This window comes from Epinephelus lanceolatus, chromosome 9, assembly GCF_041903045.1.
Source record: "Epinephelus lanceolatus isolate andai-2023 chromosome 9, ASM4190304v1, whole genome shotgun sequence".
Taxonomy (NCBI): domain Eukaryota; kingdom Metazoa; phylum Chordata; class Actinopteri; order Perciformes; family Serranidae; genus Epinephelus; species Epinephelus lanceolatus.
The window spans coordinates 24,929,607-25,194,699 of record NC_135742.1 but is presented as its reverse complement, the minus strand read 5'-3'; the positions used below and the strand labels follow the sequence as shown (position 1 = coordinate 25,194,699).

Genomic DNA, 265,093 nt, shown 5'->3' with positions numbered 1-265,093 from the left:
GTTTGGGTGGTACACAACCTGACAGACATCACTGAGGGCACATAGACATTGATAAGCAGGTGAGTTTGATCTAAGCACCTTCGTGACACGGTACAAAAATACTTTTTTTTAATTGCTCAATCCATGCAATTATCTTTGTATAAAGATACAATTTGACAAGAAAACAGAACAGGACAAAACAAAACAAAACAAAACAAAACAAAAAGCTACATACATAAGAGTTTCATTTAGATAACATTAAAGAAATAAATTTAAAGGAAAAGAAAAGACAGATTTTGATGTCTTGTTCAAAATAAAGTTGGTATAGGTGCTATATAAATACTGTGAAAATATCAAAATGCTCAATCTACAGATAAATGCACACAGTCCATATTCAATAATTGTTCCTTAAAACAAGCTGTCAGGACTTTGGTGAAGTTGTGATGTCACAACTATACTATATAGACCGTTTGAAACATAAACATTTTGAATAGGTTCTTTTGTATTACTTGTTATGTTGTGTTCACACCAAACGTGATGCGAAAATCTATTGTGATACCTGCATGAGTTTGAACGCTACAATATTTTGTGTTGACTTGCTCAAATGCACAAATAACTTGCGCCATACATGCGTGAAATTGCTGAATCGATAAATGAACTTCCTCTGGTAGGTCCTCAGTGTCATACGTCTCCAGAGGGTCCCAATGCTGATTGGCTATTGTGTCCCAAAGTGGTCGCTGGAGTTCAGATTTTTCAACTCTCATGAATACGTGTATGATGCAAGAATGCACTACTCACTTCACTCGCACTGCTTCTTTGCATATTTGCGTATTTCGCATCATTCGCATTGTATCGTTTGCCTCCATGGCTCTGCCTGGTGGGAATTTACGTCTAATTGCATCTTTACATTGACTTTACATGTAATTCCCTCGCGCAAATTGTTTCATTCACGCCCATTGTGAACACAACATAAGAATGTTTTGCAGTGTAAGTGAATGACATCAGCTGACAGGAATTAAAACATGGGCCCTAGCTCTTGCCATGCGGCAAGTTAACATTCCCAACTTTACAGCAGAAATATACGTGTGCAGCCTGGTACATAAACAATTTTTATCTCTGTTGCTAATTTTCCCCTTCATGACAGCTGCTGTATATGTGGCATCATTTTAGTCCATTTGCATTTGTGATAAAAAAAAATTTCCGTTGGCCTATAAAATAAAGAGGTTCAAAATATATAATATATTTTTATTTTGGTGGGACTTTTTTTAGGTGGCTAAGTTAAACTATGTTTTGTTGCTGGCCCCCCATCTACAACGGTACGCTTAGCTTTCTTGTCGAAATTCCAGCCTGCTTCTCCAAACTGAGGGTGTACTGACTGACAACTGTTGAAGGTGATGCACTGACTATGGATAAGTACCCCGTCCAACCCCACTTCAAAAAAATCCGAACTATTCCTTTAATAGAGCAACCCGCCACAGGTTATGTGCTATTACCTATGGCTATTACCTGTGTACGCTGGCGGTAAAGTCTCAGATTTTCAACCTCTCAATCCCTCCCCCTCGCTGTAACGTAAAGGCGACGATCTCATTTCGACCCTATAGGCGTGATATCAATTTACTGTCTGAACGCAACATTTACAATAATTGCCGTGGTATTTTTGCTGGACAATAATGCGTTAATTTCAGTTATTTAACGTATCTAATGCATAAAAGTGTGACACGGAATGACGTAAATACTTTTGGTTGAATGTTTGGCCACCCCCATGCGGACATGTTGAATGGTTCCGCCCAAATGGAAGTGACTATTATTTTTAAAAGGCGATGCGTTTCTTTAAAAATCATGTTTATGTCGTGTATTTACCAACGGAATGATTGTTTTTACACTTAAATTGAGTTCCGTTTGTAAAAGGTAAGGAAAGTTGTTTTAATTTGACTGTATTAAGTAGACAGTGAGTCCATTTCTATGTAGGACACCCCTGTCATTATTGAGCACTGCTCCTGGCACTTCCTTGTTCAAAAGTTTTTATTTAGAGGAAGGCTTGGTGAAAAGTTGGACACCGGTTTCGATATTTCGACGTTGTTTTTGTCACATATTAAGGGCATGGCTCATATACATCGTGAATTTTGTCATAACTAGCGTGTGGCCTTCGCAGTTTTCCCCATGGCTGTAATTATTAGAAGCAGGCTAACGTTGCACTGAGCGGCTCCATAAAGAGGAAGATGTCCACGGCTAACGTTAGCGAAGACCTCCGAGGGAAGTTTCCCCTGCATGCCGCAGTGTGGGAGAATGACTACAGGACGCTGGAGGAACAAATAACGTTACCACAGGTTGGTGAAACACGGGAAATCGTTTTAGACCTTCACACCAATGCTTGCTAGCAAGATGAAGCCAGGACTGAGCTGTTAAATCATCCGTAGCCACCCAGTAAAAGTAGGCCAGTCGTGTTGACAGATGCTCCGCTGTGCTGCACACAGATAACGTTTGAAATGTGTATGAGGACATAGCTTCACCGATCAACAGGTTTAAAAGTTTACTTTAATAAATGCATTCAACTACAAATTAAAAGCCTGTTTCTAGCTGTTAATTTAAGCTACTAACCCAATTCACTGGGTTACTCAAAAACACTATCACACTACATATGATAACATAGGATCTGCTTTGCCAAATACATGCATTCATTTGTGGTGTATTACCTGACAGTTCACAGACTGTCATGCATTGTGCTATTTTTATTATTATAACGAGTTTAGAGTGGTGATTATGTCTTATCATCTCCACAGCATCATTCCTGTCAAACATGCCGATGACTAATCTAACAAGTTATCTCTAAATATCACTAATTTATCAAAAGTATGTCTAATCTTGCTGTGTGTTTCCTCGCAGTAAATCATCTCAGTTAGAAATATAATTGCTATGATCCAGTCTCTATAATTGTCACCAGTACCCAGCAGTGCCGATCAATAACACATTTTCCTCATGACTCATACAGTATGGGACCAGACATGATGCTCAGTCTCGTCAGTGCGCTGATTACTGCAGGTCTATATCATTACAAGTGATGACCTCAATTTAAAGCTGTAAAATGCCTCTATGAGGTATAATATGAAGGCCCTTGGTTATAAGTGAAGAAATATTACAAGGCCAGCATGCTTCTTTGTTAATGTCACAGGTTGTCATGTCAATACTGCTGTATTCAGTCTCACTAATGTGTTGGTCTCTCCTTGATTTTCTCAGAATGACATTGAGGCTGTGGATCCCAGAGGTCGGACACCTCTGCACCTGGCTGTGTCGCTTGGGCACCTGGAATCCGTAAGAGTCCTTCTGAGACACGGTGCTTCAGTGACTAAAGAAAACAGCATGAATTGGACAGGTTAGTTATAAAACTGTCTACATAACAGAGAAATAACGCTGTTATATCAGGACTGTTTCCATCACTTGTCTTGTATATATGCTTTTTGATGATCTGTGGGTTGTCTGATCACTTAGAGCCCTTCTCACATTAACCTACACACTGTCTGCTGTTAATGGGGTTTCTGGTAAAAGTCAATATATCCACTCCTCTGGAACATTCTCACTTTCCTTGGTTATTACTGTCATTGTTGAGGTTTTTTAATGGATAGTTGCTACTCCTGGGGAACAGATGCTGTTACCTTAAAAGGTTTAGTGGTTTGTTTATACAGTACTTGTCTGTCTCTGTGTAGTGCTACAGGAGGCAGTCAGCACCGGAGATCCAGAGATGGTTCAGTTAGTGCTTCAACGCAGAGACTACCTCAAAGCCTCCACTGCTCTGGGAGGAGTGCCTGAGCTGCTGTCAAAGATCCGAGAGGTTTTACTTTATACATTTTCCCGTTGTCATTTCATCCGTCTGTACGTGTGCCTGGAAACATTTACCAGCAAAGGATATAACTGCTCTGTCTATGATTTCATCTGCAGTCACCAGACTTCTATATGGAAATGAAGTGGGAATTCACCAGTTGGAGTAAGTTCTTTTGTGTGTGTGTGAGTGTGTGTGTGTGTGTAAGTAAAGTAGACTGTGTTTGCATAGCAACCTTTTCATGTAGCACAGTGTGGTTATCAGCACTGTGTACGCAAAAGAATAAAGTATCTACAAGTGTTTTTGAATGCTGCACTCTGCAATTAAATATCCACACAAAACACTTACCGTAATCTTGGCCATCTTAGAGGTTTCATCAGGTCATACAGGAAAAACTACATACCAGCCTCTTGGTGGGGGAAGCATTTGTTTTGGTTTAGTAATGAGTGACGCTGTTTTCCATGTGTGGGACATTCATATGCTGTTGCTTCACAGTCCCTCTTCTGTCCCGGGTCTGTCCAAGTGATGTTTGCCGCATTTGGAAAAGTGGCGCCAGCCTGCGAGTGGATGCCACTCTCCTAGGCTTTGAAAACATGACTTGGATCAGGGGGCGCAGAAGCTACATCTTCAGAGGAGATGGTGTGTGCTTTCACTCTCCCACACACACAAACAGTTCTCTCTTTGACTTCTACTAAATGATTGAAGTCTAACCCTGGTTTCTTTTTACAGATTCATGTGCAGAGTTGATGGAGGTGAACCACGACGATGAAGTAGTGGACACTGAACGCTTCAACATATCTCAAGAAATGGAGGACGTCACGCTCGAGTCAATGCAGCCAGCCGAACAGGAAGTTGCCAAAAGGTTAACCACTCCTATTGTCAACACCTACTTGGACACCAAGGATATTGCTTTTGAGAGGTAGGAGTCACATCTTTTTCTGTTTTCTCACAACATAAATACATCTAAGGGTTATCAAAAGTATCAATCCTTCTGTAATACCACGTTTAAAAGATACAGTCTCTGTTAATTATACACTTGATAGTATTAAAGTATCTCTTATTTTGAGTGCCAAGGGTGTTTTTTCTTTTTACCGTGATATCAAAAGAGGTTTCAAGTTTCGTTTTTTATATTAGTATTGTATCAAAGTTTAAAGGTGTACCATGCAAGATTGTTGGTTTCTGTTTGTAAACACACTCGCTAGTGAAAGTGAAAGTAAACGCCAACCCCAGAGTCACTCTTGTTTGTCCTTTCACTTAACTATATTTGTGTTTTTTCTGCACTCTGCCTCTTGGATGCCTGCTGCTTACCATCCGACACCTTGTCACTACCTTTTATAAAGCCCTGACCTCACCTGAGTGCTGTGGGGGTGCATGCATATAAATGTCCAAAACACAGAAAATAAGAAAAAAATACAGGCAGAGGGCAGTCTCTGCAGAAACCACACACTTATAGTGGGTCATAAGTGATGATTGAGAGGGTTTACCTCTGTATGAGTCTATACATTGTCATTTTTTTTTCTGAAAATCCTGCATAGTATAACTTTAAAATTCAGGTGTCATGACAGCATTATGTACATAGATATAACTTCCTCTGACAAGCCAAGAACAGACTCCACATTGACAGTTTTTTATCAGAGTTTACATCTCATGGCAGTGAGGTTGTTGTGTAAACAGTGATACCATTAGGCTTATTACGATATTTCCAGTATCATTCTGCCATCTCATTGCCTAACATGCAATATTTACACTGACTTATTCAATCAACGGTTGTCTGAACGTCCACGCTTACTTTTAAGTGAGCGTGTTGTGTAGCCCTACAAACTAACAACTTACAATAGGTAATTATAATGTGAGCAAATTTAAATAGGCGTGTTAGTTATACATCGTGCAATTAGCTTGAGGCAACATATTGTCTTTTTATTGTCTCGCTACTCTTCACCTACATAACGTCCTCAAACACAGGCGACAGTCGACACACAACCGTGATTATAGTAGTCAGGAATAATAGGCCCTTCTTACAGTGGCTGCTTTGACAAACACAGGTGTAACTAGTGACATTTGTGATGGCTGGATTGCGTATAGGTGTTCAGCACTGCAGCCTCCGCCGTGTTCCTCTGTATTGTGGCTCAGCTGCTTGTTAGAGCAGCTGAATGGAACCGAAGCATCTGTAATGTTATTAAGCTTCTCCTGCTCAACATGTTGATGAGAGAACATCTTAGAATAGTTAACTGAGGCCATGAGGAACATATCTTATTTATGAACAAAATTCAACTGCAACATGCTAAAGCCTCAAAAATGAGAGAACAATCACGGATAAGTGCAAATGATTTAAATCCACTGACAGGCTACTTAAAATATCTCGTATCTATAGTTTGTGTTGTATTGTATTCGTTGTGTTGTAAAAGGTATACCACACTAAAGGATGATGGTGGATTATACCTGTAGTGATGACGGAGTTTCCAGAAGTTACGGCTGTCTTTTTTTTTCTTTCTCTCAGGAACAAGTCCGGGATTTGGGGCTGGAGAGCTGACAAAACTGAAGTCGTCAATGGATTTGAAGCAAAGGTTCAGTTTTATACCTTTTCTTTTAATTACAACTAAAGAGTAGTGCCACTTAAAACTGTGGAGTCCATTCATAATAGATCCTGACGTTAGATTCTGGTATTTTCCTCAGGTTTTCAGTGTGAACAATGTAAATGTGGTAATCAGGACAAGGACAGAACATCTTACAGATGAAGAGAAAGCCCGGATAAAAAGTAGGTGGAAAATATTCCTCATATATTCTCTTCTTCGCTGTGTATATTTTCAGCATGTGCATATATAATGTAAATGATAGTTTTTGTCCAAAAGAATATCAAAGCTACATTTTCCGGAAACTGAACAAGAGTACTGAAGTTCAACTTTGTTCAAAGGTGAAAGGAACATCTTGGAGTCTCTGCTTGGGACTGTGGAGCAGCACATAAGTGCACAAGGGGTAAGACATGCTTTCATTTATTGCATTAAAGTTGTGTGTTCTGTTGGTAGCTGATTTGATATGAGTGCTCGACTTTATAGGACCTGACTCTTGAGTATGCAACTGCCACCAATCCCACTGCCATAACTCCTGAGGAATACTTTGATCCTGACTTTGACCTGGGGAACAGAGACATCGGCCGACCCATTGAACTAAGCATTCGAACACAGAAGTAAGAAACTTTATGGCCACAGAGACATCATACTTTTTTCCCACTGCCTTGTGTTAGCTACATCAATAAATTAAGTAGTGTGCATATTTGAACAGCATTTTGCATTAATCTTGTCTCACGTAGGTTCAAAGGTACACTGTGGATGAGTGAGGAACATCCTCTGTCCCTGGTGGAGCAGGTGACCCCCATTATTGACCTCATGGCTCGGACCAGTTCCCATTTTGCACGGCTACGGGACTTTGTAACTCTGAAGTTTCCCCCTGGGTTCCCTGTTAAAATAGGTAAATGACTTTCCTACCAAGTTGAATAGAAACTACACTTTAAGGAAGGACACGTGTCCCAATTTGCATTCTTCTGTACAGACACTTGCGTTTTTGAATGCGTAATGTGTTCAGATCAACAAGTTTTGCAAATGCGGTGCTGTGTAAGTACCGGGGTGGTGTACTCATAATGGTCAAAAAGTTGAGTGTGGAACGCTGGACACATCTCACCCTCAATGGTTGCCATCTTGGCTACGTAGCAGCTGCGGGAGGGACCACCAAACTTTTAAAAATGGTGGCTGAGGAAGCTGCAGCAGTTGCGGTTTCTCCGGTGAACAAAGTGTACACAGTGTGCTAACAGCAGGATCCAAATTGAGGCACAGCACTAGTCTCTAGTCCCATTCCCGCCCTGAAGTCTGTTTTTGTATCTAATCTGTTGAGTCTTCCTTTGTTGCAGAGATTCCCCTGTTTCATGTGCTGAATGCCAGGATTACATTTGGTAATGTCAATAAATGTAGTACAGAAGAGGAGGCGAAATCAACGCCAGCAGCAACGCCAGCAGCAACGCCAGCAGCCACACCAACATCCTCAGGAGAAGATGAAGAAGCTGCAGGTAAGAATGCAGCCACTTTAAGTCCTGAATGTGACAGTATTTAAAGATATTTACATATTTGTGATTCCTAAACCGCTTTTCTTCTGGTTTTTGTCCGTCCAGCACTGCCTGTGTTTCAAGTGTGTCCTTCAGTGTTTGAAGTGCCCGCCAGTTACCACCGCAGAGGAGGCAGCAGACACACACCCATGTCCAACAACGACGAGGAGCTTTTGCAGTACGCCATCCATCAGAGTCTGCTGGAGTCTCGCAGAGTGCCGGGCCAGGTCAGAACAACCATCATTCAGCTCTCTTGCAAAATCTCAACACACACAGATCTGTTCTTGCATCTTCCCTTGCTGTCCTTGCAACTTGGTGCATCCTTTAAATGTTCGGATGCTTGTGTTGTTGCAGGAGGGGATTTGGGAAGACGCTGATGGGGAATTTACTGATGTAATGCCCAGTAGCCAGAGTGACAGGTAGGAACACAGGTGGAATTACATAATGGCATGTGGTAAAAGGAACTGCGTTGCTATGTGCATGTCCTACAGGGAATTAGATGATATATCTGTTCACCTCTTGTCTGTGTCAAGTCACAGAACAGAGCTGGATCTCACTTTCTCTCCATAATGTCATTCTAGGAGTATCCCAGAGGGGGTGCTAGTGGAATACGGAGACACCCCCAGCTCTGTCAGCTCCCCCTCTGCCTCAAGCCCCGACTCAGAGCTCCGCCTGGCCATGGAGCTCTCTGCACGGGCCCAGGAGGAAGAGGACAGGTTGAGGAAGCAGGAGGAGGAGGAGCTGGAGAGGATCTTGCAGCTATCTCTCACTGAGAAGTAAAAGGAATAAGAGGGAAATAATAATACAACTTTTTCCAGATCCAGAAGCAACCACCACACCTCAAGTTTTCCTTCCTAACCACTCTAGTCATCTATGCAACCGCAGATTTCTTTCTATAGCAGATCATTCTTGCACAGGCAATATCAGACTCTCGCCATCCGATATTTTCCAAAAGGTATTTTTGGTAAAAGCATACTTGTTTATATATATTTCTATCTCAGCATAGTGTGTCTCCATCCTCAAGCTTAGTTCATTGACTCTTTCAGATAATTTTGGGTCGGTTCTACCTTTTTATTTATTTTCTATCCAAATCAATCACAGCAGCAGCAACCCACGTGTGTTGATCACATTGTTGTTCAGAGTGGGGTCAAATCAGTGTAATTAAGGTCCTATGAACAGAATGACTACTCAAGGTGACTTCATACAGTGCGACAACTCAAATGTGGAAGGGAAACTTTGATATTTTTAAACCTGAGCCCTGTTTGCTTATGGTTTGTATCTCAGTGACTAATGGAGCAACAGTTTTTGAAACTGGTCCAGTATTGAGCAAGATGTTTTTCCCACTGGTCACATAGACACAAACGGGAGAATGGGGACCAGGTTGACAAATAGCAAAATTACCTTTAAGGTCCAGAGCACTGTTGTTTTTGTTTTATTTTCTTTCTTTTGTTGTTGTAGTCTTGGTACATTTTGCCTCAGTTATACTTTTTTTTAGATGGGTAGAATGAGCCTAGCACCATAGAAAGCCACCAGTGCTGTGGACCTAAAGGGACATATTTGAGTGATTTCACTGCAAAGTCTTCCTACAGTCATTTTGTTAAGGACCATGGGCTCACTGAATAACGGACGTCTCAGGGTTCCAGTTTTACACATTTTCCCTTCACTTTGGAATTTGTGAATCTATCAGAAATTGTAGCCTGGTAAATGTTTTCTGGTGCAAAATAATATCACTCATGCATATCTGCCATATCAATATTAATTCAGAACACTGAGTTAATTGAGTCATAGGTTCATAAGTCCACTTTCTTGTACTTTGTGAATGTACACTCTACAGATGGGTAGACCTTAAATCAGCTGCATGGTAACGTAGTATATTTGCTGCAACATGGGGGGGTTAACTTTCCTGGATGGATTTTTTTTTTATGGAACATTTTCTCATATTTCATGGTGAGACAGGACGTATTTTTATTAACTGTCAATAAGCAACTTCGAGCATCGTCACCTCAGTTCAGAAACGCAGTAGCAGAGTCCAGTCTGTCTGTGGATTTACAGCCGTCATGCCATTTAAATGCAGTCACACAAACCGATGCTGCGGAGATTATTCAGATTCCTAAAGGCAGTCTGTCAGCCTTTTGTAGCCACGAACAACTCTTGACCTCTGAGCAGAAGAAAAGACAGCACAGACTCTTACGATCAAGCATGTCCGCCATATGTAGGATTAGTTTCATCAGCATGTGCCAAGGGATTGCTTTGCTCTGTCAACGCTGGGTGGGGACAAGAGGTGGAGAAGATTTTATGTGGTGCCACTTAGACTAAAACTTTTGAACAGATTTTTTTTTTTTTTTTTTTTTTTTTTTTTAATTTTGTAACTTAAAAACACAGTGAAGAGGTTTCAGTTGTGCCAGGGTGATGCTGAGTAACATGCATTAACCACTATACTTGACTTCACTGACTACCAACCACTTATCAAAGGTCTCTGCGTAGCTGCGTCTCACTTTCAGAGGCTGAAGAACTACTTATTGTGTAACGATCAAGTTTTCCAAACTGCTGAACAGTCAACTTTAAAAAGGCTAGCTTTGTTAATTTAATGCAGGTCTTTGTAATGCACCGTTCCAGCTGCAAGGTTGGTTTTTTTTTTTAATATGTTAAAATTTTAAGAAAATGTGTCAATTTCAAAATGTTGTTTCTAAAATAAAAGCACTTTATTTCCATGAGGACTGAACCTGACTTTGTTCATGTGCTTTATTCACAAAACACAGCTGATCACCTCATTTATTGAGAACACCCCATATTGAGATTTTTATACTATTTTGATTAATTGTGCAGACCTAGCAGATGTTACTGTCTAAATTTTAATGAAGAGTAAATTGATATACTGATGACTGCCTCTATCTGATTTTATTGTGCATTAGTTTTAGTACAATCAGCCTAGTTCTCTGTTGGCAGTTCATAATTACAGCATCTTCGTCATAAATCAGTTACAGAGCAGGATCTCCTTCATCTTCATCATCTGACTAATCAGTCACAGAACAAAATGATGATCCAGACTCAGTTTTATTTCAGGAGGTTGAGCAGATTGTGACATTTAAGGGAGACAATCTGAGTTATTTCTTGTATCGCTTGGTTTAATCTGCACAGAAGCCTTCTCACTTTGTAATCACACAGTTGACAGTTTTATGGTTGCATAACTCCATTTCCTATTAGCACATTTCCTATATATTAGTCCATTGTGGATTGAGATGTGTTCAGGATCATTGTCCTCTCTTCATCTTCAGCTTTTTTTACAGATGCTGTGATGTTTGCCTCCACAATTTGCTGGAATTTAACTGAATCCATTTTTCCCTCTACCTGTGAAATGTTCCCCCTGCTGCTGGCTGCAACACAAGCCCAAAGCATGATCGATCCGTTGCTCAGTGCATCCAAAAATTTATATTTTAATATTATCACTTCACAGGACTTGCTTCCAAAATGCATACGACTTGTTCAGATGTTCCTTTGCAATCTTCTGATGCTGACTTATGTGTCTTGTTTTTTCTTCTTATGAGTCTTCCATTAAAGTCATATTTGTGCAGGTAGCGCTGCACAGTAGAACAGTGCACCACCACTCCAGAGTCTGCTAAATCTTTCTGCAAGTCTTTTGCGGTCAAACAAGGATTCTGATGTGCCTTTCTAGCAATCCTACGAGTAGCTCTTTTGGAAAGTTTACTTGGTCGTCCAGACCTAAACTTGACCTCTATACTTCCTGTTAACTGCCATTTCTTAATTATATTGCGGACTGAGGACACAGGTACCTCGAAACGCTTTGCGATGGTCTTATAACCTTCTCCTGCTTTGTGGGCATCAATTATTTTAGTTTTCAGAGTGTTGGGCAGCTGTTTAGAGGAGCCCATGGCTGCTGAGTGACAGGAAAAGGTTTCAGGAGTCTGAATATTTCTAAAGCTTTGAAATTTGAACCACCTTGCCTTTCCTAATGGTTACTGTGAAGAAGCCAGAGTGCTGACAAGCCAATTAGCTGTCTGAGAGCTCAATGTGGAGTGCCCAGACTTTTGCATGGTGCTCCTTTCCCCCTTTTCACTCTAAAATTGTACAAAACAAAAATAATAATCTAGCATGTTCCAGCTTTAGGTTTGTGCCTTTTGGAGATCAGTATATCTTCTAATCACTTAACTATTCACATTAAAAGAAACTGTGACCAGGAGTGCCCAACTTTTGCATGCCACTGTAAGCAATGACAACTCAGATTCATTTAATGGCTGCAAAAGTCCAGGCGTATAGACCAAATTTCCCTTCAATAAGTGCCATAAAAGTAAATAAACTGCATCTAATTACTGCATTTACTTAATAAAATGTGTAGTCCACATTAATAAATAAAAATAAATAAACTATGGCACATGTAGTATATCTAAAAGCACAGAGTATTGGGAGTAGTCATTTAAAAATTAAAAAAAAAGAGAATACAGCATATTAAAACAGGTGTAATAGTCTGATGCATCCAAACATACAGTGACTCTTCAACAACTTGATTTCATGAGAAGTGAAACCAAAGGTAGTATCTCATTGTGCAGTGTGGGTGTTGGCAGCTAGCTGTGGTGCCACAGCTCGGAACGGTGGTGGTGGTTGTTGTGGCACCAGCGCACAGCTGCTCGGTGCTCGTTGCACTGGGCCGACAGCAGGTCTGTCTCTTGGTCTTTATCTCCTCACAGTTTGGGGCCACGTTCACCGCCGAGACAGCGGTTTGTAGACACAGACAGCCATGATGATCATGAGCACCAGCAGCACTGCGAGGACACTCCCCAGCGTGACTGCGAGGACAACAACAAGCCGATCACTGACAATAACAACAGATAAACAGGCTGTCTAAGATGCTGGATTAACTGGCATTACTGGTTTTAAACCACTCATGTCATTAGGAAGTTGTTGCCACTGTAGAATAAAGACAGAAAGATAAATTTGGGGTGTACAAAGACCTCAGAGGAGCCTTTCTTTCAGCATCACTGCCTCTGACAGGCCTTCATCATCAGTGTCCACAGTCTGACATCAAGTCTTACCTAAATTCTGTTTCTGTAAAACAACATAAGGTCTGTCGGTCAGTTTGGAGTCCTCGGATTGTCCGTTCACTATCACACTTAAACACATTATTACAGCTGGAGGGATGAGATGCAGCATCATAGCGGTGGAGGCTGGAGGAGGATGATGATGATGGTGGTAACAGTGAGGCGTTCCTCCTTCCGCTGTAGGATCTGGGTCCTAAAGCCGCTGTGTTTTGTGCTCACTGTCAGAGCTGAAACGAGGTGATTCATCCATACGTCACTTGGTAGAAAGTTAATTGGTCAATTTTTTGATAAGAGATTAAATTATTTTTGGAGATGCGTCATTTTACCAGTCAGTGATACCCTGGAAATCATAATCAACAAATTAATTAAAAAAAAAAACAAGATAAATGAAAGGTAAATACAAAAAACAAATGAAAACAAATATATATGTATTTATTATTGGAATTTTTATTCTTTATGAACTATTAAATTTATGAATGCTGAAATGTGTTTTTGCTTGTTCATATATTTCTTTTTTTCTTTTTTTCTTTTTTTTTTTTACATCTTCAGCTGGCATACTGACTCCCTGGTTTAAAGTAGCAGTTACCCCATAATCAGTACCAAATTACCTTAAAATTTTGGGCTATTATTTGCTTACATCACTGGAATCAACAGGCCTATATTTGGGACAGGCCTTTAATTTCTTTCACACAAAACTCTCTCTCAGCAAAGATCAGGAAATACAATCAAATTGTTTATTTAAACAAGTATGAATATTACTCGTACAAAAATAAGGCTTCAGATAATAATGATAATAATGTCAGTTATAATCATTCATTTGATTTCTACAGCAGACAGCATTAGAGTGAAAGTGAGTTACGACACCCGGCATACCGACACAACTCCACTTTATCTTGCTAAAACAATACTCACATCTTGGATTAATTTCTATGAAAAACCCTTTTGATTCTTTTGATCTGAGGATGCTTACGGACTAAAGGAATATGAATAACTTACAGGGTAATCAAGGAATGGACACATCATTTTAGGTAGCCTCCAGCATCCGGGTTTATGCATCCGAAGAGCTTCTATTAAATAAAAGAACTGCTTGGCAACCAGTCCAGGTGTCTAATTGAGACAGGCGTTCATTTGTCAAAATGAGTAGCCACACGGGCCTAGTAAAAGGGACTACAAGTTTAATTGTAGTTTTATGGTATATAGTTATTTCCAGGACACTCCCGTGGAAATTATTCTGAAATTAGAGACCTGTTAAATAAATTATACAATTTTTTTGAGTGTAGAAATTCACCGATTCTGACTTCATGAATGTGACTATTTGCTGGGTTTTTATGCCCACTATGATACTTATATTTACAATAGTAAATTTGGGGGTTTGGGACTGTTGGTCGATCAAAAACAATAGTTTGAAGGCATCAGCTTTGGCTGTGGAAATGGTTCTTATGACATTTATGACATTTTGTAAATCAAATAATTGATCAATTACTTAAGGAAATAATGCAGAAATAATCATTAATGAAAATAACTGTTGATTGTAACCCTGTTGACAAATTAAATAGGGTTGCTCATGTTTGATTGCTGGTTGTAAGGCTGCAACTACTGTCTATATTAGTCAATTAATTGTTGAGTATATAAAATGTCACAAAATGAACATCACAGTTTCTTTCCCTAAAACTGCTTGTTTTGTCCAACCAGCAACTGAAACCCCAGAGATATTAAGTTCACGATTAGAGAGGACTGAAAACAGGAATATACTCATTTGAAAACAACTGATTAATCATTTCACCTGTTGTAGATTAATAACCACACTGCGGCTGCTGAAGTAAATTGCCCAGGCCAGTCCACAGCCTTGTCTGCTGCACTGCAGGCTCCTCAAAGCTCCAGGTGTTTTCTTATAGTTTGACTCTGGAAACACAAAGTGTATAAAATCTCTTCTCTTACTGGAAACCATCAAACAAGTGTGAAACCTCCATCACATTCCCCCATTTCTGAAATGTCAAAGAGCAATGAAGAATAAACATAAAGGTCAAGCTGCTGGCGGCTATATATCCTTATATAATTACTCTGCATGACTGATGTATATGGCCTTTACCTTTATCCTCTATAGAACTTAAGAGTGCACACCACCACAAACACTTATGGCTCTTAATTATATGCCAGAGAAGCTTAATGAGGGGTAGGAAATGTCACTCACAGTGGCCTGAAATCCAAAGTGGAGGCTTCCTAGATAAATTAGTCAAACAAGAAAACATTTCATTACAGCATGAACTCAAAGATCCTTTTTTAACAGATGATCCAAAGGCATTTAAACTGATTTCTTTATGCTGTGACCTGAGTGAGCAAGAATGGACACTAGATAAGCTCAATAACGAAATGCTCTCTTTAGTTATAAGTGTATTGTTAAGTCTGACTGTCGTCTTCTGTTTGTACATCCCTGTTGATTCATCATTGGATTTAAACATGTATGAGAGCATTGCATAAGCACAGTGTAAGTGCTTGATATGTTAATGTCATTACATCATGCCACTTAAATGATTGTACAACAGCACACTGAACTCATTTATTAACACATCAGTAACCTAGATATATTCAGTCAAATGAGGCCACTCATGTCCACAACCATGTCTGTAGACCCTTAGTCTTGTTCCTAATTGATTGGTTGAGGCTAATATAACCTCCATCTTTCTGTGTGTGCAGTAAGCTGGGGTGAGTTTGCTCCCCCCCACTGTTCACAGCCTATCAAGTTGCATGTGGGAACTGATGAGCATCTTCACTGTGTTTTGCAGTGGGGTGTGCTATTGATCAAATCTTCTGTTACAGTTTATGTCATTTTATGTCATGATATCGAAATGAAAAAGGGTTACCCAGCAAAAACTACCACTACGACTATTTCTACTACTATTACTGCTTCGTTATACAGCACGATGTCTGTGATCCTTTAGGCAGGGAGTTCCAGAGCTGAGGGGCCCATTGATGCAAGGATTATACGAAGATCCAATATTGCCATAAAAATACACCCTGAGATATTAAAGGATAACTTCGATATTTTTCAACCTGGGCCCTATTTCCCCATGTGTATGTGTGCGTATGATTCATGGGTACCACTTGTTCTAAAATTGGTTCAGTATTGAGGCGCGAAACGAGCTAAAACGGTAACGGGGGCAAATGCGTCCCGTATAAAAGTGCTTTTTTTCGCCACTGACCGGTTCAGATCACCAGTGCTATCTCTGTAGATAGCATATTGTAGCGGCCCTGGGGCAGTGGTGAGTGTGAATGAGTGGAGTCAGCTGTCAGTCAGTTTTGGAGCAGAGAGGGGGAGGGCTGCCCCGCTGGGTACTGTAAGTGAGTATGTATGTATGAAGTGTGTGTGTTACGCTAGAAGAGTCAGAGTTTGGGACGGAGTCTTTTACGTGCTACCCCCTGGAGTGTTACCGTTTTTGGAGCGCTCAAATAAACGGGCCTTTTCCCGAACACAAGAACAAGATGTCGCACAACACCCCGTACAGCTTTCATAGGCTGCCTTTGTCGGATGGCGAGATGCTGAAGTTGTGGCTAGTTGTACTACAAATGGATGCTAACACTCCTGTCCAGACACTGCGCCTCGCAGACCATCGAGTCTGCAGTGCTCACTTCTCCCAAGATGACTACTGCCAGCCGAAGAAGAGAAGACATCCAATCCCGAAACACCTCTTCCTCAAGAAAACGGCTGTCCCACGAGTAGAGAGAGCTACAGACACAGTGGAGCAAAGCTCGTGACATCACACAGCCCAGAGGTAAGGGAAAGGCTAGTATGCTATTTACAGAGATAGCACTGGCGATCTGAACCAGTCAGTGGCGAAAAAACACACACTTCATACACACATACTCACTTACAGTACCCAGCGGGGCAGCCCTCCCCCTCTCTGCTCCAACACTGACTGACAGCTGACTCCACTCATAGCACTCATAGCACCGGCGATCAGAACCGGTCAGTGGCGGAAAAAAACACTTTTAATGCGCAAACTTACGGGACGCATTTGTCCCCGTTACCGTTTTAGCTCGTTTCACGGCTCCGGTTGCATCCGCCTCCCTCAATACTGAACCAATTTTAGAACGAGTTGTACCCATGAATCATACGCACACATACACATGGGGAAATAGGGCCCAGGTTGAAAAATACCGAAGTTGTCCTTTAAGGGGAGTGACATGGCGATATACTGTCAACCATTCTGTGACACCTGACTGGTCTGTACTCTCTACTGGCCCCTCATTAATACTGTAACAGACTATCAATCAAAATCCACAACTCAGGACCTGTATGCAGATATATTCCTGAATGCAACTGAAAGGGTTAAAGCAAAAAAAATTATTGTAAAGGCATCTGTCCAGACATTCAGATTTTGCTCTGCGGTGTCAGTGGAAATCATATCACCAGGATGCAAAATAACTTTCTCATCTGTAGATCCAGGAATATCTGCAGCTGCACATGTAGCAGAGGCCTGTTTCACTGGTGGCGCCCAAAATAAACTGGAGTCTGCACAGTTAGAAACAATCACTTCTGCTGTAGCTGTGGCTCAGAAGCAGTCATCTGCAGTCAGTACATTGGTGGGTAGATCCCTGGCCTTTGCAGTCTGCTAGTCGAAGTGTCCTTGAGCAAGATGCTGAACCCCACCTTACTCCCAGTGGCTGTGCCATTGTTGTAATCAGGCTTGTGAAAGCTAATGAGCAGGTGGCACCTTGTGTGGTAGCCTTGGCCACCAGTTACAGAATATACATCAGCGTATAACTTACGATATATTATCAAAAGCTACCCAGCAGTACATAAAGTATTTAAAATTAGCCCCACCTTACCAACTGCAACATCAAAGTGTCAGTAATATCTAATAGGATACTGAAAGGGCCCATTCTGCATAATAAGTACTTTTACTTGTGGTACTTTAAGTAGGATTTTGATGCCAATATTTTTGTAATTTTATTAGTAACATTTTGTAGGAACTTTTACTTGTAACAGATTATTGTTACGATGTAGTATTGCTACTTCTGCTCTGGTAAAATATCTGAATACTTCCACCACTGCACCTGATAGTTATTAATGCTTTAGTATACAGACCAAACTGTATAAAAAAGTGAAAAAGCTGCATGATATGCAAAATAAATAAATTAAAATAAGATAAAATAAAACAAAATCATGTAAAGTAAAATGAAATAAAATGAAATTATATGGCGATATGAGTTGTGATTTTAGTGGATATGGTCATTTTTGTATTTCCTTTTTACTAAAAAAAAAATAAATAATAAAATACTGATGATGTGATTTTTGCTGGGCTTTGTACCAAACAAGAATGTTTCCTCACATGGAATCTCTGTAGCACCACAGTGCTTCATTTATAATGAAATGCTGGGACACAATGTACCTTCATTCAAAAAATTGTAGCTCCTGCAGTTTGGAAATTGTTGGCTGTGATTGTGATTTTGATGTTATTTTGATTAACTGCGCAGCCCTATTAAAAAAAGACTTACTCTTTTTTTTATCTCCTCTGTTCTCTGTTTTGTCAGGATCCTTGGACGCACTGCTACGTGTATAGTATCAGTCATTTCTTCCTTAAAATACTGTTAGTTGAGCTGTGTTGTTCATGTCAGGTAGAGAAGAAACCATCTATTAGGCAGTGTCTCTTTTATGTGTCTGCTGTGCTTGCCTGTTTTCTACTTCAATGGCAGTCAGTGACACAAAAGGGCTTTGATCTGTACGTCCATCAACCAGCAGCTCAATGAGGAATCATACGTTCCAAACCACTCTCTAGTCTCGTATACGTTCATACCTGTCGTCCTGGAAGTGTTTATCCAGGAATAAAACCCTGCCAAATAAATGAAGATCTAAAGTGGGAATCATGTTACTGTGTGTGTGTGTGTGTGTGTGTGTGTGTTTGAAGGTAGAGGCTGCTCTCTTCCCTTGTATGTTGATGGATTCTGGATATTGCAAATTAGCTTGTTAATTAGAATATCTAATAGAGGTGAGCAGCATCAGCCAACAGCCATTACAAAGACATGAAGACCACCATATGGAGATTCACAAGAACAAATCTCTCGTGTGTTCTGCTACTACCTGTTGTAATATAGGCTGGATTTAACTAAATACTGTCTGACATTTGGTTTGTTTGTTCATGTTTAACCCCCAGGAATGAAAAGAAGCAAAAATATGTACTATAATTAATTTATACACATCTGACAGGTACATAAACCAGGCTGAAAAGGATATCACATGACAATCATCACCCTGCTCAAGTAAAGCGCTTTTATATAAGTTTAACACTTGGCAAAGACACAAGCAATATTATGCTCTGCAAAAAAATATTTGAACAGTCTTAAATTAGAGAGTGAAAACATTGGAGAGGCACAATATCAATACAACCTTTACAATTTTTGTACATACAGTGTAATATTTAGGCAGATTAAGGCAAAACAGGCTATCTGGAGTTAAATGAAAGCATCAGATGAAGATCAACAAGTTCATTTTGAATATGAAGAAGCAATAAAGCTGCATATAGTCCAACTTGTACAGTATCTCCAGCCTCTACTTCCTATAATGCCAATAATTAAACAACAGATTTTTTCTGAAAATGAGCTTATGTGGTCTTTGTCTGAGTGCCTCACTTATCTCCATTACAAAAGGGAAAAACAGAACATTTTCAGCAGATATATCCAGCAGCTGGTGTGAAGTCCTATACAAGCACTATATTACAGATCTACTGTATAAATATGAAATACAGCATCGGCACAAATAAAGGAGGGACTGTAAGTTACTGTCAAACTGATTTGGGTTTGGTCCCATTTAATCTCTCTTTTTTGTCTCCTCAGCAAAAACGTGTTTAGACTTATAGATCTGACACAAATCATACACAATATCTGTTCAAACTGCCACAAAAATACATCAGAGCTAGGAGCACTTGGTGTGAAGAATATAAGCTGTATGGCATGTTGTCCACTGAGTGGAGGAACAGCCCACTGAATAAGGTTTGGCATGTTGGCTATGTTCACAATTATTTTTTTAATTGCTGTTTTTTAGCGTCAACAGGTTAATTTATGTTGATTCTCGAGAAAACAAAAGGCAGATTTCAGATATTATGAGATCCGAGAACTGACTTTTGTTCAGTTGATCACACCAAGTTTCAGCCTTCAAGATAACTGTCAAGACTATTGGGAGAGGATTCATAACTGACTGATGAGGACTGATCTGAATGTTACTTCCAATAAAAAGACACAATGCAATTTCTGCCTGTGTTACACTGTGTTGGAAGTACAGTTTGATGCACTGATGAATAATGCGGCTAGTGGCTAGTTGTCAGGACCCCATCTACTCATGTTGATCTCTGATAAACATTGAAAGTAATAAGAGGAAATGATCTTTTGTTTTCTCGTGACAATCGTGATTAGCTCATTATCTTTAAATAACAAAGCTAATTTTCTTGAGATGACAAAGTAACATGTGATCTTGAGATAATGGCATTAGAAAAATAATTGCAAGCACGGTCGTGTTTGGCTTCCAAACAAAACACTGTTGCCATGATTATTCTGTGTTAACCTTGCTGTTGTTTCAAGTGCAACACTAGTGTTGTCATTGTTTCATCTCATCTTTCACAAACTACAGAAAATATAGAACTGAACAAGAGAAAACAGCCTCATGCAACAGAAAGAATGTGCTAATGTTACATATAGAGATACATGTTTGTTTTTCCCTTGGCATATTGTTCTTCTGAGATAAAGACAGCTGAATAAGGGAAAAGCAGACCATTGTGTTTTTATAATCACTACTGACTCCTACAACACAGCACAAATGCAACACTTGAAAATGGCAACGTGTGAAGCTACATATTAAAGATCTGAATACAGACCATACAGATGAGTATTGCTATCTCAGTTCTTCTTGGAGTTACAAATTTAGCAGCATTTACCATTTTTCACAGCGTGCACATGTGCGGTGAAAGTTGACACGTTGGACATCATCAGCAGGTAACAGTCGTGATGTCAGATAATGTTCAGGTTCGGACACAAATCATAAATTTAAACTGTGGTTTGAGTAGAAACTACAAGCAGGGATGTTTTTCATGTGTTAAGGTGTTTTTCTTTCTATGGCACAGTGGCCATGTTGAGGCTGTCGGCGTGGATGTCTGGTATGGTCCTCTCTGGTCTGAGACACACCGCCAACCTCTGTGGAAAACCAGACGGTTAGAAGTTAATTCAAAGGAAAAAGTGAGTGTTCAAAAGTTCATTTTTCTTTTTCTTCCAACCGACCTGTTTGAGAGATCCAGGGGTCCACACGAGCTTGTAGACCATGTAGATGGGGATCCATATGAAGGATGAGAAGTCAATGATGTACCCCACTGTGATGCTCCAGTCAGGATACTGATAGTCGAACAGCGTGAGGGGAGGCGCTTTCAGCAGGGAGCTCACTATAATATACTGAGAAGAATTGGGATACAAAATATTTCCATATGTAAATGTACGTTTGTATTCTTACACTGGAAAAAATATTGGCGAACGGTAATATATCTGTCACACCTCCATACATTGTAAAAGAAATAATAACAGGGGAAGTCATGATAGTGTGATAATTAGGGGCGGAGAAAAAATGGTACAGCACAGTATCATGATATCATGGTATAATTTTTTTTATCATGTAAGTTATTAATATTATAAATAGGTAGCCAACTAGACCAGGGGTCAGCAACATTTACTACCAGAAGAGTCATTTTTGGTCCAAAAAAATTAATTACATCTGTCTGAAGCCGCAAAATATATTTGTGCCTTACAATAAAGGTAACACACACACACACCCTTTATTCATTCATTCATTCATTCATTCATTCATTTCCATAACCGACAACCATTCACACTCACATTCACACCTACGGGCAAGAGTCACCAGTTAACCTGCATGTCTTTGGACTGTGGGAAGAAGCTGGAGTGCCTGGAGAAAACCCATGCTGACACGGGGAGAACATGCAAACTCTGCACAGAAGGGCGACAGTGCTAACCACTACACCACCATGCTACCCTAAAATGAATGAGCTCACCAGCATTACTAATAGGTCTGATCATTAATAAGTTTTACCATTAGGTGGCTACTCTGCTGTAAGGTATTTATGAATATTTGGTACCTTGCAATGAAAGTAAACAAATCTGCCTACATACTATTATTACTAGTGTTCTTCCTCCAAGACTTTTCCTTTCTGGATTTGGAATCCACAGCTGGCTTTGCTAAGGAGACTCAAATTAAAATGCATTTCTTGATGTTGGGGAAAATTAAGAGAAGCGGTGCCAGGCTGTAGAACTAGCTATGACTCACATTTTAGTTGATGAAATGTTAAAACATTCTTAATTAGGTTACACATTTTTACAATTGGATAGTGTAAGAATTACTTTAGGACTACAACAATGATAAATTAAAAATAAAATGTCCAAAAATAACTGTGATTCATTTCCATGTGGCCTGATTTTTGGTCAAAGCCACAGGGAACCATTTGAGAGGGGCTCAGGAGCCACATGCTGTTCCAGAGCCACAGGTAGCCTTCCCCTGTACTAGACTAATATAATCAATTGCCTCTTTTAAGTCCATTAGATATATTTTGTTGCTACTGCAAAAAATCGCTGAAGTGAGATGAACAGACTGAAAACTTACTTACTACCTTATTAGTTAAACAGATGTTGACAAGTTTTCCTTTGGGGACATAATTTACAGCTGAGTAAAGGTAATAAATACCAATATATCATAATGTATTTTATCACAATACTCAGCATATCACTACATATTTGAAATTACAATAATATTGTATCATGGCATAAGTATGGTGATAATATTGTGTTGTGGATTCCCACCCCTTAGTAATAATGTAAAAGGCCAACCAGAGAGATGGATGCAAATAAGAGACAAAGATATTAAAGTATATACATATAGGAGGGAAGTTGACATTTACCTCAGTGTTTTGCAATATGTATCTTGTAGAAAAAGTTTTCAAGGAAGATATTTCATATAGAGGAGGTTTCATCTACATGGTTGGGGGAGGGGTCAACTGTTAGGGCTTCAAAGGCCGTTGGTCCAGTCGTCTTTTGATCTTGTTTTGTCCTCGTCCACTTCTGCTCATTGATCTCTGGATGACTTAAATGGATGACGCTTACTGGCTCTTGTTGATGGATTTGTTTTACATGTTTAATGTTTCTTTTCTTATTATTTTTCTAACCTAAGTAAATGTTGGCATTGTTATGGACATGTAGCTCCAGTTGTTGTAAAGATCAGAGTTTTTCATGTCTCACCGCTAGAAATGCTGGACTGATGACAACCCAGCACACCTTCCAGAACAATCCTGGAGATTTGCCCAGCATGGCCTGAACATCACTGCTGAATCTTTTGATACCTGAAAGCAACAACATAAACATGAGACACAGCCATTGTTCGTCATCATCAATTATCAGTTGTCATCCATTTATGTTGCAGATAAAAGAAAGTTAATAATCTCTTGTTTACCGTAGAACCAGGAAACTGCAATGGCCTCAAGGAAACCCACGGCTATGATGGAGCGTCCTACTCCGAACTCCTCCAGCAGCTTCACCACATAGGCACCACCCTGTCGATAACATTTTACACCGACTAGTGTGACTGAGGGTAATTATTTCAACTAACGAGGGGCTGCATTTTGTTCTCTTTAGTTAAACTAATTTAAGATGTGAAAAGCTTACATTTGTAAGGGTGCTTAGAGAACCCAAAAAGCAGACAACTACCAAGCCCAGGACAAAGAGTTCACGTCTGTGAGAGAAATGATCTGGGTATTCATCCAGCACAGCAGTAATGATCGCCTCCAACCCACCAAACTGTAACACACAGAGAACACTGTTAGTTTAAAGCAATATTTCACCCACGACTCAACCCCCGTTTCCTTGAATTCCTTGTCAGGAAAACTCTGTTTTTCTCAGTGGTGAATGAAGAAGCACGCAAGCATTCTTGATGAATTAAAATAAATGGAAATGAAATAAATAAATGCACCTCTGCAAAAACAGTGTCATGCACGGATGAGTAGCACACCTGGGCAAGTGTGTGTGTGTTTGAACTGCTCGGTTGAATGCACAAGCAGAGTTCAAACACACGTGCTTGACCACGCGTAAGTGTTTTAGATAGTGACATTTTAGTAAAACTGTATGTTTACAGGAAGAACTAAGCATACGACTGGATACATGAGACTTGGATTATACTGCACAATTTGTGTGAGAGCTTGTAAACAGACTTTTTTGCTGTTGTTATATACAAACCCCCTTGTACTTCAGTTTATCAAGAATTCTCTCCGTTTTTGGATTTTACGTTCAATGTGGAGAGATGCGAGAAAAACAAAATTTTCATTGTGAATTCAAGGTAACACAGGGTGAGTAACTGATACATAAATGGTCAATCTGTGGGTGAAGTCTTCCTTTAAAATACACAGTATTATATTGTAGCTTGTAGCTATTTCAATGCATTAAATCAATTTGAATGCTTTATGTCAGGTAAAAAATTACATTCCAGTAAAATTAACATCAGTTCACAGTTCATACCGTGCTGTCCAGTCCCAACGTGATCATCATCACAAAGAAGATGATTGCAAAGAAAGTCGAACCCATCATGTTTGCAATGGCTTCTGGGTACGTGATGAAGAGTAAACTTGGTCCTGGAAGCGTGAATATATTGAATATGAAGAGATCAGGATCAGCATGTGATTCATAATTGGGTTTTATCTTTTATCTTTTCATGATTTCAAGTACAAAACTAATTCGCTGACCTTTATCCCTGGCTACATCCTCCACCTCCACCTTCCTCATCTCTGCCATGTAGCCCAGCACCGTGAAGATCACAAATCCTGACACAAAGCTCGTCAGACAGTTCACCAAACTGGTCACAATGGCATCACTGTTGAGGAGGAAATGAAACCCTGCTCAATGACATGCGGCATAACAATCACCATTCATAAAATTCTTCTTTAAACATTATTTTTCATTTCTAACAGAGACGCTGTTCCAAAGAGTTGCTGTCTGATGTGTGACCTGCTCAGTATTTTGCTGACCCTTCTGACCTTTGTTCAATGGGATCCTTTATGTTTTCTCTTCAGCTCTGTGTCTGAAACATGAGGATACTCCTGGCTAGAAACCATTGACACCTTACAACAATACTAATGAGGAATATTCTACTGAAAGATGCATGTTGTGTGTTCATGATGTAAAGAGAGATGTAAACAGTCTGTGGAGTAATCAACAAGTGACAATCAGCAGCATGCTTTTTGCAAAGGGAAATCCTCTATCTCCAGGCAGCATCTGCAGAATTATATAGAAAGGGTTTTAGATAAATAAATAAACATCTGTGTTAAAACTTAGGGACCCGAAGGACTTCCTGTAAGTAATTTTTGTTTTTACATTAAGAAAAAACAATGTTTTGAGCCAGAGGGAATTGAAATATACTTTTCTGATGTTATAAAGAAGACAATGTAAAGGTAAGAATGAGTTCCCATATGCCTGTTCAATGAAAAACAAAATTTAAAGATTTTATTTTGTTTTTATTTTATTTTATTTTATTTATTTATTTTACAAAACTGATAACTTGCAATGTAAAAACCTCCAATAAAATAATGACAAACAATTCCAAAACAAACTCCATGACCATTATTTTATCTTATCTTATCTTATCTTATCTTATCTTATCTTATTTTATTTGTTTATTTATTTTTTTTGATTTATATAATCTATAATCTCTATACAGTCAGGAAACCCCAGATCCCACTTGGGATTGACGCTGACATCTTTGTACTGTGTTTGGAAAATGTTGGATTGGTAAAGAATCGACAGTCTCCAGTTTCATTCATGATTTGTGTGTTTACTACTGTTCTCTCACATGCCACTCTGCTCTATTAATCACATCAGCCACACACACTATCAGTCATACTGGGAGTGTACAGTTTAATTTCTGCTCCTGTGTACAGCTTGGCATTTATACCCACCATGTAGTATTCACCACTCCTGCCTCTGATAACATTGTCTCAACCACACACCATCTTATTTAAAGCATGAGCAATAAATCCCACAGCTGCTCTTTTGGTATTGACCGCGTACTGCGCACTACAGTCGTTAAACTCCATCCTTAAATTCAACAGGAGATGTGATTTCTGTGCATAGAGTGTACAAAGCTTTCAGCCTTTTATCTGGACTCTCTGCCTCTACTTATCAAACTGTGGTCAAGCCACAAATGTGGGTTCACATCATGACTCAGTGTGTCGTGGGTCCACATTAAAGCTCGGCTCTTACCGATAGCAGTTATTTGTGAAAGGGTTGTAGCTGGACAGAGCCAGGAGCACCCCGAACCCGGGCCCCAGAGAGAAGAATATCTGAGCAGCAGCATCCACCCACACCTAGAGAACACACAGAGAGGGACAGAAAGAGACATTACACCATCTGAGACTACACGTTCTGGGATGCTACAGGTTTCTATGGGCATTTAAAAGCATAAAAATAGCCTACAGTATTTCTGTTTTTTTGCCAGGTGTTTCCTTTCAGGGATTTGATGTCACCCTCCAAATAAAATGAATAACTTCACATTTTCATTTTTTATTTTTGTGCTCTGATCCCGCCGTATAATTTACCAAGCAGGAGAGGTGTTGTGTCACTCATACAGAAATCTAGTTGCTGCACAGCTGTACGCAGGGAGATCTGAAGAGCAGCGTGCATTCGGCATTAAAAAGAAGAGGGCAGCGTTGGATATCGGTGAGTGAGACAGAAAGGGAGGCCTTTGTTAATGGGCAGAAAATCTAAACCAATTATGCATCTTATTATCCTGCTCTGTGGTTTATTTATGCATCTCATTTAGTCTCATCCATATTCCCTTCAAACCAAAGCACTCACACATGTTTGGCAAACAACCGCAGTGAGACGGAGAGCAAGAGGACGTTTTAATAGATCTAAATATATATATATATATGGATAGGCAGATCCTCCATGGAGTAGTGAGTAGAAATGTATGATGGTCTATATTAAAGCAGTGGTTTCCAACCATTTATCTTAAGAGACCCCTTTTATTTCATTGAGTAGAATGACAGCCTCTGACTAAGTGACATATTTTATGGATATTTCATATTATATTCAATGTGTAACAATGAAAACACAGAACAACTGACCTAAATAATGAATGCAATGTCTTCAGGAAGTTTGTGTAAAACATTTACATGAATTTTGAGCGGATTATTTCCTGTGAATATTACACATGATGAGATGAGTTTCCTGATATTTTTAGGACCTTTTGATATGTTTCTCAGTCTGTATTGTTATATATGTTTTATCTTTAACAATCATACATACTTGTTTTCCTCTGCCTGACACTCGTCCATTGTTCCTTACCTCTTTGGTTGTTTTAACTGCATACTGCATTGTATTTTTTCTAATGCAGGATGAGGCTGTTTAGCAGTAAGTGAAGGTTCTGTGACTATAGCTTGAGTTCAGGTCTTCATCGTGCCTTTATCCTTTGAGGTTTTGGGAGGCCAGTTTATATCCTGAATAATAATCTAAAAGTTTTCTTAACAGAAATAAATGATATGCTCACATATAGATTAACTGTATTTATTTAATAAAGTTTTCTTACACCTCTTAAAATCAGGAAGGCCTCGTGACCCCCTGCAAAGCTTTGATGACCCTCAGGGGGCTCAGGACCCCCAGGTTGGGAGCCAGCGTGTTAAACTACTACCTCTCATGCATGAAGATCCAGATGTGTTATTTTATTACATCAGTCCAGCGAGTTCAATCAGGAACTCCTTAACATCTTAGTCATATCATTTGGCCTTGCCCTGAATTAAAGTCCTTTTGGGAAGTTATATGCTGTAAAATGGAGCTTATCATTACATTTTTGTTTTGCAGAAATTTGTACTTCAGGTGAAAATTCTCTGAGTAAAATGGTGGGTCAAATATATGAATATCTGTTAAGAATATTCAAAGTAACTGCTTTGGAAATACATGTCCACGTCTGTTGAAATAGATAAAAATAATGGGTCGAATTTATATATGAAAAAAAAAATCTAAGTAACATTTATTTATTATTAAACTTAGATGCAGTGATGAATAATTTCCCACTCCCTGAAGCAAACTAAGATTGCTCCGATTATTTATACTGATATGTATTTAAGCTTATGACTCTTCTGTTTTTTCACTGCCTGAGAAATTATTCTGTAATTGCTTTGATATGGATCTTTTAAATCACGAGTATAAAATAAGATTCTCAAGGAACCAAACCTATGAGGCATGACCATGTTTTTTGTGTTAGAGATGTGGGAATTGCCTCCTTCTCTGACAAACCAGCTAGCTGACCAGCTTTGTACAACTCACACTGGTCTCCAGCAGCTTCCCCCACTGGGGTTTCAGGTAAAACACCACACCTCTCCAAGCTCCTGGCAGAGTGGCGCCTCGAATTAGCAAGATGAAAAGCACAATGTAGGGCAAGGTGGCCGTCACCCACACTACCTGGTGTGGAAGAAAGAGATGAATCAGGAGGAGAAATACCAGGATCATAGATATGTGACTAAAATAAAGTGGATACACAATAATCTCCTGTGTTGTTATGATATAAGTATCATTACCTTTCCTGAGGTCTTCACGCCCTTCCACAGGCTGAAGTATACAATGGTGAAAATGAGAAAAAGGCAGAGCATCAACTGCCAGCGAACACCCCCGATGTTTTTCAGCCCTGATGACTTGTGGATCTCAAGAACATTCCTCCTGTAATGATCAAACACATAAAGCATTGCAGTCTCAGCATGCAACACAACATGCTCCTCACAAAATCACCAACCGACCATATCTGTGTAGAGCGTTACTGTAAAGCTATTTATATATGTGGTTTCTGTTACTCACACTTACATGCACTTACGTGTAAAATTCCTCTGCTGGAGACCTGGATTTATTCGTCCAGGTGACGTTGTCCATGCCAAAATAGTTGGTGCAGTCGGGAGTGTTCCACACATTGTCGCAGTTTGTCCAAGGCAAGATGGTGGAGAAAGAGGAGTAGAAGTAGAAGAGGGCCCAGGCGATGATGGTGTTGTAGTAGAAGGACACATAGAGGGCAATGATACAAATGGCATATCCTATACCTGAAACAGAAGAAGGGCATTCAGAGGAGAAAGTCACCTGTGAACTATGGCTCTCTTTGAAGATAGATTTACAGAATTAAAACTGAACAACATGAAGATAGAAGATCAAAATGAGTATAATCCCATCACTGTGTTGCACAGTACCCATCTGAATATCTGCTGCTGAGCAACACAGCGTGAGGCCTCACCTTTGAAAATGGGACAGATGTGTTTCCATATGGATATGGCTCCGGTTCTGTGGAACTGTCCCAGTGCCAGCTCCATGTAAAAGAGCGGCACACCACCAAAGATGGCCATCAAAATGTAGGGGATGAGGAAAGCACCTGCACAGAGATGCATGAGAGTGCAGATTATGTGGGGCTTTAACATGAAGGTCATGATGACTTTTAGTGCTGTCTCATGCATGAAAAACATTCATAAACTCAAGGATGAGGACTCTCAAGGGCTTGAATATAGATTTAAAAGTTTAATATGAATGAAAATATACAAGTCAGATTTCCCATTGGCCTCATTTTTACATCTGCTAATTATGCTTGTATGTAAATTGTGGTTTACATCATAATTCAGCTCAAAGGGGATTTACAAGATTCAGAATCTTTGATCAAAGCATGGACAGGAATATTATGTCAGAAAAACATTTTTGACACAATAAATGTATTTTCACACTCAAAATTATAAAAGGAAAGGTCTACGAAATCTGTTTATTTGGTTTTAAACCATCTTTATCTTCTAATTATGATTCTTCAGTCCTGTTTGTATGTTTTACTTGTACATTAAATCTTGTCTTAATGCCTTTTTATGTCTCAAGTGCCTTGTCTTTCCTTACAACCAGATTGGCTGTTGTAATATAGCTGATGTTAAAAAAATTTTTGAGTAAAAGCACAACCTTTTCCAAACAAAATACATGACTGAACCAATCTGAGCAACACTTTTATGTAGAATTATTCACTTTAAATTGTCATTTTTTGTCATAAAAAGCTTGAATGTGTGAAGCTCCTGTTGTTTTAAAAAAAAAACTAAAAAAATTGAGCACAGAAAAACAGATACAAGCTACGTCATGGGAAAATTGTAAAAACTTTTCAGTGGACTTTTTTTTTCTTAATAACGTGAAGGCTACAGATGCGCACTTCAGCACCGTGGACAGTTTCTGCCCACAGATGCGCAGCTTCAGTCTGTTTTCTGGATCATTTTAAAGCCACTTTGAGCTCAAATTCCGAGGTTAAATCGATTTTAAGAAAACGTAAAAGTGTTTGCCAAGTTGATCCTTACATTAGATTTCAAGTTACACAAATGTAAACTTGTGAAATAAGGCTGAATGACCTGGTTTAAAATGTCTAAACCACTTACCGCCACCGTTTTGATAACATACGTACGGAAATCTCCAAACATTACCCAGGTCCACCGCAAAGCCAATGACAGACAAGAGAAAATCCATTTTTTTGCTCCATTTGTCCCGGGAGTCCGTCTGAGTGATGACCGGCACCGGGACCGCGTTGTTGGAGCTGTAGCCGGGGTTCGGGGAGCCTTGGTGGGCCATGACTGCTGAGTCCTGTCGGGGCATCGGACTGTGAAAAGTCAGTCAGAGGAGCAGCTCCACAGAGAGGAGGATGTTTCTCCTGTGATGATGACAGGGAGGAGTGGGAGGAGTTGGTGGGGCTGCAGCGGACACTTGGGGATACCTGTTAGTACAGAAAGAGAGGCGAAGCACAGAGGTGTTTTTTTTTTACTGACATCACTTTGAGTACAGTTTGAACCAAAAAGCTCAAGCAGATCTGGAAGTCCCATGTGTTACTGCTGATCAGTAAAATGGTTGTGGGTAAGTTAGGTTAGTTTACACTGACAAGACTGTAGCTTTGCTCAGTTTTCATCATTTTTTTTTACTGAATTCATGAAGTGCTTTTGGCAAAATCCCATTTGATTCAAATTTAAGAGCAGCAGCATGTCTAGTAAATAAAAAGCTGCTTGTTATCAGGATAATCAACGTTCAGTGACAATGATGTGACAAGCAGAGTTCACTATGGGCACCTTCCTTTTGCTGAAAATATTATCTCAAATCACAGTCACACAGTCACACATGCACCAAATTACTGAATTTGACTTTCCAGTATTTAACAAGAAGCTTTGAATATATAATTCCCATGAGGTTTTAGGTCCCTTTCAATGGGAAATAAGACATTTTAAGGCTATTAGAGTTCTGATACTCCAGTATTGTATGAAAAACAAGGATCATTGTGGCCAAGCCTCTACATGTTCTGTTGGTTTTCACAGTGAGTATATGATAAAATATAATTTTATTCTGATAAAGCAACAGGAGGCCCAGCAAATTAAATAGACTACTGAGGTTATGGTTATCAAGATTTATGTCTGCTGTTCATCATCCTTCAGTCACAATGATAAGAGCTCTTTAGTCACACAACCACAATACACATAGGGGAGACTGGGGTTGGTTGGCACGAAGCTATTTTCTGGTCCTATGAAGGTCAGAGGAAAAAATGAAACCTTAACCATGTGCTATCTTTACCTGTACTTATCTACACTGACAACATCTGGGCATGCTTCTGATGAATCACTGGATGGTGTCCTATGTGATCTCCTCCCAGAACTGGATCAGGGCATCAGTGAGCTCCTGGACAGTCTGAGGGTCAATGGCATCAATGCCTTCATCATCCAGGAACTGCCTACACACTCTGGCCACATGAAGCCGGTCATTGTCCTGCACCAGGAGGAACCCAGGGCCCACTGCACCATGTGTGAGGTCTGACAATCGCTCTGAGGATTTCATCCCGGTACCTAACAGCAGTCAGGGTACTGCTGGCTATGACATGGAGGTCTTTGTGACCCTCCAAGGATACGCCTCCACAGACCATCACTGACCCACCACCAAACCGGTCGTGCTGGATGATGTTACAGGCAGCATAATGTTCACCACAGCATCTCCAGACTCTTTCACTTCTGTCACATGTGCCCAGTGTGAACCTGCTCCCATCTGTGAAGACAACGAGGCGCCAGTGGTGGACCTGCCAATTCTGATATTCTCTTACGAATGCCAATGGAGCTGCATGCTGCTGGGCTGTGAGCACAGGTCCCACTAGAGGACATCGGGTCCTCATGCCACCAACATGGAGTCTGTTTCTCAGTTTGGTCAGAAACATGCACACCAGTAGCTACTGGAGGTCATGTTGTAGGGCTCTGGCAGTGCTCCTCTTGTTGCTCCTTGCACAAAGGAGCAGATACTGGTCCTGTTGTTGGGTTGCTGCCCGTCAACGGCCCTGTCCAGCTCTCCTCATGTAACAGCTGGTCTCATGGTTTCTCCTCCAAGCTCTTGAGACTGTGCTGGGAGACACAGCAAACCATCTTGTGACTGCACGTATGGATGTGCCATCCTGGATGAGCTGGACTACCTGTGTAACCTTGTCTTGCTTTTGCCTCTCCATTGCACCTGTTGTCACTTTCATTTGTACCAAAGCAGGTGAAACTGTTTCACAATCACTTGTGCTTCCTAAATGGACAGATTGAGTTTGCGTGACTTTTTGTTATGCTGTGACCATTAAGTGTGCCCTTATTTTTTTGGGCAGTGTACTATGTCAAAATAGCTGAAAGTCACTAACGTTTCTGGTGAGGGTAACATTTAATTTTTATAGTATTGAAAGTAAAGAAGTAAATACGTGGTTTGTGGACTCAAAGTGTTGTTAACCTGCATTAGATAGAGATATTGGATATGTGTTAATTCTAGTTAGTAGAGAAATAAATCAGCTACATTTTGATATAATATTTAAAAGTCTGTGATGAACTTGAAGAGTTGAGAAAACAGTTTTAACACAGGGTCCATTTATTAGCTACTCTGAAGCTGTCTAACACGATTTTGCTGCTTCTACATGCTACCAAGCAGATGTGTGGACTGGAGTCACATGACTTGGACTCGAGTAAGACTCAAGTCACAAATTTCACTACTTTAAACTTGACTTGACAAAAGCAAAAAGGATGTGCACTTGACTTGTACTTCAACACCAATGACTTGTGACTTCACTCAGATTAGCCTTTTGACTTGAAAACACTTGAGACCTTCCCCCAAGCCCAAAGATTAAAAAGTTATTTACAAAGTGAGCCATGAATCAAATAATTTCCCTTCATTGCCTGACTCAACTAACATTAACGCGATTCATCCCAAGCAAGTCAACACCTAATTCCCTCGATCCATTTTGTTTGAACCGATCCGAGAGCATCCAGTCAAGCTGCAGGAAAAGTGGCATAGGTAGTTATGACGGGCCTCAGTGCACGCTACTATGAGGGGCCCAATAGTGTAGGCTATCGTGCACATTGACACTTGCCATCGGATTACATTAACATACATATTAGCCAGCAGTCATTATTGCATATCTGTATATCACAAAAAATACAAATGAAAAGGAGAAATGATTAATTTCATTTAACAATTGAAAAGTTTATTTGTAATAAGCATTTTATTTTGTTACAGATGCTATTGACTATTTTACAAAAAAAGAAAAAAAATATGACAGAGATGTGTTTGCCCTTTTTAAGATCATATATAGCAAATGGTACTGTTTGTAATTTAATGAGTTCTTCTTTGAAAACAGGCATATTTCCAAGGTGGCAGTCACTCATAAGGGCCCATTCTTGACCTGGAACTTGAGTGCAAAGACTTGAGACTTACTTGTGATTTCCAAAACAACACTTGGTTCCACCTCTGCTGTCAAGCCTCTAAATGTTAAGTTAGAAACTTTTACCATGTCCATCTTTATATACATCTTTCCATGTATGCTTCATAGAGTAAAATTTATATAGCACTTGTTATATCAGACATCAGAAAGTGCTTCACAATAAAAGACAAAATCAAGACAAAAAATACACATGCAATATAAAACTAGTACATAAAAAGAGAGGTAAAATAAATTAAACAATATAAAGCTAATAAGCAGATGGGTCAAAGCTGGAGAAAAAAGTTAAATAGGTATAAAGATCAAGGTGCTGTTCTAACCAATGAGCAGTCAGTCCATTTAAACTTCCAGAAGTTTGATGTAGAAAGCTATAAAAAGCATCATCTTGGCATCCTGATCCTATGTTAATACAGTTTGGTGAAGACAGCAGAATAGCATCACAGCAGCTTAACTGCCCTCATTAGGAAAAACCTAATAAAAAGACTTTGTAATCAAATCCACCGCTTTTAGCACTGGGCACTTTGAAAAGGCTGCTAACTGGATATTCAGAGTGCAGCGGTCACGCAGGAGAGAGTGCATCAAATGAGGTTACTTTGGGAAATGGATATGACACAGAGATAGGACAGGAGGCATCCAGAGCCATCATAAAATTGTCACGTAAGAGCTAAGTGGCAGCCAAACTGTCTCGCCTCATGTTACTTGACCTGTTGTCCGGCTGCATCACCTGAAGTTGGGGAACGGTGACATGCAGACTGTTTGTTGATAGATGGATAGATAGATAGATAGATAGATAGATAGATAGATAGAGTTCTGATTCCTCCAGCTTCAACATGTCTTCTCACTGCCAGAGCAAGAACAGAGAAGGGTAAACAATCAGCCGAGGGAAAAAGGCAGCGGTTGCTCAGCCGAGGTGTGGTGGCCCCTGAGGGTCAAAAACATAACAGCATAACAACAAACCATATAGCACTGGCCTTCTCTTACATACAATCCTGTCAATCTGCATTGGCACACATGGGCAGAAGAACATCAGACTGACAGGAGCCTCCATCGCATGCCCTGGTGCCTGTTAGAGCATGTCGACTCTAATCACACATGGACATGTGCATGTTGGCCCTCTGTGCTGACAGACAAACAGACATGGACATGACACAGCATGGTTCTTTCTCAAATTTAGGATTTTTCTTTGAACTGTTTTCTTTTGGCAGCTCTATAAATTATTCTCATCTCTATTGTCTCCTGAGCTCTTCTGGAGTTTGGATCCTGTGCGAAAATATGACAGCATCACTTCACACAGTCGCATCTATGTTCCTGCAGATCACCCATTTCACTGTTTACTGCAGATAAATGCTGTTGTTTATTCAGAGCTCTGAACCAACAAACCCATACAAATAAATACTGTTGTTTTCTCATTGACAAGTAAGCAAAGGCGAGCCGGAGAGGAGCTGTGGTGTGTTGTTTACTCAGGCAGAAGTCCTGGTGTGGCATTTAATAAGACATGCTATTACCTCACATTATCTAAAGCCACTGTAAGGTGTGAGTCATCCTATGGAGGGAATCCTGGGTTGAAGAGGAGGGCTGGTTAGAAAAATAGAGAAAAAAGGGGCCAAAGCCTCGTTGTCACAATGAGGCAGGAAGATGGCTCCTTCTATTCAGCTAAGGAAACAAAAACTGCTTCTTTTATATTTTGAATTAGTATTTTACACCCTCTAATAACACCTGGATGTCTGAATAGTGTTATTGTTGTTTGGTCATGCAAAATTGTAAGATTACAGGTCTCAGCAAGTGATTACAGAGCTTAAGCTTTAGGACTACAGGACAATGAATCACATCTTGTTCATCCACAGAGTGAACACATGGATTTTGTTGGCTCTGAAACTATGAGGGGAGCATTGGGGGGGGGGGGGGGGGGGGGGGGCGGTCCGGCCCCGCTCCTCATAGTCTGTCAGCCTGTGTTATCCCTCCATCCTTTCACCACCTGATCTACCTGACAGCTCAGTCCTGCAGGCAGAGGTGGACTCATGGCCCAGAGAAACTCCACACTCCGGTGCACTGAAGCCAACCAACCCCTGCTGCACATAATCTGTCTCAGACGGAGGTTTTCCTGAACATGTTCTCACTCATATATAACACACACTTACATGTAGTGATTGTTGTTAGATGGGCAGACTGATTCTTCTTTAGAGTCAATCTGAAAAATTAGAGTCTATGTGGAATTTTTTGTTCTTTTTGGGTCTTGGGCATCAAAAATGACACAGTCGCCATCTTCTGGACAATATGTGACATCGCTTTTGTGCAACCATTACAGGGGAATAAGGAGAGCTGAACATGCTGCAGAATTTCTTGCCAAATTTACAATATTTTCTTAAACAAAAGTGTTGAAGTAAAGTTACTAAATGTCCATCAGCATTTATATCTGTTATATTTTAATAAAGTGAAGCATAATGATTGTATAATAAACATATTTAAAGTGTTTTGTTTATCATCAGTAATAACATTAAACCAGAAATTTGACCTGATACATCCCAAGTTTGGGAACTCTTGGCACTTTTCCTGAGTGTGGAACAGGTGGAGCAGGTGGAGCATATTTGCTTTGAAATGCAGTGTATACAATTTCTGGTACATCATAGATGCTGAATCACATTTTTTAGGGATGGTACACGCTGAGATCAATAACTGCTGAATGATTTAACTAGATAAATCACATTTTTTTCCTGATCAATGTGATGTGTGTGATTTGCAGATACAGTTTCTGGTTCATTTTAAAATTTGGTGTCCAAGTCTTTCTATAGTAAGACCACAAGATGGCGTAAAGACATAATGTTTTCAGTTTAATTTGCAACAAGCACATGCCTCCCTCTTCCATGTATTATATGTACCCGTTCGTTTTCAGTTCATTTTTTATTTAATTGCACTGAATGTCTTTATAAAATATCGGTGCAGAGACAACATCACAACAGGGAGTTAACCCCATGATGTCTCCTTGAATCAGTGAAGTTTAATTTAAAAAATGTGGAGCACTATTCCTAAAGTAAGCAACTATATCTGATAGAAATTATTATTTTAATGCTGGAAATCCATCTTTGCTTTCTTTAATTTTTAGCCTGCTCTCTAGGCTACTTGGACCACCAATGGCAGCCCTGCATGTGTCTTTAAGAGGCGTGTGTAAGAGGAGGTGGAGTTGGGATCGCAGTGTACGAGCAGCACTCAGCTGATGGGAGGAGTGCTGCTTGCAGACAGGAGACAGGATCCATGGCAACAATCATGGCAGGTGGGAGCAACAACAACAAAAAAAAATTGGATAAATATTTTTGAATTCTGTTTTCATTGTTTTGAGAATATACACTAAGTTGAGTTGTGGCAGATAGTGAACATGTCCTGTGTGGGACTGTGTGTGCTGTGTTTTAGAGGCAGAGACTCGTCAGAGGCTGCTGCGCACCGTCAAGAAGGAGGTGGGTGTTTTCAGCTCAGCAGTTATCGAGTCGGAAAAACAAACACGTTGGGTTTGTATGAAACTGTTCACCCTGTGCACAGATGGGTGATACCTCAGGAACAGTGGGTGACACTTGTTATGCATGATCTGTCTTTTCCTGATGATGACACCTGAGATAAATAGCTTGGACAGTCATCACTCAAAGATTACAAAACAAGCCCTATTAAAAATGAAAATGTTTAGCTAATTGTAGTCTTTAAAGTATTTTTTCCCTTTAATATAGGCCTATATGTATATGATTCAGTGTTTCCTATTTGAGAGCTCGTGCTGCAGCTCAGTAATTATTCGGGTGGAGAAGCAGCATGAAAGAAACAGATTGTCTGTAGTCAGTGTTTGTGTTTATGGCAGAGCAAACCATCAGCCTTCTGCCGAGCCATTTGGTCGTTACAGTCATACACAAACTCTGTGTGTGTGTGTGTGTGTGTGTGTGTGTGTGTGCGCGCGCGCGCGCGCGCGTGCGTGCATTGAGTTATATGGTGTTGAGTGGAAACAAATATGGAAGCAGCTCTGGTGGTTTGTTCAGCTGGTTTTCAGCACTTCATCTCTCATCATCATTTGAGGTTACTGCAGTAACACAGGAGACCAGAGTTCAGCAGAGATCAAATGAGACGTTGCTACCATTTAGTCTGTCTGACATTTAAACCTTGAATGAGGTTTCTTCTCAGAGACCTTCATCCTTGTGAATGGTCTTTCTCAGAAAGCCTACAGGAGTCTTCTTCTGTAGATGTGAGGTCCCAGCCCTTGGGGGAAAGGACATGAATGTTTGCATAAAGATCTCTTAAATGTTAAGAAATGACACACTTATGATTTCACATGGAAGCAAATGTTGCTGATGCTGAGAAGCAAAGCTCAAGTTGCATAAACATCCATTTAGAGGATCAAGAATGATTTTCACTGCTTCTAATGTCTGTTTTCATTGTTACTTCCTCAGATTCACAGCTAAATTATAATTTTTGGACTGGCTTGTTGGGGCTTAATATTAGCAGATTTTTAAGGCCTGCTCTTTTCGCACTGTTACTACTAAATTCGCGCTTCATTAGCTCTTATAACCAGCTAGTATCAAAGTAGCAACTTACTAAATTAGACTGCACCATTAAAAACTTAGAAATGGAAATCAGTTGCTATGAAACGTCTTTAGTGCCATCCAATCAAAAGCATTTCATTAGGCAAACAGGAAGTCACTGCAGCATCACTGACCATTACTAGCTCTAAGATAACCTAGGTATGAATCTATTTTACTTATATGTACTATATTTAGTGTAGCGTAGAGTGAGAAGAAATGTCCCATTAACCTAACATTAGCTCAAAACATGTTATTTTTAAGGCTAATGTTAGTGGCACACCATAGTGATTTGAAATTTCAGGGGTTTTGTTATGTTTTTTTTTTTGTCCAGGTATTTTTGCGAAATTCAATTTCATCAAAGTTTACATCAGTAGTAAAGTGTCAGGTCACATGTGTAGACCATACTTATGTTACTCTCCTATCTAAACTGGCTAACTTATATAAGTTACTGTATATTAGCAGCTATCATTGGTTCAGATAATGTTACCTATCCAACAGTTACACCTGACAATGACTGCAGGTAAATATTTAGAAGTAATTTCTTTGTAAGAACCAGTGGTAGAACAAGTACTGAGATCTTTTGCTTAAGTAAAAGTAGCAACACCACAGCACAGAAATACTCTGTTACAAGTAAAAGTCCTACATTCCGATCTTTACTGAAGTAAAAGTATAGAAGTATAGCATCAAAATATACTCAAAGTACCAAAAGTAAAAGTAGTCATCATGCAGAATGGCCCATTTCAGAATACTGTATTTTTATATATTTTATTATATGGTGTTGATGCATTCATGTGTTCATCACTTTAATGCTGCAGCTGGTAAAGGTGCAGCTCATTTTAATTAGTGTATACATTGCTGGGTGGTTTAATCTATATTAACATACCATAATTTATTAGTTAATTATAATTTCTATTAGGCCGCATGATGGTGCAGTGGTTAGCATCATCGCCTCACAGCAAGAGGGTTCCTGAGTTTGCATGTTCTCCCCATGTCACCGTGGGTTTTCTCTGGGTACTCCAGCTTCCTCCCACAGTCCAAAGACATGCAGGTTAATTGGTGACTCTAAATTGTCCGTAGGTGTGAATGTGAGTGTGAATGGTTGTCTGTCTCTATGTGTCAGCCCTGCGATAGTCTGGTGACCTGTCCAGGGTGTACCCCGCCTCTCGCCCAATGTCAGCTGGGATAGGCTCCAGACCCCCGCGACCCCCAACAGAAAAAGCAGTTACGGAAAATGAATGAATTAATATTGTATTAGCAATCAAAATCTATAAAGTAACTAGTAACTAAAGGTATTTAATAAATGTAGTGGAGCAAAAGTACTATATTTGCCTCTAAGATGAAGTAGAGTAGAAGTACATAAAGTAGCAGAACATGTAAAAACTCAAGTGAAGTACAAGTACCTAAAAATGTACTTAAGTAAATGTACTTAGTTACTTCCCACTAGTTTGAATGGTGAAACCTGATTTACTCAGGATTTGTGTTATTTGATTTGTGTTATTTCTCCACTTTGTAAACACCTGTCATAATTAGTTTGAGCTTAGTAAATGGTGCGCACAAATGGTGCAGCTGGCAGGAAACTAAAACTCCCCTGAAGTATAATAATAGAAGATTATTCAAGTATTCACTGCAATGTGATTAAATATTTATGTTGAACCAATTCAGCTTCCAACAAACCCATGCACACATTGCAGATAGATGATTATTTTACATATCAGCAAACTGATGTATGTTTCACTCCATTGTGGCTCTATTGTCCTGCAGTGGTGTTTACTCTGTGTCACTACTGCGGAGGTTTTCGTTAAGCTCTGTTTGTACAGGAAATGTTTTCTCAAAATCACAAACACCTTGCTTAACATTTACAGTCAACCCTTTCCTATATAACCTAAACGGCGCTATTGTTTGTTTTGGTGGCTAAAAACCTGATGCAGAGGAACAACATTAGTTTTAATAGAGCCAGGAGTGTTACTCATTTCCATTTCCTGTCCAGATTTTCCCCAGTAGAGAATGCTTTGTTTAACATTCCTCTGTTAACAGCTGATGGATTTATTTCATTAGTTTCATCTCAGATTGCCTCATAAACTACAATACTTTATTTCAGCTAAACAAACAGAGATAAAAATCACATCCTGGATCTTGTGAAAAGAGGAATTAAGAGTCTTTGCTTTGATTTGTTTTCCTCCGAGTCCTGTTTTCAGTCTTATCAGTGGAGACCAGACCCTTCCCATGATTAAACCTGCCTCCTTTGTGCTGGTACGGCCTCGCTGGGATTCACTTGCAGTGGCTCTTTCACTGTTTACCACAAATGCAGCCTGATGGAGTCTGTGGATGAACCAGCAACACAGTATGATAGCTGACTTCATAAAAACCAGCACTAATCTAGATGAGTTAACAAGAATTTTAATGTATTGGTAGATGTGTTTCAGATACACCTATTTCCTGTAAAGGAAACATGGATGTTGGTGTTTGTATTATTTTTCCCATTAGTTTATAATCATTATTACTCTGTGTGGGTTTTACCATATGGTGTATTTATGCTGTATGTTCTCACGCTCTCCCTGTCCAGCTGGTTGTGTGCCACCAGTCTGCTCTGATATACCTACATGTGGGCCATTATCCAGAGAGCGCAGGGCGTCTGTGGCAGCAGAATTACCTTCTGGCACAAATTGGTTTGAATGAGATCTCTTATTTGCCTTAGCTTTGATACAGAGCTCCCTCAGTCTGTCTCCTTCTCTTTCTCTTACTGCGATCGTGCCTCTGAATCACGCTCCTCCCTCTGTCTTTTTGTATATCACACGTCCACAAAAACACACACCTGTGTTTGCTAAAGGAGAGAGGGGGGTGGGGTGGGGGTGGGGGCTGTTAGAGGAACAGGGCACAGAGATCTGCACATTTACTTTGCCGTGTGCTTACTCAGGGTAAGGTTTCAGGCAGTGGAGTGTAAGATAATCCACCAGTCTTTTTCTGTGTTTTCTGCTTGATAGAGATTGTTAGAGACATTAATACAGGGTTGATTCAGGAACACGCTGCAGAGAAATCATCAAATATTATTGTTGTCATAGATACTGATAGAGATTATTACACTCTATTATGCAGTTTCTCACCTTTCCAGGTTAATGTATTCATAATCAGGTCTTGGTATGGATGAGATAGGATCACCTGACGAGTTTTCACACCACTTATAATCAAACTGAGCAGCAAGGTGCTGTTGGTGTGACAATTAAGCTAATGCTATGCAGCAGTTTTATGGTTGTCCTCAGCCTTGATTTATAGTGCATGTGTTAAAATGATATTGGAAGTTGACAAAACAATCTCAATACAGATTGAGCCAACGTGGGCAAGATGTCTTCAAAATGTTTAGGAAAAACAGAGCATCTACAGCTCCATGTGAGCTCCTTCAGCTGTTCCAGGCAGTGTTGTGTTGCATTGATTTTTGGTGGATTCATGTTCACTGATTTTTAATAGTTGATCTGTCTGCTTATTCATTATTACATTTTTAGTCAAATAATAGAGTCTTAATTCAGATGCATAACTTTAAATCTGAAGCGTGACTCTACCAGTCATGATTTTTCTTCTTTTTCCCCCCGTCATTCCTCAGCGGCCACAGAGATGATGAATAATGAAGGGTGGACGTTAATGGATGGGGCTTTCTCTCTGGCTCTTATTTCTTGGCGCTGATGTTGTAGAAGTTAATTGGAATACTCTGAAGATCTTTTATCACTCTGGCTGATGCCTTCAGGCTACAGTGGAGCAGATTCATCAGACTTTGCTGCTATAAAAGAGCCGTTTAATGACTGTTAAGCCACGCACATTGTTTTATCTGTGTATTCTGGTGAAAATGTGTTTTGTGGTGGCATTTTATTATACATAACCACTTCAAATCTTGTGTATATTCATGCTTTATTGAACAGACAGGGACTCTAGGTGGTTGGATGATGTGTAAAACAACAGCACAGCACATCCAGATATTATTAGTTACTGTAGTTGGGGAGCTGCAGTAATTGTTGTTTATTCCATTGATAAATTAACGTCGTTGACGCATTTTCTTAGGTGGAAGTCATCCACTGTGCGACATGTGCCGTCTCCATAGAAACCTGCAGGTTGTCTGAGCCGTAGACACTTCACCATATGAATTCCTCCGAGTCCTGAGCTGTAGCCCAGATGAGAGAGATGAGAAAACACGAGGAGTCTGCGTCCTCAAAGTGGCAAATCAATCAGCTTCCTGTATGTCAGGTGCACTCAGAAAGAAAATTGGTGCATATAGTTCCCCTGTGTTTTGTGCGTGTGTGTGTGTGTGTGTATGTGTTTATGCAGGCTTTATGTAAGTGTGATTGTGAGCGGAGCGGGTGTGCATCACATCACACTGGCATTGTCTGTGTTGTGTTGACAGCGTGAATCATGTCTGTTGATGCTGAAGATAACAATGCTACTGATGCGAACAGGCCAAATTTGCGTGATAACTGCTGTTCAATTAGTGAATGTTTTGTTTCTTATTAAAATGTTTTCATGGGGTAGGACTCTGGGCACATCTCGTTTCCTAGTGTTTTGTAAACCTTTCTGGTTTTATCACAAGTGAGACATTAGTCAGTTGTAGGATTTATCTTGCATCAGCAGTGAGGGTGCAGTCAGTGCTCAGTGGGCACTATCACGATAAAACAAGTTGTTTTGTGCTTCACAGATGAATCTGAAATCTTTGGCTTTATGTTTTGCTGTGTTGTTCTCCCTTTTATTCAGGTGTTGCTTTTTTAGAAGAGAAATTAACTTCATGTGGACTGATGCATGTGTATGTGTTTAGTGTGAGTCTCACAATTTTAGACTTATATGTAGGTTTGGGCAACATATACTAAGTAAAGGATAACAGTACATCTTCTGCAGGTATTACAATCCATCTTTGTACAACACATAAAGTAGATATTAAAATCGCTGGTCCATAAAATGGAGCCGTAGTGGAAAATCTAACCTGAAGACAGAACTTTATCTGCTGGAAAGTTTTATGATCAAGCTGTAAATATCAAACCATGAAAACTGATTATATGACATCTGGCTGCTTCTTGACCACTGAACTGCCTCAGAGAAAACTATGAAGGATGAAATCAGTGTGTAGATTGGAAAAAAACAAGTTGAAATAGAGCATCAACCACTGGAGCAAATATGTGTATGTATGTGTCTCAGAGAGTGTGTGTCTGTGTTTGTGTAGAGGGTGAACTTGGCAGTGAAATATGGTCGTTGTGGACAGACTCATTTCAACAGGAAATTACAGCTATCTGTGTGGCTGTGTCCGGACGTTGATATTCCCCATGCAGATTGCAGAGCGGTGCCCACACAGGGGGACGTCGCCATAGCCACCAGAGGGATTGATTTATCAGTTGTCTTAACTATTGGTCTGTAGCTGTTGTCAGGTCAGCAAGGAGAGGGGGGGCATTGCTGTGACGACAAAACCTAACTAATAAGCGTACTTCATGAGCATAATGTGACCCTCTGCATCTTTTTAAAAAGAGTTGGGTTTGCATGAGCAGGATGTTATCATCGGCCTTTGACGCAACAGAATCAATTGCTCCCACTGAGGATTACAAACTGTTCAGAGAAAGGGGGTCTGTGATAGATGAACGCCCCTCCCCTCTCTCTATTCACCCCCCACCCCCAAATGTACCACCTACGTCTCCCAGTAGAGGTCCTTGGGATAAGAGCTGGTGACTCATCCTCCAACTTAACATACACTCTTCCCACTCAGTGTTGTTCTACCTCTTAACTTTTCAACCCCATTTTACCTCCGAGTCCTGCTGCACTCTCTCCCTGTCATTAAACCTCCTTTTTATACACGTGTTATAAATGTCATAATTATTCTGTGAGATGTTCTTGTAAGGCTCTCGCCAACAAGCCCCTCACAGGCTGTGTGTGTGCCAGTTATGGCATGTTAATGAATGAGTCATCCAGCATCTGCCATGTCATTGACAGGTGAAGCAGATTATGGAGGAAGCCGTCACCAGGAAATTTGTTCACGAAGACAGCAGCCATATTGTGTCCTTTTGTGGTGAGTAACCAAACACACGAATGAATCACACAGCTTTGCTCATTTATAACCTCTTCAGCTTGAACAGTTCTGCAACACTGAAAATACCCTGAGTGGGTTTTTTGGTTCAGATCATTCCTGCCATTGTCTGGTTTAATTACATGTGACACATTTTATATTGTAGTCTTGATTCTACTACCTTACATTGTCCCTATTTTTTTTATTTTTATAGTTGTCTTCAACTTAACAATAATGACTTAAAGGAAAGGTTCACCCAAAAATCAAAAATACCTATTTTTCCTCCCACCTGTAGCGCTATATATCAACCCAGATTATTTTGGTGTGAGTTGAATCTAATGCTAGCTCACCTGGTGCCACTAAACTAGCTAATGTTGCCACTCAGTCGTGGAGGGTGCCATTAATGTTAACATTTTGTGCTGTCATGTACATAAAGATCTTGTCCATGAATAGATGCATGTTTCCTACTGTGTGGTGATAGGGTTGGCGGGTGTAGTTTGGTGGAAAGAAAGTAGTTCCTAGCATTGTTAGCATTGTTGCCTCACAGCAAGAGGGTTCCTGGTTCGAATCCAGGGAGACCATCTTTGCAGAGCCTACATGTACCCCCAGTGTGAGTGTGGGTTTTCTCCGGGTACTCCGGCTTCCTCCCACAGTCCAAACACATGCAGGATAGATTAATTGGTAGCTAAACTGACTAAATTAGCTGTAGGTGTGAGAACGAGCGTGAATTTGTCTCTATGTGTCAGCCCTGTGATATTCTGGCAACCTGTCCAGGGTGTACCCTGCCTCTCAGCCAGTGTCAGCTGGGATAGGCTCCAGCCCCCTACAGAAAATGAATGAATGAATTTTTTCAATGTTTTTTGGCACTTTGAGCACCACAAGCTGAGTGCCATCTAGTTCCATTATATTCAAGAGAAGGCAGACATCTCTACAGCTGATATCTCCAACACTCTGCAACTCACACCAAAACCATCTAGATTGATAAATGGCACTAAAGGCAAGTGGAAAAAAAACATATTTTTGATTTTGGGACACTTGAAATTAATGTGATCACAAATGACCTCACATAAAAAACACCTACCTAGATCTAATTGAGCAAAGGATGTAATTAAGCACATGATGAAACAAAGTAATACATAGGAAGGCAATTAAGCAGAACAAAACTGAAATGGCATATTTTACATTCTGTTCAAGCCACTTGGTAAGCACACTGTAATTTTGAAATGTTTCCCTTTCTGATTATTCCACTCTGCAGCCATTTTAAGAACAGAAGGTCACTCACAAATTCATCATGAGCCAAATGTACAGTCAGAGGTTTTACTTAACATTCCGGCTCCTCCAGTAGACAGCAATGATTGTTCCTTGTTCCGTGTGAGAAAGCAAAAAGCTTCCTGTAACTGAACCAAATGATTGTACACAAAATTGTCCAGAATAGAACAAGAATTATTCACATTTGCCAAAATCATTTGCATTCAGAAATATTCCTAACAGTAATATACATGCAGTAGTACAGGTTTCCTGGCAACACCGATCCTAGTTCATTAGAAAGAGCAGAATAAAGTTGGGGGTCTTTATAATGGGATTAGTTTTCCTTTGTCCAACAACAAGCATATTTGCTTCACATCACCTCTTTTTTCGGGAAGGGAGTTGAGATTTTAGGTGTTAAATTAAAAACAGGCAGTTTGCCCAGTAAAGTGAAGATCTACACCATCCCAATAACTTTTTACAAGCATAAAATCAGTCTGATTTAGAAAAAAAAAAAGACATTTAAAGTTCAGTGTTTCACCAAATGTTATTGTTCTTGCCCCCAAATGGCGCTAGCAGAGTGCAGCATGATGACTGTGAAAAACACACTGCCCACATGCAGACGCTCACACTTGTCAGATGTCTGGCTCAGTTCAAAGCTGTAATCAGTAACAGGATATATTTGGGGATTTCAGTGTTAATAAAATGGCTCTCAGCTTGCAGAAAATGCGATATTTTTACTAGCTGGAAGCCATGAATGCAGACAAAGACCGCTCTTAACTCATATGAGAAGAGACTCTCAGAAAGCCATTGAAAAGTAGGAAAATGTATTTATGGTATAAAAAAGTGCACAGTGATGAAACCTTTCCTTGACACATACTCTTATTACCATTTGAAGGTTGTCTTTAACGTACTGTTGGGTAAATGTGTTTGAGGAGATGCACCAACTAATACATGGAGAAACTGCTGGGTGTCTGTCGGCCTGTCTCTCTATATTGTTGTGAAAACTTAATTGCACACTTACAGTATGTTGCTAAGTGTGGGAATGGGCGATACCATTATATGTAGTAACATATAGTGAGAAAGAAAAGTTTAAATCTGCATTAGTGTGGGAAACAGATTCACCAACACACACACACACACATAAATTTACACTACTGTCTTAGTGAGCCAGTGTTATAGTTGGTCTTGACCACTCTTTGAAGGTCCAATATTGGACTCAACCACATTTTTATTCTCGGTCTCTAATAAACTTACTGTTTTTTGTTTTTGTTTTTATTTTTTACGCTCACTCCATTTTATCACTCTCTGCTCCCTCTCTGAATTCAGAGGTTTTTGTGGATCCATGAATACAGCGCAGGCAGAGCTCTTCATGAGTTCATTTTTCCTCTGCAGCAGTTTGTAAGAGCTTGAGTTGCAGGGACGGTAATTGATCAGTTAGTCCAATCAGAGCTGATCAGATTGATGGATGGATTGATGGATTGATGGATGGATGGATGGATGGATGGGATGGATGGGTGATAGGAGCAGGAGCTGTAGACAACAAGCCACAACCTCCAAGACTGATAAATGAAGCCAGTGTCTAAGTGCCAAAACTGCAGTTCCTCTAATGGCCACTTGAGGCTGGCACCAGTAAATCCCCATAGACTCCCATGTTAAAATGCCCAACCTTACAGCAGAAATAAACATGTTTACAACCTGGTACAAAAACAGTTTTGGTCTCTATAGATAACTTCAACATTCATGACAGCTGTGTAGGGGTGAATTTTATTATAACTCACCTAACTTACCCCAAGTTATGCATATTTAAGGGCGGGGACATTAGAGTGATAGGCTGTTTGTTGATAGCGTCCACGGCTTCAGTCAGATCCAGCCCACGCTCCTCACAGCGCCAGCCTCTCGCCCAATTATGGTCATTTCTGGCTACCAAAAACAAAAATAGATGGACATGGCCAAAATGCGGAACTCCAAACGGCTTCAAAACGGCAGTTCACAAAGCAATGGGTGATGTTACGGTGGCTACGTCCATTATTTTTACAGTCTATGAGGGGCGAGTGAATGTAGACTTTTAGACTCAGCACATAAGACAGTTAAGCTTCACCTTCACTGTGCTTGGCATTCTGCTGCTCCGTCTGTGCCCAGAGTACGCTCTGTGCTCTGAGAGTGTGATGCAGTTATTAACTTGATGATATATATATGTTTCAGTAGTGCTCCTAATGAACAGCCCAGCTCCACAAATAAAGAATCAATACATAGAGGCAGATGTTATCGTGGCAGGCTGCCACAAATAAATTAATGTGTGGGAAACCCTATGCTACATTTAAACGTCCACACATATAGTCAGCATGGCAACGAAAGATGTGAATGAAGAGGAATCTTTGTTGTCTGTGGATGTTTTATGGGAATGTGGACCTTTCAGAGGAGTGCCTACAGTATGGCTTGCGTGTGGCTCTCGTCATGCATGTGGGACTTGCACTGGTCTTGTCTCAGCCTCCATGCACTCTGGTCTTAAACGTGACTTGTTCTCGGTTTAGGTTGTCTTGACTACAACACTGCAGTAAGCCATAACTTAATATCATTTTTTCACACATGTATGAGCTTAATAAAGTAAAAATGGAAGAGTGAAATGAAATAGTCTGAAGTGGCAGCAGCAGGTCAAAGTGAGCTCTAAATCTCTTGCTGCAATCAAGATGATCAGTATTGTGTCCTTCTTGTGTCATGATATCCAAGTAAAGCTCATTTCATAGTGGAATTATAGCACAGCTTGAAACTGTATTAACCCAGCATGAACAAATTATTTTGGACATTCCTCCCACCAGTTATCATACCCAAATCTCTTTTTATGGTTTTATTTTTCTCTGGGAGGGTTATTAGAATAATTTGTTACAGAACACAGATTCTTATGACAGTGTAATGGAAAATCTTTTTACATGTATCAGCATTGTGGCCATTGTTTTTGCTTTATGTGTTTTCATTACTCCTTCCATGTCCGTGTGTCATCAATATTCTTTGCCTGCAGTGCAGATCATCTTACAGCTTGTTATAATAGCTGCTGGTCAGCCTGGGGTGAATCCTTCCTCTACCACTATAATATGTGTCCCTGTGGACGAGCAGAAGCTTGGGATGACCCTTTCATCACTCTGTTCCATTGTCAGCCACCTTCCTCCTCCTCCTGACTCCTCCTGTGATCCTCATAGTGGCTCTCGTTACTACACGTCCTCTTTCAGCTGTGGTCTCTTTAGAGATGAGAGTGAGTGGAGGATGGGAGGGGAGCGCGGCCAGCTCACCAGGGAGCAATTAGCCTCCACCATCATGGCTGCTTTGATGAGCAGCCCAGGCAGAGTCTGAAATGCAGACGCTGTGGAGGGAATGTGTGTCAGAAAGCCACGACTGGCTTGAGTCATGAAGCAATTTAAGGTAGCACAGCAAAGCTAAAAGCAGCCATAGATTTGTTGATACATTATAAAATCTGTTTAGGTCCTTGATTTGATTGTTAATCTTCAGTTTACCCAGTTACTGTTTACCCTCTGGTCCTGTGTGTTAGAGACCTTTCTTGTTACGGTACAGCAGATATGACAGATCAAAATAATTCTTTTAAATGGCACTCTGACTAATTTGATTGCAGTGAACAGATCTGACTACCTTTAGAAGTGCACACTGAAGCCACAGCAACCTAGTTTACCTGGATTTGCAAACAGGTGTGTTGAAAACTTTGTGTATTTACTTTGCCATTTTCATCATGGTCAGCAAAGTAAAGCTTGCATCTTTTTCCATGGCTATAGCTACCAAAATAGTTTGCACATTGCAGCTCTGTGGCTTGAAGGATCGATTACCATTATGCTAAAATAATTAAAACATGCTTTGATGATGTGATTTAAGTTAGATAGGCAGACGAATAAGATTAAATCTATCTCACTATAGTTGTAATTGAGATTAATGGTTGTGATGTGATAAAGGAGCATTCGACAAGCACTGTAGTTCTATCACTTGTTCATAATACCAAATAAAACCAGTTTAATACAAGTTCAATACTTTTCTGTATATCCCTGGGTATGATCACTGAAAGGCGTCAGTGCACCCACACGGTCTACACGTCCAACATGCAGTAGCTTTTAGATTTTCACTCCCACATTGTCTACGGTGTGTGCTGCTGTTTTTGACATTTCCAGACTAACCAAGGACTTTTTATTTTGCTTGATACAAAACATATTTTGAGGTACATTTTCAACCTATTTCACAAAGTGCAGCACTGTTCCTTTAACCAAACAAAGATTGCATTTGGAAATAGTGCGTTTTTGCTTTTTGAATATAATAAAATCAACCTACAAGGTAAAGCATCATATTTTGGCCTGCAGCTGATGGCTGTTTTCATTGCTGATTAATCTACTGATAATTTCAGCAATCAACTGATTGATCATTCTAGTCTATGAAATGTCAAAGCCATGGAATTAAACTAAGCTGCAAATGCTCACATATCAGAAGCTGTAATCAGCAAATGTGTGTTTTTCTCATAGTAGAGAAATGACACAAATGATCGATTGATCAGACGTCATCAGATAATATTGTGTGGATCCATTTATTGACTTACTGACTAATCATTTCTGCAGTGTTCATGTTAAGACTGTCGGTGCCTTTGGCTGCTGTGAGTGAAGTGTTGGTCAGCTGTGTGTCGCTGTCCAGGAGTCTCTTAATGCACTCAGTTGCCACAGATACAGGATGATTAAAGGCAATTTACTGTTATTTGTTTTTACCAGGAGGGACCACACAAAGGACTGATCCTCCTGACATGATGCTCATTTTCTTGTCTCTGCTGTTTGTGATTATTGTTGCAGTAAAATGGTTCATGTAATACATTTGATTCTTGCTCCATCTCCCTGCCTTGTGTCTCATACTGAACGTGTATGTTTTTATTTATATGTACCCTACAGCGAGCAGTTTTCCCAAGTGTGGGATAAACAAAGAATTACTTGTTACACTGCCACTGACACCGTTGTTCATTTCAGAGTTTGAAACTGCAGAGACTATGACTCACAGGGAATTTTCTCTGTAGCTTGGCAGATTGACAGTAGCTCTCAAAAAGTCTAAAGGTTTGGGAGATTATTTCTGCACTTTTGCCATTTGAGACTAGTTAGCCAAAAGGATGGGAATAAGGAGGATGAACTATATTTGGAGACCTTTTAATGTTATGCTTTGTTCTGACATTTAGCTTCTTGCTCTTATAATGATGGGTGGAAAAAGAGGAAGCAGCCCGAAAAGATAAGGAGCAGAATGTGGGAAGAGAGGGCGATGAAAAGATCAGCAGAGATGGACATATTTGAATAAAAAAAGAAAGGTGAAAGTTGACATCTGTGATGACACTTTTATTGCCTGGGCAGAAGTTAAGCCTTGTTAGCAGTGATGGTAGTAACAGCAGTGACAGATGTACTGAGAGATAGGACGGAAGCAGGAGAGAAGCTGTGTTTGAAGGAGTGAGGATGATAGAAAGAGAGAAAGAGAGAGAGAGATCGTGATGCTGATGAGCTGCTGCCACCCATCCCTCCGCTCGTCTCTCCTAGAGCACGATAGCTCCATCAACAGGGGTTGCCGTGGCAACGCCAGCCTTCCCCCTGACCCCATGTGAACAGAGCCACAGGATTAGTCCTGAAAGGGAACTCAAATGTCAACACAGCTCCAGGCGTTGCCACGTAGGCCTGAGAGAGAAAAGGGGTGTCTGTTTTTCTGCACAGTCGAATAATTCTGCAAGTGTGTCATCATGTCATCGACTCCTGTGTCCACTACGGCTTATTGAGTAAACTCATCTTACCCAAAGATGATCAGAGGGAGACCTAAACTAGTTAAAAAAGGCCTTTCTGCATCAAGAAAATCTAGTTAGGAAATATGCCTGCCTTAACCTAGCAAACAGTGAAAGCAGAACACTAAAAATATAGCAGAATAACTACATAGTTTAATGGTAACATGGCATCAGTTGCCACATTCACAGTGTGTAACAGCATGTATGTACACATATACACGTCATAAAACATGTAAATATAGTAGACGGGCACTGTGTTCAATTGTGGATAGTGACGAAACTCACTTGACATCTGACATTATGTGCATAAATGCATTGTTGCTACTGTTATTTTGCCAAGGACTCCCCGGAAAGCAGTGCTGACATGAGTGGATTATCATGGTGAACTACTGTTAATTGAATTCAAGTGGATGTATGACATGCTATTATGTAAGACAAACATTTTATGCCTCGAAATATTAGACGTCGATGTCACAGAATTGCATTTTTTGGCACAAAATGTTGTTCTTAGGTGTTACAAATGAAAGCTGTACTAGTCAATATTTTATGTCGACAGTACATCCAGTTACTCTGTGTAATGCGACAGCTCTGTGGAATATTTTGCTGCTTTCAGCTGATGAGTGTGGTTCTACAGTTGTGTTTGCCATATTAAGAGCCAGACATTTTCCCAAGCAGTTGGTGGAGGCCAAAGACTTTAAGGTCTTGTATCCTTTATTGAAATGTTGTTCTGGCATACAGTATCAGTAAAAGCACTTTGCTTTAGTCCAACCTTTGTGTTTGTGTCCACACAGCTGCAGTGGAGGCATGTGTTCTGCACGGGCTGAAGCGGCGAGCAGCAGGTTTTCTGCGCAGCAACAAGATAGCAGCACTCTTCATGAAGGTGGGGAAGATCTTCGGCCCAGCTGAGGAGCTGTGTAGGAAGGCACAGGAGCTCGAGCAGATCATCGAGACAAAGTGAGAGACGCGCACGTCACAGTTCGTTCTCACACATCACAGAAGACTTCAAAGCTCACATCAAAGCCTTGTGCGAGCGAAAGCACAGAAAACAAATGGCTGTCTGCTTACTTGAAGGGCTGTTTTTTTTTTACTATGAAAAGCTTTTAAATAATTCATGTTTATGAGCTTTTATGAGTCATGAATCACTGACGCCATTAGCGTCTTGCAGATGCAGTTTTACTTAATAGAATTTTTAAACAACATTAAATTTGTTTTAATATTAAAACTTGTGACTCTCTCTTCCTGCAGACGAAGTCAAAGCTTGCAAAGTCAAGACAGCCTTCGCAAGATGCCCCGACTGCCCAGCCTCAACCCACAGGGTGTCAAGAACCTGTGGATCCGGACGGCTCTATTTGAGAAGGTGCTGGACAAGATTGTCCTTTACTTGGTGGAGAACAGCAGGTACATCAGGAAGGGCCGATGACATTGTGCTCAACTGTTTGTGTTACAAGATCTCTTTATCCCTTTAAAACCACCCTTTCACATTTGTTTTTTAGTAAATACTACGAGAAAGAGGCTGTTCTTATGGACCCTGTGGACGGACCTATCCTTGCCTCTTTGTTAGGTAATTATACAAGACACTGCAATCATTTTGTGTTTATATATGTAATCATATACTCCACTCCAGTTTGGGCTCATGCTTACATGAAAATATGAGGTCCTGGTGGTCTTTACAACAACTAGAGCAGGATTTTACTTTTTTCAGAATAACAGCTTGTTGCTGGACCAGTACGTTAACAAGGACATTGTGGTACAATTTTCTATGTTTTGCTTCCTATCTGTACAAATAGCCAGTTCCTCCTTTACTGGAGTCTGTGTTTCATCTAACTTTCATCTAACTTAGAAGTCTGCTGCACCAGGGACATGATCCCCCACTGGCCTCCCACCATTGAACACTGATCTTTATTTTCAGTGGGGCCAAGCCAGAGGCAATGCTGCTGTTATCTCAGCAGGCACTTTGATCAATGTGTCAGTACCTGTTCCTTTGGAGGAGGCAGTCTTGGTATAATTTTGTGTGGTAAAGCAGTGGATCCTAACTAAGAGGGTCACAAGTTGAATCTGAGGGGTTGTGGGTTGTGATTTCTGCCACACAATATTCTCCTTTTTTAATCTTGCATCTTCATGTCCCTAAAAAGTATTTTAAAAACATTGTGGGAAGGAAAAATCTTTATTGGCAGATAGCCCCCACGCTCTCTTCAGCCAGTTTGAGCTCTTGAGCTCCAGGAGGCACTAGAAAGTCCCTCTGGCGACCAAAAATGTATTTAAGAAGTCCTTCATCTCAAGTGCCATCAGTATCCTTTAACTCAATAACGTGACTGATGAGTTTTAAACCACACACAGACACTGAGCCGATGTAATGTGTTGTGTTTAAAGTGTTTTGTAATGACTCTGTGTGTTTGTTTTATTGACTTTATGTCTGCTTTTTACTGTGTTGTCTTTGTGCTTTAGTGAGCTGAAGACAAATTTCCACCCATGGTGGACAATAAAGATCTATTCTATTCTATTTCTAATTGGCTACTAAATGTTGACTTACACAACTTGTAATGATGGGTCACAAGAAGGCAAAACATATTTTAAGAATCAGTTGTTGATGAGGCCAGCTGCAGATGAGATTAAACTGTTTTTGTGGTGTGAAGCGTTGGTCCTGATGGATTGCAGCTTCCTGCCTGAGTGTTTCAGTTTCAGAGTTTGTTTCTGGGGTGGGAGGAGTCTGTCATCTTAAGTGTTACAAGCCAAAAAGCTTTGGAACTAATTCCTCCAAACGATGATGAAATTCTTTGTACCTTTATGGTGGATGAAAGTGGAGCTCATCTAAGGCCTGTTATGGTACATCTCTGAAAAATTAAGTACAAAGCTGTCCTCCCTCTGTTCCTCTGTTTCTGAGTGCCCTCATTGATGTTTAAGATAATCCAATAGTAATAATTAGTTAATGAAATCTTATAGGCAGTGTCTGCGCTGTGTAACTGTTCATCTTCATTGTGACAGTTGGACCCTGTGCATTGGAGTACACAAAGATGAAGACAGCCGACCACTTCTGGACAGACCCGTCTGCTGACGAGTTGGTGCAAAGACATCGTATCCATGGTGGCCACTGCAGACAGGATTCTCCCACTAAGAGGCCTGCACTGTGTGTGAGTATAAAACTGGTAACACAGTATATGAACATGCAGAATTAGTGCGAGGCTCCCTTTACTTTATCCCACGTGTCTCTAGCAGACAGAGGTTTAGTGGTGCGTCTGATCGGTTTTATTCCCCTCAGAGATGCTGCCTGTCTGATTAACGAGGACCTGCTAAGATTACTGCGTAAAATGAAGCACAGCGTGTCCCAGGAGAAAGAACAGAGCATATCTGAGACCTTCACACTTGTTCAGTCTTCATCAGTGAACCAGGTCAACTCAGCCAATCTTACAGCATCACAACGCTCATTACAGTTGAGTGGTGCTGTGTATTTGTATGTGTGTACTCCAAGGAAAAGTAGACTGGTCTTTACCAACAGGAACAAGACAGGATGCATCGGTGCACATGAATGAATGTTCTCTTATCTTGAGTCATTTAAAAAGGAGATCTTTCAATGGAAAATGGCTTTACTGTGACCGGCCAGCCGTAATTTATTCTGCAAAGATAGTCATCAGTTTAGCCCTGGTGTTTGTTATCTTATGTGTGTATTTTGTGTCTGTGGTGCAGATCCAGAAGCGGCACTCCAGCAGCAGCATGGATGAACGCCCTTCCCCCTCGCCATCGGCTCGTGAATATGTGGAGTCGCTGCATCAAAACAGCAGGGTGACCCTACTGTTTGGCAAAAACAATGTGCTCGTACAACCGGTAACTGTCTGATGCCTCTTAGTCACTCATAGAAATACATGTATAGGTATGACAACCTCCAGATATAATATCTCAGTTTTATTTTTATTTTTTTAATGCATTTGAACATTTCCAATACACAGAGTTTATAGCATACACCACAAAAGCTTGAAGTTTACATAAGATGAAAATATTTGTTTCACACTATCTGAAATCTGCAGCAAGAACATTTTATAAACAGACTGACAACATTTGTGTCCGACATATTATAGAAAGTCACAGCTGAATCATATCATTTGAATCAGGAGAGACTAATTTTTTTATAGTAAAAAGAATATCTATTAAAATGTGTTCATAAGAATTAAAATTTTTGAAAGTCTTTGAAGATTAGACCCCATAGAGATGGTATGATTTAAGGAGGGGGATGAATACATAGTTGAGGTGGCGAACATGAGATGAGAAGAAGATGGAGAAGTGCTGATGATCTGGATGAACAGAGGAATGGGCTTTTGGTGAGCCTGCCCTAGACTCTGGATATGATGGCTGGATGTGAATGGGGTGGAGTAGCATCCTGATTGGCTGTTTGAGATCATGGCAAAATCTGATTGGGTAACTAGTAGACTGAATGCCCACAGTCAGCTGATTAGAGGACGCAGTAGGAGTGGGATAGAGAGAACTGTGAATGGATGAGCACAAAGAAAGTCTTCCTGATTGAACTTAAGCTGAGCTTCATTAAAACCAGAGGAATATTTCTTTCCAAGTTAAAGCCTTGAACAAAACAATGGTCTACATATTGTCATCCCATACATCTCAGAACACTGTATAAGAGCCTAATATGCTCTCTGGTTAATAAGAAAAAAAAAATCCTGTCAGCAACAACAGATTCGGACAGAATATTTTCTGAGTAGAACTGAATTTATTCCTGTGTTCAAAGAGGAATAATACAAAAAAAGAATGTGCCTGATTTAAAAATGGTGCCATTTGCTATTTGTCCTCAAAAAGGCAAACCCATTTACATTTACATGCTTTTTTTTTATTAAATAGTCAGTAGCTCGTTGAAATATAATGATACGCTTTTTCTACATAAGCTTTTGTAACAAAATTTATAAAATCTATAAATAAGATTACCAAATAATTGACATTTGTATATTTATTAGATGAATATAATGTAATAAAATGGACAGCTTCGCTATTTACTTGATTTTATTGACTTTTTCAAAATACAGTTCAGATTTTTGATTACGAGGGCATTAAATGACTGGGCAATTTACATGATGAGGGCGGCTTCAACCACAGGTGCTTTCGCCGTGCACCTTCATATTCTGTCACTAGCAGCCATAAGCCTCAAGGAGATTACGTTTTCATTGAGAGAGAACAACTTTCTTGTTCCTGTGATGATTTCAATGTGCACACAGCACCAGCCTCAGGCAGCCAGCCAGAAGCGGACAGGTTACTGCGAGACCAAGTGAGAATAGAGTAAAAAAAAAAAAAGAAAAGAAAAAACTACCATAGATTCATATTGATTTTCTACATGTTGTCTTGTATGAAGAGACTGTAAGCGGACTCCTTGATTACTATGGATGAGTTATTTAAACAGTATTTCTATCACAATGATTCTGTCCAAAGCTTTTTGATTCATGTAAGCAGTTGATTACTGTAACCGTGTTCACTACAGGTGGTTTCCAACATATGTTTTATTATTGCATCAAATACAAACATCTGTCCTCCTGGTTGTTTCAGAGGGACGACATGGAGGCAATCCCAGGTTACCTCTCTCTGCACCAGAATGCTGACCTCATGACACTGAAGTGGACGCCCAATCAGCTCATGAATGGCTCTGTTGGAGACTTAGACTACGAACGCAGGTGCAAAATTATCCAGCTGCAAATGAATTATGATTACGGTGATTGTGTCTGACTGCTAAGCCTGCCTTTGATTATATTCCCTCCAGAATATCTGACATGCTTCTTCAAAGACATGTTAACTCTACCATACATGTGTGCATCTCTCGGCTGCTGTTTGTGTAACACTCGTGTGTTACTGAATAATGCAGTGCGTTTGTGTGTGGCTCAGTATGAGGAGTCAGTGCTGCTGATGTGATGAGGCTTATTTTCAGCAGAGCAGCAGCCAGCAGATGGTTTATTGACTGAGACACTGTCAGACATCTCTCAAACCCTGCAAACTGTGTTATGTTCCTGTGCCTGCACATGGTTCCTCTCACCAAAAAAAACTGATCATTGCATTAGCCATCTCTGCTCCCGCTCATCTGTGTGCACACTCCTGACTACTCTCTTTATTAGCCATAAAATTAATGTTCCTTGAGATTTCAACTCACGCTGATAAACCTTTCCTATGGATTTGCTTTTCACTGTCAGCTGGTGACTCACCTGGAGTGCTATGACAAGACTGGGTCGTTATTTTATTGATTTATCATTATTATTTAATTTGTGTGCTTGGTGTTTTTCAGTGTATACTGGGACTATGCCATGACAATCCCTCTAGGGGAGATTGTTTACTTGCACTGTCATCAACAAGGTGCGTCCTCACAAACCTTTGTCTTTATGCCACAATTTTAGCGTCAGGTGTTTTTACTGCTTTTTCTATTTGTTGTCACTGTCTGCAATTTAAAGCAGCTGTCAAGTAAAAATATATTATGAATAATTAAACAAAGGAAACCATCTCTGTATCTTCTACAGTTGACAGTGGGGGCACGGTGGTGCTGGTCAGTCAGGATGGGATTCAGAGACCTCCATTTCGCTTCCCAAAAGGAGGCCACTTGCTCCAGTTCCTCTCCTGCCTGGAGAATGGCCTGCTGCCCCATGGCCAGCTGGACCCTCCGCTCTGGTCCCAGAGGGGAAAGGTCAGCACCCAGCAGGAGTTCTTTCTTCGGGTTTCTGCTTGGCTTAACATCCAAAAAACCAATTACATATATTAGGCATTGTTCTGCAAAGAAGAGGACCAAAATGCACAATTAACCTTATCTGATCAATAAATCAATGCAAAAGACATTTAGAGAGAGGTGCACTGCGTGGTTGTAATATTAGTTAGAGTGATACTGATGAATGCGTGGCTTAATGTTTGCTCTGCACTGCCACACAAAAAAAAATCTTAATGAATGGATTTCTTTGTTGGGCTGAGTCTCTGCAGCTAAACAGAATAATGAAAACCACCCACGCATGTTCAGCCACTATTAATAAGCTTAAGCACGCAGACACTCATCATCTTTAATTCACATGGTTGGCTTAGCAGGGCTCTAATGGTTGAGAGTTTTTTGTTGTTGGCATTAGTTTAATAGCAGTTATATTCTCATCACAGGGGAAGGTGTTTCCCAAGCTGCGGAAGAGGGTTCCACAGGGATCTGGATCCACAGACTCTGTCTCAGATAAGGAGGAGGACGAGGCCACGGACTATGTCTTCCGCATCCTCTTTCCAAACAGCCAGTCGGAGTTTGGTGAGATTCCCTCTAGAGAAGCAAATAAACCTGAGCAGCGCCCATGTGCCTCTCTAGATTGTCGCATTTTTATGAAAGTGTTACTCGTTGTTTGTTACAGTGACTGTAACCCATCCACCCCGTCTGACTTCCTCCCTCTCCCTTCAACTGAGTGGACAGTCCTCTTCCAAAACAGGGACCCTGGTTGTACCCAAGAGGTCCTGCAGCTGTCCTGAAGAATCTCCCTCATTCACAGGAAGCAGCTGTAACACTGTCACACCTCGGCTCGTTTGTCCGTCTGTCAGCTTGCTTTAACTCTCTGCATCTAATATCCTCCCGGCCTGTCCTGCGCCTACGGCAATGTTTATTGATGTTTTCCCGTTATTAAAGCCCCACCCACTCCCTGTCGCCTTGTGTCACACCTTTTTTACTGCATTACAGGGCAGTAACCTTTTAACGGCCGGTGGGTGGACAGCTGATTGATCGAATATGGCTCATGGTCAATTGATCCTTCTCTCTGTAATAACGTAATTGAATTTGATGGCCTCATGCTTTCATATTGCGCATCAATTCCAGATTGCATCAATGATTTTGTTTATATGCTTCATCTTTGCTCTAACAGGAATCAGGCGCAAACACTCTGAAGTGCTTTCAGCAGATCACAATCGACAAGCATAATTCTGCTTATGCAAAGTGTTTCCAGCTGTGTTTAAATCATCAACGTACAAATGTAATTGTTGTTGAGAGCCTGAGCAGCATAGTGCCTTTTAAGTGACAATGATGATGTGTGTTTATGTGTGTGTATGTGTGTGCGTGTTGCAGTGACTCCTCCAGACTTGATGGATCAGGGAGCTACAATGTGGCATCCCACTCTCAGGAAGTCTTCGTGTTCCTCTTGTTCTCAGGGGAGCTTCTCTGATGGGGCGACGCCCAAAGGGTGCAACCATGAGAGGTGAGAGACGAGCGTGCTTCAAGCAAGACTGAGTTGTGTCAGATCGTGACAGGGAAACTGCTGAAGACAAAAATCTGACATCCCTCAGTGACAACCAGAAATCTGCAACAATACAGACAAAACTGTGGGAGCAGCAAAGACACAAGAAAGTAGCAATTACCCAGAAGACAATCATGTGACATTTAGCTCAGCGACATGAGAATGTGTTTGGAAAATGAGGTGATAAGCAAGACAGATAAAACGGTTGAAGGCTATTAAAAAAGGCAAGCCTCTGGGCTATATGGCAGCACAATGTGAAATCATTTGACTGATGAAAGGTTAGACTCAACACTGTAATAAGCTCCACACTAGATACTGTATCTCGTGACAATGTGAGTAATTTCTTGTGCGTTAGGTGATTAGTTTAATGATAGTCTTTTAAGGAAAGAGAAGAGAAATGTGTTTCCTCCACACAAGTGAAATGCTCTGTGCTGTGTCTTCCTGCAGGGCTCCTCTGAAGATGCTGTGCGACAACATGAAGAATCAGATCATCTCTCGTGCATTTTATGGCTGTAAGTGATTGCATATTGTTTGTACTGAAAAGCCTTAAAGGGGACCTTTTATGCTTTTTCATATTTAGCGTCTTATATATAGTGTTGCAATGCAGAATGTTTATATTAAATGTGGCATAAGTTTCATATAATGAGGTAAACTTGTGTAAAATGAATCTCCGAAAGCAGCAACCACAGCTCTCCTATCGTTCTGAATGCTCTGTTTTCAACATTTTTTTTTCTACTTAAGCTACAGCATGACATCATAGTGTGCCAGATTTCTTTATATGGTTATCTGTTTCTGGCACTGTGTAGCCTACGCTGCTACATGTAGCTACATGCTAACATCAGGAAAACATGTAGACTTGTTTTCCAGTGTTAAGTGTATTGTCACCTTACAGCATGTTCACATGTTTTAGTAGAAACCTTAACTACAAGTTTGCACCTGAAGGTGAGCATAATAGGTCCTCTCTAAATATATCTTCACATCCACTGTGAAAATGTGTTGGAAGTAGCAGAGCCATTAAGTAATGAACTGTGTTGTCAACCAGGGTTGGCATACTGCCGTCACCTGTCCACTGTGCGTACACACCTCTCTGCTCTCGTCAATCACACCATTGTGGCGCCCGACGTGCCGTGCGATGCCTACAAAGGGCTCACCACAGACGTGTGGCAGACGTTCCTCCAGGACTGCACAGTAAGCATCGCTGGTGTCACAGCACTGCAACACAGACTCCACAATGCTGCTGACAGTATGGTGTCCACACACAAACACACACATGCATGCTTGTCCACTCCCAGGCTATCTCTTTCACTCTGTCACTCGTCTCTCTTGTACATATTTATCCTCTGCTAATCATGTGGCTCACGTCCTTAGTCTCACAACAGAGTGCATGAAGAAAGACTAATGGGTCTGTCAGGCTCAAAGTCCACATCTACGGTTTATTTGGACATTAGTTACATTTACCTGCAGCCAAGGAGAGTTGACCTGAACATATGTGTTTTATTAGCACATTTTTTCAAACTCTTCTTTTTAAACAACAGTGAAAAAAGTGGCTCAATTAACTGACTGTATAAACAATAGTTTGACAAAGAGCTTTCAGCCTCATCTCACAATTAGAGGATAGAGTTTGCTTTGTTATGGAGATGCCTCAGTTGTCATCACATGACCCAGGGCCTAAAATATAAGTTGTTAAATTTAGAATAATTACTTTTTTTTAATATTTATTTAAAGTAATTACTCTATTTATATGTTTTCCTCTGAGTTATCTTATAAAACCCAGACCAGTCTGTATCAAAATGTAACCTATGTGAAGAGACCAAGCAGCAACCACCAAAATGAAGTGTTTAGTGCCAAAAACTGCAGTTCTTTAAATGGCCACTTGAGGCCAGCTCCAAAATGCCCAGTAAATAAAATTAAAGAAAAATGTTAACAGCTTGGTACAAAAACAGTTTTGGTCTCTGCAGCTAATTTCCCTTCTCATGACAACTGTACAAGGGGGTGAATTTTTATATAACTCACCCGTTTAAATGATAAGGCTTAATGTTAAGCATATTGAAGGGCAGGAGTGTCAGGCTGTCTGCGAGTTGTCACCATACTCTTTAAGACAGCTCCCCCCTCTCATCCAGATAGGGTCACCTCTGGCTCCAAAAAATCAAGATGGTGACCACCAAAATGCCAAACCCGAGGTTTAAAACAGGAGTCCACAAACCAATGAGTAGCTACGTCATTTATTTTATACAGTCATTGCGACAGACACAACATAACCCTATAAATGCTTAATTAAACCATAGATAACAGGTTATGTAACAGATGAAGACAGTTGTTTTTAATCAGGACTTACATTTGAAGATGCATCAGCACATCATACAGTAAACATACTACAAGTAGGATATGTAGAATAGTTTAAAACCATAAGCACATACTAGGGCTGGGCGGTATTCGCGGTGACGATAACTTACCGCAGTAAACATGAGCCGCGGTACTGCTTTTGAAGGTTACCTTCATACCACAGTACTCCAGCTACGGCGGCAGAACGGGGCCCAGCGGCCGGCACCTCCCTCGCTACATGATGAAGGTGGCCTGGCCGACCACACCAAACCCAGGCCCGCGGGAGAAGGGGGCCTGGGAGCCGCCGGCCCTCCCCCTTCCCTCTAACGTTTATACATACTATATAACGTTTTATACACAATAATAGATGGATTAGCAACCCGTTTACTTCTGATGATAAATAGTTTCCATCTTAGACTTGTATGGCTTTTTAAATTGTTTTATTTAAGGTGTAAAAAAAAGAGAGAAGACGATACTGCGATATCATACCGTCACCGCATCCCCCCAAAATAATACCATGGTATTGATTTTAGGCCATACCGCCCAGCCCTAGCACATACATACTGTATAATCACAGTTAGGAGATGTACCAGAGCCTGTTGTCTTCCCCATCTACCACCCTGTTGGATGAATTAATCATTATCTGTATTTACAGTAAAAGCTACTAAGAGGCCTTCGTCGACAGGCTGCCATGTTGTTAATGCTGTTGTTCTGAAGCACTCTTGGATGTTTTAAACATGCAGGGAGAGATAATTGTCTTTTTAATGAAGGGGAAAATCCAGATTGATTAAAAAAAAAACAACTACTTGTGTCCTCAGGCATACGAGGAGAAGGAGCTGCTTCGTCTGGTCTACTTCGGTGGTGTAGACGCCTCGCTGCGTAAAGAGGTGTGGCCGTTCCTGCTGGGTCATTACCAGTTTGGAATGTCAGAGGCTGAGAGGAAAGAGGTTTGTAGTTTCCACAATTATGGCTTCGTGGCCCAATGCATTTTCCACATGAACCGCTGACCCTTGATCGCTCACCCTTCACCCCAGGTGGATGATCAGGTCAGAGTGTGCTACCAACAGACCATGCACGAGTGGCTCAGCTGTGAGGAGATTGTTCGTCAGCGGGAGAAGGAGCAGCATGCTGTGGCATTAGCGAAGTGCTCCTCCGGGGCGAGCATAGACAGTCAGAAGATGATCCACCACAGCTCCACTGTTAGCAATGAGGTGAGGCATTAAGGCACACTTATATTCAGAGTTAGAAAATAAATGTAGCATGGATTACCTAAGTTAGTCTTAGGTAAAGTAATTTAACCATTTTTATTGACAAAAATCTGCATTATAAAAGACAAGGCCATGGGAAATGTAGAACCCAGCATTTTTAGAGCCTGACCCATGCTTAGAACTTTTTACCTTTCTTTTTCCTGCAACTTTACAAATGTGCAGTACTAAATCAGTATTCCTGCATATCAATGAAAAAAAATTGTATATAATAATATCTTGTCCTGAATATCTTTATTTCCCAGTCCTCCCAGAGCTCAGACAGACAGAGTCTGGCTCGCCTGCAGAGTGACTCAAGCAGCAGCACACAGGTATCAAACACTCACCATAATACACAGCCTGCATAGATGGTCGTTCACACAAACTAAATGGCACTTCTGTCAGAGTGTTTAGACTTCCGATATCCTGATCCTCAAGTAATGCATGTGATCTCAACTTTCCGAACCAATACTCCCTGTATTCTCTCCCTTGCTAGTTCTTCACATCCTCCCATCCCTTCCCCTGGAGTAGCCTGCTTCCCTTTGGCTTGTTCTTTCAGGTGTTTGAGTCGGTAGAGGAGGTTGACCAGATCGAGACGGAGCCCAAGAGCGAGGAGGCCAAACAGGTGCCAAAGATACCCAATGGTGCTCTGCAGAACGGGACAAGCTCTCCTGACTCCGGACATCCCTCCTCACGCAACTTCTCAGTCACCTCCGGCCTGTCGGACGGCTCGCTCAGCACGGAGGACAGCGCTGCACCAGATACAATCCCAAAAGTTGCAGCAGTCAAACCAACAGGGGTAGAGAGTGGAGGTCTGACAGAGGAGATGGACAGCCAGGTGAAAGGACAAGTGAAGAATAAAGAGGAGGAGGAAGCACCTGATGTGATCAAAATGGCAGAAACTACTGAAGAGCTGATGAAAGCCGAGGAAGAGACAAGTCTGCCACCAAAAACACAAGAAACTGTTGAAGAGTCTGGAGCAATTAAAACAGAGTGGCCCAAGTGTGAAGATAAAGATGCACTGGCAGACATTAAAGGAATTAAATCTTTAGAGGAAACAGAAAAAGAAGTGCTTGATGAGGGTACTGTGACGGTATCAGCAGCTGCAACTGAATCAAAAGAAGAACTTGTTCAGCAAAGTCTTAAAAAAGAAGTAGAAGTTAGTATTGATGAAATGTCAAAGCTTAAGAAAACTGCAGAAACAAATGTGGAAAAGACGAAGCAAATGGACGAATCAAAGACACGTAAACCACAAGAGGTTTTATTGGCAGAAAAGAGAGAAAATATATCCGTTGATCCTGTGGCTTCCGTTGAAAAGAACCTGGTTCTCTCAGCAGACATCGGGGGGGCGAGAGCACGAGAGCCCTTCTTTATCTCTCAGACAGATGAGGCTCAGGTCATGACTGAATCTGACGAATCTCCTTCAGCCATAGAGATGGAGGAGATCCCCAAAGCCAAAGTTTCCATGGTGCCTTGGAACAGGAAGGGACGTTGTGATACATCATCTTTCTCGGAGGACTCGGTGCCCCACATGGAGCTCAGGCAGGAGGAGGAGCGGGGGAAGCCCAGTCCAGAGAGCACAAAGTCCATCCTGTGTGAGGAGCCAGAGATGGAGAGCCTTTACCCTAACTTTGACTCTCTGGCTGGGTCTGAAGACACTAAGACTGAAGCCACTTCTCAAGAATCTGCTGGGAGTACCTTCTCTGTATGCACACATTATCTTTTTTTTTTTTTTCAAGAATTCATTTATGCTATGTCAACACTAATATGAGTTCTTTTATCTATTCATTCATTTATCATTTTGTATGTTTCAGCAAGAGCTTTTGGACTTGTACACATTAAATCTGCACCGCATTGAAAAGGATGTCCAGCGCTGTGACCGAAACTATTGGTACTTCACTCCTGCCAACCTGGAGAAATTGCGCAACATCATGTGCAGGTAAAACACTGACAGCATCAGGGCTGCAAACATGCTCATTCTACCATCTTCATATGTACAGAAAATGGCCTGCCCACCTTTCAAAGCTGCCAGTATGAATGTAAATGTTTGGACTATAATAACATTCCCTCCCCCATATTCATACCACTGCATCATAACATTTCACTTCTTATCTTATTCATATCAAATAAATGCTCTATATTAAAGGATAGGACCGGCTATATTATCTGTTGCACTTACTGTTGACAAATCCTCATGATAAAGCCAAGTATTTTCTGTGTAGCCAAAGCTTGATGCAGCTTATTCCTCTCTACCACGGATATCCATTGTTGTAATTAAAGGGACAGTCCAACCCTAAATCAAACATACATATTCCTCTTACCTGTAGTGCTACCTATCAGGGAGTCTAGATTATTTTAGTGTGAGTTGCTTCGTGTTGGAGATATAGATCGTAGAGATGTCTGCCTTCTCTCCAGTATAATGGAACTAGATGGCACTCGGGTTGTGGTGCTTAAAGAACCAAAAAAATACTTTTGAATGGCTCAACTGCAATGCCTCTCTTCAGAAATCACGACCTGGTTACTCAAGGTAATCCACAGACCTTGTTGTGAGCAGTTTCACGTAGGAACTATTTTCTTTCTACACAACTACACCCACCAACTGTATTACTGCAAAGAAGAAAGAATGCATACACTGTTAGCTCACCTAGCACAACTGAGCTAGCTAATGTTACAGCTCAGCCAAGGTCGACGCCATAAATTTTTACATCTGTTCTTAGAAGCAAATAGTCAACATAGGAGTTAGCAATGTAGCTCAGTCCCAGCCCATTTAGGGCTTTGTATACACGGAGGAGGACCTTAAAATCAATTGTAGATGTAACAGGAAGCCAGTGCAGAGCAGAGTTTTAAATGAGCTGAAGTCTCTCAGTGGTGTTTGTTTTGGTGGCCAGTAAAAAGTGCATTACAATAGTCAGGTCAGCTTGAAATAAAGGCATGTGTTGTTCATTTTAAGTTCATCCCACATACACCTTTCTGCTGTAAATACTCAGTGGAGCACTAAACGTGTATCAATCCACAGCTGAAACAAATGCATGATTTACACCTTTTTGAATAACATTCACTTAAGTCTAGAGCGTCAATAGCTGTGTCAGGAAATTATGCAGCCTTTTTTATATTTGATACTATATGTGTGTGGCCTGTCATAAGATTAAGAGTCTCAGTAGGAAAAAATGGGCTCAGAGCTGAGTGCCACAGACAGGCAAGGCAAGACAAAGTAATGAGAGAAAGGAAAACACATTATTGGTTTTAGTATTTTCATAGGATTTGCTGAACATAAGAAAAATATAAGTATGATGTCAGGCTCATCTGAAGTGTAGTTGGTAACTTTTATGAAACAACCTTTTATCATATTTTCTGAAACTGTCACTATAATCATGCAGCAGTGCATGAGACAGACAGTCAGTGAAAATAATCATAATCCTCTGCTACTCATTTTGCTTCTAATGGCATTACTGCATGTGAGAGAAAACAACCAATTGTGCGTCTATCAGGTCAATTACAGCTCGTTAACTTCGGTCAAACTAGGGAGTGCTGATCAAATATGAATCAGGATTCTGTTACTGCATGGCCTATGTCTCTCCTTGAATGTTTTCATAAACATGTTTTAGTGTACTGAAAGTGAGAGCAGCAGTAGTTTGACAGCAGCTCACGAGTAGTGGTTGACTTGATTGACAGCTGTGTTAGAGACTCCTCGGCCCTGATTGGTTGTTTTCCGTGAGCTGTGGTCGATTCTAGAAAATGCCATTAGATGCAAAAACGAGTGGGAGGAGGGGCATGATATTTTTCATGGATTATCTGTCTTACATTCTTCTGTGAGGATGTAGTGAAAGCAAATATGACATAAGTTATTTTTTATCAAAATTACCAACTGTAGCTTTAACAGTAATAGATTCATATTTTTCCCTAGTGCACCTCCACATAAACACAACCAAAGGGCCAACTGTAACAGGATAAATGAGTGCCTCAGGACAAAATGTTTTTTTAAAAAACATATTTTCAGCATTGAAGAAAATGTGGAAAAACCTCTGAATCCTGAGCAGTGTCTGACTCAGCGTATGAGTGACAGATAAAAACAGCCGAGTTCACGTCTCTTGGTTGTATATTTACAGCTATATCTGGAGGCACCTTGACATCGGTTACGTGCAGGGCATGTGTGATCTGCTGGCTCCACTCCTAGTCATTCTGGATGATGGTGAGTCAACACTGAATCGCTTCTCTTTTCTGACATGTGGTGTATTTTTTACAGTTATTGATGGAACAACAGAGGACAGTTAGCCCACTCACTTTTCTCACTCCAGCTTCCTCTGTGTGTTTCCTCCTTTCAGAGGCCATGGCCTTCAGCTGTTTCACTGAGCTCATGAAGAGAATGAATCAAAACTTTCCACATGGAGGAGCTATGGATACTCACTTTGCCAACATGCGCTCTCTAATCCAGGTGACAGAGCACCAGTAAAGTCTTAACACACACACTGTAGTGGTCCAGTATCACTAAATCCATTCATTACCAGAAAACGCCCCCACTCTTCCACACTTTTCCTCCACTGCCACTCTTATTATTTATCTCCTGAATCTCCTCTGATTCCTTCTCTGCGTAGATCCTGGATTCTGAGCTGTTTGAGCTAATGCACCAGAATGGAGACTACACCCACTTCTACTTCTGCTACCGCTGGTTTCTCTTAGACTTCAAGCGAGGTAAAGTGACAGCATGGTGCGAAAGAGTTTGTGCCAATTAGAGGAGCAGGAGATTGAATTGGATAAGATGCCAAACCACTTGGCAGCTTGCTAACAACACATTTAGTTACTCAGGCTCGGAAAGGATTTGGAAGTCAGCTATATCTTTGGAAAACCGTTCCTGGGAGTTGTGAAGTAATTGCCATGAACTGCAGCTGCAGAGATAGGTTTTATAATTAATATGGCTTTATACTGAAGATTCAACAATGGACTTGTTTTCTCACCGGGGTTTCTCATTATATCCTTTCTCCCACCCGAACACCTGCTTCCGCTCTTATCTCTCTCCGCTGATAACTCCACTTCCTGCAAGCTCGCCTCCCATCCGAGCCCACAAATGTGGTTCGACTCCTGTTCTTTTTGTGTGATTTGTCTTCCAGAGCTGGTGTACGATGACGTGTTTGCTGTGTGGGAAACCATCTGGGCAGCCAAGTATGTCTCTTCTAGTCACTTTGTCCTCTTCATCGCCCTGGCGTTGGTGGAGATCTACAGGGACATCATCCTGGAGAACAACATGGACTTCACTGACATTATTAAATTCTTTAACGGTAAAACATGCCGCTTTACAGCTGACGTTACTCACATACGTAACTCCTTATCCCTGTTAAAGCTGCAGTCCAATGATATTAGTAGTAGTAGTAGCAGTAGTAGTAGTAGTATTGTTTTAACCAGGTAGTCCCATTAACATTACGAAATCCCTTTTTCAAGGGAGCCCTGGCCAAGAAAGCAGCCTAACATAACAGTACAGTATCAATAAACAGCTTCATATATCTAAAAGGTCACACAGGAGGAAACTGATCTAGCTGTAATTACAAATTACAAATGAATTTGCCTCCAAACCTATCACTACATTTTAAGATGCCCCGGTTGGGATCAGCTGATCTCACTGCAAATCTGTCTGCCACTGGTTCCAGGCTGAAGGGGCAGAGAACAGGCCTGTTTGCCAACTTCAGTTCAAACCTTAGCTATGGACAGATTTGAGCACAACAATAGTTAGTAGTTTTAAGTACTGGTAACATATATCCACATTACAAATCACTTCACTCGTCATGGGGAGAACTGCTTGGCCTGCCAAAACAGTTGTATAATGTGTGTGGCTTTGAAGGAGCTTTGTCAAGTCTGAGTAAATAACCCACGTGATGTCATCAGGGTCATGTTGGCTTTGGCATGGAGATTACAAATGTGTAACATAAACCATCCAAAGGAAACTTGTGGCAGGAAGTTGGAAAGATTTGGAAATCGAAAGGTGATAACAGATTTCCCAATCCTGATCTTAATGCCTCCCAGTGTATCTGCTCAGGAAAACATGGGTAGCAAATGGGAAGTTTATGAGATTCACAGGCATCTCCAGAGGACCTACATCAAGTACCAAGGCACAGTTTGCGAGGAGAAGCAATGTATAAAATGAGTCAACTGTCTTGCTTATCTTTGCTCATTACAATAACATGCAACAGCTCAAGATTATGTGAATGGCTATGGTGTGTAATCATGTGAACCACCACAGCCAACAGCATAGCATGAAGAAGGAGATACGAGTGCTTGTAGAGACTTCTATCAATCACACATGAACTGAATGGAAGTGGAAATTAAAATGGCAGCTACGACGTTACAGCATGTTTCACAACACAAACATGACTAAAACACTGTATAAAGGAAAACTGATGAAAAGATAATTCTGCTTATGGTTCAGTGTGTGTGCCACCATGTTGCTGTGACGACAAGTGTGTTTATGTTGACACACAAAAACGACCTTTTCACTGCAGTTTTCCGTGTCAGTGGTCTTTTTTTTTCCTGAATTTCGAGCACAATGGATTATTCCAAAGAAGACAATATTCCCCCTAAACTGTTAATATGGCTAATAAAATAAATATTCCACTAATATTCCCATTCACATGCAGCTGTGTAAACTCCACTTAATGTGCCCCAGCATGTTGTTATCACGTAAAAAAAAAAAAAAGTAGAACAGCTGGAGCCACTTGGCATTTTGCTTCAGAATTTTTGAACAGCCTTTCTTTTTCTTTGTTTATATCCAAGTCTTTCATAAAGTTTAAAAGTAGGTGTGTTTCTTCTTCAGAACAGAAATGTGGGCTTTTCTTCTGGGCGTGCATCTCTACCCCACAGCCTTACAAACTATTGGCAACTTGGTTTGTGTGCAACGTATCCATGACAACACACAGAGCTGACAGTAAACTGTGTGTCGCAAACTTTGGTAAAAACCCACATTGAGACGCATATTCCGAATGCGCTGTATACATGTACAAATAATGCAATAAAACCCGAGAAGTACCGACATGTTCCACATCTTAATCTGAGTACACTGTTCACATGACAAGTCAAATTCAGAATAGTGGAATATTAGTGTGCATGTAAACTTACCCACCATTAAGAAATGTCAAATCACAACCTATGATGATTAGTTGTGACACGTCTGCTCAGATGTTCTCCAGACATTTGGGGAAATAAATTCAGCTATTTGTGTAGTTTGAATTAGCCAAAGTTGTTCAGGAGAAAAATTAAACTTGTATGTTTCTTTGTCTTTCAGAAATGGCTGAGCACCACAAGATAACACAGATTTTGACCCTGGCCAGAGATCTGGTGTGCAAGGTGCAGATGCTGATAGAGAACAAGTGATGGTGCTGTTTGTCTTCTTTTTCCTTCCAAGTAAAGTGTGACCGGCTGTAGCAGCGCAAGACTAAAATACATCTGAGCAAACCCACACACACACATATACACACACATAACACAAAGCCTTTACAATCACAGTTTGCTGCTATGAGCCTTACTGACCGTATCCACAGTGTCGTTTGTGTTGTCAACAGGTGTATGAGAATATTATGCTTCGTATTTGTCAGTATGTTCAAGTGAAAACAAATATGTATCTGAAAAAGCATTTCTCTAATTTCTAAATATTTTGTCAGAAATCCCTCAAGTGTCGATCTTAACCCGAGTGCACTTAATATTTTGAGACAAGGATGGTCTTAGTTGCACACTTCAAACCAAAAGGCAGAGCTGAAATCCACCAGAGACTATATTTATGAGAAAAATACATTGTGATAATAGTTTATAATAATTATTTTAATAGTCAGAGTGTACGAGATTAACCTTAAATATATATAAGTATAAGTTATCCCCCTCGTCCTACCCCTTAATGACGGAAAGAACATCAGCAGACTTTGAATTTTCTTTAAATACAACAACTTAAAATTAAGCTACTTTTCACTGATGACTGATCCAGAACACTGACTTATAGTCTAAAATGTAACTTAACCTCCACTTCTGTTTAACACACATTAAGAATAATTTAGCTTTTAGCACCATGTCAGTGATTTAGCATCCAACAGTGTTTTTAATGTTTTGATTGAGCTGCCTTGTCTGCCAAATATCGTCTTTATTTGTTATGTGTGAATCGTACTGTACTGAGAGAAACGTGTGTTTATTAAAGGATTATATTATGTAATTCATAACCGAATATTTAAGTGACTTACGGATGTCTGGGCGCAGATTTATATAAAGCAACAAGCCTGATTTGATAGTCTCCAGTTATTTTTCATTATCCAGTGAACCACTGTATATTTTGTAAATTGTGCAGTTTACTCACCTTGACTTTTGTCGCGTATCGTCCGACGCCTGTTTGTTGAATTAAAAGTTAATTTCAGCTTGAATATGATTGTGAATCAGGAAGATGAGACGAGGCAGTGAAAATATTTTAGTCACAGTGACCAAATGAAAAGTTTTGTGGTGCCACATTATAAAGATTCTTTATTGTGAGAGTGACTCGGACAGAGACATGGAAATGAAAGGTACAGATGATGTTATGAGAGAAACAGTTTGATGTTTTGGCAGATGTGGGGCTTGTGAGGACATACATGATACAGTATATGATTTAAACACATAAATTATTACTAATTTACCAACATCCATGCGTGTCATTCATCACCTAAATCGTCACTCAGTTGGTCAAGTGTTGTTCCATGAATGTGGTAGGATGATTTGCTTTTAATATTGGTGTTTCTTTGTGAATGCTAACTGTCTGAAAACCTATTTTTTAATTTATTGTAACATTTATTTGGTATTTATTTATTTATTCATTCATTTTCTCGTTCAGATGCTGCTTCGTTTGTAAAGCTGATATTTTTATTTTGTGGCCAGTTCTAAATGTTGTAAAACAATCAAATTCTATACCAAGAGTTCATATATAAATATATATATATATATTAAATGGTATATGTTCTTATAATAAAACAATAAAAATGGAAGCATCATTATTTTTCCAAAACATGTTGTAATGTGTGTTTTATTCTGAAGTGAGAGAGACAGAGACAGGAATACATCATGAAGGCAGTGGGTCGATAAATCCCCCAGGAGATGAATTCTGACTCTGGTGATCCTCACACTGCATCACTGCAACTAATGGATGGACTCTCATGAAATCTGGTGTTGATATTCACGTCCCACACAAGATGAATAAGAATTATTTTGGTAATCTGCAAAGTTTTTCATATTATCCATGGAGGATGAAAAATTATTTAATTTTCAATATATAAATAAATGTACAAATAGATAACAGATACTGCAATAAATACACAAGTAAAGACATACATTATTAACACAGAAATACAAAAATAAACATGTTTTTTTTAATTTCTATATTTATTTCAGCATTACTCCGTCCTTTTGTTTATGTATTCCTTTATTTATTTACACTCGTGGCAATTTTAATTTTCCACATGGTGCAAAATATGTCACACATGGATTCACAGGGCTACAGTTCATGGGCTAAACAGGGAGGTGAGCATGGTAATCATTATACCTGCTAACCACCTGCATTGTTAGCGTCACCAATGTGATCATTACCATGCTGTGGTCAACATGTGACTCTGAGTGCCTTCTCTCTCGGAGCCTCTGGCGTGGCAGTACTTTTAAAAATTCAGCCGCCCGAACAGGGACTTGAACCCTGGACCCTCAGATTAAAAGTCTGATGCTCTACCGACTGAGCTATCCGGGCTCTGTCAGTGTAGGTTGTGGATCGAGGAATCGGAGGTTCGATCCCCGATTGGAAAATGTCTGTGTCAGTTTTTATCAGCTGTTGAGAACTTGTCAAATATCACTTAATATGAGATTATAAAAGGAGAATGGTTTACATATTTTACATGTCGTCGAGAATACAATCGAATCACCAATGAATGGATGAAGTCTCTGTCTTGTCTGACTGACTATGTCTAGGTGTCAAAGCCTAATGAATTAATATCAAAGGTAAGTTTGACTGTGTCATGTGTCTCAGGATGTGAGGGTCTGTCTTTGTGGTGCAGGCACATTTAATGGGTGATTGTTTTCTGTTAGTACGCTAATTATATTTTCATGTTTTCCAAAGGACATCATGAGAAAAGGTGATCTATAGAATCTGATTCATACGCTGTAATGAACTTCATGCATGGTGAAAATATTCCGTATATGATTTTAACCCATAAATTATTATTGATTTTGGCCTCAGTTACCAACATCCCCGCGTCATTCATTGAACACATCGTCACTCAACTAGCCTGTTCAGTTTGACTCCCATCTGTGTAGTCACACACGTCCACTATTTACACAGAATTTTATTCACTATAAACTTGTTTTGCTGAAATTGTATTTGTTGTTACGTTACGTTGTTACGTTACTTTTATTATTTATTTAATTTATTTTATGTCATTTTATTCTGTACCTCACTGACTTTTTTTAAGAGCTTTCATTTTCTCTATCTTTGCTCGTAAGGTGACATTGAGTATTGTGAAAGGTGGCTATATTTAAAATGTATTATTATATTTATTTCAGCATTAATCTGTTCTTTTGTCCATTTACTCCTTTAAATATGTATGCTTATGTCAGTTTTATTGTCCATAATGAAACTGGTGCAGTGGCTGTGACACATAGATTGATAAGGATACAGTTTACAGGCTAAACAGAGAAGTGCAGTTGGTAATCATTATACTTTTTAACCACCTGTATGTTGCACCATCATTGTGATCATTACAATGCTGGGAGGATCTGCATTTGACTCACAATACCTTCACTCTTAGAGCCGGTGGCAGGGTCGGGACTTTAAAACTTATACCGCCCGAACAGGGACTTGAACCCTGGACCCTCAGATTAAAAGTCTGATGCTCTACCGACTGAGCTATCCGGGCTCTGAAAGGGATATATGTGGATCCAGGAATCGACAGGTCGATCCCCGATGTCGCAACTTTTACCAGTTGTTGAAAACTTGTCAAATATCACCTAATATGTGATTAAAACAAAAGGAGAAGAATAAGTCTTTTTAAGGTTTATAAACTTTAATTGTCATCGAGAATACAATCTAATTACCAATGAATGGAGGAATTATTGAAAGCACTGCAACAACATAGCCTAATTGTGTTGTCTGAGTAGCTCTGTATGCCTGCATGCAATGTTGAACTGTTTGTTACTGCACGTTTAAGAAAAAACATTCTGGTCAGTCATTGTTCTCAGAAAGGTACAGTTTGCTTGTCCCCTGTTTTTACAGTTATTTGGGTATAAATACATAAGTTCTGTTGTAGAAATACAGAGCAAATCTATTACAACACACACTGACTGGCCACTTCATTAGGTACACCTGTTCAACTGCTTGTTAATGCAAATAAGTAAACAGCCAACCATGTGGCAGTCTGAAAAAGAGAAAATATCCAGTGAGCAGCAGTTCTCTGGGTGAAAATGCCTTGCTGATGCCAGAGGTCAGAGGAGAATGGCCAGACTGGTTCAAGATGATAGAAAGGCAACAGTAACTCAAATAACCACTCATTACAACCAAGGTCTGCAGAAGACCATCTCTGAACCAACAACACATCGCACCTTGAAGCAGCTACAGCAGCAGAAGACCACACCAGGTGCCACTCCTGTCAGCTAACAAACTGAGGCTACAATTCACATAGGCTCACCAAAACTGGACAATAGAAGATTGGAAAAACGTTGCCTGGTCTGATGAGTCTGGATTTCTGCTGCTACATTCAGATGGTAGGGTCAGAATTTGGTGTAAACAACATGAAAGCATGGATCCATCCTGCTTTGTATCAATGGATCAGGCTGCTGGTGATGGTGTAATGGTGTGGGGGATATTTTCTTGGTACACTTTGGGCCCCTTAGTACCAACTGAGCATGGTTGAAACACCACAGCCTACCTGAGTATTGTTGCTTACGTGTTGATCCCTTTATGACCACAGTGTGCCCATCTTCTGATGGCTACTTCCAGCAGGATAACGCACCATGTCACAAAGCTCAAATCATCTCAAACTGGTTTCTTGAACATGACAATGAGTTCACTGTAATCCAATGGCCTCCACAGTCACCAGATCTCAATCCAATAGAGCACCTTTGGGATGTGGTGGAACAGGAGATTCACATCATGGATGTGCAGCTGACAAATCTGCAGCAACTGTGTGATGCTATCATGTCAATATGGACCAAAATCTCTGAGGAATGTTTCCAGCACCTTGTTGAATCTATGCCACAGAGAATTAAGGCTGTTCTGAAGGCAAAAGGGGATTCAACCTGGTACTAGTAAGGTGTACCTAATAAAGTGGCTGGTGAGCTTATACAGAATATGTAATACACTTTCTCACCCAACTTACCTCAATTCTCTCACACACATACATTTGTGACCATAAAAACAACACTGCTCCTACTGGTAAAACATGTAATCAAAGCTTCTGTCCTGTAATGATAGTAAAACAAAATCAGCATAATCCAAATACCAAATTTAATGCAACATTTGTCAGCATTGAGTTATTTGTTTTGCTTATTTTTCTTAAGTACATGAAATATAGCAATCAATTTTTGGTCTTTAAAAGTGATTTAAAATTACACTACCATTATCTACTGTGCAGATGGGGGTTATTATCAGAACATGAATTTGAACCCTCGACCCTCAGATTAAAAGTTTAATGCTCAATAATCTGTTACAATGTTAGATATTGTTAATAATATTGATATAAACAAGTAAGAAAATATGCAAAACTTAAACTCAGCAATAGATGTCCTGTAGTGAGCTAGCTAACAGAGAACGGCATAACAAAAATACAGACAACCCCTTGTTATTTATCATTTCTTCTCTGTAATTATTAAGTTTTAGCTGGCCAGCTTCCTCGCTGATCAAATAAATCTATAATAAATGCCTTTATTTCACCTTGTTATGTCATTGGGTTAACAAGGTGAAAACAACTAGAGAAGCTCAATGGTGATTGGTTGCGAACAGATGGTGCATTTTGGAGAAGTGCCATGGTGATTGGCTGTCAGTTTTGCGGAAAGATGGTAATGGCTAAATGTGATTGGGTGGCACTGGTCATTCAGTAAATCCTGTCGTAAGAAAACTCTACGCCCGAACAGGGACTTGAACCCTGGACCCTCAGATTAAAAGTCTGATGCTCTACCGACTGAGCTATCCGGGCGCTCTGAAATCAACAGCTGCCTTTATCGGTCATAAATCCAGTGTTTATGAATTTTTATTTAATATTTTCTTGGCTGCATTTTGCTAGCTACTTACGCTAAGTTGTATGACAACTGCTATCACGTATTAAGACACTACGCAGACGCTAACAGCAGCATTTGAAACAGGAAACGCTTGTTTCACAATGACATGAGTGTATTTCTGGTGTATTTCCGGTATGTTATATTGTTACTTGAGGAGAGTTTGGCTGAGGAGGGTTGAACGTCGACAGGACAATATTCCTCCACATTGAAGACGCCACTACAACATTTTTAATAAGACTAAGCAGTCTGTCTGTAGGAGACAGAAGCGAAGACGGAAAGAAGTGGATATTAGTCATCTCACTGCCACTCGTGCTACTTCCTTTGGACTAGCTACGGCAAGCCGTGAGCGACATACATGCTAGTTTACTGTGTGGCTTACCCTCACCGCCGACCTTCCTGTTGATTTACTAAATACTAAGAAAATGTGACACTATTTTTTATACAACTCGGTTATAGCTGGCTACATAATTGTCCTGAAAATGTCGGCGTTGCGTCTCGCTGCTAAACGAACATGTGGCGTGAGAGTCAGTCGTCCTTCCTGTAACCTGCCAACAAACGATGGATACATGGTAACAAATGTGGAGAGTCTCCCCCGAAGGAGACACAGCAGCCTACAGAGCCACATGACAAATGTAACGCGTCTGTTGAGCTCTCAACCTCATAACTCCAAGGTAAATTAAAGGTCAATTGCTGATACTTGAATTGCAGTTTGTTCAGCACAACATTGACTCGGGTGTCTCCTCTAACAGGTACCACAGGCTGCAACATGGGAGCCAGTACCAGAGGAGCAGCTTCCCCCGGTAATATCCTCATGAGCCATGACTGAATGTTAACACAGTGTAAGACTTGGTGACCAAATGACTTGAAATTCATGTTAGAATTTTGGATACTTAATTTAAAGCCTCTCCAACGATAATCAGGTGCCGACGCACATTTAAACAGGTTTTGCTCCCTGTTTTAATTCCCCCTGTTCATACAGGCCATTAAAAGATCCCTTCCTAATGCTTTGTCAGTGTAATTGTTGAGGGACAAAATCCACAGATATATATATACTACACAAACATCTGAAGAGGGTTATCTGTAATAGTGTTGACATGATACTTTTATACAGTACCTTACAAAAATGTCAAACCATTTTTGATACCACAGTGAGAGAGTTACATAGAGGCCATACAATTTAAAATCTTTATTTAAAAAATAACAGATAAAACACAAAGCTAGACACGACAATGTCCTCTTTTCTTTTTCTGGTTAGTAGCAGAGAATGGCAACATAACTAGTAAACACTGACAATAAGAGAGAGCAAGAAAGCGCAGCTGGCACCGGTAGGTCGATACTGCAGAAAACCAGTATTGAAACCGTTTCAAATATTTCGAATTTACATGTAGTAATAAATCAATGTTTTTGACATCACTAATCTGTAATGTGAGGCGTCTACAGTCTTAGTAAGGAGCTCCTATTTATAGTTAAGGGAAATTTGGAACCAAAGACACTGTAACTTTGGCAGATATCCACTTGGTTTATCTAACTCAAAGACTGTAACTTCACTTTTTGTAAGTCTTTGTTTGTTTGTTTTGTTTTGAGGGACATCAACATTAAATCACACAGTAATATCAACAAAACAAAACAGCATAGATTACCAAAGACCAAAGGGCATGAATCATGACCACGTTTGCTGATAAGATGTTTTAAATGGTTGTAATGACTTTACTCCATGGTTACTTACAGTCAAAGCTCCAGTGTGAAGGATTTAGGGTCATCTATTGGCATTGATGGTGAAATGGTATATAATATTCATAAATATGTTTTCATTAGTTCATAATCACCTGAAAATAAGAATCACTGTGTTTTGTTACCTTAGTAGGAGCTCTTTAGTGGGTCCTCTCCAAGCCTTCAGGAGCAGCACCAGGCTTTGAAGCCATTTTACACAGGGCCTAAACATGGAGTTACATCTTCTGGGTTCATCACATGATGCCATGGGGCTCATAAAGACTTGTTCCTATGGACTTACAGTACAGGCCAAAAGTTTGGACACACCTTCTCATTCAATGCGTTTTCTTTATTTTCATGACTATTTACATTGTAGATTCTCACTGAAGGCATCAAAACTATGAATGAAGACATGTGGAGTTATGTACTTAACAAAAAAAGGTGAAATAACTGAAAACATGTTTTATATTCTAGTTTCTTCAAAATAGCCACCCTTTGCTCTGATTACTGCTTTGCACACTCTTGGCATTCTCTTGATGAGCTTCAAGAGGTAGTCACCTGAAATGGTTTTCCAACAGTCTTGAAGGAGTTCCCAGAGGTGTTTAGCACTTGTTGGCCCCTTTGCCTTCACTCTGCGGTCCAGCTCACCCCAAACCATCTCGATTGGGTTCAGGTCCGGTGACCGTGGAGGCCAGGTCATCTGCTGCAGCACTCCATCACTCTCCTTCTTGGTCAAATAGCCCTTACACAGCCTGGAGGTGTGTTTGGGGTCATTGTCCTGTTGAAAAATAAATGATCGTCCAACTAAACGCAAACCGGATGGGATGGCATGTCGCTGCAGGATGCTGTGGTAGCCATGCTGGTTCAGTGTGCCTTCAGTTTTGAATAAATCCCCAACAGTGTCACCAGCAAAACACCCCCACACCATCACACCTCCTCCTCCATGCTTCACAGTGGGAACCAGGCATGTGGAATCCATCCGTTCACCTTTTCTACGTCTCACAAAGGCACGGCGGTTGGAACCAAAGATCTCAAATTTGGACTCATCAGACCAAAGCACAGATTTCCACTGGTCTAATGTCCATTCCTTGTGTTTCTTGGTCCAAACAAATCTCTTCTGCTTGTTGCCTCTCCTTAGCAGTGGTTTCCTAGCAGCTATTTGACCATGAAGGCCTGATTGGCGCAGTCTCCTCTTAACAGTTGTTCTAGAGATGGGTCTGCTGCTAGAACTCTGTGTGGCATTCATCTGGTCTCTGATCTGAGCTGCTGTTAACTTGCGATTTCTGAGGCTGGTGACTCGGATGAACTTATCCTCAGAAGCAGAGGTGACTCTTGGTCTTCCTTTCCTGGGTCGGTCCTCATGTGTGCCAGTTTGGTTGTAGCGCTTGATGGTTTTTGCGACTCCACTTGGGGACACATTTAAAGTTTTTGCAATTTTCCGGACTGACTGACCTTCATTTCTTAAAGTAATGATGGGCACTCGTTTTTCTTTAGTTAGCTGATTGGTTCTTGCCATAATATGAATTTTAACAGTTGTCCAATAGGGCTGTCGGCTGTGTATTAACCTGACTTCTGCACAACACAGCTGATGGTCCCAACCCCATTGATAAAGCAGGAAATTCCACTAATTAACCCTGATAAGGCACACCTGTGAAGTGGAAACCATTTCAGGTGACTACCTCTTGAAGCTCATGGAGAGAATGCCAAGAGTGTGCAAAGCAGTAATCAGTGCAAAGGGTGGCTATTTTGAAGAAACTAGAATATAAAACATGTTTTCAGTTATTTCACCTTTTTTTGTTAAGTACATAACTCCACATGTGTTCATTCATAGTTTTGATGCCTTCAGTGAGAATCTACAATGTAAATGGTCATGAAAATAAAGAAAACGCATTGAATGAGAAGGTGTGTCCAAACTTTTGGCCTGTACTGTACATTGTGACAAATAAGTGTTTAAATCACTGGATGCATTTTATTTAATGTCAAAACCCTCACGAAATGATTTGTTTCACTACTGAGATTTGATCCATTTGGTCCAATAACATTTAGAAAGTCTAGATGAGCCGCATGATTAACTCATTTATATCCCCATTCAAGTTAACAAGGGCTGAACCAGATGTTGGCCGCTCGGCCAGCGGAAATTAGCCCTTCAGCTGTGCTCAGCAGCCACAAGTCTCTGCTGCACTTGATCTATGGGCCCAGCAATGCAGAATGTCATACTGCAGAAATTGAGCTTTTTTGGCTTCATGCACCACTGAGCAACTTTCAAAGAAATGAACAGGGGCCCACGTCCAATGCTGTATCCAGTTCTCTTTATACATCCATGGTCCAAGAAGTCCTCCATGGTGTTCTGCAGAAGCCCAGAACAGACAAACCAAACACTGGACTTTAGATAGAGCCGTTTGCGTTCTCCTACACACTTGGCACACAGGAGAAGTTTCAGTTCTGCAACCTCACCACTAGCTGTCACTAAATCCTACACATTGAAGCTTTAAAGGCCTTCTCAAGAGATGGTGGAAGGAAACTTTCATACATACATACATGTCTAAGCATATGCCATTAATTTTACAGCCTACCCAAATCCCTGCTGACCTGGTGGACAAACTGGAGCGACTGGCCCTGGTTGATTTCCGCACCAAACAGGGACTGGCCTGTTTGGAGAAAGCAATACGATTTGCAGATCAGCTACATGTCGTCGACACGTCAGGGGTTGAGCCTATGGATTCGGTTCTGGAGGACAGGTAAGGTGTACACATTTATAAAAAACATCTTATTTGCCGGTGGGCCTTTTCATCATGGTTAGAGCCAAACCGTAGAAATGAACCGTAGCTCAGTTTAAACTGTGTTTATGTTTTATCCATGTACACTCAGGGCATTAAACCTGAGGGAGGATGCAGTGATGGAAGGCGACTGTGCTGAAGAACTGCTTCAGCTCTCCAAAAACACAGTTGAAGAATATTTTGTGGCAGCACCAGGTAAGACGAAACCTAAAAGCATTCATTTTGAAACATTAGTGTTGATTTTATTATTTAGACGATAAATGAATAAAGCGGGTTTTATAAATATTTTATGAATAAACTTAGACTGTGGCTGTCTCTGCCTCACTGGCTGCTGGCGCACTACTGACACATGACAAACACTTACCTGTAGGGCTCCATAAACACTCCTTCCTCACATATTATACAGCTACCTCACTGTATTTTTGTTACCTGCAGTGTATTCATATTTATAATACTGTCTGTACTTGGACTTATACCTGCAGTTTATATTGTGGCAACTCCTGCTCATGTTCCTTCTGCTCACACTGTATATATGTTAGTGTAGCTACAGAGCTGGGACCAAGTCAGTGTTTTGCAAGTCACAAGTACATCTCAGGTATTTGCACACAAGTCTCAAGTCCTAAACTTTGAGTATTGAATCGTAAACAAGACATAATGTGCTCTTCACCATTTTCACAACGAACACATTCTCACTCCGACCTTGTCACCTATCTACATTTGGTCATGAACTTTCCATGTCCACATACGATGTGCAAGGTACCCTGGGTGCTTTGGTTGTTGACGTTCTTGGACGCCGTGTCAAGGTCTGCCTGTTACATGCATTGTCTTCTTTCAAAATACACTTCTGTTTTCACGGGAAATTTAATGTTTACGTACAGTCTCTTTCAAAATAAACGTACTACGTCGATACAACACCGCAAATTGGTGTTTTTTTCCCTTCAACAACAAACACACATGGTTGGGTTTAGGCCACGAACAAAGCCCCTTCGGGTGAAAATCGTTTGTTGGACCCACTTGCCCCAGTTGGACTTTCACCACCTTAACTTTCGTCCTTGTCCCGCCACGTTTCCCCCTGATGCCACAGGGTGCCATTAAACTATAAAGGCAACCGGCCGCGTATTGTGCCAACATTAACAGATGCCTTTTTTGTTGGTTTCTGACGCTGCAAGTCACTGCTTAAGCGCTGGATAACAACAGAGAAATAATACACCAAATTTACAAAAAAATTATGAATGCTTTTTAAAATTTGTATTTGTTTGTTAAAACAGGTTTGTTGGAAGTAATAAGTGTCGACTCGCTGGGAATGAATAGATGATTCAGCAAATGAAGGGAAATAAATTGATTAGTGGCACTTTCTACATAACTTCCTAATCTTTGGTTTTGGGGGAAGGGATCGAGTGTTTTCAAGTCAAAAGGCTCAAGTCCAAGTGTTTAAGTCTAGTTGCAAGTCTTTTTTTGGTTTTGTCAAGTCTAGTCATCAAATTTGATTACTCAAGTCCACACCTCACACACTACATATGTCTTTTTCATACTACTATTTGTTTTCTAGAAAAGTCTTTATCGTCATTGCATACAGCGAAATTAGCAGTGACACTCAGGTGACGCATTCCACCTAACAACATAAAAACACAAGACACAGGACATTCAGTGAGTGATAAAAATGCAATAAATTAATAAATATAGAAGTATTTAAAATGCAACAAGTGCTCAGTGGATGGCAGAATGGCAGTAGTATTCAGTATTTGATATTTAGCATATACTGTATCCTCTATGCAATGACAAAGTTGAATCTAACCTGAAATTAAAGATGATAATCCTTAACTCATTCATTTTCTCACCACAGGAAATGTTCCTCTACCAAAGCGGGAGGAGAGGACCACCATGCTGAAACACTCAGAGTTATGATATTTATTACTACTTTTTCATTTGGGAAGTTGTTTTGTACTAAAAAACTGCTTGTCAAGCATTTAGTTTTTTCAGTTTCATTTGACACCTGCTGTGTGGTTACATCTGTCTTTGGTTTCAGTATCATGTCATGAAAACAGTGAGTGAGCAGTGTGTTGGCAGCCTGTGTTATGCAATGGCAGTACATTGTTTTAATGTGTGACGTATGTTATGATCTGTATCTATCCTCTTTTCATTCTAGTGTTTGACTCTAATAAAAAAAAAACAATATTTAATCTTCTCCCTCTCTGTTTTGTTTCTGTAGAAAACTTTTTTAAGTGGTTAAAAATAGAGTATGACGTGTTGTCAGGCACATTTATCTGATGAAATAATTTTGCTTTCCTAGTCACGATTAGACAGTCCTGTTTGACCTTACATAAGCTTTTCAGTCCATCTACAGTGGGAGTCCCCTTTTTTAATTTCAGTTTCCTGTAGGTCATTCATACTAACAGCTGTTTCCAAACTGGATTATCAGGTGGTAAATCCATTAAGGTGCCCTAGGGCAGTGTTAGGTGTGATCAAAACATTGCAGTGCCCATTATCAGTGGAGTCATGTTTGGAGAACAGAAACCGAAAGTTATGAGGGCAGAGAAGGGAAAACGAATCTTCAGTGAAGGGGAGGGAGTTCAGCAGCTGAGGCTGAGACTATATAAACAGAGGTGAGTTCAAACCTCAGTCAGCTGCTGCTGCTGAACATCTTCTGATATCCTGTCACCACCTGAAGACGAAGACATTTGCAGAGGAATTTATAAAAGTGAACACAAGGTGAGAAGCTCTCTTTGTCTCGATTGGACAGAGTTTTTCTACAGTGGAGTAGTTTTTAATAACGTGTTGAATCATCTTTCAGACCTCTCTCATCATGGATATAACCATCGTTATGCTGAACGGGACTTCCCACACACTGAGCGTGCACCCAGGGGACACAGTGGGCTCTCTGAAACAACGCATCCAGGACAAGTTTGGAGTCCCCTGTGAGAAGCAGAAGCTGATGTTTGTGAATGGTCAGAAGACTCACCTGAGCGATGACGTAATGTCCATCAGCTCCTACGGTTTGCACCCGAGTGCCAGGGTGTCCCTGCTGGTGATCGAGCCGCCGACCATCCAGGTGTTCGTCAGAAATCTCGAGGGGAAGTCGAACACCTATGATATCAAAGCTGACGAGACTGTGGCCTTATTCAAGAGCAAGGTCCAGAGCAGAGAGGGGGTCCTGGTGAACCAGCAGAGGCTCATTCACCAGGGCAGAGAGATGAGGGAGGGCAGACTGGCGGACTACGACGTCACTGCCAACAGCACCATCGACATGAGTACGCGCCTGAGAGGAGGCTGAGGACTATTAAATCTGAACATTTATTATCTAGTATAAAAAAAATATTTTCTGTAGCTACATTCCTTTATTTTTTATTAATTTCTAATGGATATGAAGGTCATATTCCATATCTTATTTATTTGTATTTTCATTTTGAACAAAAAAAAATCAATGCATTACTACTGTGTGTAATCATGCATGTCTTAAAAACTTGTTAAGACTTAATTTGTTGTTTTAATTTGGCAATACAAATCTGTCTTCCATTTTTAATGGAAATGGACTTACCTGCACTTTATATTGTGGCAACTCCTGCTCATGTTCCTTCTTGCTCACACTATAGGCTATATATGGTGGTGTAGCTATTCACACTTCATACTGTTAAAACTGTTCAAAGTGGGACCAAGTCATTGTTTTTGTCAAGTTCTGCCTGTTGCATTGATTTGTCTTCTTTCAAAATACACCTCTGTTTTCACAGGAAATTTAATGTTACATAAAGTCTCTTTCAAAATAAACGCACTACGTAAGGACAACACTGCAAATTGATGTTTTTTTTCCTTCAACAATAAACACACATGGTTGGGTTTAGACAACAAAAGCACGTGGTTGGGTTTAGAATCTTACGGGACACAAACACTGCTCTCTTGGGTAAAAGTCAGTGTGTGTCGGTACAATGACGTTTTTTTTCCTTCAACAACAAACACATGGTTGGGTTCAGGCAACAAAAGCACGTGGTTAGGTTTAGGAAAAAAGAACAGGGTTTGGCTTTAGAATCTTACGGGACACAAATACCGCTCTCTCGGGTAAAAGTGCTGATGCAGCCAGGTGCCATTAAAGTAATAGCAACCAGCTGCATATCGTGCAGATGCTAAAGGACACCATTTTTCGTTAGTTTCTGACGCCGCAAGTCACTGTTTAAGTGCCAGATTTCGACGACTTTGGAGTGAGACCAGGCTCTAACAACAGAGTAATAATACATCAAATTTACAAAAAAATCATGAATGCTTTTTAAATTTGTATTTGTTTGTTAAAACAGGTTTGTTGGAAGTTGTGGCATCCCTGCCTGTAACTTTCAAGTAATAAATGTCGACTTGCTGGGAATGAATAGATGATTCAGCAAATGAAGGGAAATAAATTGATTTGTGGCACACTTTCTACATGACTTCTATTGTACTTCTAGTATTTTCAAGTCAAAAGGCTCAAGTCCAAGTGTTTAAGCAAATGAAATAAAAATTTTTTACTGCTTTCACTCACTGCAGTTTTTTACAAAAATAATTTACAAACTTAAAATTGTAACAGAATTTTGTTGAAAACATTACTTGACACTATATACTATAAAAATTTAAATTCCTAACCTTTTATTCGAGGCTGACAGACGAAGGCATTTTTAACAAAATATAGATAAAATGAAAACAAAACAAAATTCTGTTTGTCCACATGTATAGGCTATGCTTTGTATATGTATCAAGTAATTTATAGTACAATTCTCTGGCATAGAAGACAGGTTTACGCTTTGCTTAGCCAAGCCTCACTTATTGACAGTTGGTTTTAATGTTGAAAAACTATAAAACTAAAAGAGAGCAGGCCACTACACTTAAAATGATTTTCACTTCTTGACAGCTATAATATTAAAATCTTTGGAACAGAAGATGTGCAAGCTTTCAGTCTGAACTGTTTTTCTCCATACTTTCATATTTTTCAACTTCATCAATTCAAACTTTTTGCTTAATGGTACAAAGCAATCATTGCAAAGTTGTTATTTATTTTTCTCTTGACAGCCCACTGACCGAAGGCAAGTTGCAGCAGGAACCCAACATGTTAGGCATCATCACATTGCTTAAATATTGTACTGGGAAACCAAAATGCTTCAGCAGTCATTATTGTAATGCAACTAAACTGTGATTGGCTTCTCCGCATAATGTAATTGACACCTGACCAACATGAGCAACATTTCAGTGAAAACATACACTATGTGCTCTATTGTGCTTTTTTGTATAATGAAAAAAAAAGAACTGTGAATTTCAACATCTAAGAAAACATGCACGTCTACTGAGCAATTTGAGGTTCAAACTATATCCATCACCCAAACTGAGCTGTTTAGAATTGCACTGAAATCACTGCGGAGATCGGGATAGTTCTGATAATTAATTGGTAACATGAGATAGCATCCACATGTGTTTGCTTGAGGACAGCACCGATATTCGCTGGTTTCAATGACGACAGTGGTGATGGGCAAAGCAGTTCTTTAGATATTACTGAATCACTGGAATCAGTTCATTTTAAAGATTTGTTCAAAAGATTCGTTCACCAAATTGTTCAGTGCTTGGTGGGAGGAGCTCTGACTGTGTACTGTGTAGTCCCACTCACTGAACTGATACACGGCTGAGCTGCTGCTGCGTCTGCCCTGCACTGGTGAGTCTCATTACTGGCCAGACTAACGTTTTAAGTTTGTTTATCTGGAAACTAAGTCTGTTAATACAAGTGTTGCAGAGTCTTGATCTTACTCTTACTGACAGTTTCTTTCATTTGTAACATTTTTTTCTGAAGTGCTGTTAGTTCTTTGCATGTCTGCATGAGTTCTTATCCATCCGTTTAAACCCATCTTACATTATCCTCAACAGTTTTTGAGATGATGGCCTCCTCAATCTTCCTTTTACGAAGAAAATCCAAAAGATTAGAAGACTCCATTTCCCTAACAATGAAAGAGTACGTATGAGTCAGTGACACTCATCATCAAACATAAACACGTATGCCAAAAAAGTAGAGCTAATGCACGCCAAAGTGTCAAGAGAGCACAAGAGAAGGACAAAATGCAATGTTTTCAGACTAAAGTAGGTTTTTGCTACAGATAAGTTCTGCAAAGAACCAAAGGTTTTCACTGAAGAAAACTGAAGACGACCATCACATATAGGCTATTACACAGAAAGCTTGTATAATTTACCAGTACAAAATCTACTTGGTATTCTCTCAGCAGATTATATGCCTGTATTATAACAGATACTATCCTCATATATTGTAAGAATATTTTGCCATTGAATGTTCAAAACGTTATCATAATGTCCGACAGGCTCTTTCTAGGCGGACATGAACACTTGGGTAAAACGAGCGAGTCAGAGAAAGCTAACTTCAACCAGCTCACCCACCAAAAACATATAAATTTACTATTCAAATAGAGCAATGAACGCCGCCATGTTTCAAACATACCTGAGAAATCAACAAACTATAAACGCAACTTACCCCCGTGGTCTTTAAAGCATAGGCCTATCATGCCTTTACTGTACAGATAGACTATTAACCTGTTCCCTCAAGATAATTATCTTCTACGCACCAGATAATAACTTGTTCCCTAAAGTTAATATCTTGTGTGCACAAGATTAAAAAAACACCTTTTGGGACTTTAGGGGCTCCACATTAAGTGTATGTTGTAAAATCATTTTAGGTTTGTACAGACAGACACATCCATAAAGCTTCAAGTTAATTGTTCAAAGTGAAGCGTTGAACCATATTAAAGCATTTTCAAACTGACCATCTAGACTCTGTTCTTGATACAGTTACAGCTACACAAATGATTGTTAGTGTATTGTTCATGTAATACAATAATTTTAACAATAGTAATAGTTTTTTTTTATAATTCACAGCAGATAATGTCAATGCAAGCAGTGGCTGTTTAAAGCACTTTAAATTTCCTGCATTTCAAAATGGGCCTAATGTTACTTATTTAATGCTTTTTCATATAAAACAGATCACTGTGTAAATTAGTTCTTTTCTACTGGTGACACATAGAAAGGTATAGCTCGTAGGCTAAAACTACAAAAAAATATCTAGTCATCACTTAGTTGTATGTTGATGGCATTCCTTAGTGTTAAATATAGATCAATAGCTTCCAGAGGGCCTTTACTGGGGAACTGTAAGCCCAGTTCCTCCACAAGTATCATGCAAAGATCGATATATATCTTCATCACAAGGAATATACTGCAAAACACACATTGTCCTTTGGACACATCCAGCTCCTCTTGATCAAGTGGCATGGCACAGTCCTCAGTGTGCCATAACTCTGGGGCGGAGTACATTAAGACATCCTTAATGTTATTCAGCTCTTCCTAAAAACAAACATAAAATGTCTACTATAATGAGCAAAATGAAACAACATACTGGATAATCACATTCATCACTGAATAATAGTCATGTGTCATTTTAATTGCCTGACATATGTTTTGCATAGTGTGACCACATTAACACCCAGTCATCATACCTGAATTTTTCCCGACACACAGCTGAAGTATGGCCTTGTCCAGTAAACCTCCATCAAACCCTCCTTCATCCTGGAGCTCCCCAAGAGGCTGGATCCAATATTCCATGCTCTCTTTCCAGAGGATGCCCCACCAACTCTCAATGCATTGGTTTGCTGTACTCACTCCAGTGAGGTAGCTTTGCTCTACCGACAAATCATCCTCATGGTTTATGCGTAAACGTCTCTGCAGCTCTCGTACAAGACAGTTTTCTGTGCCACGGTCAGTGCGCACAAGTTTGGGACGGATACTAAAGATTCTACAAAATAGCCTCCAATAACTCTCGGCTCACTGCTGGTTTTGTAGGCATTCAGCCAAATTATTTTCCGAGAGAAGCCGTCGATACACTGATTCATACACAAACCAAAAGGTTTTAACTTGTCATATGAATCGATGTGCCACAGGTCATTGGGTCCCTTTGAGAGGTACTGTCTCCTATGAAGCCTCCGTTGCTGTCTGTATGTTGACCCTTCGCGATCAAACTCGGGAAATATAACTCTAACTTCTGCTTTTTTTGCTTTAAGACCATTTTACGGCACTTCGTAAACACCCATCTATACCCATGCATCTTTCCCGGACCCTGTACTTGTTCCTGGACACAGTCAATGGCACGGCCTAAATCTGCAGTCCTTCGTCAGCTGAGCCTGTTGTCTTTCAGTTTCCTGCTGATAACAGTCCCATGTCTACGTGCAAGAGCAGCAAGAATTTCACTTTATGACATTCCAAGATGAAGATAAAACTTGATTAGCTCAGTTCTCTCCATTATATGGTGGCTGTGTGCATCGGAAGTTGTTAGAGACGAATATGAGTTCATAGTAAATTATCTTGTGCGCACAAGATAAAAAAATACCACCTTTTGGGGCAACTTAAGGGGCTCCATAGTACAAGCCTAGTTGCAAGTCTTTTTTTTATTTTGTCAAGTCTAAAGTCATCAAATTTGTGACTCAAGTCTGACTTAAGTCCAAGTCAAGTGACTCGAGTCCACACCTCTGATACTGTACGCATTTCTTTTTCATATTACTAGGCCTATTTATTTTCTAGAAAAGCTAGACAGTTTTAATTGTCATTGCACAGGAATACAGCGAAATTAGCTGTGATTCAGTGAGTGATAAAAATCCAATAAATAAATAAATATTAAAGTATTTAAAGTGCTGCAAGTGCTCAGTGGATGGCAGAATTACAGTAGTAATCATGGCAGTTTGATATTTATATACAGTAGGCTATATACCATATTCTCTATTCTCATAATTATGATATTTATTACTACTTTTTAATTTGGGAAGTTGTTTTGTACAAAAAAAAAACTGCTTGTCATGCATTTAGTTTTTTCAGTTTCATTTGACACCTGCTGTGTGGATACATCTGTCTTTGGTTTCAGTATCATGTCATGAAAACAGTGAGGGAGCAGTGTGTTGGCAGCCTGTGTTATGCAATGGCAGTACATTGTTTTATGATCTGTATGTATCCTCTTTTCATTCTAGTGTTTGACTCTAATAAAAAAACAATATTTAATCTTCTCCCTCTCTGTTTTGTTTCTGTAGAAAACTTTTTTAAGTGGCTAAAAATAGAGTATGACGTGTTGTCAGGCACATTTCATCTGATGAAATAATTTTGCTTTCCTAGTTAGTTAGTTACATAAGTTTTTCAGCCCATCTACAGTGGAAGTCCCCGGTTAAATTTTCCTGTAGGTCATTCATACTAACAACTGTTTCCAAACTGGATTATCAGGTGGTAAATCCATAAAGGTGCCCTAAGGCAGTGTTAGTTGTGATCAAAACATTGCAGCGCCCATTATCAGTGGAGTCATGTTTGGAGAATAGAAACCCAAAGTTATGAGGGCAGAGAAGGGAAAACGAATCTTAGTGAAGGGGAGGGAGTTCAGCAGCTGAGGCTGAGACTATATAAACAGAGGTGAGTTCAAACCTCAGTCAGCTGCTGCTGAACATCTTCTGATATCCTGTCACCACCTGAAGACGAAGACATTTGCAGAGGAATTTATAAAAGTGAACACAAGGTGAGAAGTTCTCTTTGTCTCGATTGGACAGAGTTTTTCTACAGTGGAGTAGTTTTTAATAACGTGTTGAATCATCTTTCAGACCTCTCTCATCATGGATATAACCATCGTTATGCTGAACGGGACTTCCCACACACTGAGCGTGCACCCAGGGGACACAGTGGGCTCTCTGAAACAACGCATCCAGGACAAGTTTGGAGTCCCCTGTGAGAAGCAGAAGCTGATGTTTGTGAATGGTCAGAAGACTCACCTGAGCAATGACGTAATGTCCATCAGCTCCTACGGTTTGCACCCCGGTGCCAGGGTGTCCCTGCTGGTGATCGAGCCGCCGGTGATCGAGCCGCCGACCATCCAGGTGTTCGTCAGAAATCTCGAGGGGAAGTCGAACACCTATGATATCAAAGCTGACGAGACTGTGGACAACTTAAAGAGGAGGGTCCAGAGCAGAGAGGGGGTCCCGGTGAGCCAGCAGAGGCTCATTCACCAGGGCAGAGAGATGAGGGAGGGCAGACTGGCGGACTACAACGTCACTGCCACCAGTACTATCGACCTGAATCTGCGTCTGAGAGGAGGCTGAGGACTATTAAATCTGAACATTTAGTATAAAAAAATGATTTTCTGTAGCCTACATTCCTTTATTTTTTATTAATTTCTAATGGATATGAAGGTCATATTCCATGTCTTATTTATTTGTATTTTCATTTTGAAAAAAAACAACAACAATGCATTCCTCCTGTGTGTAATCATGCATGTCTTTAAAACGTTATTTGTTTTAATTTGGCAATACAAATCTGTCTTCCATTTTTAATGGAAATGGACTTACCTGCACTTTATATTGTGGCAACTCCTGCTCATGTTCCTTCTTGCTCACACTATAGGCTATATATGGTGGTGTAGCTATTCACACTTCATACTGTTAAAACTGTTCAAAGTGGGACCAAGTCATTGTTTTTGTCAAGTTCTGCCTGTTACATTGATTTGTCTTCTTTCAAAATACACCTCTGTTTTCACAGGAAATTTAATGTTACATGAAGCCTCTTTCAAAATAAATGCACTACGTAAGGACAACACTGCAAATTGATGTTTTTTTTTCCTTCAACAACAAACACATGGTTGGGTTCAGGCAACAAAAGCACGTGGTTGGGTTTAGGAAAAAAGAGCAGGGTTTGGCTTTAGAATCTTGTGGGACACGAATACCGCTCTCTCGGGTAAAAGTCGGTGTTTGTTGGACCCACCTGCCCCAGATGGACTTTCACCACCTTAACTTTTGTCCTTGTCCCGCCGCGTTTCCCCCAGATGCAGCCAGGTGCCATTTAATTAGTTTCTGACACCGCAAATCACTGCTTAAGCGCTGGATTTCGACGATTTTTGAGTGAGACCAGGCTCTAACAACAGAGTAATAATACATCAAATTTACAAAAAAAATCATAAATGCTTTTTAATTTTGTATTTGTTTGTTAAAACAGGTTTGTTGGAAGTTGTGGCATCCCTGTCTGTAATTTTCAAGTAATAAATGAATGGACAAAAAGAGGCACACTTTCTACATAACATACTTCTTAATCTTCAGAGTTCGGGGAAGGGATCGAGTATTTTCAAGTCAAAAAGCTCAAGTCCAAGTGTTTAATGTGGAGCCCCTAAAGTCCCAGAAGGTGTTTTTTTAATCTTGTGCACACAAGATATTAACTTTAGGGAACAAGTTATTATCTGGTGCATACAAGATAATTATCTTGAGGGAACAGGTTAATAGTCTATCTGTACAGTAAAGGCATGATAGGCCTATGCTTTAAAGACCACGGGGGTAAGATGCGTTTATAGTTTGTTGATTTCTCAGGTATGTTTGAAACATGGCGGCGTTCATTGCTCTATTTGAATAGTAAATTTATATGTTTTTGGTGGGTGAGCTGGTTGAAGTTAGCTTTCTGCGACTCACTCGTTTTACCCAAGTGTTCATGTCCGCCTAGAAAGAGCCTGTCGGTCATTGTGATAATGTTTTGAACATTCAATGGCAAAATATTCTTACAATATATGAGGATAGTATCTGTTATAATACAGGCATATAATCTGCTGAGAGAATACCAAGTAGATTTTGTACTGGTAAATTATACAAGCTTTCTGTGTAATAGCCTATATGTGATGGTCGTCTTCAGTTTTCTTCAGTGAAAACCTTTGGTTCTTTGCAGAACTTATCTGTAGCAAAAACCTACTTTAGTCTGAAAACATTGCATTTTGTCCTTCTCTTGTGCTCTCTTGACACTTTGGCGTGCATTAGCTCTACTTTTTTGGCATATGTGTTTATGTTTGATGATGAGTGTCACTGACTCATACGTACTCTTTCATTGTTAGGGAAATGGAGTCTTCTAATCTTTTGGATTTCCTTTGTAAAAGGAAGATTGAGGAGGCCATCATCTCGAAAATTGTTGAGGATAATGTAAGATGGGTTTAAATGGATGGATAAGAACTCATGCAGACATGCAAAGAAAGACATGCACTTCAGATTTTTTTTTTTTTCAAATGAAAGAAACTGTTCATGCCTGTTCTCTAATGTTATTCATTTGTTCTAAAAAAACACAAAACAAACAAATTATATTAGATTTGATTAGGATCACAAAAGCATATTATTCAGTTGTTACAGGGACTATGTTCCTTATTAGGATTTTAGCAAAAAATTAAGATTTCTATAGGTGCTACTATGTTTGGTTTATTTAAAACTAGAATGGAGTTGTGAAAAGCAGCTGACATGATCAATAGGCCACAACTTAAAAGTGACTTAAAAGTTGTACACCGTGGATCAAAATTAATTATCCACTAAAGATGGTTATTCACAGAGACATAGACTAACAACTGTATCTGTTTAGAAAGATTCACAGGGGCTATCTGTATATTCTAACCTAATGAAAACATCTGAATAACTTCAGAGGAAGAAAATTAGGTCAAGATCAAGGTCACATTTATTTCTATAGCACATTTAAAACAACTGAAGTTTACCAAAGTGCTTTACAAGAACATCAATAAAAGTACCATATAATAAGAACATTAGAATACATAAATACAGTATACAATACAATACACATCAACATAAAACAATACAGGAGTCACAGGAAAAATCAAGTCTGGCTCACAACAGGTCCAAAAGCTAAGGAGAAAAAGTAAGTTTTTAAAGAAGACTTAAATGTCTCCAATGAATCGGCGTGTCTGACATGAAGTGGCAAGCTATTCCACAGCTTTGGAGCAGCCACTGAGAACGCTCGGCCATCTTTAGTTTTAAGCCTGGATCTGGGGACCTCAAACAGCAGCTCAATAAAGACTATTATACTACTATGAAATAAAGACTATTACCAGCCAGTATATTGCTGACTAAAAGTAATGAATTGATCCTTTATTTCTATTTACTGTGATTTGTTTCTCTTTTTCAACATTGTACTGAATAGATTTATTTGGCTATTCTAGTATTCACATCCTTTACTATCCTATACTAACCCCTCTAAATGTTTTTTTGCTGCAGATTGATACCGCTGTGATTCCGCTTCAGTCGGATCATGATCTTGCCAAGTACATACCCGGTTATGGTGACAGAGTAGCAGTTGTGGCCTTTTGTCGTGAACATCAGTCATCAGATGGAGACAAGTTGGACAGAAAACATCACTTGTTAGAGAGAGTAAGATCAAGACTCTGCAACACTTGTTTTAACAGACTTAGTTTCCAGATAAACAAACTTAAAACGTTAGTCTGGCCAGTAATGAGACTCACCAGTGCAGGGCAGACGCAGCAGCAGCTCAGCCGTGTATCAGTTCAGTGAGTGGGACTACACAGTACACAGTCAGAGCTCCTCCCACCAAGCACTGAACAATTCGGTGAACGAATCTTTTGAACAAATCTTTTAAATGAACTGATTCCAGTGATTCAGTAATATCTAAAGATCTGCTTTGCCCATCACCACTGTCAACGTCACTGAAACCAGCGAATATCGGTGCTGTCCTCAAGCAAACACATGTGGATGCTATCTCATGTTACCAATTAATTATCAGAACTATCCCGATCTCCGCAGTGATTTCAGTGCAATTCTAAACAGCTCAGTTTGGGTGATGGATATAGTTTGAACCTCAAATTGCTCAGTAGACGTGCATGTTTTCTTAGATGTTGAAATTCACAGTTCTTTTTTTTTTCATTATACAAAAAAGCACAATAGAGCACATAGTGTATGTTTTCACTGAAATGTTGCTCATGTTGGTCAGGTGTCAATTACATTATGCAGAGAAGCCAATCACAGTTTAGTTGCATTACAATAATGACTGCTGAAGCATTTTGGTTTCCCAGTACAATATTTAAGCAATGTGATGATGCCTAACATGTTGGGTTCCTGCTGCAACTTGCCTTCGGTCAGTGGGCTGTCAAGAGAAAAATAAATAACAACTTTGCAATGATTGCTTTGTACCATTAAGCAAAAAGTTTGAATTGATGAAGTTGAAAAATATGAAAGTATGGAGAAAAACAGTTCAGACTGAAAGCTTGCACATCTTCTGTTCCAAAGATTTTAATATTATAGCTGTCAAGAAGTGAAAATCATTTTAAGTGTAGTGGCCTGCTCTCTTTTAGTTTTATAGTTTTTCAACATTAAAACCAACTGTCAATAAGTGAGGCTTGGTTAAGCAAAGCGTAAACCTGTCTTCTATGCCAGAGAATTGTACTATAAATTACTTGATACATATACAAAGCATAGCCTATACATGTGGACAAACAGAATTTTGTTTTGTTTTCATTTTATTTATATTTTGTTAAAAATGCCTTCGTCTGTCAGCCTTGAATAAAAGGTTAGGAATTTTAGTTTTTATAATATATAGTGTCAAGTAATGTTTTCAACAAAATTCTGTTACAATTTTAAGTTTGTAAATTAAAAAAGCTTGACAGCTTTAATTGTCATTGCACAGGAAGACAGCAAAGTTAGCTATGATTCAGTGAGTGATAAAAATCCAGTAAATAAATTTAAAAGTATTTAAAGTGCTGCAAGTGCTCAGTGGATGGCAGAATGACAGTACTAATCAATATTTGATATTTATATACAGAAGGCTATATACCATATTCTCTATTCTCAGAGTTATGATATTTATTACTACTTTTTCATTTGGGAAGTTGTTTTGTACTAAATAACTGCTTGTCAAGCATTTAGTTTTTTCAGTTTCATTTGACACCTGCTGTGTGGATACATCTGTCTTTGGTTTCAGTATCATGTCATGAAAACAGTGAGTGAGCAGTGTGTTGGCAGCCTGTGTTATGCAATGGCAGTACATTGTTTTAATGTGTGACGTATGTTATGATCTTTATGTATCCTCTTTTCATTCTAGTGTTTGACTCTAATAAAAAAACAATATTTAATCTTCTCCCTCTCTGTTTTGTTTCTGTAGAAAACTTTTTTAAGTGGCTAAAAATAAAGTATGACGTGTTGTTAGCAACATTTATCTGATGAAATAATTTTGCTTTCCTAGTTAGTTAGTTACATAAGCTTTTCAGCCCATCTACAGTGGAAGTCCCCGGTTAAATTTTCCTGTAGGTCATTCATACTAACAGCTGTTTCCAAACTGGATTATCAGGTGGTAAATCCATAAAGGTGCCCTAGGACAGTGTTAGTTGTGATCAAAACATTGCAGTGCCCATTATCAGTGGAGTCATGTTTGGAGAATAGAAACCCAAAGTTATGAGGGCAGAGAAGGGAAAACGAATCTTAGTGAAGGGGAGGGAGTTCAGCAGCTGAGGCTGAGACTATATAAACAGAGGTGAGTTCAAACCTCAGTCAGCTGCTGCTGAACATTTTCTGATATCCTGTCACCACCTGAAGACGAAGACATTTGCAGAGGAATTTATAAAAGTGAACACAAGGTGAGAAGCTCTCTTTGTCTCGATTGGACAGAGTTTTTCTACAGTGGAGTAGTTTTTAATAACGTGTTGAATCATCTTTCAGACCTCTCTCATCATGGATATAACCATCGTTATGCTGAACGGGACTTCCCACACACTGAGCGTGCACCCAGGGGACACAGTGGGCTCTCTGAAACAACGCATCCAGGACAAGTTTGGAGTCCCCTGTGAGAAGCAGAAGCTGATGTTTGTGAATGGTCAGAAGACTCACCTGAGCAATGACGTAATGTCCATCAGCTCCTACGGTTTGCACCCCGGTGCCAGGGTGTCCCTGCTGGTGATCGAGCCGCCGGTGATCGAGCCGCCGACCATCCAGGTGTTCGTCAGAAACGAGAAGGGGAAGCTCAACACCTATGACATCAAAGCTGACGAGACTGTGGACAACTTAAAGAGCAGGGTCCAGAGCAGAGAGGGGGTCCCGGTGAGCCAGCAGAGGCTCATTCACCAGGGCAGAGAGATGACGGGGGGCAAACTGGCGGACTACAACATCACTGCCAACAGCACCATCGACATGAGTATGCGCCTGAGAGGAGGCTGAGGACTATTAAATCTGAACATTCCTGATTATTATATAGTATTAAAAATTATTTTCTGTAGCCTTCCTTTATTTTTTTTAGTAATTTCTAATGTAAATGATCATAATTATGTCTTATTTATTTGTATTTTCATTTTGAACAAAAAAAAATCAATGCATTCCTACTGTGTGTAATCATGCATGTCTTAAAAACTTGTTAAGACTTAATTTGTTGTTTTAATTTGGCAATACAAATCTGTCTTCCATTTTTAATGGAAATGGACTTACCTGCACTTTATATTGTGGCAACTCCTGCTCATGTTCCTTCTTGCTCACACTATAGGCTATATATGGTGGTGTAGCTATTCACACTTCATACTGTTAAAACTGTTCAAAGTGGGACCAAGTCATTGTTTTTGTTAAGTTCTGCCTGTTACATTGATTTGTCTTCTTTCAAAATACACCTCTGTTTTCACAGGAAATTTAATGTAACATAAAGTCTCTTTCAAAATAAACGCACTACGTAAGGACAACACTGCAAATTGATGTTTTTTTTTCCTTCAACAATAAACACACATGGTTGGGTTTAGAATCTTACGGGACACGAACACTGCTCTCTTGGGTAAAAGTCAGTGTGTGTCGGTACAATGACGTTTTTTTTTCCTTCAACAACAAACACATGGTTGGGTTCAGGCAACAAAAGCACGTGGTTAGGTTTAGGAAAAAAGAACAGGGTTTGGCTTTAGAATCTTACGGGACACAAATACCGCTCTCTCGGGTAAAAGTGCTGATGCAGCCAGGTGCCATTAAAGTAATAGCAACCAGCTGCATATCGTGCAGATGCTAAAGGACACCATTTTTCGTTAGTTTCTGACGCCGCAAGTCACTGTTTAAGTGCCAGATTTCGACGACTTTGGAGTGAGACCAGGCTCTAACAACAGAGTAATAATACATCAAATTTACAAAAAAATCATGAATGCTTTTTAAATTTGTATTTGTTTGTTAAAACAGGTTTGTTGGAAGTTGTGGCATCCCTGCCTGTAACTTTCAAGTAATAAATGTCGACTTGCTGGGAATGAATAGATGATTCAGCAAATGAAGGGAAATAAATTGATTTGTGGCACACTTTCTACATGACTTCTATTGTACTTCTAGTATTTTCAAGTCAAAAGGCTAAAGTCCAAGTGTTTAAGCAAATGAAATAAAATTTTTTTACTGCTTTCACTCACTGCAGTTTTTTACAAAAATAATTTACAAACTTAAAATTGTAACAGAATTTTGTTGAAAACATTACTTGACACTATATACTATAAAAACTTAAATTCCTAACCTTTTATTCGAGGCTGACAGATGAAGGTATTTTTAACAAAATATAGATAAAATGAAAACAAAACAAAATTCTGTTTGTCCACATGTATAGGCTATGCTTTGTATATGTATCAAGTAATTTATAGTACAATTCTCTGGCATAGAAGACAGGTTTACGCTTTGCTTAGCCAAGCCTCACTTATTGACAGTTGGTTTTAATGTTGAAAAACTATAAAACTAAAAGAGAGCAGGCCACTACACTTAAAATGATTTTCACTTCTTGACAGCTATAATATTAAAATCTTTGGAACAGAAGATGTGCAAGCTTTCAGTCTGAACTGTTTTTCTCCATACTTTCATATTCTTCAACTTCATCAATTCAAACTTTTTGCTTAATGGTACAAAGCAATCATTGCAAAGTTGTTATTTATTTTTCTCTTAACAGCCCACTGACCGAAGGCAAGTTGCAGCAGGAACCCAACATGTTTGGCATCATCACATTGCTTAAATATTGTACTGGGAAACCAAAATGCTTCAGCAGTCATTATTGTAATGCAACTAAACTGTGATTGGCTTCTCTGCATAATGTAATTGACACCTGACCAACATGAGCAACATTTCAGTGAAAACATACACTATGTGCTCTATTGTGCTTTTTTGTATAATGAAAAAAAAAGATCTGTGAATTTCAACATCTAAGAAAACATGCACGTCTACTGAGCAATTTGAGGTTCAAACTATATCCATCACCCAAACTGAGCTGTTTAGAATTGCACTGAAATCACTGCGGAGATCGGGATAGTTCTGATAATTAATTGGTAACATGAGATAGCATCCACATGTGTTTGCTTGAGGACAGCACCGATATTCGCTGGTTTCAATGACGACAGTGGTGATGGGCAAAGCAGTTCTTTAGATATTACTGAATCACTGGAATCAGTTCATTTTAAAGATTTGTTCAAAAGATTCGTTCACCAAATTGTTCAGTGCTTGGTGGGAGGAGCTCTGACTGTGTACTGCGTAGTCCCACTCACTGAACTGATACACGGCTGAGCTGCTGCTGCGTCTGCCCTGCACTGGTGAGTCTCATTACTGGCCAGACTAACGTTTTAAGTTTGTTTATCTGGAAACTAAGTCTGTTAATACAAGTGTTGCAGAGTCTTGATCTTACTCTTACTGACAGTTTCTTTCATTTGTAACATTTTTTTCTGAAGTGCTGTTAGTTCTTTGCATGTCTGCATGAGTTCTTATCCATCCGTTTAAACCCATCTTACATTATCCTCAACAGTTTTTGAGATGATGGCCTCCTCAATCTTCCTTTTACGAAGAAAATCCAAAAGATTAGAAGACTCCATTTCCCTAACAATGAAAGAGTACGTATGAGTCAGTGACACTCATCATCAAACATAAACACGTATGCCAAAAAAGTAGAGCTAATGCACGCCAAAGTGTCAAGAGAGCACAAGAGAAGGACAAAATGCAATGTTTTCAGACTAAAGTAGGTTTTTGCTACAGATAAGTTCTGCAAAGAACCAAAGGTTTTCACTGAAGAAAACTGAAGACGACCATCACATATAGGCTATTACACAGAAAGCTTGTATAATTTACCAGTACAAAATCTACTTGGTATTCTCTCAGCAGATTATATGCCTGTATTATAACAGATACTATCCTCATATATTGTAAGAATATTTTGCCATTGAATGTTCAAAACGTTATCATAATGTCCGACAGGCTCTTTCTAGGCGGACATGAACACTTGGGTAAAACGAGCGAGTCAGAGAAAGCTAACTTCAACCAGCTCACCCACCAAAAACATATAAATTTACTATTCAAATAGAGCAATGAACGCCGCCATGTTTCAAACATACCTGAGAAATCAACAAACTATAAACGCAACTTACCCCCGTGGTCTTTAAAGCATAGGCCTATCATGCCTTTACTGTACAGATAGACTATTAACCTGTTCCCTCAAGATAATTATCTTCTACGCACCAGATAATAACTTGTTCCCTAAAGTTAATATCTTGTGTGCACAAGATTAAAAAAACACCTTTTGGGACTTTAGGGGCTCCACATTAAGTGTATGTTGTAAAATCATTTTAGGTTTGTACAGACAGACACATCCATAAAGCTTCAAGTTAATTGTTCAAAGTGAAGCGTTGAACCATATTAAAGCATTTTCAAACTGACCATCTAGACTCTGTTCTTGATACAGTTACAGCTACACAAATGATTGTTAGTGTATTGTTCATGTAATACAATAATTTTAACAATAGTAATAGTTTTTTTTTATAATTCACAGCAGATAATGTCAATGCAAGCAGTGGCTGTTTAAAGCACTTTAAATTTCCTGCATTTCAAAATGGGCCTAATGTTACTTATTTAATGCTTTTTCATATAAAACAGATCACTGTGTAAATTAGTTCTTTTCTACTGGTGACACATAGAAAGGTATAGCTCGTAGGCTAAAACTACAAAAAAATATCTAGTCATCACTTAGTTGTATGTTGATGGCATTCCTTAGTGTTAAATATAGATCAATAGCTTCCAGAGGGCCTTTACTGGGGAACTGTAAGCCCAGTTCCTCCACAAGTATCATGCAAAGATCGATATATATATCTTCATCACAAGGAATATACTGCAAAACACACATTGTCCTTTGGACACATCCAGCTCCTCTTGATCAAGTGGCATGGCACAGTCCTCAGTGTGCCATAACTCTGGGGCGGAGTACATTAAGACATCCTTAATGTTATTCAGCTCTTCCTAAAAACAAACATAAAATGTCTACTATAATGAGCAAAATGAAACAACATACTGGATAATCACATTCATCACTGAATAATAGTCATGTGTCATTTTAATTGCCTGACATATGTTTTGCATAGTGTGACCACATTAACACCCAGTCATCATACCTGAATTTTTCCCGACACACAGCTGAAGTATGGCCTTGTCCAGTAAACCTCCATCAAACCCTCCTTCATCCTGGAGCTCCCCAAGAGGCTGGATCCAATATTCCATGCTCTCTTTCCAGAGGATGCCCCACCAACTCTCAATGCATTGGTTTGCTGTACTCACTCCAGTGAGGTAGCTTTGCTCTACCGACAAATCATCCTCATGGTTTGTGCGTAAACGTCTCTGCAGCTCTCGTACAAGACAGTTTTCTGTGCCACGGTCAGTGCGCACAAGTTTGGGACGGATACTAAAGATTCTACAAAATAGCCTCCAATAACTCTCGGCTCACTGCTGGTTTTGTAGGCATTCAGCCAAATTATTTTCCGAGAGAAGCCGTCGATACACTGATTCATACACAAACCAAAAGGTTTTAACTTGTCATATGAATCGATGTGCCACAGGTCATTGGGTCCCTTTGAGAGGTACTGTCTCCTATGAAGCCTCCGTTGCTGTCTGTATGTTGACCCTTCACGATCAAACTCGGCTAATATAACTCTAACTTCTGCTTTTTTTGCTTTAAGACCATTTTACGGCACTTCGTAAACACCCATCTATACCCATGCATCTTTCCCGGACCCTGTACTTGTTCCTGGACACAGTCAATGGCACGGCCTAAATCTGCAGTCCTTCGTCAGCTGAGCCTGTTGTCTTTCAGTTTCCTGCTGATAACAGTCCCATGTCTACGTGCAAGAGCAGCAAGAATTTCACTTTATGACATTCCAAGATGAAGATAAAACTTGATTAGCTCAGTTCTCTCCATTATATGGTGGCTGTGTGCATCGGAAGTTGTTAGAGACGAATATGAGTTCATAGTAAATTATCTTGTGCGCACAAGATAAAAAAATACCACCTTTTGGGGCAACTTAAGGGGCTCCATAGTACAAGCCTAGATGCAAGTCTTTTTTTTATTTTGTCAAGTCTAAAGTCATCAAATTTGTGACTCAAGTCTGACTTAAGTCCAAGTCAAGTGACTCGAGTCCACACCTCTGATACTGTACGCATTTCTTTTTCATATTACTAGGCCTATTTATTTTCTAGAAAAGCTAGACAGTTTTAATTGTCATTGCACAGGAATACAGCGAAATTAGCTGTGATTCAGTGAGTGATAAAAATCCAATAAATAAATAAATATTAAAGTATTTAAAGTGCTGCAAGTGCTCAGTGGATGGCAGAATTACAGTAGTAATCATGGCAGTTTGATATTTATATACAGTAGGCTATATACCATATTCTCTATTCTCATAATTATGATATTTATTACTACTTTTTAATTTGGGAAGTTGTTTTGTACAAAAAAAAACTGCTTGTCATGCATTTAGTTTTTTCAGTTTCATTTGACACCTGCTGTGTGGATACATCTGTCTTTGGTTTCAGTATCATGTCATGAAAACAGTGAGTGAGCAGTGTGTTGGCAGCCTGTGTTATGCAATGGCGGTACATTGTTTTAATGTGTGACGTATGTTATGATCTGTATGTATCCTCTTTTCATTCTAGTGTTTGACTCTAATAAAAAAAACAATATTTAATCTTCTCCCTCTCTGTTTTGTTTCTGTAGAAAACTTTTTTAAGTGGCTAAAAATAGAGTATGACGTGTTGTCAGGCACATTTCATCTGATGAAATAATTTTGCTTTCCTAGTTAGTTAGTTACATAAGCTTTTCAGCCCATCTACAGTGGAAGTCCCCGGTTAAATTTTCCTGTAGGTCATTCATACTAACAGCTGTTTCCAAACTGGATTATCAGGTGGTAAATCCATTAAGGTGCCCTAGGGCAGTGTTAGTTGTGATCAAAACATTGCAGTGCCCATTATCAGTGGAGTCATGTTTGGAGAATAGAAACCGAAAGTTATGAGGGCAGAGAAGGGAAAACGAATCTTAGTGAAGGGGAGGGAGTTCAGCAGCTGAGGCTGAGACTATATAAACAGAGGTGAGTTCAAACCTCAGTCAGCTGCTGCTGAACATTTTCTGATATCCTGTCACCACCTGAAGACGAAGACATTTGCAGAGGAATTTATAAAAGTGAACACAAGGTGAGAAGCTCTCTTTGTCTCGATTGGACAGAGTTTTTCTACAGTGGAGTAGTTTTTAATAACGTGTTGAATCATCTTTCAGACCTCTCTCATCATGGATATAACCATCGTTATGCTGAACGGGACTTCCCACACACTGAGCGTGCACCCAGGGGACACAGTGGGCTCTCTGAAACAACGCATCCAGGACAAGTTTGGAGTCCCCTGTGAGAAGCAGAAGCTGATGTTTGTGAATGGTCAGAAGACTCACCTGAGCAATGACGTAATGTCCATCAGCTCCTACGGTTTGCACCCCGGTGCCAGGGTGTCCCTGCTGGTGATCGAGCCGCCGACCATCCAGGTGTTCGTCAGAAACGAGAAGGGGAAGCTCAACACCTATGACATCAAAGCTGACGAGACTGTGGACAACTTAAAGAGCAGGGTCCAGAGCAGAGAGGGGGTCCCGGTGAGCCAGCAGAGGCTCATTCACCAGGGCAGAGAGATGACGGGGGGCAAACTGGCGGACTACAACGTCACTGCCAACAGCACCATCGACCTGAATCTGCGTCTGAGGGGAGGCTGAGGACTGGCTATTGACTCTGAAGGTTCATACTCTGAACATTCCTGATTATCATATAGTATTAAAAAATGATTTTCTGTAGCCTACCTTTATTTTTTTATTAATTATTAAAGGAAATGATCATAATTCAAATGTCTTATTTATTTGTATTTTCATTTTGAACAAAAAAAAAATCAATGCATTCCTCCTGTGTGTAATCATGCATGTCTTAAAAACTTGTTAAGACTTAATTTGGCAATAGAATATGTTATTCTCAGGACAAAGCACGTTGTACTTTAATTTAAAAAATACACCTTGTCATTGGGATTTGTTAACTGGACACTGTTTAAAAAAAATAATAAAGTTCAAAATGTATTGAAAGTCACATTTCCTGTTCTGTGCCATTTCCTCAGCTCTCGGGTGGGGGTGGGGCTGCACCCTGTGCATATCACACCACTAAAAGGCAGGCTGACCATTAAGGCACTCTTTAACATTGATTTATATTATTCCAATATTTAAAACACAGTCTCAGTCATGTATTTCAAGGTTTACTATTACATCTTACAATATTTTGGCAGTGCTCTGTAAAAAATGCATTTATTATAAACTACATTTATTATGTTCTTTAATTACAAACAGTCACATATCCCAAATACAGCAGCATGTTATAATGGCTTCAACTCATTGTACAGGTTTGTTATGAGTTAATCAGAAGAGCTGCTGTATGTGAGAATTATTGTCCAGATTAGAAACACGGTTACAGTAGTGCAGTAACCAGTAGGATGCTGAAGCTGCTGTGAAGAAGCAGTTTCCTCCAGATTCGCCTCTCAGTGAGGAAATCAGGGAGAGCTTCATTTCCTCACAGATGCAAGGTAGGCGTACCAAAATAAGGCCACCATGTTGGCAAACAGCACTCGGAACTGAAAGCAAAAACAGACACAGATTAAACCATTGCAAGAAGTGTTGGTACGTGACTCATCGTTGGCTGGGGGACAGGATGCCAGTCAGATACAAACCTGTACAGGCACAAAGTTGATATTGATGAACTGGAAGGGCGTCCACACTTTCCAGTTCATCTTTAAAGCAGTCCAGTAACTTTGTTTCATCTTCATTTCAAAGTCTCTCCACCCTTTAGCCTGAAAATAGATTGGGATGATTATATATTTGAATTTATTCATCCTTTTGTCTGTGTGAAAACTGGCATATGTTTAATATTGCAGATAATATATGAACACAAGACTAAATACTACAATAAAATATAATAAAAATCCAGAATAGAACATAGGTGGCAGTAGGGCTGGGTGATATAAAGACTATGTACAATTAATTTATTCATTCATTTTCCGTAACAGCTTATCCTGTTAGGGGTCATGGGGGGCTGGAGCCTATCCCAGCTGACATTGGGTGAGAGGCAGGGTACACCCTGGACAGGTTGCCAGACTATCGCAGGGCTGACACATAGAGACAGACAACCATTCACAGTCACATTCACACCTACGGCCGATTTAGAGTCACCAGTTAACCTGCTTGTCTTTGGACTGTGGGAGGAAGCCGGAGTTCCCAGAGAAAACCTACACTGACACAGGGAGAACATGCAAACTTAGCACAGAGGGGCTCCCCCACTTACTCCCTGCCCACAAAGACTTTTTACTTACTAAGGATTTAGGCCCACTTGATTTTTTTATACTCATGTTATAGTTTTGTGTCCTGTGCTGCAAACCTTCAAACCTCTGTAGCTCCAGTGCTACGTGCAAAAAATGTTAACGTACATCACTGCTTTTCATTTTATATAATTTTTCATTTACATGTTGTGCAGCTGCATATTTTCAAACAGGAAATAAAATCCCTGTCTTTGCATTTTATTGTGATCACAGTCTGTGATTTATAAAAGTGCTTGTGACATCTGACATTTGGCTTTGACTTGCAGCTGCACATGTAGCCCATTTTGTGGAAAATATGGAGATAAATACCGAGATATGAATTTCTGTCCATATCGCCCAGCCCTAGGTGGCAGTAAACATAGTCAAAGGGGCAGTTCGCTAATTTTACACATCATTGTAGTCATAGGAAGTACTATAAATCCTTATTTATCAAGCACTGAAGGTCTAATTAAAGATGCTATCAAGCTGCATTATGGGAAGTGTAGGATCCTGTGTTTTTTGAGCTTCACACATACTGGGAGCTAAAAAGAAATCAGGATATCTCGGCCTCTACTGCAGCAATTTTCACCATTCTTTGTAAAAATCTGTCTATTGCAAGTCCCACTGTGATATGCCAGAGCAATATGAAATCACTGGAAGGCCCCTTTAATGAGATGTTTAGGAGTGACAGTTTCTGAGACGTCTCACCTCCAGGACGTTCATAACAAAGTAGAAAAGGAGCAGAAACCCCGGGGCAAAAAAAAGTCGATCCAGTAGCAGACGTTTGACTATGCAGAGCGGGTCTGTGGTGGGTATCCACACTTCCATCAGCTGGTAGAAGTAATGGCTCACCGGCCCGGTAATAAACAACCTGAAATAGACGACAAGGCATAATGTTACTGCCAAAAAATACATGGATGTAGGAGGGGAGTGCAGTTTTGCATGATAGCTGATGTATTTTACACTGTCTCACACATTTTCTTGCAGTCAACCCTCAGTTTTCTTTTCTGTACAACGTCTCACCCATAAATGGCGTAGCGTGCAGCTCCAGTTGTGTCAATCTCACTGACCGCGGCCCCATTCTTGGCCTTTTTCCTCGCCTCCAAAGTCTGAGACAAAAGATTTCCTAGAGCTGAGAGGATGCCACTGAAAACAACAAGCACACACACAACAAACACAGCTCTGTCAGCGTGCAACAGGCACATTGTCAGGTCAAATACACTTGGTAGGGGAGGTTTTCTGGGCAGATGCTGATTGGCTGAAGCCAGAGTGCACACAAAGGGGCAGTCTGTGGTCAGTGCAAACAAAGTTGCCTAGAAGATACACTTTGAGGTCAACAGTCAAGTTAAGACAACAAATGGCGATCTAGGTTACAATGTAGAAAATGGTAACTTAAAAAATAAATCCATAGTTTGACTTTGATAGTGTTTTAATAAATGACAGCGCCTCATTTCTGGCTGTCAAACTAAGGACACAGGACTGTAAAGAAGCACCGGGCTGCAGGAAAGTACCACAGCACCGAGAGTGGGTGAATAACCAGAGCTACAGACCTCGTGACAGACTTAGTGAGGATGGGGTACTTCTTCAGGAGGAGCAGGTACTGCTGTAACAAACGGAACTGAACGGACGCGTCCCGGACTGGCACACTCTGCACAGGCATCGTCAGATGTTTAACTGTACAAACATAACTGACAGGGCGAAGTTGAAAAGGAACTGCGCCCGAATCTTCCGGCTTACGTCATGAGGTCACTAGCGGAGCCACGCCTTCACGTGGACGTCAAACAGCTCACTGTGTACAGCGAGCAAAAGTTTTACAAAATAAAATAATACATTAATACAGTATGCAGACTGTTTAATGGTTTAAAAATATAATTACCCCTAGAAGAAATGTATTTGCAAAGCGGGCGAGAAAGGAAGATACACATTAAAGACAACGTTAATTTTTATGGGAACAAAATAGAGAAATGTCCCTTTTTCATTTTTATTTGAATTTCTTGTCAAAATGCATTTACTCAGTGTGCAAGAACATTAGAGGTTATCATCTTGAGTTGAAGTTTAACACACACATATGTTAAAAATACTGTATTACATACTGTTCCTTATACAATGTTGGGGAGTAATTAGTTACATGTAATTAAATTACAAAATAGATATAATTGCAATCAGTTATTGAGTAAACATAAGTAGGGTAATTAAATAAATTACAGTTACCCTATCAAAATGTCGAGGATCACAAAGGGTTTACATCCAAATATATTATAATCAGTTAAGTTTATTTTATTCTATTCTATTTTATTTTATTTGTGGTGCAGGAATGTATTCTTTGGCATAGACTATTTTAAGGACATTTTCAGCTGTATTGCCCAGTTTAAAACATTTGTTAGAAAAGTAATCAAATGTAATTAGTTACATTACTTTGATGAAGTAATTAAAAATATATGTTAGGTCTATTTATTACATTTTTAACAGAGTAACCAGTAATCTGTAGCCTACCACATTTTAAAAGTAACCTTCCCAACACTGTCCTTGCAACACGCTGCAGTGACTTTCCAAATTAGCATATTTTCTAGTTTTATATAAGGCACCAACTTTCACAGCAACATGAATATTTTATGTAATAAGAGTTAGATTTGAATGAATGTGACTTTTATTTTACAGCAAATTCAACATTTAATGCTACTTTTAAGATGCAGACCTGAAAGTGTATATACACATCAATTTTTTTTGTCTGTTTTTGACTTACCATTTCTGTTATTCTGGCCCCTCCTGGTGGCACAACACAGTGACTACTGACAATATTACAGACTCTCCTCACGGCAGGCATTTTGACTTTTATAGCAAGAAAAACACAAGAGAAACTGGTAACATTAATAATCACATCACTTCATTTAGGTGACTGATCCAGCATCTTCACTACCAGGGCCCTGCCATCCAATAAAATGCAGCCAATGTTGAGGCACTGACATTTTTTAACAATATTTAGGATAGTTTTTTTTTTTTTTTTAACAAATACTCGTTTAAGCATCACAGGAAAGCATTGCAGGTCAGTAGTATAAATAATGTCTTGTGCAGAAGTAAGCGTTATGTAAGAATATGGTGATGAGAGGGAGTTAAGTCAATCTACATTTTTCCAACAGCTCAGTGAAAGTATGAAATGACAGTATTACAGTTTTTTTTAAAGATTTGTAGCACTGTTTACATAGAAAGGCTTCACTCATTTTCACAAAATGGATATCTTAAATTAGATAAAATGTTTGTATTAGCCAAAATGAGCCTGAAACTCTGCAGTGAAGCATGGACAACACCCATTATACCTGCTCTGTGTATCAGAGGAAGTGGACACATTTAGAAACATACAACATCCACTTTCTGGAACCGCTTTAATAGTATCAACTTGTCTATAAAAAAGTAAAAAAAGATACAAACATATTTACAATGTTGAAACAACAGTTTGAGGAAATTCAGTGTATGGCACAAAACAAAAGTTTAATAATAATAATAGTAATAAAAAATCGGTTTTATATAGCGCTTTTCTAAATACTCAAAGACACTTTACAAGAGAATAAGCACAGAAACAGGCACTCAAAACAAAACACTCAAACAAAGGACACTCAAACAAAACACTTAATAAGAGAAAGAGCAGGTAGAGGATGACGGGGGAGGATTTTTAGGTGCAGTAGGTGATCCTGAAGAGATGGGATTTAAGCTGACTCTTGAATGAGGGGAGTGTGTCAGAGTTCCGGATGGCCAGGGGCAGGGAGTTCCAGAGGGTAGGGGTGGCGATGGCAAATGCTCTGTCCCCCAGGGTGCGGTACTTGGTCTTGGTGATGGGGGTGAGAAGGTTGGCATCGGTGGTGCGGAGGCGGCGAGTGGGGAATGGCGATGGAGGAGATCAGTCAGGTAAGAGGGTGCAAGGTTATTTAGGGCTTTGTAGGTGGTGAGGAGGATCTTGAAGTTGATGCGTTGTTTTATGGGAAGCCAGTGAAGTTGACAGAGGATGGGAGTGATGTGTTCTCTGGAGGGGGAGTGAGTGAGCAGTCGGGCAGCCGAGTTTTGAACATATTGCAGTTTTTGAAGAACAGTGGTGGGGAGGGCATACAGGATGCTATTACAATAGTCGAGTCTGGCGGTGATGAAGGTGTGGGTGAGTGTTTCGGCGGCTGAGGAGGAGATAGTGGGGCGAAGGCATGCAATGTTGCGAAGGTAGAAGAAGGATGTTTTGGTGACGTGGTTGATGTGTGATTTGAAGGAGAGTTTGGGGTCCATGATGATGCCGAGGTTTCTGACCACGGGGGAGGGAGTGACAGAGTGACCATCGATGCAGAGTGAGAAGTCCTGGGAGGTGGGGAGGATGGGTTTTGGGCCAAAGATGATAATTTCCGTTTTATTGCTGTTGAGTTTTAGGAAGTTGTGATTCATCCAGGTTTTGATGTCGGTGAGACAGTCGGTGAGGGTAGAGAGAATGGCAGGAGTAATGGCTGTGGTGGTGATGTAAAGCTGGGTATCATCGGCATAACAGTGAAAGTGAAGACCATGGCGGCGGATGATGTGACCTAGTGGGAGCATGTAGAGAATGAAGAGGATCCAGCCAAGCACTGAGCCTTGAGGGACTCCGTGTGAGACAGGGGTGGTGTGGGATTTGTGGTTGTTGATGGAGATATAGTGGAATCTTTCAGACAGGTAGGAGGTGAACCAGGAGAGGGCGGAGTCTGTGATGCCAATGGATTTCAGACGGCTGAGGAGGATGGAGTGACTGACGGTGTCGAAGGCAGCGCTGAGATCGAGGAGGAGGAGAATGGTGAGGGATCCAGAGTCAGAAGAGAGTAAAATGTCGTTTGTTACTTTGACTAGTGCTGTTTCAGTGTAGTGGTGAGTTCGGAAGCCGGATTGGAATGCTTCATACAGGTTATTGGAGAGGAGGTATTGCTTGAGTTGTGTCGCGACGGCTCTTTCCAGTAGTTTTGAGAGGAATGGGAGGTTGGAAATGGGTCTGAAGTTGTTGGGGTTGTCGGGGTCAAGGCCAGGTTTTTTAAGGAGGGGGGTGATGGCAGCGAGCTTAAGAGGTGGGGGAACGATGCCAGAGGTAATGGAGGAGTTGATGGTGTCCGTGATAAGTGGGGCGAGAGAGGTAAAACAGGCTTTGATGAGGTCAGAGGGTATGGGATCCAGGGGGGAGGTGGATGATTTCATGGTGGAGAGTATTTTGGAGATGTCCACTGTGGCTATGGGCGAGAAGAGGGAAAGCCGGTGGTTAGGGGATGAAGGAAGTGGAGGTTCCTGGTCGAGGGTGGTGGCAGAGGAGGTGGCAAGCTGGTTGTGGATGCTTTCTATCTTGGAGTGGAAAAAAGATAAGAAGTTGTTGCATTTCTCCAGGGTGAATGAGGATGATATGTTGTCCTGGGGTTTGAGGAGTTTATTTATGGTGGAAAACAGAGTGCGTGGGTTGGAGGATCCAGAATGAATGATGGCAGAGTAGTAGACAGAGCGGGCTTCTTTGAGTGATGATTTGTAGAGGTGCATGTGATCTTTGTACGCAAGGGCATGTACTGTGAGACCGGTTTTCTTGCGTAGTCGTTCTAGTTGTCTTAGTTGTTTTTTGAGCTTGTGGAGTTCCGGGGTGAACCGGGGGCCAAGTGAGTTAAAATGACAGTTTTGGTTTTTAGGGGGGCCAGTTCGTTAAGGGAGGTAGACAGCGTGTTGTTGTAGATGTTGACAAGGTCCATGGGGGCTGGATTTGCAGGGAGCGTGAGGGCGGAGAGAGTGTTCGATATGCAGGTGGAGAAAGAGACTGGGCAGATGGACTTTAGGTTGCGGAAAGTCATTGTGCGATCCTGTTTGGGTTGGGGGCGGGAATGTCAATGACAAGTGTGATGGCCAGGTGGTCGGAGATGGAGAGGTCGGTGCTGGAGATGTTATGGATGTGGAGGCCAGTGGAGCAAACCAGGTCTAAGATGTGTCCACGGTTGTGGGTGGGAAAGTTGATGTGTTGGGTGAAGCTAAAGCAGTTGAGTAGGTCCAGAAAGTCCATAGCATTTTTACAGTCCGGGGAGTCAATGTGGAGGTTGAAGTCGCCGAGGAGTAAAACAGATGGTGAGATTGAAGACAGTGCAGTGATGAGTTCTGAGAGATCTGATAGGAATGATGGGTTGGGTTTGGGGATGCGGTAGATGATTGAAATGATGACAGGTTTAGGGCCAGGTAGTTTAAAAGCCAGGTGTTCAAAGGATGGAGCAGCAGGGATGGAGAGTGGGTGGGGTTGGAGGTCTTGATGGTACTGTAAATAGCAGCAATGCCCCCTCCTCTGCCCTCAGATCGTGGGTTGTCTATGTAAGAGTATCCAACAGGGGTAGTTTGGTTAAGTGAAAGGTAGTCCAGGGGTTTTTGCCAAGTTTCATTAAGGCAGAGAAGGTCAAGTTGCTTGTCAGTGATAAATTCGTTGAGAATAAGACTTTTATTGTTGAGAGATCTTGTGTTGAAGAGGGCGAGTGTAAGGTACTTTTGTTTTGAAATTGATGCGGCGGAAGTAGGGATTGAGCGGAGGTTGAAAGTGTTCACGCTGAAGTTGTTCAAACTTTAAACTACCAACATGAAACTCTTTCGTAGAGAAATCTTTGCTCACACTACTGCTGGAACAGGAAAACAGTGAAAGCTTATGGGCAAGTTTTGGTCTGTAGTTTGTTGGAAAACATGAACTTAAAGTGCCCTCCAGTTTATTGGAGCCTTTCCAGACTTCTTTAGCAGCTTGTTAGCCTTTGAGAAATGCCTGCACCCAAAAAATCCTTTGTGAGCAGACGAGGGAGAGGGATGCACAGTCTTCAGGACGTGGTGGCGTTTCTACAAAAAGAGATATATATTAACACATACCAACTTAGACACATGAACATGATGAGAAGCTTTGGTTTAAAACAACAGTGCGGACCCACCCTGTTAATAGCAGCTCCTTTCTTCTGAGCATATGATCCCCACAGCATGAAGACAAGGCCTTCCAGGTTGTTGCTGAGCCACTGCACCACAGCGTCAGTGAAGGTCTCCCAGCCTTGGTCTTTGTGGGAGTTGGCCTGGTGCGCTTGGACGGTCAACACAGTGTTGAGCAACAGCACACCTGGAGAGTGAGGTCACAGATGTAGAAGACAGCAGGTCGGTTAATGATCAACAGCTTTCTTGCTGTGCAACTATGCGTCAACAAACTGCTTTTTGAAAAATACCTTGTTGGGACCAGCCAGTCAGATCTCCATGTCCAGGATGCTCAAAGCCTTTAATGTCCGACACCAGCTCTTTGTATATGTTCTTCAGACTTGAGATGAAAAGGATCACAGGTGTAACAAGTATGTCAAAGGACTGCACAGCACTGGACTGATTTGAAGTTAGAAAACTGACTAGTTTACATGCAGAGATACTGAAAAAGTTTTAACCTGGGTGGAGGACTCACTGGTCTTTTGACACTAAAGCACAATCCATGTGCTTGGTTAGGACCATGATATGGATCCTGGCCAAGAATCACCACTTTGACCTGGAATTAGAGACACATCTTAAAGAAATGCAACGGTGATGGTTAATGCCAAACTAAGGGACACTTAACATCATACACTTAACTTCCATTTTATCCACACAGCACAGACTCTTCTGTGCCACTAACCCTAAAGTGCACAGGGCTTTCCTTAACATATGCTAATATTGTGTGTTAACTCTGATTTTCCATTTTCAATTGCACTTTAATGTTCCATGTGTTGTCTTCAGTGCCTGCTGGGGTGTGTATGCAGCATGTAGACAGTCTAGCATATGGGAGGCGCTCAAATAAGTTTATCAACGTATGTCACAATAACTGTGAAGCAAGAAACAATTTAATACTGCCTTAGTGTTATAAAAGACAGGCTGTCTCACAATTTTCTACAGCTGAAGGGAATACTTCGCCGATTTTAAAATCGGCTTAGTATCATAACAATGTGGGTAGTGTGTGTAAATAAACTATGGTAAAACTTCCCTCCCTCATCTCTCAGCTAAACATGTGTCATCCAGTGGATTTTCACCGGCTCTAGCCCAGATTGTACATCCGCATTTTGTGTGCCAGAGAAAGACGTCACTCTGTCTTGTGCTTTCTCAAACTCAGACCAAACTCCCATCAAACTGTAAAACTAGGCAGTGCTGATCAAATATAAACCAAGATTCTGTGTCTTTATTGCCTTTTTCTCACCTAAAATGTCTTCAGAAACACATTTTTGTACACTGTTTGGCTGTAGTATGAGAATTTGTGAACAGGAAGCAGGCGCCATACTGTTTCTCTTATTGTTTAAGAGGCTAAAAAAAAACCCACCTAGACTGGTGAAACCAGTCAGCTCGCTCTGCTCTTTGCCATTGTATTCAGCCCTCTAGATCACATGCTGTTGCACTGGGACGCTTGAAAAAACAGACGAAACCACCTTGGCCTAACGCTTGCAAGAACGCAGGACGAGGAGTAGTTTGGTCCACAGAAGATACTGCACGTCTCCAAATGTGGAATGTAAAATACATCAACAGTCTACAGCACAGCACACAGAAACGCAAAGGTTTTCCTCTAGTTTTAAGTTCATCTGAAAGTGAGGGGCTTCATAACCGCACTGCAGTGCCACGTAAAAGTAAAACAAAACTAGGTCAATATATATACGTTATATTATATATTATAGGCTATAGTGTGAACAAAAAGAGGACTGAGGCTCCATCAGAGCTGAAGTTGACCAGAAACAGAACTGAATCCTCTTTTATTTGAACTGACAATGTGAAAACAAAAACAACTTTATTATATTCTGCTTCTTTTTGATGCGTCCTTATTATATTGTTTTGGGTTTTATACTGTTTGCTTATTATACTGCTCTTTGTTTTTGTACAGTTTACTATTTATTTTTTACTTTGCAACCTACAATAAAAACTGTTTGCTTGTTTATATCAATATCAAATGCTTTATACTTAAGTGTCAGACACAGTGTCACAGGTCAGGATGAGTGGGAAGGTGCCAGTGCAGTCAAACTTACATCTCGGATGTCACACATCTGAGTCCAGCTGAAGACCTGTTCAGCAGGAGGGTACACAGTGTGGCGTTTTCTCTCTTCAGAGACAAAGTTCATCAGCTGTGGCGGACAACATTAAGTTATTTGAACCGTTTAAAACAACAGAGACAGCAGCGCAGTGTGATGTTGACTTGTCATCTCACCCTTTTAAAGTAGGGCTTTCCAAACTCAGCCGACAGTTCCTTTCTCCAGCTTTTCCCAAACCCTGGAGGAGTCCCCATCGCTGCCTGCTTGTTGCGGGTGTGCAAGATTAACTGAGCTGTGTGTGAATTAACTGGTGATAGAGACAGATGTGGTGTGGGCGTGGCCTTTGAGAACCCGTTTCTCAGCTAACTAGGAAATAAACATTGCGATCGCTTCGCGTCTTTTATTTCATTCATCTAAAGCTGTCGTTTGCAATATAATAATAGAAACAGTATACTAGTCTGGACGTCACTCACATTAATGAATCGCCGTTTCCACTGATATCCTCCAAAGACACGTTGAGCCATGGAGATACCAAGTGAGAGCCAGGAGAGCACGATTCCCTGTGACATTCAGTAAACGCTTCACAACAATGAAACCTGAATGCATCCAAAATGTGAGCGGGTTATGTTATAGTCACACGATATAAGTCTATTCAATACTGACGTTAGTCCGTGCCTCTGATGATTCGCCTGTGCATCCAAATCGCTTTAAAATTAGAGTTCACAGTCATGTCAAATGTTTATGAATGAGTTTAAATGAACTGTAAAGAATATCGTTGTGTTGTGCGAAATTAAATGGTGATGAGAGTGAGATAAGTCAATCTACATTTTGCCAACAGGTAAGTGCAGGTATGAAGTAAAATGACTGTATTATTGTTTTTTTTTTTAAAGATTTGTAACATAAGAAATGTGGACGTTTACATAGACAGGCTTCACTCTTTTTTTTGCAAAATGGATAAATGAAATTTGATAAAATGTTATTCAGTAATTAAGACCTTATAAATTCTAGTTAAGGATTATTTAATGACTTTTAAGGCCTTATTGTTATAAAATTGAATTCAAGACATTTTAAGACTTTTTAAGGACCTGCAGACACCCTGAGTAAGCCATGTAAATACAAAGTGGTCATCACACAAATCAACAATTGTGTCTTTAAGTAACTTTTTATCTCTCCAGCAAATCTAGTTCTGCCAAATCTTACATTATTTTTTATCTTTAGCCCTGTGCAGTTATCAGTTTTTTAATATATATGTTTTGCCAGAGCCATTTTGTGCACTCAAACTGACCAAACCTGATGAAAAAGTGCGCCTTAAACTCTGCAGTGAAGCATGGACAACACTCTGTGCATCAGAGGAAGTGAGCATATTTAGAAACATACAACATCCACTTTCTGGAACCACTTTAATAGTATCAACTTGTCTATAAAAAAGTAAAAAAAGATACAAACATATTTACAATGTTGAAACAAAAGTTTGAGGAAATTCAGTGTATGGCACAAAACAAAAGTTTAAACTACCAACATGAACTCTTTTGTAAAGAAATCTTTGCTCACACTACTGCTGGAACAGGAAAACAGTGAAAACTTATGGGCAGATTTTGGTCTGTAGTTTGTTGGAAAACATGAACTTAAAGTGCCTTCCAGTTTATTGGAGCCTTTCCAGACTTCTTTAGCAGCTCGTTGGCCTTTGAGAAATGCCTGCACCCAAAATATCCTCTGTGAGCAGACAAGGGAGAGGGATGCACAGTCTGCAGGACATGGTGACGTTTCTACAAACAGAGAGATATATTAACACATATTACACACATATCAACTGAGATACATGAACAAAATAAAAAGCTTTGGTTTAAAACAACAGTGTGGACCCACCCTGTTAATAGCAGCTCCTTTCTTCTGAGCATATGATCCCCACAGCATGAAGACAAGGCCTTCCAGGTTGTTGCTGAGCCAATGCACCACAGCGTCAGTGAAGGTCTCCCAGCCTTGGTCTTTGTGGGAGTTGGCCTGGTGCGCTCGGACGGTCAACACAGCATTGAGCAACAGCACACCTGGAGAGTGAGGTCACAGATGTAGAAGACAGCAGGTGGGTTAATGATCAACAGCTTTCTTGCTGTGCAACTATGCGTAAACATTCAACAAAAATACCTTGTTGGGACCATCCAGTCAGATCTCCATGTCCAGGGTGCTCAAAGCCTTCAATGTCTGACACCAGCTCTTTGTACATGTTCTCCAGGCTGGAGATGAAAAGGATCACAGGTGTAACAAGTATGTCAAAGGACTGCGCAGCACTGGACTGATTTGAAGTTAGAAAACTGACTAGTTTACATGCAGAGATACTGAAAAAGTTTTAACCTGGGTGGAGGATGCACTGGTCTTTTGACACTAAAGCACAATCCATGTGCTTGGTTAGGACCATGATATGGATCCTGGCCAAGAATCACCACCTTGACCTGGAATTAGAGACACATCTTAAAAAGATGTGACTGTGACAGTTAATGCCAAACTAAGGGACACTTAACTTCCATTTTATCCACACAGCACAGACCATTCTGTCCCACTAACCCATCATTTACATATATACGCTAATATTGTATGTTAACTCTGATTTTCCATTTTCAATTGCACTTTAGTGTTCCATATTTTGTCCTCAGCGCCCCCTAGGGTGTGTAAGTGTCAGACACAGTGTCACAGGTCAGGATGAGTGGGAAGGTGCCAGTGCAGTCAAACTTACATCTCGGATGTTACACATCTGAGTCCAGCTGAAGACCTGTTCAGCAGGAGGGTACACAGTGTGGCGTTTTCTCTCTTCAGAGACAAAGTTCATCAGCTGTGGCGGACAACATTAAGTTATTTGAACCGTTTAAAACAACAGAGACAGCAGCGCAGTGTGATGTTGACTTGTCATCTCACCCTTTTAAAGTAGGGCTTTCCAAACTCAGCCGACAGTTCCTTTCTCCAGCCTTCCCCAAACCCTGGAGGGGTCTGAGCGGAAGCGAGTTTCTGTATCGCTGCTTGCTTGTTGCGGGCGATCCTGTCCAGTTGCTCCGGGGACAGAGGAGCAGGAGACGGTCTGGACGGCTCCGGATTCACCGCTGAGGACTTCTGCTTCTTCTGCACAATTTTAGTGTAGTGGGCAAAACATAGAGCAGGTGAGCAGCGTACAGATGGAGGTGAGACTGGCTTCAGAAACCGTCCACATCGCAGCAAAAACATTCTCGTGTTTTGAGCACAAGTTTTAACAACAAACAGGAACACAGCGGCGCCTGTGAACGCAGCTTTCGTATACTGAACTATCGCGGGAAACGACAAATCCCGCTATGTTTGAAATGGTTTTACAAGTACCATGTAAGTTGTGTTTAATTATTAATAACGCTATGTTTTAACAAGCTAGACACGTGGCTAATGTTAGCTGACAGACTGCACTTATTAATAACGCTCACCGGGTCTTTGGCATCCTCCTTGGTCTCATTTACGTCCTCGGAAAATCTCTTCTTCGAGACAGGTGAAAAAAATGAATGAATAGTTTTCTGTCCGATCATTTTCTTGATGAACACCGTGACGGTAAGCTGCCGTAAACTATAAAAGTACACGTATTAGCTAAAATAAGAGCAAAGCGGCAGTGGGCTCCTCTGGAAAAACCTGCAGTTTCTGACAGTATTCGCGCCTAAGTGACGACACAGATTTATGATAATGAGCTGAGGGCTGTTCAAGACCATCTGTTGCTGTGTGTTTGTACTGTCTGTGGAGGGTGAAGCACCTAGCATTCATCTTTGTGGAATATACGTTTTCTCAGCTATTTTCGTGATGTTATTTTGTACATACATTATTTCATAGCCGTTATTACGTAGTATTTTATTCTATAAAAGCTTAATGTCATATCTTTGCTGCTGTTACAAAGTGACAAATTGGTCTATTAGGTTAGTAGCCTTTTGTAGTTCGTCAATTGACGAAATTTAGTTAACTGTTTTAATAAGTGATAAATCATTTGTGTCATTTTTAGTTCATACTCTAAATGTGGATTTGCAGCTCTTCTTCGTAGTATATCATAGTATATTGAGTATTTTCCCCTTTGAAGTGTAGTAATGTCACCTGGGGCTCAGGGAAAATTGTGATGGACAGTTAAAGAACACAGCAGTTCAATGATTAATCTGGACACTTGTTAAAAGATTAATTAATGATGCAAATAATTGTAAGTTGCAGCCCTGCCATTTCCAAAAGGTCCAGAATTCATCAGATGTAAATATATTAAACTACAGGTACATTACCAATGTTTTTCCCATATTAATTTACATCTCAAAATCAGTATTAAAGGTCAAGTGTGCATGGTTTAGGTGCATTTATTGGCAGAAATAGTAGGCCTATAACTTTGTTCATTAGTTTATAATTTGAAAATAAGTCTCACTGTGTATTTGTTGGGCAGCATGGTGGTGCAGTGGTTAGCATTGGGTCCAAACCCCCCACTGCAGGTTTGAACCCAGGGAGGGGGAGCCTTTCCTTGTGGAGTTTGCATGGTCTTAGCATGTCAGCGTGGGTTTTCTCTGGGTACTCCAGCTTCCTCCCACAGTCCAAAGACATGCGGGTTAATTGTTGACTCTAAATTGCCCTTAGATGTGAATGTGAGCGTGAATGGTTGTTTGTCCCTATGTGTCAGCCCTGTGATAGTCTGGTGACCTGTTCAGGGTGCACCCCGCCTCTCGCCAAGTGTCAGCTGGGATAGGCTCCAGCCCCCCTACGACCCCCAACAGGATAAGAGGTTTAGGAAAATGCATGAATGAGCTGTTTATATGTGCATATGGAGTGGGTCCTCTTCCACAGAGTCCACCATGTTGTTCTACAGTATACCAGAAGGATTGCGTTTTTTATTTTTGCATAGTTCTCCTACACACTTGGCACACAGGAGAGTTTTCAGTTCTGCAACCTCACCACTTGACGCCACCAGTGATGTAGTGGGGGGTATACGCAGGTATACAGGGTATACCTGCCTCTTTTTCTGGTCGTTTACAGTATACCTACCTAACAGCCAGAAAGCCATTGGAATATACAGGAGAGTATACCCACCTCCTCCTCGGTAACCCACCCGTCTACCTAGTAGTACACCCACCTCATCAACTGCCACTACACCACTGAATGCCGATACATCTTACACACAAGATATTTATTATTTCCTTCTTCCTTGCAGCTCCACGGAGTGCCACAGACAACAGGTTACTACCATGGAAAAGTGTGTGATGAAACACTCCTGCTCCAATGATGCCGAAAGTCCCCAGAAGAAGATCAAACTGGAGAGTGATGACACTGTGAAGCAGGAGGAGGATGATGATGAAGAAGAGTTCTCTGATCCTGTTCCTTGGCAGAAAATAGAGGCAGAGGGATTAGACTGTGATTATGCTTTGCTGTTCTCCAAAGAGGAAGCAGACCACCTTTTTAAACAGCTGGAGAAGGAGGTGGTCTACGCAACAGGTACAACATCCGACCTTTTTCTGTAAAGCTATGACCTGGTGTTGGAGTGTTGGTGAACAATCATGGCTGTTTTTGTTCCAGGAGAAGAAGCAAAGGTGCAGGTGTTCGGGAAGGTATACAATATACCGAGAAAGCAGGCCACATATGGAAATGCAGGCCTTGCCTACACCTACTCTGGAGTGACACGTTTAGCCTGCCCGTGGACTCCAACCTTGGAATATATTCGGGATGCTGTCACGAAAACAACTGGACAAACATTTAACTTTGTTCTGATCAACAGGTGAGAAATTACTGAATACAAGTTTTAAAGGTCACAGTTTGATATTTGTGTCCCTGCTGAAAGTGCTCTGCTCTCCTGCAGGTACAAAGATGGTCACGATCACATGGGTGAGCATCGTGATGATGAAAAGGAGCTGGACCCCCTCTGTCCCATCGCCTCCGTCTCCCTGGGAGCTCCACGAGACTTTATCTTCCGGCACAGAGATGCTCGGGGAAAACAGGGCCACAGACAGATCGAGCCTGTGAAGCTGGAGCTTGCTCATGGAAGTCTGCTCCTCATGAACTCACCGACCAACACTTTCTGGTACCACAGCCTCCCTGTTCGCAAGAAGATTTCCTGTCCTCGAATCAACCTCACCTTCAGACGCATCCTGCAGGACAGAAAGAAATGACCAGTCATGGATTATCACCCAGGCCGATGGGGCCAGTTCCCATTAAGTCTCTGAGGAAAGGACCCCAGTTTAGGCTGAATGGAGTACAAGACTCTTGCTGTCATTGGTATCATGGACAAGTATCAGAAATCTAAAATGTGTTTATGTAGCACCTGAATCTACGTGACTATACGACAGAACAAGGTGGAGAGTGAACACATTTTACAGTGTGAACCAGTGGTTAGAAATGACAGAGGCCCAAACCTCTGACTGACTCAAGTTCAAACTACCACTTCAGCTACTTTCATGAAATTAAGTCTTGTAAAGCAGCTGGCAATGTTCCTGAAGAAATGAGCAATAAAATCAACAACTATAAACAATTCAATCTCCTTAAAAATTACAGATTCTCACCAAGAGCAGACCATGAAGCCTAAAAACAAGCCTAGTCCCAGTTAAACTCCCAGCCCCTTTTACTAGCCTGGTGTGGCTTCATATTTAGACAAACAAGGGCTGTCTCAGTTAGAGGTCTGATCTGGTTGCCAAGCAGTTGATTTTTATAGAACTTCTTTGGATGGGTAAAACCAACTGTCGGCTATACACTTGAGCTAATGTTAGATAGCTGTTTAGATCACACATACAAATATAAATGTTCCTCATTTCACTTTACTGTAACCAAGAGCACCAAAGAATAATTCACTGAGATTTACTGGCACGGTAAAAAAGAGTAACGAAAAAAAAGTGGTGATTCCCTTCCTTCGAAGCAGTCATAAAGTCAGAGTATGTTTCGCTTCCTCAATTACCGGGTATGTTATTTATATTCCTTTAGTCTGTAAGGGTCCTCAGATCAAAAAAATCAGAAGGGGTTTTCATAAAAAATAATCCATGATGTGAGTATTGTTTTAATAGGATTAAGTGGTGTTGTGTTAGTATGCTGGGTGCCGTAACTCTCGAGTGCTGTAAAATGAATATTAACTCCTGATACCCCGTCTGTCGGAGCTAGATCAAATGAATGACACATAATTGACATGTTATTCAAAGCCTAATTTTTCACAAGTAATATTCATACTGTTTCAAATAAACAAGTTGATTGTATTTCCTGATCTTTGCTGAGCAACAGTTTTGTGTGAAGGGAATTAAAGGCCTGTCCCATATAGACGCCTGTTCCAAAAAATAGGCCTGTTGAGTTCAGTGATTTAAGCAAATAATAGCCTGGCCTGCTAATTGAAGTTTTACAGTATACAGTGTAGCATAATGCTGAAGTAACTCCTCACATAGCTAGCATTATAGCTACAACCACGCAGTGGTGGGAAGTAATAAAGTACATTTACTTCAAAGTACTGTGCTTAAGTAGAATTTTGAGGTACTTGTACCTTACTGGAGTATTTACATTGTGTACCACTTTATAACCTACTTCTACTTCACCTCAATTTCGAGGGGAAACATTGTACTTTTACAAGTTGCACTGCAGAGTCAGACTATCACAAAATATAATGAAAAATAAATTATGATGTATCATTATGGATAAGGTAAATAAAGGTCACTGCTACCCAACAGTGTATATAGTAACAAATAAGCCCCAAATTTACCAGCTACAACATTAAAGTTATGAATACATTATGCATCAGTAATTATAATAATATATATTAATCCAAAGTGGACCTTCTGCATAATGAGTAGTTATACTGTAGTATTTTACAAGTTTGCATGCCTTAAGATTATTTTGTCACTCTCTGTCTTTGGCACTAAGGAGCGTTTATCCCCTTAGATTATGTGTTGTATTTATTATGAAAAATGACCTCATCTGTATAGAAAATATTTTGTTTGAACCCGTCAGTTAGGACCACATGCCTCTCTGACTGTTCTCAAATATGGTGGAGATTCATTGTTTTGGTCAAAGACACTTCAGACAGTGGTTGGTTGATTTTAGGGATATCTGCTGGCACACAATCTCTATTGTCTCGAAAGTAACAAATAATTATCTTGCTGTAAAAACATGAAACTCTAATGTGCACGTTTGTTCTTGATCTTTTTTTTTAATGCCTTAAAACAATCACCTTTACAGATTTCACACAAATACAAACAATCTCACGTGAATATACATTAGTGCAAATCGCAAACATTGATGAGGAGTTTTGCACCAGGCCATTTCTCACTTTGACTCAGTCGGTTTGGTAGGAGCAAAACGGCAGCTATACAGAATTAAAAATATTCAGGATAACTTGCCCAAAAAAACTGCAGTCATACTGTGGCTTTATTAACTGAGAGCAGATCATTATTAATCTGTTGAACCGTTGAACATCAACACCAGACCGAACGGCTCTGATGCATCATATCGTGTGTTCACAATAGTCGTAGCACACATGGCTTCATGTGTTAAAAATCTCGAGTGTTAAAGACAACATGGCACTTTGACCTTAACTCTGCAAATCATGACAGTGTAAGGATTATTGGAAACATAGAAAAATATCAAATTCAACTGCTTATGAACAATTTCAATTGAAACATTGATTCCAAAACAGTTTTACGTACACTGCTGGGAATGATTAGGCAAATTAGACGATAGAGAACCAGAGTTAGAGAAAATTCTATCTATCTGACTTCATAGTATGTAACAACTTCTAAGTAACAACAGCAAGAATTCCTAATCAGCTACTTCTGTGTCTGTAATGTACAGGCAGTGGACAAAATAACAGCAACACCTTAAAGTATACTGTGTTCCAATTTAACACCAAAAACTACAGCATTGTAACAATGCCACAGAGTTAAATCGACATCATAAGCTTCACACATGAACAAAGTATTGCAGGGCTATAACTTTAGAGTGCACTATATTCTGGTGTTTCTGTTCTTTTGTCCGATAGAAGCCGGGATGTTGCATGACAGAAATTGTTACACGTGTCGAAGAAAAGTAGTTAACATGAAAGTATTGGACTAAAAATCCTGCAGGTCCGTAATCTTTGGGATTGAAAGCCCAGAGCAGCAGGCAAAGTGTTCACTCACGGATTTCTTATCAGATCTCATCATTCAACAACCTTCAGCATGTTGCGGTGATCCGTGAGGCAGATTTATCTTTACAGTAACTCTGGGATGGCTTTCTCTGGTCTCATTGTCACAAAGTCATAATCCACCCGTTGGTAACCGCGCTGTAACTGCCACATACAGCTGTGACAGTTGGACTGGAAAGGCAGAAGTCAGTCAGGCCGTGAGGCGGTAAGCTTCCGGTTACTCCTCCGAGCACAGAGCCAGGTTCATTCTTCGGACTCTCTCGTAGAAGAGCATGTAAGCGTTGGAAGACAGCACCTCGTGCAGGCTGGCTTTTCGTACCGAGTCATCTGACACCCAAAGCCACTGGGAGCTGAGGGGTGAAGTGGTGCGGGGTGAGGAAGGGCTGCGGCGGTACGTGACGAAATGTCCTGAGTGCATGTCGCCGTGGTGAACCAGCACGGCCGTGAGCTGGAAAAGGTACTCTGTAGAGCTGGAGGGAAAGACGCTGTGATCAGAGGACATAAACAGATGGGTGGTAAATAAAGGAGGGGTCAACATAAAGTTTCTTGTAAGGTGTTGAGCCACCATGAGATGGCGGAAAAGCTTGGTTCTCCTTGGCGTAGTCTTACAAAGACTCTACTGGAGGGCTCTGATTACCACCACAACACTGAATAACTTGGTAAGCATGAGTATAGTTGCACCTTGACATTAAGGCCCTGTCTACATGCAACAATGGACACAAGCTAATTGAGGAGATTACGTCATTGTTTCCCAAACACTCCGTTTTACATGTCTACACAGACAATGAAATAATAAAAATAAAAATAATCTCTGTTAAAGTGTCCCTAAAACTCATTTTGCAATTAGAGAAAAGGGCAAAATATAGAAGAAAATATCCATTTAAAAATAAATCTGTGGAAGTGTAAACAGGGTCTAACATTACCTGTAGTCATATGTGAGGCCAAGCTGTGGGTTCACACCAGGAGACTGAAGAAGTACAGATGAACATGTTCCATTGGAAAAAGGTTTGTTGTTGTTGTTACGATGCTCTGCTTCTGGAAAACAAAACAACAAATGTATGATGTAAAAAACTAACTGAATGTTAAGCAGAATGATATTACAGGGTTAGCAGATCCAACACACCGGTGCCATTAGCAGAGGGCTTGTCCATGCAGTCATCTAAACTCTCTGTCTTTATGGGGCTCGGAGCACATTTGATCCGCTGACTTCTCTGTGTGGAAGCAATGTGTTTGTAACGGTCCATCGACAGGTACTCTGTGAACTGCACATGCTCCTGTCTTTTGATGGGGGTTCCTTCACCGGACCATGTCAGTCTTTGTAAATGGATGCAGAGACACTGCGGGAGCTGGCAGAGGGAGGAAAACAGACGGTGAGAGGACGAACCAGGGCAGAACATTTTAGAACTTCTGCCATAAAAAAAGGAGGGGAGGTTTTGATCAACATAACATTTTACTGTTACATTTCTCTCCCCAAGATGGACACAAACAAGCTTCAGTGTTGTACATATTATCTAACTAGTATCTAACATCTTAGGCTCTTAATAACTAGCTAATAGTGACATGATAAATATAAATAAATAACAGTTACCTTTCCTAGTTTTAACTGTTTAACAAATGTTGTCCTCTGGCTTTCCAGAACTTGCCCGTTCACTGTGGTCCCTTGTTGAAGCTGCGGAGAAATGATCCCAAACACAAATGACACAAATCAGCAAAACACATCTTTATAAAGAAACATGTCAGCCAGGAATACTAATCTAGCCTTGCCAGGGTGCCACTTTTGCAAAATGACAGGAAGCCAGGGTCCAGTTAATAAACAAACATTAATAAATAATATATAAATAATTACAGCAAACCTCAGTCTGGGGGTGTGGGGGAGATTCCTTGTCACTTTTTTTTTGCAAAACAAGCTCTATTTTGATGTTTTTTTTTTTATGCAATCTGACATTGAATTTACATTCAAAGTACAAAAAACATCCTAGTGTGAATCAATATATTTTATTGTGAATTAGAGAATGGTCAGTGGGCCATCCAGCACTATATCATGGGCCAGATTTGGCTTGTGGGCCATGAGTATCACCGATGTAGGCCTTTCTGGTGTACAGCACACCGGTCATATGAGTGCAAATGGAAGTAGCTTGGTGCTAGTTTTGTCACAAGGCTTCCTGTCTATGCTTTTGTGTGAATTACATATTAAAAATACAAAAATTAGCAGAATTTGGCAAGACACAGATACTGCAGTGAGTGTACCTTGGTACAGTTTTCACATTCCACTTCTTTGATGGTTTCTGAGGAGATGAAATGCTGAAGACACTGATCTAGAGAGATCGGTCGACCCTGAGGACGAATGCATATCAAATTATGACAAAAAGAAAAACAAAAAAAGGTATTTTTCAAAGGAATGCTATAATAACTTTTAATATTTGTGTGTTCCTGACATTTTTGCTTACCCACTGTGGTAGAGGGATGGACAGGGAGAGGCTCTCAAATGAGTCATACCGCACTGGACTCTAAAGGAAAAAAAAAAGCAGAGGCATATATCACCTCTTAAACACTTATGTGAAATTCTGACACAATGAGCATTTGAATTCTTCAGTTATGGTCAAAAAATATGTTTTGTGAGGTCACAGTGAGTTTAACTTTTGATCATCAAAATCAATCAGTTCACTGCTAAATCCAAGTAGACGTTTGTGCCACATTTTAATCAATTCCCTCAAGGCACTCCTCAGATATTGTGTTTGTGAGAATGGAATGGATGGACAGACAACCTGAAAACATAATGCCTCCAGCCACTGCTGTTGCCACTGTGGAGGCGTAATAAAAAGTCAAATACACACTCACTTGTTGTTCGCAGCGTTTGCATGACATATTGCTTGTTAAACGACCATGAAAAGGATGCTGACACTTCCAAGGACTTGGTATTGGATGAAGAGGGGCTGCAAGATGAAAAATGAATACAGATCAAATACAGTCCTTTACGGTTTGATATTCTAAGCTTCATAACTTCTTTGTCTCCTTACCTCGACTTCTGCAGGTCATAGTTTTCTCGTCTTGATCAGGGAGGCTCTGGTATAAAGAAACACGCTCAATAAAGGGGAGGGCAGCACCAGATTTATCTACAGCTGCGATTACAGACTACACATGTGTTCCAAAGGGCTGAACTTAACTCCAGAGCATTCTGGAGGCGTCGGCATGCAGGATTTATTTGTGTGCAGTTTTAGAGACAATGCAAGTAGGGAGATGATAACTTACCTCGAGGGACTGCATGTCAAACAGGTGAGCGACTTTGGGCTGACGATCCCGCTCCTCCTCCAGAGAAGATGTAAGGACATGAAAAAGTTCATGTGCATCCTGAGAGGAGATAAACCGACACAGACAGACAACTGTTGAGACTTAAATAAAACACAGTGCCATACTTTATATATAGAAATATCAGAAATACCACTCAACTGCATTATAGACTAACCTGCTCTTCAAATGAACTGATATGCCACCGGTACAATCTGAGGACATCCAGGAGGCACCCGGCATCCAGCACATCTTCCTCCCCAGGCTCGTCACTGGACAGAGCTGTCAGTGCAGAAACAGACATTGTCTTTTTCATAAATATGTCCACTACACTCGGATGACTTATATCACACTGGGTTTACATACCTTTGAGAAGCTGAAGGAGTGTCGTAGACAGCTGGTTGTCTTTGCATGACTGGATCGCAGGTGATCCTGAAAACGTCTCCAGCCACCTGATGAAGGATGGACATGCTGCCAGACCCTGAAGCAAAGAGTTCAGGAAGCAGGTGTTGCCTAAGTTCAACAGCCCAGGAACCATACCTGAAACAAAACACAAGTCATCAAAAGTTATTGCTTTACCACCAGTGCCATACATATAATCTGTGTATCACATCGTCATACTGATTCTCACCTCTCTTTCTCTTCTTTCTCTCTGTAATTGGGCCCCACAGAACGTATACTCCAGCTGCAATTGCAGCAGCTATCCCACCAATGACACCCCAGTTTTTTATCATCTTGTTCCTGAAAAGACAGCGCTGTGTTAATGAGGCTCAACAGATGACTTTGGATGGAGGGGAGTAAAAAAGAAATTATGGGTAAAAACAACAGGACAGGCAGTAAGGTATGATGGTAAAAGGGAAAATACCCATTACAATACAATAATGATACTGATTTGTCTTTTTATTTTTCAGTGCCCAACAGCAGTGTCTGGGCACTAAAGTTGATTTTTGGCAGTAATATCAACATGATATGTTATGAAAGCCATCAGCGGCTTCTTTGTGAGAAAGATGGCTAAGTTTCATGTCAACAGGTTCCCGTTCACAATGTTTTATAGATCTGCCACTGGGCAAATCATTACATACTCTTCAATCTGTTGTTTCGCTTCCCTGACTCTCAAACAGAAAAAGAGTTCAAACTGAGATGGTCAAGGTCTGCAGCAAAATCACTGGCACCAAAAATAAATAAATAATCTATTCTGTGTGACACCCTCTACACCAGACCTTCAGACCTTGCCCTCACGTTTCCCTTTTAGGGTCTCTTTAGCCAAAAACAACACCTTTAAAAACTCTTTTATACCTGCTGCCTTCTCTCAACACTAAAAGATGCGGATACAATGTTATGGTCATTTTAGAGGTGATACTTTGTAGTGAAGTTGAACTGTATTGTGTTATATTGAGGTTTATTTTTATCCTTATTCATATGAATGCTGTTGCTGAATGTAATGAAATGCAGTACAACTCAACAGCACAAAACTACAACCTCCAAATAAACATTAAGTTAAGTCAACACCTCAAACAGTTTCAACAAATACTGAACGATATAACCTTCATTAAAGTAGGATTGTTGCAGGGCTGTTGTATTAGACTGCGCTGGTTTCAGCTCAGCTCACAAAAAAATGGCAACTCTGTGTTGTTTTTAAACTTAAGTGAGCTTGATTTGTTCCTTACAAACAATGCATTCCTTCGAACGATAAGGGATAAGATTTCTTCATCAGTTCCCTCCCTTACTGATTCTCTGTCATTTTTCTGTATGGAAAAAGTTAGGCCTACGCATGTTTCCAGCATCAGTTTAACTGTTTTATTGTCTCTGTGTCTGGACAAAGTGTAGCAACTGTCTGTCTGTCATCATCTAAAATGGATTAAATGAGAGAATATTTCTTTTCATTTAGGTTTTCTTAGTCAAAGAAAAACATCTGCTGAATGTGCATATAACACGTTATGCACAGGATATTTGCCTTCTATCACAGACACGCTGCTTGTACATAGAGTGTCAAATACATGGCAGACCTGAAATTTAAGCCCATGTTGTGTGAAAAGATGTTTCAGCACTTTGCTGGTGTTTTTAACCTTACTTAAAATGATCGTTTTACAGACATTACACCCAGCACTGCTGTCATCTTCTTAGTGAAATTAACTTTAGACCTTTTCTTTATCTCTGTCATCACTCCTCCTTGTGGCAAGTTTTCAGCAGTGTAGATTAATTAGTTTTTTGTTTGGGTTAATTAACAAAAGTTCAAATGCAGTTGTACAGTAGTAATTTGACATCATTGTTTGGCAATGCGCAGCTGTAGGTAAACACAATCCAGCATTTATAAAAGGAAATGATAAGATCAGAGGCATATGACTATCACAGATCTGACAATTTGAATTCCCAAACTCTCTTACTGCCATAGTTTTCAACTAGCCTGCCCTATACGCTACAAAAGCACAATAAAATCCATTAATATCAGTCATGGCTTTTGGGTCTGGTGTGCCACCCCAAGATTTCCAGTGGCTCTGTCTGACCACCCCTATGAAAGCGCCACTGCTTTAAAGACCCCTCAATGTAAATGACCTAAATTACGATGTTTGTTCAGTTTATTAATGCTTTCTTGTGACCTATGTTGATTTTGTCTCATTTTGTGAAATTATAAAATGGGTGCTTTTATTTTGAAGGTGCATTTATTTTGAAGGCAGAATGCGGTAGGAAGTAAAAGACGTGCACGACGGTAGATGTTTACAAGTGCTTCTTCCAGACGAACGAAAATGCCATGCTTTTGTTAATTAGCACCTGGTTGAAAAAGGCATAAGGTTTGTCGGTTTATATGTCATTTGTGTGCAACTTTGAGTCACATTATAATGCCTTTTCTTAGAAGTTTTTTTTTTCTTTTTCAGAGTTTGTACTGAGTAACTGTTGGGGCTGTATGTGTAGGCTAGCTTAATTGGTATATTAGCCGCGACACAAAGAAATTCTGTTGTCATTGCTATTCCTTGGTTGAATTAAGCCTGCTACTAAGAGGAAATCTGTGTTTAAGTTTAAGATTAGTTTTGCAATAACTGCAGTAAATTTGAACATGGGAGAAAGCTCTTGAAACTGCAGTTTATGTGTAATTTGCACATTTTTGTATGATTTATGTTGTATTATTGCAGCACAGAGTGTGAATAAATATTTCAGGTTAGATATGCTTGCCTACATCATAGCACTCTATTGGAGATTGTCACTAATTGCTAAAAACAGTTAAAAAGGGTCATTTAATAGTTTTACTTGAATAGCAAAGTCAATTCATTTTCAGATTTAAGCTTTAAATTACAGTAAATGTATTTGAATTGTGGTTAAATATTATTGAATATTGTAAGGTTCAAAAGGATAGAAGAAAAGTAATATTTTTGTCGTTTTTTGTTTTCTTCCTAGCTCTTACGGTGTGTTCACAGCAATGTTTTGGAGCTACAAGTGTCATAAATAAAGATCTTGTGAACCATCAGTTGGAGAGTAAGACCATCATTCAACCGGGGATGCTACACTTAACAATACCCTTCTTCTCCTGTCATGACTACATACCCTATCTCTATCCCCTTAAGACCCAGACAAAACAATACGTAATGCAAACTAAATACATTAACAATGCGATCCATTAACCTCTGAGCTGTTTATCTGTTGTAAAACCAGACATGACGCGACTTCAGATCAAGCAAAGCCTCTTCCAGCCTCATCTGCTGCCAGTGTCACAGCTTGAAATGTGTTTTATTTTGTGGTTACATTGTTTTAAAGTCTATGCGCGACATTATCTAGTCAGTATACTCAGCAGCCACACTTCACTAATGTGTAACCACGAAGCAGCTCACACTACCGTTAGCATACAGTACAAGAGATAGCTTTATGCTAACTTACCGACAACACCGAGGTTAGCCTGCCCTCGGCGTACTATGTCGCCTCCATTGATAAACATCCAAACTGCTATCTTGAAATACAGGTAACATTTCTCATTGCTGCGTATCTCCGTTAGCGGGTTCTGTAACTGTGCCGTTAAACCGGACTCGGTGTCTGTTTGTCCTCCTGTCTGCGCACGTTACACTTTGAGTCCAACGTACGGCGGCGTCATGACCCGCTTTACTCCTGACCCCGTGCACTCAAAATAAGCTTTGGTTAGTAGTTGTTTGCCAGCGGAGAGGTTTTACCTGACTATGGATCCGGTGCCAAGGAACTCCCCAACAAGCTTATCAGAGCTTTCTGGTCTGCACCACAACATCCTGCTTTCATTGCGGAACTCCCGTCTGCCGTGGCATGTTTCGGGTCGGACCCTCGGGAGAGCGTACTGCTGTGTTCACAGTTTACAGTCCGACTATCAAAATGTTCGTTGCGCACATTTTTGAAATCGTGAATTACTCAGAGGCATAATCCTCTCACGGGAATATGTGACATCAAAAAACGTGAATTGTTTTGATTTATTCTGGGGTTTGCTCTCTCAGAGGAAAGGTTTGACAAGATATTTCTGAATTTGTTGTTAATGTTTGTTTGACATGCTTAAAAACAAACAAATCACAGTAGTCCACTGCAATATGGCGATAAATAGATTAAAGAAAATATTGCTGCAATAAATCAATTTCAAAGATAATTTCATGATCATTACAATTCACAATACTAAATACAGTGTAGATTGTGATTCACAGTTAGATTCCATTAGAATTAAACCCCAGGCTATAGACTACATTATGTTTGGTTTATTATTTTTTTGATAAGCAACTTGTGTTTTATGTAATCGTATTTTATATGTGTATTTTTTCTGTTCTTTTTAAAAATTCTGTTTTCAAATGTTCTCATGCATTTCTTCCCCTCACATTAGGGACTGTTCTTTCCTTATAAAGAGGAGGAGGGTAGCTGGGGTGTGACTTTGTTTTGCTTAGCTATTTATTTTACCACCCTGATGCTACAAATATTCTCCACTGAGCCTCCCTGAGTCAATGGGGGGAAATGGGAAATGCAAGACTCTTCCTTCAACTTAGATTAGTTGTTATATTTTAAAAATGTACCATTTGATGTAAGCAAGTTAAAAGTTGAAGACAAAATCCTGGAGTTGAAAAAAAGCCTTGGTTTTTCACTGTTGTCATGCATGCTGGTTACTTAATGCAAACAGTTTATTTTTGGCAAATTTTTATGTGATTTTGATGAATTATCACTATTATACATATAGATTTGGTTAGTTTTTTTCTGACAGAGGCAGTTATAACCCATATATAACGTTTTCAAGAACCACTGGAAATTTGAAAACCTAATGATAATTTCTGTTTTTTACATTTTTTTTGGCTGTAATAAGTGTTGTGACTTTGGCGAGTTTTATAGGAAACGTGTCATGCATTTAAAAAAAAAAACAAGTAAACAAAAAAAACACCACCCCCTCCCTCTTCATAAACAACGAACATTCCCTTAAGCACTTTAAATTGCCCTTCTGTTTTAATAACCTTTCTTTAAGAAAAAAAAATGACAATACAAATTTGATTGGTCTGACTTATTATTTTGAGTTCTTCTCTCTTTGGAGGAAGGTTTGGCAAGATATTTCTGGGTTTGTTATTTAGGTTTGTTTGAAATGCTTGAAGAAATAACAGTAGCAGCATGAGGATAAATAGATTTTCTTTTTAAAAAAATCATTGCAACAATTGAAAAAATATTTTCTGATAATCCAATGCATAATACCAAACACACAGGTTGGTTCACAATTGCTTAGATCCCATTAGAATTAAGGCAATATAGGCTACATCATGTTTGGTTTATTTATTCATTTATTTTGTCTGGCCTATTTGTGATTTACGTAATCTCATTTTATATATCTGATTTTATTCTTTTTCAATTGATTTTTTAAATTGTGTTTACAAACGCTCTAGTGCATTTCTTCCCCTCAAAGCACTTTGAATTGCCTGTGTGTTTCAATAGCCTTTCTGTTTTGTCAACAATGGCGATGCAATTTCATCGATTGTCTCAAATGTGATTATGAATAACATGACATCACACCAGCAGGACTGGACTGGATGTGTTCATAAATATAACACTGTAAAAGTAATATTACATCATGTTTGCATCATCTATCCACAGCTGCTGCTGTTGGGTTCATCAAGTCCGTGTGAGTGTTGATAAGTCATGTGGAGAAGCCCAGTAATCAGCATTCATGTAGTGTCAGATCCTCCCGAGCTCATCCTATCCACTCTCCCTCTGTCGGTGTCTCGTGCTGCTGTGACTCGCGCAGGGCGGCTTCTGATTGGCTGCCGGCGGACACCCGGAGCAGGTAGCTCTCCTCGGTGCTGAAATCGCTGCTCGTCGTGATAATGTAAACGGCGATGAGGCCAAACGGAGCGTCAGTCAGTAAACACCAAAATGGACGATGATCTGTTCCAACTGAGACAGCTGCCGTGAGTACACCACAGTCTGCACATTGACGCCTCTTTGCTTTGATACAGCTCATTTTAAACCGTGACAGCATGTTTGGCCGACGCGTCGCCCTCTGACAGCCTCGCATCGTCTGTGTTTGATTAGCTGGAGCACAAATAGCCTGACATTCCTTAAAAGCAGCACTCATTCAATAACAATACCTACCAGATATGTAACACTTAGAAATGCTCTTTCATTAAGAGAAAAAATAAAACAACTCAGCGTGCTCAGACACAGCTGGCGGTGCAGTTTGTTTACAGTCGGATAGCTTTTTCATAATAAGACTGTTTTCTGTTTATTTATTCATAGGAAGCAGGTTTGCTGTGATTTCTGTGCTGAATCTGTTTCAGTCTTAACTTGCTATTGTGTTTGCTGTCATGACTCAGTGCCTAGCGTGATTTATTTCAACCTCTGCTGTATATACATTAAGCTAAAGGCTGGCCCATATGCAGGTGCAGCCTGGCCCGGGGACATTCCTCAAAGACAAACAGTGAAATGGTCCTCTTACAAGAATCACTTAAAAATAATGACACATAAATGAAACAGTCAAACAGTACAATGAAATATTTGGAATAAGCATTACAAATCCAGTTAGTGGCCTAAAACAAAAGAGGGTTGTTACATTATTGCTGGATATGTTCAGTTGTCTTTCTAAAGAGCTTGCAAATGAAAATTATAGTGGTTTACAGTACAAGGCAGACATTGCTGGACTTTTCACAAACTCATCTGCATCACTGGTACTTCCCATCGCAAGTAGGCTATGTTATGTCATTACAGTGATTAAGGCATCACTGGCACTCAGAGTTCTCTTACAGTGGTTCACCCCCAACGAACCATCGATTATCTGCACGTGGGAGAAGATTATACCCTCCATCTACAGACAACATGCACATCTCTGGGTGTTCAGCAAAGTGCAGAGCTGTCATGGTTCCCCCACAGGACAATCTTACCACCCATTCACAAAATCAGAGCCAGAAAAAGCTCACGTCACCTAGGCAACAGCCTCCGACTCTCATTTGTACTCAGCTTTGCCCTGTCCTCTAAAACTCCGCAGAGATGTTAATCCTCCTGGGCTTTTAAAGCAATTGTTTTAATTGTTTGTTTGTTTTTTTGTAGTGTTGTCCGCTTCCGTCGCACAGGTGAGAGCACACGCTCCGAGGATGATGGCGAGAACAGAGAGCAGGTTATCAGGATTGCAGAGCAGACTGACCTGGAGTCTGTGGCACTTGCAGACAGAGCTCCTGTTCCTCGGGAGTTTGCCAATCCAACTGATGGTACAGTATGGCAGGGATCCATTTTACACACACATAAGAACCTCACTCACCCTCTCAAAGTAACAAAGTTTTGGTCAAGTAATTTCTTTCTGTATGTTTCCAAGGTCGAGAAAGAACTTTGAATCTCAAAAGTAATGTCATGTTGAAGTTACCAGTTTCTCCAAGAAGTGACAGAGGCATATTTGCAGTTTCAAGCTTTTACTTTTACATTGAAACTATCAATACAAGCATGTTGGGCTGCAGGGAGACGACAGCTTGTTGGATCATTTAGGCTGATGATGTCACAGGCCATACTATGTTTGTAAGAGCACATATCAACACCCAGTGATCTCAACCGTAGGCATATAACACCAGCTCCTTATAGAGGCTCTTCGCTGTTCAGGGTTTTTATCTAATTACCTGAATATCTTCTCATTCCCTCAGACACATTCATGGTGGAAGATGCTGTAGAGGCCATCGGCTTTGGCACGTTTCAATGGAAACTCTCCATCCTCACCGGTCTGTCCTGGGTGAGAACTGCTCTTTTCTTAAAATACACCATTCCATATACTGTGAGCACTTTATAATATATTCTGTGTCTCTGTGTTGTTTTCTGTTTGCTCAGATGGCGGATGCTATGGAGATGATGATCCTCAGTATCCTAGCCCCACAGCTCCACTGTGAGTGGAGGCTGCCCAGCCTGGAGGTGGCACTGCTAACATCGGTAATGGCTCTCTAATGTCTGTAAAGTGCTTTTTGGTGCGGTGCTATACGACTGTCCTGATAGTTATTGGTTAAGTGCTTAGGAATCGTTTTAAGTGCTCGTATTGGGCAGTTACATCCATGTGGAAAACAGTGGGGTGTCTAATATCATTCGGTATGTGTTGCAATATTAGGATCTGAGTGACTATGAAAAGCATATTTACTTTTCTGAGTATGATGTAAAACAACAAGCAAACAGGGAAGTGCAGTAGATTTTACTGCAGGCGTTGCATACAGAGGCTTTGAACAGGGCACGTTTTTAATGGCATCACTTATTTGAAATGTATTTAATAAGGCATTTATAGTAACCATTGTTAATAAATGATAACTTGATGGTTAATTAAACTTGAGTTAATAGTTATTTCACTGTTAACAAACATTGAAATGATATCAAATAGTGTTTGTAAATTATTAGTGATGCTTTAATTTCCTATTTTAACAGTTTATTAATGTATACATTATAATATTTTATGTACCATAAGTATTTATGCATGGTTAATAATTGGTCTGTCTATAAACAGTATTAGATAGCTATTATAAAGTTGTAACTGATGATTATAGCACCTTGTTAAATGGTTGATGAAGACCATTTTCTGGGTGGCCATTATAAAGTTGCAGTGACTAAAGATGGACTACACAGTTGCAACTTTATAGTAGCCATCCAAATAATGTTTATAGACTGTTTATAAACAAGTTATTAACCAGTAACTAATACTGTGTGCAACAATATACTGTTAAAATGACACAAATAATAGCATTACTCATCAATATTGAACATTATTAATTATAATGTCATTGTTTGTTAACAGTAAAATAACTTAAGTTTAATTAACTGCCTGTTTACCATTATTAATGATGGTAATTATAAAGTGTTACCCAGCATTCATAAGAAGATAATAACATTTTAAAAAACAGATTTAGATTCATTTTGTGGCTCACACCAAAACAAAAAACTACAGTGCTTTCTACACTTTGAAAATATATCAGCTGTGCGTGGTAAAATTCTCATCAAGTGCACGTTTGAGCTGCTGCAACTCCACTGACATTACGTTTTTCATTGATGCAGGCAGTGTTTATTGGGATGATGATCAGCTCCTCACTTTGGGGGAACATTTCTGACAAATACGGCAGAAAGACAGTAAGTTCTAATAAAGCCTCTGTTTGACACAGAGATGATTTATATCTCTGTTTCCTATGAGACAAACTTTATCTAGTTTGCAGATGTTAAAATGAATGAATGAAAGTGATCGATAGCAGATGCTGCACTGAGTCTCGTCAGATCTCCATAATTTATTTAGAAGCTTGTTATGTTTTGATTGTATGCACACACAGGGTCTCAAGATGAGCGTGCTGTGGACTATGTTCTATGGCATGATGAGTGCATTTGCACCTGTCTATGGGTGGATCCTCTTCCTCCGTGCACTGGTGGGCTTTGGCATCGGAGGAGCCCCACAGTCGTGAGTAACCCTCAGTCATCTCTCTAAATAACAATGCTGTATTATTTATGATGTGAGTAAGGATTAACAGTGAAATGTCCCTCCTTATAAGGGTGACACTGTATGCTGAGTTTCTGCCTATGAAGTCCAGAGCCACATGCATTTTGTTGATTGAGGTATGGATTATTCTTATCTATCATCCACCTCACCACAGAAGTGACAAAGCATGCAGCTATAACTGCACAGAAATAAATGAATGTTTTTCAAGCAGGATTTCATGTATTTGTGCTTTACCTTGCAGATATTTTGGGCACTGGGCACTGTGTTTGAGGTCCTCCTAGCAATCCTGGTGATGCCCACTCTGGGCTGGCGTTGGCTGCTTGGCCTCTCCACCATTCCTCTCTTCATCTTTGCCTTCCTTTGTTTTGTGAGTATGATGTTATCAGAAGTTCTGCAATATGTATGCAGAACAAATGACAGCTTTATCAGTTGACGTGTCTGTTTTTTGGTGTGGGTGTGAACAGTGGCTACCAGAGAGCGCTCGATACGACGTGCTGACAGGAAATCAGGAGAAAGCTCTGGCCACATTGAAGCGCATTGCTACAGAGAACGGAGCACCCATGCCACTGGGAAAACTTATCGCTGCCAAACAGGTAAAAGCCAGTTTCTGCAGAACATAAAATACTATGGGTATTATTCAAGTGTGATCCCCGTTATTTTGTCACTTGTGTATTTTTATGTCTGTCCTTTTCATTAGGAGGACCGTGGAAAGATTCAAGACTTATTTTCATCACACTTTCGTTGGACAACAGTTCTGCTGTGGTTTATTTGGTAAATGGAGTGAATGAATAGGACACCCACTCATATTCTGAGTTATTACTCATTGATCTCCTTTCTTACTCTCCAAAACCTTAAAGGGACACTTAACCCCAAAATCAAAAATACACATTTTTCCTCTCACCTGTAGTGCTCTACACCCAGTATCTCCAACACTCTGCAACTCACACCAAACAATCTAGACTGATGAATAGCACTACAGATAAAAGGAAAAAAAACATATCTTTATATGGGGGTGAACTGTCCTTTTAAGGTCTTCCAAGAGCATAGATTTGTTACTCTGTTATATCTTGAGTTTCTCACTTCAAGTGAACCAACATGTGTCTCTGTCTCCTCAGGTTCGCAAATGCCTTCTCTTACTACGGATTGGTGCTGCTCACTACAGAGCTGTTTCAGGAGGGAGGTGCATGTGGAAGTGAGTCACTGCTCCAACAGATGCCTTCACACACTCACAGACACGCACACGCATTTTTAGTTTGCTACACTGATAAGAGAGTGACTTTCCCCAAAGAAATAAACATGTGGCATTGCAGCTAAATGTAATCAGTCAGAGCCAGAGTTACACCTGCGATTCTACTACACTGCCAAAAAGGATCTACACATTTATACAGTATGTTTCTTTGTAATCAGAATCACAGATCAAGGTCATACTGGGTGTGTATTATCCTGCTTTCTGTTGTTGTCTACTTCCCTCTAGTGTCCAAAGGTAGCAAGACGGAGCCCCGATGCAGCTTGGAGTGTAAATATCTGAACTCTGATGACTACAAAGACTTGCTATGGACCACCTTATCTGAATTTCCAGGTATGCATTTCTCTGACAATATATTTCTCTTTATAAAAATAATTATAGTTACCTATGGTGGCAAGTTATAAGTACTTTATATTTACCACCTTTACATTTACTAGGTGACAGTGTTAAAGTGGAGGATATATGCAGGTATATGGGGTATACCCCCCTTGTTTTCTGGCTGTTTATTGTATACCTACCTATCAGCTAAAAAGCCATCAGAATATAAAGGACAGTAAACCCACTTCCTTCTCTGTAGCCTACCCATCTACCTAATAGTGCAACCATCTCATCAATTCCCACTAAACGACTGCTAGATAATGTATGTGTTTATTATGTAAGTCGTTATTTACAATTAATCATTAGTTTAGTTTAGTTTAGTTTAATAAGTTTATTTGTATCAGGGGCAATGTACAAAATAACATTAGTCTCAGAATGAGAAGAGATGCTTTGTACCGGATTTAGCTTACTGGCTACTTCCCATCCGTAGTCCCTGGGCAGGTGAATTACTAATATGGACGTGGTTTTCAGTACTTACTTTCATTTTTGCCTAGCAGTTGCGGAACATTATTTCTTGGAATTAAAAAGGTCATCTTAAAAATGCTGAGTGCTTTGTAACTGTTACTACAGTAGTTCAGGTTTTTCAGGGATAGACCAGTGAAACAGAAAGATCACACCGATCAGCGAAAACATCCAAAACACACACCCCCGAACACCATTGCAGACAAAATACCAGCCCCCCCCCATGGCAACAACACTTGTCGATGGGACTTGCCATGCCACATCAAAAAAAACTGCTCTACATGGTCTGCACTGGTGTTAAGAAGCGGGAGCGTGTCAGGTGGCAACCATGTGGATGTCAGAGCCCAAGGTCTCCCAATAGAGCACTGCACTGTAACAAGATGATCAATGTTGTTCACTTCACCCGCCAGTGGTTTTAATGTTTTGGCAGATTGGTGTACCTGTAGTAAATCATAATAATAATAATGTTAATTGAGCTTTATTACAGAGGACACTTTGGCAAGGTGTTAATAATGACATTTATGATGGCTGCATTCCATGTAGGTGGTGTCGTAGCTCACTGACGGCTAACTTAAATGAAATGGAGCCACAATCAATAGTATTAGTTACACCTCTGCTTTTCCTGTGGAGACATGTCAAAATGTGATTGTAAAAGCATAAATAAATCTGTATAATCACCGCAAACCAGCATGTTATATTTTACACACCTGAAACTTTGCCTTTTCCCAAAGGACTGCTGGTGACACTGTGGGCTATTGATCGACTGGGAAGGAGGAAGACCATGGCGTTGTGTTTCTTCGTCTTCTCTATGTGCATCATTCCTCTCTATGGCTGTGTCGGGAGGTAAGGTTGATACTGATGAGCATGTTACACATGAAACTGTGGATCCCCCAGTTATCCAGCATTAATGCTTTCTCTGTTGCAGAGCATTCATGACAGTGTTGATATTCATCGCCCGAGCATTCATCGCAGGGGGATTTCAGGCTGCTTATGTGTACACTCCAGAGGTAAGATATCAAACCAGAGTACTGTTTGTATAGCGTAAAATGCAAACAGCCATGAGTGGAGTTTAGATCAAATCAATAGTTGGGTAAAGGGAGCATCAAGACAGCCTACTCAGTGTTTTCTGAAACCCTGCAGGTGTACCCAACAGCGACCAGAGCTTTAGGTCTGGGAACAAGCAGTGGAATGGCCAGAGTTGGTGCCCTCATTACACCTTTTGTTGCACAGGTAACACCCCTCCATCAGTTATCTCATTTAATCTACTATGGAAGCCCATTGAAGTTAGTGTGATGAGAAAAGAAAAGATCCTGTTAGGTCATTTTAATGAGGAACCTAGAGAGATACCTATCAAGATACCATCAAAATAATGAGTTAGTATCTCTAAATAATGAGAAAACAACACTAGGTCAGACAATACTATCTCATTATTTTTAGATACTAATTCATTATTTTGACAAAGTCATATCTTAAGAGAAGTTTCTTATTTTTAGATACTAAAAGAGTTTGTAATTTTGATGTACTAAATTATTATTTTGAGATATAACATCATTATTTTGAGAGAACTTAGCATTATTTTAACATACTAAGTTATTTGAATTAATAATTATTTTGAAAAGTATCTCATTAGGTCAACAAAGTGTCTCATTTAAGTTAAGTTTCTGATTTTTTGAGATGGTAAGTCATTATTTTGAGAAACTCTTAAATTTGTTGAGATTTTTTGAGATATTAAGTCATTATTTTGAGAAATTTTCTCATTTTTTAAGGTATTACGTTAATATATTGAGATTTTTTTTTTTTTTGAGAAAGTTTCTCAATTTTTTGAGGTATTAAGCCAATATTTTGACATATTAAATCATTTCTTTGAGATATTATGTCATTATTTTGAGAAAGTTTCTCTTTTTTTAGGTATTAAGTCAATATTTTGAGATATTAAATCATTTTTTTGAGATATTAAGCCAGTATTTTAAGAAAGTTTCTCAATTGTTTGAGGTATTAAGTCATTATTTTGAGAGTTTCTCAGTTTTTTGAGGTATTAAGTCTTTTTGTGATCTTAAATCTTTTTTTTTTTTTAGATTATTATCATTATTATGTAAACGTTTCTCATTTTGAGAATGTTTCTCATTAATTTTACATAATAAATCATTATTTTGAGATACAAAGTCATTATTTTGAGAAAGTTTCTCATTATAATGAATTTACAGGCTCTTGTCTTCGTCACACTGGCAGAAATGGGCTCTCATAAAACACAACAAAAGAAAGTTGCTCATTTTTGTTCATCCCTGGGCTTCACCCTTCAGGTGATGCTAGAGTCATCTGTGTACCTGGCTCTGTCCGTGTACTGCTGCTGCTGCCTCTTAGCTGCTATCGCTTCCTGTGCACTGCCAATTGAGACAACAGGCCGGGGCCTGCAGGAGTCCAGCAACCGCGAATGGGGCCAGGAGATGGTGGGCCGGGCCTCCTCCCTCAGCTCAGGGGGAATCCCCCCATCCAGCTCCGACTCCCAGGGCTGAGGACACGTCGGCTGGAGGACAACTGAGAGAGGTGACCACAGTGAAGAAAAAGACGCGAGCAGAGGCAGAATAAAAAAAGCTGGACCAGCTTTCTGTGCCCATCTCCAGTCCCATCCTATGACTCTTCAGTTTAGGCACCACGGTGGCTTCAGAGAGCCAGGCAGCACAATATTATATATTATATTATATAGTCCTCAACCACCATTGCTGTCACAATTTTGCCACTGAATAACTGCACACAGGGTGAATGGAAAGACCAAATGACCTACGTGAGTGAAAGATTGAGAAAACAAATGGTGGACATCGTGTGAAACATTCTTTGACAAGTGAGAATTCAAATACTTCAAGCAAAGTGTCTGAATCCTGCTTTTCTTATGCAAGTGAAGCAAAGAAGAATAAAGAGGGTAAAGCTTTGAATGACCATCTTCGTTTCAAAGAGCCTTAAAACTACCTATTCTATTTGTGTTTGAGAGTCTGTTAGCGTACAGGAAATAGGTGCGTAGGTAAAAAAAAAAAAAGCATCGTCTTGTGCACATGAATTGTCTGTTTGAATACACAAGCTTCATAAAAAGTGCATTGCAGGAGCGAGGAACAGTTCCACATCATCCAATCAACAGACTATCAGTTTAAATAAGATCTGGGGTTACTTCATTTAACGTTCACTTCTGTAAAGGCAGTGAAAGGACATACTGCACAGTATCCACTGTGTTAAACATGTTATTTTTTCTTGTGTCAGTGTTATTTCATATTTCAACATGGATGGTATTTGTTTTCTGCTAAAGAAACAAGGATTATTGTGTGGGCATTTCTTTTACAACCTGACAAACCTGCTGACGCCTTCATCAGAGCATAATAACAACAGCGACATCATACAGTCGACAATATTTCATAAGTATAGCACAACTGAACGACTCCAGAGATCCTTTGCTGCATCTGAAGACAACATTATGTAAGTTAACGCTGATTAGGAAATCTAAATCTGAGTATTTTCATCACCCAAAGCTGACACATATACACGACCATTTAGCAGGATGTTACATTCTGTCTCTCTGTAAATAGTGTATCAATACCTGGTTTAGTTGTTGTCTTTGCTTTCGTTTGTAATAAAGGTGACGTGAAGACGGACTCTGACAAGTCTGAGTGACACACTGAGCAAAGTTTTGTTAAAAAAAAGAAAAAATGAAAGAGGTTAATAAGGTCCAGTGAGCCGACTCTATACCTGCCAGTGTTTGAGATATAGTGCTGCATTAAGTGTCTGTGTGCACAGATTCTTGTCAATGCACTGGATGTAAATGTGTATGATACTGTAGTAAATAATCTTTCAAAAAGAGCAGTGGATTCATGTTGTTATTTAATACTGTACTTTTTATTAAACAGTGATTTTATCAGATATAATCATTATCACTAAGTTTACTGAGGACATTTTCAAGAGATACATAATTTATATACTTTAGAAACATTTTACTTTTATTTGATAGTCCACCCACAGATAGACAGGAGTGTATAGTGGAGGTTTCAACATACCACAGTTCCTAGGCCACTTACTTTCAATCAATCAATCTTATTTATAAAGCCCATTATCACAAATCACAATTTGCCGCACAGGGCTTTACAGCATACGATATCCCTCTGTCCTTTGGACCCTCACAGTGGATAAGGAAAAACTCCCCCCAAAAAAACCCTTAACGGGGAATAATTGTAGAGACCTCAGAGCAACTGAGGAGGGATCCCTCTTCCAGGACAGACAGACGTGCAATAGATGTCGTACAGAACAGATCAACATGATAAATTAACAGTAATCCATAAGACAAAATGAGACATAATGATTCTGTGAGATGTCTCGGTTTTGACTCTTGTTTCTGTTCCTTTTCTGGTTTATCGAGAATACAAAAAGAAAGAAACAAACGACAGGCCAAGTCCTTCCAAAATTACTGGCATGATGTCCTATTTCTATATACTCTCACATATTACCCATTATTATACTTCAACACTGCCTGGTCAAAAACGTGTTACGATCCAATCCAACACAAACTCAGTGTTGTCTGTTACGCACAACATTGTCCACAATCTCCTCTACTCATGTGCACTAAACTGCCTTACAGCACTATACCTGGCGTAAATGACATGCCTGTATTCTAACATAAATCAAGTAAATATAATATAATAAATAATATAATAATATTAATATGTGTTTAAGTGGCTCAACAAGTCAACTGTTGGCTTTATCTCTGGATTTTTATCTGTAGTGTATATGTGATAATTATGTTTCTGTGTTGCATAGGTTGAGTGAATAGTTTAAGTTAACAAAATTATTCAGAGAATATGTAACAAATTGTCACATATACTCTATAGAAATTGTGTTTAACATGTACAGAATAAAACAAAACTGTTAAACTGTTGACTCTCAACTAAAAAGGTGTTAAAATGTCACAAGTACTCCATAAACCAGGCATGTTCAAAGTCCAGCCAGGGGGTCAGTTGTGGCCCACGGCCCGATTTTTAAGGGCTGCAGCCAACGGCAGTACTATCATACAGTTTGTGAACATGCACCAAGTAGGAACTACGCAGGCATAACTAATTTGTTCATAAACAGGCAGTAAACAAGCTGACAAACAGTTACCTAACAGCACATACTTTCTGCTAGGTAGCAGACATAAGTCGACAACAAGGGCCACCGCTCTCAAGAATGATGGAAAGTTGACTATTTTTTTTCAGTGAAACAGTTTGTCTCATTTGTATTTGTTTGCAGCTGGCCCTGTTCTGTGAGCGATCTGTAGGTGGACGATCCAGATTCAAGTATGATTTTGTTACATGTGAATGAGCCATCTGTTCATTAATAATCGACAAGGACAACAATAGGAATGTCTCCTCTTTCAGCTTACCTCTAAGTTACAACCATTACATGACTGTGATTATAAGCGATGTGATTTCCCCAAAAATATATGATACTGAATATATGTTGGCTTTAAATGTTACTTAAAGACAAAAAACAGTTTGTGTGGTACAAGATACAAGGCACTGACATTGAAATTAGAAAAAGGAGTGCATCAATCAGTACTGACAGACACAAATTTACAAGCGAGCTTTTGGACCTTTGCCTTTTTGTTCCACGATCTGACCAAAGAGCCTTGCTGCCTCCTGGGCGCAGCCTCGGTGAATGGTTAATCCGAAACCTCCATGACCGTAGTTGTGTATTACCTGATTGAAAGACATGGTATATTAGAGGGTGGATGACCAAATTTCCTTTTTAAAGTGTTGCTGAGCTGTTAAAGTTTACCTCTATTTTAGTTGCACCAGATTGTATGGTCTCTCTCTCCAGGCGGACTTTGCTGCGAACAGGCCTGAGGCCGCTCCAGTCCTCTACTATCCTGGCATGCTGAGGTTAGAGAGCAACAGGGCTTAATACTTATCAAGTCTGTCATAGAAATACTGTGTTAAACAAAGTTCTAAAAAGCTAGATAATTACTGCTTTGCGATGTATTTGTTTAGGGTAGGGCAGGCACGATATCAGATTTTCACTGCACCATTATAAAGAAATTCACGATAAAAATATTACGTCGCAATTTCCATAGAAAATGTTAAAGTGTGTGTGTGTGTGTGTGTGTGTGTGTGGCATAGACTGTATATAAAGCTAGATGACATGACAGCTCCCCAAAACTGAAGTCAAAACATCTCCATTGCCCCCTGGTGGCTGGCTGCAGTACAGGTTATAGACTCTGCCCCCTCCATGTTTACAGATGGGACATGGACCACACTAAAAACTCAAAGTACACGTACTTTGGATAGTTTATGCCATTTTAGGTAGTTACGCACTTATGGGCAGGAATGTGTGTGGTGGGAGGGGGATGACAAAGCAAGAACAGAGAGAAATGGAAATTATTTAAAAGGCACCGGATTACCACAGTTATCATCGTACCGATATATTGCAACACTTCAGATTTGGGTATTTTGCAACCAAATTGTTTTATTGTCACTAACATGTTTGAGCACTGAATTACAGAATTCTAAATATAGTTTGCAAATGCTAAATACTTTAGCGCTACAGGAGACTCATTGTAAATAATTAATCACAGTTGACACAGAAGGCATTTTTAAGGGCTCTCAGACAAACATTTTGATATCATCTCACCTTGAGACTTGGCTCGAGCTGGCATGCACGATCCCAGATGTGCTTATGGTCGGTGGAGTTGTTCTGTTCACTCCAGTTTCCTATCTGGAAAATCCCACCAACTGTCACGAGACGGCTCCTGCAGACACAGAAAAAGAACGTTTGCTTTCTGTCTACATAAAAAACACAGTAATCTGAAATTACAAATGCTCTGACAGAAAACAACACCATGACAAGAGAACAACACAGTGTAACCACGGCAACTTTGGCTGGCAACATGTATAATATGTATGTATGATACTTTAAATCCACAGTGCTCCTCTCCACCACTACAAACTTTACAGGAGAAGTCTGCGTTCCTGAGTGTTTTGCGTCACTAGAACTACCCTGGAATGATGTACGGTGAACTGTAGACTCCTTCTATAAAATTGTGGGCAAGAATCCAATGCTTCAGCCACGGAGCCTCCACCTAGAAAACAAAGGAGTAACAAGGTTTGATCACCATTTCCATTATGCATTTATAGATGGTTATATAAACAATCAACAGACATTTGATGGTGTTTGTGCTCACCTTCACGATCTGACCCCGGCCTGGTTTGAGGTCAGGGTCCGGCTGGAGCGCCCCTGATCTAATTCCAGTGCAGTTTATTATCACGTCTGCCCCTGTTTCTGCCAGCTAAATGAAAGGGAAGCGTGATAAGAGATAATAAATATGACAAGTGATAACGTTTTGTGAGTCTTGAGAAAGGTTACAGACTCTGTATAAAATGCATTCAGAAACTAAAAAATAAAACATACCAGTATAGAATAAAAATATATAAGCAGGCATAATACTGAAAAACTTTCACTAACCTCCTTGAAGGACTCTATTTTCCTGTGATGAAATTTCACACCCCTTTTTTGCAACCTGAGAATAACAAAAAAACAGATGTATATTACAAAGACCAGTAAACGACTCCTGAAGAATCAGCTTTTTAACTTTTATTAAACTTAAACTACTTAACAAACTGAACCAGTTATCCTGAAAAACATATGAGGATATCTGGTAGACTGTGTCAGAAATGACTCACTCATTTACTGATTGTAACACAGCTTATAGGGAATTGTGTGGTGATAACAATGTAGTGTGTCAGATGGAAACATTTAAAAAACATTTCAGACACCTATCAGGTCATTCCCATTGTGCTGCTGTCTAAATTTGCCTTTTTCCCGGCTTGTGCAATCAGCTCAGTGACCAGAATAAAATGTTGGCTTTGTACATTTCTGCAAATCACACTACGGCATCTGTACGTTTCATACGTATGACGTAGTTCAGATTATATGTATATGAGCTAAGTTTCTCATCATGAGTAGAAGGCAATGGCAGATGACGTGACATCAGACAGCAGCAGACCACAATTGCAAACCAAGAAAACCAGGTACTTGGAGAGTCTGGGACATTTCCAGCAGTGTTTGTAGCAAGCAAATTGGGTATTTTAAGTCAAAACATGATCTTTTCCTAACACCAAAGTGTTTTCTTGTAAAATAAAATGAAAAGAAATGTAAAGTTTCAACATATCTGCTTCATATGAAATATACAAATGTAATATATTTGTGGTTTACAGAAATGCAGAATGCCAACATTCATTCTGGTGACTGGGTGGGCACAATACATGTTAGTACTTAGCTCCCAGTTATCACTGAGTGTGCACGTCTTTCTACTTTGTACTGTGGTGTGACTTAAGTTAATATGTAGGGTATAGACGACAGAACAAAATGGTAGCCACAATATGCAGTAAGTGGTTAACAGTTCTAGAGAGACAGACTAACTACACTGAGACCATGAGTTGAATTTTTAAGATAAGGTAAAACTTAATTGACCCCAGAGGGGAAAGTAGAGCCTGAAATGTTTATGACAAGCTATCAGGTGCTGCCAACAAGTTTTTATTGTGTGATAAATTATGTTGCAAAACAGGTGCCGCGCCTATTATGTCACAGAGTTCAACTCAGGATTTGTAAAGTTCTGTTAAAAGAAAACACTGATGCAACATGGGAAGTCACTGGAGAGATAAGGTCATCATCACTCACCAATCCATCAGCCAAGGTAAGTATGTTTTACCTTCCACCATCAGAGATGTGTTGAACCACCCGTAACTGGACAGAGGAGAAGACACAGATGTGTGAGAGGGTGAGAGCCGGTGACACAGAATAATCCATTCAGTCATAAATATTTGTATCTTTTAGTGGGAAGCCGACAATATATTGTTTCGTAATAAAAACAGAAATACATGCAAAGGGACTGAGTTTCACATACAACACATTTAAAGGTCCAGTGTGTAGGATTAAGGGACATTTATTGGGAGAATGGTCCATCCATCCATCTTCTAACCGCTTCATCCTCTTGAGGGTTGCAGGGGCTGGAGCCTATCCCAGCTGACATCGGGCGAGAGGCAGGGTACACCCTGGACAGGTCGCCAGACTATCGCAGGGCTGACACATACAGAGACAGACAACCATTCACGCTCACATTCACACCTACGGTCAATTTAGAGTTATCAATTAACCTAGTCCCCAATCTGCATGTCTTTGGACTGTGGGAGGAAGCCGGAGTGCCCGGAGAGAACCCACACTGACACGGGGAGAACATGCAAACTCCGCACAGAAGGGCTCCCACACCCAGGATCGAACCGGGAACCCTCTTGCTGTGAGGCGACAGTGCTAACCACCACACCACCGTGCCGCCCTGGCAGAATGGTATATAATAATATTTATAGATATATCATATTCTGTGTGGAGTTTGCATGTTCTTGTCAGCATGGGTTTTCTGTGGGTACTCCGGCTTCCTCCTTCGGTCCAAAGACATGCAGGTTAATTGGTGACCCTAGATTGTCCATAGGTGTGAATGTGAGTGTGAATGGTTGTCTGTCTCTATGTGTCAGCCCTGTGATAGTCTGGTGACCTGTCAAGGGTGTACCCTACCTCTCGCCCAATGTCAGCTGGGATAGGCTCCAGCCCCCCAGTGACCCCCAACAGGATAAACGGTTGCGGAAAATGAATGAATAATATTCAGAACTATGTTTGAATGGTTGTTTTTGTTACCTAAGAATGAGCAATTTACATCTACATACAGAGCAGGTCCACTCCCACGGAATCCACCATGTTGTTGTACAGTTGCCCAAAATGGACAAATCAAAACACTGGCTCTAGATATGGCCATTTGTGTTTTCATGTTTGCCACCATAGTTCTCCTACACGCTTGGCACACACAGAAGTTTCAGTTCTCCAAACTCACCGCTAGATGCCACTTAATCCTACACACTGGACCTTTAAGTTGCTTGAAGGAAACATGGAAAAGGATGGGATGATGCTTTTTATTAGGATAAAAAGGAGTGTAAGCGTTTGTTACCTGAAATGTTATAGCTGTGTAAAGTATTTTATGATTTATGTTTTTCTTTCAGCTTTGTATATGTGTTTTGGAAGATTGTTTGACATACAACAGTGTCTGGTAATCCCATGTGGGAAGGGTCTAATGTTTGGCACCACATAGGAATAGAAAACTACCTAACTATCACTAACTCTTCGCAACTCTCCTTTTTGTTCTTCCAGTGTTTTGCATTCATGGCAGTTTCAGCAGAAACCTACTTGTATCCGGGGAACATGCGCAGTTCTCGCTCTGTGAGCTGTCTGAAGCCCAGGACGATATCTTTAAATGAAGGATCCTGCAATCAAAAACAAGCCAAGATCACACTATTTCTGTCCTAAGCATGCTCTGGCTGTGTTAGTTTCCTGTCAAAAGAATCCCAATTAACCCCTGAGTCTGAGTTTGAACCCTTGGTGAGGCCCCTCTGTAATTGTTTTCCAACCACAGCAGGCCTCCATCTTTGTGTAGCTCTACTTTCACTCAGGCTGAATAATAATTACTTTTTATTGTAGATATTGCCCTGGTATGTGACACGATCATGAGTTATATATGGTTAAATTTTAACTGTGTTTATAATTGTGCAGTGCCTTTGTTCTTGGTAGTAAAACCTTCCGAAACAAGGTCGAATCTTATCTCTATAGCCAGACTGCCTGTGCGTTGGCCAAAAACAAAGGACTACTCACTGGGGCTGGTTTAGTGCAGAGGTTGTAGCCAGACTGGAGGAATATACCCATTTGTATGGCATCTGGTGAATCGAGGAAGCTCAGCAAGTAGTCAAATGTCTCTTTATTCCATTTTCTAAATGCAAAGACAAACAGAGCAATGAAAATTTTGTCCACTTTTTTGCAGATGAAGAGGAGAATCAAAGGACAGTTAATGCACTTACGTCTCCTGGACGTTGCCGTTGTCATAGAGGTATGGTTGCCAAAAGCCAGCAGCTCCATCACTAGTGGTCAGTGGAGTGAAACGGTCTGCATATACCTCAATGGTCAGTGGGCTGACGATGGAGTGATACTGCTGGTAGATGCTCTGAGCTGTTGACAGGCCAATGACTCCAGCTCCAATTATTGCCACCCGCATGTCTGTTGTTTTCTCCAACACTATTGGATATGATTGGTTAAAGGATTAGAAAATGATTTTTCTTTCACTCTTGACATATAATTGAACAGTGCATTAGTTATAGTAATAGTAGGAGTAGCAGCAGTAGTAGTATTTTTATAGATCTATTCAAAAGAAAAGGTTTACAAAGTCTTGATAACATAAATACTACCCACTATCCCTGTTGGACAGGGCCAGCTGCGCCCTACACTACATCAGAGTAAAACATTTGTATAGCTAATAATAGAAAAGCAGTTAATGTTACATTATACGGCGATCAACATGTTGGCACCTGTGTGATTAAACAGTGCAAAGTTTAGCAAAGCAGCATTCAGGAGCAAATCGCCGACGTGGAAAACTCCACACTTTAATATATAAATACTGCATAATAGAACAGATCGGATACAAGTATTGCACAGATGATCCACTCATAACGCACTCTGTATAGTTTCCAAAAAGTTCTGCTTTACCTTCAGGCTGCTTTTCGTCCACCACTGCACAAGTTGTTTATGGCTGTGTCAACTCACACAACCTCAGCTCACTCTGCAGTTGTCACATGGGCTGCGAGAGGCGGAGACAGCAACTGCTACACAAGACGCAATGTTTAATCATGTTTTCAAGCTCAGCTATGAAGTCCTAATGTATCAGCGCCCCCTCCTTTACGCTTCGTATTGGTTCACACGCAAAGTGTTGTCTGCGAGTTCTCATGTGCATGTAAGCAGGCCTACATAGCCTAATGAAGAAAGTTCTGGGTGGACTGTATACATTATAAGAATTATTATATTTTTCAAAATATTTTATGAAGGACATCAGGATATTTCACACATGCATGAATTTCTAAGGTTATTACACTGCTACTACAGGTTAAAAAATCTGTAATTATTGTAATAAACAACAACAACAATAATAATAACTACTACTTTTTATTATTACTATTATTATTATTATTATTATTATTATTATTATTATTATCATTAGTAGTAGTAGTAGTAGTAGTAGTAGCCTTTATTTAGACAGGGAGGTTCCATTGACATACAACATCTCTTCTTCCAAAGAGTCCTGGTTAAGACAGTGGCACAATCAGCCAGATCAGTTTCACTTTAAGAACTATAGTAAACACCTGCATTACATAAAAGCAACACTAGGGAAAATAGTGAGAGATGACGGGTATACAGGCCATACCAGTGGCATCCAAACACATTCCACCTGGGTCAGGGACTATATAAAGCAGCAACATGTGTCCTTCAGGGCAGTTTTTTTAAGACATTTAAGGAAGGGAGCGCTTCTAAGGTGACAACATTTTTGGAACTTAGTGCATTGCCAGGGTGCATAAGAAGAGAAAGCAGTTTTACCAAGCTCCGAGCACACCCTGGGGAGATTTAAAAGAAGCTTTTGTGTAGAAATAATAATAATATGTGTTTGTCATGTTAAGAACGATCCACATGGCTGCTATAAAAAAGGCCACAGTATTCATTGTTGTCCCCTCCCACTGCACCTCCTAATTCTCCCACATATATGAAGCCCTTACACCACAACCACACAGATGTGTTATGATTAATTAATCCTGGATGCCACTGAAGTTTTCCATTCCTGTCCAATGTCCATGCTGGCTCCTCTCATAAGGCCCTCCTCATGTCCTCTCTAAGCAGGGCATACTACACAGCAGTTTTAAGGTGACACCACACCTATTTAAATATGCCATATCCTCCTGAGACCTGAGCCTTTGTTTAATATGCATTTTTAATCTCTCCTAGCTATTTGGGGGATCAGTTGGACCCCATTAGTATAAAAAAACTACACATTGTCAACGATAATTAGGTTCCAGTGTCCTCAAACAAGTACTTCCTAATTAACAGGGTCTTAGCTTGTTACTGTTGCTAAAATTGGTCAAATTTGTTGCCATATCAAACTACAAACATTATTTATCATTAAAAAAACAAGTTCCAACCATAAAATGTGATCAGGTTTTGGACCTTGACCACTTTTGTGTGGGGATCGGCTGCAGATTGACTTGGCAGAGATGGCTGCCATCTTGTTTTTACATGGATTAGTGTATTGTGGTGTCACTACCACTTGATGGCACAAAAAAAGTGTCCCTGAACAAGGACAACATGTCTAAGTTGAGTAGAATGAAGTATAAGGTAAAGTTAACCCAAAATTTGATCAGGGTCTCAGGAGGTTAATGGACAATTAACTTCTAACTTCAAGCAGCAGCCACACTTTGTCCTGTTTTTTTTTTTTTTTTTGTGTAGTTATTATTATTATTATTGTTATTGTTATTATTATTATTATTATTATTATAGTCTTACGTTTCTGTTTGTCACTGCCTTCTATAAAATAAAATAAAATAAAATAAAATAATATAGTGATAAAAATAATAAAATAAATCAATAAGAATAAATATAATACATTGAATTAATTTGTGGTTATTTGTTCATAAATTTCATTGTATCTTCATTTTCTTCTATATTTAATCCCTCTGTTTTGTTTTATTTTGTTAAATTTTACTGTACTGTTTCTTTTATATCATGTCTCAATGTCTTTAATAAAGCACTTTGAATTGCCTTGTTCAAAGGTGGTATACAAATTAACTTATATTGCCTCATTATTGTTGCTGATTAATGATTATTGTTTTATTACTATATAATTACACGGGCCATGAGGATGGACGGCGCCTTGGTGGCAGCACTTCCTGCACACACAGCCCTGCCCGCCTGCCTGCAGGATAACACGGCTCCTCTCCCTCCATCCATCCGTCCATCCATCAGTTGCATGTATCGTTAGCTCAGCAGCTAGCAGCTCACCAGGCCCAGCGGCCGGCCGGTGCATCCACAGCTTCCAGCCATGGCGTTGGTTACTCTGCAGCGGTCCCCGACCCCGAGCGCCGCATCCTCCGCCAGCACAGCAACCACGACCGCGGGGGAGGTGAGTTGGGTCCTGGGTGAACAAAAGCGATGCTCCGGTGCGGTGATGGTGGGAAGGCAGAGGATGGGGGAGATGTTGCCGGAGAAAGGCCCGCTGATTGAAGCTAAATTAGCACCGTTAGTTAACGTGTTATGCTAGCTAGGTTTTAAGCTAACGGTAGCTAGCTAACGTCTTCACTATTGATAACCACATACTGCTTGCCAGTATATGTGCCAATACGGCCGGTAGGTTTATCATTTTCAAATTCAGTTGAATTACAAAAAAATATCCTCATACCTGTTAAATTTCTTGTTAATTTAAAGAGCTGGCTGAGTTTGACAAGTGCCTTATGAATGATATAAGCTAACGTTAGCTGGTTATGATGAGACTGGCTGACATTGAAAGTAACGTATTTTTTCTTTAGCATTAATACAGCTGTATAACACAGCTTGTCTGGCATACCTTCAGCACCATAATAACAGGACACCCATCGCTGCCACGGTCCATACACTGCTTAATTCACACCAATTTACTTATATTAAATCTGAGATTTTAATTTTGTAGCCTGGTGGCTCGTTTGAGGTGTGTTATCTTTAGCAGACAGCAATGAGGGGACAGTCATTGAACTACACATAATATTCCTGTGTCAGTTTCCACTGTGCTGTCCTTTTTCTACCTCCTGTAAGAACAGGGAAGTGTGTGATTTCCAGTCTGGTAAGCAGTCATGTGGGGAAAAAATGCTAAACTTTAAGGTTTGCTTTGCTCCTCTATAGCTATAGAGAGTCACAGTTTTAAATGTTAGTTTTCTGGGCACTCAAAGTTGGAGAAAGAGACTGTCCTTGCCTCCAAACTATGATAATTCAAAGGTAACTCTTTTGCTACTTTCATGTTCAAATATGTTCCTGATCTTCACTGCCAGATGAGGGCGCTGTCCTCCTACTATAATCAGGAAAGCTCACCTTATTCTGCTCTGCATGACCAAACCAGAAGAAACAGACATGACATCTATAGCTGGGGTTATTTACAACCTTCAGTGTTTGAGCCAGAGATGACACCTCTGTTTTTTAAAGCATGTTCAAAACTGTGCAGTTGTCACACACAGTTGTTACTTATTGCAAACAGATTGCTCCTCATAAAGGAGTCAGTGTTGTTGGTTTCGTCCCTGCGCCTCAGTGACTTGCTGGAGCGGTTGCTTGGTGTGGTCCAGCAGCAGTGGTGAGGTGTGACAGATAAAGCTGGCAGGAAGCTGCTGCAGCTATGATGTCATCTACTCGTGAGGGGTGGGTGGGGTAGTGGAGTACTACTGAAGGAGAGTGAGGTAAACAGATTTAATAGACGCTGGCATGAGGCAGTTGATGCGTGAGATTATTTCACCTAATGCACACAATTATGGAAAGTTAGTCATGCAGTGTTATACGCTGCTCTTGCAGAACAATTTTCTTATATCTAATGGTACTCATTTTTCTGCATGCCATAGCATTTCTCTTTTTTCCTTGCTGAGTATATCTGTGCTTCTGCGGCTATAGACTTTCCCTGACAGTGGCAAGTGTCAGTTTACTGTTCCTAAATGAACCTGCTTTTGGTCAAAGCCACTCATGAAATTTAACACATAAACTGTGCCATGTTGTGGTTTTGAGTATATTTTATTAATCATGCAAAAAATCCAACACTTTTTAATATTTCACATATGTAGATTTTCTTAAAATTGATCAAAGGGGACTTGACAAGTCATAGAAAATCCTATCATGATTAGTCAGACATGGCTTAAAGTCTGTATCTGCTATATTTTCTGTGCTAAACCATCAGACAATGCAAACCTCTTGATATGCTCCTGCGTTCTCCATCCTCCCCCATCTTCCCTAACTCTTATTCTGGCAGTATGCCCTAAATTATATTAAATGTAGTGTGTTTTCTTCAGGCCACAAAACAGGTTTGTGACTTTGATAGCTGCAGTGTGTGCTGGCTGGTCAGCCGAACCTGTCAGAATCTTTACACAGCCTTGCTCATCAGCCTCCGTTATACCTTTGCCATGTAATTGCCTGTCATGTAATTTGCTGCGGACTGTGCCATCCTCTATGCAGCCATACCTACTAGTTTAAGTATGTACAATTGTCATGTTGAGGAGCTTTCAAGTCATGTCTGATCACCTTTGCATCTTGCAAGCCCCTCCAGGTGGTGTGGATGCTATTAAATGCATATAACACACACCTGCATTTGCAGTGATGTCACTGGTATTTGCTCGCAGCACCAAATTTGACAGCTGTGTGAGAACAGAAGACAGGATTGAATTTGATTGGAGTGTACTGCCAAATTTAGTTTGTTTGCTCCCTTTGATGCTCAAGTCAAACTTTACTCCTCTGTGCCTGAAATCCTGTGTAATAAAACATTTATGAGCCCATTTCCACTACAAAGAGCAGTTTGCGTCTCAGAGGGTGGAGAATAGCTGAACACATGAGGGTTTATAACGCTGTTATAACATATTTAATGACACCAGTGTCAGAATCTGCCATTAAAAGTATACCAACATTGCTATTTAGTCATCCCATTCATGCGTGAGCTTGTAGATTCAATTTATTAAAGCTTATGATTGGTAAAATATGGACAAGCCTGTAGCTTCTGTTGAAGCATCAGGCTGTAAATGTTTGTTAATAATGCCAAAATGGCTTCCATGTGATATTAATTTTTTCCCTTATCTGTATTGCAGGATTTTGGGAGTGAAGATGAACGGCGAATAAATCAGAGGTAAATTTACTGTTAAGTTTATTTCGGCCCTTCTGTTGCATGGTACGTGGCAAAGCAGAGCAAATTTTATACGCAGGTGTTGTTGACTGATTGGCTGCATCTGCCTTTGAGTCATTTGGTGAAATCTGGAGTGGCGGCAGACTCACTGGCATCAACAAATGAGGACAACTAAGCATCAGTGTAATAAAACACCTGTCTGTCTGTCTTGTTGGTAGAGTCCTCAATTCCTAAGAGCCAACTGTGAAACCATGTTATTCGCAGTAGTCTCCAAAGTAATATGTTCACAGATGTGTCTGTGTTTTTTTTCCCGGCACTTGACCGACAAACTTGTTTTTGAATTGTACATAATCAGTTCAGTCACTTGGCTTTTCCACAGTTTTCTTTCTTTGTAGAGCGTTTGTACTGCGTTGGATCGACAGAAAGCTGATTATGATTTTGGAATTTGATTGCTTTTGTCATTTACTGTGTAAAAACACAAACTATTTGCTGATTATAGCTTCAAAAGTGAACACTGTTTTCTTAACTCTGTGTCCTCCAGCCAAATTGATAGATTGAATTCTTTGACTCTCAACAAAAGATGAAATGTTGCAGTGCCGTTGCCTGTGATTTAGACTATGGTTACAGAACTTTAGATGATAAAAATATCATAAAGCAGCATCAGAGTGTTCACAAACCTTTCTTACCCTGCAAGTTTGGGAAAAACAGCTGTTGTTTCACTGGTAAAGACATATTGTGAATCAAGACACAATATTCTCCTCTGCCAGCTGTGTTTATGTATGTAACACACCACGACTATTCACCTATGAATGTCAGCCCTTGGTGTTGCAATTAATGCTTTTTTCTGACATTTTCATATATTTTTATTTATGGCTTCCCGATAGTGAGATAAGATTAAGAATTAATTTAAAGAAAATGATTTAAAGAATCCACTTGGCTCCACTAACTTTTGTTTTGTGCATTAGATGATGGAAAATTGGCGCAGCCCTCGTATGTATAGTTTTGTTATCTTTAGATAAGACATTGGTGCTTAACACATTTTGACAGATTGACTCAGACATGTTAAAACCAGATAAATTCAGTTTTCTTTCGAAAGCTGCAGCAGAGTCTCAGGGGCAGTGTCAAAGTCACAAGATCTTTTTCAAATAGAAATAGACTTTGTACTTGTATTATGTAACTTGTAACATGTATTAACAGCACTGTAAATGTACATTTCAGGCAGTAATATGATGTTCACTAGGTTAAATGTTGTTTTTTTAAAGTTTTTTGCTAGCTAGAGGATTTCTTTTAGGATTCTAACTTCCAAAAAACATATGTAATATATAGACCCACTGAGATGCAGTGACTGTGGAACAACTATTGTATGGAAGAGCACCCACAAGTGCTGCTTCTGTATTTTGCATCTGTTCTACAGATGTCTGAACATTAATACTGAATGTTCTGCTCTTAAATGTTCGGCTGTGGGAACATGTGCTCCTGAAGTTGAACTAAACTGTTCTGCATGAATTTGATAGCAAGCCTCTTATTGTAGCCCAGCTGCAGTGAAGTTGTTTACTGGGGAGATTTAATTTCACATCAGATCAATACAATAGCTTTTGTAATAGCCTGCATGTCTTTTCATCCCTCATAGTATAAATATCGACCTGTCAAGATGGTGACAGTGATGACAAAGTAGGTCTTTACCTGTCATTCATTTTGACAGAATCCTGTGTTCCAATGTGAACATGCAGGCCTTTTTATTTGCTTTTGTGAGATTTGTGATTTTTCACATCTTAATTGCTCAAAACTTCCCGTGGATCATCTGTGAACCAGAGGAATTTTTGAAGAAGCAGAACACTCTAAGATAAGCAAATGCGTCATTCTAAGGGTTCAGTTTTTTTTCAGTTATGCAACAGCCTTTGCAATACCCCTGAGCAATGCATGTGTGTGAGAATGATCTATGCATGATGCGAGTCCTGTCTTGACTCTCTGTTTGCTTTAGGGGCGGGTTAGCCGTGTTATGCAGTTAGACTCCCAGTAAATTCCTGTTTTATAATATTATGACACATTAAGCTGTCTTTTATTTGACAGACATATTTCTCTTTAGATCAGAGTGCACTGATCTAGTACAGTCGATAGATACCTACATCTGTTGACGGACAGCCATGCCATTGCCAAGTGGGAGTATTTTTTGCGCTTGCCGTTCCCGACTGACCTTGATAACGATGACAAGCCCAAGGGGTTGATGGAGGCCGACATAAACATTGTGCAGGTGTCGGTGGCACTGAACCAAGCAATGATTTCATCTTAACACCTTGTACAAACAGCAGAGTTGGGCAAGAGGTACAAGTGGTCAAAAATGTGTGTTTATGTGTGTAGATATGGGGTTCAGTGTTTGGCATGAGGAGAAGGGATTCAGCACGAAGGGTAACACAAGGAATCTGCAGATTATTAGCTCTGCAGAAATGTGAAGTCCATTTAAACTCACAGTTTCTCACTCAAACAGCACACTTTTCAATACCGGTGGTGATTTTAAATGCCATAATATACTCCCTCAGGATTTGAATCCAAAATATGTGAGGACAGGAGAAACATAGGTAGACAATATGCAGCACAAGAACCATCTCTGGGTCTTTATTGTATAGGTCAATCTTTCCTCGGTGACATGATGATGTCATTTGTCTCCTGCTCTGGCCCTCCATGTCTCCACTGACACCTGAGGAGGTTTGTTCCTCCCTCTCTCTCTCCTTTCCCTTCTTTCTGTGGTGTAAGTGAGAGAATGGCGGCATTATGCAACTGGCAGCCCCAAGAGGAGTTTTTTCCCCTCACTGTGCTGTTGGAGTGTGCAAAACACTCTGAAAGCGTGAATAAACCACCGTGGTTACTGCCTCTGTGTAGCCTTTTTATAAGTGAGTCCTCTGTGTAATCCAGCACGCCTCTTTCACATACAGATACACCTGGCGATTCAGAGCAGTGGCTTACAGGACATCTGCTCATGTCTGGCCTCATCTACGTCCATCTGGCTACTGTTCCAGCATCAAACTATACCTTAACTCAGTGACATGCCATAAGTCCTGCTTCCAAAGCTTGACCTCATATGCAGAGGAAATTTCCTTCTACATGCACCTGACACACTGAGCTATCCAAGTTTCCACCTGGAACACGACTGAGCCCACGTCAGCTTGTAGAGTACAGTGTCTGCCAGTGACCAAGTGTTATAGGACGTTGTCCTATTGTTGAGAAGAATAGGAGAGCTATCTTGTTATCTGTGTCGCAAAGCTATTGTTAACGTCTGTCAGCAAATCCTCCCAGATTAACAGAGTCGTGCCATATCATTGTGCGTGAGTGGGGGTTTGAATGCTGAGTGAGAGGAAAAGTGAGAAAGAAAGTTATAGCCTACCTAAGCTTTCAACCCACAAACAGAGACTAAACTGTGGCCTCAATTTAAACAATTCTATCTGACTGCCATTGCATGATTATATTTCATATCAGTGCTGTAATAATTTCATTTCCTTCCATACATCTAAGAATATTCACCGTTGTTGCAGATCCATTAGACACAAAGGATATTTCCTACTTAACCTATTGTTGCACTCTCTAACACGTTGTTCTCTGTGTGTGATACATCTGAGTGAGTGACAGACAGCGCTGGCCACTTGAAGGAGAGAGACAAGATAATCCCTCCCTTATAAGCCTGGGTATAATGAGATTTGGGAGTTTTGAGAGATTGCCAGTTCTCACTGCCCTTTCCACCAATGCTTGGCCCATGTGTTAAGCTCCCTGGAGGCACTACCTTGGATTCTGTTGACCCTTAAGGTGGCATGCACATGGAGACATCCCCCTTAGGAAGTTTTGGCCAAAATCCTTCAGTCTGCTTTTTTGTCTTCCTCCAACTGAGCTAGTGATCTCGATTTTCCCCCGGAAGAAAGAGAGAGAAAGCGGCTCTCTAAGTGGGTTTTGGAGGGGCAGTTTTTGTTGGACAGCAACACAAGATGCTGGAAGTGGACATGTTTTGCATTGGCTGAAAAGGAAACCTGTTGTTCACTGAGTCAGACCTGATGGATGAGGAGAGTAAAGAATCACAGAGTTCATGGTGAAGGAAGGGGGAATCCATCTTGGATTCATTGTTTTCGGTAACCTCCTGGCCTTTTGCTCAAGTGTTTTTTGAAAAGCAAAAACAAGCATGTGATTGACTGTGTCTCTTAGGAAAGTATACAAGTGCTTATCGTATTTGAAAGAGTGAAATTTACTCTTGCTCTTGTCTCTTATGGATTGTGTGTAACCTACAGTAAACTGGAAAAGAGTGACACAGACAAAACAGACTGAATGCACAGTTGTGTGTGCCTGAGGCAGCGGGTGGAGACTGCAGCACGTCCCTCCAGGCAGGAGTCTGACTCGCACTCAAACACACAGAGACGCTCAGCTGAGGGAGGAGGAGGAATCAGAGGGAGTGGCGTCAGAACAGACGGCACTTCTTCACTGAGAAGCACAGATGAGAGCAGCCTGTCAGTCATTCTGTCACTCAAAAACGGCAGGCCGGGACCTGAAACAGTCATTCTTCGTCTCCTGCACTTTGCTCCTTTGCTATTTCTGGAGGCAGATGAAGAGGAGGTAGCTCCCATCAGAGAGGCCTGGGTTTCATTCCAGTCAACAGGATGCATCTGGTTGTGGCACCCATTCAGGAGGCCGTGATGAAGATGCTGCCGTATTTTGTGGAGAACGCTGTGTTGACCCAGAGTGAGATAAACCGCATGTGAGTCAAGTTTATCTTCTGAAATGGGAGCAGGGTCTTCACTGATGCAATTTGAGCTCAGACACTTGACTAAGGTTTGGGCTTCCTGCTCAGTGGCTGTGTTTTTGAAACAGACAGGAAACTAACTTTGAATTATTTGCTGTCATATTGTTATAATGTTTAATGTGTTAGTTAAGTGTAGGTGTTGTTTGCCTGGTCATTTTGCATCAGATACTATGATGTCATTTCAGGCCAGTGGACTGAATCAATCACTGAACATGTCCAGCTGATATGAGATAGTGGACCTCATCAAAATAAGTTAGCATGCACTAAAACTACTGCAATTCAGTGTCAGTATTCATCATACAACTGCTCATCTTTGCCTTCCTGTCTGTAAAGGAGGTAAAGGTACTGTAGGTTGTAATCATGTGGAATCATTGAAGCTATCTGGCAAGCTTTTCTTTCATAGTCTTTGTTTGCTTTGATACCAGATGTATTTTTAGCCCTAGTGTTTGTGGAGAAGCTGATAGCAGGGTGCCGCAGGGCAAGAGACAGTAGAGCTGAGGCTGTTTAATTAGGACGTCTGAGTACAGCCTGTAAAGCAGTGGGACAGCTCTTGATTTACATACAGAGACAAGTTTCAGTTTCATACTGCACCTTGAAAGGATTTCTCTCTGGTATCACACACTAACCTGAGGACGTAAAGGTGGACTACTAGTTGAAATAGGACAAATGAGCAGCAGGGATTTGTACACAGTCCCGAGGAGTCATGAGGCTGTAGCCCTCTTTTTGGTCTTGCCACTTTTGCCTCATATTATCCATCATTCCCTGACAGTGGACCCTCCTGATGGCCTCATAAATCTCAAAGAGAGAGCAGAGACTGAAACAGAAATCCACCAAAGTGAGACAAAAGCTCTTGTTGAGATGTGTCCGCCTCCGTGCTTTGTCACTGTGAAACTTTTTTTTTTTTTTCTGTGCTACTGGGGGCGGAGGGAATTTATTGTGAGGTGCACAAAACGGAGTCCATTGTTCCCACAAAATCATCTGTTTGGCCTCGGCCTGCTCCTCTGTATGTGGGTTTTGAAAGTCTGATCAGAGAGAGCTGAGGGAGGGAGCAGTTTCAGAGCTGGATATAAAAAATGTGCTGGTGAAAGTTTTAGGACTTTTATTAATACCAAACCAAAGGTGGCTAGTCATTGGGTTGTGTGTTTGGAGATGTAGGGGATGTATCCATTTAAAAGTTTTACATTTGTCAAGGGAGTGCTGTTTCAAGGGGACCATTGTGCTCATTTTCATGTTCAGTCTTTTATTTTAGCTTTCTACTGGAACATATTTGCATACCTTAATGTGAAGAAGAACACTTTATTTTCCTCATAATGTCTGTGCTGGAACACCTGTATTCACCCTCTGACTGAGAAGGCTCTGTTTCAGTGGCTGTCTCTTTAAGCCCCCCTCCCAAAAAGCCCAGTCTTCTCTGATTGGTCAGGGTTTGCGGGTCTTTCACATCTGCGGTCTCGGACTCTCTGCACCATCATTGTAGTTGGGGAATGACTGTACTGCTGAAAATTGGTGAAACTGCAGCTGCCACTCTGAGCAGTAGCCGTTTGATTCTGCAGCGAAGTGTAGGGATAGTTAAACTTTTAGTGGAGAATTGCAGCCAGAGAATACCTGCAGCTTAACAGTAAACAGAGTTCTGTGACTCTTGTGACATGTTGATCTATGTTACGAAGAATTTCTTTCCACCTGAAACATAAACACGCCATCGCAGAATAAAATAATTATTGCGACAAGCAGCACTTCGCTGTTGCTTGTTGTGTTTTTTCAGCTTTACAAAGAATTTCTTTAGTGGGGCACCCCAGTAGCTCACCTGGTAGAGCGTGTGCCCCATGTACTAAAGCTGTGTCCTTACCGTAGCCAACCTGGTAAGGTTTCAACCCGGGGCCCTTTAGTGCATGTCACCCCTTCTCTCTTCTCCCCTCTTTCATGTCACTCTCTGTATATACCATCAGTAAAAATTGCAAAAAACATCTGTTTCCCAGCTGCAGAAAAATGTAAAAATGCAGTGAGCCGCACTCTGTCCCTGCTTGGTGTGTTTCGCCATAGCAGAGTTCAGCGGGGCTTTCTATTATGAAAATAGCCATTCAAAGCTTCTAAACCAAAATCTTCACAACTGGACATGCTGTAGCAAGAATATGTTTCAAAATTAGGGAGAAATTAACAACATCTGCAACCAAGATTACTGGTTTCCCTGATGTTAGCATGTAGCTACATGTAGCGGTGTATATAATGTAAACACTTGTAGTAGCATGCCCGGAGCAGATGACCATGTCCAGAAATCCATGAGCTGGTGTCAACTTGTCTCAAAAGTAGAAAAGTAGTCTGAGGTTTTTGCTCACAGGGATTGCTTTTGCATATTTGAAACTTGGCCTCATTTAACATGAACATCTTTTAAGATATTTTTAGCCTTTAATGGATTAATGGACAGGTAAGCATGAAAAGGGGGGGGGGGGGTGACATGCAGCAAAGGGCCACAGGCTGGATTCGAACCCGGGCTGCTGCAGCAACAGCCTTGTACATGGGGCGCCTGCTCTACCACTAAGTCACCGACGCCCCTTAATATGAGCATCTGACATAACATCATATATAGCCTTTGACAGAAAATAAGGAAAAGCCTAATATGTCTCATTTAAGTCAATACCAATCATAATCATTTTCCCACTTAATAATAGTAGTGCGATCTACAGTCATCATAAGTAAAAAATAATTAGGCTTATATCAGCATTGCTCTTTAAAGCTGACGTCAGCTAGTAAAGCTGACACCATACCACTACATTGGTTTCATACGACCTTTATTTAGAGACAGCTCTATCTTTAGTTTCTGTTTGGATTTTGTTTTTTGTTCCTATCACTCTTTAGATCTGTACTTCCCTAATGCTGCCCTGATTTGCCAGACTGCACACACTGAATACATGGTGCATGTGCTCCACGCTCCTGCCAGGTAGACTTATGTATGCGCTCACATTGTTTTTCAGTGAAATGGAATGATTGAATTCAGCCCAGAGGAAACACCTCACGCCTTTTTATTGCACCTGTTGACAGCTCCAAAGCCGAACCTAAAAATCTCTGGGTTTTTACAGGCAGGTGCGAACTGGTGATTGCTGCTTTCCAGCAATTGTGAAAGTTCATCATCACAAACAACTGCATTTAGGCCAATTATTGAGGTCTGTGTTGCATTACACCAAGCCAGCAGAGACCTGACAAGTCAAATCTGAGTGCAGCCCATGCAGCAAAAAAAAAAAGACAGATAAGCATTCAGGATCAAAGCTTGATTCATGGCTGCTGCAGACCTGAGGTCTGTGTCTGTAACGTGGCAGCCGGGCTTTTCCACTCAGCTGTTGAGGTAATTCACCGGCAGCAGGCAGCCATGATTTATACTCATCTCTCTGGCTGTGTCTACTGAACTGAACAATCCTGTTAAAACGGAATATTTCATTTGTCTGGCGTCCCACTTCTCTGCCTCACTGTCCAACAAACAAGCCGGGACAGTTGTGCTGAGCTGTTGCTCTGCGGCGTGGTGTCTGATGTACAACGTCTATGTTTCAGTGCTTGTAACTCCTCTCTCCCATTTGTTTTGCAGCCTGAGTGAGAGCTTCTTCATGGTGAAGGGTGCTGCTCTCTTCCTGCAGCAGGGGAGCAGTCACCAGGGCCAGAAAGCACTTCCTCACCACAAACATGCAGGTGAGAACCGCAAAAAGCACCCCGTTATCCACATCATTAATTCACACTGTAGGTTTGATCTCATCCATATCCTCGTCACACTTCTTGTTCAGGTCATGTAGTGTGTTTGTGTGAGGAGTTGCACTCTGTAACACCACAGCAGATGTTTGTGGCTGAGGTGAGAAGGATGGAGGCTGCCTCGTTGATAAGCATGTTCCAGACGTATAGCTTAGGCAGATTAGTGTTTAAATCCAGCACATGGTAGCACTGTGAACAAAACTTCTGTCGACGATTAAAGGAGGCACTTATTATTTGTATTACCTGGTGTGTCCTCTGTTTTTCACACTGAACTAACCTACTGAGTAAAGGGGACACAAGGGAAATATTTGGGAGTATTAACCGCATGCCCTCGATGACATTTAATTATCGTTTATTTGATGAATATTACTCAAGCAGCATAATGCAGATGTGATTCTTAAAGGAAGTTGAGTTTTAAGGTGGAGTTTTTGGCAGTAATTTCACAAGATCATTGATAGTAGGTAGATGTGGCCAACTTTATTACTTGTATAGAAAATACACAGATGTGTAGTGTCATGTTTATTTTATTGATCAAAGCTGAGGTCACATGACAGGTTGGACTGAGCAATACATTGGTTGGTCTCCTCAATCAAAGTTTGTCAATTGAAAGCCACATTTATTGCTATAAAGACACAAGGCTGACCTGACAGTTTACTGGCATGATGGGAAATCAGCATCAGCCAACAGCCCAAAATGCTGCCAAGTCATTTGGCATGTCATTGCTGAGGTTGGCAGCTGTGTCCACTCTACCAGCCACTTTGTCAGGTAACCCACATTTTAGCTGCTCCTCAATAACATTTGGCTGGTAAATAGTTGTATCATTTCCAAGCAACTGTTGCCCTTAGAAAAAAAAGACAGTGACCTTTACAAAGCGCTTGATAAAGGTATTTCTACTCTGTGAACTGGTATCCTACCATCAGTGACACCACAGAGTTTAAAAATGCAAAAACATCTCTCAAGCCGTACTTATGTGTGCTGACCAGAGCTTCGACATTTTATATTATAAAAAGGAGACTGACTATGTATCTGAATGTCAGTCATTCTAAGTAAGCTGTTTCGCTGTTGGGGAATCGGTGACTGCCCATTAATACAGACTAAAGTCTCACAGGGCATAGATGTAGTTTATCTCTAAGCTGCAAGTCAGTGGTGTCAGTCAAGGCTATCAGCTGAACTGGTTTGAACCCCTCTCATCAGCATGGACACATGATATATAATTCTCTGCAGATATATTTATGTTTCTGTGTATTGCCCTCGAATCTTGCAGCTGTTGTTATTCAGAGCAGATGCCTACTTGGCTGCCACAGAGCCAAGTAAACTAAGGCCACAAGCTCGAGTATTTACGGTTTGATCCACTTGGATCCATCAAAAACACTCTTGAGGTTTTTTTTTTTTACTAGATCTTTCTGTCAGCAGCTATGGACAATGAACTTATAGTGTGCATGGCATTCATTAAAATAGCAAAATCGGTTTTAGTAGGCCAACATATTAAAATGTACCACAGTTGTTGCTTTGTGAATGGCAACACCTAAAATCCTGTAAATGTTTGCTGAAACTGTCTTTATATTCACACAGCACTAAATAAGACAGATAATCTGTGAAAAATCATATTCATATTCCTTTTGCCTACTCTGTCACCCACAGTGCTTCGAATGGCTTTATTGCATGTGAACAAAAGCAACCACTCAGAGCTGAGGAGTCTCTGATGCAGCTGTCAATCATGCCAATCACTGCTTGTGATCTGTGGTCAAACTGTCAGTCAAGGCAGCGCTGATCAAATACGAGTCAAGGTTGTGTTCAGGTGTTTTCAGAAACATATTTTAGTGTACTCTGTAGCTGTAAGGGAATAGCGGTTGTTTCAGCCAGTGGCTGGTATTTGCTACTTCGACTGTACCCAACATGACGGCCAGGTCACCAACTTTCTCATTTTATAGCTAAACAGTATTTTATTTCATTCAGATAAAGGTTGAATAAAACACTGTTAAATACTGTGTCCTGGCTGCCATGTTGTTTACAGTCGACTAAGGTATCAAATATCACCCACTGGCTGAAACAACCACAACTCACGAGCAGTGATTAACATGATTGGCAGCTGCGTTAGAGGCTACTCAGCTCTGATTGGTTGTTGCTGCCGCGCTGTGGTTGATTCTAGCAAATGCTATTAAAGGCAGTAGGAAGAGGGGGAAGGTATGATTAGTGTCACAGACTACCATTCTCTTGGGCGGCTGTGGCTCAGAGGTAGAGGGAGTTGTCCACCAATTGGAAGATCAGTGGATCGATCCCCGGCTCCTCCAGCCTTGAGCAAGATACTGAACCCCATATTGCTCCCAATGGCTGTTATATCATAGTGTAAAAAGGGCTTCGAGTAGTCAGATGATTAGAAAGGTGCAATACAAGTGCAGGTCCTTCAAGATCTTGTACTTCTCTCGGAATATAGTGACAGTTTCAGTAGATATGACAGTTATTTTTATAAGAATATCACCAGTATCACAAAAAACACATTTATCTGTTTAATCATTGACATTAAGGTAATTACTTGTGCAGCAAGAATAATTTATTAAAGCTATTAAAGTTTAAGCTATTAAACCTCTATAAGATGTATGTATCGGTATGAATTTAGTTTTCATGTGTTCATAAGTTTGACATAAATGTATGTACATTCCATGTAGTAGAGAAGCTACTGTAATGCCCCCTTAAGCATGTTTTCACTGTGATGTTACTGCAGAGACATGCAGCTGTGATTTAAGATACAATAAGTACATGACCAAGCAGAGAGTCAGGCACTTTCTGTTTCATGCCACTCAGCAGCTGTCATCAAAACCAGTCAGGATGACATGATTTGTCTACCTGTTGTGACATATTTGAACATAGCTGGCTCTCCATCAGCACCTACTTTGCATTGCCGTTGGTCCACCTCCACACCCTGTTTTATTATCCAGCTCCACTGACACGTCTTACATCAGACCTGGCACAGGGAGCACTGAGGGATTTCAAATGAACAATGACGAGCTCTTGAATTGTGGTGTTGTGGCTAACAAATTTGCTCATGCAGAGTTCAAAATTTAATGTCAATTCGTTTCTGCTCAATGAACTCATGTCAGCTGATGTAAAAACATGTTGTTGCCTCCAGGACGAAGGCTTTAGTGTTAAACACTAGGGAGCAGTGTAACTTCATGTACCTTCAAATAAATACAGCAATGCCGTTTCACTGTGCCAGCTCATTGTGTCCACAGCATGCATTATGTTTTCATTAATATCAGTGTTGTCAAGTGAAACATGCTTTATCCCAAGTCAAAATGTATCACTATTTTCGACAAGGCAGATTTACTGACACCAAACAACCTCTGCATGTCATGGATCACTTTTCTTTATGGTCTTCTTTTACAGGCGACTTACCTCAACACTTGCAGGTGATGATAAACATTCTTCGCTCAGAGGACAGAATCAAACTGGTGAGAGACAACATAAGTATATGTATACATTAAACTATGCACCCACACACATACACACACACACACATATAGGTAAGTGACTAACACCCTGGCACAGTAAACCCTCCAGAATGCATTTTATTGTGCGCTTAATATGCTTATTTGTTCACTGTAATTATTAGCTCATGAGAGCAGGTTTGAACAGACTCAGGAGAGCATTACCAAATGTTTCCATGGTGTGTGTGTGTGTGTTAGTGTGAAACTGAGTTATATCATTTTATGTTTACCGGCTCTGTGTTCTCTTACATCCTGGGGACTCAGTTACCCTATGACATCAAATTTGTACTCTAGTTTTCTGTGCACATCCAACTGTGACACTCTGTTAGGCACAGATTTTAGTAGGAAGGTCAGTGCACTGAACATTTCCTCTTCTCTAGGCATTTGCTGTGAGTTTTAAACTTGTTTTGTATTTAAGGGAGCATGAAAAGCACAAACCTGCCACACTAGATTTATTTTACTAAGATATTATTAAGTATGGGCCAACCCATACATTTCAAATGCTGCTCCACAAATCAAAATACACATTTTTCCTCTTACCTGTGGTGCTATTTATCAGTCTAAATTGTTTTGTATGAGTTGCCAAGTATTGGAGATATTGTCTACCTTCTCTCCCGCATAGTAGAACTAGATGGCACTCGGCTTCTGGTGCTTAAAAGCGCCAAAGAAATACCTTTGTAAAACTCAACGGCAATGTCTCTTTCCAGAAATCATGACCTGGCAATTCAAGATAATCCACAGACCTTGTTGTGGGCACATTCATGTAGGAAGCGTGCAACTGCTTATGTTGCCAAATAAAACTGCTCACAACAAGATCTGTGGATTATCTTGAATAACCGGGTCATGATTTCTGCTGTTGAGTTTAAGTATTTTTTGGGCACTCTGAGCACCACAAGCTGAGTGCCATCTAATTCCATTGTCTTGGAGACATCTGTATGACTGATATCTCCAGCACTCTGCAACTCACAGCCAAACAATCTAGACTGATAAATAGTACTACAGATAAGAGGGAAAATGTATTTTGAATTAAAGCTTTTTGCCAAAAGTAATTACATTTCAGACAACCGCTCCCTTAACCACAGAAATAGAAAGTGTTTTGCCTGGCAGCTTTCAGGTACTACTACAAAAACAGGAAACATTATTTCTTACCCTCAGCCAAAAAGTTCTGGCTTTGAATGTGAAGTAAATTGTCTGCATCCTGTCCAGGCGGTGCGGCTCGAGAGTGCGTGGTCAGATCGTGTGCGGTACATGGTGGTGGTGTATACCAGTGGGCGACAAGACACAGAGGAGAACATCCTACTGGGCATCGACTTTACCAGCAAAGACTGGTAAGAATTTTTCGTGTGTGTGGTTTTATGATGACTGTGTGCCAGACAAACAGCTGTATGTTAAAAGCTACCAGAGTTCTGTTTATTAATTGGTGTTTTCATTTGCTCTGTGAGTGAACTGTACAGTCCAGAAATGTGATAGTAGTTTATGTTTTCTTTTCCCAGTGAGCAAATTAGAAAGTGAGAAAATATACGCTTGTGTCCAGTTAATCACACACAGTTTTTTCTCTGCTCAAGACTGTATTCTGTACCTAAACAAACATGAAACTTAATCCTGCCATTTCTTGTTTGCCTGAGAATTGTTTAGATATAGACACTCAGTGAATAATCCTAGGATATAGCAGTTGTAGCAACAGAGTTTCCTAATGTGAAAATCACATTTATGTTACAGATTTTTGTCTTAAAGAAATAATAAAGAAATAAAAGTTTTTTTCTTCTTTTTGTGCTGATATTTAAATTTCACTCTCCTCTGCCAGCAAAAGCTGTTCGATCGGCATGGTGCTACCTCTGTGGAGTGACACAAAGATCCATCTGGATGGAGACGGGTGAGTTCCCTCCGACTCGTGCTGTATGGCTGCAGCATTTTACCCAGCGATGTTTCCCTTTTTTACTCAACACTGCAGCTACACCTGACACTTGGGATGAGTGTGATACACACATTGCTACAGTGTGCTCAAGGGAATGACCATCTGTTTCGTCTGCTCCTCAGGGGCTTTACTGTGAACACGGCGAGTCGGACTCATGTCTTCAAACCCGTGTCAGTGCAGGCTATGTGGTGAGTAATGCCCAACCTCTGGAGCCACAGTGGCTGTCTCAAGAAATTAAGCTTCATGACACACCACAATAAATCTCCTGATAAACGCATGTGCCACTGAGCTGCAGTGAGAGGCAGGGTTAGGCAGTGCTGAGTCATTCTGCCACCTGCTGACATGAAGACGCATGTGCAGAGAATTGCCTTTAACACATTGTTAGTAATATTTTTATTTTTCACCAGAAGACATGATATGATAAAATTAGACTTTTACTTTAATCATCTACAACTACAACCTTTATCTTTCCATCAAACACAATCCAGGTCAGCCCTGCAGGTGATGCACAAGGCATGTGAGGTGTCACGCAGGTATAACTACTTCCCTGGAGGCATGGCTCTCACCTGGATGGGCTACTATGAGAGCTGCATATCTTCAGACCAGAGCTGTATCAACGAGTGGAATGCCATGAAGGACTTGGAGACCACACGGCCGGACTCGCCCACCATGTTTGTCGACAAGTCAGTAAACACAAACTTAAACCGGCCTCTTTAAACTAACCATCCCCGTACCTGTTGTTGAAATAGCTTGACATTTCAGGAAAAACTGGAATTGTGTGAGTGCTGAGATTTTAATCAGACTTAATCTTTGGTAGGCCCTCAGAGAGAGAGAGGACAGAGTGCCTTATTAAAGCCAAACTCAGAAGCATCATGACGTGCCAGGACCTCGAGAACGTCACCTGTAAACAGGTAAATATACAGTAGTGGTAATACACACACACACACACACACACACACACACACACACACAGAGCTTTACATTTTGGGTGGTTCCATTTTAAGTGGCTGCATTTACATTTCCACGCCTAAAGGTGGAGACACATCTCAGTTCTCTTGCTCATTTTCAAAGCTTGGAGTTGACTTTTCTGAAAGTCAATCTGTGGTAATGTTGTCACAATAGCAGTATTTTAAACTGTGATACAACACTAGCTTAGGAGATCATACATCAGGAACATCCCTATAACTAACAGAGATCATATTGTTTTACACGCGTGGTATCGCAAAAGTACTCATTCTGTAGATGTCCCCTGTAGAAGACTTTATAACACTTTCTAATAACAGAAATCTGATTTATACGATTGTATATTATAAATTATTAACTGAATATAATATGCTATTAGCTGTCAGCGTTCTTTGATACTTCAACAAGAATTTAAAGTAAACTTATATATCTCAGTAATTGTGCTGAAATACCTTACAACACTACAAAACAACACATAAATTAACATATCCTGTATAAATTCTCTTGTCAGATCCGTACAGAGCTGGAACAACACATGAACTGTAACCTGAAGGAGTACAAGGAGTATATCGACAATGAGATGCTGCTGATCCTGGGCCAGATGGACAAAGCCACACTCATCTTTGACCACGTCTACCTGGTGGGGCAACCGATACTGTCTCTTACATTCACCAAAATATCTGTGACGTCTGTTTTTCCTGAGAAGGACTGAGATAAAAACATTCCCTCCCTTTCTCCATCCCAAAGGAAGACTGCTTCCATGTGAAACCATTATTTTTGGAGAAAGGACAATCTTAAAAAGACTTGAAAATACACTTGAGCTAAACATTATTTTCCTTCATTTGTTTGTAGGGATCTGAATGGAATGCGTCTAATTTGGAGGAGCTGCAAGAATCAGGGTGATTTATTTTATATTATGAAAGAACTAAGATAACTGCACAGACAAAAAAAAACAGATTTTCATTATGATTTGAGCAAGAAGGAATGTTGTTGATGAATTAACATTATCTTTCCTCCCCAGGGTGGGCTATATCCTCAACGTTACCAGGGAGATAGACAACTTCTTTCCAGGCACATTCAGTTATCACAACATACGCGTCTATGATGAAGACGCCACTGACCTGCTGGCTCACTGGAACGAGACATACAACTTCATTGTTAAAGCAAAGTGAGTCCTGAGTGGAACAAAAAACATGTTTCTTATGTATCAGTTTATAAAGGCATCCTCAGAGGGGGATTATGATTATTTCTCTGACTGAATGAGTGGCTCTGAAATTCCCTCACATTTCACTGATCTTAAATTAAATGCATTTTACTTGTAATACCTGGTAACTTTATTTATTGGACTTTATTATCAAGCTAATATAGTGTGGGTTTTATTTTCATTGAGCATAAAAGGTCATTCTTGACCGTGGAAGCAGTACTTTGCCAAAACAAAAATCTTATCTCAGGGTCCACAGATGAGCCTTTTCTGAACCACATGACCCCCACTCCTCATGTAATTTGTACTTGTTGCCACATGGGTAAACCTCCCTACATGGACAACTTGATAACAACAACAGTTATCTCCATGACAACTGAACAAGCTAATATATACACTTAATTTAACCAAGTAAAAGTCTCATTTGGATTTAAAATCTCTTTTCAGAGCAACTTGGCCGAGGGCAGCATAAACATCATTACAACAATAAACACAAGGAGACGAGTACAGCTGTCACACACCACAAATGAGCAAGCACCACATCCAGTTAAAATGCAATACAAAAAACAGCTATAAAAAAATCCTCTGAGGAAGATCATGAGATGTGGTTGAAATGTCTAGAACACAGATTCTCAAACTATGGTATGTGTACCACTGGTGGTACGCAAGCTCCCTCTAGTGGTATACAGTCCAATGTATTAAAAATGATTTATAATAAAATAATATAAATATATATAACACTATCAAAATACTGCAGCATTTCAAATGAAAATCCTTAGATCCCTGAAATGTAATTTAAAATACCTTTTGCCTTTTCCTTAATATTTTTGTTTTGATATCAGCATGCTATGTAATCAGCATTTCTGAACATAGCACCCTCATACATCCATATTTAGTTATGAGTTATGCAATGATGTTGAGAAAGCAAATGTAGGCAAGATGAATGGTTTTAAAACATTTCAATCATGCCTCCGTATTTTGAGCAACCCTGTTGAAACTGAAGTGGATGACAATTAAATGAGCGCAAGTGCTAGTGGCTATGGAAGCCATGCCAGTGAAGTTTCCAAAGCACCAAATGAGGCACCAGCCTTAGCAGTGTATGAGAGTTGCGTGGAAGAGTTTAAGTGCCAGTTTTAGTGCTACCCCTTTGTACAGTGTGACTGTGACTGACAATAGTCAACAATACATTATCTTTTTATTAGGAATAACCCTGCCTCCTGTTGGACCTGTCCGCAGCAGAATTAGATAGGCCTATGCTACTGTTTTAAAATTGCTTAAAGCAATGGTACTTGAAGAGCCTAATATTTTCTGAGGTGATAAGGGACTTAAAAAGTCTGAGAACCACTTATCTAGAAAACAAAGCTATTTAGTGGACCCTTGAGTGGATGTTTATTTTGTCAAACTATGTTTTTGTGATTATTTTTGTACCTCTCCCTCACAGAAAGAACCACTCCAAGTGTCTAGTTCACTGCAAGATGGGCGTCAGTCGTTCTGCCTCCACTGTTATTGCATATGCCATGAAGGAGTTCGGCTGGTCACTAGAGAAGGCTTACAACTTCGTCAAACAAAAGAGGAGCATCACACGACCCAACGCAGGTTTCATGAGGCAGCTGGCCGAGTATGAGGGCATCTTGGATGCTAGGTACAGCTTTTTGTGTGTGTGTGCAGTGTTGCTTTCTAGCTGTCTTCTCTCAGTGGACCTGTTTTTTGACTTCTGCTCTTCTTCTATGTGTTGCATTTGTATATTTGCAGTAAACAGCGTCACAACAAGCTGTGGCATCCAGACGCAGACTGTGAAATGGTGGAGGGGCAGCAGGGACTGGCTCAATGTTGTGGAGGAGAGGAGGGAGGCCACCTGACTCCAGAGCCAGGGATGTCTCCCTGCTGTGAGGAGGCACTGTCTGATAAAGGGGCTGCATGTCCCTCTCCGCGCAGGGCTGTTGCACTGGAGATTGATCCTGCTTACAACAACTATTATTTCCGCCGGCTCTCTGACTCAGCGCTGGACAGTGAACCATCAACGCCTGTGCGCGGCCCTCCCCTTCTCGGCATGGAAAAGGTCTTTATAGAAATTGAGGATGTGGAGCGGGATGCTCTGCTGGATGATGAGGCCTTTGATGCGCGTGAAGGCCTGCCGCTCGCCCACTTTGAGGCTACAGGAGAGGGGACAGCTGCTCAGACTAGCTCTCGGGGCCCTGAGCCCCTGGAGGAGCTGCGTCTGAGGCTGGAGTTTAGTACCGTGGAGGAGGAGGATGAGGAGGAGGTGCAAAAGGAGGAGGCAGAGATGGAGGTGCTCATGCAACCAGATGATGGAGGGGGTGGGGAAGGAGGCGGAGGAGAGGAAACGCAGGATCTGGAGGTAGAAGGGGATACAGAGGGTAATGGGATGGACCTGGCAACCCTAAATGAAAACTCCAACAATAACAACCATTTGAGTGCTCCACATAAACTCAATGTAAGTTTGAGTTATATGTCTGACGTTTTTATTTTAGAATTAAAATTGCTGTTATTGATTTTATTAATCCAGTAGGACCTCTGACATTTTTTTCTTTCCTCTCTTTATTTAGGAAAAAGCTCCCTCCCTCCTGCCTCCAGTTGATGCTCCTATACTGTCCTGGAGGGATCCTAAGTCCAAGCTGAAAGACGTCTCTCCACCTCTGGTTTCTAAGCTTTGCCTTAACCCCAGTGCTCCTGAAGTCCGAAGTGCTTCATTCCCATTGTCCCATACCTCTTCTGAAGGCCTCACATCTTCAGTGGGACTGCTGCGCCCCTGTGGCCCTCTGTGTGACTGTGCCAACTGTGCTGCCTCCCCGCCCACAGCTCTACTTGACAGAGACAAGCAGCCGGGAGACTCACTGCACTTAATGGAGCCGAAGGACGATGGTGAATTTTTGGAAGTAGAGACTGAGAGTCAGAAAAGTAAATCTGCAGCTGCCTCTGAAGGTCTTCCTGAGCTGATGAGAATGGATTTGGAGGGAGAAGAGCCTGCTGTGGCATGCTACATTGGCCAACAACAGGAGACGCTGCTGCAGCTGCAGAAGTCTGGGCTGGTGCGCCGGCGTGCAGAGAGACTAGAGAGACTTTCAGGTTTGTCCGAAGAGAGCTTGCTCTCTGTGAAGCCTTTGCACGCATGCCAAAGGTCAAAAAACAGCCCTTTTCACACTGAGGAGGAACAGGCCGGCTCCGGCTTCCCTAAATCTTCTACACCATGCCAAGTGCGGTTAGAGCCACTGGTGGTGCCATTGACCAATGAAGCCTTGTTGGGGGTGGTGGGGTCTGGGTTGCTCACACCCACCTCCTCGCCTCATGGCTCCACCCTGACACGCAGCTCCAGCAGCGATAGCCTGCGCAGCGTGAGGGGGAAACCTGGCCTTGTGCGCCAGAGGGCGCAGGAGATTGAGACCCGCATGCGTCTGGCAGGCCTAACCGTGCCCTCGAGGCTGAAGCGGTCCAACTCGCTGGCCAAGTTGGGCAGCCTCAATTTCTCCTCGGAGGATCTGTGTTCAGCCTGCTCCTCAGACGCAGGGACACTACTGCTTCTCTCACTGTCCCCAGAGCCAGACCCCGGCCTGGACTGGGAATCCCCCACCACCTCTGCTCTGCCACGGCCCTGCAAGGACCTGCACACTCCAGAGAGAGTGCTACCAGGTGAGCCCAGAAGCTGACACATCAAGTGGAGGTTATATACACTCCACCCATCCCCTCATCTGTCACCCTGTGGGGCTGGAGAGTCCAGTCAAAGAAAACTAATGAAAACAAAAAGACAATGCCAACTGTTGTTATAAGGAGTATACACTCTCCTTTGCCACATTGTTTCTCAAACTGCTGTTCACAGTGATGAAAGTCATATTGCTGTATCTGACAAGTGTGTAAAGCCATCAGTTCACCTCTAACTTGGTTTGATTCATGGACAAACAAGTGCCTTACGTATGAGACCAGAGGCACAGAGCTGTGTGTTAGACTGCAGGATGAGACGGTACTCTATAACCTTTAACTTCACGGCTGTTAGTACCTGAAATGTACCAAACTATGGTATCCATTGGCACTTAGATTATTTTTATCTGTCTGGTACAAAGTTGTAGCCTACATTGATGAACTTTCCTCAATGGAGCTCGACAGAAAGCAAAGTGTTAATAAATGTAGAGTTGTTTACCGCACAGTTTATGTTTTAGATGCTAGAGGGTTGTAAAATTAATGGTTACCTCATGTTGCATTCACAGAGCTCTTTCTCAGATGAACACCGGGCTAGAGTTTAATTCAGTTCATTTGCTGATGTCGAATTGAAGTGAGGAAATCAGTTTTGAGATGTATGTTTATGCATTAATGTGTGACTATGTGTGAGTGAGTGAATGGGATCGAAGTGAAGAGAGAAGGTTGTGACTTTGTTTTGCCAGAGGCATGCTCACTGTTTTCAACAAACACAAACAGAAACATTTCTGAGTTTGTTGTTCCTTTGCACTGCTTTTTTTTATTGAGTGAATACTGGTACGCAAGCAAGCTATCTTCCAAAATAACATCAGAGCAATGTTATTGACCTCATCATTCCCTACAATGTTCTTGGGAGAGCAGAGTGAGGAGTCACGCCGCATGGCTCACAACACAAAGGCCCAGTGTGACAGAAACAGGATTTCTGGCTGTCAAATCATATAAAGATATCTGAACAAGACACATTTTACATCCAAAACCTTCTTTACCTTAAATCAGCTCGTCTTTGAAGGTTGCCAACATTTTAAACTCATTTGTGCTTTTTGAAATGTGAAAGACCAAAGTTCTTTGGCTGTCTCGACAAATTGGAAACACCATTGAAGCTGTACAAAATATGTGAACCATAAATGTTAATCAATCATGTGCGTATTTAAATGCTGTCACATCTTTTTTGCACCTTTTTGGGAGAGACGAAAGAGACTCGGCAAAGTCATCAGGCTCATAGCTGTTAAGCTTTTATGCTCAAATCATCAGTGAGTTTAAAAAGCTTTGTGTCACACTGACTCGACAACGATCACAATAGGTTACTTCACAGTTTTGTAACCATTTTCTTTTTATATTTAAGTATGCAGTAACTTTTGTACTGTACATTGCTGTAGTTTGAATGCATATTGCACTTTTTATGTTGGTCAAAATAATGTACTGTATGTGTTAATTATGGAAATAAACATTTCTTTTACATATTACACCATGGGTATCTGTTTCTCTGATCTTTCTTTATTCAAAATGACACTGACAAGTTTTAATCAAAACCTTTACACTTGTTTTTGCTCTCATTTCTTACAGGTTTAAGTTAAAGATCTGAGATTTTTTTAGTGCACTCAATACTTCTCTCGATCTTTTACAACATAATCCATCCACCTGACAAGATGCTGAAACAGCATGATTATGACACAGGTGTGCCTTGAGATAGACACAACAAAAGGCCTCTCTACAGTTGAGCAAACAAATTGTTGCATCGGCTGTCTTTGTGGCTGTTCTCTGATGATCTTTCAGGTGAAGACGCAGGGTGTGGAGGTCCTGAGCTTGCACAAGATGTGGCAAGTTTTGAGGGAGTGTGCGGCAATGTCTACCAGAGCTGTTGCCTGTGAACTGAATGTTCATTTCACTACCGTAAGACATCTCCAGTGTCATTTCTATGAATTTGGCAGTACATCCAACCAGCTTCACAACCACAGACTGCATGTAGCTACACCAGATCAGGACCTCTACATGCAGCATCTTCACCTACAAGATTGTCTGAGACCAGCCGCCTGAACAACTGATGCAACAATTGGTTTGCACAACTGTAGAGTGGCCATTTATTGTGACCATCCTAAGGCACACCTGTGTCATAACCAGGCTGTTCAATCAGCATCTTGTCAGGTTACACATCTGCAACCAAAATCTGAAAATTTGAGAGATCTGTTGAATGCAAAGCCTTAGATCCTTAATTTAAGAAAAAGGGATTAGAAACAAGTGTTGCAATTACATTTTTTAAGTGTAATAGTATTGGTTATTTGAAATGACTTAAAGAAAAACAGAACAGAAGTGGGATTATATACTGTCACCCTGAATGTTACGATTGCTGACCTTCCTGAATGGGAAAACTATCACAGGCATGACTAAATATCTGTGCAGTGACTTGGCTTTGATGGTGTGTGTGTATCCTGAAATTACATCACTGCGCCCCCATCTGTATGCTTTGGCAGGAGAGACGTTCTCTAACAGCCAGGTTATATAACATTTGGCTTCCCGTCACTGTTTGCATGACATCAGTGAATGACTTAAGTTACACGCTCTCGTTCCTCCTGTCCTATATGACTGTGTGCGTGTCTGAGTAATGAATGGTATACCCTGTATACAGTGTGACATGGTGGGGCACTGAGGCGTCAAAGATGTTATTTACTGTTGTTTGTGTGTGAGTTTATGCTGATCTAAAGCGTTTGCGCTCCTGTGTTTTGGGCGTGTACATGAAACCTGAGACTGGTATTTCCAGAAATGTGACATGAAAATGTGTCTGGCTACTGTAAACTTGTAAAACATTTAAATAACGGAGGGACTAAATAAAAAGCTTTGTAAAACTCATCTTTAGTGTGCCAAGAAGCCTGTGGAGTCTGTTTTGAGTTAGCGATGAGCTTAAATTAGAGACAAATTGCTTTTTGTCTAGACAAGCTTGAGAGCGACCTGTAACACTTTTTCAAACACAAGAACACAAGGACTGCAGGGCTGCCTGTCTGTCAACACAGCAGCCCTCAGGCCACAGGCTCTGGGTGTGGGCCGGCCCCTCTTCCCCTTCTGCTGGTGAATTCTTGGCTGACGTACCTCCACTTTTGTTTTATTATCTGAGGACGTATCCTGTTTTGGATGTTACTATAGAGACCGAGGGAAACAAAAGAATAGCGACTGAGATATTTTTTAGATAATTTCCGTCACTCCTGGGCATGTACAGGTTGGCTACAATTACTCACCATTTATCCCAGACACAAGCATCCTTTTACCACCTCCTACTTATCTTAACTAGGTTCCTGGAGTGGAGAGTGGAGCAGTGTGAGCTCTGCAGCCCATGACACCAGCATGAAAACAGTAGAGTTGGGTATACCCTCCACTACACCACTTGTGTCGGGTAAAGGACAGAAAAAACTAACAGTACATTCCTTATATTTACTCTGCATCAGAATCTGCACTGGTCACTGAACAGGTCATCCACATTTATTCCAGTTTTCCACTCAGAAAAACAAGGTGAAAAGGTTACCACTTACGTATTTCCCATCTCAGCACAGCATCACCCTTCAAACACATTCTCCATGTACCTGAAAGCAAAACAAAGAGCTGGAAATATTAAAGATAACTCCTTTGATATCCAGGCACTGGAAAAATATTGCCAAGGAGCTTAGCTCAATTTTCCATTAAACAGTAAATCTAGAACCAGGCAATTTACTACAGAGCAGTTCTCTTTATTCGCTGGTTTGCTGACTTTAATGGATAGGCTTCATCCTCCTGAGACCCTGTGTCCTCACATTTTGGGTTTACTTGACCTTCTTCTTAACTTAGACCCATTGTCCACATTCATGGACACTTTTTGTGCCATCTAGTGGTAGTAAGAGCACAATACACTAATCCATGTAAAAACAAGATGGCAGCCATTTCTGCCAAGTCAGTCTGCAGGCGATGCCAACACAAAAGTGAACAAGGTCCAAAACCTGATAAAACTTTATTGTTGAAACTTGTTTATTTATGATTAATAATGTTTATATTTTGATATGGCAACAAATTTGACATATTTTAACAACAGTAACAAGATAAGACACTGTTAATTAGGAAGTACAAGATTGAGGACATTGGGACTTTAGTATCGTCTCGTTTGAGAACTTTGGGACTTCAGTATTGTCTCGTTTGAGGACATTGGGACTTTATTATCGTCTCGTTTGAGGACATTGGGACTTTAGTATCGTCTCGTTTGAGGACACTGGTACTTTATTATCGTCTCGTTTGAAGACATTGGGACTTTAGTATTGTCTCGTTTGAGGACACTGGGACTTTATTATCATCTCGTTTGAGGACATTGGGACTTTAGTATTGTCTCGTTTGAGGACATTGGGACTTTATTATCGTCTTGTTTGAGGACATTGGGACTTTATTATCGTCTCATTTGAGGACATTATGACTTTAGTATTGTCTTGTTTGAGGACATTGGGACTTAATTATTGTTGACAGTATTTAGTTTTTTATACTTATTGGTTCCCACTGATCCCAAATAACTAGAAACAAATAAAAATGCATACCAAACAAAAGTTCAGGTCTCCGGAGGTTATTCATTAAATCCAGCTTTGTTCCAGTGGATCAAGAAGAAACCTCCCTCAGTAACACAGTGGTACAGTGTAACACTTCTGGTTTTTGCTACATTAAAGGGTAATGACAACCCCTTTTGTAATATTTGGCAACCCTGTCTCGACCATCTTCCTGGTGAACTTGTTGGCCTACTGCAAAAAGGGCTCCTGTCCTTTGTTTTCACAAATAAGTCATAGTTTTTCCCTTTTTTTAACATGGTACCAATGTGTACAAATTGTATATATTGTAATTTACATGTATATTAATACAACCCATGCATGTTGCCTCATTTATTCATTTCTGTAATTTGGGAGTGGCTGTGCTGTTTGGTTATTTGTGTAAATAATAATAAAATATTAAAAGAAAAAAGACAACTTCTCCCAGGTTTCTCAAGGCAGCGAAAAGTAAAGCAACAAGTCCAAGTTTCCCCTGATTGTATTAGTCAAATGTGCTGTGACATCACATGGATGTAATATAAGGCTCCCATTGCTTGTGCATTGGAGGGAGGACTGAACATCACCAAACAACCAACAAAGAGCACTCTGTCGGTCCTGAGAGAGAGCAAACGACTCAGCTTCCACGTCCAACTGGTAAGTGTCGGATGCAACCTATGATAAGAGATCAATATTATATGAATCCTCACCGGGAGGTGTCATGGGTCAGGCCTGTGCCCACCTTGTTGTGTTGTGCTAATCTGAGGTCAGAAGAAATGATAAACTGTCTGTTTCCCAGATGCTGAAATTTGTGAGTGGTTCCTGGTTCGTTGGTTTTGAATTCCTGTATGTCTGAGTATGTTGAGGCAGCAGAGCACATGGTGATCAAGTGATCAGCTTTGGGCATTCAGGGAGGATGAGACAGGATAACAGAGCAGCTGTTTACAGGGATAGGCTGCCTTAAGGGAAGGGGCTCCTCACACTCACTGATAGAGTTGCTGCAGGAAAATCAATGAGCGTAAATTCCAGTGATATCTATGATGGATTTAACCTGATGAGTACACATGATGAAATACAGTGCTGTAACTTTTTATTGATGACCTCAAACTTAATCTTTCTGTGCTGTCATGTATTTCTGCTCTCTCTCTCTCTAAATATCGCATGGAAAAAAAAACATGTTTCTATCTTCTCACACAGCTGTGCGGAGACCACTGTGAGGGTGATAACATTAGCTCCCATAGCCATGTGTCTGGCCAGTGTGCAGGCCTGTCAGATGATAACACAACAGCAGTCATACGTTGTCACACAGACGGGGCATGTGGCCGCAGACAGGAAACAGACTCATGGTCCGGATCATTGTTTATTGTGCTTCACCGTTTTCTCTGCTTACTGCTGCAGTTTAGGAGGTGAACACTTATTAAGCAATTAAACAATTAGACAGTCTCATGCAGAAGCTGCTCTCCGCATCATGGTGATTTAGGCTTTGCCTTATGTTCTGCTTTCTTGTTAACAACAGCTGCTCTCATTTCACCTCCTACTCCTGCTACTACTAATGCAAGAGCAGCTATAGTCAACAGCACATGATGTTGTTCCTCAGAGAAGCCTGAATAGAAATCATATCCAGAGTTAGACTACTAAGATGCAGCATTTGAACTGCTGACATCATGTCATCCTCATACAAGACTGGACTGACTGCAGCCTTATCATTTAACTGAAATCAAATCAGCAAAGCATTCTGACAACAGAAAGTGTAACAAGAAGCAAAGTGTGGGAGAAAGATTTACAGACAGACTGTCATAAGACTGTGTGAACCTTCAGTACTAACAGAGAGGGATTAATCAATTGGTCAGACTCCCTGTCTCTGGTGTCCCTATCTGCTGTGGTGCTGATCATCCCAAATAATTGATCACAGATTTTACATATCAGTACTGCTATTCTTAGGATAAGGCTTTGTGTCTTTGATGCTGATACTGCTGAATCACTTATCAATCCAAAACAAAGATTTAAGATAATATATTTAACCCCTTAAATAGTAATTCATATATCATTTACTTACATTGTGTTACACTGAATTTGAGAAGAACACTTTCTCGCATGCCTCCATTGTAAATCAAGAATACAAGAACTGAGAAAGAGATCAATGCTAGTAAAAGGAAGTTGTGTTTAACAGCAGCAAAACTATATCAAAACATCCATTTACAAACTCTCACATAACTCACACAGTATAATCTAAGTCTCATTGATCCAGTCGTATGCTCAGTGCCTCCCAAACACATTTTCACCAGGACCTAACTATTTAAAACGCCTCCACATAAACAACACAGTGAAAATACATGTGTTTGGGAGGTAGTGAGCATACAACTGGATAAATGAGACTTGGATTATACTGCATGAGTTGCGTGAGAGTTGCGTAAACAGATGCTTTGATAGAGGTTTGCTGTTGTTAAATGAAGCCATCTTTTCATCAAGAATTTGCTCTATTTTTGGATGCGAGAGAAACATGTTTTTTTTCTTCATAAATTTAATATAACAGGGTGAGCAATTGATATAGAAATGATCATTTTGGAGTTTAAGTATTCCTTTTAAATGCACAAGTGACATTGCTGCAAAATCTTGTGACTGTAATTTGTCTCAGAGTTGAGCAACTGCAGACACTGCCATTGCATGAATAACCCAACAGAAGGTATATTATAGTTGTTAACGTCATAAGATACTCCAATTCACCACTAACATGCAAATAGCTACTGTGTGACTATGAGTTGTTTGCTGCATGGCCTCTTCCCAAGACTGAAACCATTTCTAATGTGTAGACAGTGATGTTAATCCCAGCTGTCTGCTTAATTTGTTCCTCCTCTGATTCAGCAGCAGCTCAGTTTATTATAAGTGAGGATTTACAGGCACAAGAAACTACTCCTGGGCTGACATTCCTAACACGTGGCATTATTTGGGAGGGTGGTCTTTTATTGTGAGGTTGATACCGTGTCTTTCTCCACAGACCAGAATGGGACAGAACCAGGATAAACTAGAAGGGGGAGAACAGGCCCTTCGTGAAGGGTTGGAGGAGACTACGCTAAACCCTGACTCTGAAGGAGCAGGCAGTCATACAGGTGATGTCATGGAGGGAGGAAGCTCCTGTGAGGAGGAGGCTGGTAACACCAAGGAAAATTCAGGGGAGCCAGACGCTGAGGATCTGGACGGGAGCCCCGGCCAGGAGCCAACAACACCTTCCAGTGAGAAGCACATAAATTTGTGGGTGAGTCCTTTCGCTGCACAGGAGGTGAGACAGGGAGGGGCTGCAGGAAAGGCGGGAGGAGGAGGAGGAGGAGGAGGAGGAGGCAGGACCACTCCAGTGGTTCCACAGGAGACGAACAAGAACCGAAAGAGTAGCACAAGGATTGAGGAAAGAGCCGGAGCACACAAGCTGTTTAGTCAAATCAAAAGAGAGGAGAAGAAGGCTGAGGAGGAGCTTCAGAGATTCTCAAAGAACAAGATGGAGTATCAGGATGAGGGAAGTGTCCAACATGAGGAGATCCAGGATGAAAACTTCTCATATAAAAGGTCTGGCTCTGCTGTTACCACAGAGGATGCAAACTCTGTGCTGATGAAGATGAGCAGACGTGGAGTTCATGCAGGAAGTGAGCTGGTACTGTCTTTTCAACAAGACCAGCATGACACCAACATGGTTGCAGCTGAAGACATTCAACTCTGTGCAGGAACAGTGGGCCGCTTGAGTGAGAGGAAGGAACCGCCTACCGCTCAGTCCCAACATCCTTTGAAAAACAATCTGGAGAAAGAGTCACTATTAGACGTGAGTGATACCATTCACTGTAGACCTCCAAAAGAGAGAACAGATACAAAGGAGGAAGCATGTGAGGTGAGGCCAGTTTGGAACAACTTCTCTTCGACAAAACCAAAAGTCAATGACACTGAGGATCAAAGGGAGTCAGTGAGGCCTTATCTACAAGTGGACACAACTGAAACAACCACAGATCAAGAGATAGACTCATGTTCAGCATCAAATCCAGTCAGTGAGCCCAGTTCAATTTTGGAGAAACTACTGAAGAGAGACAGAAAGGAGACGATCCCAGCTCCTTCAAAAATAAAAGAGGCTGACACAAACAACAAGGTCACCATGGATGTTATTGCAAAGAGGATCCCTGACAGTGCAACAACAGAGCATTTCAACGATAAACTCAATCAGTCAGTATGTGACATGAAGGGATTGAAAGAGAAACCACCTAAAGAAAACCATGCAACCAAAGAACACCGCATTAAGGATGTGGACATGAAACAAGCAGATGCAGCTGATAGTATGACCGCAGATTGTTTTCAGCCTGGAGTGACTGGGAATACTCCATGTGAGAGTTCACTTACAAAATCCCCATGCTCTAAAGCTGATTGTCAGAGTGCAGAGAACATCAACTCAACAGATGCCTCAGCTAATAAGGATATTGTGATAAAGCCAAACGTGCATACCTTTAGAAATCTATCTTCAGGCAACTTGCAATCAGCTGTCTCACATGAGAGGACGTCATGTGAGGTGAGTGATGTGATTGCTGAGGAATCTGCACCTTTATCAGTGTCTGATGTGAAATCTCCACAAACAAAAAGTGATGGTCAAATTGCAGACTCATCCTATTTACTTTCTGCTGACACAACAGACACCAGTACTATAAGACCACCTCTACAAATGAAAAGTGACAGTGAGTGCAAATCATCCCCAGATGCTCAATCTGTGAGGAGGAGGAAGGTGAAGGGCTCGACTGAGGACACTGCAACACCAGCTGTGGATGCTGGCTCAGTTTTGGTTGCAGCCAGCACAGTTATCTCAGAGGAAAGCCACCAGGCCACAAAGCAGGATCTTGATATGACACTTAACACAGACAATGCGATGCCAGATCATCATGATGGACAACCTGGCAAAGATGGAGATGACAGAGTCTTGAAGAGAGATAAATCCCAAAGCACTCCCAGATCTAGGCCTGTCTCAGAGCTCATAAAGGAGACCATTCAACTGCATGAAAAGCTGCAGCACCAGGACCGGCCAAAGCCAGCTGAAGTCAAGCCTGAAGAGCAGGGTCAGTCTGTGAAGGTGGCGCAGATGAAGGCGGCTTTCGACTCAGCTCAGAAATCCCCTGACAAGGCAATCAACAGGAAGCCATCAATGAGAAGAGGTAAGGGTAACATCTAGCTTACAGTAATTTATATATATACCATAGTATCAAGTGAGTAGAAGCTGTGGAGAACACATGAGGCCTAACAGGATAGCAGGTAAATTAATCAGTGAGTCATTTTTATTTAAAAAACAATTAACCAATGAAGTCTGCTTTCCTGGTCCATGAACCATGATACTGTGGGCTGCCAGATTCACCACAAACACTTGCATCAGCCTTCATCTACAAGACTGAGGGAGGGTGAAGAGAAAAAAAGATTGGATGATGGAATGCAGCTGTTTTCTTCTGTCAAAGGTCTGCATCACTCTGGGTGTGTGAAATGACGCCATCTTGTGGTGCTGTAATACACTTGTGGTACATTGTGTTCTTCAGGAGGACTGGGATACATTTTTGATGTCATAAAATGATATCAAGAACAGTAATACTGTGCAAGCATGTTCTATGCTTTCACTGTGTATCACAAAGTGGATGTTATGGCTGTCATATTATCATGGACATTAGAGGCAGCCTGAATAATTTTCTTTAATAGGATCAAGGAACCTCTTTCTCTCACAGAACCATTCATAACCAGCCATATACACTTATATTCATATATTTATCTTTAGTATTCATAAAGCTACACCCATTTAATCACAGTCTCATGTATTATGATCATGTATATTGCGATACACTGCAATTTATTACCTGTTTTCAATTGCAAATCATGTCCTCAATGCAAAACTTTGCCAACATGTGTTTTATCCAATGAGATAAAAAATTTCAGTCTGTTCATCTCACTTCAGTCATTTTTATTACCACAAATTGTATCTAGGGGACTGAAAAAGCTATTTTTTTACTCTAGTCAGCCACCAAAAGTTTAATTTATATTTGCAATATTAATAATTGAAGTTGAAAAAAATCGATACTTATTGGCATCCATGTGTCGATGTGATATCGCAATACTGTGTATCGATTTTTTTCCCTTACCCCTAATATATACTGTATATATTATGGGCCCTCTTGCCTCATTTAGCTGCTCCATAATGCTGTCGGATGGGTGAGTGTGTTGCACGTATTTACCCTGCCAGAAGAAGAAAGTACATAAATCATTTTAGCCTAACTGATAAATAAATTGTATAATTTCTGTGAGTAAAATGCCACTTTTCTAAATCATATGATTATAATATAATGGGGAAACAATGATAAATAGATAATAAATAGATGAAATAGATAATATGAGTGTCACATTAATACCACAGGAGATTTAAAAGCCATAAAACCATCTAATAACACACTATTAATGGTGATTTTTGGTGACTGGGAACCTGCAAAAAGTAGACGTCCGTTCTGTTCCTTGTTAACCTAACCGCCACTCTGATTGACTGTTGGAGCTGTCCGTCAAAGACCACTTATCCAATCAGAGCTCGCCAAGCCAAGGCAGGGGGCGGGACTAGCGTCAGAGTGGGGAAAGAGCACACAGAGCGAGCGGTGTCAGCAGCACAGCAGCGGCTCCGGCAGAGGGAGGAATCAAGTGGGATACGCGTTGGGTTGTGTTATATCATTCGGCTTTCGGGAATACTTTCATTTTCCTCTCAGAAGGTAGGTTAAAGATTAAAAATAATTGTTTAGACTCTATTTGGTGTTCTTACGCCTTTTACATTTGTTTCAGCGGTCCTTGTTTGTCCATGTACAGCCATCCAGACAGGAAAGTGCATGCGCTAGCTAAAATGAATCGGGATAGTCTGAGGAACTGTTTTTTAAGCTAGCGCTAGCCTTCAGCGGCGGTTAGGTGACAATGCCAAAAAAGTTTATAACCGATAACCAAAGCAGTTGCTGGTTTCACGCGAGGTTTTTGCTCCGTTTGGGTGGGTTTGGCTGATAATTGACGACGTGAAATGTGCTGTTGCACGTTATTGAACGGGGTGGGGTAGCTAACCATAGTGCGGCAGGAAAACTTATCTCAGAAACGATAGATCCACATACACGGAGATGCAGGCAGCACAACCGCGCCCTGGCCCCTGGCACCCTCACTGAATATTGGCTCTGTACATAGAACAATAGGCTCCAAACACACTGATATCCAAGAATTAACTCTTTCGGTTATAGATACTATTATTTTTTGTTACAGTTATTAAATTCCAGTATCCGGAATATTCATCCAGATGCCAGGTTCAAATTTGACCCACTAACACACTGGTATGGAAGATAAATGGGAGAGGGTCATAAAACATGCTAGCGACTACAATGTTAACTTAACCAAATGTATAATCACTGCGTCCTGCACGAGCTCTGCTTGTTTGGCCATGACACGTGCAGAATTGTTTGAACGGATGAATGCAGAATATGTGCAGATAACCTCTTCAACCTTTTATAGTATTTATTATCTATGAAGGCAGACAGAAATGTGGTGTAGCTGCACCTGAGTGTGTGTTTGAGTCAATCAGTATCATGCTGACAGCTGTTTTTAATTAGGAGTCCTTCTGCAGCAAAACAAAGGTTTGGTTTAATTGTGTTCAAGTCAAATAAAGACAGGGTACATTATTTATTAGCACTGTTCCTTGTATTCAGAGTCACTTTATTGCCTGTTTAGTCTGATCAACCTAGATGTTTTATTTAAAGTTTCCACAGCTGGACCATAAATGATTTTTTTTTTTGGCAAGGAAAGGTAATGTAGTGTGTCACCAGTAGTGCTGCCTTATTAGCATTATTGATAGTCTGTCCATTTTTTTGGTCCATCACAAAGTCTATTAAAAGTGAAACACAAAAATAGTGTCCATCCCTAGCTATGAGAGCCAAAGATGTCTTTTAAATGTCCCGATTGAGCCCTTATATATTCAATTAAATATGACACAAACAGAGAGAAGCAGCAAATCCTTACATCTGAGTAGGCAGGTAGGCTCTGGCAGTTGATAAAATAATGGACATAATCAATTTGTTAATTTTTCTGCCCCTCAGCTAATCAATTCATTGACTGATTGGTTCAGCTCTGGTCACAAGTACTGTGAATTAGCCTCACCCTTAAAAATTTGACTTGGCGCTGTGAGTAATGTGATTCTCAAGCATCATATTGAACATTTATGAAAAACTGGAGAGTGTAGGGAGATCATTAAAGACACTCCACTCCTCAGTTAGTAGTTGTAAATAGTCTCAGTAGTTGAGCCCTAGTAGCTGGGTGATGACCTAGATAGTCCTCTGTGTGATCCCTCCATCTGTACGCCACCACCGGCTCATTTGCTTGCTCATGACAATAGGGCAGTTTGACTCGTAATGGCCGTGGTTAGTGTGCCAAAAGGGCAACATGATTTGCATATTTAGCCCCTGTCTTGGACTGGATTACTTAGGTCCCATGTGTAATCAGCTTTGGGGTTGCAGGAGTTTCCCTCGCTGAGAATCGTCGTGGGATGCAGAGCAGGTGAAGACTGACAGGGCGACCCCAGGGTCGACAGTCAGCAGTGCTACAGCTGTGTTTGGGCTTGTTAACCATTCCAGACGCATCAACCTCTGCTGGTTGTGCTGCGGTACAAGGTCTTTAGAAGTGCGTAGTCTGCCTTCCTATGGCAGGGCAGAGAGAGGAAGTGGGTCAGGAAGCAGAGGGAAATAAGCATAAGATGTGAGGGAGAGTTAGTTCCTATCAACTGCAGCAAGGAGTGTTGGTGTGGGCTGTGGTGTACTTACCAGTGCCTATCTAACATTTTGAATTGGTTTCAGGAAGATCACTAAGATTTGTATCCAGCATGTCCACTCCGTTGATTTCATCTGTGTCTATGGAGGTCTGGCTAAGTCCAGCTGTTCGCTGCTGAGGTCATTGTTCATTATTGTACTGAAATAGTTAGGAAGTAGGTTCAGGCTTCGGCTTTGTTTTGTTGACTAAGGAATGTGTGCATTAGATAGAACGTAGCCCAGCAGCAGTTTGATTTCTCTCCTGTTAGTTAGTCCTCATATTAGTCTGCTGGAATAATCCATATTCATGTGGAAAGAAGCTAAATACTTGGTCAACACCCAAAGAGTGCATTCTTTTAACATGTCTGACATACCTCAGTTTGTGTCCAGTCCTGTCTGCGCAAGATGTTATCTCACTCCACATTTTCAAGAAGACTTTCCGCCAGAAACTCTCTAAATGACATGTCACAACTTGAAAATTTAACTGTTTTTTTAAGTTCACTTTAACTATGGTTTGTCTGTGCTACAGATTTTTTTTATAGGCAAGATGTCCAGTTGTTATTTCTAAAGGATAGGTGGGAAGAAACATCTCATTATCTAACCACCTGCTTGGCATATTAGTGTGTTTGTTTGTTTGGAACAGCCTGAGGATGAAGAGGATCACATACCTAAATCTGTGTCACTAATTGCTTACGCAGTAGAAAACAAACAGTGTTTTTCATGTGAGATAGAATTGTTTAAGGACATAACCCAATACTCTATACTGTTTAATAAGCCACAATTAAGTATTTTAGATTTATAAATCTAAGTAGTTGTCTTTCTCAGCTTCTTAGATGCAGGTGTTTGTTTCACAATCTGTGTGTAGGTTTTATAGAAATATATTTGCTTGGAATGGCAATCAAAAATGAAGTTCATGCCCTCTCCTATTTTGACTTACCTCTTTCAGCTTTGTAGTTTTCTGCACACAGAATAATAGCGTTTCTTCCACTGGTCTTTCCCACCACAGCTGACAACATCTGTTGAAATGGAGCAGTGGTGTGTACATGGGGGGAGGGGGAAGTGGCTGAACAGGAAGAGGAAGGGATATGCTTTGTACTCCGAAGCTGTATTATTTAGGAGTTGACTTTTTTATTTTTAAATTGAACAATAGGGTTGCATTTGTCCTCTTGTGGTGTCTGTTGTGTTTCTCACCTGACAGGAAAGGAGCAAGTGAAAACTTGGGCAGAGGTTAAATGGTCAGGTTGTGTTGCTGCAGATACTAAAGTACACACAAACACTGATAAAAACTAGAGCTTTTCCTGTTCTGAGTCATTTAATAGGATTTTAAAGTGGTCTCTTTAAACCTTGACTTTTAAGTAGGATAAGAAATTTAGGAGTTAGTCTTTTAAGTCTAACCGCACAGAAATTGATAGAGCTGAGAATGGGTTCTGCGCTGGAGTACATTTTAAGGCATGCTCAGCATCACACTAAACATACAGACGTGATCTGACATTTATGTTTCCTATCTTTGAAATCGGAGGAGTCTGTTTTTCCTGTTTTTGGAATGAGGAAGTTGGCGACACCTCCTCATTTGACCTCTGGTGTTGAAATATTATCATCTTTAAATGTCTGACACATGATCTGCTATTATTTATGCATACACATAACCTTTACCTGGAATTTGATTGGACCAGGTGATTGGTTCTGTCTATATGTTACAGAGCATTGAGCTGGACTTTGAGCCATATCGCTCTTGTGTCTGCAAATCTCATTTCCTATGAAGTATAAAAGAATACAATAGCATTCCTTGAAACACTGGCGCGTAATGTATTGTGTTCCAGCAGTGTTTAAATTGAGTGGAGCACATACTGCATGGTCACTTGGGGTGAGAGAGAGGTGAAAAAACAACACCTTATCTCATTGTTGCAAAAAAGCACTGGAATGTAGCTGGAATCTGATTACAATGGTGGTCTGTGGCCCTGGTTACAGGAAGGGGATTTAGGTGGCGTCTCATGTGGTCTTGGTGACAAAAGGCAAAAAGCAGCCAGTGTATGGGGAGCACTGAGGCGACATCACTGGTGTGTGTAGTGGCGGCGAGGGGTGGCAGGGGTAAAAAAAAAGTGTGGGAAAGAAAAGTCTGTGGCTAATAAGTCTCTAAATTTACAACCTTTTATGACAATAAAATACCAGTACTGTGAAGAATATGTATACATTCATTGCAGGCTGCAGCCGGCTTATATTGTAGACATATTGGTCTACCATGTGTTGGGGGATGTAACTTCTATGCATGGCCTGCAGTGACCCGGACTGTGGCTACCACGATGATGCTAACAGTCACATAGCAGGGAAGCTGGCAACAATAACAATGATGAAAAGTACCAACAAACAAAGGAACTACAAATCTAAACATGTAGCAGATAAGAGCTGTTGAGAAACATGGCTGAGCCTTGTTTTATTTACCGATTACATGTATCCTCATAGGGCTTTATGCATGCCAGTTACCTCAGCTTTAGACTACGTTATCTTAAGATAATTGTGTTATTGCATATGCAGCAGCCGCTATGATTTTATATTTTCTAGTGCTGAAACAATCAAATAGTCAAGCTGTTATGCTGACCAAGGCTCTTATACCCTTTTCTTGTTGTTGTTGTTGTTGTTTTTGGAAGTGTCTCTCCGGCTTCACTTTGAGGCTGTAGGGAGGCTAGTGGGTTTTTGCTGTCCATCAAGCTCAACCTGTTGTGAGAAACGGGTCTATTTTCTGTCAACATTACAGTCGATACCCCTTCAGGAGAATGACCTCGGACAGAACCATCTCAGACATGTTTATACTGGCCATGTTTGATAATAAAAGCTGAAAGAATAGTAGTTTGATGCTCTGGCTGTAACTGACTGTTATTATTTTTATTGTCAATTAATCTGTTGATTATTTTCTTGATAAATCAATTTGTTGTTTGGTTTATAAAATGGGAAAAAAATGGCAAATTGATTAGTGTTTCCCATGATGTCCTCAAATGTCTTGTTTTTTCACAACCAAAAGATAATTAGTTTACTGCCATGGAGGAGTAAAGAAACAAAAACATAAACTTTTAGAAGAAGCTGGAATCAGAGTTTTGATTCTTTCTTTTCCTTAAAAAAATTACTAAAACCGATTAATCAATTATTATTTAAAGTCGACGACTTAGCAAATAATTGTTGCAGCTCTATGTTATGCACATTTAGTATAGGGAAATACACAGTATACACAGTTTCCAAAATAACTGTTGTGGAGACTGTTCAGGCTTTGTCATAATTCTGCTCTAATTCTCCCGTCCCTCCCTCTCTCACATCAGCTCATCCCGATTTGTGGCTGGGATTTTCATGTTATGTCACATCTCACTCACCAAGTGCACCATGACACACAGAGCATCAAGGACAGTTTGCACCCCGTAAAACAAGGTGGTGAAAAGATAGACAGGCTGTATCTGTACAGTTTGTATTGACAAACTCAGTTCACTCTTGTTTTGCCTGTCGTCCAGAATAGGCTATTATCTTTGGATTTCACAGAGCCGTAATAGGCAGTGAGTTTTAATCCTGGTTAGGCTGGTTATCTGCCGTACTAGCGGGGATCTTATTGTCCAAGTGTTGTAGGTAAACAGTTAAGTACATCTCACTCTTGTCCAAACATTTCTCTGGAACTTAAGTGTTGTCTTCTGACATCTCTGTAAACAACTTCTTAACAACGACTGCTGGGTCTGTTTTTTTCAGGGTGGGGCAGTAATATGTAATAATGTTATTCTCTTTGAGCCTTGTAAATGAGAAACCAATTGAGGAACAAATAGCTGTTGGCAGAATGGGGTGGCCCCATGTTTTAATTGGAACATGTGAGCACAACTGAATGTGGCAGGGATAGGCAGCATTAAATGTCTCGTGTCACTGAGGATGTGCCAAAATATTAGGCCTACATGTTCATGCACTTTCTCCAAAATCTATACACAGTGGATATCCTCACCTCCAATAACTCAAGTGCACAAAACTCAAAAGAGAAATTTTGATTTTCCCAATGGTCATCTCCAAGTGCTTCATTAATCTGAGCGTTCAGTTACTGAGATTCATCGCGGAACAAGTGACAGAAAAGGTGTTTGTTCTTCCAGTAACACATTTGGGCACACTGACCAAACACAAGCCCTCGCTGAGCTTTCTTTTTTTGTACTTGTTTCCTCCCTGTAGCTGTTTTGCAGTCTTATGTCAGAGCAAAACAATTTCCACTTGGTTTAATGGAACGCAGCAGTCTGTACTGTGACTGTGAGGTAGACATGAGAGGAAGACAATCCATGGCCTAACACTGTGAGCTCTACAGCAAACATGAAGATGCTAAATTCTGCCATTATCACCTTCCTTTTCATACCATTTCCTTTAATTGTTAAATATAGGATTGTGTATTATTTGAGACTACAGATGCATGACAAGACTGACATTTACTGATATTACAGGAAGCACAATCTTATAACTTGTAGTCTTATAGTGTGGTCAGAATAACCAGTGGAAGTCAAGTATAGCTCTTAATTTTTCATAAGACCCACTTTCCTCAACAGAATTGTCAGATGTGAATGGAGTTGAGGAATGCACAGAAGGATGCTTAAAAACTGTGTCACACTGGTTCCATTTCCTGTTGGTCATTTCCTCAGGCTGTGGGGTCCTCCTTTTGTCTCTGCACATCAGGGTCAGCTCTGCTGGCTCAAGAGGCAATAAGGTACATAGCTCTCCTTTCATCTGATTTGCCCCAACAGATACTTGCGGTCTTTTCGCTTGAATTAGGGCCGGATCAGTGAGCTGTAAATCTCAGGAGAGTGTCACCGAGTAGCCCAGCATTCCCCTCAGGTGTGTCTGTCTGTCTGTCTTTCTGTCTCGCTCTCTGGTGTGTGTCTGAGGCTGTCAGACTGGTGCCGGCCTTTTACAGCCCCCGCTGACAATGTTGCATGCAAATGTCAGCCGTGATCATTATGACGTTAATGTTTGGGAAAGGGGATGGGTCATAAAAGCTGAATAATAAATAATTGATTTGCAGGATTCAGCGCTGACACTCTCTAATTTGGCTCCTGCAGTTATGTAGAGGTCGTTGCATTTTCCGTGAATTTGTTTTTTGTCATTTTAAAAGATAAAGAGCTCACTTCATCATTCAGTTTTTATTAATGGAAATAATTTTATTTTTATTTTAACTTGGCCTATTCATTACTGTGTGCTCACTGGAAGAGACAAAGCAATCTTATAGTGGTTCGTATAAAGTTATTTCCTTTGTGTTTAGAGTTACTGTGTTCACAATTAGCCCCAGGTCTTTCTGTGTTAGCCACAAAGTCTTACAGGACGTGGGCTGTTTGGATAAGGCCTTTGCTATTTTTGAGCAGAATAACTCTGCCCCTCTGGCTCCTGTGTGCTGCTCTTTAAATCACAAAAACTCAAAACAAAAGCTACTATTTGGATACTATAATGGTACCAGCTGTCAATTTGATATTAGTTGTGAATATTAATTAAAAATACAGTGTTTTGTTTGCTTCTACAGGGTTCTGTGTAGTTTCTAGACTATGAAGCAACATTTTTTAAACAGAAGTGACATGATATATTTAATGCTTTGATTGTGCTTGCACATTCAAATCACTTCCGCTGAGGTAATTCACCTCAGCTGTGGCAATACAGCCACACACAAAGTGCTGTCTAACACCTCAGCTTGGTCCAGCTGCCACTTTGCTTCACTAAAATCAAAGACAGTATGAGAGCTATGCTCGTCAGTGGCTCCACTGCACATTCTAATTTTTACACAATTTTGCATATCACTGGCAACTAAATTGTCTACATTAACAAATAGAAATTGGCACCCAACCATCATGAGCAGGCCACACAAGTATCCTTCATTGTCTGTGGTCCGTGGTTTCTTTGTAGGCTTACTTGTGTCAGGCTCAGCTCATCAGGTGCATGTAAGAGATAATGACGTTCTTACGTAAGAGTCCCACTGGAAAAGGGAGTTTTTGTCTTGGCATTTGCCCGTGGCTGTCTTTCCCAGTGAGGGAGGTGAGGTTTGTTTGAAACCTTGACAGAAGTTCTCCCTTGTAGGCTCAACACAAGTCCTGTCATGTGTAGCACTAAATTCTGAGGTGACTGAGTCCTGAGTGTTAAATGACCCCAGGTTAGTGTTTGGCCAGAAGTTATCAACATTTCAGCTCGAGTCTTGTGTGAGTCCTAGTCCAGGACTTGAGCAGTATGGCAATTTGTTTGTGTGTCTGATTTAAATGTAGTGATTGTGATCATATGGGGAATTCCCTAATTATATGAAAGTCAGTGACTTCCCTGTAAAATGATCCCTAATGTTGTCTTTTTCTATTCTGTCTTACAATGCACCTTTGAATGGCTGCTAACCATGAGAGCATCTAGTGACTAAAAAATGGTGATATCTTCCTGAAAAGGATCATCAGGAAATGCTACTACCACACAATAGGGGTGTAAATCACAAGTTTCATCACAATACAACATTATATCGATTATTTGGACAACAATACAATGTGCGATTGGTATTAGATGATATTTTCTTGACCATTTACCATTATCCTCCTGGCGCTAGGCCGCTGGCACTGTTAAAATGTTTAGGATAGAGGTGTGCTTGGATGGAAATGGTGACACAGACATGCTATGGGAATTTCAAAATAAAAGCACATCTTAGAGGTGAAGACACATATAAATGTTTTCACTTCACATGGATAATATTGGATTGTTAATCACTGAATGGATATATTGATCCACACTGATGCATTGTTACACCCTTATTCAACAACAAGGCTTAATCACTAAGGCCCAGTGTTGCATAATCAGCTGCAACCCCACCCAGTGTGCTCTGACCTACAGTGTGTACACTGATAGAGCCCAACCCTCTCTTCATTCAGGTTTTATATCCACAGTGACAGTTTTGGCGATAATGCACAGGACCAACTGACACCTTTTTTCTGTGACTGGATCATAGATCACACATTTAGCTATCGTCTTGGACATATTGGCACAGTACTAGCTCTGATTTGTTGCCTTGAGAGTGGCAATTGTTACAGCCTAACATATGATATTTAACATTTCCTACTGTTCCTAGAGCCAAAGGATGGTGTGACTGGGGATCTTTGTGCAGGCCCAGACTGACCTCAAGAATGCAGTGATTGTTTTGTCAAGGCTATTCACACAATTGTGGTGATAAAACAGCACATTTTATAAGGCTCTCCTGCATAATACAGTGTACTATTCTGTTGCGAATTGAGAGCCAAGAGCAGCAGGGTTGTTTCACTGCTCGTTCTGTTTTGAGAATGGGAAAGACTCAATAGCATTTACATGGGTTAGGTGTGTCAGCATTAAGAATTAACCTGCAGACGATTCAGTCAACCTTTATCCAACAAACAGATGGCTGACAAGTGCTCTTCCCAGTGACATCATGAAACTGCACTGCACCTGACTTTATAGGCAACCATTGGTTTTTACCACCATGTAAAGACATGGAGGCTGTTTGAAAATGACGTATTTCACCATTTCAATAGTCCGCCGAAATCTGTTTACATTTCAGGTGCGCAATAGGCCATGCAGTCATGCTTCATTTTATATGTACAACGCCTAAGTAGTTCTTCACAAGGTTCAGTAGTTGAGAGGCAGCGTGTCAGTGCTTTGTAAAAACTCCAAATAAAGCTTGGCTTGTTCTCATCATCAGCTTTACCTCTTCCCATAGTTTGCTGATTGGTCAGGCTTCCAGCTGCTCAGCACAGTCCACTGTCAATGGATGTTTTCCAGCCTAAAATCTTGAAGAGAAACCTGAGCTTATTAAATTTGCTCTGGTTTTGCAAGGTAAGGAGTTCCTAACATGGAAGTACAACTAAGTTTAACAGCTGTTTGCATTTTGACATGATAAGTAACCTTTTAAGACATTACTTTGTATTACTTACTATTGTATTGTGTTTCTTTCCTGCGTTGGTATTTCCCTGATGTTGCTAGGCAGCATGTCTGTGTTGCTAAACATGTCTTGGAGACAGATTGCAGCCAACCAAACACCCATGCAATTGCCCATGGCATAAAGGGAATTTTTGCTCTGCCTTTTCTTTTGTTTTTACATTTTATGTCTCTTGCTGCTGAATGTTTAATTTACTGTTACCTTCACCTATTGCAAACAAGACGTCTTACCCAGCATAAAGAGCAGCATGCCTGAGAGAGCAGTCGTGAGACGTTTTGAATGATGCAGACTGGCAGGGAGAGGAATATTAACGTACTCAACCCCCTGATGGATACCCAGAGGTCAACGCTGATAATGGGCAGATGACGAGGCAGTGATTATATATACAAGCCTCTTGCCAAAGCTTAGTCTATGTCATGGAGGTATGAAATTGTTAAGGTCAAAAGCACATTTCCGTAAAATTCAATGTAGCTGCAACATACTTGAGAGATGATCATAACAGATTACTTTCTTTCATATGCACACTAAATCGCTGATGAACCGGCAATGGCCTCATGAGTCAGTTATTGCTTTGCTGCCCTTTTTTTTACTTATTGCCTTTTAGGAAAGAGAACTCACTTCAGCCAAGAGAACATATGGTACCACTAGACATCCAGTAGGGACCAGCTCTAATTGACCACTTGCAGGGGCCAACAATTAGTCAAACACTTGACAATCATTTATTTTAACATATATGCCAATTTCAACTTCTTTTCCAGTCCTATGTAATATTTTCCCCTAGTGTCTTATTATAAAGTTTTTTTTAAAAAAAATCTATATTTGTTTAAAGGACATGGAAAGGAAAGTGAGATGAGGTGAAGTGATCAGTCTCTCTCATGGTGCTGCGTTGACCAGTGGTTTCAAACAGAGCATGGACTAAAGAAATTTGGGGCATAGTAGCTTAATAACTTTTAAATATAGATTTCTACTGTGCTACATTTCTATACTGGAGTGGAACTAAAAGTTTATACAGAAAATACTGAATTTTGGCTGTTTGTCAACTCAGGTCAGACCTGGAGTCTCGAACTGTGAAGTTCCTGGGGTGCATTCATCCAGCGCACACTGGAAGTCACAAGAAGCCAAATTTTTGCTCATCTGGGTTGTGTCTAACAGGGCGAGCTGGCTGACGTCCCAATCTGTTCTGTCTCACTAACTGTAATAGAGTTCTGTATTTGCCAGAAGAATCAGTAGATAGTTCACATAACCTAGGGCTATTCACCACTGCAGCAGTTTATACTCAAGCACACCAGCATCAGCATACTGTGTAGACTGGGCAGACACACCATCACATCTAACTTGTCCAATGCAAATTGTAGACGCAGTTTCTTTAGGATTGCTGGTATTTTCTAGAGATACAGGTCATACTTAATCCTTTATATGTTAATATGACCGTTACAAAACCATCTAAAACCATCTATATCATTCCTATAGGTACTATCATACCTTTCAGATAAAATCATCATGGTCAGTCGACCGGGTAAAACCTGCAAATGCCCAATATCAGAAAACAGCCACGGCAGCAGTGTCTGCTTGTACTGTAACAATTTTGGGGGAATTTTTTTGACACTGTTACAAAGTCTCGCACAGATCGTTTCAAACATAAGCAAACAAGCCTTAATCCTTATGACCAAGTTGTCCTTGTAGAGCATTGAAAGAGCACCTCTTCTTTTCCCATTTTTGGCATACTTGAAAAGTAACTGTTTATGGAGGTTTTCTCATTGAGGACAAATAATAACCTTTTAAACATCTTTTGTCAAAGTATCAATTTCTTGCCCTCATAATTAATTTGCTGTCTTACTTTTTAACTATAATATATCTACCTGGATTTCTGGATGCTGTTTTATATTTAGATGTCAGTGCATTGCTCATGGTCTGCGTCAGCCTTTCCCGGAGTAATCAAATTCAGTTTCCTCGACACATGCACTTCTGATCCAGACAAATTTAGAGGAGGATTTAGAGAATCTTATGTAACTTGGTGAAAACTGGAAAATCCTCAATTTAAGGAAGATTAACATTCAAGTGTCTTTAACTGTTTTATCTAATTTGTCTTTTAGCTCACTGTCAGTGTTTGACACATCCAAAACAAACAGTTGTAACAACATCTGTACAGGAAGAACTTCCTGCTTGTGTTGTGATCCTTGTCCTGTCGGAAACATGCCATGCAAGCGTTTCTCGCTTACTCTCTTTCCCTTTTACTGTGTTTCTCTCTCTCTCTCGCTCTCTCGCTCTCTCTCTCGCTCTCTCACTCTCTCTGTGACACACACACACACACAATGGAAAACCACCTCCAAAACATATACCACATCCTGTGCTGTGCTTTTATCATGTTGGTGATTCAGGCTGGGAAACTGTTACCATGTGCTGTTTCAAAAAATGGACTTGAGGAGCTTCCAAAACCACTTAAGAGCTTTTGTCTTTCTTCAGGTTGTAGGTTAGATTGGACCTCAATTCTGGCCGTTTATCTGAGACTGGCCAGCTTTCCATTATCTTTGGAAATGGTCTGTTATGTTAAGCACAGCACTTGGTCATGTAGCTTTTGAATGGGCTTGTTTTTCCAAAGCTCTCTTGTCTGCCAGCAGATTTTTTTGTCTTGGTGAAAATTTTAGCTGAACCAGCTACAAAGTCTGTTTTTGTTTGTTTTGGGTATGTCCTATTTTCCCTTGGAAGTGGCTCTTTCTAAATGTGCCACATGTAAAGCATGTTAGTATTTCAGATGTTTAATATTTGGCAACTGGAGATGAAAAGAAACAGGCGTATGAAAAGTGTTAAGTGAAATGTCATGTCTTTTTTGGTGCTGTTCATTATGCATATGCCGCATCTTTGTGAAGTCTGACCATTTTTAAACCTCATTTGAATACTACACAGTTCTTGCAGTTTTGTAGGTTAGAAATAGTGCATTTGTACCATTTCCCAGTGGGTAGGTACTTTGTTGCTCACCAGAAAATATTGTCACACAGAATACAAAATGTTGATGAACTGCTGCTTTTAATTTATGATTGAAGGAAGTCTACATGCATTTAGTGTGATCACCGGGATGATTGTCTTTAGGGGGACTGCCTCGTTTTTGTCTTTCGGCTTGAAAAAGCTTATACTTCCTTTATCTTATCCAACATGGTAGTGATGCAAAACGCAAAAAGGTCTGTGTCAGAGTAGCAGGACTTACCTTAAAACATGTAACAGTAAAGCTGCACCATCATACTCCACTGTAACACCATCAACCCCTTCCAAAATATGTGAAATTCATATTTATAAGCTACATCATGTGTTGGTAATACTCCTCTTTGAAACTGTCAGCACCCTGATGCCCAGAAATTCCAGGGAGACCCTTGGAGTATCAAGTAATAATGGTTTGGTTCAAAATGCCCTTAGAGTGGGAGAGGCAAACACATGTTGTGGAATAATGCTCACATATGATCGAACAGCTTTGCAGCAGTTTGTGGATGGGCTGTATTGTGTTTAAGTCTTTCAAGTAGTCTATGTATATTGGTTTGTAGTGTGGTTCTCTTTCCTGTAAATTTGTTTTTTTAAACTGCTAACTATCATATGTTAAATCCTCCTCTTTGCTCGTTGCACAGATATGAGACGAGGAGTTGTACGGCAGAGCAAATTCCGTCACGTCTTTGGCCAGGCGGTGAAGAATGACCAATGCTACGATGATATCCGGGTGTCAAGGGTCACATGGGACAGCGCCTTCTGTTCGGTCAACCCCAAGTTTGTTGCCATAATTATTGAGGCCAGTGGTGGAGGAGCTTTCCTCGTTCTCCCTCTGCACAAGGTAAGTTTATGGTGTATCATGTAGCAGTAATAAATGCCATAGTGGATAAGCACTGTATTGTGTGCTTGAAGAGAGCTGAGTGCTTAACAATGCATTGGTTAATCAGTGTTTTTGGTAGTTTTCATTACTTGCTCTGAAGTGAAATCACCTACTTTGTTTGGCTTACTTTGGTGATGGTGACAAATTCTCAGTATGGTGTCTGTTGTATCCAAAACTTCAGGTTTGTGGGGTGAAATAAACATCTATGTTAAATGAGTTTTGAGGTTGCATTTTTCATTTGCAGTCTCTGCATATTGGTGCCCAGGAACACACAAATGATAAATGGTGTCCATCTCATTGATTTTGCCCTTCACCCTAAAACTTAGGCATTTTGATAAGAAACCGGTTTGTTTGTCTTTATTCTGAGAAAAATGGCGCATTGAAATGGTGTGAAGCTAACCTTTTAAAGGCATTGTGTGTCCTTTGAGTGCAGCTATGCATGTGATGGTTTTGTTAAACGTGGTTAAAGTGGATCAAATTACATCAGGATATTTTTAGATGGGGGTGGGGGGTGATATTGTCTTCACGTCAGAGGTGACATAAAAGGAAGGAAAGTCCTCCTCTCTGGAGTCATATTTGGACTGACATGAATGTAAACTAAAGAGGTAGAGTACATTAAACAAAAGAATCTTAATTTCCCTCTTTACTTTTTGAGAGCAACGACTGATTCCCATGTTTTGTGTACAGTCAGTAATACTTTGCATTGAAGATTCTGCCTCTTACAAGCAGGACAGCTGACTCTTTACGTCACTGTAGCTTGGGATTAATGTTTACCAGCGGGCTGTTTCAAACACCCTCATGTGTACATCAGAAACTTCTCCAAGCCCTGGAGTGAACAGTCTCCTGATCCCCTTCTCCATATAAGGAATCACTCCACTTGTACTAGAATCACTTTTGGGTTGGGCAAGGCAGCATTTGAAGAGTGTTTAGCTGTAAACAAGTTAGCTGGGTGAATACATCCCTCACTTCTGTTTTAACCCTGCTGTCATAATGGGGCTAATTATGGTTCAATAGAGGTCAGACTGAATCCAACAGGAGGGTCTTCCATGTCCCCCTAGAGAGCCCTTGGGTGCAATTATGGCTGATAGTGGTGAATTGCTGGCTGCTGTTGTTTCTGTTTGGCAGCTCTAAGCAGTGGCCAAGTGGCAGGTCCTGACACTGTGAGTGACATAAGTACTGCAATGCTGTTGACAGATCCAACCTGGGCCTGTAATTAGCGTACAACAGTACACTGCCATGTCATCTGAGAATTCTCTGGCGTAGGGGACCAGATCCTCAGACCTGTCATCGCACAGTTTACACCTCTCAGCACCTCATTCAATAGAGCGCTTGAACTGGAGGTGGGCTGCAGGCTCGACCAGTTTCACACTCCTCCTGCCCTCCTCTCTGTGTCTGTTTGAATGAGCTGCCCTCTGTATGGCATGTCCCAGTACAATCATGGCGTGTCTACTGAACAAAGTCTACTTTCACTGCCGAACGAAAAAGTTGCGAGAGACTGAGGTCTCTATGTGCAGAGCAAACCTCGGGCGATTTCCTCAAGTGAGAGATTAAAAAAAAGCTTCTCTTGATTTTTAGATCTTCCCACATATGAGCTGGCAGACGTGACACAGACTAATCCTTCAGATTCAGTGTTTTCCTCATTTTAACAGGCCATGCATTGAGACACTGGAGCTGAAAGGGGAACGACATGCTATTTAGGAATAATAGTATGGTGTGTGTGTATGTGTGTTGAACTTTGCACAGTGTGACCAGTTTGTATTACCACCAAACCTGTTTTGCAGAGTAGCATATAAGGAGAAAGTCAGCTGTTAGGACATAGAAACAACATGTTTATGTTTTCCTTTTAACATCTAGTCTTGGCATTTATCACCATGGTATTCTCGAATGAATTTTTCTGACAAAGCTGGTCCATCTGGAAATCTCAGTATAGCCTCAGCTGGCAATGCAGGTCTCGAAAGTGGGGCGAGCCTGTTCTTGCAAACAGTATAACTAGACCGCACTGCAGTGGATCAGCAATACAGAGTTGCTCTCAGCACCCAACATAATTTCTAATGAACTGAATAAACAAGGATCATGATGTTGCCTCTTAATTAGGAAATGGTTAAACTAATTTGTACATGAATCAGTATGCTTTACCATTTTGTTATTCTGTTGACTTTACATGTGTCTGTTTTACTTTTTGAGCCTTTGTCAGACATGTCTCTGCTTGGAGGATAAAACTCTGTGCCTGAGTGAAGGACACTTGCAGTTTGAATCACCTGGGTCTCATTTCATTTTTGTTTCAAGGGCACACAGCCCCTAAACGCCTGCACCCTCCCACCCCTTCCCGTCCCTAATGTGAGGGTGCATCTGTCCGGCTAACCCATCTGCCTATACTGTGCTGCTCCCAGTCTCTGTGGGCAGCCAGCTGCTCAGGGCCTTTGTCCCACACTTACTCCCAGCACAGCCCTTTGTCATCACCACACTTCAGCTGGGGGGGAGGCAGAAGTGTGTTGATGCTCCTTCCCCCTTCACAATTAAGCCATATGCAACTGTGCACCTTCTTTGTTGAATTATTGAAATTATGAGCCTCCATAAAAACCATTGTACTCCCTCTGCGTATACACTGAAAACCTACTCTTTGTCATCATTTTCTGTACGTAGAAAATGAAGGGGAAAGCACCACTTGGGAGTTCAGAGGTTGATGTTGTGGTTCTGTGACCTGACCTGAGGTCTGAACGTAATTTTTAGTCGTCAACCAATGGAGCCATGTCTTTGTGTGACTCAGTAGGGTGAGGTTAGTGCGGCAGGCCCGTCGTGACTCAGCACAGCCATGTGCATTGTTGCTTCCTCCTGTCAGAACACAGGGATTTATAGAGAGGGCATCAGATGTCCAGCTCAACACATGTCATTCCCTTGCCTCATGCTTTCAATCTCCTCCTTTCTCTTTGTTAGCAGGATGCCTGCTAATTTATTCCCTGATTTCCATATGAAGGAAGCTGTGGGAGTGAATGCAGCAGCTAGCTAGTGTTCAGTGAAACATTCCTGATAATTCCTGTTTGTCTGTTCGGCATATGAGACGGGAAGTCTCAGTCAGTCATTACTGTTGCTATGATTTATATCCCTCAACTGGAAATCACTTATTTGATTTATCTAAGCATGCCGTTGTGTTAACTTCCATGCTGCCTGTCCCGTTTTAGCCATCAGTGTCTTTATTTTTCACGCAGTTAGTCACTTTAATTGTTAGCATCTTTCATTTCCTCTTTTGTCCATTTCTTTTTTAAGACTGACCTAAACTCGAGCCTTAACAGAACGTAGTGAATTGCTTAATGTAGAAAGCATGTTCCACGTTAGTGCTTCAAACGCTGCCTCTGTACAGAAAGGATGATCAGATGTGGAGTGTGTGTTTGATTTGGATTCAGTCCCTCAATGCACCATTCATCCAGCGCTCAACCTTTGCTGTTAGTAATCCCTGGGTGTGTGCACAGTGACACATTATTTCTGTTCTGTCTCACATACACTAGTTTGGCTGCTAACTTAGCTACGCTCCGTCTCTACCCACAGAAACACACCGGGTGTGCATGATATCCAGGGTCTTTCCCCATACTTTGGTCAGTTTGTGTTTCAAGACCTCTATACTGCTCTGTTGCCTCTGCCTTTGCCGCCTCTGCCGCTCAGTCCTGCTGACTGCAGATTTTACCATATATGGTCATCCACTGCTCCCTGCCTGACAGCCTTCCAAGACCATTTCCTCCCTGCCTTGCCATTGGCTGCTTCATGCAGTGTCGGCACACATGTGAATTCTGGGATAGGCCGAAATATGAAGAGCGGCCAAGATGAGAGAACTGGGTTAAAGTCAGATGTTGTCTCTGTCACAGTCACTTGCTGTATCCAAGTGCCATATTAGAATAATTATTTTAATGTGATAATTGGTATGACTGCTGGAATAATGAATGTTTATAATCTATTAATACAGAGCTGTGAGGCCTGATAGCTTTTTTTTTTAAGAAATAAGGCAGGCTACCTTTTTGCTGCAAACCTTAAAATAAAGCTATGATAATAGCTGATGGAGTGTACAGTGTACAGTGCCAGTTTAGGTCATTTGATGCATTTAGAGTCTCCTGCATGAGAGCAATTAATTCACAAACTAACTGCTGTCGCACATGAAGGCACCAATCTGGCACACAAAATCTTTATAGGTGGGCTACCTTTCATATCTTCCAACTTCTTTCTAAAAATATCTTTTCATTCATATGTTGTCTGTTTCCTCAGCTGATCATTTTTTGGGCCACAGGTGCTGGACTGCATGTGAGCCTGCACTGGGGAGACAGACGGAAGATGTGGAGACACTGCCACAAATAGCCATCCTTCACAGGGAATACAATATCTACCCATCAAGGATATGACAGAAGTTAATGACCTCTCTGATATGCATTATATGTCTTGCCTCAGATGTTTTAATAGTGCATGCGTGAACCTAAACGCTATGGCTGTAGACATACTGGAGACGCTGATTCTGTGTCATCAGTCATCAGCAACCTCCAGCTGGTGTTGTTCAGTGGCCTATTAGCAAATATCTTGTGTTGCAGAAGCGCTTGGATACTAACACCAGATGTGGTTAAAGATTTCAGCTGCTCCAAATACTTAACTGGCAACAGAACAACTGGTATAGTAGTAGTAAATAGTAGACTTGTCTTAGATGCTATCTGGAATTATCTTATGACCTAGATAGTTTCACTAGCCGTGTACTAGAAATATGAAGCACTACAGTCCATCTGTAGTACATCTCTGTATAGGTATGTCTCCTTTATCTCTTTAGCTCAGGTTTCAGTCTGTGGTGTGCTGCACTGTATTGTTCCTGCCCTATCATACAGACGCAGTGACTTGAAAAAGTGGAAATTTCCATGGAGCTCTGAGCAGCACTGGACAGCATGCAGACCCTTTAGTGCTGTGCATGTGTGAATCACATGTTGAGCTGCAAGGAAAGGAAGTGTGCAGGCCTCTGTGTGAATGAAAAGAATGTCCTCTGCTGCCTTGAGGGATGTTCATCCATTTTTTTGTGTCTCAGTGTTGAGCTTTGTATCTATCACTGTGTGATTCACTCTCATTTTCTGCAGTCTTACTTGTTGCTATGCAACTGGTTGTTTTCTAGGCGTCAGACATTCCGCTCGAAGGATACAAATGTCTGTAGTGTAGTTATGGACATGTTAGGTATTCAGCTGCTGAGTTTAGTTCCTTGCTGTTGGTATGGGTGTTTTTTTTTTTTTTGCACTGACGCAGTGTTTTTTCTTGTTCTGGACAATATCATTTTCACTTGTACGTCGCCACGTGTAGCTAAGCACGCTTCTATACCTGTAGGCTGGTTGCCTTGGAGATGATTTTCTTGCTTGGCTGGTTTAGTCTGTTGGGGCCCTTTTTTTTTTTTAGCAGTGTTGTGAAAGTGTGATGTTACTGACAGTCCTATGTAACTGTCGACCTGCCAGCCACAAGACCTTGCAGACCTGAAGTCCGATTACAAAACTGAAAGAGTCTCCTCCAGTCAATAATAAAAGCACAAAGTAAAATAAACAATAAGAGCAGATTACATCTGCTAAGTTGGAGGTCGTTTTCTTATCTTCTCATGGGGATACTTTGCCAGTTTTCAAGCAGCTTTTCAACTTCCTACAATCTTGCCAGCGCCCAGACCTCCCTACTCAATTGCCAGCAAAACATCCAATGGATTGTACTTACTCATTTTTGTATGCCCGCCACCATGTCACCGTCTGCTTAGATAATCCAGTTTTTTGAAAATACCACCTCACCAGCAGTGAAATACTTCTTTAACTAGTTTGGCTTCTGTTTTAGTCAAATACTTTGACAAGATTTTACATCAGATTTGACAAAGAGATTCTTTAAGGAGAATTAAAATTGATTAAAATCTTAATACATGCATCCATCCCTCTTACTTGAACTTTTTACAAAGACTGTGATATAAGGCTGCTACAAAGTCACATTATTTCGCTGCCTTTGCTTTTGTGATACAGAACCAACCACACAGGCATCATGCCACCTCAGCGTGTGGTTTTGGACAGCATGTTAGGATACCAGAAGCAAGAGAGGTGTGATGGGTGTGATGTTTAACACAGTAGCATCAGCCTCTAGTGTGACATACAACATTTGCATCAGCAGCGCTTTTTAAACAGTGGCATAGTGGTATAATGTGGCAAAAGCAATTATTTACTATCCGTATTATAGGGCGACTGATTAAATCCTCTGCTCGAAGGGTAAAATCACAGACCTCATTGTCTCCCCACTTCTTCTTTGAGATGGTTGCTAACTGCTTTTAGCTGCTTTTTAAGTCTTGGATAGCAGCTTGTGGATAGAAATGTAATTCCACGGTGAAAAAACAAAGCAGAACTCTCTCTAATTGCATATTTACAGAGGGCACAACTTAATACGTTTCTAGTTTCTAAAAAGAACTAATACGATAAAAGGAGAAAGGTAAAAGTTGGAAAATATAAGAAAACGAGCAGTAGCAACTGCGACAGGCTGCATGCACAGTCGGCGCATGCACACTTGTTTTGCTGCCAAATAGCTGTAGAACAAGATGATACTGAATTTTTAGATTTTGCTCGAGATTCAAATTGCTACAGATAGGAAGCACACATTTCTTGACAGTCATGGTAGTACATGATAAATGAATGTAACTGTTATTTAATAACATGAAGATATTGATAAACAAAGCTGGCATAAACTGTCAAAAATGATTAGGATTTTCTTTCAAGTGGCTTCATTAATTTGTTTTCCACCCCTTTAGCTGTTGCAAGGAATGCTGTCATAGTTTTTTAGCTGTTTGATATTAATAGACCTCTTATATTAGGAGCTCATATGACACGCTCTGCTGAACACATTCAACCTGCATTTAACTGCATATGAGACTCTTGTCACAAGTTAATCCCCAGTCATCCGTTTTAGGCTGTAGTCCCTCACACATCACTGCCAAACCACTGAATTACAGAGAACTGCATTACATAAAATTAAGCTTCCAGTTAGGTCTCAATTTAGTTTGGTGACACCTGTCTTATTCCCTATTCCTTCTTTCCTTCTGTCTTATTTCAGTTTTTTCTGTCTGAGTAGGCAATTATTTCAATTCCATCCCGAACTGAAATCTCCGTTTACCAGAGCACATTATTGTCCAACAGGTGTGAAAGAGTTATAAGGAAGTCTGTCAAGATTTATTTCATACATTTTCTAGAGCTCCAAACTAGTGTTTATTTTTGTTTTGGAGCATCAGAGGCTCCAGACATTAATCTGTTCATACTGTAGTAATTTTAGCCATCACTGAGCTCCTAATTTCCCACCAGCAGTTATAGTGATGTGTCTAGCGTGTGCTCTAGCCTCAAAACTTTTCATACCCTTGTGATTAATTACTGTCAGGAGAGGCAGATTCTAGGGATGCATCTGATTGACATCTCATTATGCTTGTGTTTGGTACACATTCTGGTAGATATTTGACTTAAATTGCCTCAGTTTAAGACAAATTCAGACTTGCAAATTTGCCTGAAGCTACGCATTTCTGGGGGGACAGAGGTGGGGAATGCAACAAGTTGCCACAGGTTAACTTACCTTCCACCAAGGTGATCCCACTGCAGTGCAGTTTGTGTTACGAGCTACCCTGTGTACAGCTTTGGGTGTTGTTTTCACTTAAACTGTTAATTGGCAGTGCTAACATTTACAGTGATCTAACGCCATGCAAACTGCATTCCTGCCCTGTGCATCATGTTATCAGATGTATATGCAGGCTCGAGGCAAGATCCACTCGTGTTCGCCCTTTAGACCCTGGTACTCCTAATTGTGTATATCAGACACGAACACCATTAACACCCCAAAGGGTGCTATATCTGACACCCTAGCAGCCCTCTTGCTCTCATTAGTCATACCCATACCAGAGCTGCCTGGGGCCGAGGTGTGGAATGCCAAGAACGTCTGGCGCTCTGGTCAAACTGTCGGTCTTCTCTGCTCTGCTTGGGTTGATCAGGATGTCGAGCTCTGAAGTTTAGATAGTGTTACCGTGGCTTCGTGGTTCATTGCTGCCAGTCAAGAGCAGTCAACAGTATACTTATTCATTAAGTATGAAACATTTTATTTTAACTTAAGCGTACGGCTGAAAAGTGTTTATGGAAAATTGTTGAAAACTGACACTAAACTAAGAGGTCATGTAGAAATCTTTGCAGCATGTCTGAACTGGAGTTCACAGTCTCTCTCTGACAGCTCCAGTAGGTTCTCTCAATTTTTTATGGACTCTGGTAACCAAGCTTCTGCAAGGACGGACATAAAACACGAGTGCATGCTTATCATACATACTGCCCTGTTTACATACTTCTAATTGCATGTATGAGCTCGCAACGCTCGACCAACCCTTTGTCAGTAATAATCAACACATTCACACACCACAAAGTTTGCGTACAGTCAGTTCTGAAGTTCAGATAAATAATTTTTACTGTACATTCGTAGTAAACAGTGATAATGCACTAACACAAGCTGGTCACAGTCTACTCCCTTCTTCTCTTGCACATAAACCAGAGGACCAGAGGATCTGTTGCAATTATCCGGCATTATGGCAGCCAAGTGAACATAAAACCACAGTGTTTCATTAAGTGTTTGTGTATAGTAGAAGAACATCCACCCATCTGTGTAATGTACCACAGTAGCACACAGATCCCGCCATAGTAGCACAGCACCAACCGATGTTGAAACACGACAGAATTGGTTTGACAATGTTAATACTCTGACTTATAAGTGGTTTTTGGAGGTGTGCACATATTTGAACTAGACCGAACATGACCAATAACACTTTGGATCTGTTTATGTTGTGAAAATATTGTGAAGTTATTACTGCAGCGTTATTAAAGGGAATAATGCAATGAATCTGAAGTGTTTAGCTTGTCAGCAATCAGTTTGCTCTTCGTCAGACTTGTTTGTGCTCTCTGTTGCTACACCTGGTCATTGGTGTGTGTCCAACTGCTCTACATCCTGTCCCTGCTGTCTTGAGGAAATCATGCACGGGAAAAGTCCAGCGAACTCGGCTGTAATATTCATCTCTGCTGTATGAGATGGAATTAATGTGCACAGATATCAGGTCTAGCTCATAGTGCAAATATTTCATGCTTTGTGATTTAATAAATGAACATTTCAAAGTAGATTGAGCAACAGAGGAGAGGTCACCAGTCTCATATTTAATGTGAATGTTATCTGATACCGGATGGTGGCTTGTAGATCCCTATTGACAGCGGTGTCAAAGTCTGCTTTCTTTTCACTCTGCTTCAGGGTAGATTTCAGGGTGTGTTCAGCTGTCAGGGTGAGGTTTAGACAAGATCTTGTGATTTTCACATACGGCACGTACACACATGCAGAGTTCATTCTCACATACATTGGACTTTGATCTCTAAACTTGCAGTTGAAGTCTGTGTCACAGTCCAACTCTGTCCATCAGGTGACTGCACGGTACGGGCCCAATATTTTCATAGAGCACAGAGTCGCCTCCTGTGATTTGTATAGATGTCCAGCCATTGTAGGACTGTACTGACCCAGTAAACATCTTTTCAGTCTCAGTGACAAGGAACAGACCAATGAGATATGAATCACGTTACTCGGTGATATCAGCTACATCACTATGGATGTGAATTGTAATAGCCTTGAAGTGCCCTCTGCTAGGCTTCGTTACCTGCTGTAGCAGAGACGGGGAAATGTATAAAAGCAGGAATGCCTGAGCAATATGACACTGATATCCAGGACTGGACTGTCCCTCCGAGGCCCAAGGCTACCAATCCTTTGCTTGCCTCTGGGTTTTTGTTTCTCACTCTGTTTTGGATCAAAATGAAAAATGATTTGATGAGGTCGCTCTGTCAGAAGTGTGTCAGATTACCAGTTGGACAGATGATGTGAATATGATCTGCTTGCTGCAAAACTAGACTTCATTTTCTGCTCTTTTTAAAGTCTCAACATAGTCATAGTGTGCTGCAGACAGTGAATTGCACTGGGAAGCTAAAAGGACAGTATTTACTTCATTTTGTATTCATCTCTCTGAAAGTTCCATTCTTTTAAAAGCTTAAAGTCACATGTTATCATTTGGCTCCAAACGGCATAATGAGCTCAGTCTCTTTGGAACTTTGAGACTGTCACCAGCTGCCTTTTGTAGCCACGTCTAACTGACTAAAGTGACAAGCAGTTTTTGATAGTTTACCCCATCGCTGTTTGACAAATGGAAAAAATTTTGGCTTTTTGTTAAACTGCTGTAAATACTAGTACACTCTGTGGTGTTCAAGAGTCAGTTTGTCTGATGTCCACACCAGGTGGAGGAGCTAAGCTGCAGTGGGAGAAGACACAACTCAGAAGTACCTTTTAGAAGAAGAAATAGAAAAAATGGGTCCCAGAGGCCACTAAAGAAAAGCAAACAATGACATAACATGCAGTTGCAGGCAGCAGTGGATTGGAGGTGGTGAGAAATGGCCATTTGGCCGGGCTGCGCACACTGTAATAACTCAAGTCAAATGCAGGGCTTCTTTTTGTCAAAAACAGGCCATGTTGCTTGTGTGAACTTCAAATGTGTGTGTACTGTCATTGTAAATCCTTAAAACACACAGTGTGCATGCATTCATGTTTGGATAAACTGTAGTAATTACCTTGAGTTATGTTCTCATGAGGTTTAAGTTTAGTTTTGGTAATACCTCTTACTCATTACTGAATATACAATTTTTAGATTTAGTAGCTCAATTTCCAGGATAATGGCAGAATAGCTGTGGGCAGTGAGTGATTCCTTTTTTTCTTTTTTTTTCTTTTTTTTTGATATATTAGGAAAGCCATGGTGCTTTAAATAGGGCTGCAGCAGCAGGACTCTTTCCACAGTAAGTGACATCATTTCTCCGGCCCTGCAGTGGTACTTGAAGTCAACACAGACTAGGGTGTGTCCCAGACACCCACTGACCACAGCATGGGTTTGTTAAGTCACCTCAGCATGTAGAAAGCAACTAGTTCTCCTGATTCGTAGGGTTCAGAGGTCAAATCCAGCTGCAGGCAGCTGATTTTAGGAGGAGGACGCACAGTATAAATGAATGTTGTTTGTGTGTGTGTATGTATATGTGTGTGTTTGTGTGCATCAGAAAAGCATTTATAGTCATCCAGTCCATTAGTTGCATAAGCAGGTTATGTAAAGGGCACAGTTTAGTGTTTGATACAGGGCTACCATTTTAAAGTAAGGAGATGCTGTGGAAAACGAAGCATCTGTTGGCATGTGTCTACTGTATAATGACATCACCACTAATAACTTTGCTTAATTACTATGGGTGGTCCAATAGGGGCTAAATCTAATCTCCAACCAATAAAACTCTAGCTTCTTTTTTGGCACAGGGATGGAGTGACAAACCGAGGCTGATGACTCTCTGGCTTTAGGCGGTTACGTTTGTTGGGCCATGTCAGAGGATAAAAAATGTTTTAAAACCCTAGTCTACAGAATTTGGCAAGATTTTTTTTGTGGGACTGGGATTTCCCTACATCTGAAGAACTTTCTGACCCCACACAGTTGCTCTTATTCATAAAGCGCTCTCATCCGACTAGGGGTGAATGTGGGTAAAATGTATTGTCATGTTGTGTAATCAAATCCAAAGCTCATTTCAATGATGTGTTCTGTCTTCAAACATTTCGAACTGTGTTGGCACATGAGTTTGGTTGTGGTTCTTTGTATTCACTCATGTCATCACTTCATCAAAGTCACTTCCAGATTCTTAAATTAAAAAATAGTCTTTATTTATTTACAGTGTGTGTTGATGGACATGCAGTTAATTCTGCCATGTCGCACTCAGTTCTGATTGTCTGCTCAGGCTGTAATTTCCTTCTCCCCGTGGGATGAATCTGTTAAAGCATCTTTTCTTAGATGTTGCTTGTGTGTGTGCATGCATGTATGCGTGTGTGTTTGTATGTGAGCTTAATTTCGCAGGTGGGATTTAGGATTATACTGTAATTGTCCTGTTTAAAAACATGCTCACTCCTCCAGCACGGACAATGTTCTCCAATCAGGACCAGACTAAGACTAATCTCATTACTCTCTGTTGTTTATCTTTGTCTTTACAGACGGGACGCATTGACAAATCCTACCCCACAGTGTGTGGTCACACAGGCCCGGTGTTAGACATCGAGTGGTGCCCCCACAATGATCAGGTCATTGCCAGCGGCTCTGAGGACTGCACAGTGATGGTAAGGTTCGCCACACCCTTTCCACCTGAACTCAGCCCTCCTAATTGGTGAAATGTACACATTCTTGAACTGATAATTGACAAGAGACTACTCGCTTTTATTGCGAAAGGCCGAGCTGTTGTAACTCAGGGATGGGTGCAGACCTCACCCTCTGGATTAGATTAGACTCAAATATGTGTTGTAGGAATCAGAGCTGGGGAATGATTTAGCTGTTTATTGAGCTGAGGTCACCGACTTTTTTGAGACTGTAGTAGTACTTTCCTCCATATGTCCTTATTTGGGCCGTGAAGGGCTGAGAAAAGGGTGCAGCCTGTGTATGTTTGCAGCCACCACTTCCTCACCTGAAAGTCCTTACTTCCTGTTAAACCCACTCTGAATCAATGCCATATGTAGTTCATGTTTGCAGAAGTATACGCCATGTAATGAAGAGAGGAACCATCAATGGTTCCTCTCTTCATGGCATTTGATCTTTGAAGGCAAAGTTCACAGCTTACACAGGCTCTTAGTGATGTTTAGTTTAGATTAGGTGGGGGTGGGCGGTAGAACTGCAGACTGCACCATGACGTGGACTTAGCTACACCATTTGTATACATCTTTTTTACAATACAAAATGGATTTTAATGGTCATATCACATAAAGTGCATAGTGGACAAACGTGAGCACACAGAACCCTTAATATACTGAAACAAGTGAACATCAGCATTTGGACATGGCCTGGTGTGACAGAAATGAAATGCAAAAGAATACGTAGGTGACAGCTGTTGGCCAGAGACAGTAATACAGGAAACCTTTTTATCGGCTAAAAAGAAAATGTCTGCAAATACTTAGGTTTTTTCAGAATGTCCCATGACACAAGCTACGCCAGCAGTTGTGTAAAACAAATCACACAACGCAGACATCAACATCTGAAATATTTTATATACATTACCCAGGGTGTCTGCAGGTCCTTGAAAAGTCTTAAAATGTCTTACAAATCATTTATAAATATTAGGACCTATAAGTTATGAAACGGTCTTAAATTTGAGTTTGTGAGGTCTTATTTGCTATGAACATTTTATCAAATTTCATTTAAGTCCACATTTCTGAAACTGTAAATCTTTAAACTTACCTCTGACCAGAGTACTGTCTTTTTATATTTTACTTTAATTATCCGTTGGCAAAATTTACATTAATTCACCATAATAACCATATTCCCTACATATAGATCATATATACTACTTACCCTCATACTTACCTGCAATGCTGTAATAAGAAAAATATGCTTTGTCCAATGATCAGTCCTAAATTTGGTAAAAGTGTCTGATACCTGTAGACACCGTTACCTACACAACAGCTGTGTATCTTCGTTTCTGCAATGGTATTTTTTTAATTCATTAATTAATTATTGTACTATTTTATTGTAACAAACTTACTTTTTTGTTAAATCTGACTTCATATCCCATCTGTCATTAAACTGTATGCTGTTGTTGGTATCTGAACTTTTAGTCACTGCTGCCCCCCTCAGGTTCCTTTTGGTTACTACCATTTATTAGTGTACTATGTGCAGTTATACAGTTGGTAGGTGGGGTTGATTGATTCATGATAAAATCTTTGACATTTATAATTTTGTCTGTTTTGTTGCTGACCTCTGTCCTGTTCATGTGCCACACAGGTGTGGCAGATTCCTGAGAATGGCCTTGTCACTTGCATGTCTGAGCCAGTGGTGGTACTGGAGGGCCACTCCAAGCGCGTCGGCATCATTACATGGCACCCAACAGCACGCAATGTTCTTCTTAGTGCAGGTAGAAGCTCCCTCTAAGCCCTTAAATCTAGAAAACTTGATGAAATTCAGTTTCAGCACGAATCTGTAAGCTGTTACACATCATGGTGGCAGCTGCCTGAAAGACAAAATATTGTGTGTGACCTGGATGTGCTGCTGTCCTGCTCACCTTTACTTCACTCTGTCGTCAGGTTGTGACAACCAGATCATCATCTGGAATGCGGGCACAGGAGAGGCTATGATCACCCTGGAGGACATGCACCCGGATGTCATTTACAACGTGAGCTGGAATCGCAACGGGAGCCTCATCTGCACTGCCTGCAAGGACAAGGCCATTCGTGTCATTGATCCCCGCAAGGAGATGATTGTTGCTGTAAGCAGATTTCAAAGATTTCTTTATTGTGATCCTCTTTTCATATTCCATTGTATATGAGAGGTAAATATTTGATAGGTGCAGTGAGTAGGTCTGGGTTCAGCAACCTTGTTCCCTTCAAATAGTCTTCGAGTATGACATCAAATTATCGCTAGTTTTAGATGAAAGGGTTTTTTTTGTTTTGTTTTGTTGTTTTTTTTGTTTTTGTTTTTGAGCTGAATAAAATGCTTTGTGATGCCACTAAACTAAAAGTAGAGCTTACACTAAAAACCTAAAGTAAACATAGATATAATAAGATAAGACGAAACCGCTTAGGAAATAGGGACTTGAGCACATAAGTGTTGTGTTGACTTGTAAACTACACTTCACAGGAGAAGGACAAGGCCCATGAGGGCGCTCGGCCCATGAGGGCCATTTTCCTTGCTGATGGCAACATCCTCACCACAGGCTTCAGTCGAATGAGTGAGAGACAGCTCGCCCTCTGGAACACGGTAATAAATATATGTCTCACTGGATTTCTACTATGGTCTGCAGATTACAAAGAGCTTTTTATTTAAGACAGCATTTAAGCTAATGCTAAAAATAAACACCATATTCAAAAAGGTATTACTATGAAATGTGCTACATTATTCACATCTATTAAAAGTGCAGTTTTACAGGCTAGCAACCACTTCTTCTGGGTTTTTTTCAAGGACATTACCTTTTCCTTGGCCCTACATTTTCTGTATTGTTAGTCTCTCCACAGAAGTAATGTGTCATTATTTATCATGCTTTTTTTATCCCTCAGGAAAAAATGGAGGAGCCCATTACTGTTCATGAGATGGACACCAGCAACGGAGTGCTCTTGCCCTTCTACGACCCAGACACCAACGTTGTTTACCTCTGTGGGAAGGTATGTTCCAGAGTTTCCCACACGTGCATTTATTTGTGGCAGCTCGCCACTGTAACAACATCTGCCATCACATTGTGATTTCTATTTTTGGAGCTGGACCATTCTTTTGGAGCGCTCCTGAAATATATATATATATATATATATATATATATATATATATATATATATATATATATATATATATATATATACTCCTCCTGGCACAGATGGAGCAGCAGGACATCAGGCGCAATGAAAGTGAAAGTTAACCGTGCATTGCGCTGGTTCTCAAAGTTTGTTTTCACTCGTCTATGCAACAGCTGCTCCTCTCATTCATCGATTTGATTTAATCAGCTGGGATCAGATTGACTGATCAATTTCCGATCCTGTGACCATAGACTATAAAATAATGGATGTAGCCACTGTGACCATTGGTTTGTGGAGTGTTGTTTTGAAGCCCTCTTGGTTTTGTTTTTTTGGAGCCAGAAGTGACCATATTTGGAGCTGTGAATGAGCGAGGAGTGTATCTGTCACCCAGACAGCCTGTCACTCAAAACTGCCCCGCCCTTAAATATGCATAACTTTGAGCCTTAATAAAATGTTAATGCGTAAGTTATTAAAACATGTACCCCCTGTACAGTTGTCATGAATGTTGAAATTATCGATAGAGATCCAAGCTGTTTTTTTTTTTTTTTGTTTTTTTTTTTTTTTTTTTGTTGTACCAGTCTGTGGGGATTGGCTGGCTTCTGAAGCCAGCCTCAAGTGGTCATTCAGTAAAACAGCAGTTTTTGGCTCTGCGGCATTGGCATCATTTTTTAGCATGGGAGGTTGCTGCTTACCTCATGAATTAATGAAGACTGAGATCCACCTACACTGTGCTCAAGGACCCCCACAGAGCTCCGAATTTAGAGAGGGGACATAAAATGACACAAAGAGACACATACGAAAACAAACAAAAAAACCCCGCAAAGCTTCCTAATTCTGTGGGAAGCACTAAGTTTAGCACCAAATGGTTTGATTTCTACACAACTGAATACAGAATTAAAACACTTCTTTATTTCTTGACAGGGTGACAGCAGCATCCGTTACTTTGAAATCACAGATGAGGCTCCATATGTTCACTACCTCAGCACCTTCACCACCAAGGAGCCCCAGAGGGGCATGGGCTACATGGCCAAGAGGGGCCTTGATGTCAATAAGTGTGAAATTGCAAGGTAAGCTTAGTGTGATGGCTAGTCAACATCTCCAGTTTTAGTTATAGTCAGCCTGATCCAATGTGGAGTTCCCAGCCTCACCACAAGGAGGCAGAACATGATCATGACTTAATCATAAATCCCTCTGAGGGCAGTAAACTGTCCTAAAACACTGTCTGTTGCCTTTGTTGTTTATAGTGTGTTGTCCTGTGGTTAATTGTTTTGATCGTTATGTTGCCAGGTTCTATAAACTGCATGAAAGGAAGTGTGAGCCTATCGTGATGACTGTACCGAGAAAGGTGAGTCCTCATCCTAAATGGCCATTTTGCACACAGTTAGCAGACCTCTAATCTGCATGTTGAATCACAGGCAGCCGAGCGAGGCCTCGTCTTATAATGAGCTGGTTATAGAGTTTTCCTCACACTCTGTTCTTGCCTGTAGTCGGACCTGTTCCAGGACGACTTGTACCCAGACACATCTGGACCCGACCCTGCCCTGGAGGCTGAGGAGTGGTTCGATAACAAGAATGGAGACCCCATCCTCATCTCCCTCAAGAACGGTTATGTCCCGCTCAAGAACCGCGAATTCAAGGTGGTCAAAAAGAACATTTTGGACAACAAGGTGACCAAGAACACAGAGAACTCAAGCCCTGCCACCAAGTCTGCCTCCCCAACTCCATCGATTGTGAGTATCTGCTTTGTCTTAAGAGCTCCAGAGTGTCTGGTTAATGTAACACAGGATTAAATTAATCGTTTGAGTAACTTTTTAAGCAGCAACAACAACAACAAACATTCTTTAATTCCAGTTTCTGAGTGAAAAGGATTTGCTGAGGGTTTTTTTGTCTTATGATTCAGTGAACTGAATATATTTGGGTTTCGGACTGTTGGCTGACCAACACAAATTGTATGAAGATGTCATCGTAGGCTTTGGGGAAACTGTTCAGACATTTTATAGACCAAATTACAATTTGACAAAATAATCTGCAGGTTATTATGATAACTAGCATATTTTTTGGTTGCAGCCCTAATGTAGTCCACATTCAACGTCCTTTTGTGGTGTTTATTCAAAAGAATAATTGACAAAGAACAAAAAAGTAGCATGATGGTCAGTAAACCGTTAATACTAATATATTTTCCAGCCTTATCACTCAGTAGATATCATGAGAAGTCAGAGTCTGACTCCCTACTACATCTCAGTCATTAATGCCCCTCACCTCTGGCTTCATCACTGTGCAGCTGCCTCTCTGGTCCTCACAGTTTCAAACAGACAAATTGTATGTGTTCGAAGCAGCGTAGATCGCTGGCTGTCTTCACGAGGTGGTTTGTAAATGTTGTTCAACCCACTCTCTGACCCACAAACTAAGGGGTCTGTTGCTGCTCTGGGCGCCTGCTGCTGGGCGTCCTGCCGCACCTCACCCACAACACAGCCGCCCGCCTAGGACCCAGCCCATGTGTCTCTCTGCAGTCCTGCTCTGTAATCACAGCCCACTGGGCTCCAGTGCTGGTGAAACATGTTAACCCTCAGAGGACCAGACCCTGCCACATGGCATGTACAGTCCAAGACTGTAGGTAGGAGCTGAGAGACAAGAGGTGTCTCGTACACTATTGTGACGTTCCTCAGGTTACTGTAGTTGTGTGTCTCTCACAGCGAGGCAGTTGCAGCACTATTGTGACAGAAACAAGTCTCACTCGTCTCTTATGTCTTCCACAGAAATCTGAAGCCAAGCTGGAGGAGATCTTGAAAGAAATCAAATCTCTCAAGGACCTGGTCAGCTCTCAGGAGAAGCGAATCATCACACTTGAAGAGCAAATGTCCAAAATTGCCATTTAGGGACCCTTTACCCAACCCGCTACAATTCAGGACGTTCCACTGGCTGGGGGGTGGGCGGGACCAGTCACTGCCTATCTCAATGACAGTGTTTCGTCTGAGGCCTGCCTAGCAACGATCCCTAGCAACATTCCAGATGAACTTTTTCTTAGCCAGCCCCCGACCCTCAGTATAACACAGGTGGAATAAAGACGTGTGGCAAATTTAGCAGAAAATACTCTTTTGCTTTTTGGTGACAAAGGACTCCTTTCCTTTTATTGTGTGGCAGTCGTTTTTTATTTTGTCTACTTGTATAAAAAAAGAGGTCTTACAGATTCCTTTGCATTTTAAAAATATGACCAGTCGAATATCAACAGTCCGCATTTGCCATTGCATACCCAAATATTTTTTTACATAGGTATCAGTGTTTCATGTTAACATACCCCAAAATTGTAATGTTGCCAAATTTGACTTTTTGTTTACACCTCCTTAACAGTATTTCTTTCTTTCTCTTTGTGGGAAGATTCAAAATGCAAACAGGGACGCTTAGTGCTGGTAATGTAAGGAGGTCATCAATAAATTACTATGAAATTAAGATAATTTAAATGAATTGGGTAGTTATGCCAGGAAGATGACGTCTCAAACTGTGTAATTAGAGGAAATAAACTCAGATTAAAGACCTGTTAAGCTGCCACAGTCTACACCGAGCACCCAGACATCACACAAATGACAATTCTTGCTGTCTGTGTTGAAGCTGCACAAATTAACTCCTGCTTTCTGCCATTTCTTCCCATTCCTGTTGCTTCCCATCATTCTGACTGTGGACAGTCGTTCACGTAAACATGCATTCCTTTCTGTCTTGCTTCATTAACACGCACAGTGTGCTGATTGGATGAAATGACAAACACATTCCACAAATCTCATCGGCAGTTCTTGGTGTTGGGGGAAAAAATACTCCTATAATGTTCTTCTCTCTGTGAACACTCTCCTGTAGTGACTCAGTTACACTGGTTGGTTGCTGTTGTAACATCTATGTGCTGCCCATGAAAAGACCAACCTCAGCTCTGCTTTGTTTTTGTGAGAGGTTCAGTCAGCGACCTCAGTGTTTAGTGTCCACGGGCTTCGCTCAACACACACAAGTGCAGTCAAGTGTAGTGGGATTATTTTTTGTCGCCATTCCTAACGCATCATATTCCATCCCAGATCTGTATCCTCTGTACAAACAAGACAGGAATTGACATGAAACGACACCAAGTAATCACACATTGACTTGACTCTTTAAAACCTTCTGGTGATAAAACTGGAGATTGCTGCAGAAACTGTTCATAATAGACCTGACAGGCCAAGATTGTGTGTGAATATGTGCCTCATGTCTTTGGTCTTTTTGGGTACCTATCACTATGGAGGTTTTGTTTCTTATTGGACTTGCCTCTAACTTGGATGAATTGAATAGTTGGGTTATTGCTTCACTGTTAATTTTAGCCTATTTCTTGTTCCAGCTGTGCTTATATCCCTCTTAGCACTTCCACTTTTGTTTTAATGGTTTATTTCTCAGATGCCCCTGATTCAGTATAGGTGTCACAAAATCAAGGAACCATTGAATTGTCCGGTCTGAGCTGTTTTAATCGGACTGATGCGATAAAAGCTCCTCTTAATGTTTTGGATTTGTTTCCCAGTGGGAAGCTGAGACGGGTAATGGTTCAGTCTGTTGTTTGCCTTCAATATTTGTTACCACTGTAAAGACCTGAAAGTGCCATAGAGGTGACCACGGAAGTGTTTGTAGGGGACTGTTGTGAGAGTAGATGTGTGTAGTAAATGGAAGAATCGATAGGTGCCCAGACTTAAAACCACTTTGAGGTGCTATGCTTAGTACGAACACCATGTTCAAAGGACACTGTTGCTAAAGTACTGTGTTAGCCACATGGATGACATCATGAAGTCCTGCCAATCCAGCCCACAGTATACTAGGCAGCATTACTTGTTGGGGTTTAATAATCAACCTTGACATTTTGACACTTTTCCACCTCGGTACGGGTATTAAAACATCTTCAAAACTGATGTCAAACCGAGAAGCAGCCTTTTGAGTCATCGTGGCTTTGAGATGCAATTTAAGCAGCGAGTCGTAGAATATTAGTGACAGGAAATCAAGTGCTACAGAAATGTGTCTGACACAAATTATGCTGCCCTATCTTGTATATCAGACTGCCACTCTATGGATTGTTTGTAGCACTGTTGGCACGAGAGCGAAGTTTGGAGGAGTAGTAGTGAATAGCGATCCAAAGGGACACTGTAGGTTGGAGAAATGTGCAGTTGAAAGATAGATGTATGTTTGTAATTTAGGTCTAGGAAACCGAGTGAAAGCTGTGTAAATAACATGACCATATTTTCTGTATTTTTCTTCTTCTTTTTTTTTAATTTGATTTCTGTTTTGTGGTTGTGCTGAAGAGGGTATTTGTGTGGGAGGTGGGTTTTAAATGTTTCCCCTTGTCTTTGTTCCCTGCACCTTGCCATAATGCATCATGAGAAAAGCAGAACCTCCGTTAATGCTGGAGGTTGTATGAATATCAAGAAAGTTAAATCAGACGAAAATGAACCAGGACGGAGCCTCGTGTCGGAGGTCTGCTCAGCATTTTTGTTCATTATTCTTGCTTCAAGTATCAAACATTGATTATAAGAAAAATTAATAAAGAATTTTTAAAATGGGTTCGTTGTATCTTTTCCATTCAGTCACTGCTGTCCTCAGATGTGTCGTCTTCACTGAAAAGATTTTAAGAGAAACTTTGGAAACTTTTAACTTTTTAACTTTTTTTTGTGCAAGTTAAAGGTCCAGTGTGTAGGATTCAGAGGCATCTGTTGGCAGAAATGGTATATAATATTCACAACTGTTTACATTAGTCTATAATATAACATGAAAATAAGAGTCATTGTGTTAACGTTACCTTAGGGTCAGCTGTTTGTCTGTTGTTGTACCGTAGCCTGGAACGGACAAATCAAACACTGGCTCTAGATAATGGCCATTTGGGGGAGACATTTAAGTTCTGCAACCTCACCGCTGTAGATGCCATTAACTGCTACACACTGGACCTTTTAAAAGTTCATAGTTTGATTACAACAAACCTGAGCCTGAACTGAAACCAAGAGGAAGACGTTACAGGAAATAAAGCTTCTTTAAAGGATAGGGCTGACATTCTCCTATATTTTAAGAAACAGACCATAAGCAGCAATGTGTTAGTCCATCTCTGTAATTTACACTTGGAAGTTTTCAGGAATCGTCACTCAAACAGGAGAAAATAATGTATTTGTACTGCACTATTTTCAGCTGCAGATAATACACACTGAGTACGGTGGTGTATGGGCAATAATCTGTTGGTTTGTATCATCATACAGGAGTTACAATTCAATATATTTTGATACCCTAAGCAAGATGACAGCTTGCTTTTTTCTAATTTAGATTTATTGTGTTACGAACACACCATCATATGCATAAAAAGTTTACTTTTATTATTTATATGTGAGCAAAGGCATTAAAATTTGCCCATCAGATCATGCTTGCATGATTCTTTAGGTAAACAAAATAAGAAAATGAAAAAACAAAACAATTAAGAATTGATACAGTATTGCAAAACATAATATCGCAATACTCAAGTGTATCAGTATTTTCTTACACTCACAAGTTGTGTTTATGGACAACATGTGTGACTAACTCAAAATAAACATCAGTTCCCTTTTCCATGGTAAAGAAGGAGCAAATCAGCTGAAGCAACAGCGTGGCTCATTTATGTGTTTTTAATCTTTTTAGGACAGTTATGCAGCTATATGGTACAGAGCAGAGGAATAAATGATATCAGGCTTTGACTACATAGAAAATACTTTTATATAGGATCCGTTTGGTTTGATTGTTTTCATTGGATTTGATGGCAATAAGTAAAATATTGCCAACCTTTTCATTTTAAAGATCATCCATCCATCCATCCATTTTCATCTGCTTCTCCGAGGCCAGGTCGCGGGGGCAGCAGGCCGAGCAAAGCATCCGAGACGTCCCTCTCCCCAGCAGCACTTTCCAGCTCCTCCTGGGGGACCCCAAGGTGTTCCCAGGCCAGGTGAGATATGTAATCCCTCCAGTATGTTCTGGGTCTACCTCAGGGCCTCCTACCTGTGTGCCTAAAACACCTCTAATGGGAGGTGCCCAGGAGTCATCCTGATCAAATGTCCGAACCACCTCAACTGACCCCTTTCGACACGAAGGAGCAGCGGCTCTACTCCAAACTTCCTCTGGATGTCCGAGCTCCTTACCCTATCTCTAAGGCTGAGCCCAACCACCCAATGAAGGAATCTCATTTCGGCTGCTTGTATCCACGATCTCATTCTTTCGGTCACTACCCAGAGCTCATGACCATAGGTGAGGGTTCGAAAGCTCATTTGCATTTTCAATGTAAATAAAATGCATTAAAGATCAGATTACAGTTTTTGCTCTGAAAATTAAACATGTGCAGGGTCGGGTCACATTACTATGAAATGTAGACAGTTACTGAATACAAATTATATAGCAATTTTTTGCATTTAATATCAGAATCCATTGTATTGGGGGAAAAGTAATGTCTGAATACTATGGGTTTATTTAAAAATAAAGCATTGAAAATATCACAGCTGCTAAAATAAATGGAGGCAAACACACAAAATAAAATTTCATAAAAATTAATTTTTTTCCCTCTTTAAACATCTCAAAACATTTCCAGTACAAATAAAGCAGCATTTACAGTTGGTCAAATCAAACGACCTTCATCAATTATAGCAACAGGTTGAAGCCCTTGTCAAAGAAACCCAGTATATCAGACGTGTTGTCCATGCGTTAAAAGACCTGTGTGTAGGATTTAGTGGCAGCTAGTGGTGAGGACTGAAACTTTTTGGGTTTGCCAAGCATGTAGGTGAACTATTGTGGCTGATGCAAAAATGCAAAAACAAAATGGCCCTGTCTGGAGCCAGTGTTTGATTTGTCTGTCTTGGATTACTGTCCAAACAACATGGCGGACTCTGTAGACAAGGACCCACTCCGCATGTAGATATAAATGGCTCATTCTAGGGTAAAGAAAACACAACAGTTCCTATTTTCAGGTGATTATAAAGTAATGAAAATATAGTTATGAATATTATACATTCAAATTCTGCCAACATGCCTCTAAATCCTACACACTGGACCTTTAACAGAGCATTAGTTATCATGAGAAATGTTTAAAAATTGAGACATAATCAAAAATGTTATCAAGTAATCCTTGACAATGAGACTATGATATAATTACACGTTTTCAAATGTAATCTGGGTTGATTATAGTTACTTATTTTTTGTAAACTGTTACTATCCCACCCTGCATGTACCTTGTGCTTTGTTTCAAACATTGCCGTTCACTTTTATTGACTGAGCCCGACTGTACCGTCCAACAGTTATAAAACAGATCACAGACATAAAATAGATAATGAATGGAGTTGTACTGTTTAAACTAAAGTTAGCCACAGAACTGCTATTGTGTCTTTGCCACCAAAAATAACCAAACACACTGTCTGCCAGTGTCTGTTGCACCTTAAATTAGACACACAGAACTATTGCAAGCTGCAAAGCTGGCACTCTTTACAACAATGTGTGAAAAGTAGTGTGAAGAATCCCTCTCTCTAGTTTCTTTATTGCGTCCTGATCTTGGGAAATTGTTGCCTTATGTCACAAAATCTCATGCTGACCAGCTATGATATTAACATCTCACACCACCACCTGTCTAAATAACTGCATAAAATAAGAAAGCAGGCATCAGCAGCCTCAAATAGACAACCTGCGTATTTAGAGACGCATCCAGAGATAAGTGGTGCCAAAAGACCATGAAGTTTATATATGTTCACTCTGTACATGTGTTTTGGGATGAAAGGGGTTGCTTTCTCTCTGCGCTGGTCTTGTGTGCCCTGTAGAGACAGGCTGTAATCAACTGGGACGTAATTAGAGAGGACTCGGTGGGAGGCAGAGGAGTCTTGGGACTCGCCCCGCCAAGTACAGAAATACCCATTCCCTTAAAACATGGGACTCTTGCACTGACTGCACCTCTTTGCAGCAAGTTTCCAAGCAGAAAGCTTAAGTTTAATAAGTCCAACTTAAACAAAATCAGCACACATGGTGGTAAATTACACTTTCAAACAAGATAAAGACCCTTTCCAGAGACAGTTCAGCATCACTCCATGTATGAGAAAACATCAGGTACAGAATCATCTCTACGTGGCTGCTTCCTCTCTCATACTGTAATGCAGAAATAAATGTACAGGGAAAAAGGCCCCATGAGTGCAGGAGGATGAAGAGTGGGCATGGGAGGTTGAGAAAGAGGGAGGAGAAGCTGAAAATAGAGGGATGGACATCAGTTTGCAGGGAGCAGACTTTTTAGAGCTCAGTAAAAAAAAAAAAACAGTCTGTATAACTCAGCAGGGAGGGCGGATGCTCGGAAACTCTCTTTCACTCTTACTTTCCTCTTGTTACTTTGTCTCCCCTTTATTTTCCTCTCTGTCATCCGCACTGCGTGGTGCTGTCCGGAAGATAAACCAAGGATAACCCATTCTGTAAGTATATATTTTTATTTGAAGATCATTTAAAGTGGGTGTTATTGAGCAAGTTAAAACTACAGATGATAATTTAATTTATTTCAAAGCGGTCTGTGAATCCAAACTCACAACATGTTGAGTTCAGATTTCATCATCCATTTGGTTCACACTGATTTAAGTTAGTGAATAAAACTACCATGTGGTGGAATGTGACCAAGTGCATTTATTCCAGTATTGTAATTCTAAAATACTTTTAATGACATTGAGTATTTCCATATCGAGCTGCTTTATACTTCTGCACCACCTCATTTCAGAGAGGGATGCTGTACTTTATAATCCATTACATTTATTGAACAGCTTCAGTTACTTTACAGATTTTCTGTTTATAGGACATGATGCATTATTACAGATTAAACCTCCCAACAATGTATTAAGTAGTTAAATTAGCTTTTATATAGCAATTTGACAGCCATGTCAACAAGTATATGTACATTTAATACCTAATTTCCAAATACTTTTGCAGTTTTACTTAATTTAGATTTACAATGCAGTGCTTTTACATGTATTAGAATATGTTTGCAATGTTGTATTGCTACTTTAACTTATGTAAAAAATACCTGAAGGCTTCTTTTAGCCATGCTAATGTCAGATTTTTTCCTTATATCTGTTTACATCATCAGTGATGTAATTAATGTTTATCCTATTTGACTAATCTCCAACTTTTTTTACTCTCAATGCCAAGGTTACTAAGTGTAGACACTGACAAAGTTTATGTAAGAATATGTTTGAGATGGTCAAACCTCTGCCAGTTACTCCATTTTTGCAAATTTGTGTTGGCTGGGCTAGCATTGTTAAATATTTACCTACCTTTATTTTCATCGAGGCTCCAACTTGTCCAAAACTACCACATATGTCAGACTGAATTTGGGTAAATGTGTAATGAATAATGGCCAATGCATTTCTATTTGATGTAAAGATGCATCTATGAAAACATGACGTCTTGGGTTTGAAAAGCATTTTGTAAATTTAATAAACACTTGGAGACATTAAGCACTCCAATGTCATGAAACTGATTCATTGCATATGTGGTGTTTGAAGGCCTTCAACTGAAGGTAATGTTAACCCTCCAGTGAAATACAGGAGATGTAATTATGGCTATAATTATGCGGATTCAGGGGGCAGTGCTCTCCTATAGCTGTACATCCAAGGATGAAGACCCAACCCATGTGGTCCAGCGACAGAGTACATACTGTATGTTCGACCACACAGGGAGGGGATTTCACACTGTGTAAAGTAAATCAGAGCAGCAGCAGGTTCACCATAGCCTGATGCCAATTAGAAGCTTGTCCTTACAGCTCAGCACTGTGCAATTATATATTTTAAATGGTAACAGACTGAGCCCTGCACCACTGGGTTTCTTTGTTAAAGCACTGAGAAGAGGAACGATGGAGAGAGAATAATGGCAGAAAAGTAATATTGGGTCAGGAAGTTTACTCAGTCAGTCAGATGTACTGTCTGTAAATGCAGGTTTTCCTGGAAGCAGAAATATCTTCATCAGGTCTGAGCTGCTGCGGGCTGGTGTACAGCAGCTGCTGCCCAGTGTAAATATAGAGGCCATAGCCGCAGGTCTCCCACGCCTCTATGCTCCCCCTGGCATATAGCTTCCTCCTGGCTTTGGTGTGGTGGATGGGTGGCCTCCCTCTACTTTACAAATTATAAGGCCTCCAGCACCAAACTCACTGTCTCCACCCCAAATAAGTAATGGCTACTCTGCTGCCTGCTAAAATAGATCTGGTGCAGGATGGGGAATGGCAGGAAAGCGAGAGAAAACTGAGTCAGTAGAATACTGGAGCTACATTTCAGATGGACACAGCCCTTAGAAAACATAGTTTGCATGAAACACTGCTTGACACTAGTTAGTATGGTGGTTTCCAACCTGAGGGTTGGGACCCACCACTGTGTCGCAAGAAAAATCTTAAGGCCCAGACACACTAAACCGTCATCAAAGAACTAGTTACACTGAAGGCTGATTGCGTTCACTTCACGTCGCCTGTGCCTTGGCCAAAAAGTTGCGCTTGAACACACTGCAAAGTTTACAGCCAAAGACCAATTAGCACGTATGTTCTGCGCCTGCGTGAGGGGATCAACTCTCCACACCAGCAGGCAGCAGTAGTCATTCAAATAGCACAATAACAATAACAATAACACAAACAGTTATGAATAGTTTCTGTTAAAGAGCTCAGTAGCCCAAAAAATTATCTTAGCTTAATATATATTTCTTTTAGATCTCTCTCCGTCTTGACTTTAGCTATCTGTTCGCCTCCTCACTTCTCTCTTCTTCTCATTCCGACCTTGTCACATATTGAGTTTGGTTATGAGCCTTCCTTGTCCAGATACGACATGAAAGGTACTCTGGGTGCGTTGGTTGTTGATGTTCTAGGGCATAGAGTCAAGTTCTGCCTGTTCCATGCGTTGTCTTCTTTCAAAATACACTTCTGTTTTCACAGGAAATGTACCGTTTACATACAGTCTCTTTCAAAATAAATGCACTATGTCGGTACAACACACGAATTGATGTTTTTTTTCCTCAATCAACTAAAGCATGTGGTTAGGCTTAGGAAAAAATAACAGGGTTTGACTTTATAATCGTATGGGACGCGAACACTGCTGTCTTGCGTGAAGGTCAGTGTTTGTTGGACCCAGCTGCCACCCCTCCCGCCTGCCCTACTCAGACTTTCATTGCCTTAACTTTCGTTCTTGTCTCTCTGTGATTCCCCCTGATGCCACAACGTACTGTTAAACTATAAAAGGACCGGCTGCGTATCATGCCAATGTTAAAAGACGGCTTTTTTCGTCAGTGTCTGATGCTGCAAGTCACTGCCCAAGCGTTGGATTTCGATGACTTTGGAGTGAGACCAATCAGAGTGATTTCTCTCATCAAAAGGCCCCGCCAGGTCCTACGCTGATTCAATAAGCTGAATTAGCCCAAATAAAAAAGGGCAAGGGCCGACTGGTGCCAGATGTGCAGGATATACTGCAAAAACTAGGGCGGCAGACACTCACAGATGGCCTGACATTGACTAGCATTGTGTATCAGGGCCCTTAGGGGTCACGAGTTAATCAAAAAGATAGGAAGTAAGTCAAATGTGCATCATGATTCTATCTTGAAACATTATGTCTCAATGCAGAAAAGTCAATACTCAGAAATTTAAAACCTAATTCTGGACATTATGATCGTCTATAACAATTTTAACCTGGCTGTAAGGTCCTCACGCCTGTAATTTGACCGACTCAGACTCCCGCCCCCCTTAGTTTCTGTGGCCAGGTCGGACAAGCTTGACAAAAACAAGCATGGTGAGGCTGGCTCTGTTTAGGCGGGTGCCACAGTGTGTATTAGATAGTGTCTGGTCATCTGTTACTTTGACAGCTCAACATGGTGTCCTGGTACTTAATGTAAGACAGCATTTTGCAGCGGTGTTCTGTGTGAATTAGGTATGTGTAAAGTACCATACTGACACTAACATAGTTAGCTGTGTGAGCCAAACGTTTGGGTCTGTGCCATCTGGGCTTCATGTAGAAAAGGTAGTTCACATAGTGACGGATTGTCTGTATGGCTCCTTATTCACAGGAAAAGGGAAAATTTACCGAGGTTCTGTCTGGTAGCATGTTTGCTCAAATGTTATAGAAGTACAGAGCAAAAATGGGCAGGATTTATAAGGGGCTATGTGACGTGCTGTCAAATATCACCCTCTACTGTAATTGGCACATGTCCTCCATCTGTTTCTTCTATTGTTTGACAGATAATGGAAGGAAGTCATCTGTAGAATAAATATGTAGTTTGAGCCAGGAGGAGAGTAGCTCATCATAAAGACTGGAAACGGAAAAATAGTGACCCCGGCTTCGTCCAAAGTAAAAGAATATCTGGCAGAGCTTCTACAGCTGGAGTCTTTTCATCACCTTGAGGTTGCAACTGACTCCAGGAATTCACTGCCCCAGGCCGCTTGTCACCAAGAAATAGTCAGCGTTACAGCACATAACTACCTTTAAAACGTTTCTGATAAACAAACTGGCTGAAGTGTTCATTAGTGAGCTTTATGGTGCTGGCGGATGGATTTCTCAACTGTTGAACAGACACAGGCTGCTGTTTGTCCCTGTTTCCAGTCTTCTGATTTTGATTTGGAAATATTTCCTCATTTGATCCTAAATTCACCTTTGTTGTTGCAGATGTGAAGATGAAGTCCTGTCTGGTTTTTCTCGTCACCTGTGTGACCCTGATCTCGCTGTGTCATGGCACCCCTCTCACATCCCTGGAAGCCAGCGGTGATGAAGCAGAGCTGGAGCTCCTTTTTCCAACCTCTTTCTCCACTCGAGCACCTTTTCACATCTCCGCCACTACTGGAGCTCCCACCCTCACCAACACCATCACCACCACTATGATCCGCCTGAAGGACTTCGTCCTCACCCGAGTAGTGGACTTCCTGCAGGAGAATCTGCTCATCATCATTGTCGTGACCTCCCTTCTCATCGTCATGGTCTTCATCATCTGCTGTGCCTCTGCCATGAGTCACAAGCGCAAGCTGGAGGCCTACAAACCCCCTCCTCACCCAAACAGGAAGTATATGGCTGATAAAACAGGCGGACGCAAGAATTCAGGCGACCTCCAGGAGAGGCCGTACGCCGTTGACCACGTCAAGAGGGTCCAGACTCAGAGCATGGCCTCCCCCAAGAACCTGCGCGTGCCATCCAAGGCTCTGGTGGGAGAGAGGGGGAGAGACGTCAGGTCATCGCCCCGCCAGGAGGTCAGAAATGTCAGGGCGGCAGAGGAGGTGGAAAAGCGGAGAGAGGAGCCCAGGCACAAAGAGCAGCTGAAGTACAGGGAGGAGGAGAGATCCAGCCCCAGCACCAGCTCCGCTCATCCAGTCTGCACCTGCCACATGAAGAAGGGCCACCATTAGGGCCTGTTCAGGGCTGATGTGGTGTAAGAGGTGAAACGTTGCAACCATGACATGAGAACAGGATCAGACATGTTGGTTATGCTGCACACAGGTTCATGCCTTTAGATGAAAAAGGATCCATCATTTAAACACTTTAAATGTTAATAAAAATATGAACCTGATCACCTGGAGTATAATCTAAAGTAAAAATGAAAAATACCAGGATTGAAGATGTGAGTAGAAATCAGAATACTCAGTTGTGTTAGTGCATAAATCCAGTCTATAAAGTTTTTGATTGATTAAAAAGCCACACTTGATATCAGAGGATGTGGAAAAATAATGGCTGATTTCTTTGAAGGCTACGTGCCGACAGCCTTTCACTTTTAAAGCGACTCAGTCGTCCTATACAGTGGTCAGCCACTTGGTTTTATCAGTGATTACCACAGAGTCTCAAACACCTAAAATAATGTCACTGTGCCAGTGAAGTAGCAACACTTGAAATAATAAGTGAAATCAATGTTTTTCTTATGGATACATCTTTTTTTTCTTTTTTTTTTTTGAAGACAAAAAATATTTAAAGGTGAAAAGAAGAGGCAGCCTGTAATTCCGCAATCTTTTTCAAATACAAATGACAAGTATTTTTAAGTGTTTTTAATACAGATATATATTACTCCATATGCCTGCCTAGACAGAGAAATCTCCTCAGTACCTCCTGCTGTACGCTGTGGCATCTTCTCAGCAACTATACGAGCTTTGGCTGAAGCAGTCTGTCATTTAGAGCAAAATCTTTGCTGCTGTAAATAAAGCAAAGTGAGACGCCAGTAAACTTGATTTGTTGGATAAGTAATAAAAATTCTTCTTTATATTTACATTCATATTTACTTCATTTTGTTGGCATAATGTTTTTTTTGTCATATTCTATTGTATTTTACTTTAAGAACTTGATTCACATAGCTTTATACTGCATTTGCGACTGTTATTTCTGGTGGGTAAAAAAATACTTATATCTATAATCTCTCTATGTATTTATTTGGTGATAATTCTGATCTGCCATTATTAAAAGCAGGGTTTTTGGGATAAAAGCTTTGTGAATCAGGGTCTGAATTTTTTTTTTAAATAAGTAATACTTATATATAAGGTAAATTATGGGTTTTGTTTGTAATATAATAATCTGTAATGAGTCATAAACTTGAGTGCAGGGATAGATAGTGGTGATATGTAATAGGCGGGTGTGATATTTGACTCATGGTGGTTTAAAAAGGTCTTAAAAATCAAAAGCTGAGAAGTGTATGTTTGTCATATTTGTCTTATTATATTTGATTTAAAATTCAGATCACACTGGAGAAGATAATTTGTAAGAACTCTCCATCTCTCTGTCCCTTTACTCAAGATAATGACTCTGAGCATCTCCACCAAATGTGTTAGTTTGTGTGATTTATGGGCCAGACTTGTGTCATGTTTAAACACTCTTTAACCTCAGATTCCTCAGATGTTTCTGCGCAGATGCTTCCTCTGTAAGTGACCGTTTTTATTGTTTACAAAATGACAGTTTTGTTTTGCTTCTGTTGAATAAAATTGTTGCTAATGATGTTTCTGTCATTACTGAAAATGGTGGAAACTGTTTTATAATGAGAGACAAATGCAGGCCTGAAGAAACCTAAGATTAGAAAACGTCTAAAAAGAGGATGCTTGCTTCAGTACGTGCACATTATGTTCAACTCGGGAATCTGTAATTTTGAGCTGCACAAACTCAAGAATTTTGGCTAACTATTTTTAAGCTAAACACCCAAATGTCAGATTTGTCATATCTGCTCTTTGGAAGCATGAACTGTCTTGTAACTTAACATTTCAAGCCCAAGGTGTACACGCACACACACACACACACACACACACACACACACATACATACACACCATGGTAACAAGCTCCTCCACATTTTTATGATTGGCCGTGATGAGGCAGCTGGCACCATCATCCCCAAACACAGGCCTGCAGAAGGTATCAGAGCCTGGAGATGACGAGAGCCCCCTTTGTCCCTCTCTGGCTACTGTACAAGATTGTTTAAATATTTCAACAGCAGTAAACCAGATACATACAGAGCCCTTTGCTCCAAAACAAGAGCTCATGTATTGTCTCGTCAAATCTTAAGACACTGATTTGTTCCAGTGAAGTTAAGGGAAAAAAAGAAGTCGTAACTTTTGGGTGTTTTGAATGAGCAAAGAAATACTGCCCTCCTGTGAACAGTACAAGTATTGATTTATCACTTATGGATGTTAATGAATTTCTTTTTTCATCATATTTACCACTAACATCTTGACATGGATGCAGTCTGACCACATCTCCAAATCTATTTAGTGCAAATGTATTGAGATATGATTACATTTTGGTACATTATCTGAAACATAAACTAATTCTTAACTAAATTTTTTTGATCTGAGTCAAAAGTAGGTCAACCTACCAAAGATCAAACATCAAAGATGAAGGTACAGCAGCTCAAAGGCAAGCGTAACCCTGTGGTGGCTGAAACGTGAGCCCTGACAGAGCCTTGCACTGGGGTCAGATTCCCCACGCTTTTGTCCATGAGGTGCTAAATAATTCGAGAAAATACTACCCCTTCACTTTCACCCTTCCCATCAGGTGACGGGATGACACACAGCCGCAGGACCACCCAGCACCTGTCCCAGGCCTGTTTGCTACTTCCACTGTCAGAGTTTTAGGGACCTTTACCTTTACCTTTAGTGACCTCAGATAAGGAAATATTTGGGACACCCAACACCCGACACGTGTTGTTTCATTTTTCTTTTTTTACTCAGTATCTCCCGCTGAAGCTCCTGCTCTGTGTATTTAGACCCTTTTCACTTTCACTGACAAACAGCAGGACCTCTTAATCAATTTGCATGGTGAGGAGGATCCAGAATAGGTAATACAGCACCTTAAGGCTGTCGTTAAACTTTGATGAGCATCTGCCTGGAATTCTCAACAGCAGCAGTGGTTACATCCTAAGAGAAAGGGAGGATCATGTGAGGATCATGTAAGGACCATGTGGTGACGAGCTTTCCCATCTCCTCAGAGGAGCAGATAATACAGCAAGAGAACAATGGTAAGTGCTTGGGCCTTTACTCATTTATTTATTTTGTGTTACTGCATTCTGATAAGCCATCCTTTATAAGGGGTTTATAAGCTGCTTATAATGGTTTTATAAATGGTCTGCAGTTGTAAACATTTATACGTTTTTAACAAACGGATTTTGGTCCAAATTCCCTGCAGCTTTCTTACAGGGTCAGAGGTCAGATAGTCTACTTGATTAAATCAAGATGTAAAAAGCATGTCATGCTCTAGATTTTTCCCAGCCTCTTATTAAAGGAACGCTTCACTTACCAAATGATCATTTGTATGTTGGTTACTCAGCCTGTGTTGCGTTAAATTTGTGAAGGAAACGTCTTTCTCGCATGACTCCGTGATGAACAAAGAATCCAAGAACTGAGATAACTCTTCATGAATTGAAGTCATAGGGGGCCATGTTTAACAGCAAAGCATTTGTGTACAAATTCTCGCTTACCTTGTACAGCATAATCCTCATCTCATTTATCCAGTTGTATGCTCAGAGCTTCCCAAACAGAAAACCCTTTCCGATTGGGTACTAAAATTAAAGTGAAACTTATCCATGTCTTCAATGCCAGACTCCATTGGCAAAAACAGCACATTTACTTCCTGGACACGGGAGCTACTGGTCTACCACAGCCTCGATTGGTAGTTTGTTTGTGTTACTGCGTGACTTTGTTGAATATGAACAAACCCTTTAAATCACCAGGTACCAGTTACAAACACCAGTTACACAATAGTACAACTTACAGAGCTATGCAGTGGTAGACCAGCAGCTCTTGTGTAAAATTACTGCTTTTGTCAATGGAGTCTGGCATGGAAGAAAGCAAAGTTTCACTTTTAGCTCAGCTCCTCATTGGAGAGGGCTGTCTATTTGGGAAGCACTGAGCATTTGACTGGATAAATGACATTAGGATTATACTGTATGAGTTGTGTGAGAGATTGGAAACGATGTTTTAGTGTAGTTTTGCTGTTGTTCAACACGGCTCTAATTTATTTCAGTTCATCAAGAATTTTCTCAGGTGAGTATTGATATACAAATGATCATTCTGGGGTTAAATCTGAACCATAAAGAATAAGCAAATGATTTATTATCTATTATTAAAGCCATTAGTTACAACTTACAAACCCTTAATTATGGAGTAGTACCCACTCTTTTAGTAGAAGTGCATGAGTAATGTGTCTAATGTGGTCGTCTCTCTATTATTCCTGGCAGTGAGTCATGCTTTGGTGCAGATGTGGTGTCCTACTGGTTCTCTGCATCTGTCCTCTAACCTGCCTCGTAACGTCTCCCTGTCCTCCCGGCTGCTGCTGCCCTCGCCCAGGATTCCTGGTTTTGTGCGAGTCCCTGGGTCTCAGGTCACTTCCTCGCTCTGTCCCTCTCAGTACCTCAGCTCTCTCTGTGGCCAGAAACCAGCTCTGTAACGTGGACCACCTGCTCCGGCCCTTCTCTGACCTGCAGGAGCTGAGCCTCAGTCATAATCTGCTGAACCGCTTCCCTCGCGGCCTGCCCCCCAGCCTGGAGTCCCTGCTGCTGCAAGAGAACCGCATCACTTATATCACTTCAGGTGCCCTGCGACAGTTGGGGAACCTTACTCGCCTGGATCTGGAGGACAACCGCATCCGTGCCATCCAGCCCGGGGCACTTCAGGGTCTTAACAAGCTGCAGGTCCTGACACTTAAAGGGAACAAGCTTACAAGCCTCCCTATGAATCTTCCTCCATCACTGACACACTTAGACCTCTCGGCAAACTGCATCTCTGTCCTGGACCTGCCCTCGCTGTCCGCCCTGGTCAACCTGCAGGTTCTGAAGATCAACAGCAACTGCCTGCGTTCAGTCCCAGAGAACGCCTTTGACAGCCTGCCACGTCTGAGATCCGTGGACCTCACCAACAACCTGTGGGTGTGTGAGTGTGACATCTTGTATCTGTACCGCTGGCTGCTGAGTGATCGCGTGAGGATGGCCACAGATCTGGTGTGCACCGAGCCGGTCCACCTTGCTCACCGCCTGCTTTTGAACCTCTCTGTAATGGCTATCTGTCCTCGTGTCGTGAAGCCAAATGAGAGGACACACCCACAGGACATCAACTCTACACTGGAGAGGAAGCTGGAGACGGTGACAGTGAGGCCAATGATACCAAGCTCATTTAATAACAGGAGGTATTTGGGGAACTTGTCACAAGAAACAACTGTTGGACATCTTTCCAAAGATGTTCACAAGACTCGTGTGTTACTTAACCACTACTCTTTAGAGACCCTTACCTATGAGGAGTGTTTGTCCCTGAATAAAACACAGTCAGTAAACCTACCCTATTTAAAAACCACGACTTCTGTCCCTTATGAGGAGCAAAAATGCAAAGACAACACCACAAGTCAGTCTCCTCACTTTGATGCAACCTCAGCTGAAGGCACGCGATCTTTGCTCTCCACAAACAGAGAGGCACCCTGGCCCACTCCCAACCCACAGCCGCTTGCACAACAAGACTCTGCCGCGGTCATCGCTCTGCTCGCTGTGTTATGTGTATTAGTGGCTCTCCTAATGCTGGCAGTGCTGTTTGTGCTGAAAAACGTACTCCTGCACCATCAGAGAGTGGCTCCACTTAATGTTGGATCTGGTGGATGACATCAACACAGACACAATGAAAATATTTTTTAGATTTTTTATTCACAGTAAGCACAGTCCCACACAAAATTCTGTATTTTGTTTTTGTATGTGTCCTTAAGCTGTTGCTCTAACTGCATTCTCATACTGAATCCTCCTCACAGGACCAGTGACTTCACACAATCAAGCCAAATGCTTAAATGCCAAAAAATACAAAAAATAAAAACCCTGAATCTATGGTGTCTTATTTGTGACATATCTCCAACATTCAGCTCCCTTGTGTAAATTCAAGGATAAGACTTGTCTTAAAATATTCATCATGAACTTCCCACTCCAAAATCAGCATCATTTAAGAACCAGTATCTGACCATCTGATGAAAAGCAAATGAACACCTCTAACATTTTTTAAAGAGATTGTGAAACTCCCAGAAGAAGATGCAAGACCAGATGAAGCATTATGGTGACCAATCTTGCAAAGAGCACTGCAGTGAATCATCACTGGGCTGGTACTGTCACGTCATGGATAGGTAAAAAAAAGATATTAATTGGCGGCCTTGATACGTTCCTCCTTCTTCTCCTGTTGTTTTATTCTGTAGTCTGACAGCGCTGCTTTTATGGCATCTTCTGCAAGCACTGGAAAAAAATGAAGATTTTAGAAACACTTTAAAATTCTGCTCTGATTTTACAAAAAAAAAAAAAACAACATACAGTCAGGTAACACACTGTGGGAAAAATCTTAAGAAGTGAGTTAAGAAACTCATTTCTTCAGATTTTTTCCTTCCTGATACTGATTTTGGTACCTGAACTTGCGTATCAGCCAATACCAAATACTGATACAATACCAAAGTAAATAAATACAGCTGTATCCTGCTAACCCTGTATGGGTGTGAAATAACTGCCATCACTGTCATGTGGCATGGCTCAGGTTAAACCCTTTGTATAAAGGGCAGCAGGCATCTCCAAACTGAGACAAACTGAACCACTTCTTCTCTGAGTGAAAAAAATATTCAACTTTCCACTGCTCCTGAAAGCAGCTGCTATCGCTGTCAACTTAATGCTTTATTGCTGGGAAGAAATGTCTGTTGCTAGGTAACCATTTGTTTGCTTGTTTACCATCTGTTTATGGAAACTCATTAGTCCCACCAGCGTTGTTCCTACTTGGTGCATGTCTATTAACTGTGTTAGTGATGTCAGTGTGAAGTAGATGTAAAAAATGCGAAGTTAACTTGCTTGATTAACCAATACTGTGTGGTGGGCCACAAGAGTCAACCTGCTTGCTGTTTAAAACTGGTCTATGGGCTGTTGGGCTGGACTTTGGACATGCCTTACATACTGTGAATGAATGCCAAAGAATTTTCTTTTATTATCTAGTTTGACTGTGAGTCATACATAAATAAATAAACTCTTAGTAATTAATAACAATTTCTTTAGGATACATAAAAGTGCAGCCACAATTTGGTAAAATAAAACACCTTTAAAATTGTAAATAGTACAGTAACATTATAAAACTGCAGTGCAACAGCACCTTAAAAAGTAAATAAATCTAGGAATAATTTACAGTTCCTTTAAATTTTAAAGGAACCACCTGATGAAATCAAAGCCTCACACACTATACACATCACTTTTTTACTGGTCAGACTATTTAGTGTAAAGTATTACAAAATTGCTGACATTTTTCTATTGCTTAATGTTTCACTATTGACAAGAGATCAGTAAGACAGTAGCTGCACGTGGCTACACTGTGCAATTTGCAAAGAAGAATTGACGTCCAGGTGTAAAACTACTTTAAAAGTTATTAATAAATGACATTGTATCGGACTGTTGATATGTATGTGGTATTTTAGGCAGCATCTCAGGCATTTCTGATATTGGTACTGGTATTGGACCAACTCTATAAGATCAAACTGAACAGCTTAAAATGTATGAACACTGAGCATGTATAGGAGATTTTTAACTGTTTTGTTAGTCAGTGCTTTTCACCACCAGTGAACAAATGAGGGAATATGCTTTGAGATAACGACTTTAATTCCTTCAGTAGAGTTTCTGCAATGTGTAGGATCTGTAAAGGAGCACTGATGGCGTTCAGATGGCTCGTTATGTACCAACAACCTCACTGAAACATTTTTTCCTTTAACCTGTCATCCATCTTTATGTTTACTAAGCTTTCCTCTGCATGATGACACTGACTTGTGTTAGGAAGCATGTTAAACTGCTTACATTCCTTCACTGTGGTGCTTTGAACTTACTGGAGCAATGCAGCTTGACTGGAGGAAGGCAGAGTTCTTTGGCAATGTCTGTGTTCTTGATCTTCAGAGCTTCATCGACCTGCAGAATGAAAGCAGACTATAACAAAAACGCTGCACTTTTAAAAGCAATTATTCCTCTTTCCTTTCCACCTGCTGTATACCAACTCACCGACTTCCCCTTCACCCACTCTGTGGCAAGAGAACTGGAAGCAATAGCTGATCCGCAGCCAAATGTCTTGAACTTAGCATCGACGATCTTGCCATTTTCATCCACCTGGATCTGGAGACGATACAGAGTCAAACACTTAGTTGTACAACAGGACGCTGACTGTCATGACAGCTGCATGTGACCTCCAACTTACCTGAAGTTTCATTACATCACCACAGGCTGGTGCACCCACCAACCCTGTCCCCACATTCTTGGCGTTTTTGTCTAGAGCGCCCACATTTCTTGGGTTTTCATAGTGGTCCACCACCTTGAGGAAAGTGAAAAAAACACGACACATCACTGGTTTGTTGTGTTGTTTTGATTTTTGATGACACGCGCTGGTTATAATAATGAGTTTAAAATACATTACCTTTTTGTGATATGAGCAGAAGGCACTGAGCTCAGGGCTGAATAACCTTCTGCTAAAAAACAACAGCGAGGACGCCAAGTTTCGTAAAGGTACAGCCGCCATGTTGAGATACGTTGATGAACGGAAATCAACGAGTGCGCACGAGTGAGGAACGAGCAGTTTTTTGTTGACAAACAAGTGAAGACGGAAGCTATCACCAACGGAGGAGCACCCACTAGCGGCTCACAGCGGCAGCTACACGTTGAGTTCAGGGACAGGCTCCACCTCTCACGATACTCTTGGGCTTGTTAGCTTGTTACCAGGCAGACAGCCTTTCCAACATGGCAGCGTCAAGCAGCGCAGAGCAAACGCAGTTGCAAGACATGGAGGAGGAAGATGCAGGGATGGAGGAGAGGGAGATGGAATCGGACAACGGGGAGGAGGAGGGAATGGGAGTAGAAAATTCAGACGACGAAGAGGACGATTCGTCGGAGGACGAGAAAGAAAATGAAGCGGAGATTCAGCGGCTGGAGGAGCAGGTAATTAGCCATCAACCAAGCCAGGCTGAGTTGACTAACGTTAGCATATAAGCTAATGAGAATGAATGGGTGGTAAACACTGCCAGCTACAACAACCCAGCAACTTAAAAATATCAGCTTTTCCGTCCTGCTGTGGTGTAACAGAAACTAAAATTATAACGTTACTAATGTTAGCTGGTGTTTTCCAAAACAATTAAACAGGCGTATATGATACGACGTCATTCACATAGCTGTCGTGATTAGCTGACCTGCTAATCTGTGATGCTAATGGCTTGTCTCGTGTCACAGTCACACGCGCCTTTTTTACTATCTCAGTCCAGTGGGATATAAAGCTCCAAGTTTAGCCTAGTTAGAGAATACATGTGCACATATAAAGTAAGGTTACATACTGTCCTAACTTTACTGGGTGTCGCGTTAGCTTCCCAAAACGTTGTCTATACGTAGTAGTAGTTGGAAACATACAGTAATGCTGTAATCTGTGCTTCCACTGCAACAGCAGAGAAAAACCAAATTCATATTACTGCAGCATTACTTATCCTAATTTATCAGGTAGCCCTGCAATAAATACAGGGCCGTAATCAGCTATTCATCATGTGGGGTGGGGGTTCAATCTCCACCTTTTGCACCCCAGTCCTCCAGGGTGGTCTGGGTGTAATTGACCCCAGGAGAAATGTTTTGAAACTTGACAACTATCAGGGTTTCTCAAAGTTTTGATGAGCCAGCATAAGATTTAGGGCCACACAGGAAAAATGCACACACTGTAACTTTCCTATAACATTTATTATGACATACTAACAATAAACATAAGCTATAACAGCCGACAGTAACATGGCCTGAATAACACAAATATTACACCCCAGTTTCTGGAAGGTTTGAGCATATCTGAATATTTGAGGGGATGTGTCCCTGCAAATTTCCCACCTTCTTGAAGCTTATAATGCTAACTTTTTAATTGTAATTGTTTTAAAAAGGTGTTGATTCAACTTAAAGGTCATTTTATAAGCTACAGTTTGTGGCACTTTAGAATTGTGGTGTGAGCTGACAAGTGTCTACCCTCATTGAAATAAGTAGACTAGTGCTGGATTAAAATAATCAATTCATCCGATTCAAATCGATCTTCATTTGAATGACCCGATATCAATTCGTAAAATTCGTTCATCTCGCTGAGAGTAAATGAGCTGGCTGATGTCTGTGTTCTTTATTCTTTTTAAAACTTACCCAGTATTGCGATGTCAGGAATTTGATTTATTTTATTTACATATTAGATTTGTAAGTTTGTATTGTGACTCTGCTGTTTGAATATTACTATTGCTGCTCTACAAACAACATTTAGTTAGAAAATGTTTAGTTTTAATCCTGTCCTGAATTTATTCTTTTTGAAAAATAATTCCTTGTAAAATTTACAGAATCTCTTTCATATACTAGCAAAATTTGGTATTGTAACTGAAATATCCTACATCGAAAAGATATCACATTGAATCAAAATGGAAATAAAATTGAATTATGACCTTGTGAATCGAAATCGAATTGATTCAGGAAATCAGTGGATATACCCAGCCCTAAAATAGACACCTCTTGGTATGATGCAAACTGCAGCCTCCAAGCTGATTACCTGAATGCCTTTCTGAAATGGAGCTAGAAATTATTAGACTGTATTAGATTAGTGTCTTGGTTTTATAATAAACTAGCAACTAAGTGTGAAAGTACTCTATATGTTCTATCAACTTTTTGTGTGCCATAGTGTAAGTATTTAAGCGTTTTAGATTGTTAATGTCATGATTTAATTTGTGTAACATGAATGAGATATGACATTTTCTTTGGCACTGCTGAATAAATACAGTAGAAGCACGAGGTAATTAGAGAAAAGGGGAAAGACGGTGCACAATACAATTAAAACATAGTCTATCTCTGTGTAATTTTTTTCCAGCTGTCAATCAATGCTTTCGACTACAACTGCCATGTAGATCTCATCAAACTACTGAAGCAGGAGGGAGAACTTTTCCATCTGCGAAAGGCAAGGCAGAAAATGAGTGAGCTATTCCCGCTCACTGAAGGTTGGTGCATGTCTGATATGGTTTTTGGGCTCAGAAGTATCAGTTGACACGAGCTGTGTTCGTTTTTTCAACTGAGGCAACATTTTGTTGAACCCTGCAGAGATCTGGTTAGATTGGCTCAAGGATGAGATCCGCCTGACTGAGGAGGAACCAAACCGGGAGAGAGTCTATGAACTATTCGAGAAAGCTGTAAAAGACTACATCTGTGAGTGCATTGCATCATTGTTTACTGCCTTTTATTTGACATTCATGTATTTCATTGTCTTGAGATTTAATTCCATATCTTGATACTTAGGTCCAGATATCTGGCTTGAATATGCTCAGTATTCAATCGGTGGCATGGGCTCACCAGGCGGGATGGACAAGGTGAGATCCATCTTTGAGAGAGCTGTGACAGCTGTGGGGCTTCACATGACCAAGGGACAGGCCGTGTGGGAGGCGTACAGAGAGTTCGAGAACGCCATTTTATCCACAGTACAGGTTTGTGTTTCCATCACTAGGATCTTATCAGTGGCCTCACATATGCTGTGGTTGTTGCTCTGTGATATATTCCAGAGTGAGATTTATTTTGAATGACGCAGTTTCAAAAACAGTATAAGACAATACAAGATAGACACTTGTTAATTAGATTTTGATATAGTACAGTAGTTGCGTGTAGAATAGTTGCATGCAATATCACTCTGTCTCTGTCAGGTTAATATTGTCTCAAAGCATGCTTTTGAATGATAATCCAATCACTTAGCTCAGAATAAATAGAAATACTCTAAAAGCTGAATTGAATTCTTCTCATGTTAAATGGGCCCTTGCTAAATTTTGACACCATTTTCTCTGCTGTGTTTCCTCTCAGCCTCCCCCTGGCAGGATTCCCAGCCGTGAGGAGCAGGAGCTGCTGAAAACTCAGCTTGAGCGTATCCATACACTGTTTCGCCGCCAGCTGGCCATCCCCTTAATGGGTAAGCATGATGCGTTTTCTGTCCAGACGGGCTGCTGTAAAACGGGCAGGATTCGTGTTGTGAGAGCCATATGTCGAAAAAACCTGAAAAACTGAAGTCCCCCATTTAAAAAGACAATGCTGCCTTCTCAGATAAGTTGAGTGCGGCACGGTTGTGATGTGGCTTTTGTAATGCTGTGCAGATTTAGAAAGAGAACAGTCCCTGACCATGCTTTCGGTTTGTTGCAGGAGTGGGCGAAAGATAGCCAGATGGTCTAATATTGTGTTGGATTTTCTGTCCCAGCTGAAGACTAAAGGCATTTCTTTACTGTTTTAAACCCTATTTATCCAGACATCTCACTTGATGAATTATTTGCTAAGGTTTAAGACAGAGATTAGGTAGTATGTATTAAACATTTGCAAATTTACACATTCCTGCAACACATAAACCTAAAATTCATACTTCTTAATTTTGGCGCCTTTGCACACCGTGTCTGTATTTTTGTCCGACATCGTTGCACGTTTATAAATGAATACGATCTCATGTTTTGGCAATCATGTTAACGTACTGACTCAGAAACTTTCTTCTGTCATTTAAGTTTTCAGAACAGGTGTGTTTTTCTTTTTTTTTTTTTTTTTTCTTTTTTCTTTTTGCATCCGTCAAAAGCCTTTAGGAACCGTTTGAGCAAGAAACAGCAAAGAAAATGTGGCTTAACCTGCAGGATACCACAGTTAAAGTGAGGAACAGGGTAGAGGTGGACAGGGGGCCAGCAAGAAAAAGTTTGTTAATATATGATAGCAATGGCCTTCTTGCTCAAGAGTAATGATGATGCTTACAGCAGAGTGCAATTTAATAGGCACACAGTATCGTTTTGTAACTCAGGTAATGCTAGCTGCAGTACCAAATGCAAGACTTGGACAGAGAGAGAGGCAGGAGATACCACAAGTGAAGAGAAGCAAGAGAGCAAATGTGTCTTTCCAATTCACCTTGTATTACGAATTTTCTCAACAAATAGAAAAATAAAACGCGTCTGAGAGTGCAAGGTTTCTGTGTATTAATGATTATAAAATGCATACAAAATATACAAACTTGGTTTACAGAGTCCATGTGGTTTATGTATCTTAATTGATACGGTAGAAAAATGTCTGTAAACTGTGATAAAATTGTGCCCTTTTGCTTTGTAGACATGGAGGCCACCTATGCAGAGTATGAGGAGTGGTCTGAGCATGGCGTGGCTGACACAGTCATACATCAATACAAAAAGGCTTTGCAGCAGATGGAAAAGAGCAAACCTTATGAAGAATCGCTGGTAGGTGACTTGCATTGATTATTCTGACTGTTAAAAGTTGTCCCCTTTTTTATGAGTTTTAATAATGTGCATAGTTTCTGCAGTGCGTAACGTCTGCATGCTGTTGTGTTGCTGCAGATAGTCGCAGAACCTCCTAAGCTGGCAGAGTATCAGTCCTATATCGACTTCGAACTGAAGGAGGGCGACCCGGCGCGGATCCAAATAATCTTTGAGAGGACCCTGGCAGAGAACTGCCTGGTACCAGACATGTGGGCAAAATACACCACCTATCTTGTGAGTATTGGTCGTGTTTTGGTGTGATGCTGTCCTTTAAGGGCTCCCAGTCGTACTGTAATGTTTACTGTGTAGAGTTTGGACTCGTTTCACATGGCATTACCTTCCAAGTCTGACTGCTCTTATTTAGCACCTAAAACTTGCCAACTTCTTTGTCTGCCAGCAGGAACTAAAAAGCTGTGATCAAAATGCTGCACTGAGCTTATCTTAGTCATTTGCAGCCAGTAATTGCTAACACAGCTCCTCTTGAAATGGATTCATGGTCTTTTAATTTCATAATGTAGTTTCAGACATTTAAACAGTAAACTTGGACTATAGCCACCAATACATTAGGTTGATAATTATTTTACTCATCTGAAAAAAGTACAGTGCTTTTTCTTGTCTTTAATTTATTAGATTTATTCGTGGTCACAGTGTGAATTTTATTTAAGCGGTTATGAAATAACAGGAAAGCAACAAAGAGGTGCCTTTAAAAAATATCCTGTTTTATCTGCCACGCTCTCAAACTTGTGACAAATTGCACAATGCATGGTTAGTTTTGCCCACGTCTTCTAACACCACCCAACTAACCTCCTGTATGAGGATAATTTAAATGCTTGCTTGCGCTTCAACTCATAAACTTTGTCTTTACCTGTCACCATTTTTTTGCGAGTGCCCAATTGATTCTGCCCATGTACAGATCTAGACAGTGATGAGAAAGAAGCAGGATGACTTACTCCATAGATACTTGAAATTATCAGCTCCATTGAAAATGATGTGTTTAGTTGTTTTTTTGTTTTTTTTTAACCATGTGCTAGATTTATTAGCCCAACGTAGCATTGTAGTTTTGCTCCAGGCAATCTTGCAATTCTTACCATTGACCCCTGGGATGTCAGATAAATGTGGTTGCTTATAAAAGTGACTCTTAACAGCTTCCTAAATATTTCAGTTTGTTTAAGGTTATTTTAACCAGTTTGTCATGTGTTCTCTGTGGACTCTACAGGACCGTCAGCTGAAGATCAAAGACTTGGTTCTCTCCTCTCATGAACGTGCCGTCAGGAACTGCCCCTGGACCATGGGTCTGTGGAAGAGCTACCTGCTAGCTCTGGAAAGGCACGGAGCTGAGCATCAGACTGTCTCTGGTAAAAACTAGATTGCAGCCAGAAGCTGTCAGATCATGGCTCAGGTGCTGTTTTTATGTAGTTGTGAGTTTGTTATGAGGGAAAATCCTGAAACCTTGCTTTGCCGTATGATTCAGTTTCTTTCTTTTCCTTGCAGATGTTTTTGAAAAGGCGCTGAATGCAGGTTTCATTCAAGCAACAGATTATGTGGAAATTTGGCAGGCGTACCTCGACTACCTGCGGAGACGTGTGGATTTCAACAAAGGTGCGTGCAGTTGTGTGTGAAACAGAATTAGTCTTTGGGGTTGGAAACTATTCAGTTCACTCATCGTTCTCTTGCTAACGGTGTTTCCTTTTTTTGCAGAATCGAGTAAAGAGTTGGAGGAGCTGCGAGCAGCTTTCTCTCGGTCTCTAGACTACATGAAACAAGATGTTGAAGAAAGTAGGTGGATTTGAATCTGACTGAGATTTACTGATGTGGTGTTCTTGGTTTGGTTTTTATAATTCATTGTCTTGTGTCACTCTAGGATTCGGTGAAAGTGGAGACCCCTCTTGTATCATAATGCAGATCTGGGCAAGGATAGAAGTAAGCAGTGTTACTATGACAACCATTTACAAGCATTGGATTTCTGTTACATTCAGTTGTGTTTAACCCTGTGTTTATTTGTGTTTTATTTTGACTTATTTTATTTTCAATGTCTTGTCTATAAAATTGTGAGACAATGGAAATACGCTTGCTAATTTTAAACATAGTAATAGCCTAAATGTGTAAAAATACATTCATCAGTGACAGTTTTATTTGAATTGTACAGTTTAAAGTTGCATAACCTCACTGTCGTGTAATATGGAAACAGTCTGCAGAAATTACAACATCTCTTAATGTAAGTTTTGTTTTCTCCTTTCCAGGCCCTCCACTGTAAGAACATCCAAAAAGCCAGAGAGCTGTGGGACAGCATCATGACAAAAGGGAACGCTAAATATGCCAACATGTGGCTGGAGTACTATAACCTTGAAAGGTCTGTCAGTCAATATCTAAGTGGGGAAAATGTGAATTGAAGTTCTGATACCTTTTATTAGCAAAATGTATTTATGATGTCCTTGATTTTTTTTTTTACTTTGTCCTTAGGTCTTATGGAGACTCTGTTCACTGTCGGAAAGCTCTCCACAGAGCAGTTCAGTGCACCTCAGACTACCCTGAGCATGTGAGCGAAGTCCTGCTCACATTCGAGAGGGTGGAAGGTGAGTCCTGATATAAATATCAAACATAACATCCAAACAAAGAAGACTTACATGAATTACAGTGTGTCTTCTCACTCACAGGTTCTCTGGAGGACTGGGATGTGGCAGTGCAGAAGACAGAGACCCGGCTGAACAGGATTAATGAGCAACGAGCGAAGGTAGGAGCACATATCAGTATCGTGCTGGACAAAGGCATGTCACAGTACCAGAAATTTAGTAGTCAGTATCAGTACCAGTGAAATTATACATACACTCCTTTTATTGAAAACAGGAAACCAAATAAAACAAGTACCGTCACGTTTTCAGAATTCTGGCATCGACTTCTCCTGACATCCCTAACTGGACAGGTGTATCATTTGTCTGCTTTTGGCTGATGTGATCATGTTCTGCCCATCTGTTAGGCAGCTGAGAAAGAAGCCAACCTGGCTCGCCAGGAGGAGGAGAGAGCTGATCAGCGGCGGAGGGCCAAGGCAGACAAGAAGGCTCAGAAGAAGGTCCAGAAGGGAACTCGAGCTGGTGAGAAAAGAAGAGCAGAGCAGGATGATTATCACGATGAGTGGAATGATGACTCAGGTAAATACAAATCATTTGTATGATAAACCTTTTTTTTTTTTTAAATGAGAAATTATGCGTTACCTAATCTTCCTCTCCCTCTGTGACAGAACAAGCTCCTAAAAGGTACAGAGGAAATGGGGACCAAACCACAGAGTACATGGAGACGGAGACTGGACTCTTTGGGAGGAACGCTCCCCCTGGCTTTAAGCCTACTCCGTCCGACAATAAAAGAGCCCAGCAGGGAGTTGCGGCTGCTGCCCAGAGGCAGAACGATGACAAGCCAGAGCTTCGCAACGATGACAGCAGCGTATTCATCAGCAACCTGGCGTACACCCTGCAGGAGCCAGAGGCCAAGCTCAGGACGCTGTTTGAGACCTGTGGTCCCATCAAACAGGTCCGCCCTGTCTTCAGCAACAAAGGGACCTTCAAAGGCTACTGCTATGTACAGTTTGAAGCTTCAGTGTCTGTCCCCGAGGCCCTGAAGCTGGACAGACGAGAGGTGGAGGGCAGGCCCATGTTTGTGTCACCTTGTGTAGACAAAAACAAAAATCCTGACTTTAAGGTAAATATCAAAACAAGTGTTTGATTTTTATTATAACCAGAGTATCTGCAGGTCTTGAAAAGTCTCTAAAATCTTTGAAAAAAGGCTTTAGAGGGTTTTAAAGGAGCAGTGTGAAAGATTAAGGCAGATTTAGGGACATCTAGTGGTGAGAATTGCAGATTGCACCCAGCAGAAACTTGTGTTGGTTAGGATCCCTTCAGTGTTAATTGTTCAGGAGGTTTACTTATTTCATTGTATTTAATTCTGTCAGTATATCCCCCTAAAACCTACACACTGGACCTTTAAATAATTTACAAAATCTTAAATATTTGCTATTGCCTTGAAATCAAATGAATCATTCTCAATTTTTTAGTCCATGTATCCATTTTATGCCACTTTTCAGGTCCAGGTTGTATTACTTTAATCCTATTAATGTTAACATCTCAGAGGAACTGAAAAGAAAAAAAAAAAAAAAGTGAAGTAATCAGTAATTCTAGGTCATAATGTCCCAAAATGGTTTTCCATCGTACTTTGGCTGGTATGACTGTAAAATAGGTGCTCTGTTGTATTAAAAAGATCTTTAAACGTCTTTAATTTAACTTGGTTAATCTGCAGAAATTCTGATAAGGTGCAGTACAAGTGACCACTTCACATTAATGTCCCCGTAGGTGTTTAAATACAACACGGCCATGGAGAAACAAAAAATTTTCATCTCTGGGCTGCCGTTTTCGTGCACTAAAGAGCAACTGGAGGAACTCTGCAAAAGTCACGGCACTATCAAAGATGTTCGTCTGGTCACGTATCGCTCAGGAAAACCCAAGGTGAGGCGTAAAGAGGAGGACAGTGTCCAGATGTTTGGCTAAAAATAGTCATCCTGATGAAGCTAATGATTCCCACCTTTGACCATGCAGATGCTGAGCAAAGTATTAACCCTCTCTCGCTGTGTGTCTCTGCAGGGTCTGGCGTATGTTGAGTTTGCAAATGAAGCGCAGGCCTCACAGGCAGTTCTTAAGATGGACGGCATGGACGTTGAGGGCAACAAAATCTCTGTTGCTATTAGTAACCCTCCTCGCAGAAACATGAGTGACAAACCGGGTTCAAACAGGACCACGTCAGACACAGTGCCTCGCCAGGTCTTTGGATCGTAAGTTTAGCGATGCATTTCTCTTTCACGCCCACTGAAATGTTGCCATCGTCAGATCTGTAACTGTACAGAAACAAAGCTGTGTTTTGTTTTCCCAGGAGAGGAAGAGGACGCACGCAGCTCTCATTACTCCCTCGCTCCCTGCACCGACAAAGCGTGCCCGTAAGCAAAGTCAGGAATGGGACTGAGGCTGAGCAGGCGCCAGCAACAGCAGCCAGCGCAGCAGCCGGAGAGACGAAACCTTTGTCAAATTCAGACTTTGCCAAGATGCTCCTCAGCAAGTGAGAAGATGAGCGAGAGAAATACGACCGCCTTCACACTGAAAGCCATCTTGTGTCCTTACAAATTAGTGTTGGTGATTTTTCTGTAATTGGTTACCCGGCTTCCCTTTAATCTCAGTCTTGTTCTCCTCATCATCCGTTCTGCGAGATTTGCCTTAATCGCTGAGCTCCTGCCCTCCATCTGAAATCCTTTTCAACCAAGACTTCTCACCATGTGACAGATCGTTTTCGTTTGGTTTGTTTGAAGGTTGCTGGCAGGCTATTTTATATAAAAGAAAAAGTGTATCATATTTGTGTGTAAATATACCGTATCTAAAATTGTACGCCTCATGTTGCAAAGTGTCTCTTTTTTTTGGTTGTGTAATGTGAAAGGGATCTGAGAGAAGCATATGGAAGAGTATTTTTTTTAAATATTCAAAACAGCCAAACTTGTGAATGTTGTTTAAAAGGTTATATGCAAAAGTTCAGACGTGTTGTAATATAGATGGTGTGTGTGTGTGCGTGTGTACAGAAGCTGGCTGTGCTACAGTGAAGAAAAGACTTTCTCCAGATGTTTTTAGGAAAAATAGGATTTCTGTTGTGTAACTTATTTTGACCTCTGAGGACAAAGTTAACAAGGCTAGCACGGACTTTTTTCTGACTGTATAATACAACTAATTATTTTTTACATAGTTACATCTGTGAGTTGCCATCTGCTATTCGTCATAGGTATTATGATGCTATGGAGTCTATAGAGGCTCCATTAAATTAGTAATAGTAAACTGGCTTCATCTCAGCCTGAGGGCGTGTTATTACAGTATAAATACTGCCCTGTCATGTCACACTGCTGCAGCTTAATATCAGTTATAGTATTTACAGAACTGCTCTAAGTATTCTTTCTCATGGTTTATCTGTTTTTACATATCATTGTTAATGTGAGCTGTCTGTTCAGGGTGAAAACATCCATCATCAAAACACATTGTTTTAGTTGTTAGTCTAGTTTATGTGCTGTGGACCTGAAAGAGAGATTTGGAGGTAAATGAAGCATGATCACTTCACCTTGGGAAGCTCAGGGTGCACGTGTAAGCAGGGTGTTAATGAGGCTGAAGGAATGTGCTGCTTTGGTGGCTGCTGGCATTACAGCTGAATGATTAGTTGATCGACAGAAAATTAATTGCCAGCTAATTTGCATATTAATTGTTTGTCAAATTTCTGTCTCTGGTCTATTTTCAGTGTCTGAGCTTTAAGGTTTTAGTTTGTCCTTTTCTTACATTTTGTTAAATAGAATGTTTTTGGGTTATTGACTGTTGTTAAGATAAAACATTTGATGACATCACCTTGGTTGTAGAAAATTGTAATGTGCATTTTTCAGTTTTCTTTGGTTTGGTCGACCAAACAGTGGAGAAAATAATTAAAAGCAATTGTTAATTGCAGCCCTGCAAGAGTCCAGGGATATGAGAGAGGACATTAATTTGTTTAAGGTGTTAAAGAGTTCAGATATATCCATAAATGCTAGAAAGTACATGTGAACCCTTTTGTATGTGTACTGTAAAAGTGAATCCTTGGAGCATCATAAACTGAGACCTTAGTACAGTTTTATAAATGAGTTTCTTTGAGTAAGAGAGTTTATTTCACCCTCTGAATGAACCTGGCTGACAGCTCTTCAGTATTCTGCGTAAGAAGCTGTTGCTGTCAGCTACACGTATTAAGCTCTGCAGCTCCTCCAGCACAATTAGAGAATCTATGCAGTTTTCCATTTCTTTCACCCCATGCTAGAAGTCAACCATTTGTCTACTCGTCTTGTTGGGATATTAACACTTCTGTTTGTGTACATAATGTTCGATATGCTAATTTCAAAAAGGTCACCATAGTTTGTAATAAATATAAATCTAAGTTTTCAAAACAGATGGAATACAAGCTATATGTATTGCTCTCACCACAGTGGCCTGATCTGAAAAAAAAAATATCTAAATGTGTTGGTCTCTAAAGTCACCTTCCGTTTTATGTCTGATACTAAAAAGGTGGTATGTGTGCATTGCTGTTGTTTTGTATCATTTCTATAGTCAATGTTTTGAATTTGGTATAGAGGTAAATAATAAATGGCTTTTTGTTTGTTTGTTCAGTCACAGTATTTATTTACCTGCTTGTTTCGCCCTTTTCTACCCTTGTGTTTTTGGGTCCTGTAAAAACAAAGAAAAAAGTTATGTCATGTATTTTTTTTTTTTTCTGGTCTAAAATTTGTTTTAATAAAGTCACGTAAATCATCTTTGATCCCAGTACGACACTCACAGACTTGTTCATTTTACAACAGCTTGAAGACATAATGGAAGTCAATAGAACACTTTTATTTTAAAATGAAATAAATAATCAAATACATGAAAGTGCTTTACAGTGTTAAGAGACATCACCTTAATCCCAAAGATAATTAACTAAATGTTCACCACACATCTGCGCTGAAGCGTCTCAAGTCAAGCAACAAGATTAGAAAACTTTCCTTGTCACACCACCAGAGGTCAAAATTCAGATTGTATTGTGATGGAAAATAAAATTCGTTTACACTCCTATGGGAACTGGTCATAAACTAAAGGTGGGGAACGGATTTCTTTTAATTGAAAGCAACCCTCAAATGGCAAAATCAGATTTCAACTCAACATCCTGAAACAGTTGTGATGAATTCAGCAGGTCTAGAACCCAGACCGAAGCAAGGGGTGATACTGGTGGGAAATGACCAAACGAGAAGGCAACACATTCTATGGTAAGATTGTTTTTTAAGAACTCTCAGACTCTCCTCCCGTCTCCAGCTCAGTGAATTGGGATGGTCTGTTTGCAGTCGGTACAGGCGTGGTCCTGGCTGGCTCCCGGCAGCCCCACAGCATACTCAGTTGTAGAAATCAACAATGTGTCCAATGTCATCTCTGTACATTTGGCTATAAAGCGAATAAAGGGCCGTACATCACCCTCATTGGCTGTGTCCAGAGCTGCATAATACTCAGCCCTTTGTTCTTTGCGAATAGTGATTGGTGGGTATCTCGCTTGCATGAGCACAAGGTTCATGAGCAGTCGAGACGTGCGTCCATTGCCGTCCACAAACGGGTGCACATACACCAGCTTGTAGTGGGCCAGAGCTGCGTACTCCACAGGGTGCAGCTGCAGGGCCTCCTCAGAGTTGAGCCACTGGACCAACTCCTGCATGTGCCTCTGCAGGTCCTGAGGGTGTGGGGGGATGTGGTGGCCCACAAACACCTGGTTGGTGCGCAACCTCCCTCCCTCTACAGGGTCCACATAGCCAAGCACCCGTCGGTGAATCTCCAGGATGTCACTGACAGTTATGGTTCCTGATCTGGACAGCAGCGTGGTGTTGATGAACTTCATGGCTACATCCACACCAATGGCTTCGTTCTGCTCCTGTAGGCTCTTCCCAGGGACGGCGTAGCGGGTCTCGATGATGTGACGGATCTCAGACAGAGTGAGCGTGCTGCCTTCAATTGCCACAGTGTGGTAGATGTGATGGTAATAGGTTTCCTCCATCACCCGGCGGAGTGCAGAGTTGCCTTTAGGAATGGACATAAGCCGGCGCACTTTACTGTCAATGATGCCAAAGTAACGCTGGTCAATCTCTTCCACCAGGGGAAGAGTTCGGTCCCGGCTGACCAGAGCTCTCTCATTACAAGGTGAGATGGCCAAGGCCTTGGTGTAGAGGTGGTCTGCCTGGACGACATCCTTCTTCTCCTCCTCCAGAATGGTCCCCAGTTCTGTTAGGGCGTCCACAAAGTCTGGATTCATGCTGAGTGCATGCACCAGCAACTTGTGAGCCTTCTCTATCTTCCCCAGTTTCTTCATCTCCAGAGCCTGCTGCAGCGCCGCTTTGGCCTCCAGCTTCATCTCTGCAATCAGAACATGACAAACAATGTCAACTCCAAAACAGGTGACACAGCTTAGAGGTTAAAGCACAGCAGGTCATTTCCAGGGTGACTGCAACTATTGTTGTTTGGTCTATAAAATGTCAGAAAATGGTTCAAAATGTCTATCAGTGTTTCCTAAAGGCCGAAATAATGTTCTCAAATGTCTTGTTTTGTCCACAATCTAAAGATATTCAGTTTACTGTGTTAGATGAGTAAAGAAACCAGACAATATCCATATTTAAGAAGATGGAATCAGAGAATTTTGACTTTTTTTTTTCCTAAAAAAAGACTGTTTGGTGGATTATCAAAGTAGTTGGCAAATGCAACTCTAGTCGTGACACAGCAGAGCTGGGTAATCTTTTAATTAACATAACATCAAGGACCTTATTCTAGTAGTGATTGATACATATAAAAATAAACTGTTTTACACTGCTTTGTATTTTTACAACTCTAAGTCAAAGTATATTAGAAATGTGGTCCGTTTTGCTGTACTATAACTGTATCTGACCTTGTCTTTAACATATGGCATTACATTGAACTGTGTACTCTTGTATTTTACCTTTGCTCGGCTTGGACCTCAGAGGCAGCACATCAAGGGCAGTAAACGGGACAGTAAGGCTGGTGGACTGCACAGCTGGAGGAGGATGGGAGCTTCCCCACAGCTGGCAGCGGAGCTGAGCGAAGCCCTTCAGGGCGGCGCAGCACTCGTCCTCCACCCCCACCAGGGGCATCAGGACGGCCACCAGAGAGCCGAGGAGGACACATAGCAGCGGGCCCCATCCTCCAAGCAAGCGGCCGCTGGTGCAACGCCACACCGTCATAGCAGCCATGATGATCCCAGGTTAAACTCTCCATCCTCTAGTGACACGGTTCCCCATGTATATCCACCCCAGCTAGGAGAGCCTCAGGGCGGTCGACTGGAGGGAAAACACGGTCAACATGACAGCTTACAATCACGAACACTGCTGAGGGAATTCAGCTCAGTTACCCGACAGCTATTAAGTTAGCTAAAGCTAGCTAGGTCAACGCGACTCTGAGCTGAAACTTTAAAACACCGGCTGAAATCACGGTTAGACTGCGGTTGACTTGTTCTCGGCGTCCATACAGTACAGTACAGCTGTGTACAAAAAATACACATCATCCACTTCCTTGGTTTGAACGTGCGAACATCCTGGAATGTGATTGGACAGAATTAGTTTGAAGCGCAGCGCCGATTGGCTGAAACGCAGCAATACAACAGATGGTTCGTAACGGTCTCTGATTGGTTGATATAGGAATATTTTGCCCTAAATTTAGCCTCGCAGGCAAATACTGACCACACAGCAGCACAGTATGTGCCCTTCAAAAAACTGTTTGTAATGAAGTTATACGACTTTTCAAATACTTTTAAATGTATTTTTAATACACATAGTAGCCTATATTAATGTCTTTATATGTAAATTTGAATTTAATATTTTCTTTTTTCATTCATTCAGTTGACATTTTCTTTCAGTATTTGCACACTTGTAGCCTGTGCTGTGTTGCTGCTGTGTTTGATTTGATGTTGTGTTGCTGTTCATGACTATTTGTATTATTTTTAAAAGTGTACAAAAAGCAGTCCAAAAATATTAGTAAACATGAACAACTCTCTCCCAAATCCAAAAACTAGGGTGCTAAAACTGAAATTTACGATGTCAAAATGTATAAAGACTGTAGCTGTTCAATTTAGACTAAAATGAAGTGGGAAAAATTTTACAGATGAAACTGAGAGCACTCAGGAAAATGTTCTGAGTATATGGGTACATTTTCAGTTTCATAACTGAGAGCACTACAATAGAATAAAGCTAAGTAAAGCTTTCCTTGGCCATGGAAATAAATAACACACTTGAATTCTCAATGTAGCTGACGTTCCCCTTTAAATACTGAAATAGACTGCCCCAAATTTAGCAATAACAGGTGGTGCAAACACTTATGGAGCCTGCCTGGTGTGATATTTTGGGTTTGACATTTACTTTAAACCCACATTTTTCTGTAGGTGAGCCAATATTTTTGCCATTTCCAACACTAATCCAAGTGTACACTGCAGTAGGCTATCACAGGAAGCCACTCAGTCCGACCTGTCATAAGATAAAAACAGGGATTAATGTGCTAAAGAAAATAAATAGATTAGCATTGGTTTGGCCTATCACAGCTATTGTGCAATTTATTATTTAAGGAAAGGAAAAAATCCACATTAGAATAGTTATTGTGCCTTGATGGCAGTATTCACCAGCACAATTTATTTTCTGGGGCTGTTTAAAAAAAACCTCCACGCTGACATTATTTAAATTAATGAATTGAAGACAAAGTTGTTTTTACCATAGAGCTTTTAATTACTCAGTATTTCTCAGTTAAACAGCTCCAGCTTTGCTGCCAGCTGTCCTCCCTTTTATTCTAATGCAAGTGTACTACCAAACAGAAGAGGGCAGCATTGCTTTATTATGCACACATCACAGTCATAGCATATCCTCCGTAGACTGCAGTATCAGTCTTGGCCTTAAAATCAGTTTCATCAGGATTTATTCTTTGTAATCCAGTTTGTGAATGCAGTAAAAATGAATTTATATTTGTATGAACCTTTGTATGAACATGATATCTTCCTCTGCAGCCTCATGTGTCAGCTCTTATTGCTATGTTTGATCATTTGTAATCTCCAGTTCTGTTTGTCCTTCATGTCATTGGTATTTATGTTTGTTAGGTTTCATGTAATTTCATTAAAAGCCTATGTACCTTTATATCTGTCATCTATTTATAGTGGAATTGCCTTTACCAACATTTCCACCAGCTGGGAACAGCCTGTGGTGATGAGGATTGATTCCTGGCCACATGCCAAAGCCAGCACTATTAGACGTATCTTCAGCAGATGGCAGGCTATTGGCTCTAAAGAGCTGATATTCACACACAGCCTGAGACTCTGCAGCAACACACTGTCGCCACGAACAGTGCTGAGAAAGTTATGAATGAACAACTGAGTAGATGATTTTGTGTGGAGTTAGAGATTTAGTGGCTCTGTCTGAAATTTGGAGTTTTAAATTTGTCAAGTCATGTTGCACTCTGTACTCACAGTGAGCCGTGCAGCCACACACTAACCTCATTTACCAGCACAGAGTCCCTCTGTGCTGCTCTGACCCACAGCAGTTTCACCTTGGAGTATAATGGAGCAGCCATGCTTCAGCTGCATATATTTCTTTACTCCTGTTATTTATGTGCTCTGTCACACACCTCTCGAAACAAAGAGGAGACTGTAGTGGGTTATAATGACCGAGAATATATTTACAGTCATTTCTCATTCTTTAAGAGTGTGAGAGAAAGAAAAAAAGAAAGAAAGAAAGAAACCAACCTTGGGGGGATATTCATATAATCAACATGCTGCCAGTGACTGACGACTTACTGCTGCCCCGGGGATACAGGCTCTGGATTTACTGTATCTGTGCCTCAAATCAGACTCAGTGCTGTATAATTTCGCGGCTGCACCATGATACTTTTATTATTACTCTGGCTGGGAAGCAGTTTTCACTCTGTAATGAATGAAACCAAAAAATATCATACATTTTTCAACGCAGAGAAAAATGGTCAGAGGGTATCTGAGGCACTGCAGGGAGGAGGACATATAGTGGGCAAGTAAGCAAAATAATAGTATCACCCATTTATATATCAAAACAGTGGTGCCCCCAGAAATTTTTCAAAGGGGGGCAGGATGGGGCCCCTGAAAATCTTTTGGGATGGCACACCAAAACGAAAAGTCATAACTGCATTTCAGGAATGTGAATATGCTGCTGAAGTACATAGGCTACTTGAAAACTGCCAATATGGTGAATTAAGGAATTGAATACTGATAACGGCCTACTTTGGCTTCTTATTTTACAGTTAATATTCCTAATTATCTGATGTGCATAGACTAATACTGGTACAGCTATTTGAGTTCCACAACAATCATGTTTTAATGTGTTATGTGTCCATGCATGTTTGGTGATTCATCTTTAGTCTAACATACAGCTTTAATTTTAAGTACACTGATTGTAAGGAACAAAACATTTACTGGGAACAAGCCTTCTGAAGTGTAGAGGAGACTCATGGGTACCCACAGAACCTATTTTTATTTAGATATCTTGAGTTGAGAGTTCAAGGGATGCCTTGGAAATAGCTATGTCAGTTGTTCCCTCGGCAAATTTAGCCTACCTTAGGAGCATTATTTATCACCCATCCTGACAAGCTATGCTGACCTGGTTGATACCATTGGATGCCTTAGATTATCTAGTTTCATAATATACCACCACATTTGTTAGCTTGAATAATGAGTGTGCCGTGGACTCTTAAAGACAATCAGCCTCCTATTATTTTCACCAGGGGGATCACTGAGGGCTCAAGAATTGCCCACGATATGGGAACATGCCTTATGTCAAAAGACTATTTCAGTTCTCCCTCAGACATCTCTCTGCTGAGACCATTAGTCATGAAGCAGAGGCTGCACTTCTCTGGGGGATGGACTTATCATCCTCCTCAAACCCTGGCTTCAGGAACCTCACAGAAAGGGTTAGATCAGGTCTCAGGTATGTGGGGAGTCTTTGAAGGCTCCTGGCTTCATTTTGGTGTTCAGTGAGGATGGGAGTCTTAAATTATAGTAGCATCATGCAGAATGTGTTAACTAAATTGCTTGTATTCCCTGAAAGCGAAATGCAACAGCAATCATCCGATCTGCCAAAACCATTTCACTTCCACCAACAAATTTAAACGTTGGCAACAGCCAGAGTGTGTGAAAGAGTTTCACCAAAACAGAATCTGCTCAGATGCCAGAAAACAACTGAAAGATGACTCTGTTACTGTGTGTATTACTCTCTCAAAAAGCTCAGGGCTTCAGGATTTATACCTCCTCATGCCTCTGTGATACAAACACTACAACCTATCCTCGGGTCAAGAGGTGCAGGTTTAGTTGAGTCACTAAAGTGCTGATTCCATGAGGAGCTCAGCAGTCCTGTGAGGTGTCAGTTCACTCGCCATGAAGAGCTCAGCAAAGCCTGTGAAAACTGATGTGTCATGTTTTCTGTGGCTCTAGAGGTGAGCTTCAGTGAGTGATGTCATCAGGGTTGTCTCATTTGAAGTTTGAAGGTTTGTAGAATTTAAAAGGCATGGGTATTTTCCAGACAGGAAGGAGTCTAATGAGAGGATGCCCTCTGTTGCATTATGGGGAATGTAGGCTCCAGTGTTGTTGGAGTTAGCCCATACTATATACGCACATTTAGGATATCTTGGCCTCTTCTGATTTGATTTTGACCGTTCATTTTTAAAGGTATATTACACAGGATTGGCAGTTACTGTTTTTAAACAAGCTTGCCAGCAAAAGTAGGGGTAAAAGACAACCCCAAATTCACGTTGTCACATTACGTTGTATCTCTTAGATATCTGCTGCTTATGGTCTGGCACCTGCTCGATACCTTTTCTTGAGTCCTGACCTCACCTCAGTGCTGTGAGGGTACACTCCCTTAAATGTCAAAGAGGAAAACAAGAAATACAGGCAGAGGGCAGAGTTTACAGAATTATACACTTTTAATGGGTCAAGAGTAATGATTGAGAGGGATTTTCTATGAGTCTTTATTTTGGGAAAATCCTGCATAGTATATCTTTATTCAGTTTTTGTCAGATCAGGCAGTGACTTAAAGATTTCATTTATTTTTTTGTTTTTATTTGCCTCATGCTTTTTGAAAAAGTGAATTGGCTTTTAGCTTAACAGGGTTTCCTGTGAGGCTGACTTTGTGATTGACATCTAATTTCATCAAAGTGAAAGCACCCCCTCTTTATTTTTTTTACTGGTATGGTGTCTTCCCAAATATAAGTGAGGAGAAAATTAATTAAGGTCTTTTTTCCTTAAATTGTGGACAGAATAAATGGATGCTAAACTGAGACATCCATTCTGCTATCTGGCTGCAGTCCAGTTGCTTGCACACAGACTGGCATTAAAGCAGTGATATCTTTGCCACTTCCAAATATGAGGCTGCAAAACAAGTGAGCTTAGGCTCGGCTTTAGTCGAAAATCGAGGACAAATATGGCGGAATGAACAACTGATGGAGGAGAAGTGATGGCATGAAATGAACGGCCCTCGGGTCATTTTGTGGACTAATTCTATGCCCATCTGGCATATGCTCATTTGAGCTGAAACCCTCTCAGCTGTGGAAACAGATAAAACTGAGTCTGCAGCGAGAATCATTGATGAGCGCTAATTCTGTTTTTGTTGTGTTTATTGCAATTAAATGCCTCATGTCACTTTGGGATTATTATCAGAATGGCACAGTTGCATGAAAAGTTAGGCACCTGCTATCTTTAATGCAGTCACACAGCATGCTTTTATCTCCTGTATCAGTGTTGTTTAGTGACTGTGATGCATGGGACATGATTTACAGGCTTTCTCGCTTAACTGTGTGGAGTAAACTGAAGTATGTAAAGGAAATGGTTGCTAAATGCATCAGTATGATCCTCACACCAGCTGACACGTTAACTTGAAGCACACTCCATAGATGACCTGTCACAGACTATTAAAATAACACCCTGTCTTTTCTCTACTTGCTGGGCCTGTGCTTCAAGAAGTAGAAAATCCATCTGCCCACCTGGAAAAAAAAAGCGACCTGTCAGGGCAGGAAATAAATCCCTCTGGCACAGGCTCCTCGCCTCCTCCCCTACCGACTCGTGCTCCTCTCTCCAGCCTCTGTAGAGCCGTCAGCCTGCTTGCCTCTCTGTCTGAGAAGAGGCTTTGTTCTGGGTGACAGAGCTGGGTGTCAGAGATAGAGGATCTCGTTAGACAGTCAGAGGGAGAGGGATGGTGGCTCTCTTTCCACTCCCTGGGTATGGATGGCTCAGAGAGCAGGGATGAGGGGGCCGTAAAATGGATGACAGAGTGAAGGAGAGCTGCACTGGGAGCAACAACTGTCCTCGACTGTCAGCATACAAAATACCTCTAAAAGGAGGGTTTGCGCCAAAATGCGAGATCCACACGCTCATTGGCAGGCTGACAAGTGCTGTTACAAGACGATTTGGGAGGTCAGGACGTCTTTTTTTTTTCTTTCTCTGGTGACAAGAGCAGAGGACAGCTTGTCCTGGAACTCCTACGGGAAATCAGGGAGATTAAAAGACCTGCAACAAAATAACCAGTGCACTTTCCTGTTTCACAATAACAGTAATCTGGTGTTTCCCCCATCTCCCTCTTTCCTGCAGTGCATGCTGAGACTCCCCTCTGCTGTCGTCACAGTAGGTCAGAAGAAAGCTAAGAGATGATGCTGCCTCCCCAGGTGTCAAACAGGTAATTACTGAAGCTCTGTCCTTACAGTTTCTCTGCACTGGGAGAGGGGCCACGGTCCAGGACACTGTCACAGTGGGATGCTAAAGTTTCCTCTGCTAGATCTTGAGAAGGGCATTAAATAAATTAACGTGCTTTAACTTCAAGGTAACTGGTTTCATTTTTTATTATCAATATGGATTTCCATTTATTGTTACTGTGGCTACAACTATTAATCTGGGTGTCTATAGACCAATTCAGGTCTGAAACCGTGACATTGCACCGACAACAATCACTTCTGGGTAGACAACTGGCAATTGATTTAAATTGTGGAGATATGTGAAACTGGCAAACAAACAGACCAGGTGATTTAAACCGGTAAAAACACTGAACTAAGCAGTTTCACATTAAAATATTCTGTGTTTTTCCATCGCTACTGTTGCAGAAGGGCTGCTTACTATGGTAGCCGGTGTGAAACTGCAAAAGTGTTTGGTTTGACTGTTCTGGGCTGTTCAAGGCAGTCTCTGTAGATCAAGGCTATTCAAGAGAAGGCTGAGACATGGGGTCAAACATGGGGGGATTGCACATGCGCAGTAAAATCTGGTCTGCACTTCCTCAAAGGCTCAATAGATGGCGTGAGACCGCAGAATAAGGGGGATGTGCATGCATGTCATTTTCACAGCTTATTACTGGACTGTCACTGGTGGCCTGCGTTGTGGGTGAGAATGACAGAGATGCAATTCCGACAACTTCAGGCAGCCGCCATCCAAAAGTCCAAGCAGACCGCACCAAGCGCACTCCTTGATCGCCTGAGTGGATCCTGCGCTTTTTTTCTAGCGCCCCTGCTGTCACCCTCCAGCATCGCAGCTCAAGTTACACTGCGCATGTGCAATCCCCCCATGTTTGACCCCGTGTCTCAGCCTTCTCTTGAATAGCCTTGCTGTAGATGAGCATCCGCTTCCTATGTAGATATAAACAGCTCATTCATAGCTAATGAAAACACAATTGTTTTTATTTTCAGGTGATCATATGCTAAAGAAAACATACTTATTATTTTATATTCCATTTCTGCCACTTTTAAAGATATATAGTTACACATGGTGGTCCGACCTGACGTTTTTGCTGGGCTTATTGTATGCACTGTTTTGCTTTGCTAGCGTATATAAATTGACAGTAAAATATGAAAAGTGTTAACAAATGTAGATTTTTGCAATCAATGATGCAGCAAAGTTAGATAATGGTGTCTTATTTATTTTGTAAGAATAACCTTTGTTGTTAGTGTCTTGAGAAAGATCCTTTTTGTTCTGCATCGGGCATTGGTTGAGGTTGTGTAATGTGACATCCAGTTGGAGGTCCATTTCTGTCAAAATATGATGCTTTAGCAGTCTGAATCATCCATATTAGGTAGAAAGATGTATTCTGGGTTTTTTTCCCTCAAAGCTAAGTCTTATATGTATTCAAATACTTACACTTTGTGTATATTCAGATACTTTCTGTCATGGCTAAGTACTTGCTTTGCAGTGATTCACAGCCTCCTAATTACCTATAAAAAGACTTCTGGAATAATACGTGGGTCCACTTTACTTTGCAAGCTGAATCACTGGAATTCACACTGCTAAAAATAAGCCTGTGAATAAATGAATAAATAAATTGTTCTTGCAGTGTTTTTGGCTTTTGTTGCACAAGGCTACTTGGAGATCTGAGTTTTCTGAGTTGCATCTATCTTTCCCTGACCTTTAGTCCATAATACATCAGTGTCTGCGAGGTAGTTGAGGCAGGGAACTCAAGGAATTCTTGAGAGTACTCTACTGGCTACAACATACAATATATCCAACACTGCCTTCACAATGAGGTTTTCTATTTAAGCTGTTCATTCTCCACCCCCACTCCTCTGCTTAGCTCCTTTGTGAACTATGCTGCAAAGCACTGCAAGCAGCTACCACTCGTGTGTCTCATCTAGGATTTCCTAAAGAAGCTGTCCTACAGTCTGTCATGTCCACAAGCTTTACGATGACTTAGTGGAGGAATATACCTGACTGATCTTACATCTTACAGAGAGTCCATAAAATGCAGTGATACATAAACCAGGGGGATCGTGGATAATTAATTTTAGTGAACGATTGTGCAGAAGGTAGTGTGGATGCTTTTTCCTCATGACTTCTTGCCTAAAGCCTGGAGAGACTGATATGATTTATTCAATCCATGCTCCTAGCTGTCTTTCCTCTTTCTCATTGTCACAAGGCCCTAAAGGGAGCCATTTCACAGAGAGACACCCTTTATGAATGACTGAACAAACACAGTGATTTGTGTTTGTTTTGGGGGCAGTACAATAGACAGGCAGGTTTCTGTGTGTGGTCTTTGGTCTTGGTTATAGGCATGATGTGCTCAACATTGTCATGTTTGCTTGTTTGTCAGCTGTGGCATACACCGACTCTCCCACAGGCCCAGTCTCACATGCTCAGTGAGGTCCTTCACGCTGGCCACCTGCTCGAGGGCCACACTAGGACCAAGAGATGAGTAAATAATCTGTTGGAAAGACAGGAGACAGAAATAATTAGGTCTCCACTGAGGGGCAGCCATTACCAGGGACCTCCCTGAGGGGCTTCTTCCTGTTTCACTTATTATTTCACTTCCACACTAGCCTGTGCCATTCAGAGAAGGGGGTGTGCAGGCTCTGTCAAATCTACCAATTCCAGCACTAACAGGCATATTTTACAGCACACAGCGATGACTCAGCAACTGTGGGCGGCTCATTATTTTCTTCACCCACTTGATGATGGCAGGCTCGTGACTTTGTTTGGTTTCTTTGGTAACGTACAGGGGTGAGTATAAAATAAAATTATAGCTCCTTATAACACGATTAAATACGACACAATACTACCACATGACAATGTTTGCTTATGTGTGCTCCCCCGAAAGTGCTCGCCTTCAGCGGTTTGGAAACTTGTTTATGAGACTGCACAAATGCAGGCTGATGATTTTGTGGCAGGGGAAACTAATCACACTGTCTGAGTGGAGCAGCTCTCACAGCCTTAGTTTGGATTGCTTTTTTAATGTGCCTGTCTACAGCCAACCCACACACACACACACACACACACACACACACACACACACACAATATTAAGTCTGTCATAATGTCTCCTTTAAATGCCTGCTGCCTTGAAAGTCACAAATCAATCATCCATTTTGTCGCTGTGCTTTATGGAGTTTGTAGCCCATCTCAAAGTATCTTACCAATCAACTGGGTGGTGACACCTTAAAGCTACAGTTGGTAACTCTTATGAGTCAAAACATTTTTCATATTTGCTTTAACTGTCACTATATTCAGCACTAAATGAGACAAAAAATCTGTCAATAAAAGTCATATTCCTCTGCCTGCTCTACTGCCTTGTTGCTCTTCTACCGCACGTGAACAACAACAACCAATCAGAGCCAAGTCTCTAACGCAGCTGTCAATCATGGCTCATGAACTGCGGTCAAACTGTCAGACTAGGTACTGCTAATCAAATATGGATCAAGATTGTGTGATTGCATTGCCTATTTCTCTCCTCAGAGATCTCAGACAAATATTTTAGTTGATCCAATGCTTGGTACCTTGGTTGACTATTTCCAACATGGCGGCCAGGTCACAAACTTTTTCATTTTACAGCTAAACAGTACACTAAAATATGTGGCTAACTTCTGGTTCAGTGCTGTGTTAACTTGAATGGGGATGAAATTAGTTTGTTATGCAGCTCTAATGGACGTTTGAAAATTTATTGGATCAAATGGACAAATCCCGATAGTCAAACGAGTCATTTTGCAGGGGGTGTGACACTCTAAAAAATATATCCTTTGATTTACAGATGTGTCTTTCACAAAGTAAGTCTATGGGAAAAAGTATTTTTGGGCCCAATGGCATCACATGACGGACCTGGAAGTTGTGATTTCACATTTGTCCATTATGTCAAATTGGCTTCAAAGCCTGGCGCTGTTCCTAAAGGCTTGGCTTGACCTCACATGAGCCGTAATCAACATGATTGTCAGCTGTGTTAGAGACGCTTTAAGTGAAAAGTATAATGCTGATTTCATGGAATTCAAAACACCTGTTATTTGGACACATTATTTAGCCAGACATGACGGGGGATGAGGTCGTCAGTCCATCCGGCACTTTGATCTGGACTGAAACATCTCAACATCTACTGAATGGATTGCTACAACATTTTGTACAGATTATGATAGCCAGAGAATAAATTCAAGCATCTTAGTGACCCCCCCCCCCAGTTTTCTTCAGGTGCCACCAGCAGATTAAAATTCTGATTTGTCCAGTACCTTGGTTTATGACAAAATAACTAAGTCATTAAATAGTATACAATTTGGAGACCTAACTCAATGCAGTGACACTGTGATTATAAGCAGAAAGCCCATGATCGTGAGCCTGGGTCACTTTGCGGATTAGAGTTGTTAATTGACTTTTTCAGTGTGGTATGATCTGTTCTGATCACTCTTAACAGGATTTAGATGGTTAAAAGCGGTGCAGATCTCATAAAACCAGAGATCCAGAGCTATATTGGATTATCATAGCTGCATTATCAGTTACGACACGTCTGCTCTATCCTATTAGTTCGATTTCCATAATGTAAAAGCTAGTTTTCTGACAAATGCTTCAATGTAGGATATGTGTGCTCAGTAAAATCAAATATATTGGTATTATGTTGCAAACACATTCATGGGCAGATTTTCCAAACAGATGGCAGGACATCTCAGCTTGCTGTTAGATGCGTGCTTTCAATTTATTCATACAGCGATGAGACGAGATGCGGTACATACTGTACTTGTTAAAGAAATGGGAGAGGATATGAAACCTCCTGATTATCACACAGCAAAGGAGTACTTCACTCACAACCATTTGTATGACGCTTAGTCATGCTATGAAGTATTCCTTCAAAAAATTCACAAGCCACTTTTACAGTTTTAGTCAAAAAAAGTGAGGCAGCAATATCATTCAGTCACTGTTTCCCTGTTTAAGTAACGCCCAACAAAAACGACGTGAAAAGAGAGATGAAAGAAAGAAAGATACACAGGGAGAACAAGCATTTATAATAGTCTAGTCTGTTTTAGCTTAGTTGTAGCCACAGGCTCAAACTCTGTGTTTTGCTGTTTCGAGGTCCATCAGTGGTCACTTATACAGACTGCCACGTCATTTGGCATCAGCTCTGCTTCACAGTTGCATTCTCCTCTTGAGAGCCGAGAGGTCAAAGGTCACTGAAGCAGCTCTTTTTCCAGCCTTTCAAGCTCTTAAGTTCTCTCTTAAGTGTTTTCTCCTCAGCTCCTCCTGTGTCACATGACTTCCACTCCTGCAGAAGAGTGTACAGGCAGTCGATCTTTATCAGCATCTTGT

The 265,093-nt window shown here is 40.7% G+C and overlaps 22 protein-coding genes, 1 long non-coding RNA gene and 3 other non-coding genes across 36 annotated transcripts; 14 read left to right on the top strand and 12 right to left on the bottom strand.

The window, feature by feature from the left end:
* Window positions 1-1,472: 1,472 nt before the first annotated feature.
* Window positions 1,473-11,226, top strand: ankrd13a (ankyrin repeat domain 13A). The gene is made up of 16 exons (XM_033620018.2): window positions 1,473-1,887; window positions 2,132-2,306; window positions 3,214-3,349; window positions 3,681-3,805; window positions 3,913-3,958; window positions 4,289-4,432; window positions 4,523-4,712; window positions 6,291-6,357; window positions 6,467-6,548; window positions 6,705-6,766; window positions 6,847-6,977; window positions 7,101-7,258; window positions 7,695-7,850; window positions 7,953-8,113; window positions 8,241-8,305; window positions 8,468-11,226. Exons 2-16 carry the CDS (start codon window positions 2,199-2,201, stop codon window positions 8,664-8,666), a joined length of 1,830 nt encoding a protein of 609 aa, XP_033475909.1. The 5' UTR covers window positions 1,473-1,887; window positions 2,132-2,198; the 3' UTR covers window positions 8,667-11,226.
* LOC117252818 (uncharacterized) lies at window positions 10,922-13,112 on the bottom strand. Its single transcript, XR_004501343.2, has 2 exons — window positions 12,935-13,112; window positions 10,922-12,688 (listed from the first exon to the last, which is right to left on the bottom strand). It is a non-coding gene; the product is annotated as an uncharacterized LOC117252818 (long non-coding RNA).
* A 6,021-nt stretch (window positions 13,113-19,133) lies between these two features.
* Window positions 19,134-30,624, bottom strand: slc6a4b (solute carrier family 6 member 4b). Its single transcript, XM_033619041.2, has 13 exons — window positions 30,403-30,624; window positions 29,244-29,378; window positions 28,836-29,055; window positions 28,546-28,684; window positions 28,295-28,429; window positions 26,231-26,334; window positions 24,718-24,845; window positions 24,494-24,606; window positions 23,648-23,779; window positions 23,436-23,535; window positions 23,225-23,325; window positions 21,206-21,373; window positions 19,134-21,121 (listed from the first exon to the last, which is right to left on the bottom strand). The coding sequence occupies exons 1-13, from the start codon at window positions 30,614-30,616 to the stop codon at window positions 21,041-21,043; spliced, it is 1,770 nt and encodes a 589-aa protein (XP_033474932.1). The 5' UTR covers window positions 30,617-30,624; the 3' UTR covers window positions 19,134-21,040.
* Window positions 30,625-36,907: 6,283 nt separating this feature from the next.
* Window positions 36,908-72,131, top strand: sgsm1a (small G protein signaling modulator 1a). The gene is made up of 25 exons (XM_033619827.2): window positions 36,908-36,999; window positions 37,137-37,180; window positions 44,237-44,312; window positions 52,137-52,299; window positions 52,591-52,743; window positions 52,839-52,906; window positions 54,328-54,473; window positions 55,027-55,164; window positions 56,884-57,008; window positions 57,611-57,678; window positions 57,840-58,003; window positions 58,459-58,594; window positions 59,396-59,525; window positions 60,012-60,076; window positions 60,607-60,752; window positions 62,705-62,833; window positions 62,921-63,097; window positions 63,397-63,462; window positions 63,690-64,835; window positions 64,945-65,069; window positions 67,237-67,319; window positions 67,453-67,562; window positions 67,723-67,819; window positions 68,236-68,403; window positions 70,398-72,131. The coding sequence occupies exons 1-25, from the start codon at window positions 36,981-36,983 to the stop codon at window positions 70,484-70,486; spliced, it is 3,831 nt and encodes a 1,276-aa protein (XP_033475718.2). The 5' UTR covers window positions 36,908-36,980; the 3' UTR covers window positions 70,487-72,131.
* A 656-nt stretch (window positions 72,132-72,787) lies between these two features.
* Window positions 72,788-72,860, bottom strand: trnak-uuu (transfer RNA lysine (anticodon UUU)). Its single transcript has one exon. It is a non-coding gene; the product is annotated as a tRNA-Lys (tRNA).
* A 1,089-nt stretch (window positions 72,861-73,949) lies between these two features.
* trnak-uuu (transfer RNA lysine (anticodon UUU)) lies at window positions 73,950-74,022 on the bottom strand. The gene has a single exon. It is a non-coding gene; the product is annotated as a tRNA-Lys (tRNA).
* Window positions 74,023-76,223: 2,201 nt separating this feature from the next.
* Window positions 76,224-76,296, bottom strand: trnak-uuu (transfer RNA lysine (anticodon UUU)). The gene has a single exon. It is a non-coding gene; the product is annotated as a tRNA-Lys (tRNA).
* Window positions 76,297-76,486: 190 nt separating this feature from the next.
* gatc (glutamyl-tRNA amidotransferase subunit C) lies at window positions 76,487-83,051 on the top strand. Its single transcript, XM_033619091.2, has 5 exons — window positions 76,487-77,049; window positions 77,128-77,178; window positions 80,657-80,826; window positions 80,957-81,060; window positions 82,709-83,051. The coding sequence occupies exons 1-5, from the start codon at window positions 76,858-76,860 to the stop codon at window positions 82,768-82,770; spliced, it is 579 nt and encodes a 192-aa protein (XP_033474982.1). The 5' UTR covers window positions 76,487-76,857; the 3' UTR covers window positions 82,771-83,051.
* Window positions 83,052-83,429: 378 nt separating this feature from the next.
* Window positions 83,430-84,641, top strand: LOC117252974 (polyubiquitin-like). Its single transcript, XM_033620283.2, has 2 exons — window positions 83,430-83,574; window positions 83,657-84,641. The coding sequence occupies exon 2, from the start codon at window positions 83,669-83,671 to the stop codon at window positions 84,134-84,136; it is 468 nt and encodes a 155-aa protein (XP_033476174.2). The 5' UTR covers window positions 83,430-83,574; window positions 83,657-83,668; the 3' UTR covers window positions 84,137-84,641.
* A 5,636-nt stretch (window positions 84,642-90,277) lies between these two features.
* Window positions 90,278-91,480, top strand: LOC144464278 (uncharacterized). The gene is made up of 2 exons (XM_078170746.1): window positions 90,278-90,415; window positions 90,498-91,480. The coding sequence occupies exon 2, from the start codon at window positions 90,510-90,512 to the stop codon at window positions 90,990-90,992; it is 483 nt and encodes a 160-aa protein (XP_078026872.1). The 5' UTR covers window positions 90,278-90,415; window positions 90,498-90,509; the 3' UTR covers window positions 90,993-91,480.
* Window positions 91,481-96,152: 4,672 nt separating this feature from the next.
* LOC144464277 (uncharacterized) lies at window positions 96,153-97,372 on the top strand. Its single transcript, XM_078170745.1, has 2 exons — window positions 96,153-96,286; window positions 96,369-97,372. Exon 2 carries the CDS (start codon window positions 96,381-96,383, stop codon window positions 96,861-96,863), a length of 483 nt encoding a protein of 160 aa, XP_078026871.1. The 5' UTR covers window positions 96,153-96,286; window positions 96,369-96,380; the 3' UTR covers window positions 96,864-97,372.
* A 5,625-nt stretch (window positions 97,373-102,997) lies between these two features.
* On the top strand, window positions 102,998-104,059 carry LOC117252074 (uncharacterized). Its single transcript, XM_033618748.2, has 2 exons — window positions 102,998-103,136; window positions 103,219-104,059. The coding sequence occupies exon 2, from the start codon at window positions 103,231-103,233 to the stop codon at window positions 103,696-103,698; it is 468 nt and encodes a 155-aa protein (XP_033474639.1). The 5' UTR covers window positions 102,998-103,136; window positions 103,219-103,230; the 3' UTR covers window positions 103,699-104,059.
* Window positions 104,060-104,211: 152 nt separating this feature from the next.
* Window positions 104,212-107,040, bottom strand: pxmp2 (peroxisomal membrane protein 2). The gene is made up of 5 exons (XM_033618747.2): window positions 106,865-107,040; window positions 106,338-106,460; window positions 106,023-106,185; window positions 104,691-104,810; window positions 104,212-104,594 (listed from the first exon to the last, which is right to left on the bottom strand). The coding sequence occupies exons 1-5, from the start codon at window positions 106,972-106,974 to the stop codon at window positions 104,526-104,528; spliced, it is 585 nt and encodes a 194-aa protein (XP_033474638.1). The 5' UTR covers window positions 106,975-107,040; the 3' UTR covers window positions 104,212-104,525.
* A 4,967-nt stretch (window positions 107,041-112,007) lies between these two features.
* Window positions 112,008-115,066, bottom strand: LOC117253132 (uracil-DNA glycosylase-like). Its single transcript, XM_033620496.2, has 6 exons — window positions 114,499-115,066; window positions 114,320-114,415; window positions 112,727-112,824; window positions 112,520-112,608; window positions 112,238-112,416; window positions 112,008-112,148 (listed from the first exon to the last, which is right to left on the bottom strand). Exons 1-6 carry the CDS (start codon window positions 114,574-114,576, stop codon window positions 112,008-112,010), a joined length of 681 nt encoding a protein of 226 aa, XP_033476387.2. The 5' UTR covers window positions 114,577-115,066.
* A 642-nt stretch (window positions 115,067-115,708) lies between these two features.
* Window positions 115,709-118,002, bottom strand: LOC117253129 (uracil-DNA glycosylase-like). Of its 2 annotated transcripts, XM_033620492.2 has the most exons (7): window positions 117,760-118,002; window positions 117,230-117,430; window positions 117,051-117,146; window positions 116,672-116,769; window positions 116,465-116,553; window positions 116,189-116,367; window positions 115,709-116,088 (listed from the first exon to the last, which is right to left on the bottom strand). In XM_033620492.2, exons 1-7 carry the CDS (start codon window positions 117,856-117,858, stop codon window positions 115,948-115,950), a joined length of 903 nt encoding a protein of 300 aa, XP_033476383.1. In that variant the 5' UTR covers window positions 117,859-118,002; the 3' UTR covers window positions 115,709-115,947. The 2 variants fall into 2 exon arrangements, with proteins under 2 accessions (XP_033476383.1, XP_033476382.2); XM_033620491.2 differs by lacking the exon at window positions 117,760-118,002 and having other exon boundaries at window positions 117,230-117,580.
* Window positions 117,331-120,579, top strand: alkbh2 (alkB homolog 2, alpha-ketoglutarate dependent dioxygenase). Of its 2 annotated transcripts, none has more exons than XM_033620494.2 (4): window positions 117,331-117,468; window positions 119,499-119,779; window positions 119,861-120,059; window positions 120,141-120,579. In XM_033620494.2, exons 2-4 carry the CDS (start codon window positions 119,533-119,535, stop codon window positions 120,448-120,450), a joined length of 756 nt encoding a protein of 251 aa, XP_033476385.1. In that variant the 5' UTR covers window positions 117,331-117,468; window positions 119,499-119,532; the 3' UTR covers window positions 120,451-120,579. The 2 variants fall into 2 exon arrangements, with proteins under 2 accessions (XP_033476385.1, XP_033476386.1); XM_033620495.2 differs by lacking the exon at window positions 117,331-117,468 and adding an exon at window positions 117,582-117,664.
* Window positions 120,580-122,442: 1,863 nt separating this feature from the next.
* On the bottom strand, window positions 122,443-130,983 carry usp30 (ubiquitin specific peptidase 30). 4 transcript variants are annotated; one of them, XM_033618615.2, is made up of 13 exons: window positions 130,874-130,983; window positions 127,351-127,460; window positions 127,086-127,259; window positions 126,898-127,001; window positions 126,684-126,782; window positions 126,452-126,497; window positions 126,273-126,367; window positions 125,882-125,941; window positions 125,682-125,768; window positions 125,023-125,103; window positions 124,558-124,780; window positions 124,358-124,469; window positions 122,443-123,919 (listed from the first exon to the last, which is right to left on the bottom strand). In XM_033618615.2, the coding sequence occupies exons 1-13, from the start codon at window positions 130,942-130,944 to the stop codon at window positions 123,652-123,654; spliced, it is 1,530 nt and encodes a 509-aa protein (XP_033474506.2). In that variant the 5' UTR covers window positions 130,945-130,983; the 3' UTR covers window positions 122,443-123,651. The 4 variants fall into 4 exon arrangements, with proteins under 4 accessions (XP_033474506.2, XP_033474507.2, XP_033474509.2 ...); XM_033618616.2 differs by having other exon boundaries at window positions 122,443-123,904; XM_033618618.2 differs by lacking the exon at window positions 130,874-130,983 and adding an exon at window positions 130,587-130,768.
* A 58-nt stretch (window positions 130,984-131,041) lies between these two features.
* On the top strand, window positions 131,042-141,646 carry svopa (SV2 related protein a). 2 transcript variants are annotated; one of them, XM_078170742.1, is made up of 17 exons: window positions 131,042-131,171; window positions 132,934-133,096; window positions 134,232-134,389; window positions 134,813-134,898; window positions 134,994-135,092; window positions 136,197-136,268; window positions 136,463-136,587; window positions 136,679-136,742; window positions 136,868-136,993; window positions 137,091-137,219; window positions 137,324-137,397; window positions 137,742-137,818; window positions 138,101-138,205; window positions 139,444-139,555; window positions 139,638-139,719; window positions 139,853-139,942; window positions 141,013-141,646. In XM_078170742.1, exons 2-17 carry the CDS (start codon window positions 133,062-133,064, stop codon window positions 141,223-141,225), a joined length of 1,647 nt encoding a protein of 548 aa, XP_078026868.1. In that variant the 5' UTR covers window positions 131,042-131,171; window positions 132,934-133,061; the 3' UTR covers window positions 141,226-141,646. The 2 variants fall into 2 exon arrangements, with proteins under 2 accessions (XP_078026868.1, XP_033475869.1); XM_033619978.2 differs by lacking the exon at window positions 131,042-131,171 and having other exon boundaries at window positions 132,127-133,096.
* A 923-nt stretch (window positions 141,647-142,569) lies between these two features.
* Window positions 142,570-150,450, bottom strand: LOC117252797 (D-amino-acid oxidase-like). Of its 2 annotated transcripts, none has more exons than XM_033619980.2 (11): window positions 150,302-150,450; window positions 149,620-149,833; window positions 149,417-149,531; window positions 148,955-149,031; window positions 147,401-147,466; window positions 146,186-146,240; window positions 145,905-146,009; window positions 145,720-145,802; window positions 145,355-145,472; window positions 144,503-144,601; window positions 142,570-144,423 (listed from the first exon to the last, which is right to left on the bottom strand). In XM_033619980.2, exons 2-11 carry the CDS (start codon window positions 149,811-149,813, stop codon window positions 144,298-144,300), a joined length of 1,038 nt encoding a protein of 345 aa, XP_033475871.1. In that variant the 5' UTR covers window positions 149,814-149,833; window positions 150,302-150,450; the 3' UTR covers window positions 142,570-144,297. The 2 variants fall into 2 exon arrangements, with proteins under 2 accessions (XP_033475871.1, XP_078026869.1); XM_078170743.1 differs by having other exon boundaries at window positions 149,620-149,815; window positions 150,302-150,405.
* A 2,079-nt stretch (window positions 150,451-152,529) lies between these two features.
* Window positions 152,530-176,715, top strand: ssh1a (slingshot protein phosphatase 1a). 2 transcript variants are annotated; one of them, XM_033620572.2, is made up of 15 exons: window positions 152,530-152,756; window positions 155,440-155,477; window positions 163,823-163,923; window positions 167,365-167,429; window positions 168,672-168,793; window positions 169,270-169,338; window positions 169,503-169,568; window positions 169,869-170,063; window positions 170,198-170,291; window positions 170,855-170,983; window positions 171,196-171,242; window positions 171,365-171,511; window positions 172,986-173,186; window positions 173,297-173,999; window positions 174,112-176,715. In XM_033620572.2, exons 1-15 carry the CDS (start codon window positions 152,676-152,678, stop codon window positions 175,207-175,209), a joined length of 3,156 nt encoding a protein of 1,051 aa, XP_033476463.1. In that variant the 5' UTR covers window positions 152,530-152,675; the 3' UTR covers window positions 175,210-176,715. The 2 variants fall into 2 exon arrangements, with proteins under 2 accessions (XP_033476463.1, XP_033476464.1); XM_033620573.2 differs by lacking the exons at window positions 152,530-152,756; window positions 155,440-155,477 and adding an exon at window positions 159,797-160,206.
* Window positions 176,716-183,247: 6,532 nt separating this feature from the next.
* On the top strand, window positions 183,248-221,274 carry coro1ca (coronin, actin binding protein, 1Ca). 3 transcript variants are annotated; one of them, XM_033619689.2, is made up of 12 exons: window positions 186,413-186,524; window positions 196,291-196,406; window positions 200,124-200,323; window positions 212,447-212,569; window positions 214,221-214,350; window positions 214,520-214,701; window positions 215,073-215,192; window positions 215,489-215,593; window positions 216,641-216,786; window positions 217,007-217,064; window positions 217,207-217,449; window positions 218,476-221,274. In XM_033619689.2, the coding sequence occupies exons 3-12, from the start codon at window positions 200,126-200,128 to the stop codon at window positions 218,593-218,595; spliced, it is 1,425 nt and encodes a 474-aa protein (XP_033475580.1). In that variant the 5' UTR covers window positions 186,413-186,524; window positions 196,291-196,406; window positions 200,124-200,125; the 3' UTR covers window positions 218,596-221,274. The 3 variants fall into 3 exon arrangements, with proteins under 3 accessions (XP_078026867.1, XP_033475579.1, XP_033475580.1); XM_078170741.1 differs by lacking the exons at window positions 186,413-186,524; window positions 196,291-196,406 and adding an exon at window positions 183,248-184,946; XM_033619688.2 differs by lacking the exon at window positions 196,291-196,406 and having other exon boundaries at window positions 186,396-186,524.
* Window positions 221,275-225,005: 3,731 nt separating this feature from the next.
* Window positions 225,006-231,663, top strand: LOC117252942 (uncharacterized). Its single transcript, XM_033620238.2, has 2 exons — window positions 225,006-225,159; window positions 229,366-231,663. Exon 2 carries the CDS (start codon window positions 229,374-229,376, stop codon window positions 230,094-230,096), a length of 723 nt encoding a protein of 240 aa, XP_033476129.1. The 5' UTR covers window positions 225,006-225,159; window positions 229,366-229,373; the 3' UTR covers window positions 230,097-231,663.
* A 2,736-nt stretch (window positions 231,664-234,399) lies between these two features.
* On the top strand, window positions 234,400-236,143 carry tmem119a (transmembrane protein 119a). Its single transcript, XM_078170739.1, has one exon. The coding sequence runs from the start codon at window positions 234,400-234,402 to the stop codon at window positions 235,798-235,800; it is 1,401 nt and encodes a 466-aa protein (XP_078026865.1). The 3' UTR covers window positions 235,801-236,143.
* On the bottom strand, window positions 235,824-238,760 carry iscua (iron-sulfur cluster assembly enzyme a). Its single transcript, XM_033619064.2, has 5 exons — window positions 238,604-238,760; window positions 238,388-238,501; window positions 238,195-238,305; window positions 238,026-238,104; window positions 235,824-236,412 (listed from the first exon to the last, which is right to left on the bottom strand). The coding sequence occupies exons 1-5, from the start codon at window positions 238,703-238,705 to the stop codon at window positions 236,321-236,323; spliced, it is 498 nt and encodes a 165-aa protein (XP_033474955.1). The 5' UTR covers window positions 238,706-238,760; the 3' UTR covers window positions 235,824-236,320.
* A 140-nt stretch (window positions 238,761-238,900) lies between these two features.
* On the top strand, window positions 238,901-250,807 carry sart3 (spliceosome associated factor 3, U4/U6 recycling protein). Its single transcript, XM_033619678.2, has 19 exons — window positions 238,901-239,121; window positions 241,049-241,175; window positions 241,276-241,380; window positions 241,471-241,655; window positions 242,023-242,128; window positions 243,292-243,416; window positions 243,534-243,689; window positions 244,672-244,810; window positions 244,947-245,054; window positions 245,154-245,231; window positions 245,317-245,375; window positions 245,696-245,805; window positions 245,916-246,028; window positions 246,110-246,186; window positions 246,430-246,601; window positions 246,691-247,145; window positions 247,793-247,945; window positions 248,081-248,268; window positions 248,367-250,807. Exons 1-19 carry the CDS (start codon window positions 238,924-238,926, stop codon window positions 248,551-248,553), a joined length of 2,841 nt encoding a protein of 946 aa, XP_033475569.2. The 5' UTR covers window positions 238,901-238,923; the 3' UTR covers window positions 248,554-250,807.
* Window positions 250,808-250,852: 45 nt separating this feature from the next.
* ficd (FIC domain protein adenylyltransferase) lies at window positions 250,853-253,584 on the bottom strand. The gene is made up of 2 exons (XM_033619679.2): window positions 252,990-253,584; window positions 250,853-252,412 (listed from the first exon to the last, which is right to left on the bottom strand). The coding sequence occupies exons 1-2, from the start codon at window positions 253,258-253,260 to the stop codon at window positions 251,331-251,333; spliced, it is 1,353 nt and encodes a 450-aa protein (XP_033475570.1). The 5' UTR covers window positions 253,261-253,584; the 3' UTR covers window positions 250,853-251,330.
* Between the last annotated feature and the right edge of the window lie 11,509 nt (window positions 253,585-265,093).

Coding starts and splice junctions, on each gene's coding strand:
- sgsm1a (XM_033619827.2), top strand. Junction 57,679..57,839: donor CTTGCACTGTCATCAACAAG/GTGCGTCCTCAC, acceptor TATCTTCTACAG/TTGACAGTGGGGGCACGGTG. Junction 63,098..63,396: donor GCTCCACTGTTAGCAATGAG/GTGAGGCATTAA, acceptor TTTATTTCCCAG/TCCTCCCAGAGCTCAGACAG.
- iscua (XM_033619064.2), bottom strand. CDS start 238,705: ATGGCGGCTGTACCTTTACGAAACTTGGCGTCCTCGCTGTTGTTTTTT. Junction 238,306..238,387: donor GTGATGTAATGAAACTTCAG/GTAAGTTGGAGG, acceptor TATCGTCTCCAG/ATCCAGGTGGATGAAAATGG. Junction 238,105..238,194: donor AGTGGGTGAAGGGGAAGTCG/GTGAGTTGGTAT, acceptor TTCATTCTGCAG/GTCGATGAAGCTCTGAAGAT.
- gatc (XM_033619091.2), top strand. CDS start 76,858: ATGTCGGCGTTGCGTCTCGCTGCTAAACGAACATGTGGCGTGAGAGTC. Junction 77,050..77,127: donor CTCAACCTCATAACTCCAAG/GTAAATTAAAGG, acceptor CTCCTCTAACAG/GTACCACAGGCTGCAACATG. Junction 77,179..80,656: donor CAGAGGAGCAGCTTCCCCCG/GTAATATCCTCA, acceptor TTAATTTTACAG/CCTACCCAAATCCCTGCTGA.
- LOC117252942 (XM_033620238.2), top strand. CDS start 229,374: ATGAAGTCCTGTCTGGTTTTTCTCGTCACCTGTGTGACCCTGATCTCG.
- sart3 (XM_033619678.2), top strand. CDS start 238,924: ATGGCAGCGTCAAGCAGCGCAGAGCAAACGCAGTTGCAAGACATGGAG. Junction 241,176..241,275: donor GCTATTCCCGCTCACTGAAG/GTTGGTGCATGT, acceptor TGAACCCTGCAG/AGATCTGGTTAGATTGGCTC. Junction 245,055..245,153: donor ACGTGTGGATTTCAACAAAG/GTGCGTGCAGTT, acceptor CTTTTTTTGCAG/AATCGAGTAAAGAGTTGGAG.
- LOC117252074 (XM_033618748.2), top strand. CDS start 103,231: ATGGATATAACCATCGTTATGCTGAACGGGACTTCCCACACACTGAGC.
- LOC144464277 (XM_078170745.1), top strand. CDS start 96,381: ATGGATATAACCATCGTTATGCTGAACGGGACTTCCCACACACTGAGC.
- coro1ca (XM_078170741.1), top strand. CDS start 183,263: ATGGAGTATCAGGATGAGGGAAGTGTCCAACATGAGGAGATCCAGGAT. Junction 216,787..217,006: donor AATAAGTGTGAAATTGCAAG/GTAAGCTTAGTG, acceptor TTATGTTGCCAG/GTTCTATAAACTGCATGAAA. Junction 217,450..218,475: donor CCTCCCCAACTCCATCGATT/GTGAGTATCTGC, acceptor TGTCTTCCACAG/AAATCTGAAGCCAAGCTGGA.
- svopa (XM_078170742.1), top strand. CDS start 133,062: ATGGACGATGATCTGTTCCAACTGAGACAGCTGCC. Junction 134,390..134,812: donor GTTTGCCAATCCAACTGATG/GTACAGTATGGC, acceptor TCATTCCCTCAG/ACACATTCATGGTGGAAGAT. Junction 136,588..136,678: donor ATCGGAGGAGCCCCACAGTC/GTGAGTAACCCT, acceptor CCTCCTTATAAG/GGTGACACTGTATGCTGAGT.
- LOC117252797 (XM_033619980.2), bottom strand. CDS start 149,813: ATGCGGGTGGCAATAATTGGAGCTGGAGTCATTGGCCTGTCAACAGCT. Junction 146,241..147,400: donor TTACCTTGGCTGATGGATTG/GTGAGTGATGAT, acceptor TGTTATTCTCAG/GTTGCAAAAAAGGGGTGTGA. Junction 146,010..146,185: donor AAATAGAGTCCTTCAAGGAG/GTTAGTGAAAGT, acceptor CCTTTCATTTAG/CTGGCAGAAACAGGGGCAGA.
- usp30 (XM_033618615.2), bottom strand. CDS start 130,944: ATGTTGTGGTGCAGACCAGAAAGCTCTGATAAGCTTGTTGGGGAGTTC. Junction 127,461..130,873: donor GGCACCGGATCCATAGTCAG/GTAAAACCTCTC, acceptor CTGTCTTTTCAG/GAACAAGATGATAAAAAACT. Junction 125,942..126,272: donor GCAAACGCTGCGAACAACAA/GTGAGTGTGTAT, acceptor TTTTTCCTTTAG/AGTCCAGTGCGGTATGACTC.
- ankrd13a (XM_033620018.2), top strand. CDS start 2,199: ATGTCCACGGCTAACGTTAGCGAAGACCTCCGAGGGAAGTTTCCCCTG. Junction 3,350..3,680: donor AAACAGCATGAATTGGACAG/GTTAGTTATAAA, acceptor GTCTCTGTGTAG/TGCTACAGGAGGCAGTCAGC. Junction 6,978..7,100: donor CTAAGCATTCGAACACAGAA/GTAAGAAACTTT, acceptor TGTCTCACGTAG/GTTCAAAGGTACACTGTGGA.
- slc6a4b (XM_033619041.2), bottom strand. CDS start 30,616: ATGCCCCGACAGGACTCAGCAGTCATGGCCCACCAAGGCTCCCCGAAC. Junction 26,335..28,294: donor GGAAGCTGCTGGAGACCAGT/GTGAGTTGTACA, acceptor TGTGTTCTCTAG/GTGTGGGTGGATGCTGCTGC. Junction 24,607..24,717: donor GGATGTAGCCAGGGATAAAG/GTCAGCGAATTA, acceptor TCACGCTTCCAG/GACCAAGTTTACTCTTCATC.
- tmem119a (XM_078170739.1), top strand. CDS start 234,400: ATGCTTTGGTGCAGATGTGGTGTCCTACTGGTTCTCTGCATCTGTCCT.
- pxmp2 (XM_033618747.2), bottom strand. CDS start 106,974: ATGCCTGTGCAGAGTGTGCCAGTCCGGGACGCGTCCGTTCAGTTCCGT. Junction 106,461..106,864: donor CTCACTAAGTCTGTCACGAG/GTCTGTAGCTCT, acceptor TGTTGTTTTCAG/TGGCATCCTCTCAGCTCTAG. Junction 104,595..104,690: donor TCAACTTTGTGCCTGTACAG/GTTTGTATCTGA, acceptor TTTTGCTTTCAG/TTCCGAGTGCTGTTTGCCAA.
- LOC117253129 (XM_033620491.2), bottom strand. CDS start 117,532: ATGTTTTTGCTGCGATGTGGACGGTTTCTGAAGCCAGTCTCACCTCCA. Junction 117,147..117,229: donor GAAAGCCCTACTTTAAAAGG/GTGAGATGACAA, acceptor TGTCCGCCACAG/CTGATGAACTTTGTCTCTGA. Junction 116,554..116,671: donor CCAGTGCATCCTCCACCCAG/GTTAAAACTTTT, acceptor TTTCATCTCCAG/CCTGGAGAACATGTACAAAG.
- ficd (XM_033619679.2), bottom strand. CDS start 253,260: ATGGCTGCTATGACGGTGTGGCGTTGCACCAGCGGCCGCTTGCTTGGA. Junction 252,413..252,989: donor GAGGTCCAAGCCGAGCAAAG/GTAAAATACAAG, acceptor TTCTGATTGCAG/AGATGAAGCTGGAGGCCAAA.
- ssh1a (XM_033620572.2), top strand. CDS start 152,676: ATGGCGTTGGTTACTCTGCAGCGGTCCCCGACCCCGAGCGCCGCATCC. Junction 169,569..169,868: donor GTGTCAGTGCAGGCTATGTG/GTGAGTAATGCC, acceptor AACACAATCCAG/GTCAGCCCTGCAGGTGATGC. Junction 170,292..170,854: donor AGAACGTCACCTGTAAACAG/GTAAATATACAG, acceptor TTCTCTTGTCAG/ATCCGTACAGAGCTGGAACA.
- LOC117252974 (XM_033620283.2), top strand. CDS start 83,669: ATGGATATAACCATCGTTATGCTGAACGGGACTTCCCACACACTGAGC.
- LOC117253132 (XM_033620496.2), bottom strand. CDS start 114,576: ATGGGGACTCCTCCAGGGTTTGGGAAAAGCTGGAGAAAGGAACTGTCG. Junction 112,417..112,519: donor GACTGGCTGGTCCCAACAAG/GTATTTTTCAAA, acceptor CTCACTCTCCAG/GTGTGCTGTTGCTCAACACT. Junction 112,149..112,237: donor AAGGAGCTGCTATTAACAGG/GTGGGTCCGCAC, acceptor CTCTTTTTGTAG/AAACGCCACCACGTCCTGAA.
- alkbh2 (XM_033620494.2), top strand. CDS start 119,533: ATGGAAAAGTGTGTGATGAAACACTCCTGCTCCAATGATGCCGAAAGT. Junction 119,780..119,860: donor GGAGGTGGTCTACGCAACAG/GTACAACATCCG, acceptor TTTTTGTTCCAG/GAGAAGAAGCAAAGGTGCAG. Junction 120,060..120,140: donor AACTTTGTTCTGATCAACAG/GTGAGAAATTAC, acceptor GCTCTCCTGCAG/GTACAAAGATGGTCACGATC.
- LOC144464278 (XM_078170746.1), top strand. CDS start 90,510: ATGGATATAACCATCGTTATGCTGAACGGGACTTCCCACACACTGAGC.